The sequence below is a fragment of the Leucopleurus acutus genome (genome assembly GCF_964270905.1).
Source record: "Leucopleurus acutus genome assembly, chromosome: 10".
Lineage (NCBI taxonomy): Eukaryota > Metazoa > Chordata > Mammalia > Artiodactyla > Delphinidae > Leucopleurus > Leucopleurus acutus.
In genome coordinates, this window is record NC_139153.1 from 13,203,761 (window position 1) to 13,441,313 (window position 237,553).

The following is a 237,553-nucleotide window of genomic DNA, read 5'->3' on the forward strand; positions in this document are numbered from 1 at the left end:
ACAGCGGGTCTTCTGTTCGTGCAAATGTATTCTTGCTTTCCTCGCGATTAAGTTGCTTGCATATGCCGGACAGAAGGTCGAAGGTCACCGTAATTGGCAGATGGAAGAAGTTCCATGCTATCAACTTTGAGGAAGTCTCTGGCTGCCTTCACTGCTTGACAAAGCAGTGAGTGATGAATTCTGCTTAAAATGACAGGGGGCTGCATAACAAACAGCACAAGCTATCAAGCGGTATTTTTAACCAACATGCACTGTTCCCTTTGAAAAGCCAAATCTCCTCTCGATGTTTTCCCTCCTTCAAAGAGCGCATTTTGCTCTCCTTGGAAGTGGCTTCTCTTCCTCTCCTAGATGCTCATCCTGGACAGTTATTGCCCTAGATGATGGATGAACTCACTCCCCAGCAGGTGTTCTCAGCCCCTTGTCAGCAGCCCTGGACAATCTGGCAAATCTCTTCTGGTGTGTGGGGTTGTTGGAGACCTGCCGCTGGCTCCTCTCAGCTGAGCTGGAGTTAGAACCCTTGCATCTACTGGCCTGGCTTCAGCCCTGCTCCCTCCCTGTCCGTCATTTCTCCTTAGCCTCCCTGATTTCCCTGCAGAATCAATTTCTTCAGAAAGCACTGGGTACTGCTGTGGGGCAGCTGCTATCTCTACATGGCTGCTCGCCAGCACAGCACGTTTCTGTAGCTGGCGCTACCAAGATGCACAGTCTATTCCTCAGTCGAGCTTCATTCTAGAAAGGGATTGTGTTCTCAGTCCTGTAAAGAACAGGTACCATTTAGACTCAAACTGAACTATGAAGATCTCAAGTTGGAGACCACATACCACTCTCAATAGGTCCAACGCAACCAGATTTTCCTCTAGGCTTGCGACACATTGCTTTTTGCTCATTTGGACATGAGAGGAATTAATTTGTTTTTTTCTTTTAGTAGCCATCACGTAAAAGCGTACCTAGCGTGCCAAGAAGCTCACACTGTATAAGAAGTGAGAGGCAATGAAACTCAGCTGCGGTACCAGCCTGTGGACGCTTCACCCTCATGCTCACCTAGGACTCATGCTCACACCATCGAGTGGCCACTGGATTATGTATACTGCCTGACCTCTCTCTTCCCCTCTCTCTCATTCTTCCTCCTCTCCTTCCCTTCTTACTGGCTCCATGTCACCATCTTTTCTTTCTTTCCTCTCTTTCTCTCTGTCTTCTCCATTTTATCGTCCTCCTCCCGCTCCTCCCTCCCTCTGTTCTCTGACACACACACAGGAATCATTGAATTTAATGTAGGATGTCTTTTTCTTTTAATTAATTAATTAATTTATTTATTTATTTATTTTTGGCTGCGTTGGGTCTTCGTTGCTATGCGCAGGCTTGCTCTAGTTGCGGCGAGCGGGGGCTACTCTTCGTTGTGTTGCACAGGCTTCTCCTTGCGGTGGCTTCTCTTGTTGCAGAGCACGGGCTCTAGGTGCGCGGGCTTCAGTAGTTGTGGCTCACGTGCTCAGTAGTTGTGGCTTGTGGGCTCCAGAGCACAGGCTCAGTAGTTGTGGCGCACGGGCCTAGTTGCTCCGCCGTGTGTGGGCTCTTCCCGGACCGGGGCTCAAACCTGTGTCCCCTGCATTGGCAGGCGGTTCTTAACCACTGCTCCACCAGGTAACCCCTAATGTAGGATGTCTTCACGTACATGCATTAACAAGTCAAATCATCCTGTTCTGTCCTTCCTCAAGTTCCTAGGGCTCATCACCGAAAGCTCCACCTTAACTTGCTCCACTGTTTCCCTGCTTTCATTGCCACAGTCCCTCCCTCCTCCCTCTTCCATGTGGCCCACCCACATCATTCTTACTTTCCATCTTTACACTCTCAGAGGTCTGGATCTCCTTTCCCATTGTTTTAGCTACTACAACACTTGACTAACACACCTGAAGTAGATTAGTAAGTGATTCCGGGGGACAATTTGTCTTCTATGTGGGTTAAATTCTATGTGGCAGATATTGACTGAGCATCTGGAGTGGAGGAGGCCTTCCCTTCCAGCAGAGCCTACTTCCTGCTCCCCTGCTGTGGCAGAACAACTCCTTTCTCCATTCGGCACCTCCGTCAGCTTGGGAGGTACCTCACCCTCCATCCCTTAGAACTTAGCCCCCGTGAGGTGCTTCACAGACTATCAGTTCCAAAGATGATCATCTAGGGGCTACAGTGACACTGTCCTCCTTAATTTTCCCCAACTTGATCCATCTGGTCGTATTTCCTTCATCACTAGGAAGATGTCTTGCTCGTTTCTGCTAGTCAAGAGCTTCATCTCACACATCTTTCCTCTCGCCTCGAAGGCCCCCTTCCCCTCTGCCTGTCATTCCTTGATCATGATTGATGTTGAGCAACTTCTCATATACTTGTTGTCATTATGTATGTCTTCTTTGGAAAAATGTCTGTTTATCCATGGCTTTTGAACTAGCGTGTGGCCCATATATTTTGCCCACCATGTTCTCTTTCTTTCCTGGGAGGAAACAAAATGTGATGGGAAAAGTACCAGGTTTTAGAGAGAAACAGACCTGGATTGAAAATCTAACTGTTCTATTTATTAGTAATAGTTGAGATGATACCTGAAAGTGAAGGAGGAATTGGCTGAATGGGGATGGGGAGAGGCATCAATAATGAAAGGGTCAGGATGTGCAAAGGCACAGAGGCGAGTGGAAGCAAAGCTCCTTCAGGAAACCTAGCGAAGGTCACAGTGGTTGGAGCACAGAGAGTAAGTATGAAAGTGGCACAGGGTAAAGCCAGAAGCGTAGGTAAGGGCCAGAACATGCTGGGCCTGATGTGGTATCATGTGGATATTTGTGATCCTAAGAGCAATGGCAGAAGATTTTACATTGTCAGGCTTTGAACAGATGTGGGGGGTGCGAGGGGAAGGGATCAGTAAAGAGAGGCCAAAAGATCTGATTTACCACTTAAACTTATCACTTCTGCTTCAGTGAGGAGAACAGGTAGAGAGGGCAAGAGTGAATGTGGAGACACCATTTAGGAGACAAAGGCAGAGGAAGATGGTGGCTTGATATTGGGTGATGGTGATGATGGCAGAAAGAAGTGGGTTGATGGGAAAGATGTTTGGGAACTTAAACCAATAGGACTCGTTCATTGATTAGGCAAAGTCGGCTGCTAGGTTCATGGTGGTGTAACTCTATCGCCTGTTGTGTTCGGTCCTGTGTTGCACACATGGTAAGTGCTTACTGAATATTTGCTGTTTGATGGAGAATAGAGAGTGATGAATAAGGAGCTGGAACCTTTCATCCCACCAGCTCCAGAAAGAAGAGCATTTCTAATTCACCTCACCTCTCAGAGCTGGCAGACAAAGAAGAAGCAGGTGTGTGCTCCAGGGCAGAAGCAATCTTGTTGGCAAGGGAAGACATTATGCTGGGGCTCCAGATCCATCTTACTGACCTTATACAATATGTTCTCCTGAGCAGAGGGGAAGAAATAAGGTCATGGGATAAGGGCCAGAAATGATGTAATGACAAAACCTCTTCAGACACGTGTTCTACTCTGGCTAAATGGCGATGATCAGAAAGTAAATTTAAAAGTCAAAGAACAGTCTTTTTATCCCATTCTTATGTCTAAAACCTGGCTTAACCACAGCCAAGCTCTCTTATTCAGCTGTATTTATTGGGTGACTCCTCTATGTGCCAGGTACCATGAATTTATGGAGCTGAGCTCTTCTTGGAAGAGAGAGGCATTAATCAAATCTTCCCACAAATAATATATAATTGCAAATTTTGAAGTGCTAGAAGGAAAGGTATACAGTACTGTAAGAACATCTAGGGGGAGTTCTTGATCTGGACTGGAGGGTCAGGGGTCTGAGCTCCACAGAATAAGTTTCTATGTTTCACTTGATTAGGTGTGGGTGAGAACACAGAATGCTGTAAGTGAGTAGCATTGTAGGATCAAGGCTGTGAATGAATAACAGCTTTACGTTCTGCACATGTTTCTGTGACTGCTGAGAACGATCTCATGCTTCATTCCATTGGGTAGTAACTCAGCAAGGACTGAAATTATGGCTTATTTTCTTAGGAGGGCACAACATGGGTGACATGAATGTTAATAATGAATAGAGGCAAAGGTCAGCAGCCTTCATTCTGTTGCCCTCAGTAACACACACCTATTCTCCCCAATCCCCAATATGTAAGCTTCCTGAGGAAGGACACAAATGTTTGTGTCCTTGATTTCTGATTCTTTATTACCTAGCAAAATGTTAGACCCATAGTTTCTATTTAATAAAAATCTATTAGTAAATATTGATAGTTTGAATTTTTATCACTATTTTAGTGCATATGAAATCATATGAAAATAGGATAACTAGAAGTCACTTTTCAAGTTTATTCTCTTTGTGAGAATGAACACAGTTTCAGTTTGCACTGTCATTTTTACATTCCTGCACATAGCACAAAGCAAGGAATACCTGTATTTTATTTGTTTTACAATAAACTTTTTATTTACCTACAGATTATGAATGTAAGCCTAACCCCACCCAAATCAAGAAGTAGCACGTTATCTGTGTCCCAGACGTCTGCCTTGTGGCCCCTTCCTAGCGGTCAGCCCTGTCTTGATTTCTACCATCACAGGTGAGTTTAGTCTGGTTTTTTGTTGTTGTTGTTGTTGTTGTTGTTTTATTGGGAAACAGTTCTCCACGAGTCTCTCTCTTTCTAAAAGGCTTGCAAACAAGGGCACTGACAGCTTTTGTTCTGGATTATCTTTTCCAGAATGTATGAACAGCCCTGGATGGTAGAGATGGTGTTTCCCTCTGGAGCAGAAGGCAGATTTAGTTGCTGTTTATTATACTGTATAGTATAATAAATATTTGTCCTTCCCGTGCAAAGGTCAGACAGGTTTGCTTGCAGCCCATTATAAAAGATTAGGGTTTCCTAAACTTGAGGATCTTCCACTGGGATGCAAATCCACTCCGTACACAGCATCCACCTAGGCTGCCTTGCATTGCCCTTGTGCATCTTGGGCAAGGGGAACTGATGTGAAAACGAGCTGAGCTGCTGGCTGTGTCAGCTGTATTAAAGCTGCTTTGTCTCTGACCCAGAATTCTCATATCTGCCCGTATCTGTGAACCGCAGTAAGCTAATTTACCACCTAGCAAGGAGGGATCCTGAGTTTCTGAATTTAGTCTGTTTTTGAACTTTGTATAAATGGAATCACTCAGCAGGTACTACTGTTCTGTCTTTCTGTCATTCAGCATCATATTTGTGAGACTCATCCATGTTGTTTTGTTTGGCAGTAACTTATTGATTTTACCTGGTGGTTAGAATCCCATTGCACAGATATGCCAAATCCATTCTGCCGTTGATGACCACTTGTGATGTTTCCAGTTTGGGCTACTTTAAATAATGGTGCAATGGATATTTCAGTACACTTGTCTTGGTGCACATATAGACACATTTCTTGTGTGTATATACCTAGATGTGAAATATATAGATCAGAGGTTTTGCACACGTTTAGCAAATTTTGCCAATTCGTTTTCCAAAGTGGTTGTACCAATTTTCACCCCCATTTAAAATATACAATTGCTCCAAATCCTCTTCAACATTTGATGTGGTCAGATGGCACTCTTGGTCACTTTGTTTTGTTTTTGAAAGTTATGCTGGTGGATCTAGAGTGATACGTCATGGTGATTTTATTTTCATTTTTCATTGACTATTGAAATCAAATACTCTTATTTGTTTATTGGCCATTTGAATATATTCCTCTGTGAAATATTTTTCACATATTTTGTGTAGTTTTTTATTGGGTTATCTATCTTTTTCTTAAATATTTATTAGATTTTCTTATATCTTATGGATATAAGTCCTTTGTTGGCTATTTGATCTTCATAGGTTTACTAAGACTGTCAATTTTATTAAGGCTTTTCAAAGAACCATCTTTTGGGTTTGTTGATTCCAACAAATTAATTAACTAATTAATTATATTAATAACTTTGTACTCATATTTATAATTTCCCTCCTTTCCTCATTTTTGCAGAGTATTAATTTGCTGTTCCTTGGACAGTTGCTTAAGATGTATATTTATATAATAGATTTTCCTTCTTCACTTCTGTTATAAATAGTCCAGGCTATATATTTCCCTTTACTCATGATTTTATTTGCATCTCACAATTTTTATATTTTGTTATTTATTCAAATCAATATAGTTCCTAATTTATATGATTCCTTGGTTTACTCACTGGTGTAGTTTAAGACTTAATTTCCAAACATTTAGGGAGTTCCTCATTATCTTTATTATTCACTCCTAGTTTAATTCTACTGCAGTCAGGGAAAATATGCTGTAGGTTTCTGTCCTTTGAAATGTGTTGATTCTTGCTGTATAGCCCAGCATATGCTCAGTTTTGGTGTGTTTTGCACATGCTTAAAAATAGTGCATATTCTGCAGTTTTTGGAGAAACATTCTCTATATGACAATTAGATCAGTTTGTCAATTGTGTTACTTAAATATTTTACATCAATACTTTACTCATTTGGGGATTGTCCTGTTATATACTGATAGAGGCGTGTTAGTCTCTCACTGTGACTGGGTTTTTTTTTTTTTTCTCCTTTTGTTCTGTCAATTTTGGATAGTTTAAGACTGTTTTATTAGGTACCTAAAAATCTAGAATTCCTATACTTTCCTAGTGAATGGACTCTCTTATGATTATGAAATACCTCTCTTTATTTCCACTAATGCTTCTTCCCTTAAAGACTGTTTTGTAATCAGTAACACTGTAATGCTTATTGTTAGATATAGCTCTTTCTAAATTGCATGGTATTTTTGTTGCCATTCTTTTACTTTCAGCCTTTTAAAATCTTTGTATTTAAGGCATGCTTTTGTAAGCAACATAGAACTGGACTTGTAAAAATTCAATTTGACAATCTTGTCTCTAAAATAGTTGTTATTTTATCTACATTTAATGTAACTACTGATATACTTGAGTTTAAATGTACCTTCTAACTATTTGTTTTCTATTTGTCACATTAGTTGTGCTGCTTTTTCTCTTCTTTCTTGCCTCTTATGTTAATTACTATCTCATATTCCCCTCTGTTGGCTTTTTAGTCATACATCTTACTATTCTCCTTTTAGAGACAGCAACAAATATTACTATACTTATATTGACTTACTAGAATCAAATATAGATTGGAAATTTTGCCATATACCGGACAACACAATTGCCTTTTTACCCCTCTTAAACATTTGTTTTCATGGACTTATTTCTAGAAATATTCTAAATCCCATAAAACATAAAAAGCTTATGTTTTATTATACAGTCCACATACCTACATATTTATCCTTCCTGTTTCTCCTCATTCCCTCCTGTTTCTTTGTAGTTGCATCTGAGATAATTTCCCTTCTGTTTTGAAGATCTCCCTTTAGTGTTTCCTTCAGTGAAAGCCTGATAGTGAGAAATTCTTCCAAGTGTTGTTTGTCTAAAAATGTCTCTTTCTTTCACTTTGACTTTTGGGTATAGATTTTTATGTTGAGAGTTCTTTTATTTCAGCATCTTGAAAATGTCAGTCCATTGTCTTCTAGCTTCTATTGTTTCTGTTGAGAAGTCAAATATCAGTCTTACTCCTTCTTTGCAGGTTATGTTTTGTTTTTCTTTGCTCTCAAGATTTTGTCCTGCTCTTCGGTTTTTAGCAGTTTTATTATGCTATGACTAGGTATTTCTTCTACTTTAGGTCCCCAGTACCTCTTCACCCTATAGGGTTCCTGGCGATTCTTTGTGTATTTTTTCTCTTTCAAAAAGTTATCAGTAATTATTCTTTTAAAATATTGTTTCTATCCTCATGTCCTCTCCTTTCTATTAGAATTCTAAAAACACATATTAGATCTTCTCATTGTGTTCCATATATGTTTTATGCTTTTTTGCTACATTTTCTATCCTTTATTCTCACTGTGTTTCATCCTAGACATTTTCTCCTTACTTACCTTCTAGTTCACTAATCCTTATTCTTCTGTGTCTAATGTGCTGTTAAACCCATACTTTGAGTTCTAAATTTCTGTAGTTTTAGTTGTGGAATTTTTGTTTGACTGTCTTTTATAGTTTTTAGTCCTCACTATTCATAAACAGGTCTTTTCCTCTGTTTCTGTTTCTGAATAAATGTTGAACAGTGCATATGAAAAGTGATAAAGATAATTTGAGGCTTTGGGTGATTGTTAAAATCTTCCAGAAAGGGAATAAGAAAGGGCCATGGGACAAATGTCAAAGCCAGAGAAATTTCAGTACAAAGTCTCAGTAAAATTAAGTGTGTGATTAAAACAATTTCTTAAGAATATAGAAAGGTTTAAGGTGTTACCTCATAGACCCTTTTAAATGAAACTTCCTAAGGGTCTTAAGAAAAAACCTCACAAACCCTTTCTGCAAACAATAGGTCTCCTAAAAATATTAATTGTGTTTTTCCATGGCAGTCCTAAAGGGAACCAAAGGTAGAGAGAAATATTTACTTCAAAGAGATGTGTGTGTGTGGCTTTTGTTAAATGGAATGGTTTATAAATGCACAGGCAGGAAGGCCATCATACTTCTAAAGTCATTATAATGGCTTGTGTAAACACAGACCATTTATAATAGAAGGAGAAGGATTACTAGAAAGGTGAATCAAAATCCAGAAGGAGAGTAAAGATCCCTGGAAAATAGTTGAGTCTAATTCAAGGAACTGGAAATACATACCTGATTGGACTTCAGAATTGCTGTGGACCAGAGACTGCTTCTATCTACTATTTTTCCCCTTTTTAAAATGGGAATACATACAGTAGATATCCTATGCCTATATACAATTGTATGTTATATTAGTGGGAGGCAAATAACTTATTTCTTTTGCTGGTAGGTTTTTTGATCAAGAGGACCCATACTCAAGGAATCATACCTAAGGACCCTTATCCACAGTAGCCCTGACTTAGACGACAGGGTCCTAGACTTGAAGTTGATGTCATAATAAGAGGAAACTTTGGGGGTCTAAGTGAAGAGACAAGTATATTTTGCAAGTGAGAGGAATGTGTACAATTTGTAATCTCAGAGGGAAGATTATTTTTTAAAAATAGTAACAAATTCTTTGATAATTCTTTTGAGTGGTAGGCTCTATGTATCCTCCTCTTAAGTCTGAGCAGAGCTGTGAGTATGTCAGCTAACAGATTATAGCAGAAGTGACACTGTGTGACCACTGTGGCTAAGCCAAAAAAAGCTTTGCTGCTCCCGCTTGGTTCTACTGGGACACTCGCTGTGGAAGAAACTAGTTGTCATGTAAGAAGTCTGACTACTCTGACACCATTATGCTGGTAAGGCCCATCAACGGGCTCTTTTTAACAGCCCCAGCTAAGCTCCTGCCAACACTCAGCATTACCTGCTATCTATATGTGTGAGCCATATTGAATGTCTAGACCAGTTGATCCTTCAGCTGAGTGTAGTTTCAGCCGACACTCGATTCCAACCATGCCAGATACTCCAATTGAGAGCATCCTATCTGAGCCCTTGCTAAATTCCTGATGCACAAAACAGTAAGCAAAATAAAAATGGTTGTTTTCAGGCCACTAAGTTTTGTGAGAGTTTATGTAGCCATAGTAACCATTACACTAGGTGTAGGTCCTGGGAATCTACATTTTAATAAGCGTATGTAAGTGATGCTTTTGCATACCGCAGTCTATAATTTGTACCACAGGTTATTATGTGCCCTGCCTTGCGTTTCTTTCTCTTCTCCTTAACACCTAGCCGAAGAGGCCAGAGAGCAAAGACATCATCCCAACCTTAGCCTCTGGAGGTGAAGCACAAACCATCCAGTACCTGGCTACAGAATAATCTCATGACTAATGGAGAAGGCAACTCTCCATAGTGTTCTGGGAATAGATGGTTTTCTCTCACAGCCTGCATCCCCTGATGTTACCCTGAAATATCTAGAGCGGAAAAAATCTTACTCCTTTCCTTTTCACCCCTGCTGCTTCCTGGGCCAATGAGAGAGCAGGAAACAGGCTTTGAGTCATTCATTATGCAAAGCGGTGCTGTGTCTCTTTCTGAGGAAAAGGCATTCATGAATGGAGTTATAACATTAAAATAGTCTTCCAGGTACATGAGAAGTTGAGTTATATATTAGCATTTGCGTGCAGAAAACTCAGTATTTTTCTAATGTTTTATAATCATATGTTGCTTCTTTACAATCATGTGGATTGTGTGTTACATTCATTCATTAGTTCTTTTTAATGAACTAGCACACCTGGTACCTTTCAGCCCCAAACCTCATTGCTTTATTTGCTTTTTGCCAGTCATTGGAGGCGATAGGGAAACTCAGGAGAAAGAACATGTATGTCAGATAAAGAGAGACCAAATGCAGGTGGTGATGAGATATGAATTACACACCTGGGCTCGTTCATCTCCCTCTCTTCTGACTTTAAGGGGAAAGTCAGAAAATAAGGGGAAAATAAAATTTTAAATTTCAAAGGTAGTGCTCCTTTTCAAAATCTCTAGTTCTCCGACCTGGTGCTTATTTTCCTGAATGACAGTAGAGGAAAAAGATGGGGAATTGAATGTGTTAACGATATCCACTGTCTTCAGTGTTATGCCCTTATTAGTGAGTAATTTGCTATATTTAACTTTCCCCCTCTGGAGACTTCAGTGTGTATAAATCTACCAAACTACTTACGTTCACAGCAAACAATTTAGGTTCTTTTAATAGCATTGAACATTTAGTTTAACAGCTCATGTGTAGTTGCATTTGTTTCCTTCTTTTTTCTTTTCCTCCCAAGATATTTAGTCTTGTCATAATCATACAGAAATAAAGAATATGGAATTGGACATAGAAGAATTCTGCATTGGTAGAACAGTAAACCTTTTAATCAGTCCAATTTTTAGGAATAACCCTCCACTATCTACTTCATTCGCCCTGAAAATACTTGAACATAATTCTAGGAGTAAAATGATTTCTTTAAAACTGCTTCTCATATTTACATTCAAAACTTAAAGTATGACAGATCAGAAGCAAAGCTTGGAAAAGAATGCCAACTTTAGAATGTCTTTGAAAAATTATTGTTTTTCATTATTTTAAATATATATTATTAAATATATAAAATAAAATGATATCAATATTATGAAGTATGTTCTACGGAGTTAAAACATCAAGTCAAGAAATAGACGGGTTTGCTAATTATTTATTCAGCAATAAGAAGAGGAGCATTTCAACTTTGGGGATTTTTTTCCACTTTTCCATAACTTGGCATTTTCCTATTTATAAAGATACTTGTCTAGGATTTTCCAGATCACAGAACTACTTAGTTTACTTAGTGAACTCCAAGCAACATTACAAATCTGCCCACAAATGCGAAGGTGTAGGAAAAAATGATTTGCTCTCTTCTCAGTGAGCTTTCTGGTTTGCACCTATAAATATCCATTCAGACCCGGCAAATATATAAAAAGAGAAAATGAGAGTAATTATATTTTGCATAGATTAATTTAAAAAATTACAAGAGCATTCCACATCCACAGAAAGGGTATAATATGTAAGAAATGCCGCTATGAAGATTATAGAGAAAAGGGAATTGAATCATGATAAGTAGAAACACCACCTGATTCTACACCAATGGCACAGGGTTGCATATTACAGGAGGAACACCACTGGACTGGGGGTCAGGACACCTAACTCTTCCAGGTCTAGCTGAGTCAGTGACCTTGGACATACCACTTCAACCTCCTGCAGTCTTTATTATGAAACTGCCAAGTTGAATGACATAATCTAATCTTTTCAGTAGATTTGTGTATATTGATCCTAAAAAAACACAAAAGATTAACTGTATAATTATTTAGTTTGCAGGACATTTTGTAAATAATTCTAGAAAGCCAAGTAACAGGTCCAATTTGGATATATAGATTGAGGCCAGCTTCAAATGAGACCCTGAGGGTGCGACTAAACAGTGGATTGTAATGGGCAGTCATTTCCTCTTCATCTCTTGATTAGTCTTGGATGGAGGTAGAAGCCAAGCTCACTGCCAAAATTAGGATAGGGACAGTTGGCAAGCAGGTTGTAGAGAATGCTGTAGTTTTGGAGTGTGTGTTAAGTTGAGTTTTCTAGAACACTTTATTTCAAAAGGGATAAGTGAGATGGTATCAATACTTTTGTACTTTCCCTTCATTGGAATAACCGAGGTATGACCAATACTGTCTCCAGAGGTCCTCTGCCATGTGCCCATGTTTCCCATTTATGAGACTCTACTGGATTTCACCCCATGTTTTACCTCCCCTTGCCCATCCTGTTTCTCTACCACCCTATGGGGTTTCACCTCATTAAATGTCCTGATCCCTCACAAATTCTCACCTTAAGTTCTGCTTCTAGAAAACTCCATTTATCCACATAGTAAAACTGCATATACAGGCTCCCCAAAGTTTAGAACTTTAGATAATAGATATATAGAATGTGATTTATACTTGACATCTGATGAAAAAAATCCTACCGTAGGAGTAAATAGTACAAGAAAATACATTTATAGAAAGGAATATTTACTTAAAGGAAACAAATTTTTTATATACTTTAAAACCATATATTTGTTTAGCCATAATAGTAAATCATTCTTAACCATAATTTTATTCAATTTGTTCAAATTCAGTGGAAGGTCTTCTGGGACAGGCACCATGATTGTTTCATTTGTTGGTATATTTTCAGCAGCAATAATTTGCTAGCAAAATGCTTGACATGAACAGATTTTCACCAGCTGAGCAACATATCCTGAGTTAAAACTCATGCATGTCAGCTGTTCCTCTACAGAATCTCAGTTTTACTTTTCAATGATAATAGTTTACAGTTCTAAGTTGTTTGAAGGCAAAAAACCCCACATATCATTGGCCACAGGGCAGGTCTGGAGATTGTATTTAGCAGAGCTTTGGACAGTTGTTTCAGAGAGGCCTACTTGACATCAGCTTCATCCTTCCAGAGCTGTCAAGAGAATAGAAAATTAATCTGACACCCTGAATCCTATTAATCTCTAATTTCTAGACCCACTACCAATTCTTCTCACTTAATCCTCAGACTGTTAACTCCCGCACTAGTATGTTGAGACACGGAAAATTGGAAGAAAGGAAAATAACTTCCCATTTTTTAAAAAAATATTTATTTGGCCCTGTCGGCTCTTAGTTGCAGCACATGGGATGTTTGTTGCGGCATGCAGGATCTTTCATTGCGGCACATGAACTCTTTGTTGCAGTGCACGGGCTTCTCTCTAGTTGTGGCATGCAGGCTCTAGAGCACACAGGCTCAGTAGTTGTGGTGCGCAGGCTCTCTAGTTGTGGCATGCATGCTCCAGAGCACGCGGGGTCAGTAGTTGTGGCGTGCAGGCTTAGTTGCCCCACGGCCTGTGAGATCTCACTTCCCCAGTCAGGGATCGGACCTGGGTCCCCTGCATTGGAAGGCGGATTTTTAACTACTGGACCACCAGGGAAGTCCCTAAATTCTACTACCCACAGATAATAATTTTAACATTTTAAAGATTTAATTAATATAATATGCATAATATTCCTAATGAAGAGGAAAATTCTCTTAAAAAGTCATTGTCTCTCTATATTTTCACATCCGGTTGTCTTTTTCCTCCGGATCCTTACAGTGACCATCTTTTCAGTTAGAAAAATAAATTACTATCAATATTTTCTCTTTCCTGGGACTTTAAAATAAGATTAAATTAATGCCTTCATATTCTGTAGGCGAATGGTAAAAAAGCAGATCTATCCTTTTTGATCAGTAGCTCCATGCCCTGTGCCGACTTCATGGGGCCTTTGGAAGGGAGAAGTCAGAGGACACAGAAGCAGATCAGGAAACATTAAAGGACTGAAATATTTTCACTGAGTTTCTTTCACTTGAAATAATGGTCATTTTGATATTTTTATCCAAGCTCTGCAATCTCTTCTGACACTACTAAAATAGATTACAAAATGAGAAGCAAGTTTTAGTAACTAAGGCTATTGAGCAATGTTTCTGCACAGCCAGAAGGGTGCATTTGGAAATATTCCACAGTGACCAAATGTTCCAGAAGCAGTGTGTGATTTCTCAGAAGTCAGGGTCAAATCACAGGAAAACTGTTCTGTACCAAGGTAAGTCCTAACAAGACTTCATCTTCTGTATCCAGACTGCTGGTATCTGCTTAATATAGCCATAAATTTTGATCAGCTTAGGTTGGCAAAAAGTGGGGGAAAAATTGGCTTGGTTGGCCTTGTATTTGATCAACTGTAGAATGAAACAATAAGGCTGTTTGCAGAAAAGGAACAGATTACTTAACATTGGTTGGTATTTAGTAAAGTTGTGTCCATCACCAGAAACAATCATAGACTATTTTCTGGACGCTGGATGATTTAAATAGGTAAAGCCCACTTTGTATACTTAACTCCACTCTTTGAAGGAGAGCAGAACCTGTTGGAGAGGAGAAGAGTGACAGTGATCATGGTAATCCTTGTGATAGCTCACCTTTACTGTGCTTTTATTATATGATGGGTATTATGCTAAGATTTTCATGTTAAATATCTCATTTAACTGCACAGTACTACGTATGTTCTCCCTGGGGTGCAAAAGGGATGCTCTATATTTCAATATCACACAGCAGAAATGTGTAAAATATTGAATAGATACAACGGATCATTATTCTCAGAAATATAAACTCGAACAAAGGCACTATGCCTTCAGCATTGCGTCTTCTGTATGGTGTTAGCACATTTGGACCCACCGAGCACACAGTCTTTGTCAAACTGTGTTAATCTCGGTCCTATGAGAAACATACATCATGATCTAGGTCTGGCCCTTGTGAAGGACAGAGGGAAGGAAGGTGGTGTGGTAGAATTTGGCAAGAACCTTGGGGAGTCCTCCAGTCACTGCCTCCTATCAGAAGATCCTTGCATCTCCCAGGAATGAGACTGCCTTAGTACCCCTGTCATGATCATCCATTGGCTGAGAACCACCCAGGAGAGGCATGACCTGGATGCAAACACAGTGAAGGGTTTCAGAGCCCAGCAGCTGGGACTTTCTATCAATTATGCCACCTACTACTCATAGTCAAGGGGTTCATTTTCATGGCAACTACAGAGACCAAACACAGATATCAGTTTCAGCTTGGTATTTACCACAGAATTAAAGATAGCACAATTCATGTATTCTCATTTATTCAACAAATATTCATTGTGTATGTATGTGGGAGAGACCATGCCAATTTAATAGTAAAGTCAAACATAAATCAAATAATGGCCCAAGTAAATGTAAAATTAGAGCTGTGATAAGTGCTATGAAGAAGTTTCACAGAGATATCACCATATAGGATAGTATAAATACTATGTATTTATACTATATGAATAATATAAATCTAACCTAGTCATGAATTGGGAAGCGCTTCTCTGAGGAAATAACATTTGAGCTGAGGTCTGAAACATAAGTAGGCAGTAACTAATAAGTGAAGAAGGAACTTGCTGAGGGCAACATGTGCAAAGGTCCTGTGGTAGGAAAAAGAAAGACAAATATGATAGGTGAGGGAGACTTTGAGTTCACTCTTAAACGAGTCGAGTTGGAGGCATCTTTGAGACACTCAAGAGGAGATGCAGAGTAGAATCTTGTTGTTAGAAGAGCACAGAGACTGTACATATAAATTCACAAGTCACCTGAATATTGGTAGTAACTAAAACTGATGGCATAAAACAAAGTGATTACAGTTCACTGCATATATACATATTTTCAACTGTATGTTGTAAAACCTCTTATCCTGTCTTTGGGTGGTAGCAATGCCAAACTTTCCTACTGTTTTCAACTTAGATATGAAAATAATATGGAATTATTTTTTAAGCTACTACTTTCTGGAGCTCAAGGCATCAGATACTTCTTTGCAGACATTTTATGAATATGTTTCATGGTGAAAAGATATCCTTAATTCTTAAAAAAATAGTTCTTTGTCAGTTTGTAATAGGGAAGAACAAATCTGACTCCATATTGGATCTGTTTGTTTTTGTTTTACTTTAACCTTTGTATTCTCTTGCTTTGGCTATAATTTAATCACTGAAAGAATATTGCCTATAGCTTGAAATGTATAGGATAGCCCATTCTCAAGGCTCTGACCTTTAAAGGTATAACATTCTTCCATTGATGTAGAGAAAAAAGTTGCAGAACAGAGAATAACATTTGCCTTATTGGAGGTTTATAGGAACAGCAAACCACACCTGCTCCCCTTTCAGTATAAAAGAAGCCTGAATTCTAACTCGGGTAAGATGGTTCTTTGGGACACTAGTCCACCATCTCTTCTGTCTGCTGGCTTTCTGAATAAAGTCACTATTCCTTGTCCCAACACCTCATCTCTCAATTTATTTTCCTTTTGTGCGGTGAGCAGTATGAGCTAGGACTCAGTAACAAGCTTTACTATTCTATTTATAACATATAATTTGTAATAACCTTTCAGAAATTTCCTCTATGGAGTCAGCACAATGTGAATAAATAAAGAATAGCCAAATGAGAAATATTATACTAAAAATGTTAGTAGCAAACTTCTCATTTTGGAGCCTGTGTTCTCCCAAATTTAGGTTTTGTTTTGAAATTTCCTGTACTGAGTTCAAATGTGGAGTCTCATTCTGGTAGCTGAATCAAATGTGAATGATGACCGCTTGCACTTTCATACATTGTTTATATCTTGGGATTTCATAATGAAAGCTACTGTCACCATTTCAAAGTATTAAGGGACAGTTATGTGCAGATAGTATGCATAGTCATTCCTTGAGTGTACAGGAGCCTGGGGTAAGTTATACGTGATTTAATGATTTTTATCAGAATGAAATAAGCATTTGAACTTTGGATTTGATCAGCTGCTATCTGCAGCTGTGCCCCAACTAGCAATTACTTCATCCCTGGGCTCTTTACCCAGACAAATGGGGTTCATCCTTGTTTCATGTGTCAGTGACTTCCCTGATAATAGACATAGTGACTGCTTGAGCTATTTCTGCCTCTGAACGGCAAAACTCCAAAAACTCAGATGGGTTTTCTCCTATCAGGATATTTTTTTCCCCCAGCACAATAAAATGCTTCCTTTAATCATATACTTTGAGGGCCAGTTAATTTTCTTTCTACCCATCAGAACTTAAAAGCAGAGTTTTGAGAAGTGTCCTTTATCATGAGATACAACCTAGTATAACCATTTTATTTTTAAAAAAAGATTCAAAATCACGATGGTGGGAGTTACATTCAAATCTGCTTATTTGCCTCCGTTTTCCTGAGATTACTTCAGTAGTCATGGTTGGCATCCAACATCTTCTACAGCTGCCAAGCATGTTTGGCTTAAGGCAGACACCGAAATAATTTTCCTACTCTTTTCTTATTCCTTCCATGATTCCTTCTTGTTATTTACTGCTCAGTGATGAAGAGCACCATTTCTGTTTTAGTGTACCATTTTGCCCTTCTGTGATTGTTTTAATGTAAATGTGAATGAAACAGGGCCTATGACTCAGCATTTTTCATGTGCATGTGGTGGTTTCTGATTTCAAATGGGACAAATTAAATAGATTTAACTTTACTGATGGAAAAGTTAATAAGGTACGTGCAGTATTTTCTTTTTCCATGTTCGCTAAAACCCATCTATATTCTGAATGACATAATTTCATAACCTTCCTCATTAAAAAAAAAAACAGCATAAATAAAACGGTAACTACCCAGTCACAACAGATAAATTTGTTGCCAGCCGAAATCTTGTATGTAGTTAGTTGATAAAATGATTCTACTCACCAAATCTTATTAGTTATCTGGTAAAATGACTGTAACTGCTCTCCTTGTTTCTATGTAGTTAGCAGATTAAGGCCTGGAATCTTTAATCTCAGAAAATTAAATCTGCCCCTGATTGTCACATTGATGGAGCATCTGTTGTTCCAGGTGTTGGCCTAGTTTTTAAGAGCTGTGAAGTGAGCTATCTCACAACTCGCCTGCATAGGTGAGAGTCTTCCCAAAGATGCCATGCTTCAGGCTCCAATTTGATGTATTTGCAAGACTTGCAGAGAGATAGTGAGCCATGTAGGTATGCCACATGTATAGACTACGGGTGTTTTAAATGCATGCACGGGGGGATAGAGTTGTCGCCAACCCAAGCAAAATAGTCATTTTAATATCCCAGCAGGCTGACGGGAAAGCACAATAGGAGAACCAAAGAAGAGTTTCATAAGTCTAGAAAGTTAGATCTCTGGTCAATAAATATTTGATTATCACTGATAATATTTTAGCATAGCAAAAGGCTAACTGGGGAATATGTTATTATATAATAAAGTTAAAAAAATAAATTAAGGTCTGATAGGTTGCATTTTTTGTAGGGTATTATTCAAGAATAAAGTTTGAAATTTCAGAATTAAGTATTTCATTATTTTAGTGTAAAACTTGTTGAATTATATATGTGCACACGTATCATATGTATATATGCACACATATCATAATTGCACAGGTCAGTGACTGTTCACAAAGGAAACACATCCACAAAAACTCATGAACCCCTTCAGGCCACCTTCTAGTTACTACCCCCAGCCATAAGATTAACCCCTCCTTGAACTTCTAATAGTTAATCTACTTTGGCAGGAGTAGGAAAGCATTTTTGAACATTTTATTGAATTATTATATATTTATATAAAGTATGCAAATGAGAAATGTATAACTCACATTTTCAGAATGTGAACATACCCACAAGTCCAAGTCAAGAAACAAAATGTTACCTCCCAGAAACCCTTTCATACCCCTAGTAACCCCGCTCCCCCCCGAAGGTCACCCCTTTCCTGATGTCCACGAGTATCACTTAGTTTTTCCAGTTTTTGCACTTTACATAAACTGAACCACGTGGTATGCACACTTGTGTCTGACATCCTTCACTTAACATTGCACTCGTGAGATTCATCTGTAGTGTTGCACATAGTTGTATGATCGGTGGTATATTCTGACTGCATAGTGTGTCTGTGCCACAATTTGTAGACGCATTTACTGTTGGTGGATATTTGGGTGATTACAAACAGTGAAAACTCCACTTTTAGCCTTCCTCTAAAGTCAGTATGAATTTTATTTCTGTGCATTTTCTGATAACAGAGGAAAAAAGATCTTTTACTTGCCCGTAAAATTCTCCTATCGTACTGGGAGCTGCTGTTTGTCCTCTATAAAGTGTATTGAGCCTTTGCTCCCCAGTTAAAAGAAGGTCTAGTCCTCTGATACTGGGATCTGAGAGGTATTAAGTATTTCTCTGGACATTTAATTGATGAATCATCAAAGAATTGTAACATTTTATAGCAATTAACTAGCACCCATTTGCTGAGTCAGTTCCATTTATTAGGATAAAATCAGGGAGCATCTTTAACTTCTCCATTATTGCCTTCAATAATTGGATCTTTCTTTCCCACTCTTAGACCCCATAGTTTTCTCACATATAGATATTAAAAAGCCTGGGCCAGTCTAAATCAAAACTTCAATCTCTTGGTCAATTAAAGTTTCTCTCCTCCCCCAGCACAGGCTTAACTCCCTTGCTCAGAGATGAAATTGGAGGAAGAAGGGCAGTGTCTGCCACTGCTCCCTCTCCCTCCCTCTCTCTCTCCCTCCCTCCCTCCCTATCTCCCTCTCTCCCTCTCTCCCTCCCTCCCTCCCTACCCGCCCCCCCTCTTGGCGGTGGGGGTGGGGTGGGGGTGGTCTCTGAATCTTCAAAGGTTGGTTTAGTGGAGTATTTGGGAAAGGGAAAGGAGACAAAGAGTGAAAGAATGATGGAAGGAAAAGAAGTAAAAGCTTTCTTACTCACCTGTTGTGTTTATAGTTCTCTCTTGTCAAATTCTGCCTTGGCAGTCACCCAAATTCTGGATTTTCTTGTGGGGTGCATAAATGTGTTCTTTGGAGATTCCCATGACTTTTGATCCAAGTGATGTATTCTCCAGCTGACCTTTTGAAACACCCCCTGCTGTGGTATACTCACAGTTTCAATTCTGTGAGGTCCCCTCACTTTGGTGGGCAGATCTTGGTTAACATTTTTTTAGCATGGTGGAGTTCACTTCGTTCTCAAAAATTTATACTTTTTGTCCCTCCAAATCATGGAAATATGCCTGCTGGCCCATTTCCTCTGCCTGATACAATGGGCAGCACCAGCCAATGACTAAGGTACCTTTCTCACAGGTACTCCAAATGCTACAGAAGGGAAAAGACAGCAAGTACCTCCAGCCCCTGTTTTCCCACTCACATGAACTTCAAAGAACCTCTTGCATCAATCTCTTGCCTTCTTCTTACCAGCTTGGATGGAGTGGTGGTCACTAGACTGGTTTTGCTCTCTTTTGTTAATATCTCACAGGGGAGCACCAAGCACCTCTCCTTAGAATGTGTGCTTATTACCAGTTGAGCTTGGGTTTCAGACCTTGGCCAAAATTGTAATAAGAAAAGATCTAGGTAACATCTTGTTATCTAAGAACAGAGACAGGTTTAAGTTGGTCTTATTCATGGAATGTCTACACTGCCTGGAGCCACCTCAGTTATGTTTGGAAAATAAGATGGGTCTAGCTAGCTGGAAAGAGAGGTAAAATTTCTTTATACCCAACACTGTTCTAGGCCATATGGAGAATGTAAGACATTTGGACTCTCAAGGAGCTCCTCATCAAGTTTGAAAGGCAAGATTTGCATTCTCCGAACATTAAGCTCACCATCATTGTGCTCTGTAAAAGGCAACATGCAATGGTAACAGATAAACCATTATCCAGAAGTTAAGCTGAACACAGGGGAGCATTAGCCATCTTGCCAACTCATTACTGAGAAGCTGCTGCTTTGTACCCTTGGGTGTTGTTTCAGACGGCCAGAACAGCTGACTGGGAGCAATCCCCCATCAGGGCAACACTATTTCCTGTATTGAAACATCAAGAAGCAAACAATCAACACAACAGGAGAGCCACAATATTGATTTGATGGAGGAGAAGCTTCCTGGGTTTGTGATTTAATCTTTACCACGTAGGACTGTGCCTTTTGATCACTTATCTGATCTACCTCAAACTTTTTCACCCAATAATCTGTAAGCGCAAAATAGTACAATCGATTGATTACCCCCCCCCCACAGTTCTGGGGACCTAGCTTATAGCAGGCTACGACCAGTTTGAAACATCTTTGGCAGTTTTTATTTTATTTTTAAAAAGTCATTTGAACTTTACATTCAACCTGTAATGTGTTTTTGATTGTTTTAATTTTAAAGCAGTGACACATTTCCATGAAATAAGGCTGTATCTCTGTATACCCTCAGGCACATTCCCATACACAGAAACACCTCGTTTTATGGCACTTCACTTTATTCTGCTTTGCAGATATTGTGTTTTTTATAAGTTGAAAGTTTGTGGCAACCCTGCGTTGTCAGATAATGGTTAGCATTTTTTAGCAGTAAAGTATTTTTTAATTAAGGTATGTACGTTATTTTTTTTAGACATAACACTATTGTGCACTTAATAGACTACAGTATAGAATAAACATTTATATGCGTTGAGAAACCAAAACATTGATGACTCATCTTATTGAGACATTTGTTTTATTGTGGTGTTCTGGAACCGAACCTGTAGTATCTCTGAGGTATGCCTGTATCCTAAGGATTGTGCTTAGTCCAGTTCAAGAAGATAAATACTGTTCTCTTGGGTTAAGGATAAGTTTCTCGGCTTCTTTTACATCTAAATCATTCACTTCATGATAGTTACGAAACTTTATTGCTTTTAGAAGTGAGCAAAGAAGCCTCAATCCCTATAATCTGGAAGCACATTTTAATTATAAGGAATGTAAATATGAGTATCTCATGAATAATAGTATATTACCTGACATTTTTAAATGTTGTTTACCTTTATTGAGGTATGAGTGACTAGTAGAATTGTAAGGTATTTGAAGTGTACATCATGATGATTTGATATAGGTATACATCGTGAAAGGAGTCCTCTTATCTACTTAATTAGTACATATGTGACCTCACGTATTTATCTTATTTATTTATCATTTTGGTGAGAACATATAAGTTCTCATCTTTTAGCAAATTTCAGTTATGTGATACTGTTATCAACTGCAGTCACCATGTTATACATTAGATCCTCAGACCTTATTCACCTTATAGGTAAAAGTTCGTAACGTTTTACCAACCTCTATTTCCCCCACCTACCAGCCCCTAGCAACCATCTTCTACTCTCTCTCTGAGTTTCACTTTTGTTTTGGATTCCACATGTAAGTCATAGCATGCCATATTTGTCCTTTTCTGTCTGGTTTATTACACTTAGCATAATACCTTCAAGGTCCATCTGTGTTGTCACAAATGGCAGGATTTCCTACTTTCTTATGCCTGAATATTATTCCATTGTGTGTGTATATAGACAGAGATATCACATGCATATCTATAAATATCACACATACGTACATATATATGTATACATACATACATATCACATCTTCCTTATTCATTCATCCACTGACAGACACTCAGGTTGCTTCCATATCTTGGCTAATGAGAATAATAATGCAACGAACATGGGAATGCAGCTTTCTCTTCAAGATCCTGTTTTCATTTTCTTTGGATATATTATACCCAGAAGTGAAATTGTTGGATCACATGGTAGTTCTAGTTTGAATTTTTTGAGGAACCTCTCTGTATTCCATATGGAGTATACAAATTTACATTCCCACATGTGTACAAGGATTCCCTTTTCTCCACACGCTTGCCAACACTTGTTATTTCTTGTCTTTTTGATGATAGGCATTGTAACAGGTGTAAGGTGATAGCTCATTGTGGTTTTGATTTACATTTCTCTGATGATTAGTGATGTTGAGCAACTTTTCATGTACCTGTTGGCCATCTGTATCTCCACTTTGGAGGAATGTCTCTTCAGATCTTCTGCCCATTTTTTAATTGCATATTTTTGTTTCAGGGTTGTTGTTGCTTTTGTTTTTTGTCTTTTGTTTTTGCTGTTGAGTTCTTTATGCATTTTGGATATTAACTCCTTATCAGATATATAATTTGCAAGTGTTTTGTCCCATTCTGTAGATTGCCTTTTCATTTTGTTGATGGTTTCCTTTGCTGTGCAGAAAATTTTGAGGTAGTCCCACCTATTTATTTTTTCTTTAGTTACCTTTGCTCTTGGTGTCAAATTCAAAAGGTCATTATCAAGACCATCGTCAAGGAGCTTACCCCCTATGTTTTCTTATAGGAGTTTTGTGATTTTACGTGTCAAATTTATGTCTCTAATCCATTTTGAGTTGATTTTTCAATATGGTATAAGATAGGGTTACAGTTTTATCTTACACATCTGCTGTCCAGTAATGCCAGCACCATCCATTGAAGAGACTATCCTTTTCCTATTGTATATTCTTGGCTGCATTGTTGTAAATTAATTGACCATGTATGCATGGATTTATTTCTGGGCTCTCTATTCTGTTCCAATGATTCATGTATCTGTTTTTGTACAAGTATCATATTGTTTTGACTACTGTAGCTTTGTGATATAGTTTAAAATCAGGATGCTTGATGCCTCTAGCTTTGTTCTTCTTTCTCAAAATTGCTTTGGCTATTTGAGGTCTTCGTGGTTCCAAACAAATTTTAAGATTCTTTGTCCACTTCTTTGAAAAATTCCAATGGAATTTTGATAGGTATTGCATTGAATCTGCAGATTGCTTTCAGTTGTATGGACATTTTTAACAGTTTGGGTTGTTCAAATCCATGAGCATGATAAATTTTTCCATTTATTTGCACCTTCTTCACTTTCTTTCACTGATATCTTACTGTTTTCACTGCATAAAACTTTGGAGGCTGATGTAAGGAGATTGTTTTCTTAATTTCTCTGATAGTTCATTGTTAGTGTATAGGAAAGCAACTAATTTTTGTATATTGGTTTTGTATCGTACAACTTTAGAGAATTTGTTCTTAAGGTTTTAACAATTTTTTGGTATTCTTTGGGGTTTTCTACATATAATACCATGTCACCTATAAATAGTAACAGTTCACTTCTTTTCCAATTAGGATGCCTTTTATTGCTTTTTCTTGCCTAATTGCTCTGGCTAGGACTCCCAATAGGAGTTGAATAAAAGTGGTGACAGTGGGCAACCTTGCCTTGTTCCTGATCTTAGAGAAAAATCTTTCAGATTTTTGTCCTGAATGTGATGTTAGCTTTGGGCTTGTCATATATGACCTTTATTATGTTGAGGTATGTTCCATCTAAACCCACTTTGTTGACAATTTTTATGATTGGATGTTGAATTTTGTCAAAAATTGTTCTCCATCTATTGAAATGATCATGTAACTTTTATCCTTCATTTTGTTAATGTGGTGTATCACACTGAGCGATTTGTGTGCATTGACCCATCCTTGCATCCCTGGAATAAACCCCATTTGATCATGGTGTGTAATCCTTTTAATGTACAGTTGAATTTGGTTTGCTCATATTTTGTTGAGGATTTGGGATCTATGTTTATCAGGGATATTGGCCTGTAATTTCTTTTCTTGTGGTGTCCTTGCCTGGTTTTGATATCAGGGCAATGCTGGCCTTGTAAAAGGAATTTGGAAGTGTTTCCTCTACTTTTATTTTTTAGAAGCAGTTGTTAATCATAGTGTCTTATGATCCTTTGAATATCTTTGATATTAGTTGTAATTTCTCCTCTTTTCTTTCTAATTTTACTTGAGCCCTCTCTCTTTTTTTCTTGGTAAGGCAAGGTAAAGATTTGTTTTTTATGCTTATTTTTCAAAAAAATCAACTCTTAGTTTCATTGATTTTTTTCTGCTGTCTTCTTAGTTTCTGTTTTATTTATTTCTAGTAAGATATTTGTATTTCCTTCCTTCTGTTAACTCCCAGCAGGAAAGAGAGAGAAAAGGGCAGAAATACCACTTGAAGAAATAATGGCTGAAAACTTCTGTAACCTGGGTAAGGACATCCAGATCCAGAAAATTCAGAGTTCCAAATAAGATGGTCCTTAAGAGACCACCCCCCACCAAGACACATTTTAATTAAAATGTCAAACCTTAAAGACAAGGAGAGAATATTAAAAGGAGCAAGGGGAAAACAATTTGTTACGTACAAGGGAACCCCCGTCAGACTAACAGCAGATTTTCCAGTTAGTGTCTAGATGTAGGCTGATTTAGAAGCTGGATCCAGAGGCAGCAGCTGGGTAAGTATGTAGTTAGGGCACTTCCAAGGAGAAACTGGGAGATGGGCTTTTATGCTTGCCCCTCTGCACTGGACCTGGGTGTATAGCTGCAAGGGGTGCTCCTGTACCCATTAATAACTTCTTTGTTTGCTACAATCCTGTGAGACTCGTGGCTTCAGGGCTCTGTGGCTATCAAGCTAGGTGACCTAGGGGCCCATCCCTTGGGCAGTAGCTGAAAAGCTGAGGTGCCAGGTATGCATACAGTCTCTTACCAGGGAGATATTGGCAATTGGTAACAGGCTCAAATGAGAAGGTGGAGGTAGTGTCTGCTGGCTTTCTATGTCTTTGGGGAGGATTGCAGTGAGCCCCTAGATGCCTGCTAAAGTACCTTTTAAAGTGTGCAGATAGACACCTCTCAGGGAAAGACTGGAAGATGTGCATTTTTTGCCTGTTCCCTTTCAGAGCTAAGTGTTTAGGGAGCCCATCCCTCAGATGGGTGTCTTAAAATTAGGGATGCTAGATGTGGGGTCTGAAGCCTTCACTTCTCAGAGAGAAGCTTGGAATTGGGAGTTCCATCCTGACTCTGTGGTGCTGTGTCAAGGATGGGGTTTATGGCCTTTCCTCCCTGTTTCAATGTGGGTGATACGGGTATTTTCTCATTGGCCCGATGTGTAGGAGTTGATCAGCTAGTTTGTGGATTTCTTTCAGAGGGAATTTCTCCATGTATTACTATAGATTCATTGTGTCCATGGGAGGAGGTGGATTCAGGAAACTTTTATGGTGCCATCTTGGACCCCAGAACTCACCTGACACTTTTTTTTTTTTTTTTTTGCGGTATGCGGGCCTCTCACTGCTGTGGCCCCTCCCGTGAGGAGCACAGGCTCCAGACGCACAGGCTCAGCGGCCATGGCTCATGGGCCCAGCCGCTCCGCGGCATTTGGGATCTTCCCGGACCGGGGCACGAACCCGTGTCCCCTGCATCGGCAGGCGGACTCTCAACCACTGCACCACCAGGGAAGCCCAACCTGACATTTTTTTTTTGCGATACGCGGGCCTCTCACTGTTGTGACCTTTCCCGTCGCGGAGCACAGGCTCCGGACGTGCAGGCTCAGCGGCCATGGCTCACGGGCCCAGCCGCTCCGCGGCATGTGGGATCTTCCCGGACTGGGGCACGAACCCGTGTCCCCTGCATCGGCAGGCGGACTCCCAACCACTGCGCCACCAGGGAAGCCCAACCTGACATTTTTAATGGACTTAGATTTTCACAACACAGCCACATCCTGGTCCTAATGAATATATCTCATATTTATCATCACAGTACTGTTAAATAGTGCAGGAATTATCATCCCCATTTGAGAGGTAAGCAAAACGATGCTTAGAGTGATGCTTAAGTGACTTGCCTGTGATTACAGTTAAGAACTCACTAGCCTGTAAGCTCTGTGAGGGCCAGGACTTCATTTATTTTGTTTACCACTTTGTCTTCAGTCTCTAGCACAATGTCTGGAAAACAGTGGGCACCCAATAAAAGTTTCATAAATTAATTAACATCTAGACTTCTAGTTCTAGCTTTCTTTCTCTGTACAGAGTAGTGAGTAATTCTCACCGAGTAAAGAATGGCAGAAAGAAGCCAATTGAGAAACCAACAAACCAAAATCAGTCCTGTTTTCCAATTTTCTAAAGACTTGTCCTGAAATCTTTTATAAGAAAAGGAAACAAAAGTATAACATTGATTTTCTCTTCTAGAACTAAGATTTTTCAGCTGAGTTTGTCTCAAGTCTTTTTTTTTTTTTTTTAGTGGTTTCCCATATCAATGACACAATAGGACTAAAGGTACATGTGCCAATGTGGGCATGAAAAAGAATGACTATGTAGGATTTTGAGTGTTTCTTAACACTTGGATTTCAAGGAGGGCATTCTATGTAATGAACTCAAATATATCTGTATGATGGTCAGCCTTGAGAGTAAACATTCCAAGGTCTGAATTGCCTATGAAAACTGAACTGATATCGTATAGCACAGGGAACTATATTCAACATTTTGTTATAACCTATAATGGAAAAGAATCTGAAAAATTATATATATATATATATATATATGAATCACTTTGCTGTATACCTGAAACTATTACAAGATAGTAAATCAACTACAATTAAAGAGGGAAATGAGGGACTTCCCTGGGGGCACAGTGGTTGAGAGTCTGCCTGCCGATGCAGGGGACACGGGTTCGTGCCCCGGTCCGGGAGGATCCCACATGCCGTGGAGCGGCTGGGCCTGTGAGCCATGGCCGCTGAGCCTGCGCGTCTGGAGCCTGTGCTTCGCAACGGGAGAGGCCACAACAGTGAGAGGCCCGCATACTGCAAAAAAAAAAAGGAAATGAAAAAAAAAAAACTGAACTGAGCAACAAACTCTTAGAGACTTTGACAGAAAATCAGCATAGATTGTGCTTCCATGTCCCAGATTTGTCACTGCCATCCAGTGCCATAACTGTAGCATAATGGCAAATGTTGAGGTGGAGTTTTAAGGAAGAGAACAAAAGAGCATATGAAAAAAAGAATGATTTTAAAAAGATCAGAAAGCAGAAGGGAATGAATTTATTGGGTCGTCTATCATTTTATGATTGGGAGTCTTTATATATTCTGTAAATGAGTCCTTTTTTGTTGTATATTTAACAAAGATCTTCTACCACTCTGTGGTAGTTTCCTTCTCCAAAGTCATGAGGATAGTTGCCTAAATTATCTTCTAATTACTCTGCAGAGTAATGAGGAAAGGTGTTCTTTTCAGTAGTAGGACAACTGGATACATTGTGGGGTAGAAAAACCTTGACCTCCATCTCATATCATACACAAAAAATAATTATAGTGGATTGCTGATATAAACATGAAAGTTTAAAACAGTAAAGATTTTAGAAGAGGATGTAGATGACATCTTCATGACTTCAGAAAAGGGAACTAATTTTTAATAAGGAGACAAAAAGCCCTAACCAACAAGAAAAATGTTGACAAATTATGCTATTCAATACATTAAAATTAAGAAATTCCATTCCTCAAAAGACACGAATTCTCTCTCTAACTGGGTCTAATCTGCTGTTAAGTGTTTCCCCAAAATTCTTAATTTTAGTGGTTTATTTTTTTCATTCTAGAATTTCTATTTGATACTTTTGAGATCATCTCTGTAATTTATATAGTATTATATCATCTGTCTATATAGTCCATCTTTTAGGTCCTTGAAATAGTAAGCATGTTTGTTTTAAAGTCTAGCGCCTGTGTCTGAAGACTCTATGGATTGCTTTCTGTTTTCTTTCTTGCTTTTTCCCCTGGTGATCGTCTTTCATGTTATCTCAATAACTTGTGAGTCTTATTTGATTGTATGCCAGCCATTGTTTCTAAGAATTACAGAAATAATGTGTGGTCCATGGTGATGTTATCTTCCTCCATAAAAGATTTTTGTTTGTTTCTGCCACATGTATGGAGGCTCTAGTGATCTGAGATTACTTTAATTCAATTCTAGGGGTGGTTAATTTTCTAGATTATCCATATATCTCCTAGCTCAGATCAGTTTATGTGAGAAACGTTTTACTTGCAATTTATTCTTCCTCCTAATATACACACATTCAGGGCCCCATCATAAATTGCATTTATCATGACCCCCCTCCATAGAAAGCCCTGGGATTTTATCCCTCCCCATAAGCTTTCAGATACATGGCTCAGACTCTTAGCTTCCTCCTCCAGAATAGCAAATTCTGAACACTACATCTCTCGAGTACTGTCTTCTCCTATCTATCTTAGCCCAATAATTCTTCCTTATTTTATTAGCATAGAAATACCTTTATTTTGTTTTCTATTTTTTTCCAGCCTTAAGAGTTATCCTTATCAAAGGTTTGGTCCATATTACCCTGTCAAAAATTACCAGAAGTGGAGGGGCTTCCCTGGTGGCGCAGTGGTTGAGAGTCCGCCTGCCGATGCAGGGGGTGCGGGTTCGTGCCCCGGTCTGGGCGGGTCCCACATGCCGCGGAGCGGCTGGGCCCGTGAGCCATGCCCGCTGAGCCTGCGCGTCCGGAGCCTGTGCTCCACGGCGGGAGAGGCCCCAGCAGTGAGAGGCCCACGTACCGCTAAAAAAAAAAAATTACCAGAAGTGTAAAGTCCTGTTCTTCACTTCTCATAGCACTGGGTAGAACTCATTTTATAGAGGAATTCTAGCTATTTTAGCTCTTTAGCTGAACCATGGTATTTTCATGTTTTCTGATTTCCAAGTTAAAAAGCTATTTGGGTCTGTCCGAAACTCTTGGAATCCTTTCAAAGTTTTAGAATTCAGGGCGCTAAAGTCAATAAACCCAATTAATAGATTTTTGCCTGTATTAATTAAGATCCTTTTTACTGTGACAGAAACCCAGTTCACACTGGCCATTTTTTCAAGTGGGAAGATTCTATTAGTTTCTTTAATTCAAAGGGGTATAAGCTTCAAGAAAGTTTCTTCCAGCAGCTCAAATAATACCATCAGGACTGATTTCAGACTCTGTCTCATTTCACTTTTCTGCCATGTTGGCAGAAGTTCTCAGCTTCTCTGTCCCATGTTGACTCTACATTTATATTTTTACCCTCCTGAGGCCAGCAAAATATGTCTAAGTATCCTGGAAATCTAATTAAATCTCACTGGCTCTGTTGTGTCATGGGTCCATTCATGAAGCAACGGCTGTGACCTGGGGAATGGGATGTTATGATGGGCCTCACCTCAGTCACATGCTCTGACTATGAAAACAGGCGTGGAGCCCAACCGGAAGCACAAGAACTGAAAGTGGCGGAGGATATGATTTGCTGAAAAAAACAAAACAAAACAAAACAGAAAGCTGTCTTTGGTAGAAGGGGATTGGAGTCTAAAAAAAGTAGTACTGATGAACCTAGTGGCACGGCAGGAATAAAGACGCAGACATAGAGAATGGACTTGAGGACATGGCGGTGGGGGTGGAAGCTGGGATGAAGTGAGAGAGTGGCATGGACATATATATGCTACCAAATGTAAAATGCATGGCTAGTGGGAAGCTGCTGCTTAGCACAGGGAGATCAGCTCGGTGCTTTGTGACCACCTAGAGGGGTGGGATAGGGAGGGTGGGAAGAGACTCAAGAGGGAGGGGATATGAGGGTATATGTATACATATAGCTGATTCAACTTGTTGTACAGCAGAAACTAACACACCATCGTAAAGCAATTATACTCCAATAACGTTGTGGGGGAAAAAAAGAATTATGGATAAAAGAGAACAACAAAATGTCCACTATACCAGCCCACTGGAAATCAATGTTGTAGTTTTCCTCTGCGGACTGCAGGTCTCCCATTATCTTAGAAAGCGTTTTATTGTTTAATTTATTATGCTGTCACAGTGAACAAAGGTCTGACTTTGCATCTCAGATGTGCTTGATGCTAATCTCTTTTGCCTATTGGTTTCTTAAGGCTGTTGTGCACTTGGGCAATGGAAAGGAGCAGTGGTCTGCCATGAGTTGATTTCCAGAGAAGGAGCTTAATCTAAACACAATATGCCACCTTGATGAGTGTCCTATGGGATTAAAAGGGTGGAATGGAAAGCAAGCATAGGCGGGCAGTTTAGGATCATGCCTCAGAAAAAGGCCTGGTGTTATCTGTTCTGAAACTCAATGAAAATGAATTGATGAGCAGACAATAGCCCGGGTGTCCAGCTGATTGATTTGTGCAGCCCCAAGCGTCCCCAAGCTGTTTGGCAGCAAGCCGTCTTTCTTCTGTTCTTTCCTTATTAATTCCGGCTATGATAAATGGCTATGCTGACAGCCCACTACAATGAAAATAAAATCCTTGTCAGGGAGTCTTCCATCTTCCAAGAAGCAAAGAAAATCTTGTCCATAGCCCTCTTGCGGAGGAATTTTCTCACATAATCTTACTGGTGATGTGTGAGTGTGACAGTGTATGTGTCTGTGTATATGCATATCCTCCTGAATGCTGTGAGTTCACTTCTAGGTAAAAAACACTAAGGTTTATTAAAAATAAACCCCTGCAAACAGAAGCCACCAAGCTATACCTTAGGTATGTCATAAGCAAACCTGAGGAAAGGTAGAGCTCTCAGAAATACCTTGAGCTCAACAACACAGGGGAGAAGAAAATTAATACTTTTTTTTCCCCTTGCGGTCTTATAAAAGTAGGTAGCAGTTGCATAGTGTAGAAAGAAGGGATGTTAAAACGCTGATCGACCATTGCTGGGGATATTTTACACTATTCAGTTTACCTCCCCTAACCTCTTAAACCCCTCTTTTTCCTGATCAGCGTTGTGTGGTACATCACAACACGCTGCAGAAGTTGGCATGCATTAACTGAGATTTTTTCTTAATCAACAAAGGTTTACATATTCTAATGTTGCTGGAACAGGATGCTCTATGAAGAGAGCTAAGATTCATAGAGTTATAATGGTCCCCGGAAATCATCAGATGAGGGAAGCAAGACAAATCTAGGTGGTAGGCGTTGTTTTCAGGGATCTGTCCTACAGATATATTTGCACACGTATCCGAAGATAAGCATATTTTTTTACAGCACTGCTTGTAATAGCAAAAACTCAGGAGCAATCTATATGGCCAGCAGTAGGTAAAGTAAAATAAGATAGATAAACTCAAAGGAATAACCATTAGAGAGAACAAGGAACCTCTGTATGTGTCAATAGCAACAGTTTTCAGGGGGAAAAAGTGTCACAGAAGAGTCATATGATATAATTTATTTTCTGTTAAAGCAGGAGAGAGTAAAAAACATGTATATATGTTTACATATGCAAAGAAAATTTCTGGAGCAAATAACTGAGAAATATAAAATGTTGGTTTCCTCTAGGGAAAGGCAATGGGAACTTTGGAATAAGTGGAAAATTCTTGTAGATATTTTTTGCAGTTTGAATCTCATTTTTACCAATGTGTGTACTGTGTTTTCATAAAAATGTAATACCATTTCTAAAATTTTTTTTTCTGGTTCCCAGCCCAGTGTTTCAGTTTGTTAATCTACCTTCTGAAGGTGTATACAAACATTGCCTGGTTACAGGCTAAGATCCCTTGGGACAGTCACTTCCAGATACTTCTCTCCATGCTGTAGATTGTTCCAGGGCCACTGGGGCAGGAAGCTTACACTTCTCAACAGGGGTACTCTGAGAATAGGCTGCAGTGTAGCCCCCTAGTTCTCCAGTTCTGACATGAATGAGCAGCACCTAGAGATCGCAACTAAACAGATTCCCAGGCGCTTCCTTCAGAATCCAGAAGTTCCAATTCAGTAGATCTGGGTGCAGCCTGTGAATCTGCATTTCTAACAAGCTCCCAGGCTGTGCTCATGCTGCTGGTCTACAGACCACATACTGAAGTTCACATGTATGGAGCATAGGTATAATTTGATTTCAAAAGACTGTCCCTCCCTCAAAAAAATGTTTATTATTTAATGAATCGTCCTCATCAATGCTTTAAATACCCCTGGGCTGGAGGAGAAGCAGTGGAGATGGGCTTGAGATCCATTTTGGAGGCAGTGCTTCTTAGACTTGCATAGGTTTCTGTTATCAGCAATTGGGTGGATAATGATGGTGATGCCATTTATCAAAATGCTTGAAACAAGTGAGGAAAGAGAGTAAGGAGAACAGGTTAGGTTGCAAGTCAAGTGTTCCGTTTGAGACTTACTTACTTTGAGATGCCAGAAATTGCCAAGAGAAGATAGTATCTAAGCCACTGGAGATGAGTATCTGAAGCTCAGGAAGGAGGTCTGGGATTAGGGATATAAATGTGGGAATGGCCATAATGTAGACACATTTAAAGCTATGGGGAAGAATTGAATCACATTAAAAATGTAGAGACAAGGCAGAGGAATCTGAGCAGAACCGTGAGGAAGTCCAACATTTAGGGGTCTCAGAGAGGAGAAGCAGCCCTAAGGAGAATAAAAAGGAGCATCCAGTGGGGCAAGGTGAAAACCGAAAGAGTGCAGGATCACAAAAGCCATGAGAGGAGATGTGTGAAGACAAACAGAGGGTCCACCTGGTTCAGTTGTGCTGAGGGACTGAGTAAGAGGAAGATAGTTACACTTAGCAACGTGGTTCCCATGCCCTTGGTTCCCATGCCCTTGGCAAGGGTATTTTCTTTAGAGAAGTTAAGGGAGAGCCCAGATTGGAGTAGGTTGAAGAAACAATGGAGATGTGGAAGTGGAGCTCTGTGAATAGAAAACTCTTGATAAGTTTGATTCTGAAGGGATCTAAAGCAGTGGGACACAAGCTGGAGGAAGACATGGATTCAAGGAAGGTGTTTCAAAGACGGGAGACAGCAGCGCCTGTTGATGTACTCACAGGAAGGATGCAGTAGAAAGGGAGCCATAGATGGGATCATAGAGTAAGGATAAACGAAGGAATGAAACACTAAGAAAACAAAGGGGTGGGATCCAGGGCCAGTATAAGGGCATTGGATTTTGATGGGAAGAGCACACTCCCTTTATCAGGAGCATCCAGACATAGGCAGGTGTGGGAGTGTGGTGTGGGGGGGTGATGAATGCTTCCATCAGTGAGTGTGGCGTGACGTACCAGTGGAGAACAAATGGAAAAATGGGAGTTTTGCAGAGCAAGAAGAAAAAATGGGGAGAGTTAGAGTAGTTGTTTTGGTGAAGAGGCAGCTGATATCATGAAAAAGCAAAGGATTTAAGTCCCAGCTCTACCCCAGTTTGGTATAGTGGCCAGGGATGAATTTCTTAACTTGCTCTGGGCCTTGGTTTCTTCATCTGTAGACTGAGAAGAATACCCATCTTATTTTCATGAGAGTCAAATAAAATAAATGTGTAGAGATAAATTTTAAAGCCCTATACAAACATTTGTGACTTCATTTTTATATTTTCAGAATGGAGATAGCACTCATACATACCCAACAGGGTTGTTCTATGATCAAATGAAATAATACTGTATAAAGAAAGCCTTCTCCCTAGTTCATATTAAGTTCTCATAAAGGGTAGCTATCTATTTTGTATACGCTTTTACTTAACTTGTCTATTTGGTGTCGATATCTGTTATCCCCATATCGATTCTATCATCTGTGAAAGGGGAACAGTCTGCCCTTTGTTGTAAGAGTTGTCAATAGAACCTGAAAATGGATGAGAAAGTCACATTTGCCATGTTCAATCATTCACTTGCTTTCAATCAACTTGACATTGTGCCCAAAAGATCACAGAACTTCAGAGCTGGAAGAGCACTTAATCATTGCAGCCAAATTCTACCCTTTTAAAAAAAATTAATAGGGAGCCCAAAGCTCAGAGAAGCTCTCAGGGTTTCAGAAGGTCACTCAAAGCAGGACTAGACTCAGTCTGGTCCTCCTTCCACTTTCCCCATGATCCCTCCCACTTTGCTTTGTCATGCGTCCACAGTGCAGTGCTCATTCAAAATTTGACTTAGACTTCTTGGGAAGAGTTGACACATTTTGTCTTCAAAAAGAGCAAAACTATTCAAGGTAAACAGCCTAATAGCAACCCAATATGAATAGTATAGAAGATTCTAATTGTGCAAATGGCATGTTAGAAAAGCTTTGATCAGCTAACTCCTGGGGAACTAACTCTGGCATTTACTGTAATCTAGCTAGATGGGCAATATTCATCATGACCAGCCTTATTTGATACCTGAGCAGATCAAGTGCTAATCACAGAACTAAGGCCACCCTTGCTGTTGGGGATCTGTGCATCCTGCCCTCAGTTCCTGTCCTGTCTCTTCCCGTCAGTGTGAACTTAGACAGCATTCACTCACCACTACTGTTTACTGAGCAATTACTCTATGCCAGGTGCTATGCTGTGTTTGAAATATGTTCTCTTTGATTCTCACAAATACCCTAGAGGTAGCTATTATGGTGTTCCCAGTTTAGAAAAAAAGGACACTAAGGCTCAGAGAGGTTAAGTAACTTTCCCATGGGTCACGCAGCCAGGAAATGGCAGCAGCAGAGTTTAGGTGGAGGTCTCTCGGATTCCAAGTCTAGCTCTTGGTCACTGTGCTGTTCTACCTCTCCAAGTCGCTTAATATTTTCTTGCCCTGTCTTCGTCAAATGCAAAATGAGGATGTTGGTATAATTTCTGAATAGGCTTCCAACTCTCCCTTCTCCGAGTCTATGAGGTGAGATTTAACCAAGTTTGAAAGAGGGCCACAGGTTTGCTCACACTACCGGTGGAATGTGCAGAGAAAATATTTCCTCATTTTTGTCTGCAACGGATTTATCTTCCTCATGTGCTCCACTTAAACTTGTAGTCCAATCTATGACTTAGTCCAATGTAATATCAGGAAGTCCTTTATAATCTCTGAGTCCTCTCTTCTCCCTTTGCTTCTCTCTAAAATGGTATCTGGGGGAGTCAGATAGCAAAGCTTACTTGACCTTGAGGATTTATGGAAAAAGGGTTCTCTGTCCTTACGGGTTTCTGCGGTCGTGTCCGCTCAGCTGCCCAAGCTGTTGGCATTGGAAGACTGGTACACTCTGTCAGCTTGGTCAGGGTCCAGTAGTCCCTTGACAATGAGACATCTCCCCCATTCCTACTGCCATCATCTGGCCATGACTCTAGTTTGGCACAGGCTGGGGCAGCCGCTCTGCAATGACTATTGATTGCAGGGTCTCCCTGATCCCATTACAGTGAATTCCCAACAAGTGTCCCAGCCAGATTCCTGTTTATTTCTGGGTCCCCTTGATATGAGCTTAGTGTAGCCAGGAGAGCTGAATGTCATGACCCTTCTCCTAACAAGGAGTCCAGTGGGGTTTACTCTGATGTGGCTTCTTCCAGACCCCTGTGGGAGGATCCCTTGAGGTTCCTCAATCATCTGTTTCTTATGCACCTAAACTATCCTTATGCATCTAACAAATTAAATGTACAAGTGTGGTGAACTTTGTCACCTTAAGTGTTCCCAGTGCCATGTAAAAATGTATAAGATTTGAATCTGAAATACCAATTCTATATCAACTGCTGAACTGCACATTTTACAGTGGAATTTTAAGGCTAAGTTAATAGGACAAACTCTCTTAAACATTACAATTACATAAAATCCCCAATTATATAAAATGCCAAATGCACAGACTTCTTAACTCAAAAATATTAATACTTTGGGTCTTATAAACATTTCTACATTTAATTTGAAATCTTCTAAGGGTTAAAATAAGTCTGCCCTCTAAGGAAACTATAATTTTATCCCATGCCTTTGGGAAATTATTTGAGGTAGAAAAATGATTGGTAATTTCACCTTAGCCTCCTGACTGAGATCTGTGGGCAACCCTGATGGGAAACACCAAACACTATTGGTAATTGTGCCTCAGTGACTCTGTAAGTCACAAGGGAGTGTGGACATATAGCCTGTGGTCTGGATTCAGGTAATACCCTACCTGATACTTCTTTGACAAAGAAGTGTGCAGCCCACCCAAGCTCATCACTTTATTCATTGGTTTGAGCATATCTCTAGTCTTCTTTTGACTGATATTTCCATCCAAGTTGACAGTCTGTGTGCCAGATAGAATAGTGCATTTTCTCATATTCTTAGAACCTTAAAATTCTTTGGGATATCATCATGTAATGATGCCTAGATGGCTTGGGCTGTCTTGTGGGGCTCCACCTGACCATTTGGTCACAATATCCTAGGACCCTACACAGGTGCCCTCTGCTCCAAGCCACACGTCTCCGGCACTTCCTCCAAATGCCATTACACCTTCTTACATCTGTACCCTCCTCACACTGTCCTTCCTCACCCAGAAGGCTCCTGTCACTCTTTCTGATTGACAGTTAATGGAGGGGTTTCATGAGAATCACTTGGGAAACTTTTAAAAAACATAAATTGTGATCTGATGGGTCTAAACTCAAACCCCAATTTTTATTTTATTTTATTTATTTATTTATGGCTGTGCTGGGTCTTCGTTTCTGTGCGAGGGCTTTCTCTAGTTGCGGCAAGTGGGAGCCACTCTTCATCGCAGTGCGCGGGCCTGTCACTATCGCGGCCTCTCTTGTTGTGGAGCACAGGCTCCAGATGCGCAGGCTCAGTAGTTGTGGCTCATGGGCCTAGTTGCTCCGTGGCATGTGGGATCTTCCTAGACCAGGGCTCGAACCCGTGTCCCCTGCATTGGCAGGCAGATTCTCAACTACTGCGCCACCAGGGAAGCCCTCAAACCCAAATTTTATGTATCTATCTGTCTGTACACACACACACACACACACACACACACACACACACACATATACATACATAATTTTTTAAAGATTCATAGTTGTGTTTTGGGAACCAGTGGTCTAGAAGGGCCCAATTCATGTCCAACCTCCATCTTTCAGAATAACAGAAAATGGTCGTACTCTAGGAATTAAGAGATCTGATTTCTAGTACAAATTCTCCCAACTAATTAGCTCTGTAACCTTGGATAGGTTACTTCACCTTTGCAGGCATATATTTCTGCAAGAAATTTATTATTTTGTTTACTGCAACAGTTCTTACTTGGATTTATTGAGCATTTACTATGTGCCAGGAACTATACTCAGATAAATACATTGTCTCATGTAGTCATCATAGTCATACTATCAGCACTCTGGTTTTTAAACCTATTTTACAGGTAAGGAAATTGAAGCTTAGAGAAGTTAACTAAATTGTACTAGGTTAGCTCTCTAGCTGGTAAATGGTCTAGACTAAATTCAAACCCAGATCTGCTGACTCTGCAGCCCTTGACCTAGACTAGTTATCAACTGCCTCCCTTGAGTCTATGAAATAAAATTTACTGGTCCGTTTCAGGAGAAATACCTTAATATCTGTTGGAATATTAGGGCCCATTGCAACTGAACTACATTTTTTTTAATACAGTCCTGCTCAGGATTTGGAATTGCTATGAAACTATAGGTAGAAGACTATAGGATTTTTATTGCCTTTTGTTTAAAGGGGATTGGATCATCTTTCATTTATGGCTCCAAAAGGCTCAGAAGGTAAAGGAGGTAGTCACTTTAAGCTTTTGAGTTCAGTAATGTATACGAAGGCCCATAGGGAATCATGTTAACAAGCAAATCACAACTGCCACCCCCCCAGCCCCATCCCAGAACATCACAGCACATGGTATTGCACACTGTGCTCTCAAGAGCATAGAGCATGCAGAGAGAGAGAGTTGAGGATAACAAGAGACTCATTTAGTAAGATGCCCCAACAATTTTCCAGCTGAGCTGCAGTGACATTTTTCCTTTTGCCCTCCTTTGGGTGCACTACAAACTGACGGGCATGGGATAGCTTAATTCCTGCCTGCCCTCAGATGAATTTTAATCACATTTCTCTGTTTACTTACTGTTCATTTTGCAATAAAATAAGGTGTTCCTCTTCATACTTCACCTGAAAGGGAAGAAATTGTTTGGTGAGGACAGAGCTGTACTTTAGTTTGCAGAAAATGTTTGCAGTCTTAGGAATGGTTCAGCCTCCTTTACAGACAAGGGTGAGAAATTCCACAGGGTTTACATTGTGGCTTCAGGGGCTGTGTTTGCAGGGATAAAACAAGACCGTACATTGCCCCAGAACTCAGCACTTAGCGCAGCCGCCCACCTGCACCCCTAGGATTTCCAAGTGCAAAGCAAGACAATCCATTAGAAGCAAGATGAAGGGGGCTTTGGTTGTTCTTCCCACTTAGAAAGTAGTTCAAGTCACGGGCAGTCCGGTGCTTAGACTGCCCACATAAAAATAAAAGCAAAAACTCGAGTCAGAGTAGTATAAGAGCCCGGTGTTGTCTCTTGCCACAAGATTAATGCACATGGATAATGCCCGTCTCCTGCTCATGTTAGAAAGGTGGGGGAAATTACAACTCAGACTGTGTCTTGCGTCCACTGATGCTAATTCCTACGCAGGCAGAAGAAGCCAGGACAGTGGTTGGGGGTCTATAAAAGAGAGAGAATTAGTGCAAAACTGTACCTGTGAAAACACCCCAGTAGAAGAAAAGTCATACCATTAAAATGTTTTAGAGGAACTGCCCTCTCTAACCACCAAGAATTACGTCTTATGCAGGGGAATCTTCAAAGCATTCATTGTTACTTGGGTTACAGAATCAGCTTCCAAGCCCCTGTGTTCCCCGTTTGTCATAGGAGGAAGTGCTGAGGACTAAGGAGAAGCTGGCCTTACAGAGCGAGCCCAAGGACAAAGGTGCGGGCAACTGTGTTTCTCACAAGTAGCAGCATGAGGACATGTCATCAACCACAGTGACTGTGGGGTAGGGGCACCAGTCACTGAGTAAAACCTTCTTTTGAGAGTCAGGCCTAGAAGGGGGCGACAGACCCAAGTCCTCTACTTGGGCTACTCTTGTGGTGGTGGCACGAGGCCCTTTCACGAAGCTCTGTCACCTCCATCAGCTCCATCTACCCAGTCAACGTGGACATAGACAGCTGTGCAAAACTACGAGTCAGCCCCAGAGCTCTGGGTTGAGATGATTTCAGGCATCTGATTCTGTAGAACCTATGGCTCTTGTCCTCATTCTGGCCCTGATTTCCTTTTCTTCTCCCAGGAATTAGGTAGCTCTTCTTTTAAGCCTTCAAAATTCAAAGGGTCGCCAACTATTTTCTTTTCGTGTAAAACAGGACTAGCCCTTCTGACTCTATCCTTCAGAGGGAGGCTACTTCTAAGTAGCTTTCTGCCTTTCTAAGGGTTATCATAGTCGGTAACACCAGGAGGAGGTTGATGCTACTGACTTCCACGTGGTTTTCTGGTTCCTTCTTTACTGGAGTACTTAAGAAAAAATGAAAAAGAAAGTCCGGTCTCTAGCAGGGCACTCCCCATTAAACCAGGCTCTAGTTAGGTTCTAGGTAACAGTTAAGAAAGGGGAAAACACAGTGAGAGTTGTGTGCGAAAGACCTGGGTTCATTTGCAGCTCTCCCTCTGATTTGCTGGGGTAACTTGGACAAGCCACCTCGTTTCCCTGTGTCTGAGTTTCCTTCTCTATGAAACAAGATAAAAATAATACTCTCTATCTGCCTCAGAGCAATAATAGAAGAGTAGGATGGAATTAATTATTGCTTTCTGTCTTTTTCTCTCTCATGTTAAGACTCAGAATACATTGGCCAGGAGAAAGGGAAATATATTACATTTTTGATTCAGTTAAGAAAGGGCTTTGATGTGTGGGCAGGATTTAGAGAGGGGTCTTTTTTTAGTATTTATGTTTGGAGGTAGGGGTTAATCTCCTACAAGGATGTATTGTCTGCTAATAGTCACCATTACTACAGCACTAAAGTCTTTGGTAAGTTGATGAGAGTAATAATAATAATATTGGCAGTAATAATAATAATAAGTAGGCACTTAAGCTGTCATAATGAATAAAGCATGAAGATATCCCTTAGGCTTAGCCACTAACTAATTGAGCCCTTTCCTGTATCAGGGTCTAGGTTAAGTGGTTTGTGTGCAGTATCTTGTTTAATTCTTATTATAACAGCAAGATAAACTGTTACTTTAGCTAGGCTCCAAGAGTCCAGAATGATCTTTACCTCTAGGTATGTATGTCCTTGTATAGTCCCCTCTCATAGTGTATCAGGATTGGTTGTGTAACCAATAGAAAGTGAAAGAAATGATGGTATGTGACTTCCAAGGCTAGACCATAAAAGACATTCTGGCTTTCATCTTGTTCTTTCTGGGATCACTTACTCTGGGGAAAGCCAGCTGCCATGTCATGAGGATACTCAAGCAGCCCACTGGAGAGGTTCTCATGGTGAGGAACTGAAGCCTCTAACCAACAGCCATGTGAGACATCCATTGTGGAAGTGGATCCTCCAGCCCCTGTCAAACATTCAAATCACTGCATCCCCAGTCTACACCTTGACTACAGCCTCATTAGAGACCATGAGCCAATAGCACCCAGCTAAGCTGCTCCAGAATTCCTGAGTCTCTGAACCTGCCTAAGATAATACATATCTGTTGTTTTAAGCCACCAGGGTTTGATCATGTTTACGTAGCACTAAATAACTAAGACACAGAATTTTACAGAAATGGAAACAGAAGCTCAGAGAGGTAAATTAAGTTGTCTGAAACCATAATCATAGTAAATAGCAAGCCAAATACAAACCTGGGCCATTGGGCCCCAGGGCCCATGGTCTCAGTCACTGTATTTTGTTCACTTTTCACAGGGGAGAAAATGATCATAAGAGCCTCTTGCTTATACTTTACACACGTACCAGGAACTTACAAAAAAAAAATCATGAATAATACTAAGTCATTGCCATTTTAAAATAACTCTTCTAAGTATTTTTACTGACAATAAATATACTTAGGCTTTTAAAGTATTTATAAACTGGAACTATTTTCAAAATTTGGAGAGGGCTCACTCAACACATACTTCTATCACTTATTTCTCATCTTGAGACTGCATCATTTTTCCAAATTCATTGACAACTGCACTTTCAGTCTCCTCTGTAATCCTTTCTCCTAAGGGCTCACTCTGTTCTAAATATCCAATGTAAACCTTTAATAAATTCAGAAATAAGTCTTGAACAAGTTTGAAGAAGTTCAGAAGTAATAGGTAATTCATATTCTTGCTCACTCTCAGCTGCTTCTTGCCTCTCCTTTTTGTGCCCATTTCTTATCATTTTATCTTAGCAATTTACTCAAACATGTCTAAGCGCTAGTGAAGTCATCGATGCTAACCAGAAAATCAGAGATTGGTCTATGAACTGTAATGCTTGTGTTTTAACTTACAATAGAGACCCAATAAATAAAATACTGTATTCTAGTGTCTATGGCACACCCTTATCTTTATGAACTTAACTAGTAAACCAAGTTAGTTTCCAGAAACCTTCAAAGAAAAAAGCAAAAGATTTTGTTTGTATGTTAATGATCTGAAGGAATATTTCACTGGGCCATGTAAAACCTCTGCAGTTATTATAATCCTCTTATCTTTTACCTTTGGACAGATCTTCTTAATATCTTACACATTTTAACTCTGTTAGTCAAGTCGCAACAACTGAGTATAGCACAGCTTTCTGTGAGGCACTTGGAAACCAGTCAACACAACGTGATAATCTGCCTTTGTTATCTTGATTAGATTTCAGAGACACTGAAGGCTCCTCAGGACCCAATTTACAAATGATCTGCGTACTTCTACAGTCAGCTAATCTCATTCCTTTTGTGTTGATTCTAATTAGTTGCAATTGCAAAAGGAGCCCATTTTATGGTCTGTTTCCCAAAATCAGGACTTAGAAGGGATCTTTAGGGCACCCCATTTTCTTTTTTTTATTAGGGTATAGTTGCTTTACAATGTTGTGTTAGTTTCTGCTGTACAATGAAGTGAATCAGCTGTATGTATACACATATCCCCTCCCTTTTGGACCTCCCTCCCACCCCACCCCATCCCACCCATTTAAATCACCACAGAACGCCTAGAGCTGAGCTCCCTGTGCTATACAGCAGGTTCCTACTAGCTATCTATTTTACACATGGGAGTCCCTTCGGATTATTGTTGAGATGAGTGAGTAGAAGACAGGATGGTCCTTCATGTAATCAGTTGAAAATGGGGTGCTTTCAACTGATTACATGAAGGACCATCTTGTCTTCTACCCACTCATCCCAACAGTAGTCCAAAGGCACTCAACTCTATACCAGCTTCCACGAGAACCCCAACATTTAAGAAAAAGCTGAACTTCCATGTGGGTGGGGAAAGCAGCAGGAACCTATATTAGCAGAATTACTCTAAGACCCTACTGCCCAACCTACACCTTGTCTGAAATCCATTTCTTTGTAATGGCGGTTTTTACTGACTAAATTTGTACCAGATACTCTGCTAGTTGTGTTACATACATATAACATTTGATCTTCACAAAATCTGTAAGATGAGTGGGAAAGCCTTTTTTTAAGTGAGAAAATTGAAGATCAGAAAGATAAAGAAATATGTCCACAGTCACAGTGATGGAAAGTGATGGAATTAGAAGGTTCTACGTCAGTCTGACTTCAAGAACTGGGTTTTTTCTACCACATCACAAACCTACCTTATTTTCACTGGGATTTCTTGAGCGTTTTTACCAGGCCAAGACACTGTTCCACCTCAACGGTAATTAACTGCTAGTTGACAGTACTTTCCCACAATATGTTATACAGTGTTTTCCTACATGGAATGATGTATCATCTAAACAGAAGCCCTAAGAGAGAGGTAAAATTATTATCATTTTGCAAATGAGACTCCAGCTGAGTGTGAGGCATCAAGTGGCTTGTCCAAAATAGATGGGTTGTGGAGCGCTGGCGGACAAGGTAACTAGCTCTTCTGTTCCTGGCCGCATACCACCCTGCATCTTTTTGAGTGTCTTTTACTTCCCATTTTCAGTGTTTTTTGTTTGTTTGTTTTCTGCCTTGTCCAGTACTGCTTATTGGAGTCCATCATCAGAGGCAAGAACAGACTTGCCGTTTACCAGAGGGTTGAGCTGAGCTCTTCCATGATGGAGGGAGGTTGTGGGCTGGGGTTGGGGAGGAGAGAATCGTGAAGAGGACAGGTCAGCCCTTCATCCTGGACACACTCGATCCCACTTGCATTTAAAATGAAATACATCATAAGTAAATTTTGATTGAGAAAAAGATAGAGGGACATTTAATGTATAGTGCAAGCTATTTCCTTTAGCATTGTGAAAGGGCATATTAAGAAGTAACCACGTGAGGGCTTCCCCGGTGGCACAGTGGTTAAGAATCCGTCTGCCAATGCAGGGGACACGGGTTCGAGCCCTGCTCCGGGAAGATTCCACATGCCGCGGAGCAACTAAGCCCGTGTGCCACAGGTACTGAGCCTGCGCTCTAGAGCCCGTGCTCCGCAACAAGAGAAGCCACCGCCATGAGAAGCCCGCACACCGCAACGAAGTGTAGCCCCTGCTCGCTGCAATCTGGGGAAAGCCCACGCACAGCAACAAACACCCAATGCAACCAAAAATAAAATAAATAAGTAACCACGTGAGAATACAGGGCTCTTTGCTTACACTTTTTTCTATAATTCTCTTATAGTTGTTTGAAGTAGCTTAAATGATTCTCTTTTTGTAAATATGGGAATGGAGGTTCAGAGAGTTTAAGCAGTGTGTCCTTGCCCAAGTTCGTAGACATTTAAGACCAAAACCAGGATTTCAACCCAGGTCTCTGTATCTAGAACCCATGCTCCCTCCACCGCCCTCTGGGCATGAAAGGACAGCTGCACAGACCACAAGGTTCTCAGTTTCAGCATAAATTATCTCTAGGTAGAAACACTTTTTCCCTTCTTGAAAGGACATAGTCAAAGTAAGAGTTTTTCCCCTTAAACTGTGAGCTACTTTCAGAAGGTCTGTTTTAAAAGGTGAGGAATAAAGAAGAAGAAAAGTTGTGAAACTTTGTTGTGACAGAACAGTTGCAACAGAAGTACTATTTCCTGTTCTTTCAAGGGAAAATCAATTTTGTTCAGTACATTTGAAGCTACTTTTGTACATCAAGAGCCCCTTCCCGCTCTGCTTCAAACAGAGGATACCTTTTTTTTCACATTACTAGAAACAGGTGCCGATCACAGATCTTTAGTTTCTACTTCCTGAACCATGCACAAGCCGAGTTGAAATTCTCATGGTATTCCAAGTAGAATAGGTCTCCCTTGCACATAAAATATGAGGGGAGCAGATTTGGGTTCTCATTCAATTAATCTATTGAGACTAGATGATGAGGGCCTCTTGCTGTAAAACAAGGCCTGCCTATGCATCAGTAACTGTTGTTTTGTTGTTCTCTCATCTACCAAATTTTGTTACATGCCAGTGTAAGTTAGCATTAATTGTGATATACACCAGATTTCATAAGTAATACTTAAATATATTAATACTCTATGTTATTATGTACAACATAAACTCTTTCTCTTGCATACAGCTGGAGGAGTAGAAATATTTTGCTAAGTTATTTTGTCATTGGAAGTGTAAAAAGAAATGTGTTGGAGTGATTTTTATTTGTATTGGCACATTTTTGGCCTGAATTCATGATGGGTGGGTATATGGATGGATGGATGAGAGGGGAGGGAATGAGCATATTTGAGCATGTTTTATGTCTCAAACACAGTTATTGGCATTTTACATTTTTTCTTATTGAATTACTGTTCTTATTGATAACCAGAACCCTAGGTTTTAGCCCATAGGTAAGGCTCTGTTTAAGCCTTTCACATCCACTCAGGTTGTGAAATAAGGCATTCTTGTGGTGCTTTGCCACGGCAATTTTCAAGCATGTTAATTGCATTCCCAAAGGAATGATTGTTAAGAAGTGGCATTTTGAAAGTTTATTTAAGTTATATTTTTGCAATGCTTGAGGAAATATACTTTTAGATCATAGCAAGCATGATGAATTCCCGTTACTATTAGGAAAGAAGATGCCAGTGCTTGTGTGTGTGTGTATGTATATTCATGTTAAGTGAACCACTCTATGTGGTTTCCAGCAAATTAGGATATCTATTTTCTTGTACAATTGGTGAAAATAACCCTATCTTTGGGCTTTTGGGGAGGCAACTGATAGTATCAAAGTCATGTTGTCAAAATTAGGATACTCTTGTCAAGGTTGCCAGTAGTTTGGGGAAGAGAAGGTACCTTACTATTATGACTGCTGTTGCTGCAACTATTGTTATAAATGACAACAATAATAATAGTAGCTAGCATTTATTGAACACAATATTGCTAAAAATAGTGCTAAGTATGTTGCATCATTATTTCTTGTTCTACAAAAACAAAAGCTAAGGCTAAGGGATTAAGTGATACATCTAAAGTTGCACATCTAAGAAAAAGGGAGAAAAAGCAAAGAATAATCCCAACACATTCTGTGTCCTAGTCTTGGGCTTTGAAGTCAGGAATCTTTTAAGTGAAAGCAATACAACTCAAACTGATTTATGCCAAAAGGAGGATTTATTGACTCATGTAATTGAAAAATCACAGATAACTATATCTTCAGGTAAGGCTGTATCCAGGAGCTCAAATTCTGTCTCATTCCCCTCTCTTCTCTCTCTCCCTCTCTATTGTTCCCCCCAATTTCTCCACCTTTTGTCTCTGCTTCTTTATTGTCATTCTTCTCCAACAGAAGTCTAGCCACCAACAACTCTTAAGCTTATATTTTAGTAGCTAAGTCAACCAGTAGAAACAGCGTTTTACCCCAGTGGTTCCAGGAAAAATTCCCAGAACTGAATTTTATTGGCCTGCCTTAGTTCACATGCCCATCCCTCAACCACCAACTGTGGAGTGCTGTGATTGGTCAGGCTTCGGTCATGAACCCATCCCATGGGGTGGGGCCAGCACTACCCAAGCTAAATGGACTAAGAGTGGGAGAGGATTGTTTCTCCAAAGGAAAACAGTGTTTTTCTTTTTTAATTAGAAGGGTAAATGGATGTTGCCAAATGAAGACCACAGATGCCTACTACAGCCACTTAGACACAGAAACTGAGGTTAAAGTATTGATAGTTCCCACCAGTGAACAAACCTAAGATTATAATTACAATGGATATTTGGCCAGTTCTGAAACGTTTAACGGTAAAGATTCAAGTCACATTGAAATCTAAACCAGAATAAGGACAGGACTTATTTGAAGGGTCAGATTAGGAGCTGGTGATGAAAAGATAATGTAAACAATGATTTTAAACAACAGTTAATCTACTTTCATACCATTTATTTTTCTGTATATTTTTTCTCCCTGAACTGGCTCACTCCTGAAACAGCTGCTTCTGGAGTTTATAACAGCACATGGTTGAGGAGGGAGAGGACTGGCAGCTATACAAACGGCAGAATAATGACCAAATGGAAAAACAGCCGAGTGCTATAATTTACAGATGATATGATCACATCAAAACCAGGGAAATGAGGTCTCTCCACTTAGTCGTCTCCAGGCTGCCGTCTCTGGCGGTGCATTCTTCTGACTTCACAAGCCAGCTCTGCTGCATTCAAATCCAGCCAGAAAGAAATGAAGGGAGAAGAGACCTCGCTGTCCTTTTTCATAAACTGCATTGAGGTGTCTCTGGCCTCCCCATTTGGGAGCAAAGGCAATGCCAGTATATCCATAGAGAGACTGGCTTTGCGGCTAAAACCCTTAGCCAGAAAAAATTTAATAGGTGGTTAATGGACAAGAATCTAAGTTCTGGAGTAGTGAACATTAATAACGAGAGACTCTGACATCGTGCGAAAAATCAGACATGAGGCATCTTTTTGTTTGTTTGTTTGTTTTTTGCGGTACGCGGGCCTCTCACTGTTGTGACCTCTCCCGTTGCGGAGCACAGGCTCCGGACGCGCAGGCTCAGCGGCCATGGCTCACGGGCCCAGTCGCTCCGCGGCATGTGGGATCTTCCCGGACCGGGGCACGAACCCGTGTCCCCTTCATCGGCAGGCAGACTCTCAACCACTGCGCCGCCTGGGAAGGCCAGGCATCTTTTTTTTAAAACATCCGTGTGTCATTGTGGTTTTCAGATTGAAAGCCCTTGCTTTGTCACTATTTCTTCATCTACTCCAGGGACACTTATGGCCATAACATAATTTTTTGGTATTTAAAATGCAGGAATTACTTGCTTCTTAATGCTACTAGAGCAAATGTAGCTGCCTCAAATTCCATTTTTATTCATCAGGATGCTTTCTTTTTTGTGTCCCTCCTAGCAATTTCCAATCATACACAATTTTAATATTTCATGGCTGTGTGATTATGAAACTAGCAGACCCAACTGCCATTTCTTGGTGAGATAACTAGTTGTATGTGTGCTTGAGTTGTATTTTATGCTTGTCATAAAAGACACTCTTATTTCTTGCAAATTTCCAAGAACTTTGTTAAGGCACAGTTGTATACTTGCCACTCATAATTTCATTTAATTTAATCCCCATAGAATCCTTAAGAGGTAGGCACTATTTCCTATCTCTCAATTCCACAGATAAGGAAGGAAAAAAGTGAGACTCCCAGAGGTTAAGTAACATGGCCGAGGTTATGTAGCAGTAACAGAGACAGAATTCAACTCACTCCCTTCTCAAAACAAAGCCTATACTTTTCCCAGTCAGATTCCCAGCAACCTCCCCTCTTTTCACTGACATTCAGAATGCCTTCAAATTATCTTCATCCATCCCTGGATTGAAACCTGCTCTCTGGGCCCTTGCACACTGAGATGCCAATTACTACTAGCACAGTCTTTATGTGGGACTCATCTTGTTTATTCCAGGCATAGTCACATTTTAATATTGCTCAGATGTCCCAACATTGCCTTTCAAGGAAGAGGGAGTGCCCTGCCATCACAATGCACCATAGATCAAGTAAATGAGGGCTGAGAATGGACCCCTGGGTTTGGTGAGTGTAAGGCATTGGCGACTTGGACAGAAGGTGTTTGAGTGGTGAGTTGTATGTGGGTCTGTTTACTGCCTTACTCACTAACACTATTCATGTGATCAGTTTCACAAGCACCTGAATGCAGTAAAGTTGTTTATTCCTTGTAAGCAGTATCTTCCATGCTTAAAGATCCTTATTTCCACCACCCTATTTTTCTTTTCATCTCCTAGCAACATTTCTTTATAACACTATCTTTGCTTCCTGGCTTCTTACTCTCTCTGGCACCCATTTCACTAAAGCTTTTGTCCCCACCTCTCCACCAAAACAAGTTTCTAAGAGTGGAAGATTGGCTAAGGGCTGCTAGGGGTTTGTTAAGAAGCACCCTGTGGCAAATAAAAACCAGGCTGCGCCTAAGATGGAAAAACCAAGTTGTAAAGGAAAGAGTGATTCGTCCTCTTGTAACAGCACAAGGTGGAAAGTTTTATCCTGATTGCGAAAAAGGAAACAACAGAAATGTAGTTCTGAGGCCTTGGCATTTCTACATCTTCCTGCTTTGTAGTTGTTATCCCCATTGTCTTGCTTGTTAAAGCTGTGCTGAAGGAGGGAAGCAGATATTCTGATTCCTTGTGACTTGTGTCACAACAGCTTCTCTGATTAACTTGGAAGGAGTAAGGAAGGGCACTCTTGCTGGAGTAGCTTAAATTATTGACTGCTGAGATGTAGGCAAGCTAGGAAGGGCTTTGATGCCAGGGGCCTAGGTCCTGGACCGTGTGCCAGACTCCTGGCATCTGAATTCCAGTGTGTGTTGTGATCTGTTTGGCAGAGTTCTATCATATTCACAATACATTTAAAATGCTCGGAAGCAAAGTTCAGGGCAAAGCTCTTTCAGTAACATTGCTACCTCAAATAATATTTACATTAACTGCTTTACAGGGTACCAAGAAATTTTGCAAGGAGTAGAAAAATCACTATATGTCAATAAAAAAATTTTTATTGACGTAGAGTTGACTTACATTATTATATTAGTTTCCAGCGTATATCATAGTGATTTGATAGTTTTGTAGATTATACTCCATATAAGGTTATTATAACATATTGGCTATAGTCCCTGTGCTTTACATTACTTCCTTGTAACTTATTTGTTTTATACCTACTAGTTTGTATCTCTTAATCCCACTCAGCTATTTTGCCCCTCCTCCACCTTTCTGTCTATAATCAGTATTTTAATGCCCATTTAGAAATGAGGAGGCAGAGTTTTTACCCAAGATTTCACAGCTATCAAGTGACTCTCTTGGACAGGTACGCAAAGCTTCTCCGAAGCTTGAAACTAAAATTGAAAAGGGAAATAGTAATTGTTCAGCGATCTAATTTAGTAGCATAAAGCTTAGGAGTCGAGATGACATTAAACGTACTATTAGAGAAAAATAATTAACAATAATTTAACTGGGAGAATATGGCAGCCATAGGTTGGTATGGAACTGAAAAACAACTTTCTCAGATTTGGAGAAAATCATCATATAGGGTAATATTTGATATATGGCTGGCTACCATATTTGCATTCTGGGTCTTTTAATACCAAAACTCAGAAGACCTTGACCCTTACCTCATACTATGTTAAAAAAAAAAATACTTCAGATTGGATCACAGACCCAAATGTAAGGTAAAGCCATAGCATATCTAGAAAAACAAAATAGGAGAAAAATCTTTGTAACTTTGGGTTAGGCAAAAAATTTTTTATTAAGACTGCAAATATAAATCCTAAAGAAAAATATTTAAAACTTATGCTCTTAAAACATTGAACAGATATGTCACAGACTGATAGAAAACACTGGCAAAATACCTATTTGGTAAAGAAATTGTATGTGGAACAAATAAAGAATTCCTAATCTCAATAAAAAGACAGAGAACCCAGTAAAAATGTCAGAAGATTTAAATGAATACCTGTCGAAAAGAGATATGAGTTGCAAATGAGCCAATGAAAAGAACCTGAATATCATTAATTATTAGAGAGATGCAGATTAAAACTACAACGAGGTACCACTGTATGACATGGAGTAACTGGAACTCCATATGTTGCTGGTGGGAATGCAAGATGGTACAGTCACTTTCGAAAAGAGTTAACAGTTTTCTTATAAAGTGAAACATATACAACTTTCCTCCTAGATATTTGCCCAAGAGAAATGAAAGCATATGTCCACAAGATAACCTGTACACTAGTGTTTACAACTGCTTTGTTCATAAGAGCCAAAAATTAGAAAAAGTAACAAATGCCCATCAGCAAGTAAACAGCTTAATAAATTGTGGTACATCTGTACAACAGAATATTACTCAGCAATAAAAAAGAAAAAGTTAATAATACATTCAACAACATTCTGGAAAAGGCAAAACTATGGTGATCAAAAGTAGATCAAGGTTGCCAGAGGCTAAGTGTCTGCAGAAGGGCACCAGGAAACTTTTGGGGGCGAAGGAAATGTTCTGTGTTTTAATTGTGGTAGTGGTTACATGACTGTACATTTTTGCTAAAACTCATCAAACTGTACACTTGAAAAGGGTGATTTTTGATGTGTGTAAATTGTACTTCAGTAGACCTAACTTAAACGAGTCAGAGGGAAGACTGAATGTCAAGTAAAAGAAACTTAACTCAGGGAGACAAAAATGGGTAGGTTGTATTCTAACTAAGATAAATAAAGAACAAGAAGTCGTTTTTCTTTTTTTTTTTTCTTAAGGAATTTTCCAAATAGCCATCCATGGATTGTAATTCATCCCATTGTCATCTTTTTGGTGAGCACTGTATTGGCTCACACTGTGTATAAGTGAATGTTTTTAATGACTTAGCAACACCTAAAACACACAGATTTCACATAAAAACCTACTTTTTTTACTCTTTTTGTAAAAATGAACTGAAGACCTGGTCACATTGAAATGAGATTCCAATTCGGAGAAACCTGGCTGAGCCAGCGGAGAGATGGAGGAGGTGGGGACAGCTTCTCTCCTTTGCCTGTCTGGCTCCCACAGGCATTTCTGTTTGCAAATGTGGCTTTACATCCCTAACAGTGCAACTAATGCCGGTCTCTAAAGGCCACCCTATTGAGTAAGTGTAGGTAGTAGATTTGGCATGTGCAGGCCAAATGCCAATCCTTTACACCACCAGGAATCTTGAATATATTGTAGATTTTCATTTTTAAAAATCTACCTTAGTTATAAAGTACTCAGTTGTATTTAAATAGCTGTTCTTATTTAAAACATGTTTTGAATGGTATTTTAATGTCAGGCTTAAATCAGTGTCATTGCTGATATCTTAAGAATTATTATGGGGGAAGGGAAAAACCTTTCCAGGATATCAGTGCTTAGAGCAATTCTAGCTATAGAAAAAAGCCCTTATTGGCAATTCTACCTCCTAGAAGTACCTAAAGAAATCCCAGACCTAGGGCCTAAGAATATTTTAGCAGAATTTAGCGTATACCTTGCAAAGTCAATATTTTTCAACGATATTCCAAGTCACAACTAGGAGCCGCAATTAGAAAGGAACATTTAATTAAAAACTGTTAACTGTAAATAACTAATACCAGTTCAAAGATGTGTAAGAAAGGAAATTTTTATCTAACTTTTTTCCTTTTTTCCTTCATATCTTCCACAGTAAAAATTAGCTTCTTACTGGTTACATATGGTTAGAGTTCAGATGTTTTAATACAGACGTGTAGATGAGATTAGTATAACAGGTTACACAGAAAGGATCAATCTGTTACCTTATAGTGACTAATCATAGGCAAAGTTTCTAACAGATGGAAAAAAAAATAGCACTTTGAGGAAGGAAAGCTCCTTTCCCCTCATCCCACGTCACAATAGAGAATATTTTCCTGCAGGGCTAGAACGTTCTTGTGCGGGTGGCAAGTTTGAGGGTTACTCCTGCTTTTCTGAACCATGATCCCAAGCATGACTAGGCGTATCGTCACTCTATGATGAGGGGGCCGTACATAAAAAGGAAGAACATTGTGGAGGAAGGGATAGAGGCTTCTGACATGCTTGATTCGGAAATCCAGAGTTTAATGTTTTGACTCTTCTTATAGGAAACAAAAATTGTTTGTGGTCTGTGGACCCACCCTCATATGACACAGCTTTAAAGCAAGTGATCAAATAAACTCTGGAAAGATTGAATGTAAAGAAATGTCAGGCTACTAACACAAATTCCACTTTCTGGTTTAAATCCTGCTCTTTGCCCCACGGAAAACACACGCCTGTGAGTATCATGAGCAGTGTTATTTTCAATAGCTGAGTAATTTTCAGTAGCTAAACATACATGCTCATAATTCAGGCTGTCTGCTTTTTTGTTATCTTTGACATAGTACAGAGTTACTAGGCTTCATACAAAGATAAATGCATATATGAGGCTTGCAGTTATTCCTCCATCTACCGGCATTTTATTTATGCTTGTGTACCAGAGCACAGTATAATTCATATCTGTCACACGTGGCCGACAGTCATTTTAAACCCATGAGGTAGATGAAAACAGGAGGATACCAAGATTTGTTACCGAGACCCCGTCTGGTTCACAGAAGTCATTGCCCTTGCTAGTGGATAGAGAGCTGCAAACGTTAAGAATAATGACTCATAAAAAAGGTCAGAGTCCAAAGCTGCTCCCTTTGGAATCTGTTTGAGCAGTTTAATAAACTGCTCAAAATGAAAAAGTACACAGGACTTTCTCTCAGAGTGTGAAAGATTTAGGAAATGGAAAATATCACTTAAAAGAGCAAATCCTAGCAAATTAGCACTCTCCTCGGGGAATGCTTGGGTTTTGTGCGGATCTGCTTCCTGACCTGCTCACCAAGAGTGCTCGTATAATTAGGTTTCCAGACAAGTGAATGCAGGCAAAATTGGCCGTTCCTTATGACCGATATTAACAGGTTAAGTTTAACAGTGATTCCAAATAACCAGATTTACCAGCGTAAACTGTCAAGAAGGACTATTGATTTCTTTTTAAACTCCATTGTGTGAGCTGAATTGTTTTCCCTTCCTTCTTTCCATCACCCTCACTTGCCTCTGTGAGCTTGGCTTTGCTTGAAATGCGTTTCTCATTCCATAATCCAGAAACTTCCAGGAAGCCTTCCCTGACCCCTGAGTCTGAATTATGCTCCATGTCTGGGCTCCCGTAGCAGCCTGCAGTCATTGATTACCTTAGCTGTCTCCACCAAAATACTCCTACTTTAGAACGGTAACCACGGCATTTGATGTGTGGTTTGTACTTGATACAATGTACAGAGCACGCAGTCTGGAGAATGGAAGAATACAGCAGAAGCCACTTCAGGAAGACACCACATAGGTTTTAAGTTTGTTTGTTTGTTATCCTTTATGCAAGGATCTCTCAAACTGCAGTAAATGTCTGTACTTTTAACAGAGTGGTTATGTCTACACCACATACACACTTAAAACTCTTGCAGAAGTTATGTTGATATCAGAATAGCCTGCCTACCTTAATGTTCTCATCTGTAAAAAAAAAAATCATTCAGACACAAATGAAAGTAGTTCACAGGAGCTAGGTATTTGCAACACGTTTTGATGTTTGAGAAGACGTGGCATGTAACCGTTGGGAATCTCTCATTTTAAGTTGAAAAAGTAATCATATTCCTGAATAGCAGATCAGTAGTTCTGGGATAAAAGAAAAGGAGATGAAAACATTCGTTTGTTTTTATGTTCTCCCCATCCAGTCTGGTAATCCAAAGTACTGTTGAGACACAGAGAGAGAAAAAGGGATTTCTGTGGTTTTTATGCTTATTGTTGCCCAATTATTTAGGAAGAGCAGAAATGAGAGGTGATCTCTCAATAATCTGTTTCTATCCTCTACTCCTGAGATGAAAGAGCAATGCACAATGGCACAAAACTTTGCATTTAAAAACTAAATATGACCATCGGCTAATTGTCCTCATAAATGAGTTTCAGACAGTTTTAGAGTATTCCACCAATGTTCAGAGCCTAAAGTAGAGATTGACAGGAAAGGTAGGAAGGAGGCTGGTGGTGTAGGTCCCATGAATGATGGGGGTGGGGCATCTGAATTAATGAGTTGCGCAGTTTCTTCAGCTCTAAAATGAGGTTAAACAAAATTATCTTTAAAGGATTCTTTTAGCTATAAAATTATATAGTGTTATGATCCTAAATCAGCCATGCTCTTCAGTAAGAAATGAAAAGCATCATGCCTAACCTTCGCGCAGTGACTTACAAAGGGTTTTCAGATTCTTTACCAAATGCAATCAGTACTTAGGTTGAAAAGACCTACAGTTATTTTCTTGAATGATTATTTACTTATTTTATAAACTTATTTATTTATTTTTGGCTGCATTGGGTCTTCGTTGCTGCATGCACGCTTTCTCTAGTTGTGGCGAGCGGGCGCTACTCTTTACTGCGGTACGCAGGCTTCTCATTGCGGTGGCTTCTCTTGTTGTGGAGCACAGGCTCTAGGCATGCAGGCTTCAGCAGTTGCAGCATGTGAGTTCCGTAGTTGTAGCTCGCGGGCTCTAGAGCTCAGGCTCAGTAGTTGTGGCGCACAGGATTAGTTGCTCCGCAGCATGTGGGCTCTTCCTGGACCAGGGATCGAAACCATGTCCCCTGCATTGGGAGGCAGATTCCTAACCACTGCACCACCAGGGAAGCCCTTGAATGATATTTAGATGCAACCCATTCATTCACTTATTTATTCCACAAATGGGTCATTGGTTTCTACTCTGTCCTATCCAGTGTGCTAAGAGCTTGGGAAACAAAAGTGAACATAATTTACGCCTTGTTTTTAGGAAGTGTACAGTCTACACTTCATAGGACAAACAGATATTAAATATACATATAAAAGTATATACATATTGATATATATCTAGAAATATATTTTATATAATTGTATATAATTATATGTATAATTATTTATACAATTTTATTTATACATATATAATTATAAGTTGGGAAAATCACATAAGAGGAAGAGTTAAATGAGTGAAAACACCAAGTTGAAATATTTTAGATAGGGCTGTCCAGGACGGTCTGAGGGGCTCACATGTAAACTGAGACCAGAATCTTGTAAAGGAGGCAGCCTTTCAAAGAACAGGGAAGGAATGCTCCAGGCAGGAGGAATGGCACGACGAAGGCCCTAAGGAGGAAAGAGGGGAGCATGTTGATGTCACTGAGCACAGGGCAGTGTGGCTGCAGCAGGATGAGCAAGGGACGGGGTGGGGGGCAGAAGGTGGGGTAAAAGGGGTTTACAGGGGTCATGTCTCCTAGGCCACAGGAAGGAGTTTAGATTTTCTTTAGAGTGCAAGGGGAAAACAGGAACGCATTTTCCATAGGGAATGTTACGGTCTTATTTATTTAACAGACTTCTCTGGTGTCTGGGTGGAGAGCGGTTTACAGAGAGCAAAAGAGGACCTTAGCACTTGTCCAGCTGAGGGAAGATGGTGGCATGGGCTGGGCAGAGGGGTGGGGGAGGGGCATATTTGGGGGGCAGGTTAGAGGATGTACCAACAGGGCCTGCTGTTGGGACACAGGAGAGGAGGTGACACCCCAGTTTCTCTCTTAAGCGTCTGAGTTGCTTATAGTGTCATTTGCTCCGACAGGAGTGATTGAGGGAGAAATAGGTGGAGGAGGGAGAGTAGAAAGGTGTGCTTTGGGTCCTGTTAACTGGGCGGTACCTGTGAGACCTCCATATGGACACCTCCAGCAGGTGATGGGACACATGTGTCCAGGAGTTCCTAACAGAAGTCAGTCCCAGAGATAGAGCTTGCAGGTCATCTGCATGTAAAGAGGGTTTAAAGTCCTGAGGTGAAGGGATATAGAAAGCTCTCATGAGGCAAATGGTTCTGTTCTTTGTTGGGAAACTAGATAAATCAAATTCTCATCCCATCTTTTTTTTTTTCAATTTTTTAAATTGTAAAATTTTATAACAAAATGCATCATCTTAACCAACTTTTATAGGAATATCTGAGAAAATTCTTTAATAAACTATATCGCTTCACATTATAGCCATGAGTACATTATTTCCCACTTTTAAAAATTGTAGTATAATGCACATAAAATACAGTTTACTATCTTAACCATTTTTAAGTTTACAGTTCAGTGACTCTTTTTCCCCCACATCTTTATTGGAGTATAAGTGCTTTACAATGGTGTGTTAGTTTCTGCTTTATAACAAAGTGAATCAGCTATATGTATACATATATCCCCATATCCCCTCCCACCCCTCTAGGTGGTCACAAAGCACTGAACTGATCTCCCTGTGCTATGTGGCTGCTTCCCACTAGCTATCTATTTTACGTTTGGTAGTGTACGTATGTCGATGCCACTCTCTCACTTCGTCCCAGCTTCCACTTCTCGCCTGTGCCCTCAAGTCCGTTCTCTACGTCTGCGTCTTTATTCCTGCCCTGCCACTAGGTTCATCACTACCGCTTTTTTAAATTCCATATGTATGCGTCAGCATACGGTATTTTTTTTTTTCTCTTTCTGACTCACTTTACTCTGTATGACAGATTCTAGGTCCATCCATCTCACCACAGATAACTCAATTTTGTTCCTTTTCATGGCTGAGTAATATTCCACTGTGGCATTAAAACATTTATATTGCTGGGTAACCACCACTTCCGTTCATCTACAGAACTCTTTTCATCTTACAAAACTGAAACTACGTGTACATTAAAGACTAACCACCCCCCACCCCCATCCCAGGCCCTGGCAGCCACCATTCTCCTGTTTGTCTCTATGATTTTGACCACTCTAAATACCTCATGTGAATGGAATCATATAGTATTTGTTTTTTGTAACTGGCTTCTTTCATTTAGCATCATTTCTTCAAGGTTCATCTCTGTTGTAGCATATGTCAGAATGCCCTTTCTTTTTAAGGCTGGACAATATTCCATTATATGCATATACCACATTATGCTAATCCATTTATCTGCTGAAGGATACCTGGGTGGCTTCCATGTTTTAGCTGTTGTGAATAATACAGCCCACCTCATTTTTAAACTCCTGAACCCCACATATCCATCAGTCTGCTGAAAGATGTTTATTAAACACCTATTATGTTCACAGCACTGTGACAAGCAAACCATAAACTGCTGATCTTAAAATTGGTAGTGATTAATATTCTGATATGCTATTCTATAGCAAGTTAAGACTCCTGTATTTGGTATTGTCTGTGCTGATTTTGCTTTGTGTTTTATATGAATTCATCAGAATCCCTATAACATTTGTGGAACTGAATTAGAGAATACTACTTATAAAGTAAGTTTTCAGGGTTAAAGTCAAATTCTGGTTCCTTTGGTGTGCTTTTATGAAATAGCTAGAGTAATGCAAACATAATTTTAAAAAGAAAAGTGTATATATATAGTGCCTATTACATTTAAGGTGACTCATTTACATTTATTCTCCCTTTTTTTTGTGTGTGTGTGGTACACGGGCCTCTCACTGCTGTGGCCTCTCCCATTGCGGAGCACAGGCTCCGGACGCGCAGGCTCAGCGGCCATGGCTCACGGGCCCAGCCGCTCCATGGCATGTGGGATCTTCCTGAATTGGGGCACGAACCCATGTCCCCTGCATCGGCAGGCGGACTCTCAACCACTGCGCCACCAGGGAAGCCCTCTTCTCCCTTTTTATAGGAAGACAAAGAGGAAAGAATGTGTACAATCAGCAAATTTTCTCTGAAAGAAATAGGTCTATTACCCACAAATAAGATTTACTGCAGAATTATACATGAGAAATTGTAAAGAAATTGTTCACAATTGAAACTTCACTGTAGGCATCTATTAGGGAGAAATGTTAGCTAGAAACCCAATTTCCTTATAAAATAACAGCAAAAACAACTGGCATTTCTAGTAAGCAAAGTCTTAAAGTTACCACAAGCCAAATTTTGGTTCATGAATGCAAATTTAGTACATGTTTTTGCCTTCAAGGAATGTTTACAGGACAGAAGGGACAATTCTTTAAGCAATTCAGTGCATAGGGAGAGATTGTGTTTGTGAAAAGGAATATATAAACCTTGATATACGAAGGCTTTAAAATATATTAAATGATTGTGGTGACTCTGGAGAATTGTATTTATTATGCAATTTTTCCTCTTTCTTTCTTGAAAATTGATATTCACAGTGTCTTTTGCTGAGACACTGTTTTATACTAGAAAATCCGTACTTACTCCATACTAGAATGAGTGAGCACTTTATGGCAGTATTTGTATAAAAATGAGTGTTTTCTGTCAAAAGGTTGTTCCTCAGCATCTTCCACTTGGCCACAAGTCATGAACCCTTTAATCCCAGAACTGGAATCTCTGTAATGAAAAAAGTTCCATGGCTTCATTTATTGATGACATCATCTCAGTGTTTTCTCCACAAGGTCATAAACACATAAATGCACTACTGATGGGCTGTCGAATCAAAATATGATAATGTTGTGCTCTCCCCTCCTTGGGATTTCAAGACACTTCCAATCAAAGCATCGGCTAAGTCAGCTGTATTGGACTGGTCTTTGGTTTTCCTTCCTCTCGCAGATTTAGTGGAACAGATTCTCACCTTTCCAAGCAGTCACACCAAAAATCACTTCAGAGGGGGCACCAGAGTAGGGAAAGAAACACCTTCCATGATGAATAATATTGTTGATACCAGTGTTAATCATTTGAACGAGATCATTAATTTTTTTAACACTGAACAGGCCATCAATGTGTACTTCAGTTTTAAGTTTATAACTAATGGAACCCAGAAAAATCTGGAGATGGTCTGATAGGAGCATTGCAGGATAGGGAGTTGCATTGGGCCTACAGGTCAAGTCAGCTCCATGAATCACCTTCTCAGTCCACAAGCTTTAGGTAAGCCAGCCTCACACCTACTCAACTCCTTGATTAGTATGTCATCTCATTGCCCAGAGAGAGCATCTCCGAGAAGCTGGAGCTGGGATAAAGTTTACTGGATTTTTAAGAGAATAAGTATAACACAGCTAGAGGGAACCCCTTTCCTTTCTAACTTGTTTCCTCTCTGTCCTAGTTTATGTAATTCCAGGCAATAAAAAAATCATACATCTTGGTAATCACAGACTAGGTCTCTATTTTCCCAGGCAGGTGTGATTTCCACCAAATCCCCTAAGGATTTGTTTTCTCTGTTTTGGCAGTCTCTATCCACCCCCGCTTCTCCCAATCCTGTTGACAATTCCTCTAACATTTACTGCAACTCTGATCCATTTACTCAATGTTACATCAACATGTAAAGTTTCGCATATCTATTGCGCAGAGAGATTTCACTAAATGGAGAAAAATTCACACCCTGAATAGGATGGAAGGGTAAGGTTACTATGGTTACTTCAGATACCAGGCTTCTACTTATGTAAATTGTCTTCTGTGGAAAAGTAGGAAAGAAACTGGCCTCTGAGAACACTTAAACCAAAGGCCTCACAAGACTTCATTCAGAGCCTCATTTGCAGCTGAATAAAACCTTGCCTCTTTTCTCTGCTTCCCCAGTTATCTTTTTAAGTCACTTTGTTTGTATTTGAAAATTCTGCTTCTCTTATTCCTTTTCCCTTTGTCCCCTTTGTGAACTTGTGAGATAGACGGGATTGAATCCTAACTAGAAATCTTTTTGTATCTAACAGAATGTTACCAAAGTCGACTGACAGTTGACCATTTTGAAGAGATTGTAATGGGCAGGCTACATGTATGAAATGACTACCCAGAAGCCCAAGCATATAAATTAGTGAAGAATAATGTGGCCATGATTTCTGATCAGTGAATTAGGGGTATTAATTAATTTCATGACTCAGACTGTCACAAGTCATACCATTCAAGTTGTTAATTTCTATTAAGTCAGTGTGTTTCCATGTTGGCCAGAATTGTAGAAGGAAAACTATATGGGGGTTAGAAGCCAAAACACCCTTTAGAAATATATAGACTATTCATGGAAAAAAACCATTGAAAGAAAGAGGAAGCTAGCCACAGTCCAGAAGAAGATACTAAATAGATAGATAACCTGACAAAGAGTTCATATTCAATATAAACAATTCCTAAAAATGAATAAGTGAGGCAACACATTTGAAAAATGGGGAAAAGACTTGAACTAGATATATAAAAGAGAGATTGCCAAATGGCAATAAATAGACGACAACATCATTAGTCAGCAGAGAAATGCAATGTAAAACCACAGCGACATACCATTACACACACCAGCATGGTTTAAGCGAAAGACAACACCAGGTATTGGCCTGAATGTGAAACAACTACAATACTTAGGCACTGTTACTGGTAGTAAAACTTGATATATTGTTGGAAAACCATCTGGCAGTATCCATTAAAGCTAAACATAAGTATGTCCCATAACCCAGAAATTCCTAGGTATATACTGAACAGAATTGTCTGCGATGGTCACCAAAGTACTTGCACAAGAATAATTATAACTGTGTTATTTCTAATAGCCCTGAACTAGGAATTACCCAACTATCAGCAGTTGATTAGATAGATAAATTGAGTTGTACATTGGAATACTATATAGAACATTGAAAACAAACTCCTGATGCTTTTATGAATTAATTTCACAAACATAATATTGAGTGAAAGAAGCCAGGCACAAATGAATATACATTGCAAGATTCCAGTAATATAAAGAAAGTTCAAACATAGACAAAACTAATCTGCAGTGTAAGAAGTTAGGTTATGGTTACCTGTGGATAGGCTTAATCCCTAGAAGAAGATAGAATGTAGGCTTCTAGGGTTTGAGTAATAATATGGTTTTTTTTAATCTGGGTGCTGGTGAGTTGGGAATTAAACACTTACATTAACTCAGTCCACTAATGAAGAGCCAGTCTTTTAACTCCCAGACTGACAAGAAAATTATACCCAGGGAAAGCTGGTCAGAAACGAGGGTGGACCCTTTAAATTAAGGGAAACAATTATTTAGGGGAGTGGGGTGAGACGGATGTGTAGACCAGACAGAATCAGTTAACACAAACATCAGATGCTCTCACCACCCCTCAGGTTTTCCTGGTTTTGTATGACGCACTGGAAGAATGCTCTTCTATGGTAGCCCTTGAATCCAATCATGATGGTTTTTTGAAGACTTCCTCCGTAGCACCTCAGATCAGAGTTGGCTTTTCCTCCTCGTCACCCCGTTACTTAGTTTCTTGGTCATAAACACAAATCACTTTGGCCATAACATAGTGGGTTTGAGATTCTGCCCAGCCCCAAGTGTGAGAACTTTGCCAAGTGACTATGGGAAAGTAAAAGATCTGATTGATTTTGACTACTTTTTGACTTCTCTAGGATACCAAAATAAACTTGCCTAAGTGACAAATCAGACAAGATCTTTCAGTTCAGCAACAGATTGACTTAACTTCTGAAAAGCAGGAGTTAGAAATGATAGTAAATGGGGATCAGATGAGAAGAGAGCCGTCAATGATACCTTTTGATGCAGAAATTCCACCACTAGGTGTAAACCTTCCTTTGAATATGTTACACTGATAAGGATGACAAAAAATAAGTGTATTCTTTTTCACCACGTTTCCTTTAAACCCGACTTGAAAGTGGTTCTCAAATTGTGGTCCTCAGACCAGCAGCATCATTATCACCTGGACACTTGTTAGAAATGCAAATTCTCAGGCCCCAGCCACACCGGAAGCTCTGGGGGTGGGACCCAGCAAATTGTCTTTTAAGAAGCCCTCCAGGTAAGCCTGGCACATGCTAGAATTTGAGAAAGTTATATGTCACCTTCATACTTCAGTGTCTTTGTTGGAAGGGGAAGGACATATGGCTTACATAGTCTTCACTTTGGGTTTTAGGGGAGCAATATATATTAAACAAAACAATTAAGGGTTTTCAAAGAGTGCTCAAGGCACCCCGGGGTTGAAAGGGGGCTCTACTGGGAAGATCAGCAGTTCTTAATTCAGGCTGCACACTGGACACACTGGAAGAGGTTTAAAAAAATACTGTTCAGGGCTTATTCCCAGAGACTGTGATTTAACTGATCTTGAGTGAAGTCCCATACATCAGTATTTTTTTTTTAAGTGCCTCTAAAATAGCAAAAAAACAGAGTTGAAAACCAGTGATTTGGTTCACCAAACTCCTGTGTCTGAAGATGCACTTATTCTTGTTTTTGAAGAGTTGCTTCCCGCAGGCTACTGGTCTCACTGTTCAGTTTTCTGTTCGTCTTCATGTCTCATTAAAGTCTCTCTTTCTGTGGTTTGACCCATTTGACTCAATTGGTTTTAAAATACTTGTTGATAACCTGCAGTGCAGCAAGTAGGACTGTGAAATACAAGTAGCCTTCACCTCCCATCTGGCCCATGTGGTTCTCACCTCTTCTTCAAAAATGTCAAAATGTTTTTGTGTGTAGTTCAGTAGGTGGGGCTCTGGGGTCCAGCAGCTCTGAATGTGAGTGCTAGCCTCAACCCTGATTTTGAAAGAAGCTCTCTTGAGCAATTAACTTTGCCTTTAAGGGTCTTGGTTTTCTCATCGATAAAGGAGGCTAGTCTAGTGCCAAATCACAGTACATTATTGGGAGGATTAAATGAGGCAGTGCAAAGGAACTCTTAACATGGCACCTGGGGTACTGGTAAGCCCTCAGCGTACAGTCTTTGTTACTGAGGGCCCATTTCTGGCCATCTGTCACATCCTCGCCAACTGTTCCAGAATTGAATGTCAGAGTTCAATCCCAGCTCACTCCCCAGAAGCTAATTGTCTGACCTTAGGTGTGTCATTTAACCCCTCTAAGCTTCAGACTCCTCATCCATAAATTGGGGATAATTTTAATACCTCATGTAAAACCTGCATAAAATAAGCACCAGAGATTATCTAGCCCAAGGTAAATCATTGTTTGGTTATTACAATAGCGTAATCTCATAGACTGAAACTAATTTTAAAATCTTTTCAAGACAGTTATTTAAGAGGTTTCAGCATTAGACTACCAGATAATTGGGCTTCCATTGAGTTAATATTTGGGTTGGGACTGGATTTGGGTTAGTGTTGCAGTTAGTATAAGTATTAACTTAAACACAATTAATTATGTGGCCAGGGGGTTATGGTGCAGAAGGAAACCAGCTGGCTTTCCCTCTTCCCAGTTTCCAGTCCTCCCTGAAGCCTCCTTCTCTTCCCTCCAGGGCTTCTCACCTCACTTCTCTACGAGCCCTCCTTCCTTTTATCACCTCTGTAGCTCTCACCAGCAGGACTGAGACTCACAGCCTCTCTTCAGCAACAGACAGACCTGATCCACAGTCTAGCTTCAGCCTCTCTTTCTCTTCCCCCCACTGAGGACTAAATCCTCCTGATGCACAGGAAACATACCATGCTCAAACGTGGTTAAATTCTTTCAAACCCGCTAAAAACTTCCCCTTTCTGATGGCTTCTAATTTGAGAACAGTACCAGTCATTCTTTTGTCTCCCGTGCTTGGAAACTGAAATATCCTTTAAGCCCATCTGTGAAGCAACCAATTCAATTAAATTTTGAGATAAGTGCCCATAAAGCATAATTGAGAAAAGACAAGAGAAGCTTGCCGTAAGAAATAATGAGTTCCCCGTGACTACAGGACTACTTACGTTGTGATTCTCCGCCTTCCAAATGTGCCTGCTATTCATGAGTCATGTAGTCTTGTGCCAGCTTGTGCAAACCATTGTCGGGGCTGCCAGGCTGATTTCCCTGTCTCTGTGCATGAATGGCAGTTCCATGTGTTCACTGATTAGAGAAGCGCTGAGGGAGGAATTAAAGGGATGATCCTAAATGCATCCATTGAGAAGATTTGAAAGAAGTCAAAAGTCTGGTGTGATTCAAACAGGAACCAACTTTTTTTTATTCCCAAAGGATACTAGTGCTGTATTAGGAAACATTTCATTGCTAATCAACTACTAACTAATCCAGGTATGTGTGGTCAACTTCTTGGGTTTCCATCAAAAACTGTTGTGCCTTAAAGCAGCCTCTCCCAGTGGTCCAGACCTTACTAGGCTCCCTAAATTAGCTGGGTTATCTGAGTTTGTAGCAGCTGCGTAGGTCATGAAGCCCAGCACTTGGCTAAGCATGAATTCACGCTCTAAGAGCTCTGGAATAAACATTCAGGCCATTCTGGAAACCTCGTTTGCCAACTCTATTTGAGGTCTTATTAAGGGATAAATGCCTCTGGTCTGAGAAGATTCATGTTGATTAAAGTATAGTGGCTCTTCCCATTCAACAATCACATCTATTGATCCTGACTTCAGTGTTCCCACTGATGTGCTCCATCTTGCCAAACTCTGAGTTCACTCCTGCCCCAACCCCACCATGAGCCTTTAACACTTTTGTGGAATAAGTCCTGGATACTCTCCATTCATGCTTTGGTTCCTCTGGACCCTGCTCTAGCTGTGTCCTGCCCTCCAGCCCCACCTAGGTGGAGGAAATAGTAGAGCTATGATACAGTGTTGGCTCTGTCTCACCTTAGGAGGACCAGCCTCATCACACCTAGCAAGTCAGCTGGTAAATCTCCACTCTCAGGGAATTCATCACCATGAGGGCAGCCTTCAAAACCTCTGATTGTTAAATATTTTCCCTAAAACTGAGCTGACGCCTGTACCTTTGCAGTGGCAAGATAACAGGGTGATTAAGTACCGGGGTTCTGATCTTAGCGCCACCACTTACTTAAACTAAAGTTTAAGTTGCCTAGAGAAGTTTCATGTAAATAAAGTAGCAAACTGAGCAGACAATAGTTCCTACTTTATATGCTACACAGCCTCTATATTTTACCTAATCCCTTTCTTAAAGCTTCAGCCTCAGAAACAAAGATACCATGGTGCATACAAGGCTAAGTGCATTGAAAGACACTTAAACACATAAAAATCCCCTATGACATTTTATATTTATAGACATTTCCAATTAATTTATATTGAGGTATTCAAATAAGTGTTCTCATTTATTAATGCTCAAATTTGCCATTTTTAATAAAAAACTAAAAGGCCTGAAATATTGGAGATCCCATTTGTTGGGACTGTATTGTCAGTTCTACAATGGAATCAATGATAAAGAAATAATTTTATTCACTTCATCTCATAAACATATATAACTATTTTATGTCACTATCTTTCCCCTCTTAGCTTAACTCAGTTTGAATTAAAATATTGAGAGAAGCATCTTCTTCAACAAACATTGTTTAAAAGCTAAAGGCAAAAACATAATACTGATGTCACAAAATGAGATTCATTCTTGCTATCATCTTTTCCTTGAAAGAAAATCAGATTCCTTTCCAGGAATGAGGATATGTCCAGGGTGAGGAAGGTAATGAAGTGAAGAAATAAGAAAGCATTTTCTTACATTCCTTTTGCATAAGTTCAATATAAGTTGTCATGGAGTCCTTCCTGATCAATTTCCATTATGTGTCAACCTATTTTGAAGTTCCAGAAGAGTCGGTCCATATCAACCTGACTGGCTCTGACTGGTACCTAGCCATCCACAAAATGCATTAATAAATCTTCTGAAGACCACAATCAATGTAGAGACTCTTTGTCATTTTATTTTAGATCTATAAACATCTGTTCTGTTTGCTTACATTTGACAGATCTCTTTTATGTGCATTATCTCATTTGATCTTCACAATTATCTGGTGGTGTAGGCAGGGAAAATACAATCCTTATTTTACAGTTGGTTAATCAGAGGTTAGAAGAGATTGTTGTGTTCATTGCAGTGCGGGGCGGGGATGGAGGGTGGACTCCTTATTTAGATGGGAATATTTGGGGTATTATAAATATGGGAAATTTCAGCAAAGATGTGTAAGTACATTCTGGGATTTAAAATTGAAATTATTTAATTTTGTATTTGTTGCCTTAAATACAGTAGAAAATAGAATTAAGATACTTATTTTCAGTGTGTAATAGCTGTGAACACAGAGTGAACCATATAAGTGGGTTGTGTATGTATTGTCTAAAAAAAAGCTTTGGTTAATAGAATATGGCCAAGAAAATAGCATTAAATGAAAGATGTTTCTGACACTTGAGGTAGGTTTGTAAGATGCCTTGTGAGGGAAAAGTACTAAAGAAATAATCCCATTTGTAAACCTGACCTCTTCCCTCAACTCTTATACCTAATGGGGTGCTAGTGAATATTTAACAACCAGCTGCCTGGGAAAAAAAACAAAAGGCGTGACATGGGCATTTACGCATTTATGTGGCATAAATACTCCTACCACAGCTGATTTCACGCTACCAATAGTTTAATAACTTGTTTATAAATCTCTTGGAATTTCCATAGTTGGTTTTCATAGCTTGTGCAAGCTAACTCCAGCCCACCCTTGTGTAGAGTTGTGTAACTTACTACTCAGCATCTCTACTCGCATGTCTGATAATTATCTCAAACCTCGCATGGCCAGAGCTCACCTCCTGATCTCCTTTTGCCTTGCAGTCTCTTCACCTATAGACCTCTTCTTCCTGTGGTCCTCTTTGTCTCAATTAACAACAGCTCTATCCTTCTAATTGTTCATCCCAAAATCCTGGGTGTTATCCCTGAGTCTTTCTCACATGCCTTTTCAGATCTGTCAGAAAATCTGGTAGCCACTACATTCAAAATATATCCAGGTTCCAACCACTCTTGACAACTGCCACTGCTCAGTCCCAGATCCAAGTCATGATCTCTTGCCTGACTTACTGTGTTACCCTCCTGTATTTGTCAGGGTGAAGCTCTGTAGGTGCTGTAACAAACATCCCCAACCCTCAGTGGCCCAGTGTAATAAAAGTTTATTTTTCACTCACCTCATTGTTTGGGTAGCTCCCCTTAAAGTGATGCCTTGGGGATCCATGCTGCTTCCATCACGTCTTTACTACTCAACGGTTAACTTCCAGCCCCACAGAAAGTAGAAAGAGAGAACATCTAAAGGCATGAGATCTTTCAGGAGCCAGGCCTGGAAGGAATATACATATATCTCTTCTACTCACATTCTGTTGTCTTGAACTGGGCATATGGCTCAGATACCCAGATACAAAGGAGCTATTTGGCAGTCAGATACCTTCCTTTAGTACAAAAGACATTAGTTTTATTATTGGCTCTATCGCTTGCGAACTCTGTAGCTTTATGTAAACCATGCAACAGCTCTGAACCTCAGTTTCCTCATCCTAAATAGGCTTAACATTCCTCTTGCTGAAAGCGAAGGCTGTAGAGGTGAATAACCAATTTCTGAAAATTTTGTGAAATTCACAAGGTAATACAAATAAGAAATTCATATTAACAGTTCATTCATTCTGCATATATTCAGCAATATTTTTACAGGTTGCTGGAAAAACAGAAAAAGGATTTTGTTGGATAGAAACTGTTCTTGCTGTTACAAACAAATTACTTTCTATTTGTACGTTATGACTGATTGTTTTTGAATGGTCCATGATAGATAAAAGTACCGGCCTTCTGGAGGCAATGAATGGTTATAAAATCAGCTATTAATTAATGGTCTTACAATTGCAAAGTGGGAATAAATGTAATACCCCTATCAGTTTGCACTCTCTCATGAAGTTTCACAACATGAGAGTCTGAACGCTAGCCAGAATGCTTGGCCACAGTCAAGTTTTTCTGATATATATTGAAATCTCAAGTCATCAAGAGGAACAAATTTTGGTAGAATCAGTGGCATCGTTTTTGTTTATTCTCTTCAGAAAATAAAAGTCAGATTCTTTTTCAAAAAAAAAAAAAAAAAGGAGCTGGAAAATGTAGTCTTCCTGTGCACTAGGAGAAAAATGAAGCTGTTTGGGTCAACACGTAGCACTGTCTGTGTCATGTCTCCTCAATGGTGTCTCTGCTCCCACCCTTGAATTCTCTAGTCTATTCTCAACACAGAAGCAGTTAGATAATCAATTAAACTATAAGCCAGATTATACACTCCACTGCTTCAAACCATCCAATGGCTTATAACTCATGAAAGGTGAAAAACCAAGGTCCCTGTGATAACTTACAGGCCTTTCATGGCCTGGCTCCGGTTTCCTCTCTTGTCTCACTGCCTACTTCTGTCCTGCACGCTCATTCTGTTCCAACCGCATCGGACTTCTTGCTATTGCAGTGACATGTGAGGCACACTACTGCCTCGAGGGCTTTTCATTTGCTCTTCTTTTTGTTTGGATATACTTCACCCAGATATCTACCTGCCTATCTCCCTCCCCTTCCTTACATATTCCTTAAATGTCACCTTCCTTGGCTACCATATTTAAAATGTCAACTCTCTTGCTCAGTTCCCTTCATCCCTACTGTTTTCCTGTCCCCTTTCTGTTTTTTCTCTATAGCACCTTCTAATACACATGTAATTTACTTATTTATTATTTTATTATTGTCCCTGTCACTGTACTCTTAGGGAGCTAAGTGTATTTTTTGCTATATCCCAGTACCCAAAACAGTGCCTAGAAGATAATAGGTATTCAGTAAATATTTGATTAATACATAAATTAATGAGTGAAATTAAGATTTGTTTTTTAAATTTATTTATTTATTTTGGCTGTGTTGGGTCTTTGTTGCTGCACATGGGCTTTCTCTAGTTGCGGCTAGCAGGGGCTACTCTTCGTTGCGGTGCACGGGCTTCTCATTGCCGTGACTTCTCTTGTTGTGGAGCACGGGCCCTAGGCGCGCGGGCTCAGTAGTTGTGTCTCACCAGCTCTAGAGCTCAGGCTCAGTAGTTGTGGTGCACGGGCTTAGTTGCTCCACAGCATGCGGGATCTTCCCGAACCAGGGCTCGAACCCGTGTCCCCGGCATTGGCAGGGAGATTCTTAAGCACTGCGCCACCAGGGAAGTCCCAAGATCTTTTATTCAGTAATCTGCTTTGAAAATATGAAGGATTCAAAGTTCTTGCGTTTATCAAAACTCTTACAATTGAAGACAAATGATATAATTTAAACCTACAATAATAATAATAATAGAGTGCCAGATAGTGTGCTAAGTATTGTCTCTAGGTTATATTATTGAATCTTTTCCAAAATCACTATGAGATCATTAATTTTTTCCCCATTTTATAGGTCAAGACTAGAGCACATAAAGGATAAGTCATTTGCCCTGGCTTACATGCCTAGTGAGAGGTTGGGTGGAGCTTTGAATCCAGGCAATTTGACCCCAGAGTAGAGGAATTTAGATGCCAGGAGTGAAACATTTCTAGTTTGTGTTGAGGGAAGAAGGACTTAGTTTAAAGTGAATGAGTTCTGCCACTAACTAATTAGCTGTGTGAACTTGAACACGTCTGAGCCCCTTTGTTTTTTTGTTTGTTTTTTTCTTTTTTGTTTTTTTATCATCCACTGTGTGAAATCTTTATTTTAAAATAAATTTGATTATTATAACATTACTAAAACAACAGAATGAGAAAGATAATAGCATAACAAAAACTCATCATCTAGATTTAACAAATATAAGATTTGGTCAAATTTGCTCCAAAATTTTTTTTTTTTTTGGTAGTATAGTTGATTTACAGTGTTGTGTTAGTTTCAGGTATACAGCAAAGTGATTCAGTTTGCTCCAAATTTTTTAAAGAAATAAATATTACTAAGTATGTGAACAAATACATAAACATTTGTAACTAATCAAGCTTTATTTGTAAAAGATAGTTAACTTGCTTATTTTGTTGTGAAAAATAAGCAAACCTTTGTTCTGTATCCAGTGCTTACCTTTAGTCAATTTTTTTTCTTTCACCCTCCAAAACTTGTCATTCACACAATCCCCATTTCTCTTAGTGGCACAATCATTTGTTAAAATCTAATTGTAAGGAATGAGCCCCTTTGGATCTTAGTGTTTTCGTCTGTAGAGAAGACACTGCTACCAGATCACTGCACAAGTCCCTTCTGGCTTAATGAACCAATAACTTGCCACAAGCAGTAAACAGATGATCCACCACTCAAAGCCCTGTCTTTTGAGCTCTCTCAGTGACTTTCCTACCCTTATGGTATCTGCCACGAAGAATATGTCAGACAGGTAGAGGCACTGAATGGCCGAGTAACACACTCCACGTGTAAATAAAAACCGAGTCATGGTACAAAATATATTCAGACAATGGATGCCATAGCTGGTTTGTATCCTAAATGAGCTCCTTTTGTTGTGACTAACCATTATAAGATTAACATATATTAGAGCAGGAGGTATTTTTAATAACTTTACCATGATTTAAATGCTCATGTGTATCAACTTAGTTAATATTTACAACCGTGGACCTAGTATTTTCATCAATTCTTTACAGTTAAAGCAACTGAGGCACAGAATCATTAAATATTTTACCTGTGGTCAGCAGGTGAAGCAGGACTGGAATCCAAATTAGTCTGACTCGTAGAAGCCAAGCTGTTAGCCCCTCTCCCGTGCTGACATTCAATACAAAAATATCCCTGCACAGTTGGGAGGAAGTGGAAAGAGAACAATAAAAGACAACTGCATCACTGAATGTGGTCATATGATGAAGTTCCTCTGTAACAACACTTCTCTCAGACTTTTTTCATTGTATAACATGAAACAGACCCCATTTAAAAGTGCATACATGTAGAAATGCATGACAACTTAGTGGGCTAAAAAAAAACCCAAAAATACCACACGCTAATTCCATGATGACATCTTGCAAACAGAGCCCATGATGTTTGTTCTTTTCTTGGTCATTTTGCAGTAACTGTATCTTCCTGAAACTGGTCACCTGATTTCAAAAAATTAGGAAAGGGGAAATATGGGTACTGTAGGTCAGATATAGAAGGTGCTGGAATTGGAACTGTTTTGGACAGCCAACCCACTCTCAGATTAACCTCCGTGTCTGCTTTCCTAACCCTCTGTTTCGGGAAAGTCTTAAATGGTGAAACAAATGTTCGAATATCATGTGTTATGGAGCTCTTGAGAGCAGGGATAGTGGTGTCCCTTTAGCCTTGTATCTCCAGTAGCTATCCTTAGCAGATGCTTTATAATTACTTGATGGGTGCGTGATGGATAAATGGATGGATGGATGATGGATGGTTGGACATATCAACAAAAGAGTAGATGGGTGGATGGAAGGGTGAATATCATGAACATTGGACTAGTGGTCAGGAAACCTGTGTTCCAACCCCAAATGTTTAGTTAGCTCGCCTCTAATATTGGATAAGACCCTTCTCATTTCTAGTTCTCAGTTTCTTCATTTGTGAAATATCTATGATTCCATTAGATTCAAAATATGACTGAATATATGACCCAGCTCCCTCAAGGTAGCTCTTAAACGTGCTCCCACCTGTAAAAAAAAATAATTTTTCCCATGTGCCATCTGTCTCTCTTCTCTCAGTAATAAGACCATTTAATCAGAGCAACTGCATCTTGGACAACAAGATGGCATTGAATACAGTTTTAATCAATGTAATCAATTAGGCCAGTTGATTACAACCAATCAGTTAGGCCCCATTTTATCATGAGGCCTAATGGTTGATTGCAGGAATTTCCTGCTGCAAAAATTTTTATTTGCTTTCTGCTGATGAAGTTGTTGAGTACTTGGTCATTTGCCTGATAGTTCTAGAATCACACTCAAGGAGTAGTTAAGTGATAGTGAAGCAGAGAGAGGGCACAGTTGACTCTAAGAGCAGTGAATTTGGGAGACATCATCAACATCAGTCATCATCAAAAAAAAAAGAAAAAAAAATCAGTCATCATCACTGGGAGGCAGTTGAATGTGGTCGCGAGGGGCAAGAGCCCTGTTCGGAATTACAAATCTTCAAATCCTGGCTCAGCCACTTGCTCTGGTTCCTTGGGCAAGTGAGTGCAAATGAAGATAATAATGAAACCTACCTGAGCATCATTACCATCATTTTTCACGATAAATTGGGATGAAAGTTACTAGTTTCCTAGGGCTGCCATAACAGAGTACCACAAACTGGATGGCTTAAAACAATAGGAATTTCACCAAATTTATTCTGGAGGCCAGAAGTCTGAAATCAAGGTGTTGGCAGGGTGGTGCTTCTTCTGAAGGGGAGAAGCCTGCCTTGGCTCTTCCTAGCTCCTGGTGGTTGCTGGAAATCCTTGGATTCTTTGGCTTGTAGCTCCATTTTTCTAATTTTTGCCTCCATCTTCACATGGTGTTCTCCTCTCTGTGTGGGTCTGTGTCTCCACATGGCTTTCTTATAAGGGCAGGACTTACTGGATTTAGGGTTGACCCTAATCCAGTATGATCTTGTCTTAACTAATTGCATCTGGAAGTCCTATTTCCAAATAAGGAAATAAGTCACATTCTGAGGTTGTAGGTAGACATAAAATTTGGAGGGACACTCTTCAATATAGGCAATTCAGATTCTTGCTCTAACTTCTTCATCTCCTCCCCTCATGAAGTTTCTACTCACATCTCATGTCCCTGCTAGAATGTCCATATCATTCTAGAAACTTCCAATACTATTGAGAGTTGAAAGCGGAAGCACTGGCATCAGTATTCTAACTTTAGAGGGCTTTGTTTTTCATTTGTAGAGTGAAAGATTTAGAATTGTAACCCTGAGGTCCTCCCCAACTAGCCAAGTGTAAAATGATCTTTTCTTCACTCCAAATGTTTCTGAGTATTCGGAGGGACACTAATTTGAGTAGTGTTGATTGCATGTGAAAGGAACAGGATTGCAAATACCAAGTAAGCGTTTTCAATTTGTTGATAAATGTGTGAAACTCCTATGGCAGGTGCAAGAGAAAGTGCCAATTAAAAATTAGCTCCCATCCACATTTATAGATTGTGTTGTTGACTCCAGAAGTTTGCCGTTGCCTATTAAAGCAGGAGTTGACATGTAAATTTCTTCTGCTGGGTTTTTCTATAGGTCAGAAAACAGTCCTGCACAGCTTTTGGAATCCATCCAATGGATGGATGGATTTAATGAGTCCTTCCTTGGCTGTAGATACCGTAATTCAACAATTTTGCTTTGTTAAAAACTGTTGTTAAAAGTGTACCTATGACTTTCAGTGGTGTTCAGGAATCATAGAAATACACACTTTCCACTGAAAGGGATGGCAAAGGTCACCTGGTCACTCCTGTCGCATTTAAAGCTTGTGTCCTTGCTACATCCCTGTCAGTGTGTCACCTGCAGTGCTATGAGTACCTCATTTCTCTAGAGGTAGCTCTGACTTTCAGAAATTTCTTTCTGTTAATTGTTAGAATAACGAAAAATGTGTGATTTGGTCCTGTCAATATCAGAATCATTTTTAGGTATTTGAGCACCATCTTAAAGAATCTTGAAGTTCTCCTGATCCAGCTCCAAGATAGTTGCCATTTACACATTCCTCCTCACTAACATGTGTTCCGATTCCAGTGTGAGAGGGATTTTACCTACAGTGTAACCCCACTGTCAGGCTTTCATAGGGCTCTCACCAGCCTGTCAATGCAACACTTGCCCTCCACCAAATGGTGACCTCACACCTGCCGACAAGTGAGAAGCCAGCTTCTCACCAAAAGGCTGCAGACTCTAATTTAGAGCAGTGATTCTCTAACTTGAAAGTGTATACAAATTACCTTCAATCTTGATGAATTACAAATTCTGATTCTGGAGAAACAGAGCCTGAGATTCTTCACGTCTAACAAGCTCTCATGCAGTAGTAATAAATAGTAATAAGAAAGTGTAGATTGTATTAGGGTTTTGGTTCCAAACTAAATAGAAACAAACTTCTGTGTTTGTACTTGTTTCCTGTGCTATTAACAATTATGACAAGGAAAAAAACACAGATTATGACAAACTTGGCATTTGAAAACAACAGAAATTGATTGTTTTACAGCTCTGGAGGCCAGAGTCTGAAACCAGTCTCACTGGGCTAAAATCTAGATGTCGGTAGGGCCATGTTCCCTCCAGAGGCTCTGGAGGAGGATTCATTCTTGCCTCTTCCAGCTTCTGGTGGCTGCCAGCATTCCTTGGCTCATGGATGCATCGCTCCAATCTCTGCCTCTGTAGTCACATTGCTCTCCTCTTCTGTACGTCTGAAATCTCCTCTGCCTCATTTTTATAAGGATATTTATGATTGCATTGTGGACCTACCTAAATTATCTAGGATTATCTCCTCCCTCATATCAAGAGTCTTAACATAATTACATCTGCAAAGATCCCTTTTCCATATAAGGTAATATTTACCGGTTGCAGGGATTAGGACTGGATACCTTTGGGGGCCATTAAAGACATGCAGGTGGCCAAGAGGCCATGAAAAGGTGCTCAACATCACTAATGATCAGAGAAATGCAAACCAAAGCTACAATGAGGTATCACCTCACGCTGGTCAGAATGGCCATCATCAAAACATCTACAAACAATAAATGCTGAAGAGGGTGTGGAGAAAAGGGAACCCTCTTGCACTGTTGGTGGGAATGTAAATTGGTACAGCCGCTATGGAGAACAGTATGAAGGTTCCTTAAAAAACTAAAAATAGAACTACCATACGACCCAGCAGTCCCACTACTGGGCATATACCCTGAGAAGACCATAATGTAGAAAGAGTCATGTAGCACAGTGTTCAATGCAGCACTCTTTACAATAGCCAGGACATGGAAGCAACCTAAGTGTCCATTGACAGATGAATGGATAAAGAAGATGTGGCACATATGTACAATGGAAGATTACTCAGCCATAAAAAGAAACAAAACTGAGTTATTTGTAGTGAGGCGGATGGACCTAGAATCTGTCATACAGAGGGAAGTAAGTCAGAAAGAGAAAAAAACAAATACCGTATGCTAACACATATATATGGAATCTAAAGAAAAAAAAAAGGTTCTGAAGAACCTAGGGGCAGGACAGGAATAAAGATGCAGATGTAGAGAATGGACTTGAGGACACAGGGAGGGGGTAGGGTAAGCTGGACGAAGTGAGAGTGGCATAAACATATATACACTACCAAACGTAAGGTAGCTAGCTAGTGGGAAGCAGCTGCATTGCACAGGGAGATCAGCTCAGTGCTCTGTGACCACCTAGAGGGGTGGGAGGGAGACGCAAGAGGGAGGGGATATGGGGATATATGTATACATATAGCTGATTTACTTTTTTATACAGCAGAAACTAACACAATATTGTAAAGCAATTATACTCCAATAAATTTGTTTTAAAAAGTATAAATATATATCATAATCAACTGGAATATATCAGAAATATAAAGTATTGCTAAGCAGTAGAAAATTCATATGATTATGGCAAATGATGTAAAAAAAGAAGTTTTTTAAATGGTTTATGCATCTTCAGGCTGAATCTGGAAAGTCTCCACCTGGGACACATCCCAGGAAACTCTGACCCGCATTGACGGGATATTTGGGTTACTGAGGATTCGGATGGAACCTGGGTGTGCATTTTCAGGATAGTGGTGGATTGATCATTGTGGACACACATCCAGGAGGATTTTGCAGGAGAGTAAGCAGTAGAACAACTTGGAGAGATCTTTAAAACATAGTAAAAATAGAAAGAAGAAACAATAAGATATCTAACAGTGCCATGTACAGAAGTTGAAAACGCATGCACATAGAACAGCAGTACACATTTTGTAAATAATATATCGAATAGAATGTATATTAACACATTGAAATGTTGAGGGAGGGAAGCATGGGTGTGGAGTATGGGTGGACTTAAGGAATTAATGATTCAAGCAAACAGCCCAGACAGTCAGCAGTCATTTACTCTGAACTGAACAGTATGACTAACTCAACCCCTGTACGGGGTCTTACAGAAATGTGATCTCTTTCAGAAATTCTCTCTGGGAGTGAGGTAATTCTCTTCACAGACTTTAAGACTACTTGCTTTGTTAAATATTTGACAGGACTCATTTTACACATGGATTATGTTGTCCATTGTTCAAAATAATGACTTACGGATTTTTGGAATAAAATAACCAGAGGCATCCTTTAAATGCAGATATCAACAGTTATCTAATGTTCAATTTGCTAAGAAAGGCAATATCTTTAAAAAAAAAAAGCTAGCTATTTCCCCAAAAGTCCTATTAGCAAAATTGCAGGGATTATCTATCTGTCTTACCTATGCTATACAGATATATATACATACATGCATAATAATATACACAACCCACTTTCCTTTGGGCTGGGAAAAGCATCCGTACAAACCAGTGTTTCTTAACCTTGTTTTCATTATCTTTCCCATTCCCCCACAGAGTCTTTTTAGACAATTTTTTCCTAATCATAAAACCTCATGAAATTTTAATATAACAGATATACTGTATATGTATGTATTATGGCCCTTGGGAGAGTCACCAACCATTGTAAAGTATGGGAATTTTTTCAGCCCCCAAGAACCAATTTTCGCCCTCTTGGGAACAATATCACCCGCGCTGAGAATGCATACCCTACACTAAAGCCAGTCTGTGAACCAGGATTCAAAACCACTCTCGTAGGAAGTAAGATTCCAAGAAATACTCTCCCACCTTTGTGTCTGAAATCCCTCCTTCAGCAATTCATTCTTTTGTGTTCATCATTTTCCATTTTCATCCTGTCTCTCTTAAGTATAAAACATTTCAGAGACACAAAATATTAGGAATACAAAACATCATTTTAAAAATTAAAACACAGGACACCTGCTAAGAACAATATGCTTTGCTAAACACTAGGAAGGATTGAGAGTTGACTCAGCTGCAGGCTCATCTCTCAGAGGAGTTCAGAACTGGTGGGACTAGAGAAGTGGGTACTAAAGAGTGAATGAAGGTGGGAGTGGAGGTAATTAGTGTGGGCTGGAGCCTCAAAGTGAAAAACTGGAACACTCTGTTATCATCGTGTCATTAAGTTTATTCAGTCTTTCTTCTGGCAAGTGGAGAGAGGAGAGGAAGGAGCTGATAAGCTTGAGTAGGAGAGATGTTCATTCATTCATTCAACAAACACTTATTGAGAACACGCCACGTGCCAGGTACTGTGTGTTGGGGGCTGATTCGGAGACCCAGTGTAGGGCACTGAGTCTTTACCTTCAAGCCCATACTTCTCCCAGGGTGGATGGCTGGGGAGCGCTAACATTCCAGCAATAATAGCAAGAGCTCCTCTGCTTTGTCAGTCACTGCCACACTGGTCCCGGGAACTCCACTCCTGAAACTAGTGTTGTTTCCTTTCTCAGCCTGGGCTGTCAGCAACACAGTAATGAGATGGGCACATTGTATAGCAACCCAGTCTCCCCTGCGACTGCCTGACAGTGCTTAGAACCGTCTGTCACACAGCTGAACAATGAGCTCCAAGCCTCAGCAAGGTGGCAATTAAGAAAATTCAAGCATATCTTCATTTACCCTACTGGAGTTCTTCATTCTTGACAGTTTGTGAAATTACAATGTTAAGTAAAGACATTGCCAGAATGTTCTTAGCTTATTTGAAAACTCGTTAACTAGAAAATAATGCAGTAAATTTATACACCGAAATGATGTTTACAGTTCTGTGCCATGTCTGGAGGTGTTTTTTCTTTCTTCTTCCTTTTTTTGTGTCACTCTGTCTTATTTTTTGTTGGATGCTCTCAGAATTTCAGGAGTTTTTGTTGTGTTTTGCTTTTTCCTTTGATTTTAAATAGCATGCTGTGTTTGGTACTGCGTAAAATGAGGTTTACCTTCTGCATATTCTGAAAGAGACGTTTATGGAAAGTCTAAACTTTGGGGCTAGGTGTTGCTGAGGAATTTTGCCCTTAATTATTCCCACAAATGCAGCCGATCCATGGTGTGGGTAATCTGCAAAGACTTTCCAATTAGTTTTGGGATACGGGCTAACTCAAAATACCCAAAACCGAGGCCTCTCTGCTCAAATGTTGGATGTTATTCTTTGTGCAGCTCATTATAGCTGAATTATATTTTGTTCATTGTGGTACAAAGAGCTGGTCTCTGAAATAAGGGCTAGGTCTTAAAGCAGCTCTGTCATTAACTAGCTGGGTGACTGTATCAGTTCGTATAGGCTGACGATGGTGCGTTAACAAAGGGCCTCACCTGCCAGCTGACAACAGCAAAGTTTTATTTCTTGATGGCATTGTTTCAAGTTGGCTGTGGCTCTGCCTTGCTTCATCCTTGATCGGGAACCCACACTGAAGTAACAGTCCCTAATCAGGATGCTGCTGCTTATTTTGTAGAAAGCGGTACAGAACGTGATAGAACCACATGATGGTTCCTAACATTCCTGCGTGGAAGCGGCACACGCCATTTCTACTCATATTTCATTGGCCAAAGTAAATAACGTGGTAAAATCCTATGACGGAGAAGTGAAGACATAAAACCATTCCACAGAGAGGAGCAGCAAATAGCTTGAAGAGTAACAATCTACAAAGTAACCTTGGGAAGGTATTAGGCTTCAGTTTCCTAAGGTGTAAAATGGGGGGATAGGATTGGGCGTTTCTGAAAATCCCATGCTTCTAATAAAATGAGTGTAACATTTGAGAAGCTGGGAAAGGTGCCTATAGGGAAATCCAGGCTGAGATTAAATATTGTCGCTGGGAAAATGGGTAACTCCTCTGGACAGTACAGTGCAGTGTCTGTATCACGTGAGATAAAGGAGTGGCGATAGTTGCTTGATTTTTGAAAGAGGGTTTCACACAGTAGCTAAGCAAGCCATCCAAATGGCATGATCTGAGGCATGCTAAATCCTCCCCTACCAAACCTGCCAGATGTCTAATGGACTAAGGTGGCAGGGAACACAATATTACTTCAAGTTCTTGGGGACCTGATGGTGGCTTTGGTAGGTAATTTGCTCTATTGTTTTGGTTACCAGCAAAGTGGTCATTGTCAGCTTTGCACAACATAAAGCGAAGTGTACATAGGATTACTTGAGGCATAAACAGGCAATATTTGGGCATGTGATGCGGTTGGTTTTAGCACGTCTGTTCAACGATCTCATCCTTTCATATGCACTTATACGTTTTACCCCCAGAAGCTGCCTCAGTAAGTGTCTTCAATAGAAAGGGTCAAAGCACCTCCAAACAACAAAGGGCTGAGGACTCAGAGAAAAGAGCCAGGTTAAATGTCCCCAGTGAGCATCCTGTTGGCCAGCTGTGTCTAGAGTGGCCCTTTCTCTGATGCATTGATCTGTCTGTTCCCACAGCGGTGTCTTGCAGCGGGCAGCCAGGTGGCAGTGATCTATGCCTCTGCGCTGGAGAGCAGATAGAGCGAGAAGAAAAACGAAGGGATTTGCCAAGCACTTTGTGCAGAATAGAGACCTCAGTCAAAGGAAGTGGGAGAAGGGCCATTTGTCTTGGACCTATCACCACTGCCTCTTTTCCTGTGTGCTCACGACCCACCTTGTGAGCTCTGTGTCAGGGCAGTCAGTGACTCTGAGGCAGGGCCCATGGCCTGGGTTTCTCACCCTTGGCACTATTGCCACTGGGGACTGGGCAATTCTGTGTGGCCGGGATTTGCCTATGCGTTGTAGACTGTGTAGCAGCATCTCTGGTTTCTACCTACTACATGCCAGTAGCATCCATGCCCCAAGTTGGGACAACCAAAAATGTCTCCTGCCATTGCCGGATGTCCCTTTGGGGACAAAGTCACCTCTAGTTGAGAACCACTGATCTGGAGGATGTGGGTTTTGAGCCACTTGAGCCGGGTGGTTGTTGACTGCAGCACACGGACCTGCGCCTTGCAGTGATGAGTTTCTGTGCACTTTGTGTTTAAAAGTGTTAAAGAATGATCAAGAGTCTGGCTCTCCCAGGTTAGTAGTTACCTCTGTTGTTATGAATTTCCCAAATCAACCCAGTCAAATGAGTCATTTTTATCTCAGTCCCTCTGCCATGGTTGACTGATTTTGCTTCCCTGTTGTTTCTAGTTTCACATAATGTCTGATTACCATAGAGAAGTATTCAACATGGTTCTCATGTAAGAGTCATTACAAATAGGCTTATTCCTCAGCTTTAAGTAGGAATGGACGAAGGGTTTTATAACACTTTATTGAAATAAATGTCTCACTAGAAATAAAATGCTTGAACACTCCACAGATTGATAGAATAATACAAAAAGCCCAAATCAGTCAATATCGGGACCTAATCATATTTAAATATGCTAACAATGCATATTTATGATTTGCTTTCATTTACGTGGTACAAATTAGAGCATCAGTTCGCTGGAAAGCACCCTTAAGTGATAGATATAATTCTTCTCACTGGAATTCTTGGAATATATCTGTTGGATTTGTATGGTATTTGCTCCTTTTTGAAAATATATCAGGAGCTCCTGGCTGATCTTGAGGACAAACCTTGACAGATATAAAATAGCGCGTAAGGAATGGGCTTTTAGCCTAGTGAGTGTTTGAATCCCTGGCAATAAATTAAGCCTGTGGATGGCATATCCCCTTGCTCAGCTCCTGCAGGGCCCTCCCACCTACTATGAGAGCAATGGTGTACTGTAATGCTGCCTTTTCATCATGTGATACAACCATAAAATGACTGTCGTGAGCTAGTCAGGGAGAGACAGAGGGGGCCCTAGGGGGAGTCAGGAGGGGGTGGCTGGGAGGCATGGGAAGATGAGGAAACAGTTGAATGCACTGCTAGATGGCGTTCAGACTCAAGGGAGCGGAGCCTGGGGTTCTCGTCAAGATCAGGAATGCTCTTTCCCCAGGACTGTGCTTTTGGTTTTAAGGGCTGAGCCAACAGTTAAGCACTAGCACTCACCATGTTAAAAGAGCCATGATGGGGCTTCCCTGGTGGCGCAGCGGTTGAGAGTCCCCCTGCCGATGCAGGGGACACAGGTTCGTGCCCCGGTCCGGGAAGATCCCACATGCTGCGGAGCGGCTGGGCCCGTGAACCATGGCCTCAGAGCCTGTGCGTCCGGAGCCTGTGCTCTGCAACGGGAGAGGCCACACAGTGAGAGGCCCGCGTACCGAAAAAAAACAAAAAAAGAGCCATGATGAGGTGTTTTTCCCGATCACCATGTGGCCACATGCCTCATCTGGCACCATTACATGGTAGTTTAGAGCACAGATTCTGCAACCAAACTGCTTTGGTTCAGATTCTGGCTCTGCCACTTACTAGCTGGTCATCTTGGGCAGATTACTTAATTCCTCTGTGCCTCAGTTTCTTCCTCTGGGAAAAAGGGTGAAGTGCTAAAACCTTCCTCGTAGGTTTTTGTAAGGATTAAATCAGTCAAAATGTGTCACGTGGCCAGAATCAAGCCTGGCACATAGTAAGTGCAATATGGTGTTGACAGGAATATCTGTAACACTTGGTAATCCCTCTTTTATAAAAACAGTAAGCGTCAACTGAGATCCTTCTAAATAGAGTTTCCAGATTTAGTCAATGTAAATACAGAATGCCCTGTTAAATTTTAATTTCAATACCCCAAATTATAATTTTTTAGTATAAGTATGCTCCATGCAATATTTGAGCATACTTTGACTAAAAAAATTAACAACTGCTACCACTGTTGATTCTGAGACACCAATCCTTAAGAGAGTGTCCTAGTCTCTTCACTGATACTTTAGATGTTGTAAAATGAAATATTTTTCAGTTATGCCTCATAATACTGTTTTCTGGCCCGCATTTATAAACAGCCTCCTTCCACCCTTATAAAAAACATACAACCCTTCAAATACTCCCAAATATATACATAGTCCCTACCTTCTAGAAAATCCCATAGTAAAGCCCAATTCTTCCAATAAGCTTTTCCTCATTAATCCCATCTAGCTCCCTCTCTCTCTGCAATTTTTATTCTATTTGTTTTATCAATTAGCAGGTAGTTAAATGTTTCCTTAAAATGTTTTCTGATATCTCCCATGGACTTCCAATGGGTTGCTTTATAACTTGAAGCAATAACTATATCTTATAAATATAAAATATTTCCCAATTGTACACACACTGAGTGTTCAAAGGGCTGATGAATATTGTACACGTGTATGATGACACAAATGCCCTGTTAGTCCAGTGGTTCCTTATTTGTTCATGTTTGAGTTGCACTGGCCTGAAGAGCTTTGAATAAAGTGGCAGAATGCAGCTTATCAGTTGAATTACAGCCCTTTAAGAAGGGATTAGATGTACTTTTCCCTAAGTGTGGGTCACATAAACTCATCTTTCACAGAGTCAGATTTGCTTTAGGAAACCAGGAGGACACCTGTAATTCATAGCTTAACTCGTGGGCACATTATGCTGGCTTATGCCACAAAGTTTATGGTAAAATTACAATATCATTTCCCTAGAGAAGTTGGTAGGAAAATAGAGTAAGTGGGTCTCTTAAAACTGTTTCAGTCCACTTTGTGCTCCTTTTAGATAAAGATCGCTTGAGAAGCATGAGAGTGATTTTTCCATGCTTCTAGTTCACCTTGAAAGATTCTGATACGACCTAGAACCAATTTTCTTAGACCCTATTTGCAGACAGTAGTATTCAATACCGACATTTTATTTTGGAAAACCCTGAAGTCAAGATACTGATGATTTCACATTATGCCTCACAGTCCCATGAATGTCAGATCGGAAATTCCTGTCTCATGTCCCTCCCTCTGTTTTAACACTTAAGAAAATGGTTGCTCTGAGATGTGATATAACTTCCTAGGGTCACACAGCTTGGGAGTGTCTGTTTTCCTTCCTCCATTACAGGAACATGGTAAAGAGAAAAGAAACATATACTAGATTCTTTGGCATCTTTTGAAGAAAACTCCATAGAAATGGAGACCTTGTTATTAATAACATTTTCTGTACTGTCTTGGCAACGGTGTGTGGGCTCAAGATTCACAGTAGCTTCAGTGCTGTGTTTTGGGTGGTCCTAACTGCCTCCGAACTAGGTGTTGACAGAAAAATAACACAGCACAGCAGGGCAATTCAGGGAAGAGTCTCATAAGGACATGTGGGACTTGCTGGCTCCCTTAGCACCCTTTCAGTTGTAAGTGACAGTATGTATTTCAAATTTGCTTAAGTACAAATGGAAAATAATGTGTTCACCTAAGTAAGAAATCCAAGTGTTAGATTCAGGCACACCTGGATCTAGGGGCTACACTGATGACTCTGTCTCTCTATATCTAGATTCTGCTTTCTTCCCAGATAGGTTCTCTTCATGCAGTGACCATGAAAGCCCCCAAGCTCACATCCTTCTCATTATTGCAGAGGGAGTCTATTTCCTGGTAGCACCAGGAGAATTCTTAGAGAGGTTTCTCATTGGCCCAGCATGATGCAGTTTCATATCTCTTGACCAATCACAAAGGAGAAGAATAGAGTAATCTGATTGGCTAGGCTTGGGTCCCATGTCCAGCCCTTGAGCTGTGGGTAAGGAAACCACCACCAAGAGCCACATATACAGAGAATAAATGATTGGGGCTTTCCCTAAAAGAAAGGACATTAGACAAACCATAGATGTTGTGTCTATATATTTATTTTACACACTCACGTGCGTGCACACACACACACACACACACACACACACACACACATACTCTCTGCTGCACCTGTTCCTGATTGTAGCCTAATCTAATCCATGGAGTCAGCAGCAGAGTTTAGAGGTATTTATGGATGGTTTAATTTCCCATTTCTCTTAAGATTGCTTAGCTCTGTAAGGATCTCTTTTCCTCCTCTAGTCACATAGTGAGGAAAATCTGTTCTGTGGCTCTTTGTGGAGGTATTCATGGCCTACAATTTGTTTCCGACTGGGACAGCTGCAAGGTGCCGTTGGTCTCATGTAGTTGTTTCCATAGAGACAAAGAAGGTTATAGGGCTCATGGAATTAACCCTCAAGAGAGTCAGAAGGCGTGAGACCTAGAATCCCAGCTGGATTATTAAAACCTGAAAGATACTGTTGGTCTTCAGAGAGTCTTGGAGGCTCCTTCATTTATTTACCAAACATTTCTTGAGTACACTATGTTCCAGGCATGGTTTTGGGCATAGAGTTCAGGGGGATAAACAAGGCAGACAACAGCCCATTCTCATGGAGCTTACATTCTGGTGGCAGAGGGAGAAGATTATCAAGTAAAACAAAGAGGAAAATAGAAATGAGGAGATAGGAGAATCCCTGGGAGGGCAACTCTTAAGTGCAAAGTCAGGGAAGGGCCCTCTGGGAAGACATCTTGAGCTGACACTTAAATGATGGAGGAGCCATACATTCAAAGATTTGGGGAAGGAACATTCCTAGTCAAGTACTCTGAGGTGGGAAGAAACGTAGTCATAGTATCAGTAATAATAACTAGCACTTATGGAGCGCTTACCGTTTGTCAAACTCTCTGTTAAGCACTTAGGTGAGTGTTATTTTAATCTTCACAGTCATGTTCATAAGGAGGAAACTGAGGCTCACAGTGGCTAAATAATCACCCAAGACGCTTCTGGTAAGTGGCAGAACCCTGAATGGGACCTGAGCAGTTGATTTCCAGAGCCTGCCAACTTAAACTTTTCAGAAAATGTAAAAGGATTCAGTAGCTGCTTCTTTACTTGAAGGGATACCATGGGAGGAAGACTGGGGTTATTTTATGAAACTGTGATTGTCAGGAAGTATGTAAAGTATGGGAGCAACAGAGTTCTGAATGCCTGAACTTTCCAGAGTGGAATAAGCTGCTCCCGACTGGAGAATGGCCTGAGTTTGGTAGGACTGCTTAGAGAAAACTCAAAAATTGCATAATCGGCCTCATCTTTAAACTCCCTCCTAACAATGAGATGCTACTTTTTCAAATTTATTTTTCTAGCAAGGTCAGAATCAGGAAAGGACTCCTCCACACATACTCACAAAATCGACTTTAAAAACACATTAGAGAGGCCACTTATTTTACAACAAAACTTATGATTTATCATAAATCCCCAGGCTTTTTAAATAAATGCTGCTGTGCCATATGCCCCCTTCAGTTCAAGTTTGAGTGTAAATCATAAGAAGTCCATAATCCCACAGGCTTTATGTTTTTATGATCACAGAAGACTGCCTCGCCTTTCCATTCATGCTTAATTTTTCTTGATAGCTCCCTCTAGATCTTAGCAAATAATTAAAACTAATGAACAATCCGCAATGGCAGTAGAGCAATGAGCATATTGTTTCCTGTCTGGGCTCCAAGCTTGATGAAAGGAAAGACTCACTGAGAAACACCCCGCTGATGTTTCGTACTTCACTTCCTGACCGCCCAGTGAGAACAAATGACAGCTTCGGGGAAAATCATGAATTAAGATTTTTTAGCACTTTATAGAATAGTTAGAGTTTGCAAGCATACAGTTAGTCGGTATAAGTGCTGATTCCCCAATAGAGAAGGATTCTAAGGTATGCACTTCTTGTTTTCTCTTACTCCTTTCCTGTATCGGTGGGATCATGTTTCCGTTAAACCAGATCTGCTAATCACAAATAGCACCTAAACCAGAGGGACTGATGTGCCCAAGTGTTGGTGGTATGGTGGTTAGCATAGCTGCCTTCCAGAGTGGCTGATATAAAAGAGAGAGAGAGAGGCACTCATAAATTACCATCGTATCACGTTTTTCCAAGGTGAATGATGTGTTTTCAACAGATATTAATAGAGACTATTTTATTCAGGGGGTTTATCTAATCAAAGAAAAGTAGAAAAGCAAAGCTTCAGGTTAAATCAATCCTCTCGGAGACTGGAAGTTTGAATTCTGAGGTTTTCTCCAGAAAGTAAGAGAGAAGTGAAATTTGGGAGGAGGATTGATTATTTCCATTCATTTTCTATTGTGTATTCTGTATCTACATCTATGGAAAAGTCCTTGATATTTTTGGTTGACTTGATACTTAACTCAATTTAATTTGACCGGTCAAGCGATTAACAAATCATAGTCAGTAAAAATAGAAGTTCTGTCTTCTTTCGGTTTTCTTCTGCAAATGACTTTTTAAAAATAAATCCCATGCACTAAAGATATAGCCAAAGTGAATTAGTTTTTAGCATCGACCTCAAAGGGGATTTAGATGATAATAAAAATACAGTCAATTTTTAATTGCTCTGAAGCCGACATTTGGGGCCTTTTAGAGAGTTTCTTCTTTCCTTCATTTCCTGTCTTTCTGTTTACTGGCTCCAAGTGGGAAGGAAGAAATCACAGGTGCTCCAAAAACTCATTAAAAAGACTTTGATGTAGAAGAGTTGCTGGGAGTTGGTTAGATTTTGATCACCCACGCTTGCTCCACCTGCTCATTGGTCCAGCAAATTGAAAGTTGACAATACAATTCCAGAAACCCAAGTTAGGAAGCTTCTGTGGATTTGCTATCGGTATTGGCTCCAGTAAGGCAGCGGAGAGAGCTGAGTTCAGCCTTCGGAATGCCCTCAGCGGCCACACCTTCTTCTGTCTTTATTAGTATAGAATCTTAAAACCTCAAGAATGGAAAAGTTCAGCCGTGTCCTCCCTAACCCCTCAGGTCAAAACTTGCTCTCAGAAAACCTGCAGAATTTCAGATGGCTTTTTAAGTCTCTTTATTTACTGTGGAATAAAATTGGTTATGGGTTGAAAAGGGCAGAAAATATCTGTGAGTTGGTTGAGGAAGAATCTTAGGGGTTGGGAGACATTCAAAGTTTGAAACCATCTTGGGTGCTAAGTCATATTTTATACAAGAAACACCCACTTAACCTGTGTTCAAGATTGTCCCTGTCCCTTATACATAAGTGAGGGCAGAGTTCTTTTTTTTTCCACTTGATATTTTATTTTATTATGTCTTTTTTTAATTGAAGTATAGTTGATTTACAATGTTGTGCCTGTCTCTATTGTACAGCAAAGTGACTTAGTTATACACATATAGACATTCTTTTTTAATATTCTTTTCCATTATGGTTTATCACAGGATACTGAGTATAGTTCCCCGTGGTATACATTAGGACCTTGTTGTTTATTCATTCTAAATATAATAGTTTGCATCTACTAATCCAAACTCGCAGTCCATCCCTCTCCCTCCCACCCTCCCCCTTGGCAACCACTAGTCTGTTCTCTATGTCTGCGAGTCTGTATCTGTTTTGTAGATAAGTTCATTTGTGCCATATTTTAGATTCCACATGTAAGTGATATCATATGGTATTTGTCTTTTTCTTTCTGACTTCACTTAGTATAATGATCTCTAGTTGCATCCATGTTGCTGCAAATGGCATTATTTTGTTCTTTTTTATGGCTGAGTAGTATTGCATTGTATATATACATGTACCATATCTTCCTTATCCATTCATCTGTTGATGGACATTTAGGTTGTTTCCATGTTTTGGCTATTGTGAACAGTGCTGTTATGAACATAAGGGTGCATGTATCTTTTTGAATTATAGTTTTGTCTGGGTATATTCCCAAGACTGGGATTGCTGGATTATATGGTAATTCTGTTTTTAGTTTTCTGAGGAAGCTCCATACTATTTTCCATAGTGTCTGTACCAACTTACATTCCCACCAACAGTGTTTGAGGGTTCCTTTTTCACTGCACCCTCTCCAGAATTTGTTATTTGTAGACTTTTTAATGATGGCCATTCTGACTGGTGTGAGTTGGTACCTCATTGTAGTTTTGATTTGCATTTCTCTAATAATTGGTGATGTTGAGCATCGTTTCATGTGCCTACTGGCCATCTGTATGTCCTCTTCAGAGAAATGTCTATTAAGGTCTTCTCCCCGTTTTTCAGTTGGGTTGTTTGGTTTTTTGTTGTTGAGTTGTATGAGCTGTTTGCATATTTTGGAGATTATGCCCTTGTCTGTTGCATCATTTGCAAATATTTTCTCCCATTCCATAGGTTGTCTTTTGTTTTTATGTTTTGTTTTGTCTTGTTTATGGTTCCCTTTGCTATGCAAAAGCTTGTAAGTTTGATTAGGTCCCTTTTGTTTATTTTTATTTCTATTGAAGGGCAGAGTTCCTAACAAAGATCTAGTTCAGGGTACAGCAGTCTACAGTCCACATACAAATCCAGCCCCCCACACGTTTTTATATGGCCTGTGAGCTGAAGATGACTTTACATTTTAAAATGGGTGGAAAAAAGTAATGAAGATTTTGTGACACATGAAAATGATATTTTGAAATGAAATTCAAATTTTAGGGTCCATAAGTAAAGTTATATTGGAACACAGCCATGCACACTCATTTGCATATTGCTTAAGGATGCCTTTGTTCTACAAAGGCAGGGTTGAGTTGTCATGACAGTCCATGGAGCCTAAAATACCTGAAATAGTTATTTTCTGTCCCTTTAAGAAAAAGGTTGCCAGTGCTTAGTGTGGGTCAGTGTTTTTAAAACAGTTTCCTAAAGATCCTCGTTGTTCAACAGAGCTTAACCTTAGAGCAGAGAATGGAAAGGTGAGGCCCCAGGGAGAGGCTCCATGAAGATGTCCCATCTGCTCAGAATGGTTCTGCTTTTACTTCTCATACTTTAAAATCTACAAATGAATTTATAAAAGTTTAAAGCCACTGCAACAAGCAGTAAATTTTTAAATCATAAAGTGTTTTAAATCTTCTTAACACTTTTCCAAATTAAATGCCTAGTAACAAGCGATATACTTTCCAGGAAACAAGGATCTGCTGTCATTATTTCACCATAAAAGCAGAGATTTCCATGGAAGAAGGAGAGAACTGGAAACTTATCAGGACCCAAAGCAGTGCTAAGGATCTACCTTCTTTTCCTCACTCTTCTGGCCTTCATCTCTGTCTACATCTGTTCTCTTTTCCTCCTCTCTCTCCATACTAATTTCCTCAACCTCTTCACACTTTCTTATTCCTTCCTAAATGAAGGTGACATGTGGCTTTTGCTTGCCATGGCATCCTGTAAGTTCTGCTGCATTATATTGAAAATTCTTTGTTTCTCTCCAAGAGAGAAAACCTAGCAGTTAAAGTCGTGAGCTTTGGAGCCAGATTGCCCTGGTTTGAATCCTGGCCCTTCTACTTACCAGCTGGGCTGGTTACTTCACTTCTCTCTGCTCCAATTTCCTTGTGAGTAAAATGGGATAATAATTTTATCTATTGCATAAGGTTGTTGTGGAGAATTAAATAATATTTGTAAAATAGAACTATGGCTGGCAGATAGTAAGCATGATGTAGGCGTTTGCTACTATTAGTATGTGATTGGCTCACTCAAGCTGTGGGTGTGCCCCAGTCAACGTCAGAGTTTTTGAGGGCTGATCTTTTGTCAGCTATCACCCCTCAGTCTAATCAGCAAAGGTTGGGTGATAGGGTCTATAGACTGCATTAAAGGCTTCAATTCTTTATCCCTCCCTGTATCCATTCCCTGCGTTGTATAAGGTTGCAGTATCCTCCTGTGTTGGTGGGACATCTTTTCCATGTCTTGACTCTATGCTTGATATGTGACTTGCTTTGGCCAGTGGGAAGTTGGCTGACAGTACAAACAGAGGTTTGAAAAGTGCTTACACATCTGGGCTCATTCTCTCTGCCATCTCTGCCATTGTCATGAGAAGGTCATGCCCAAGTTGACCTGCTGATTTCAGGAGGAGACTAAAAAACATGGGCAGCAGAGCCATCCCTGGCCCAGCCAGCCTAGAAGGGCCAACCCCCGGTCAACCTGCGGACTGATGAGAAATCATATATGATTCGTGTCTTATGCCTTCAGGTTTTAGATGGTTTGTTACACAGCATAAATCATTTTAGGGAGAAAAATAACTGATTAAATCCAGTTACTGATAAGTTGATAAACTTATTCAATAAAAAAACACACTCAAGTATGTTTATAAGATATTTTTCACTGATTTCATGAAGATTTTTTTTTTCAAATAAGCTATTCAGAATTTCTGGCTTTAAATCTTCTTAAGCCATTTTCCCTGTAAACTCCACAAGTCTCTCCATCGGGTGGAGACAAGATGTTTTGCCTTGCCAGTGCAAATTCTCTTTGGAATTCTTTTAAAACTCATCTGCTTGTCAAAGGGCACTGCAGGTGGTTTGCATAGCCATGGAGGGTGAAATCAGTTTCCAGACGTCCAACTCAGCAGGCTTCCCATGGGGGTTGTGGAGAAAAGGAATCGAGGAGCAGTCTGAGTTCTACAATATTTGTGAACTGGGGATATTTTCCTTCAGGGGAGGAACAAAACTGACAGATACAGACACACACGTATAAACAAAATTCACTTCAAAGGGAAAACTTTTCTTATAGAAATCCATCTACTAAAGCTGAGGGTAGAGATATAGGGCCAAAATAATGTATGTAATTGCAAGTCAAGATGTTTAGCCTTTGGTCCCAGATGCATTTATTTTCTACATGGGCCAAGCAGTCTGGGATCAGGGTACAATTTACAGTCAGCTAAAGATAGCATGAAGAACTGTCTTCTGAGAAGGGGTACTGACCATCATCTCTTGTACCCTGCCTTCTAGGGTGGCCCTTTGGGTTGTATTGCCCCATGTCTCTGAAGCAGCAGTGTTGAGCAGTGGTTAGTGTTGAGCACTAACCCTGGAGCCAGATTACCTGGGCTCGGATCCTGGTTATCTTACTTGTTAGCTGTATAACTTGGGGTGAGTTGCTCAACCTCTCTATCTTCTCATGAGGTAGTATGGAGGATTAGATTAATTAAAACATTTAAAATGCTCAGAAGAGTGCTGGGCACGTACTAAGCACTCTATAAACGTCTGTTGTTGTTATCATCCTTGTTGTTACACCTGTTACAACTATTTTGGTGAAAAGCCGTGCATGTCTTCTGGGAACCCGCCCCTTGCTTTACTTGAGTTCATAGTCTACAAATGCTGGCTCCACCATCCTTAGTCCTGCCTCACCAGTTAGAGCCATCATCGCCTGGCACAGTGATGCATTGTGGTTTGAATATGTGACTCAGTCTAACCAGTGAGCTGTAAGGTTTAGATTTGGTGGGGTTGTGAGAGAGAGGCATGCTTTCTCTTCCACTGGACATCAACTCATAAGGAAATAAATTAGAACGGAGCCCATTACGAAGAGCAAAGCCAACAGATGGAACAAGAGCAGGTCCCAGTGACATTTAAACCCCTCGATTTAGCCCCCTCCCTGCTATCCGTGGATTCTTTTTTTCTTTTTAATGTGAGGCTATAAATATCCTTTTGGCTTACATGAGTTGAAGTTGGGTTTAACAGAAAGAGCTCTTATACCCCTTCTAAATATTTTTTCAGAAAGTTTTATTGAAACTTGGGTCCCTTTTTTGAAGTTTTTCCTGTAGATTCAGGCCATTTCAGAACAAACTTGAACGAGCAAACAAATGAATCAAAATATGACAATCTCATTCATACTGAACTGCCAGGAATTGTCATTTTAGGGTGTTTATACTTTTGTGAGATTTGGGGGTGTAGGAGGTTACAGTGGAAATCACCACCTTACACCTCTGTCCTGAGTTGTGTATTAAACCATGTCAAATCTAAGAATTCATGGAATATAAAACTGGCTAATAAAACAGAGCAGCTTTGATCTTCCCCCTTCATGAGATTTATTCTGACAGTTTGCAACTAGATGAAATAGATAATGGAAATCCGTTGTCAAAATAACTCAGTTTAAATGTATTGTCAGAGTAACAGACTTAGTTATCCACTTCACCAAAGGACTGTAAGAAGCAAGGCTTCACATCATCCCTTCTCGTAAACATCAGAAAGCATTAAAAAGGCTTTCCAAGTACATGAAATTATGAAGTGGGCAAATTTTGCCTTCATTGAGTTATGCCCTATTTCCCCTTCCTAGGCATGGATTATTTGTCCTTCTTTCTTCTACATTCTCGCTTCTAAAACGCTTGTCTTCATGCCTAGGAAGAACCTCCATTGTCTTTTCTGGTAATGGTCCCATTTATGGGGCCCCAAGGGTGTATACATAGTCCGGGCTGGGGCAATCGCAGTCCTTCCCCTCCTCAGTCAAAGTGATTGGTCCAGAGTATGGGCATGTGAAGCAAGGTTAGCCATTCACAGTCCTTTGGCAGATTTTTCTTTTTAATTTGAAGCTGAAAAGGAAGGTTCTTTGCTTGTGTGGTAAAAGAGCTGTTAGGGTGTGAGTATAGAGCTGCCTGCAGCCATGGAGAAAACAGGTCAGCGATCAGCAATAGTAAAGAGTTAGGCTGTAATAGAGAGAGTCAAAATGTAAAGAAGCAGTCTTGGCAGCATTCAAGGCCTTAGTCCTATTCACTCCTGAGGGAAGCTTTATCTCTGCCCTGCCCATGAATTTGTTGTATAGGTAAATAAATATGTCCTCATTTCTTGATAGAGACTTCTGGTATCAGCTCTGACTTGTAAAGAGCTGGGAGATAGCTTCCCATCCTAACAACAAGAAAAAACTTGACAAACTGAAAATCAATTAATTTTCTTTGACTTTTATTGAAAGTCCCAAGGACCAACAGTCTTTGGAGAACCCATTCTTCCATGATCATCACCCCCAGGAACCCCACTAGATTCTCAGTCTGAAGTTCCCAGAATGAGCCACTCATGGCTCTGGAAGGGACAGCGGGAAAGTAATCATAGTAAAATTCACCCAGAACCTTCTCTGTAACAAAGATCTACTCTCCAGGAAAAAGATTTTGCCAGATTCTTATGCCAGTAGGGGAAGGACGTTCCTCCATTTCCAGCACCTCAAGCCTTCCTGTCTGTCCTCTGAGGAAATGTGGAGGCTGGAGCAGGGGGGCCACTCAACAGGGGTCAGGGCTTCAGGGAAATCAATAGCAAATGCTGTAGGCAAGGAAGGGAGTAAGAAGCATGTGGGTAAAGTTATACCACTCGAAGAACACTTGTGAAGGTGACAAGCCCAAGATTCAGGCCACTAAAACACTGAGATTTCATTAGATTATAATGCTCCCTTTTCCCTACATTAGTACCACACCAACAGGGCCTCAGTATAATAATAGTAGATTGTAGCTGAAAGAGCTACAAGATGCAGACTCTTTCTGAGGAAGTATACTTGGGGAAGCCCAAAATCTAGAGAGGAGATAAGAACGATGACACTCGAGAAATTTGAAGCTTCTGTCACCTGTAACTACGGCAAACATTAAACACAGTTCCATTCCTAGCCATATTACCATAAATCCTCATGCTAAAGTCCTGTTTATCTCAAATTTCATTACTTCATATAATGTCTTGCTTTCAACCACCATTTATAAGACAAGCCAAAAGCAAGGAAAAAAGGTAGTCTGAGGAAACAAAGTAATTGTTGGAAACAGACTCACATATGACATATATGTAGGAGTTAGCAGATAGGATACTTAAGATATATGATTAACATGATGTGGACACTAATGGAAAAAAATAGACTATGTGTAAGAACAGGTGGGTATAGTAGATGGTAATTCTATGAGATGATCAATGTGAAATGCTAGAAACCAAAAATACTGTAACAGGGATGAAGAATGCCTTCATGGACTTGACACATTCGAGGAAAGACTCCATGAGCTTACAGATAGATCAACAGAAACCAAACTGAAAGGCAGAAAAAAAAAATAGAAAACAAATGAACAAAAAAATCCAAGAGGGCTTCCCTGGTGGCACAGTGGTTGAGAGTCTGCCTGCTGATGCAGGGGAAGAGGGTTCGTGCCCCGGTCCGGGAAGATCCCACATGCTGCGGAGCGGCTGGGCCCATGAACCATGGCCACTGAGCCTGCACATCCGGAGCCTGTGCTCCGCAGCCGGAGAGGCCACAACAGTGAGAGGCTCGCGTACGGCAAAAAAAAAAAAAAAAAAAAAAAAAAAATCCAAGAACTTCGGGACAATTTCAAAATGTATAAGATACATATAATTTGAATATCAGAAAAGAGAAGGGAGCAAAAGAGATATTTGAATAATGACTGAAAACTTTCCAAAATTAACGACAGACACTAAACCAGAGATCCAGGAAGCTGAGAAAACACCAAATAGGATACATACTTAAAAACTACGCTTACGTATAGCATATTCAAACTGCAGAAATCCAAAGGCAAAGAGAAATCTTGGAAGAAGTCAGAGTAACACAATACCTTAACTGTAGAGGAAAACGGATAGGAATTAAAGCATACTACTTGTTAGAAATCATGCAAGCTAGAGCATGAAGTGAAATATTAAAAGTGGTGGGAAAAAACTGACCTACCAACCTATAATATTATATCCAGCAAAATTAATCGTTCAAAAATAAAGGTTATAGAGAGACTTTTGCAGACAAACAAAAACAGGGAATTTGTAAGCAGCAGACCTGCCCTGCAAAAAATAGTGAAAAAGTTCTTCAGAGAGAGAGAAGGAAAATAATGTCTTGAAAACTTGAGTATACATAAAGAAAGGAAGAGCTTCAGAAAAGGAATAAGTGAAGGTAAAATAAAACAAAATATTTTTGTTACTCTTAATTGATCTAAAAGATAACTGTAAAGAAATAAGAGTAATAACATATTCGTAATTATAGCCTATGGATCAGTAAAATGAATGCCAGCAACATCACATGAGACAGGAGGGATGAATTCGGAATACTCTGTTACAATGTACCTGAATTGCAAAAACGAATATAATGTTACTTAAGGTGAAGTCATATTAGTTTAAACTGTATATTGTATAATGAGTGCAAAGCTTCAGTTTGGGAAGATTGAAAAGTTCTGGAGATAGTGGTGATGCTTAGATAACAGTGTAAATGTACATGTAAAAATGGTTAAAATTGTAAATTTGTGTTATGTATGTTTCACCAAGATTTTTTTTAAGACTATAAAAATGTATATTGTAAATTCTATGGCCACCACTAAAAGTGCTTTTTAAAAAGTTTAATTAATATTCTAAATAAGAAATAAGATGGGGTCATATTAAATGCTCAATTAAATGCAGAGAAGGCAGAAAAAAACAGCAATAGGAGGTAGGGGTAGGTATCAAAGAATAAATACAATGAATAAAGAGCTGTTGAAAACATGATAGAAATTATATCAATAACCACTTTAAATATGAATGGTTTAATTATGCGAATTAAAAACAGAGATTGTTACAGTGGATTAAAAACAAACAAAACAAGACCCAACTATATGTTATCTACAAGAAACCCACTTTAACTGTAAAGACTTAGATAGGTTAAAAGTAAAATGATATTCTATACTGATACTAATTTTTAAAAATCTGCAATAGCCATATTATTTCCAAACGAAGCAGATTTTTGAACAAGGAAATTATCAGGGACAAATGGCGCATTACATAATGAAAAAAGAGACAATTCTCCAAGAAGACATAACAGTCCTTACTGTGTATGCACCTAACAAGAGTGTCAAAATACATGAGGCGAAAACTGATAAAACTGAAAGGAGAAATAGACAAATTTATTATTATAGTGGAGACTTCAACACTCTTCTGTCAGTAGTTGATAGATGTAGCAGGCAGAAAATCAGTAAGGATATAGATGACGTGAACAGCAGTATCAATCAATCTAGTGACCTTAGGGAACTAGAGAAAGAAGAGTAATTATTCCTAAAGCAAGCAGAAGAAAAGCAATAATAAAAATTAAAGGTGATATCAATAAAATTGAAAATTAAAATAGAGAAAATCAGCCAAAGCAAAAGCTAGTTCTTTGGAAAGACAGTATCTTAAAATTGATCAGGTTATCTCCTGTTACACCCAAAAGTTCTGATTAATCTATATCACAATTATCTCCAACTTCTAAGTGTTCAGCAGTTTTTCTCTTTCCCACCTTTTCCTCTCTACCCTTTGTAGAGGAGTTTTTTCTGATAAGTGGGTTCACACTAAGCCATTAATGAGGTAATAAAAGTAATTGTAGGATTAGTGTGCACTTCCGTTTCAACAGTGCCTGGTATGATGAACGTGCTCAATAAATATCTCAACAGGAACCACTGGAAGTGATGAGATCATCTTTAATGCCAGATACTTTTAAACCGCTGAGTCTAGATTGGGGAAGCTTAGTGTGACAGGTGTCCTTCAGTTGGGCCACCTCCTGAGACCAGGTCTCATCCAAAATTAGATTGACGGGCTCACCTTCATGGTTACTATTTGCCCTTTCTCCCTAAGTCCAAGCTGGTGATGACCCTTGTGGTGAGCAAATGGAGAATCTCCTTGCCAGCTGGGTCTGTTCAAGTCCAGGGTTCTACGTGTGGAAGCAAGAATGGCGTGTTTAGCCTTTAACCACCTTCCACACCCCACAAACAGAAAAGAGTCTGTTAACAGACAAGTCATGGCCTTTGTAGGATAGGACAATTTGTAGTATGAAATTTTAGGAACCAGCTTAGGGATTTTCAGTCTGTGCAAAACAGATGTGTTCCATCGCTAAATTGGAATAATTTCTGGGTTTTTGCAATTTTCAGAAAGTATAACTTAATGGATAAAATTTTCTCAATTTTAAGCTTTTCCTTGGCAAAATTTCCTAGGCTTTCTGCATCTGCTACTGCTCATCTGCTGGTGAGTGCTAGCTGATAACAAATCAAATGAATAAGTAGAAAGCAAAAGTTAAGGCAAACAACCAATCACTCTTAATTCAACAGCATGCTTTTTTATGGTTGTGTGTTTGTGGTTATGATTTTATATTGTGACATACAATACAGTCTCATTTTCTGTGTGGTGTTGTTCCTGGAATTAAATGTATCAATATTTCATGGTGTTCTATGAAGAGCATAATAAGCTCCAAGTGTTCAGTCATTATGAACTCTTCTTAAAAGATCAAGAAAGTATTGTTTTTGTAGATCATATTCCAGATATGGAAATCACGTTCTCTGGCATCTATAGCCTGGTAACCCCCAACCTCAGCTCAGTCAAATAGCCAGAAGAAGGAGGGGCACAGCTGGGCCCCTCATCTTACATTTCCGGGACTCTCCATATGGCAAAACCATGAGGGAATGCTAAGAGGAGGAAGCCCACAGAGGAGGAATGTTCATGTGCGGTGTTCATGGGGCCATATTTACTAGCGAGCAGGTGTCTTAGTCTGCTTGGGCTGCTATAACAAAATCCCGTAGACTTGGTGGCTTAATCAACAGACATTTATTTCTCCCAGTTCTGGAGACAGGAAGGTCTACAGTCAAGGTGCTAGCTGACTCACTTCCTGGTGAGAGCTCTCTTCCTGGCTTGTAGATATCTGTCCTCACATGGCAGAGAGAGCAAGAGAGAATAAGCCCTCTACTGTCTTCTTATAAGGATATTCATCCCATAATAAGGGCCCCACCCTCATCTAACCAAATTATTTCCCACAGGTCCATCTCCAAATACTATCACATTGGGGAGTTAGGGCTTCAACAGATGAATTTGAGAGAACACAATTCAGTCCATAGCAGCAGGATACCTGTGCCTTGCCAGAAATGCAACCATGCTCCACTTTTCTTTTGAATTCCTGTCCCAGTTCTGGGAGGATATTCTTACCACCACCTTTTTAAGTTCCCGCTTCCATATGATAGAGATGAGAAGCTCAAGTCCAAGGACGAGGCCAGATGTTCAGATTCATGTTCCGATTTGTATTCATCAAAAAGGCCTTCCCCAGGACTTCCCCGGCGGCACAGTGGTTAAGAATCCGCCTGCCAGTGCAGGGGAACCGGGTTCGAACCCTGGTCTGGGAACATCCCACATGCCACGGAGCAGCTAAGCACATGCACCATAACTACTGAGCCTGTGCTGTAGAACCTGTGAGCCACAACTATCGAAGACCAAGTGCATAGGTCCTGTGCCCCACAACAAGAGAAGCCACCGCAATGAGAAGCCCACACACCGCAAGGAGGAGCAGCCCCCCACTCGCCGCTACTAGAGAAAGCCCACATGAAGCAATGAAGACCCAACACAGCCAAAAATAAATAATAAATAAATAAATTTATTGTTTTAAAAAAGGCCACCCCTTGGGATTCAGCATTTCCCAAGTAACTACTAAGCTCTTACCTTATTCCCCATTCTGTGAATTATTCTTCCTTGGATGTAAGCTTGTTGCCTGAACAGCCTTGGTGGAAAAGAGGTACCAAGGCAGGACTCAGCTCCCCAGATTCTTAGCATCAACTGTTTACTTTCTTTCCTACCAGAGGATATTATATAATTATGTATCAAGTCATGGCCTCCAACTTTATTTCAGCCATTTCTATGTTCTGTGCTCTGGTAAATGTTACCAGTGACCTGCTAATTATTCAATCAGTAGACTCCTCAGTCACCTATATTATTTGAACTTTCTAGGGCATTTAGTATTATGGACTGCTCCCTTTGTTAAACCTTTTCCTCCTCCCTTAAGTTCCAACACAGCCCCGTCCTTAGTATCTTCCCACTTTATGTCTACCTAGCATGGGGTTACTGGATCCTCTTCCTTTGTATTCCCTTTTAAGGCACTGCCCATATCTCCCTTTCTCTTCTCCCTCCACCTGCTCTACCTGTGTGCTCTTATCCAGTCCCCTGCATCCATCTGTCACCTATGTACACATGGTTCCAAAACAACATCAGCAGGTCCTGGCCAGTTTCTCCATTTGTCCCTAACTAGATGCCCCACAGGCACCCCAAAGGAGCGTATCCCAAGTGGAACCTGTCAACAGTTGACCTAACTTCCCCTGAATTCTTCCTCTTCCTACATTCTCGAATATGATGATGGGGCTATGAACAAAGATGAAGGAGGAGGAGGAAAGAAGAAGGAAGCAAATAATTATAAACTCTCTCTTCCAGTGTAGTTCCAAGTGCTTTGTGTATGTTCAGTCATTTAATCCTTCCATTAATTCTATGAGGTGTGGGCTATTACTGTCCTGATTTTACAGATTAAGAAATGGAGGCAAAGACATAGTGAGTAACTTGCCCAAAGATACATAGTAGTAATGTCAGTGTCAGGATTCAAACCCAGAAGGACTGGCTTTCAGTGCCACCTTGCACACTACTTTGACTCTAAACATGGCACTGGTACCCATCCACTCACCTGAGAATGAACCTAGATACTCCTTCTTCCTCAGTATCCAGTCAGCCACCAGCAGGGAACTTGAATGCTCAGGAGGGAGGGTCGTGGAGAAGGAAGATAAAGGCGCTTCCATTTTCCTAGAGTTCTGCAACATGGTAAATAGATGAACAGGCATTAAAAAGCACTCATAATTTTGAAAATTCCTCATAGCCCAGTCTGGAATGTCATGTCCCATTTCTGACTATTTTTCAAATACTTATTCTACACAAGCATGACTAATATAAGAAATGACATGAAAATGATGCTTCAGTAGCAGAGTGAAATTCAGAACTTGTGCCTATGTAAGATGAGATATGTTAGTCTCATTCCAAAGAAGATTTTTCCTTAATGTGGAATCAGAACAAAGGGTGGAGCCTTTGGAGGGATGGGGTGGTCTTTAAATTCCATCACAGGTGAGCCCCGTATGGTAGGATTATAACATAGATAACGTGGCCTTGTTAATAAAATCCTTTCGGTCCATGAATAATGGACCATGGGTAGGAGGAGCCTATCTCAGCTAAACTTTTCTTTGCATGAGGAATATGTGAAGACTGTGTAGTACACTTCACAGTTTTCAAGCGTTAACATTGGGAATACATTACAGTTGTTGATTCTACTACGTAAATGTTACACATGGGACAGGAGTGAGTTTGTCTGAAAGTTAGTCTTTTAGTAGAGACTATTTTGTAAAGTTTTCCCCAATATTTGAGGAAGATAAGCTAACGTAATGACTATATCTTATAACATGAGCTGTTTTCCTTTCAAGAAATATTTGAGCAAAGGCACTATGCCAGGCACCAAGGTAGCTGCTGAGAACACAGCAGTAATTAGACAGATGTGAACTTTGCCCTCAAAGACCTGGGAGACAGAGTTAAAAATAAGTAAAAAAACAAAGAAATAAATGGAAGCAGACTAGTCAAATAATTATATTATAAGAATGTTAGGAAGGAAACAAAAAATTGGCCTAATATGAAACATAATTCATAGGATCTCTCTAAAAGCAATCAAGGTAGACCTCTCTGAGGAGGTGACATGCACACTGAATCCTGACAGTTGAAATATTGGCCCTTGTCCCCTCCCCTACCCCAGCCTCAGGCTGGGGATAAAATGCTTGTCTTCTCTTTGCTCTGTCCCCATCCACATTCATTTTCCTGGTTCCATTGATCATACAGAGTGCATTTCCCAGCACTCGGTCATTCCAAAACCTGAGGCCAAGTTCTGTTCACCAAAGTACCTTGCCACTGCTATTGAAGTGATACCACTCAGTTTAAAAACGGGCTAATGATCTGAATAGACATTTCTCCAAAGAAGAGAAAAAAATGGCCACCAAACAGATGAAAGGATGCTCAACCTAATTAGCCATCAGGGAAATGCAAATCAACATCACAGTGAGATACCACTTGACACCCGCTAGGATGGCTATAATCAGAGAGATGTAAATACTAGCAAGGATGTGGAGAAATTGGAAGCCTCACACCCCCCCCACTGGTGGGAATGCAAAATGGTGCAGCCAGTTTGGAAACAGTATGGCAGCTTCTCAAGAAGTTAAAAATAGAATTACCATATGACCCAGCATTTCCATTTCTAGGAACATACATAAGCGAAATGAAAACATATGTCCACACAAACATTGTACAGGAATGTTTGTAGCAGTTTATTCATTAATAGTCCCAAGGTGGTCACGACCCAAATGTCCATCAGCAAATGAGTAAGTAAACAAACATGGTATATCTATACAATAGAATCTTATTCTGCCACAAAAAGGAATGAATGCCTGAGTGGAAGAGCCTTGAAAATATGATGCTAAGTAAAAGAAGCCAGTCACAAAAGATCACATCTTGTGCAGTTCCATTTACATGAAATTGCAGAGTAGGCAAATCCGTAGAGACAGAAAGCAGATGAGTGGGTACCTAGGGCTGAGGAGAGGGGAGAGCTGGAGGATACCTGCTAAAGGGCCTTTTGGGGGTGATTAAAACAGTCTAAAATTGATAGTGGTGAACTGTGCACAACTCTGTAAATATGCTAAAAACCATTGGATTATACACTTTACCTGTGTGAATTACACAGTATGTGAAATCTATCTTAATAAAGCTATTATTTTTTTTTTAAAGTGATAGGAAATGGAGTCTTGAAATGGAGGGCGGGATACAAGTGTAGAAAAGGATTATTTTTCTCCACGACAACTCTTCACCTTTAAAGTCACCTCTTTCTGCCTTTGTCCAAGAGGAAATTGCTGTATACAACCGGGCTGTTACGGCAGTGATAGACGCTGACATCCTAGCTCTAACACTGAAAAACAATCTCCTTCCACACATGGAAAAAATGGGCTCTTGGCTGACTCCACCCTAACATGATTTTTATTCCTCTTGCAAAAAAAAAAAAAAAATGCTGGGAGCAATCATTTTGTATACTCTAGAATCAGAAATCTATCATGAGTCGTGCCTAGACATGGGTCACAATACAGTGAGACATGGAAATGTTTCATTGATCCCTTCATTGAAATTGCATTTGTTTAACAACTGTATGAGAACTCTGTGTTTTGAGTGACAGAAACCCAACTCAAACCAGCTGCCTGAAGAACTGGAGGGAATGAAACACAGATTTTTATTCCTGGGAAATACCATATAAAGTGGCTGTCTTGCCCTCATGATTAGGCACTCTCTCTTCTATGTTCCCACACCATTTTCTATGCCCCTGTATCAGTGCCCAGTGTATTTAGAAGCTGGTCTCCCATCTAAGTTGGTTCACTTCATCTTCATCACCTCAGAGCACCTAACACACAGTAGAGCACACTAAACATATCCTGAACAGTGAACTGGATCCATTGAGCATCAACCCTCTACACCACATGTTCCAAGGAAAATCAGCTCAAGGTCTACCCTAGAGAGAAAACCCAGCACAGCCCAGGTAGTGACTGAAGGGAGAGTTACATTCCAGAATGACTCATTCCCAGCTAAAGGGGAAGGCAGGATCCATCTGGAAAACAGATGGAATGCTCCCTTTTAGCACACATAAATTAAATCTCATTATCTGCCAAAACAGAAAGTTAACATTGATTTTGTGGGGGTTTTTTTCCCTCCTTAAAGAAAAAAATCCCTGTGTTTATGAACTAAAACTTCATGACAAATTTTTGTTCCATATTGTGATTATAGCACCTAATTTCCTAATTAAATATGCTAATTGTGAGTTACCTCACAACTACAAAGCACAGGAGTATAATTACGTAATAAAAAGCTTTTATGAAACTTTTGTGGGGAAAAGGGCTGGCTGAGGAGACAGCTGCTTAGCAAGAACAAGATTGGTGCTACCTAGGGGCCCCTTGTGTCTGAATTGCCCGTGGCTAACAATGACAAGTTGGCTCCTTGCATGAATTTCTCAAGTTTTAAGTCTGAGAAAACCTCTTTCTGTAATGGAGGGCATGGCTACAAAGCCACTGTGTGGTGGGAAAGGAGAAACCTCTTCATGGAAAAAGGGGTTCTGCTCACTTCCAGGGTGAGTCTGGAACAAGCCTCAACTTTCTCTGTGGTGCTTCAGTACCATGGGATTGTTCCCAGTGCCCCCTCCCCCCCACACACACACAACTTCCCCCGTCATCATCTACCCACTAAGAGAGTCTTAATGACTCCAGTTTCCTAATCTTTTATGAAACACAATCACAAGCAATAAGAAGATTAGAGGGCGGTGTGGCCAAGACGGCAGAGTAGGAAGACCCTGAGCTCACGTCCTCCCAAGGACACATTAAAATTACAAGAAGCAGATCAGGGGCAAGTGGACAACTAGTGGAATGGACCTACATAATAAAGAACTGGGAAAAAAAGGAGTAAGAATAGTGGAAGAAAAGCCCTTGAACTTAGGCTTAAGAGTGTTTGGTGATTTGGTATAAGTATAGGGAGGATGTTGGGGAAGTGTTGCTGATCAGTATGGGTGGGGTTCCTTTAATGTTTTTCAGGAGACACAAGTAAGGATTGGGGTTTCTTTTAAATACCCTACAGTGCCAAGACTGTGCTTCTTAGAATGCAACTTTGTGTAAATACTGGACCATGTGAGGCCCACAGATATATTTAGACTACACGTTATCATCTTACCCGTATTCATTCCCAAAAAGCAAATATCTTGTATTTATTTCTCTGCTGTTTTTCTCCCCTACATAACTTACTCACCTTCAGCATATATGTGTGTGTGTGTGTGTGTATATATATATATATATATATATATAGATGGATGTATAAATTCTAGCTGTCTTTTTCTCTCTTTCATTGGTTGTCATTTTTAAAATTTTTTATTTGCATACAATTTTATGGGTTACTTTCCATTTACAGTTACTACGAAATATTGGCTGTATTCTCCATGTTGTAGCATATGCCCTTGAGCCTGTCTTATACCCAATAGTTTCTACCTCCACTCCCCCAACCCTCCACTGCCCCCTACCCCCAATGGTAACCACTAGCTTGTCCTCTAAATATGCAACAAACTAGTGAATATAATAACAAAAATGAAGCAGATTCACAGATATAGCTGCTTTTTAAAATAAATCATCATTATTATCACAATTATTACATCCACAAATATTTCCCAGTCCTGTAAGACCTCACATTCAAGCATCCCTTCCTTTTCTCTTGGCTCTTTCGGGTTTTTGGTTGGTTGTTAATCCTCAGTTCACTGCCATCAAATCTATCAAGTGGGCCTTAATTTTTCTAATCAGCAGTCCAAAGTTTGAGGCAGGTAAACACTTAAGCTGAAGCATTCAGAAGAAATTGATAGAGAAAAGTTGAGGCTATGTCATATCAACTGACTGACCTGCAGCCACTCTAAGGTCCCATAATTATGTTCCTGTTACTCCCTACAAGATGCTACGTAATCCTCTCATCAAACTGTGCATTTGAAATACTATCCATGAGCAAAATTATCAGGTTAGATTGATTTTCCCATCCCATGTTACTTACATAATTGAAGCTATAGTCCAGCAGCCATAAATCAAGTCACATCATGTTGAAGTGGCTGAGTTCCTGGTGGGGTGTTGGAGAGACACTTTGATAGCACCCTGTCAAGATTTCGTTCCTGGTTCCTTTCTCCTGTGAGGTGAGAGACCAGCTAAGCCTCACGTTTCCCAAGCTGACTGGTGTGATAGCATAGTCTCATTTATTTACTGAGGGAACTCATAGGCACTAAAATTTATTTTTCCAGAGTGGAATACAGCAAAAATGTCCTGAACCCTCACATAACCAGTGGCATCCAGGGTAATACAGGGAGACCAAAAAAGCCACCAACAGCCACCCAGGGCATTTTTGGTGGCACAAGCTGACCAGAAACAATTTCTCCAGAGAAAACAGATAGGCTTATATCTAGAATATTCCACTACATATGTCAGAAAGAAAGATTTTGAAGTGAAAGTTATACATTATAAAGGAAAGTGTATACTCAGGAGAGCACATTACTTAGCTCATAGTAGGAGATCCATAACGATTGGTTAAATAAATATTTTTAAGTTGATGGTTTAATTTTTCTTCAAACTTCGTGCTTATTTTGATAAATTCCATACACAATTCCATAAGTTTCATGAAAGGGAAGAAATGGGTTTTTTTAGATGCCATAATGTAGAAAATTCTCCTGGGTTTTGGTTCTTAAATTCATTTTTCAAAACTTTTTATTTTGAGATAATTTTAGACTTAGAAAAAAGTTGCAAAAATAATGCAGAGTTCCCACATTCTCAGCTTCCCCTTCTGTTAACCCCTTACATAACTGTAAAACACTGATCAAATCTAAGAAAGGAAACTTCTACACTGCTGTTAATTAAACTGTGGAATTTATTTGGGTCTCACTAGTTTTCTACAATTGACCTTTTTCTGTTCCAGGATTCAGTTAGGATCCCAAATCGCATTTAGTTGGCACGTTTCCTTAGTCTCCTTTTATCTGTGACAACTTCTTTTTCTTTCCTTGTCTTCATGACCTTGTCACTTTTGAACAGTACTGACAGTTGTTTTAGAGAAAGTCCCTCAATTTGTATTTGTCTGATGTTTCTTCACTATTAAATTGGGGGTGTGCATTCTTGGAAGGGATACCACACAGGCGATGTGCTTCTTTCTGTATCAAATCAGGGGGTACGTGATCATCGATAGGTATTATGGGTGATGTTAACTTGGTCACTTGTCTAAGACAGTTTGCCAGATTTCTTAAATATAAAGTTACTTTTTTCCCTTTGCTATTGCTAAATACTTACAGGAGATCCTTTGAAACTATGCAAATACTCTCTTCCTGCTTAAACTTTCACCCATGAATGTTAGCATCCATCAGGATATCTTCCCAGAGGCAGTTGTTACTCTGGTGTGCCAAGGATGATTTTCTATTTCATTCTGCTTACATTTATTAATTGGAATTCTTCCGTACAGAAGAGTCATCGTTTCTCCCTGTTTTATTTGTTCATGCATCTATATCAGGGTGGGCTCATGGATATTTATTTTGTACTTTGGGTTATAATCTAAAACTGTCATTTATTTGACGCTCACGTTGGTCCAACTGTAGCCATTCAGAGCTCTTTCAGTATGTACCGTTTCGATATGCCCCATCCTTCTTGTTTTGTTTTGTTTTGTTTTTTGAGTCCTTCCTCACTATCTGGCACTCCAAGATGCTCCAGATTCATCTTCTATTTTCCCTGCCCCAGTCCTGGAATCAACCAGTTCGCCAAAGAGCCCTTAGTTGCTTTTATTGGAGAATGGTGTTTAAAATGGTGATATTGAAGGGCCACAAATTCATCGTTTTTAACATTTATTTGCCAGGTCAGTGCTTCAGGAAGTCTCTGTTATGGACTGAATGTATCCCCCCCATATTCATATGTTGAAATACTAACTCCCAGCGTGATGGTCTTAGGAGGTGGGGCCTCCGGATGGTACTGCAGTCTGAAAGTTTGTGTCTTCCCCAGGATTCGTATGTTGAAATCCTAGTGCCATCGTGATGGCATTAGGAGGTAGGGGTTTTGAGAGGTATTTAGCAGATGAGGATGGATCCTCATGAGTGGGGATAGTGCTCTTATAAAGGAGACCCCAGAGAGCTCCCTCATCCCTTCTGCCAGGCGAGGACACAATGAAAAGGCTGTGAATCAGGGATAGGGCCCTCACCTGACACCAAATCTGCCAGCACCATGATTTTGGAATTCCCAGGCATCCAAACTGTGAGAAATAAATGTTTTTTGTTTAAGCCACCTAATCCATGGTGTTTTTGTTATAGCAGCCCAAACAGACTAAAACAGTCTCCCATCCCATCCATCCCCATTCCCCCCACAAAATATAAAACACAAACCCTCAGCCCTAAATATATCTAACACATTGACACATAATCGTGTTGACCAAGAGTAATATTTTTTTAAATTCACAATCATGGCATGGGCAACAACCAGTCACATTGAATACTAGCCTAAACCCTGGGGCAGGGTCCTGGACTTGCCCCCTGTGACAGGTATTTACAACCCTTTATTTCTAGGTCTTGAGGAGATACTGGGAAAGTGGAAAGTGTAAGGGGGACCCATAGGAGGAGCCACAGCAGCTTAGGGCCAAGGGACAGGCATGCAGGGGACTCAGCAGCAACAGTTTCCCACTGGTAGGATTGCTTCTGTAGTTTATGTATTGGTAGCCATCGTGATACCATGATTTATAATGAGAAATATACATTTGGTCTTCATCCCCATTTCTGGCACAGAGCTCCTAAAACCACTGGAATTTCGTAAGTTTGGAAGTGATAAAGATGTCTCTTCTTAGGTTATGAGTTGAGTTTTGGAACGCACCTGAGGAGGGGGGCTGGTTGGCAGGGGACCCAACCATGTGATTAGAAGGTTCGAGCTTTCAATCCCACCCTCCCAACCGCCTACCCCCGGGAAAGGGAAAAGGGCTGGTGATTGAATCAATCGCCAACAGCCAATTAGTTAATCAATCATGCATATGTAATGAAGCCTCCATAAAAACCCAAAAGGACAGGGTTCAGAGAGCTTCCAGGTTGGAGATTCTAGGAGAGCAGTGCCTTCAGAGGGCATGAAAGCTCCACGCGCTTTCCCCCTACCTAGCCCTATGCATTTCTTCCATTTGGCTGTTTCTGAGTTATACCTTTTTACAATAAACTAGTAATCTAGTAAGCAAAATGTTTCTCTGAGTTCTGTGAGTCACTCTAGCAAATGAATAAAATTCAGGGAGGGGGGCATTGGAACTTCAAATCTGTACCCAGTTGGTCAGAAGCACAGGTGACAACCTGAACTTGTGATTAGCATCTGAAGTGGGGAAAGGCAGTCTTGTAGGACTGAGCCCTTAACCTGTGGGATCTGATGCTGTCTCCAGGTAGTACATAGTGTCAGAATTGAGTGGAATTGAGTGGCCACCCATCTGGTGTCTGAGAATTGCTTGGATGTATGGGAAACCGCCCCCTCCAAACACACACACACACAGACACAAATCGGAACGGGATGACATAATTGTTAGCCCTTCATGTACACGGCAGCTGAATATCAGGCTCTCTTTTGATACCTTACAGGCCGGGTCCTCTACAAACTGGATGCTAATCCTGAATAGTGATACTGCATATGGGTCAGTTTAACCTTCTAGCTGAGGGTCAGGACTCTGGAGTCAGCTCAAACTGCATTTGAATTCCATTTCTACCACACACCAGCTGTGTAACGCTAGTCAAGTTACTTGTCCATTCTGAGCCTCAGTTTCCTCAGTAGAAGCAAATAATGAGAATACCTACCTCAACGGCATTATATACATAGTGCCCAGCATAGTGCCCAGCCCAGAGTACTGGCCCAGCAAACGTTAACACTTTACTGCTAGTGCTATTATTATAAATAATAATAATAAAGATAATAATGTTAGTCATTATTTGATCTATCATTGAGTTTACTTTTTTCTACCCTCCATAGAACCAGCAAACATTCCAGTATGTTCTCTGCCAAAGGGGAGGGACTCTGCAATTTTGTCAAGATGATGCTACGACAATGAGATGGAACATTCCACCTCCAGTTATTAATTACCTGGCATATTTCACAAAACTGATCAACTTTGCATGGCATGGTAAGGTAACAAAATTTTGCTTTTTTTTGTCTTTACGAAGCCAGAAATGGTAATTGCATAGAAGAAATTTGATCTCTGTTTGCATGATTAGGTAGGATGTCAATTAGTCTTCATGCTATAAATATCTTGGGCACAGTTTTAAGGTTTGCACCACCTGTAATTATACTCATAGAGTACTGGAGGCAAAAGTAATCTTAATGAAATTTTAGTCTGATAAACTCGTTGTGTACAAAAGAAAATTGAAAATCAGAAAAGTAAAGGGACTTTCCCAAGGTCACACAGCAGCATAATATGTTTACCTCAGGACCCCAGTGCTTTCTTTCAGACACAAAATACCATTCTGCACATAATTAATTAGCACCCGCTGCTTAGAGGTGAAAATTGTGCCCTGATGACTCCAATGTTTAGCTGACTTGTGTTGTATACCATGTCTTTAAGCTGGCAGCATCTAAAGAGGTAAGCAGAGAAAGGTTCATAATGGTGATAACAGTATCCTTTCAGATTCCACAAATGTTAACTCATTTTATGGTCAATACATCCCTGTGATCACTGTACTATAGCTAAGAAAACTTAAGCTCTTGGATCTTGGATTTGGAACGATGCACTCCTCTTGTGGCAATCAAGGAAGACTTTGTGGAAGAGGTGGTGTCGCAGTGAGCTTGGGCTGTTATAACAGAATACCATAGACTGGGTGGTGTAAACAACAAACATTGATTTCTCACAGCACTGGAGGCTGAAAGCCCATGATCAGGGTGCCAACATGGTCGAGTTCTTGGTGAAGTCCCTCTTCCTGGTTTACAGATGCCCATCTTTTCATTCTGTCCTCACGTGGTAGAGAACAGAGAGGGAGGAAGCAAGCTCTTATTTTATTAAGGGCACTAATCCCATTCATGCGGGCTCCACCCTCATGACCTAATTACCTCCACAGGCCTACCTACTAATACCATCATACTGGATGTTAGAATTTCAACATATGAATTTTAGGGAGAATTCATTCATTCCATAACAGATGGCATTTAATCTGGGACTTGAAGGGTAACGTAGAATTTTACTCATGGAATCAGAAAAAAAGGGGAGACGTTCCAGGTAGAGGAAACAGGGTGAGCAAAAACTAGTGGTTTATCAGGGTATTAACAAAATCCCTCTTACGCCTCGATTTAATGTATTAAATACTACATGGGAGGTACCAAATGAAAAAGGTATTTTCATTGGTTGTAGAATTTCAAGGGCTTATCAAACAGTTAATGAGCAAAAATTGTGTACATTTTGTGGTTACAATTTTAACAAATAGGCAGAAGGGGAATTTGAATTTTATCTTCCAGTGTCCATAAAATAGCATCATGGTACTGTAATTATTAATATAATCATTAAAAAAAAACAGTTAAATTTAAGAAAACCTAGACTCATGAAGGCATAGTGTCTTCATCAAAGCAGCTCTAGTCCAGACAAAGCGAGCCTTCTAAGTTGACTGTGATGCTTTGAAATAATTATAGTGTGTTCTGAAAAGCAATTATTATCAGCCGCCACTGCTTTCCACCACGAGTTCTAATTTAATTACATTTCCTCTGTTTAAAATGTGCTGTACTCTAAGGTACAGCAAAGGAAAAAGGAGTTTGTTACTAAAAAAAAAATAATAAAGGTATTTTTCACACTGAAGGTAATTAGTCTTGGACATAACTGCTTCCAAGAGAGACACGGGATTTTGAACTCATTAATTTCAAGTGGTCATTGCTACAAAAGAATATTCATCTTCAGAGGTGGGGAAATAGTTATCTCCCAGGTGAAATGAGTATAGAAGGAAAGAGACAGAGCGTGTTCATCTATTCACCCTACCAGCTGCTCAGTGCCTTCCAGGGATCTCTTTCAGCCAGGATTACTTATTCCAAGAAAAATGAAGCGTACAGATTTGTTTTATCGATTGTGAATATTTAACAATTGCATTTGGCTTCCAACTCCTGTTGATGAAACAACCATTTTGCACAACTTGTGAATTCACTTTTCCCATATATAATGCTGAGAACAAAAGTGGCTGTGCGCTTCCCTGGCAGAAAACCAAGCCATACTGACTTTTTACAGAAAAGTCTTTCCCCATCATTCTCACAGCACATGGCTTATCTGGTGGCACTAAAATTCCTCCTGTTTCTAAATTCGCCGTCTCCCTGCATGGTGGTGAAGAACCATTGCGTTTTGTGGGTGGAAAGAGTCCTTTTCATCACAGGCTCACCAATTTTATACAAACGACGTGACTGAGAGTTGTGGGCTTTAAATGGACTCCTCAGGTCACCAAGATGCCAGGCAGAGCAGAGACTAGATGCCAGGTCACCTGCCTTTTAATTCCATTGAGACAGGGAGTATTCTATGGGAATGAAATTGGCATTTGACCTTGACCTGTAGAATGAAGTTAGTCTCCACCCTGCCCCACAGTTTTGTTTAACTGTGATTAGTCACTGCTTCTCAGAGTCTTCCTAACAGTGTTTCAAATCTGCCATGTGAACATTCCTTTAAGACAAATTTTAACTGCACATTTCTGGATCCTATGCCAGACCTATTCGATCAGAACATATCACAGTGAAGTTTTAAAATATTGCTCTTCCCCAATAGCTCTCAGTCTGGGTAGAGGAGCTTGATGTAAAATTCAAGGAACCTCTTTGGAAGCACACATACCAAGTATTCCCTTCATTACTACCCCTGGTAATATACCTAAGAATGGACTCTGAAAAAGAGTATCCCCCAATATGAAAACCATTGCTCTGAAGAACACCAGCAACAAAAATATACCAGGTTAAATATCCTGCAGTAGAATAAATGTGTTCTGTGTACTTATTTCTAGCTGCTTATAGTGAAAGACACAGATAGAATGATTAAAAACAAAGAAAAAGTAAAGAGCAAAATCAATGAAATAAAGATGTCTTGGGAGAGAAAAACCGTACAGAAAATGGAGGTTAATGTAACTAAGACAGAGCACATAGCAACTTCTGTGCTTCCTGGCAACCAATGCAAAAAGGGAAATACAAAATGCTGCAGTGCTCTCATACTCTAACAGCAGTTCAAAGGAGTTTTTCTAAGCATGAAATTCTGAGAGAATTTAACAAAATAACATTGAACATCACGGGAGCAATGTTTGTCCTTCTGCATGGTTGTTCTAGCATTCTGAGTATTGTGAGACAAAGCAATAGGACTCGGATCCCTATATAGCCCTTGGTCTCATCTCATTGTGCATCATGGGGAAAAAAGAGAAGCAGAGGCAGAAAAGGACATTTTGGAGGAGTAATAACAGCCTACTTCAGTTTGCCTTCATCATGCAAATAAAGATTTTCCGCGTGAAGCTGTTGCCACACACAAGAAATCTGGCAGCTGCCACGTCACCGTCAAGCTAATGACTCCTGTAGAGATCCAATCAGGGGAACTTTGCATTAGGTGCACTGCAGTTCACCAGTGCCACAACCCCAAGAACACAGCCTTAAAGACTCAGACATCCAACCAATCATACTTTGGAGAATATACTCAGACATCCAACCAATCATATACTTTGGAGAATTCTTGGAGAATATGAGCTCTGGTTCACTGCAGGAGCTTACTGCAGCACCCCTTACGTTAACCATCCCCAGTGTGTCAGTGTAAAAACCAAGCTGCTCTTCTCTTTGGCTGAAAATATTTCTCAGAACTTTTCTTGAGACTATAAAACAAAACTAAACAAAACAACTTATCTACAGGTCAGTTACTCTCCAGAGAGCCATAAAGATAATTTTTTGTTTATGTAAAGGGGAAAAAATTATTAAAAACAAAACCACGTAAAGATGTTAAAAAAAAAAAAAAACCCACAAAATCTGGCCTACAGGTTTATCTGACTCCTTTTGAACGCTCTGATGAAACTCTAAACTATAGTAAGTTTGCCCTCCAAAGGAAGAGGCTATCAAAAGTAATGCAAATAGTCTATTTTAGCCATGTTTTCCTGAACAAGTAGATTAGGACTTATGTGATTTCGTTCTTCTCATAGTGAGGTGCTGTATATTTTTAAGTCTTGTTTTTAAACATGTGGCCTATCACACCGAAAGATATTATCAGGCATATTGGTATATCATCTTCCAGGAGGAGGCGGCCTCTGACGCAGCAGACAGTTTTGTTTGAGCTGCCAAGTGCTCTGGAAGAGGAATGTCACCCCCTCACCAAGGGGATTTCACTCCGGACCGTGACTCATATTGCTAATTGTGTGCCTGATTCTCAGGTCATGCTTGAAATCATCCAATTCAAAGGGGAGCTCCTCAGAGATTATTTTTCTTTTGCAAATTTGACACTCAAATTAAAGAATGGAAGTTACAAGTCTCCAGGCCTCTCCTTTCTTTATCCATCCTTACGAAGACTTTACTCCTCTGCTGTTTCAACTCAGCCAGAGAAGTCTGAGGTCCGATGTCAGTCTCAAAACACTGAAGCTTTTTCTTCACTGGACATTTGTACCTGAAAGCTAGCCCTGAATTGTGTCCCTTCACTCAGGGGTGGACTGAACAAAGAATTGGTTGGCTGTCAGAACCTTTGGGGGTGGGAGAAGTTGGTATCAGCGTAACGCTGAAGCTGAACACTAGAGCTTGAAGTCTAGTCTCCCCCCGCCCCCCACCTCATAGAATCACCTACTGCGCCACCCGTTGTCCCAGATATGAGCTGTGTACTCCTGGAGGACCCACATCACCTCTCAGAGACACAAAGCATTTCTAGGAAGGATTCTAATGACTCTTAGAGATGCCTGTCATTCTCTTCCTCTCCTAAAACAGTCAAAAGTTCTATTGGTGAGTATAAGATGGCTCCCCAAATCACACAAGAATATGCAGATTCTCAAGGAGGCTAAGAGCTGCCACGGTGACACACCCCATAAAATCCTCCTGATGGGACCAAATATGGAATAACGGTAGCCTTGAGCATCCCCTGACTCCAGGGCTGGTGACAAGTAGAGAGGAGAGAGCCCATCTAAACACACTCCCCCCCTCCTTCACCTCGGGCTGAAAATGCAACTTCCTACATTCGTTTTGAAATGCAAATAGGTTCTGTCTTATTTCTTCCTGAGACAGGCTTGAGTCAGAGGACAAAGGACTTCGTGACAACAGAACAGAAAAAGGGGAGTGGCACAGAAATCAGAGGCAGTGTTTGCCGAAGGAGAAACCTCATCTTTTCAGTATTTTTGCCCTAGGCCCCAGTTCGACTTAAAGGCAAAAAAAAATTTACTCTGAAGAGCTAAATATCATCCTCTTACTATACATTTTACTAAGGATTTCCAAGGACAATATTTTATTTAATAAAAGAAAATTTTTCCTAATAATAAGGCTAGTCAATATTATTATCTTCTTTTTTACAAGAGGCCTAACACTTGCTTTATGGATGCAAAAAATAAATAAATAAATCTCATCAGCCCAATATTACTTGGAAACATTAAATGTCTAACAGGATGGAAGAAAACTGAAATTCATTGTGATTAAGGGAGTGGAAGAAAAAGCTAAGACACTCAGAGAATAAGAAAAAGTAGCATAAATGGGATAACCTTTGAGCACGTTCCAGCTGTCAGCATTCCAGGTTAACGTTTCCCAAAGTGCTGTCCTGCAGACGCTCTGCCTCAGGTTCACAAGTATGCCGAGAACGCAAGTGTTCCGTGCTCGAACGTGTTTGGGAAACTAACAAAATAAACTAACAAAATTCTTTGCTGCAGGTCTTCCTAGGGTTATTAACGTGTATAAAATATTTCCTAAAGGTGGTGGGTAGGCATAATTAACCCACCACTTTTCAGGTTTTTGCAGGCCTCTTCCTTGCTGATTTTTACATCAGAAATCCAAGATCTTTGGTTCTATAGCGACTTCCATATAGTTGGTGAAGTAACTCAAAACACTAACCCTGGGTTGTTGCATCCTTGCTACTGTCTGCTCTGAAGGACTGTGGATAAGTGAATCCTGTAAATAATGAAGGAAAAAAAGAAGAGGCAGTCACAAATACATTGGATCAGTCAGTGTTCACACCCATCCCTAAGAATCCAACTTCAGTCTGATTCAAGGGCTTTGTGAGCTCATATTCAAAACGAAAGGAGGATCTACGTTCTGCATCAGCCAGTGATATTTGGGTCTGAGGCATCATCATTGGTTCTTTATGGTAAAAGGCAGTTTCCAGTGATTTCCAAATCAGTCGGTATTTTAAATCTTCTTCCCTCCGACCCACTCCACACAGACAGAACAGAAAACTTAAACTGAATGATCACGAAAAACAAAGGTCAGAAGTTTATTATATACACACAGATGCGATTTTAAGAATCTGCTCTATGGGCCTCCCAGGCTTTATTCTTGGCGTAACTAGCTTCCCTTAAGTCACTGAGAGTCAGCTCTCAAAACCAAACATGGAACGCCAAGGCTTTTGTGCCAGGAAGGCACCAGAGTCATATGAAGTATTAATCAAGCCAGGTGGGAAGGGGTGAGTGAGATCTCTTTATACTTCTAGGTGAGCTTCAGTGATGGTCATCAATATAGTGTTACTGAGCAAAATTATATCAGGCAGACCAAATGGAATAATCCCTTAAACAAGAAGAAATTGTTTGCAGGTGCAAACAAGCATGAAATAGAATTCTGCTAATGAGTGTCTATTACTAGCTAAACACATAATCAAATTATTTAGGCTCAACTCATGACACTGAGAAATCAATTATTTATCATAAATCTGGGGCTGTGTATTGACCATCTTGGTATGTGTCTAACCTGGTCTGTAATGAATAAATGTTTTGGTTTCAAGAGTGTGTTGTCATTAGCACATAGGTACTAAAAAAAATCAAAAACAGTTGAAAAGCTCTGAAGTGATGAAAAATCAAAATGGCTAAAAAGTTTTCCTTCAAGGTCTTTTAAACGCAAGAAGTATATGAGGGTAAAAATTAAATTTCTTCTTTTTAAGAAATGGTCCTGAAACAGTTGGCTATCCATGTTCAAAAAAATAACCCTGAACCCAGATTAGCTAAACTTCATAAAAATTTAACACAAAGTGGATCATAGATCCAAATGTGATACCTAAAACTACAAAATTTGTAGAAGAAAACCTTTGTGACCCTGGGTTTAGTAAAGATTTCTTAAGACACAAAAAGCATGGTTCATAAAAGAAAAAGAGTGATAAATTGGATGTCATTAAAATTAAAATCTTATTTTCAACAATACTGTTAAAGTGAAAATAAAAGCCATAGGCCAAAGGAAAGTATATGCAAAATTCTGATCTGATAAAAGACTACAGTCAAGAATATATAAAGAATTCTCACTCTATAATAAGAAAATAAACAACCCAATTTTTTAAATAGGCAAAAATTTGAACAAACATTTTACCGAAGAAGACATATGGTGGCAAAGAAATACATGAAAAGATGTTCAACATTATTAGTCATTAGGGAAATGCAATTTAAAACCATAATGCGCAATGATTATACAACCATTAGAATGACTTAATTTTTTTAATTGACAATATTATATGCCTGTGAGGTTGCAAACCATGGTTGGCAGAATAATGCTGCCCACCTACCCAGCCCCCAAAGAAGTCCACGTCTTACCCTCCCACACCTGTGAATATGTAATGTTACATGGCAAGGGGCAATTTTGATTGCAAATCAAAATAAATTTGTTAATCAGTTGACTTTAAAGTAAAGAGATTATCCTGGACTAGCCAGTGTAGTCACAAGGATCCTTTAAATGTGGAAAATGAAGGTGAAGCATCTGTGTCAGAGTGAAGCCATGTGAGAAAGACTCCACCAGCCATTGCCGGTATGGAAGATGGAAGGGGCCACAGGCCAAAGAATGTGGACAGCCAGGAGGAGCTGGAAAAGTCAAGGAAATCTTCTCACCCTAGAGCCTCCAGAAAGAAGTGCAGTCTGCCACCACCTGCCGTCCTCTATTCTTCTGACTCTTTCTTTTGAATAGTGTTTACTACATGTTTTACAAGCCTGATAACCTATATTAGATGTTTTAAGGGAGAAATGAGGTGTTTTGGATATCTGACCTCCAGAACTACGAAATAATAAGTGTTTGCTGCTTAAAGTCACCAAGTTTGTGGCAATTCGTTATAACAACAGTAGAAAACTAGTACAGAAACTAATTGGAATGCTCCTAAATGTCTGATGAATGCATAATGAGTACAAAAATTGTTTTCATGGGAAAGCAAAACTTGGCATTATCTAATAAAGTTAAAAATACATCTACCATATGACCCAGCAGTCTCATTCCTAGATATTTAAACATTGATCCACTCAAATGTTTATTGCTACTTTTTTCATAATTTATCTCTGATTAGTAGATAAATGTGTAGTGGTATATTCACAATGGAATGCTCAGTAATAAAAAGGGGGTGAACTCACTAAAGAAAAGGGATGCAAACAATAACAAGGATGACCCTCGAATGTAACAAAGTAAAAGAAACCAGACTCAAAAATCTATGTATACTCTGTGACTATGTTCATATGACTTTCTAGAAAAGACAAAACTATAGGGAGAGGAAACAGACCACCGGTTCCCAGGGACTGGATGGGTGAGGAGATTGATGGTAAAGGGGGTGAAGGAACTATATCAGATTGTGGTGGTGGTTACATGGTTGTATGTGTTTGTCAAAACTCATAGAGTTGTGTACCAAAAAAGGGTAAACTTCACTGTTTGTAAATTTTACCCAGTAAGCTTGAATATATGTATAAATTATCCATGCAAGACAAGCTGCCTTGGAGTCAAGGAGTCTAAGAAACACTGTCTACTGATGGCCCCTTGCTATTGTCTCATAAGAGTTACTTTTTGGAAAAAGAAATCTTAGAACTGGAAGGAATTTTTTTAACATCTTTATTAGAGTATAATTGCTTTACAGTGGTGTGTTAGCTTCTGCTTTATGACAAAATGAATGAGCTATACATATAAATATATCCCCATATCTCCTCCGTCTTGTGTCTCCCTCCCACCCTCCCTATCCCACCCCTCTAGGTGGTCACAAAACACCGAGCAGATCTCCCTGTGCTATGTGGCTGCTTCCCACTACCTATGTATTTTACATTTGGTAGTGTATAATGTCCATGCCACTCTCTCAGTTTGTCCCAGCTTACCCTCCCCTCTCCCCGTGTCATCAAGTTCATTGTCTACATCTGCGTCTTTATTCCTGTCTTACCCCTAGGTGCTTCATGACCTTTTTTTTTAGATTCCATATATATGAGTTAGCATACGGTATTTGTTTTTCTCTTTCTGACTTACTTCACTCTGTAGGACAGACTCTAGGTCCATCCACCTCACTACAAAGAACTCAATTTCTTTTTATGGCTGAGTAATATTCCATTGTATATATGTGCCACATCTTCTTTATCCATTCAACTGTCAATGGACACTTAGATTGCTTCCATGTCCTGGCTATTGTAAATAGAGCTGCAATGAACATGGTGGTACATGACTCTTTTTGAATTATGATTTTCTCAGGGTATATGCCCAGTAGTGGGATTGGTGGGTCATATGGTAGTTCTATTTTTAGTTTTTTAAGGAACCTCCATACTGTTCTCCACAGTGGCTGTATCAATTTACATTCCCACCAACAGTCCAAGAGGGTTCCCTTTTCTCCACACCCTCTCCAGCATTTATTGTTTGTAGATATTTTGATGATGGCCATTCTGACCGGTGTGACGTGATATCTCATTGTAGTTTTGGTTTGCATTTCTCTAATGATTAGTGATGTTGAGCATCCTTTCATGTGTTTGTTGGCAATCTGTATATCTTCTTTGGAAAAATGTCTATTTAGGTCTTCTGCCCTCTTTTGGATCGGGTTGTTTGGTTTACTGATATTGAGCTGCATGAGCTACTTGTAAATTTTGGAGATTAATCTTTTGTCAGTTGCTTCATTTGCAAATATCTTCTCCCGTTCTGAGGGTTGTCTTTTCGTCTTGTTTATGGTTTCCTTTGCTGTGCAAAAGCTTTTAAGTTTCATTAGGTCCCATTTGTTCATTTTTGGTTTTATTTCCATTTCTCTAGGCGGTGGGTCAAAAAGGATCTTGCTGTGACTTATGTCATAGAGTGTTCTGCCTATGTTTTCCTCTAAGAGTTTTATAGTGTCTGGCATTACATTTAGGTCTTTAATCCATTTTGAGTTTCTTTTTGTGTATGATGTTAGGGAGTGTTCTAATTTCATTCTTTTACATGTAGCTGTCCAGTTTTCCCAGCACCACTTATTGAAGAAGCTGTCTTTTCTCCACTGTATATTCTTGCCTCCTTCATCAAAGATAAGGTGACCATATGTGCGTGGGCTTATCTCTGTGCTTTCTATCCTGTTCCATTGATCTATATTTTTGTTTTTGTGCCAGTACCATACTGTCTTGATTACTGTAGCTTTGTAGTGTAGTCTGAAGTCAGGGAGCCTGATTCCTCCAGCTCCGTTTTTCTTTCTCAAGATTGCTTTGGCTATTCGGGATCTTTTGTGTTTCCATACAAATTGTAAAATTTTTTGTTTTAGTTCTGTGAAAAATGCCATTGGTAGTTTGATAGGGATTGCATTGAATCTGTAGATTGCTTTGGATAGTAGAGTTATTTTCACAATGTTGATTCTTAGAACTAGAAGGAATTTTAAAGATCAGTTTTCAAATCATTTTTTGTTTTCAGAATCCTTTCCCCAAATACAATAATATTAAGTAGATACTGTATGCCATACACTACAGCAAGCACTTTACTTCTTTTAACCCTTAAGACATCCCTGTAAGGTGAATATTTTTAATAGTAAAAATAATAAAGAATATGTTGTTAGTAATTATACAGGCCTGCAAATGGAGGCTTATAAAACTTCACACAGCTGCCAATGGTGAAGTGGACATTCAAACTCTGTCAGTTTGATTCTGGAGAACATTCTTGTAAGCATTACATTGCACAGCTTTTTTCTACGAAATTCTTAGAAAGCAACTGTGTGTGGAGCCGCTCTGGGTGCTGAATGTGTGTCTGTGTGTGTATGTGGTGGGAGTGGGGGGTCTGGGTCCTGTTGGTGGTTTCACAGTAACAGTAGAATTTGAACACTACTAATCTGGTCCAATGATATAATTAAGTAAGAAGGAATTTGCAGCTAAGAAAGGTCAAGTGACTTGCTCTAGGTCACACAGCTGGTTAGTGACTGTCCTCAGTCACTCTGCTGACACTGGTCAAGTGTTCCTTCCTCAACTCACAACACAGAGTCTATTTTGAATACAAATATCTATCCTTTTTACCCATGCAAGGCAAAGTCAAATAGAAAATTTATCTATTAATTTAGATTTCCCCTCTTTATGCCATATGCTTCCATTTTAAAAATAAAATACATTCAAAGGAGTAGTATTGATCCCAAAGAAATGAGTTGTAGAAGGGTAAATAAAGGCCCAGCCATTTCCAAAATCTGTCCCCTTGAAGCCTGCACTGCATTGGAACCCCACATGCCTGTCATTTCCCCTGAGAACTGCACATCAGACCTAACTGGGAACAAAGTCCCAGCTGGTCTTCCTCCAAGTAAATCCCAGGAAAATACTACCGCAGTTGACAAAGTAATGCGGACCAATTAAGAGCTCAATATAGTAAGGTGCTAAAAAATGAAGTATGTGAATTTCACTGTATATATTCTCACATTACACGAGACCAAATGGATTTCTACGGTATCTCATTACACAGGACAAGAATAAGGATTGGTGGCTTTAAGTAACTTTCAATAGAAGGTAGGTGCAATATGGCCTCAGTTCATTAATGTGAGTCTGATTCTGTTAGTTCCACTGACCTCCTGGGATCTAGTCCAGAATATCCGGTCAGCACATCTTTCATTAAACAGTGATGTATAGCAGGGATGTACTTGCTTCATTCATTCAGTAATTTATTGAGCACCTACTATGTGCCAGAACTGGGCTTAATGTTTTCCATCCATTACCTCAGTGAGTCCTGTATAACATTCCTAGAACATTCCAGTCCTTCCTTCAGTTTTCTGAGCCACTCCTGTGTCTCTCCCAGCTGGTGAGCCAATACATTGCATTCTTGTTGGTTGATTTGTTTTAGACTAATTCGAGATGGGTAACTTGTAATTGCAAGAGTCCTGACAAATAGAAAAGAAATCACTAAAGAAGAAGTCCAGATGTCATTGTATGTATGTGAAGTTCTTTACCGCCGTAAGAATTAAAAATATGAAGTGAAACAGTAATATCATTAGCTCTCTATCAAACTAAAGAAGACCAAAAGATATAATGATACTCAGGGCTGGTTAAGGTACAGGAAGTAAACTCTTAAAACTCCTGGTGGGCGTGTAACTTCAAAAGCCACCTGAACGTGTGAATCAGCATGTGGCATGTGCGTTCCTGTTAACCTAGCAATTCCTCCTGTAGTAATTGATTTGAGGAAATAATTGTATAAGCTTACAAAGGTGCATATACAAGAATATTTACTGCAGAATCGTTCATAATAACAAAATATTGGAAAAAGCCCAAACGTCCCTATTTGGGGAATTTTTGGGGGGGGGATTTTTTTGAGGTAACATTTGATTTATAACATTATATGTTTCATGTGTATGCCATTATATTTCTACTTCTGTATACCCTAGAATGTGCTCACCACCAAAAATTTATTCTCTGTCCATCACCATACAGTTAATCCCCTTTACCCATTTCTCCTTACCTCTGGCCTCTTCCCCTCTGGTAACCACTACTCTGTTCTCTGTATCTACTTGTTTGTTTTTGTTTGGTTTGTTTTGTTTATTTATTTTGGTTTTTTTTTTTGTTTATTCGCTTTTTACTTCCTCACATGAGTGAAATAATCTTTCTCCATCTGACTTATTTCACTTAATGTAATACCCTTAAGTCTATCCATATTGTCACAAATGACAATATTTCATCTTTTTTATGGCTGAGTAGTACTCCATTGTGTTAATGTTTACATGTATGTATGTATGTATATATCACATCTTTTTTATCCATTCATACCTTGATGGGCACTTAGGTTGTTTCCAAATCTTGGCTATTATAGATATCTTTTGAGATTGGTGTTTTCATATTATTTGAATAAATACCCAGAAGTGGGATACCGAGGTTACATGATAGTTCTGTTCTTATTTTTTGAGGACTCTCCATATTGTCTTTCATGGTGGCTGCACCGATTTACATTCCCACTAACAGTGCATGAGGGTTCCCTTTTCTCTACATCCTTATCAACACTTGTTATTTCTGTTTTTTTTATAATAACCATTCTCATAGGTGTGAGGTGATATCTCATTGTGGTTTTGATTTGCATTTCCCTAATCATTAGTGATGCTGAACCTCTTTTCATGTGCCTGTTGGCCATCAGTGTGTACTTGTTGAGAAAAAAAATGTCTATTTAGCTCATCCACCCATTTTTTCATTGGGGTGTTTGGCTTTTCTGTTGTTGAGTTGTATGAGTTCTTTATATTTTTGGTATTAGCCCCTGATGTGACCTATCTTCTGCCATTCAGTAGGTTGTCTTTTCTTTTTTTTTTTTTTTTTTTTTGATGGTTTCCTTGCTGTGCAGATGCTTTTTAGTTTGATGTAATCCCAATTGTTTATTTTTGCTTTTGTTTCCCTTGCCTAAAGGGACACATCTAGAAAGATATTGTAAGACCAATATCAGAGAACATACTATATATGTTTTCTTCTGGAAGTTTTATGGTTTCAGGTCTTATATTGAAGTTTTTAACCATTTTGAGTTAATATTTGTGTATGGTGTGAGATAGTGGTCTAGTTTTATCTTTTTGCATTTGGTTGTCCAGTTTTGGGGGAATTAACTTTTTAAATGATGGTATGGTGATAGAGATGAATACTGTTCAATGGTTTTAATGATTACAGCAGATCCTTATGTAGTGACATTTGAAAATGTCTACAGTGTACTTCCTGTGATCAGAACATGATACAGAATAGGAAATATAGTGTGACCTAATTTTCATTTAAGATGTATGTGTTTATATGTATGCATAAAAGAATCTGGATGATCTGGTTATCTCATGGAGACTCAGGATAATGAAGGAAATTTTACTTCTGATGAATTGTTTAAATATTTCACAGAAAGTTTATATTATTTAAAAATTCAAAAATATGTTGCCATATTCTTATGGGAGGAAAGGATGTAGGAAAAGGATTAGACCAGTAGCCTTGGGAATAATCACATCATGGAAGAAGTGAGCTACTTAGGCTTTAGTTAAACCTTCTGTGAGTGCAGAGTAGCTACAGATTGACAGACAAGATTTGGAAGAAACATGTAAAATTTTCATATGGTCCAAAACATAGGAGCTAATCTGGAGCTGGGTTAAATCTCCACAGCTTTTCCCCCTTCTGTGCCAAGTGCACCACCATTAGAAGTAGACCCCTATGCCCAGCCCCTACTCCACTAACAGCAGTTTTGATCTCCTGAATTCAGTGACATGACTCCATCACTGGGATTTGTAGAACACTGGCAGTCTTTACTGAGAGGGCAGAGAAGGTTTAGATTTCCCCACTTTTAGGTTGAACCGTTTGAAATTGCCACCACTGAACCACTTTGACCTATAGAAAGGTCAACCTATGATTCATCAAAACACACTCTAACTCAGAAGTTTATATTTTATACAATCTGTACAAAATGGTGTCTTCAGCAGCCCATAACTACTGCTCAAGAGGTAGCATATATTCAGTCTGAGTGGGTATTTGGTCTCCCAAGTTTGGATGATGTAAAAAGGCATGGTTGCACGATCTGAACTGTGTAGGGTTGCTAACATTATTTCAAAAAGGTTGGTAGAAACTCATTTCAAAGCTCTCCCCCAGCCACCACCCACGTACCACACGAATTTCTATCGCATCTCTGTTTTTTCACACTTACTAGAAGAAGCTTTTAGAATATCTTGTTGTTTTTGCTTCAGAGAACTATTAAACACAGAGGCAAAGCATAAAATCAAACTGTGAAAGTTCTCAGAAGCTAAAGTATGCTCTGTCAAAGACGTGAGGGCAAAGCTAAATCAAATAATGACTTGTAATTTTTAGGTGGCCTAAGTTATAAATTGCAAAGCAGCAAAGATAATTAAGAATAATGTTCGCAAAGGTAGACTCAATATAAATCATATAAAAAGGATAACAAGCTTTATCAACTGGACCAATTTTGAGGCAGGTTTTAAGTTGGGTATGTTTGGAAGGCACCAAAGCAGATGATTAGATACAATATTTAGCTTAATGTGCAGGAAAAGCAATTGGGATGAAGCAAATCAGTTTCCTGACTCTGATGCAGGGAATGTGGAGGGGTTTATTAAATATAAATTTAAATTTAGATTTATGGCCAGGGTTGATTAACTAGAAGGAAACTGACATTATCGTATCATTCATTTTTAATTTCTAGCTTCAGATGCCTTATTAAACAAACAAAAAATAGACCGAAAGAAAAAAGTCAGCATCAGTTACAGAATAAATTTTGCCTTTTCCCATAATTATTTCATTCTATACTCATTTATTCCCTGCATCGGTGTCACAGACAGCGCACTGCAAGTATAGAACATTATGTTAAGGTGTAGATGAGACACGGGGGAAGACATTTTCTAATATTGACCTTTTATATAAATGAATCAAGTTATTCACATTTTAAAAGATCTTTCTATGACTGATGATGCCAGAAGCAATAGAATTTCTCTAGAGAAAGTGGTGCCGGGTAGCCATTTCTTCGGAGGTGGTTTCTAAGCAAAGTCAGATGTATTGAGGTACGAGGATGAGCAGAGAGGACAGATGTGGGAGTTATCCAGAGGGCTTGTCACTCCCACATACTGGGGTGGATAAAACTCAGCTACTTCATTCTGGGAGATGCTCCTGAGTCCTGGTGTGACAAGGTAGTGTCCCCCTTTCAGACACTCCCCCACCCTTATGCTGCTTTGCCTACGAGACCCAGCACGGAGTGCAAATGAAACCAGTGTAAGGTGGAACCCCGGAGAGGGATGTTACTCAGGTTTTACCACGTAACGGGAGGGGACAAAAAACAGCTTAAAAACTTGAGATGTGACTAGATCATGAATGTGGAGGTATCTGGAGAAACTGAGGAGAAAGAAGGAATATGCCCTACCCTGGAATAAGCCAGCTGCTGAATTTCCATGAATGGTGAGTTTATTTTCCAGGCTCATCTACCAGGACCTCTGCCATTGCTCAGGGTTGTCAGAAGTCCCAGATATTCAATTCCCACAACTGTATGGGAGTAGACCCACCTGTCGCCGCTGATTGATTCCTACATCCTTGATCCCCAGGTGTGAATATAGTTTCCCGGTGCAATTCCCACCTGACTGGATTGTCAAGGCATCGTGCCTTGGCTCCCTGACTCAGAGTCTCTACAGATTCCTTCCCGTTAGCAGACTTCTAGTCATTGCCATCTCAAGGCCACCTTGTCGTTTTGCCACTTCTAGCCTGTCAGGGAAATAGCTCAGTCCTCCCCTGCTCTGGGGGATTGGAAGAGAGACTCTTTCTCCCCTAGAGGGGTTGGAATGAGAAGAATTTAGGGCAGTTGGGTGGAGATTGGTGTTTTATCTTGCCCATTTGCTGATATTGTTAGCACTAAGTAGAAAAGGAGTTTCTGGTCCCCTAGCCTACACTAAAGCCCCACTAAGGAGGCCCTCGAAGGCCCCAGTGAGTCCCAACTCCAAGTCACGTATCCATAATGGCAGCATTTGTTTCCATAGTGCACATGTGGTACATCGTGATAGGTTGATGACAGAAGATACCCAGGATAGTTTTCAATGGTATAAATATGTACCCGATGACTGTTTGAGTAACATAGCTATCACATTGCATCAAACTCATGAATTTATGGATTGTGTAGGATGAAGCTATGGTAGAAGTGGTGAGTTTATTTAAAGAATAAACATACAGGCGGTACAGAGATATTGAAAAATAATGAAGGGCCGCACAAATGACTGGAGGTCAAGGGCACTCACACTAGAGGATTTAAGGAGCACAGGTAAGACACGCACAGCAGCGGGCCTGGATGGTTCTACCAGGAGCCTGTGCAGAGCTGGGTCCTTGATTTTACACTCTGCCCTAGAGATTGCCATGATGCCAGGTTGAAGCAAACTTTCCCTTGTCCGAAACATTTGGCATGTCCCAGTCCATGAGCCAACACCAGAATTCAGGATAAAGACGAGCTCCATTTGTGTTTGCCAACTTTGGACCCAGGTTCCAGCTTCTCCCCTGGACCCTCAAACACGAAAGTGTTGATGATGCTTCTCCCAGTATCATGGTGGTTTGGGCCCCTCCTTCTAGGGATGACTCCGCTGAGTGCTGCTAGACAACCCGGTTGGGGCGGGTGGCTGATTCATTGAGGGACTCAAACATGAGTTCCCCCACCTACCCTCAGGGTTGGGGGCACTCTCCTCCATGGAGCCAGGGGAGGGGAAATTTTCTCCATCAGTATCTGTAATAATAAGGGTCAGCATTTAGAGTGGTCCTCTGAGTGAGGATCTGTGGAGTACTGTGAGAGAATATCCATGGATAAACACTGATAAGGATATTCAGAAGTTTTACTTATTTTCTTCCTGTTTCTGGGCTTTGTTAAAACTACTTGAGGTTTTATGGTTAGTAAGTGAGGAGATACTGAATATTAATAGAAAATACCTATATGGTAGGTGTACTAGTTTCCTAGGGCTGCTATAACAAATTACCACACACTTGGTAGCTTAAAATAATAGGAACGTAGTCTCTCACAGTTCTGGAAGTTCAACATCAATGTGTCAGCAGGACCATGTTTCCTCTGGAGGCTCTGGGGAGAACCCATTTCTTGACTCCTCTGGTTTCTGGGGGACTTTTCGTATTCCTTTCACTCCTTGGCTTGTGACCACATTACTCCAATCTCTGCCTTCATCTTCACATCACCTTCTCTTCTATGTGTGTTTCTCCTCCTTTGTCTGCTTCTTATAAGGACACTTGTGACTGAATTTAGAGCCCAACCCAGATAATCCAGGATAATCTCTCCACCTCAAAATCCTTAATTTAGTCACATCTTCAAAGACCCTTCTTTCAAATAAGGTAACATTCATAGGTTCCAGGGTGTATTAGTCACAGTATTCCAGAGAAACAGAACCAGGGTGTGTGTGTGTGTATGTGTGTATGTACACACAGAGAGAGGCATATATATGTCCACACACAATAGGGTGTCTATGTGTGTGTATATGTTGTATATATATGTACAAACACATCTCAGAGATAGTGTGGGTTCGGTTCCAGACTGCCACAATAAAGGAAGTAAAATATCACAATGAAGCAAGTCACGTGGATATTTTTGGTTTCCCATTGCATATAAAAGTTATGTTTAGGGGCTTCCCTGGTGGCGCAGTGGTTGAGAGTCCGCCTGCCGATGCAGGGGACACGGGTTTGTGCCCCGGTCCGGGAATATCCCACGTGCCGCGGAGCGGCTGGGCCCGTGAGCCATGGCCACTGAGCCTGCGCGTCCAGAGCCTGTGCTCTCAACGGGAGAGGCCGCAGCAGTGAGAGGCCTGCGTACTGCCAAAAAAAAAAAAAAAAAAGTTATGTTTACACTATAATGTAGTCTATTAAGTATGCAATAGCATTACGTCTAAGAAAAAAAAAGTACATACTTTAATTTAAAAATACTTTATTCCTTAAAAATGCTAACCATCTTCTAAGCCTTCAGTAAGTTGTAGCAGTAACATCAAAGATTGCTGATCACAGATCACCGTAACAAATATAATAATAATGAAAAAGTTTGAAATATTGTGAGGGTTACCAAAATGTGACACAGAGACATGAAGTGAGCAAATACTGCTGGAAAAATAGCGCCAATAGACTTGTTCGATGCAAGGTTGCCACCAACCTTCAATTTGTAAAAAAAAATGCAATATCTGTGAAGCTCAATAAAGCGAAGTGCAATAAAATGAGGTATAGTATGCATATATATACATATATGTGTATATATGTGTGTGTATACACACACACACACACACGTAGATTGATTGACTGATTGATTGAGAGACTTATTTTAAGGAATCGTCTGATGGTACTGTGAGGGGCTTGGTGTGTCCCAAATCTGCAGGGTAGGCCAACAGGCTGCAGACCTAGGAAGGAGTTGCCATTCAAGTCCAAAAGTAGTCTGCAGGAAAAATTCCTTCTTGCTTGGAGAAGGTCAGTCTTTGTTCTATTAAGGTCTTCAACTGATTGGTTAAGGCTCACACACATTATGGAAGGTAATCTGCTTTATTCAAAGTCTATTTATTTAAGTGTTAACTTCTTCCAAGAAACACTTCATAGAAAAATCTGGAATAATGTTTGACCAATTATTTGGGCACCATGGTCCTGCCAAACTGACACATAAAATTAACTATCACCCAGGGATTCAGATGTGGGCATATCTTTGGGAGACATTATTTGTCTACCATAATAAACATATATTATTTACTATGATAGGCTGATACCATAGGAAATACATACTTATGTACTTCTCTAAGCTTTTATAGATTAACTCATTTAATATTCACAGCAACTTTAGAGGTAGAATTATTATTATCTCACCTTACAAAAACAGAAACTGAAACAGAGAAGATAAGGAATTTGACTAAAATCACACAGTTTGTAAGTGATGGAGCCAGGGTTGGGACTCAAAGTCTGGTTTAATCCATCAAGTTTGGACTAAGGGGTCATCTTTCTGGTAAATCTCCATCTTTATTGTGTCATGGACCTTTGAATTACGTTCAGTATTTCACATTTCTGCTGTATATTTTTTACTTGCTTATTCATTGTATGAGAATAATAAATACTAAGGGTAGGGCAGTTTCTGTAGTAATTTCTCCTTTTTCCTCTTCTTTGTCATCCTCCTACTGCAGCGATTACATCGCACTCTGTTTTGACTTCTTACACCTACCTCGAAAGTGGCCTCTGCGTTCATTTGACACTTGATAAACACTTACCGGGTCTTGTCTCATGCCAGGCCCTATTCCAGGTGTTGGAGGCACAGTGAGAACTCTGTGTTTTATGTCAGTGCTAGCAGCTTCCTCCTGAACCCACGTGTTATTCCATTATCTTTCCCTGAGCAGATGCTGGAAATTGGCTCAGAGGAGCTAAGAGGAAGCCTGTCCTCTGATTCAGTTCAGACCTAAAGGGGTCGGTGAGATACTCTGAGTATCTGCTGATCTTGGGAGAAGATAGCAAGGGTGTTAAAGTATTTATAATCATCCAGGCCTTTCCTTATCTCAAAACCTGGGTGTGGCCAAGAACTCCAGCACATCACAGGATGAGCCGGACAGATGTAAGTAAAGATGCAGGTAGAGCTTAGGCAGCTTTACGCTGCTGCTGCTTCTTCTCGGGCTTCCAGCAGAACAAAGAGAATCTCTGTCCTCTTAAACTGAAACTTTATAAAACTAAGGAGATTTCAGTATCTGTTTCCCTTTTCCTAAAAACTGCTTTCGAAAGATTGAGATTTTAATATCTAATGTGTATTTTCTGTTATAATTAAAGTTTAACGAGAATCCTTTTCTATTTCAGTAGGGCTTCTGTTTTCTAAGTGCTTTCACACATGCGATCTGGTTCGGCCTCCCAACAACCCCACTGGGTAGATAGGACAGGAAGGTGCCTCATTTTATAGATGAAGAAACGCAGACTTGGGGGAGTGAAGTGCCCAATAAAGTCTGAACAGTAACAACAGGCACCTCTGTTTTAGAAAGATAGGAACTGCCGTGGTCCTTTATCATCTCTCCACCATCGAAATGATTTTCTCGAGCTGGCTAAGTCCTAACAGTTCCTTGAATAAAGTCAGGTTATTGAAAATGACCTAATACATTCTATGCAAAAATTTAAGTACTCTACATAATTTCAGTCCTTTATAACCTATTATGATACAATGAGGGAAACATATTAATTTTTATTGCACTTATTTTTTGTAGCACAGTCTGATGACAGAAACTGAGCCACTTGGATAAAACTGCTCCAACCTGACCTGATTAATTGGTCAATCTTTAAGCCCTAGCTACAGATGAATATAAAGAGATATGGGAACATATGTATATGTATAACTGATTCACTTTATTATAAAGCAGAAACTAACACACCATTGTAAAGCAATTATACTCCAGTAAACAAGTAAAAAAAAAAACCCTTTTTGCCTGGGAAAATGTGAATGCGTATTCTACATGGGGGGTTTATAGTCGTGATTTTACTCTCATATTATTTATGCTAAGTTTCCTAAACCAAGTTTTACCAGAGCTTCTAGAGCACGTATACCCCACACATGGAGATACCTACATACATACACTACATACAGTTACAAGCATAAACTGAGGTATCGGACCACTCACATGTATCAGTAATAAGCTCTGTGACCGTAGATAAATTACTTAATCTCTCTAAGAATTGTCTTCATTTTCCAGAGATAGGAAATCAATCATTTGATCTGTCTCATGGACTTGTTTTGACAATTAAATGATATAAGGACTGGACAATGGTAGGGCATAATTGCTTGCCCACGATTAAGGCTCAGTACGTATTATCTATTGTTGTTATCATTCACAGGACAGTCTCATCTACCCAAAGTGGCTTAGACAGCAATACAAAGGAGAGTATAAAAGAGAACCAGAGGGCAAAAATCAAAAGGGCTGTGTATTCCTTTCCTACTGCTGTTATAACAAATTACCACAAATCTACAAGTAAAAAACAACATCATTTATTATCTTACAGTTCTGGAGATCAGAAGCCTGATGTCAGTTTCACTGGGCTAAAGTCAAGGTGCCAGCAGGCCTGCATTCCTTCTGGAGGCTCTAGGGGAGAATCTGATTCCTTGTCCTTTCCAACTTCTAGATTGATCCTTTCTTCCCATCTTCCATGCCAGCAATGGCTGGTCAAGTCTCACACTGACATTCCTCTTCTGTGGTCACGTATCCTCCTGCCTTCTTCTTATAAGGACTCTTGTGATTACATTGGGCCCACCCTGATAATCCAGGATCATCTCAGGATTCTTAACCACATTTGCAAAGTCTCTTTTGCCGTGTAAGGCAACAAGTTCACAGGGTCTAGGGGTTAGGATGTGGACATCTTCGGCGGGAGGGGGCATTACTCAGCCTGCCACAGTGAATGCCAAATATATGCCATACGGGGCTTCCCTGGTGGCGCAGTGGTTGGGCGTCCACCTGCCGATGCAGGGGACACGGGTTCGTGCCCTGGTCCGGGAGGATACCACATGCCGCGGAGCGGCTGGGCCCGTGAGCCGTGGCCACTGAGCCTGCGCGTCCAGAGCCTGTGCTCCACAATGGGAGAGGCCACAGCAGTGAGAGGCCCACGTACCACAAAAAATAAATTTAAAAATAAATCAAGTATATGCCATAATAACCATATGTTAAAAGTTCATGGACTCCCTTCATTGGAGAGTTCCAGCTCAGAGCCTTCCTTCTTTTAATTTTGGTGCTATTCCAATAAACTTGGTGCTTTAATTCTTAGTAGCCCATTAACAATTAGAAACAGTCAATCATCGTGTGCCTGGAAAAGGCCTGGAATTAGGGACCTCACTTTCCCCACATTCCATTGGTCAGAACAGGATCACATGCCTGCCTTCCTCCCCAGACTCAAAGGAACTGGGAAATATGGGTTGATACCTAAGAGACAAAAGAAAGAGTTTTGTAAATTTATACCAGCATCTGTCACATTCTCCAGCTGTTGTAATAATCCAATTTAGAAATGAGGGCAGAGGAGGGTCTGAGAGGGTAGAAAAACACTGGAAGGGAATAGAGACATAACTAAGATAAGCTCCCACTTTATAGTTTGCCAAAGACCCATAGGGAAGAGTGGGGAAGGCCTGAACGTCTGAAGTCAACAACTTAGTCTGGATTGGCTTAGACAGAGAGCCTTGGAGGCTGAGCCAGACTGTCTGCTGGAATAACTCAGAATGACTGCGAATGTCCCAGGCTGGATTAGAGACCAGTGAGCTGATCCACATTGAATACGCATAGAACTGCTTCCTCTGAGACAGTTTTCTCTGATGAACTGAGAACATCTAGGATACCAAATTTATGCCTTCTAAAAGTAAAAAGGAATACTTTTTAAATGAAAGAAAATATCTTTCCATTTTGCTTTCTAAAGCTGATTAGTAGATAACAAAAGCAGAAAGAAATTAGAAAACTGGGAATTGGCCTCAAAGCACAGACTGAGTCCAAGGAGCTCTTAGGGAGATTGACTCAGTTGAAGTTAGTTTTCTAGCACCTCTTTCTTCTCATCACAAAACTTCCCCTTTACGTTTTTTTTTTAATTTTAACATCTTTATTGGAGTATAATTGCTTTAGAATGGCGTGTTAGTTTCTGCTTTATAACAAAATGAATCAGTTATACACATACATATGTTCCCATATCTCTTCCCTCTTGCATCTCCCTCCCTCCCACCCTCCCTATCCCACCCCTCTAGGTGGTCACAAAGCACCGAGCTGATCTCCCTGTGCTATGCGGCTGCTTCCCACTAGCTATCTCTTTTACGTTTGGTAGTGTATATATGTCCATGCCACTCTCTCACTTCGTCCCAGCTTACCCTTCCCCCCTGCTCGTGTCCTCAAGTCCATTCTCTACGTCTGCGTCTTTATTCCTGTCCTGCCCTGTTACTTTTAGAGGTAAGCCTTTTCCTTCGATACTTTCGAAGTTAGTTTTAGATAGGATTTGGAGTATCGGGTTGCCTTTTCTCTGGGTTTGAGGAACAGGAAAATTAAGCTTGAATACAAAGTTACCTCCAAGTTACCAATTGTTTTGGTAAAGTAAAACAACTGGTGAGGAAAGAAAGAAACCAGGCAGTCCCATAGAAAATAAAGGCATCAGGATAGGGTATGGATTTTTAAAGCCGTGTGTAATCTTTTCAGCCTGTCTGAATAATTTGAATTAGAATGTTAGAGCCCATTATTTTCTGTAGTTTTAAAATGACCATGAAAATGTATACTCGTCCACAGCCCAGGGTTAGGAGAAACAGAGGTACCAGATGGCAATCACAGAGTATGTTTGATGAAATCTCTGTACTTAGGAAACCTCTAATACCCTTTGCTACTCTGTTCTAAATCTTATTTTAATTCGGCTTTCGTGAAATTTTGAGACTAGAATAGTCTGGACTCAGCTCAAGAATAAATCAGTACCAAATGAAATGCAGTCGTACAAATAAAAACCTCTTCCAGCCCTGGCACTGCGGCTCCAAGTGACCAGAGAACACACATTTGCCTTAGAATGACCCCCTATTGACAAAGTAAGTTGACTAGATAAGGTTAATGTCCGAATCTCCATGTAAGCCACCCTCTGGAATCAAAGAGTTGCTTTTCTGCAAAGTGGGAGATTGTAAATACAAATGAAATACTAGATATGAAATTCTTTTGAAAGGTCTAACGTACTACACAAATGCAGACTGTTAACATTTTCAGTAGATTTGTTCATATTCCACGGAGGCATGTTTGCTGCAGATCAGGTAGCACATGCCTATTGGAATCAGATCTGGTTTCAAAGCCACCATTTACTAAACATCACAGCCTGGGCAAATTTTGTAACTTCACTGAGCTTTAATTTTTTCATCTTTTATTGGGAGTAATAGGAACTTCATAGTTAAGAAGATTAAGCAAGAAGGGTCTGGCACAGGGCTTCAGTTAGCATTAGTTTCATTCACTTACTTCCTCACAGTATGAGGGTCGGTAGCATCTCTCTATGAATGTGGATGTCCTTGGTGCAGGATTTTGCACGTGACTGCTGAAGCTCTGAAGCTACAATGAATAGAAGTCACCATAAGATGTGGTCCTTTGGCTAACCCAAACGGGAACTCACTACATGCCTCCAAGTAAACCGAAGGTTAGGTCCCCTGGCACAAACTGGAGATGTTGAACCTTATCAGATGGAGTGTTTGCCTACCTATCAGGCGAGCCCTCCTGGCTGAACTTCACAAACCTCTTGAGTCTGAGAAGAAATTAGAAATGTCAAGGGCAGAAAGCACCTGTGACTGTTCTACACAGTGATAATTCAGAACCTTACACCATTTGAGAGAGAAGGGCGGGGCAGGGAGTAGAGGGAGAGACAGAGGTTGCAAAGTTTCACTTCCATAAGATTGCTAACTGCCCCCGAGACTCAACATCAAAGACGGGCTTTGTTTTTGAGAATTGGCACTTTTCAAAACCCTGTGTGCCCATTATGTTCCAAGCATGCTAACTACTTTACATCAGTTATCTCAGGTAAGCCTCAGATGACAGCTTTATGAGGAGGTACAATTATCATCACGGTCTCTAGGTCACCATGCAGGTATTCCAGCTTTAAAGTCCATGCTGGCAATGACCTTGTGTTATGTCCTGTCCTCAGGAGAACCTCTTTCAGACAAATCCACAGATAAAAGAGAGTATTTCGCGTTGTGTGCAATTGTGCCCCTGGCTGTTTGAAGATAATTTTAAGTTGTTCATGACATTAAGTAACATTGACTAGCATAGTAAGAAAATTACTCCCTTCCTTTTTTTGTACCACAAGGAGAACCTCTCAGCCTGGTGTTGGCATCTCTTAACTCCTCTATCGCTTTTTAATCCCCGAGAGAGCAGACCTCAGGCTGATGAGATTTCTGTTGCCAGTACTATCTAGCTAGAAATTAATATCTGTTCTTGCTTTCAGTACATATTTTTAATTTCTAATTACTGCTGTACTTCTATTTATGGGAGTGAGATACATGTTTCCTTTTTAAGTATATTTCCATTTATTATAAATTTACTTCCATTAAAAATAGCTTTAAGGTGTACACCTAAGACCAATATGTTGTATGTCAATTATAAATAAATAAAAATAAATAAATAAATAGGAGGACGAGGAGGAAGGGGATTCCCACCAGGAAAATGAGAAGCAGACAGAGCTTTCCTCAGCAAATCTCCATGTGAGGCTCCCTCCGTGCAAAGTCAGGGTGAAAAATAGTTAAGAGGACAACTGATGGAGGAGTGAGGGAGATGGAACTGTCTTGGGTGGCTGCCAGGTTTCAGATTAGATTCAACTTTTCTCAACCAAGATTCCTGGAAGCATCAAAAGCTCTGATGTACAGAGGTGTCTACTGTATATGGTAAATTAATTCACTATCCTCCTAAGCATCTAGAATGGTTCTATCTGTGTGTGAAGAAAAAATAGCTTTAAGGAATGTTACAGAGTAAATAATAGTACAGGTGGCATAAAAATCATGAAAAGTAGTACAACAGCAATGCTCAGAAACGTAAATGTGGTGTATTCTACACCAAAATTTGAGACATTCTCCACTGAAATACAACAGAAGCGCCCTAATAGAAGCCACTGTAAAAGGGTGAATCCTGCCCTCAAGTAAGAGCTGCAGTCCCAATGGTTTTCCATCAGGGGCAATTTTCTCCCCCTGGGAACATTTGGCAATGTCTGGACACCTTTGGTTGTTAAAATTTGGAGGTTGGAGATGGGTGTTGTACTACTGGCATCTAGTGGGTAGAGACCAGGAATGTTGCTAAATATCCTACAGTGCACGGGACAGCTCACCACAAACAATTACCCAGTAGAGTTGAGGGGGAGAAACCCTGCTCTACCCTGACTGTAAGTGTTGGAAGTGATTCAGCTACTGCCACTTATCTTATCTGAAGGCCAAGTCCCTGTTTGATAAAGTTCAGATATCACCTTATGGTTGACAATTCTTGTGGGGTGATTTGACCATTGGTTGTAATTTTCTGCTTGTTCCAAACACATTATTTGATTATAAAGTATCTTTATTTTAACTTTTAATTCAGAGAGAGCTCCAGCAGTGAGCTACAGTCTTGTCCTTGGTCCTGTTATAACCAGATGTGTGGGCCTTTGGCTAACCATTTTTTTAATTGTTTCAACTTTAAAAAGGAAAGTCATGTGGGTAGTTCTGATCAAAGGAGTGTGATAGTTTTTATTGCAGCTGCTTCGACCATTTCATTGAAGATTTTCCTACAATTTTTATCTTTTAGCTTATTTTTACCCTTTCACTTGTAATCTATATTTTATTTTTTTCAGTCTTTCTATAATGGCATATAACTCACAGCATGCAATTAAACAGGTGTGATGTTAGCATTCTGAACCTCAGCTTTTATATTGGAGAATGCACAGCGACCTGGTCTGAAATTGTACCAACCTTGGTCTATACCCGGAAATTGAATTTTCAGGCACATTACATGAGCTCATTTTCTTGTCTCTTTCTCCTCAATATAAACTTCAGAAAATAAAAATTAGTTCATTGAAGGTTCTATCACTGGGGAGATAAAAACATCAGAATTTTTCTGTAATGACATTATCCTGTGTTCAGTGAAAAATACTAGTTTCACTCTTAAAATGGAAACGAATCATGCAAAAGTCTATAAATTCATTTTTATAAAAGAAGGAAAGGATATTCAATTGCTTGATTTTTATCCTACAATTACCTGAGGGCTGGGAATCTTGGAAGCACAACAGTGTTTACTAATAACAGACCCCTTACATAGTTAGCCCCTACCCACAAACTCAGGCTATTTGTCCATGTTGGGTGGTACTTTATTGACTGAATATTTGTCAGTTCTGTGCTTCAGCAATGCAAAGCAATTACAAAATAAAATTTCAACTGCTACAAATCTTGCCCCCAAAATGTAGGATTTCAGAAAGTCTAGAGTAGGAAAACTGTTCTAATTGAACACAAAGCCATTGACACATAAGGGTCTAAAGAGTTAGACAGTTAGCAGTTAAGAGGAAATCGACAAGAATGATTGCAAGATAAATGCCTCAGAAGAGAAATATTTAAATATCAAAGTTAAAGAGAGACTCCTGGGAAAATTGATGAAGCCTTCAAACACTTTTACAGAAGTGACTCTCTTGATTATCACACTGTGAAAGTCAAACATGAAATAAAGGATATTGTTTCACTCTACGCTTCAGATTGGTCAGAAAAAAATTATTCTCGCCCCCAAATAATCAATGCTTGGTTCAAGCTGTGCTCATTCTGACATTTTATACATAATTACATTTATAGCTTAAATGTTGTTAATGTTGCAATAAAATTTTATAATTTTGATTTCATTTTTCATGATATCATTCCAATCAAACATTTCACTATGTGCTATGAATTTTTGGTTCCCATATTAATTACATTCATTTTAAATGAGCTTTTGACAGTACCAATTATCCATGGACAACTATCACCTTTTGTAATAGCATCTCCTAAAATAGTAGAGTTGAAAGAATTTTCAGAAGGCCTCAAGTTCACCACTCTTTTTCAAATAAAGAAATTAAGACTGAATGAGAATGTCACCTGTCCCAAGGTTACAAATTATACAGAACATTTTTTAAAATTTATTTTATCTATTTTTGGCTGCATTGGGTCTTCGTTGCTATGCTCAGCCTTTCTCTAGTTGTGGAGAGCGGGGGCTACTTTTTGTTGTGGTGCGTGGGCTTCTCATTGCAGTGGCTTCTCTTGTTGCGGAACACGGGCTCTAGGCGTGCGGGCTTAAGTAGCTGTGGCATGCAGGCTCAGTAGTTGTGGTTTGAGGGCTCTAGAGCACAGGCTCATTAATTGTGGCACACGGGCTTAGTTGCTCCACGGCATATGGGATCTTCCCGGACCAGGGCTCGAACCTGTGTCCCCTGCATTGGCAGGCGGATTCTTAACCACTGCACCACCAGGGAAGCCCTATACAGAACATTTTTTTTTTTTTTTTTTTTGCGTTATGTGGGCCTCTCACTGTTGTGGCCTCTCCCGTTGCGGAGCACAGGCTCTGGACGCACAGGCTCAGCAGCCATGGCCCACAGGCCCAGCCGCTCCGCGGCATGTGGGATCTTCCCGGACCGGGCCATGAACCCGCATCCCCTGCATCGGCAGGCGGACTCTCAACCACTGCGCCACCAGGGAAGCCCCAGAACATTTTAATAGAGTATAAAGATCACCATAGGCCAATACAATAATTTCTAGACAAGAAGGATAACTTTTTTAAAAATTAATTAATTTTTGGCTGTGTTGGGTCTTCGTTTCTGTGCGAGGGTTTTCTCTAGTTGCGGTGAGCGGCGGTCACTCTTCATCACGGTGCGCGGGCCTCTCACTATCGTGGCCTCTCTTGTTGGGAGCACAGGCTCCAGACGTGCAGGCTCAGTAGTTGTGGCTCACGGGCCTAGTTGCTCCGCGGCATGTGGGATCCTCCCAGACCAGGGCTCGAACCCATGTCCCCTGCATTGGCAGGCAGATTCTCAACCACTGAGCCACCAGGGAAGCCCTGGGATAACCCTTTTGAAGACCCTTTGTTGGTGCTTCTGAATTTGAAATTGTTTATTTATATAAGAGTAAAAAGTATAACTATTTTTGCCCATATTCTTCAGTCCCCTTTATGTTTTCAGTAAGTGAGTGAGTGAATAGGAATTATCCCGTATTTACCACTGCCTCTGGATTAGTCATTTGCTGCTCCTCCTGAAAATCTATTCCAGCTCAGTGTTTATTTTTATTTTCTCCTTCACTTAGTGTAATCTGTGATGGATCACTATGCAGTTAATTGAAATTACCAACATATCAGTATGATAATCTTGTCAACTACCTTGTATTAAATATGGTCCTTATTTGACAAGTTCTCACTGTCTTGTATAAGAAGCCATATGAGTGCATCTCCTTTTGTCACACTCTGAGGATGATGAAATTACCATGTTCTTACAGTGTTTTTTCTCCCCACTTCCATCCCACCCACCCCATTTATCCCAGGCTTCTCAAACTGGTGATCCATGAGCCAGAGATAGCCCAGAAAAGTGTTTTCCCTATGTCAATTTTAAAATCTATGTCATTTTTAAAAATTTGTATTAGTGGCCAGCTTCAAAAATTGGATTGTTTACATAACTTCAAATTTCTAGCTTCTCTTTGGAAAGGGGGCAGATCTTGGAGTATCAGTTTGCAATCCGCACCAGTTTGCCAAGACTTGGTAACACCTGGCCCCTTTTTACAGAACACCCATTTTGTAGTGTGCCTCAGTAGCATCAAGTCCTATAGCCTCTGTAAAGACAAAATAACAGTTGCTATGTTGTATTTGTGTGAGTCTTTTTCTTACAGTGATGTTGAGGTGAAATATTTCATGTATCCCTGTACATAGAGAAAGAGGGAAGATGAAAAATACAGAGAGGGCTGCCTATCTCACAGAGAATAGGAGGGAGCCTTCTTACATTCAGTTGTTTCCCCCAGGGATCCCATCAGCACTTGAGTTGCCACTCTCTGATTTAACCTATTGTTCTCCATCATTTAAAGTTTGTACTAGACTTCTCAAGAGAAACAGAATCATTAGGACTTTTTTTTTTTTTTTTTTTTTTGCGGTATGTGGGCCTCTCACCGTTGTGGCCTCTCCCATCGCGGAGCACCGGCTCCAGACGCGCAGGCTCAGCGGCCATGGCTCACGGGCCCAGCCTCTCTGCGGCATGTGGGATCTTCCCGGACCGGGGCACGAACCCACGTCCCCTGAATCAGCAGGTGGACTCTCAACCACTGCACCACCAGGGAAGCCCCATTAGGACTTATTTAAGGTAGCAGTTCATGTGATTATGGAGGCTGAGAAACTCCACAGTCTGCCATCTGTAAGCCTGAGACCCAAGAAAGCTGGTGTTGCATTTCAAAGGCCTGAGAGATGGGGAGCCAATGGTATATATTCCACTCCAGGTCTGAAGACCTGAGAGCTGGGAGCATGAAGGGAAGGAGAAGATTAATGTTACAGCTCAAGCAGTCAGGCAGAGCTAATTCAAGCTTCTTCTGCCTTTTTGTTCTGTTCAGGCCCTCAACAGATTGCATAATGCCCTCCCCCCCCCCCCCCCCGACACACACACACACTGGGGAGAGCCATGTGGTTTACTCAGGACATCGATTGAAATGCGAATCTCATCTGGAAACACCCTCACAGACACACACAGAAATTATGTTTAACCAGCTATCTGGGCATCCTGTGACCCAGTCAACTTGACAAATAAAATCAACCATCACAGTGTTCTTGTTGAGGGCACGAAAAGTATGAATCAACAAATGAATTAACACAGAAGAGAAGTGTGTATATATGCTTTATGGACCAAGGAAGCCCGTCCAAGGGGATATTCCACCAGTGTTTGAAAGTGTATACCACAAATCTTATACCCGAGAGTTTTTTTGTACTGGTCTACTGGATATTTGATTATCAGATTGTTTATTCCCAGTCCCATGCCTTTTCCAAAGAAGTTTGAGTTCTGCCAGAAATTTACATGAAAAGAGGACAAGACAACAAAAAGTCTCTCTCTGGTATTTAGCGCTTTAAAATCATCCTGGATTTAGTTACTCATTTTTTACTTCCTTCCCTCCTCCTTTTATAAGGTCACCATAAGGAGGTCTAATGCTATCTAAAACTGATTTCAGCTTAAATGGAAAGATTTGCTTGCTTATCTTTTTTTAAATTGAAGTATGATTGACATACAATGTTATATTCGTTTCAGGTGTACAACAGTCATTGAGCATTTGTATACACTGTAAAAGGATCACCACAATAAGTCTAGTTATCATCAGTCACCATATAGAGTTACAGATTTTCTTTCTTATGAAAATAATTTTTAAGATTTACTTTCATTTTTAGAATACAGTATTATTGACTACAGTCACCATGCTGTCTGTACCTTACATCCCCATGACTTACTTATCTTATAACTGGAACGTTGTACCTTTTGATCCCCTTTACCCATTTTGCCCACCCCCAATCCCCCTCCCCTCTGGAAACCACCAATCTGTTCTCTGTATCTACGAGTTTCGTTTTGTTTGTTCATTTGTTTTGTTATTTAGATTCTACATATAAATGAAATCATAAAATATTTGTCTTTCTCTGACTTATTTCACTTAGCACAATGCTCAAAGTCCATTCATATTGTCACAGATGACAGGATTTCATTCTTTTCTGTGGCTTAATAATATTCTATTCCATTATATTATATTATATATAAATATATATATGTAACATCTTTATCCATTCATCCATTGATGGACACTTAGGTTGTTTCTATATTTTGGCTATTGTACATAGTGCTACATTGAACATAGGGGTACATGTATCTTTTTAAATTAGTGTTTTCATGTTTTTCGGATAAATACCCCGAAGTGGAATTGCTGGATCTTATGGTGGTTCTATTTTAAATTTTTTGAGGAAGCTCCATACTGCTTTCCATATTGGCTGCACCACTTTGAAGTCCTACCAACAGTGCACAAATGTTGCCTTTGCCAACACTTGTTATCTCTTGCCTTTTTGATGATAGCCATTCTAACAGGTGTGAGGTGATATCTCGTGTGGTTTTGATATGCCTTTCTGTAATGATTAATGATATTCAGCATTCTTCATATACCTGTTGACCATCTGTTTGTCTTCTTTGGAAAAATGTCTATTCAGATCTTCTGCCCATTTTTAAATCAGATTGGGTTTTTTATTGTTATCATTATTGAGTTATATGAGTTCTTTATATATATATATTTTTTAACATCTTTATTGGAGTATAATTGCTTTACAATGGTGTGTTAGTTTCTGATTTATAACAAAGTGAATCAGCTATACACATACATATATCCCCATATCTCTTCCCTCTTGCATCTCCTCAATTTCGTTTCTTTTTATGGCTGACTAATATTCCATTTTATATATGTGCCACATCTTCTTTATCCATTCTTCTGTCGATGGACACTTAGGTTGCTTCCATGTCCTGGCTATTGTAAATAGAGCTGCAGTGAACACTGTGGCACATGACTCTTTTCGAATTATGGTTTTCTCGGGGTATATCCCCAGTAGTGGGATTGCTGGGTCATATGGTAGTTCTATTTTTAATTTTTTAAGGAACCTCCATGCTGTTCTCCATAGTGTCTGTATCAATTTACATTCCCACCAACAGTGCAAGAGGGTTCCCTTTTCTCCACACCCTCTCTGGCATTTATTGTTTGTAGATTTTTTGATGATGGCCATTCTGACTGGTGTGAGGTGATATCTCATTGTAGTTTTGATTTGCATTTCTCTAAAGATTAATGATGTTGAGCATTCTTTCATGTGTTTGTTGGCAATCTGTATATCTTCTTTGGAGAATGTCTATTTAGCTCTTCTGCCCATTTTTGGATTGGGTTGTTTGTCTTTTTGATATTGAGCTGCATGAGCTGCTTGTAAAGTTTGGAGATTAATCCTTTGTCAGTTGCTTCATTTGCAAATATTTTCTCCCATTCTGAGGGTTGTCTTTTCGTCTTGTTTATGGTTTCCTTTGCTGTGCAAAAGCTTTGAAGTTTCATTAGGTCCCATTTGGTTATTTTTGGTTTTATTTCCATTTCTCTGGGAGGTGGGTCAAAAAGGATCTTGCTGTGATTTATGTCATAGAGTGTTCTGCCTATGTTTTCCTCTAAGAGTTTTATAGTGTCTGGCCTTACATTTAGGTCTTTAATCCATTTTGAGTTTGTTTTTCTGTATGGTGTAAGGGAGTGTTCTAATTTCATTCTTTTACATGTAGCTGTCCAGTTTTCCCAGCACCACTTATTGAAGAGGATGTCTTTTCACCACTGTATATCCTTGCCTCCTTTATCAAAGATAAGGTGACCACATGTGTGTGGGTTTACCTCTGGGCTTTCTATCCTGTTTCATTGATCTATCTTTCTGTTTTTGTGCCAGTACCATACTGTCTTGATTACTGTAGCTTTGCCATATAGTCTGAAGTCCAGGACCCTGATTCCTCCAGCTCCGTTTTTCTTTTTCAAGATTGCTTTGACTATTCGGGGTCTTTTGTGTTTCCATACAAATTGTGAAATTTTTTGTTCTAGTTCTGTGAAAAATGCCATTGGTAGTTTGATTGGGATTGCATTGAATCTATAGATTGCTTTGGGTAGTATAGTCATTTTCACATTGTTGATTCTTCCAATCCAAGAACATGGTGTATCTCTCCATCTGTTTGTATCATCTTTAATTTCTATCATAAGTGTCTTATAGTTTTCTGCATACAGGTCTTTTGTCTCCTTAGGTAGGTTTATTCCTAGGTATTTTATTCTTTTTGTTGCAATAGTAAATGAGAGTGTTTCCTTAATTTCTCTTTCAGATTTTTCATCACTAGTGTATAGGAATGCAAGAGATTTCTGTGCATTAATTTTGTATCCTGCTACTTTGCCAAATTCATTGATTAGCTCTAGTAGTTTTCTGGTAGCATCTTTAGGATTCTCTATGTATAGTATCTTGTCATCTGCACACAGTGACAGCTTTACTTCTTCTTTTCCAATTTGGATTCCTTTTATTTCTTCTTCTTCTCTGATTGCTGTGGCTAAAACTTCCAAACAGTGTTGAATAATAGTGGTGAGAGTGGGCAGCCTTGTCTTGTTCCTGATCTTAGTTGCAATGGTTTCAGTTTTTCACCATAGTTCTTTATATGTTTTAACATTGACCCCTTACTAGATATACAGTTAGCAAATATCTTCTCCATGTGCTCAGATAGCTTTCTGCCTGTTTTCTTCCAGAAGTTTTATGGTTTCTGGTTTTATATTCACGTGTTTAATCCATTTTGAGTTAATTGTTGTGCATGGTATAAGAGAGTGGTTAGGTTTCATTCTTCTTCTGCACGTGGCTGTCCAGTTCCCAGCATCACTTATTGAAGAAACCGTCCTTTTCCCACTGTATATGCTTGCCTGCCTATCTTAATAAGAGCTGACTAATACCTTTTTCTTCTCTCCAAGTAAAGAAATCTCTAGAATGTAAAACACTGTTGATAGCAGGTCCCAATTCCCAACAGACAGAGAGCTCGTTTACGTAACATTCTGCTTTGGAGGCTGCACTTAGAGGTCAAGTCCGTAATCAAAGCTCCAGTGGAATATTTTTAAATGCAGCCAGTAACCATCCAGATATTGGCCATACAGGAGAGGTAAAAGCTCTTTGGCGTGTTTATATCTGACGTCATCTCTTAACCTCGAAGAAAGGTAATGAAACTTGCACTCAAGAGAGATTATATTATCTACTTCAGAATAAATCTGTTTAATGAATAAGTAATAAGCAAATTTTTAAAGAAAATAAAATTCCTGGGGACTCTTCAGAAAAAATTTAAAATCACAGTTTGAGAATGTGTTTACCATATAACTATGTAAATGATAATTAGCTCACAATTTCTGAGCCAGAAAGTTTCTTCATTAGTAAGTAATGCGCTAGAAAGAAAACAAACCACTACCACAAGATCTGCCATGACCAACATCGGTTAAATATGGATTTCTAGAATCCTGTTTTAACTAGCTGTATTAAAATACCCTGTAACAATATCAAACAGTAATAAAGACACTTGGAAGGAGGGGTGAAAGAGAAATGAAACAGCTGTGATAAAAAAAAAAAGTACCTTTATCTTGAGTGATCTATAGAATTATGAAAGAGATAGGAGATGGTTAACTGTGGTGAAGGAGCTTCATTTGTGCTGTTGGCCTATTTACGGAGGGGGGCGGTGAGACAGAGGTTAAATGAGAGAGCTTATTAATGCTTTGCTCAACCCTTTTAAGTCCCGTCCCCACCCCCAGCCATTACTTTCCAAGGCAATTGGAAACTGCTTCTGGCGATCAAGATCCTTCACCATCTTGCCTTTGCTTCTGTGTTTTAAACAGATTTCCTACTGCTCCCCTCAGAAAGTAGTAAAGCCCAGGGTTATGCGTCTGGGTTTAATTTCTAATTCTACCATTAACTGTGTGTGGGACTTTGGATGAGATGGTCTCCAACTGTAAAAGGGGTCATTCATCATAGGTGTACATGAGGATTCAATGAGGTACTAGCCTATGTCACGGACTCAGCTCCATGTTTGACATAAAGTCGGTGTACCAGAAATGTTAGCTATTACGAAGATAAATTTAACTTCTCTCTGTTCGCTAGTGGTGACCTAGCTTCAGGCTTTTGTGCGTATTAGTCCTTCCACCTCAAAGAGTCTTCCCACCCCATCTCTTCCAGTCCAAATCCATCCTTCACGTGCCTTTTCATAAAGCTTCCTGACTCCCCACCTCCTCTGAATGTCACCTTTAGCTCTCCTGCTTCCTCTTCTTTTCCCTGAAAGACAGGCAGTCCGCAGTGGACCACACACTCTGTGAGGACAGGAAGTATGTCCTGGTCATCTTAGTTATAGTCACGGTGCCAATGCCAGCGTCCAGTGGATAGTAAGTGCTAACACTGGGGGATGAGAGAGGCAGAGGGAAAGGAAATGAGGGGAGAGGAATGGAAGCCAGAGAGAGAAGAGGCAAATGGAAGATGAGAACACAGATACATATAAGAGAAGCCCCACCCCCACCCCCGGAGGGCTGAGGAAGGAAGGACTGAGTGGGGGAGAAGGAAAAGCAGATCAGAGGTATATGCCTATGGTTTTCCCTCTATGGTTGCTGCTGCCAGCCAGTAAATGGCTCCTACAGCTCTTCAGTGGGATCTCTGCTAGAATAAAGCCACTCTGTGTAAACAGTATCCCTGTGTGGTCATCAGAGAATGTGCAGTGGGCTCTCTGTGCGAGGGAACATATAATAGGCTCTCTGATGGAGTTGCTGCTTAGACCCCTTGCTATCTCTGTGCACAGCTCTAATGAAATCTCAGAATGTGTTAAAACTAGGACCACTGGAATTATAGTGTTGGAAGGGCTGGAGGGGGAAGAAGTTAGCCTTTCAGAGGCTCATGAGCTCTAAAATGATGACCCCTTCCACCACCACCGCTGGATGCAGCCAGCCTCAGCGTCCATGGAAATAACTCACTGTGTTGCTTGCTCACAATTCTGGTTCTTCCCTTGCTTACGCTCTACAGCTGCTGCTGCCTGTTTTCTCTACAAGGTAGATTTGGGGGATTTCTGTCTATTTTCAGCCATCCTGTTAGAAGTTAATAATCCTCTTCCAGGGCTGTCTCTGCCTGAGATTTTCATTACTTGAGGTCCAGAGCAGCTGCTGGAGAGGTCCCGATAAGGAAGGTTGAAGCTGTGTGTCACTGGGGACAGGAGGGTGTCAGTCCTGAATTCTCCTCCCTGGAGCCCAGCTGTCTGGAGCTCAGGGCCGGTCTTGCAGACTTCAGAGACAGCTGTTCATGATGTGTGGTTTCAGGGGCTTCCGAAGGGGCCTTGCTCCCAAATTCTCCCAGGTCAGCCTCTGTTCTTTGAAGGACCGTGGACAAACGTAAAGGCTCAGCTTACAAATACCCTGAGATAATAGATACAGTTTGATGTCGTGCTATGTGCTCAGTCTCACACTCTGCATTTTACAGATATTATGTGCTTTAAGTTAATCCCTAGATAATTGTATTCGTTTGTATATTCATGACATTTACAAAGCATCTATGCTGTTTCAAAATATGGAGATAAAGCAGTTAACAAAATAAAGTCTCTGCTCTCCTAAAACTTACAGAAATAAACTAATAAATATATATTATTTCAGGTGGTACTAGTGCCCTGATGAAAATGAGCAAAGCCCAGACAGGGAGAGGGGAGGATTGTTGTCTTATATAAAGGGATGAGGGAAGGCCTGCCTGACAATGTCATTCTTGAGCAAAGATCAGAAGGAAGGAGGGAGTAAACACACTGGGAAGAGCGGTATAAGCACAGGGGCCAGAAGTGCAAAGGCCCTGAGGCAGGAGCATGTTGACTGTGCCCCAGGAATAGCATGGAGGTAGGTGTGGTGGGATTGGAGTGCGGCAGAGCAAGCGGTAGATGTGAAGGCAGGAGGGAAGAGAGCGTCCTGGTCACGCATGCTCTGGTTGGGGGTAGAATTTTGGATCTCCTTGAGTGAGATGAGGAGTGCTGAGCAGGGAAGCGCCATGGGGTAAGCTGTGTTTCACAAGATTCACTCCTTCTGTTGTGTGACAAACCACAGGAGAGAAAGTAGAAGGCGGCAAGAGCCAGCACGGGGTGATGGCTTGGACTATGGTGGTCAAGGTGGTGAGAAGTGGTTGAGTTCTCAATACAGTTGCTAATGCATTGAATGTAGAATATGTATAATAGGAAGAAACAAGCCAACAAGATCTCCAGAGCTTTCAGCTGGACCACTGGAGTTGCCATTTTCCAAAATGGGAAAGGCCGAGAAAGGAGCAGGTCAACCTACATCTCTGAGGTAGGGATTGTTGCCCCATTTTACAGATGGAGAAACTGAGGCATTGCCCAAGATCACATAAGTAGTAAAAGATGAAGTGAATTTGACCCTAACCTTATTTGATTCTATCAACCTTAATTCCATAAGGCAAATATAAATTACAAAATATGTATTGTGTGATAATATATCTTATAAAATAAATTATATTACTTATGATTCTCTTAGTTACACGTGGCAGAAATTCTCGAGAAACTAACTGAGGCAAAAATATAGAAAATAAATTAAAGGAAAGGGTAGTCAACTCTGTTGACTTGTGTGGCTGGGAAGTATACTGGGGTAGGTAACTCATAGAACCGAAGAACGAGCTTTGGAACCTGGGGTCTCAGGACCTGAACTGAGGGCTCTGAGCCAGTAGGACTCTCTCTCTGTGCACCTGGCATCCTCTTATTGCCTTCTTCCCTTGAGCATCATACTTAATGTCTCCCACCTTTGACGGGCCTCTTCCACAGGATGTCAAACATGGACATTAGCAATTACAGCTGTAGATTCCAGACAGAATAGAATTTCTCTCTTCCAACATTTATATACCAATCCAAGGTATAACATTTTATATTATTATTCAAAATCATTATTCCCCCAGTAAGAGGATTGTACCTCCCTATCCATTGCCATGGGACTCGCCAGGCCTCTCATGGGATAAGCCTGCATCCCACTTCCTTGGCTTTGAGCTTGGCCATGTGACGTGCTTTAGTCCCTGGAATAAAAGTGAACAGTGTATGTCAGTTACAAACATAAGCTTTATAGCTTTAAGAGACATCACAGGTTTCTGCCAGCCCTCTTGCTTTTCTCTTGTGTCATGAGACCAGGCATACCCCTTACAGGGGCTGCTCCATTGGCCTGGGTCCAAGAATGAAAAGATACGTAGAGGCCCAAACCCAACATTAATCTGCTGATGTGTAACGTGAATGAAAAGAAGATGTTCGCTGTTTTGAGCCACTGAGCTACTGAGGATGTTTGTTATTACAGCAAAGCTGCCGGTTAGGCCGAGGGGTCTCCCTTTGGTTATCTTAATGTCACATGCCCTCCCTTGGACCAATGACTGAGCCAGGGGAATGGAGCGCCATGTTACTGAAGGTAGCCTAGGCTGTACTGTGGTAACATTCCCCACACCTCTGTGGCTCAGCCGATCAAACTTTATTTCTAATCATACAAATACCAGTGTGTATCAGCAGGCTCTCCTCCATCAAATAACTCAGGGTTCTAGGCTCCCTTCTTCTTACACCGCTGGATCTAAATACCTGGCCTCCAAGGTCCCGGGACATGGAAAGAAAGCTAGAAGTTGATAAAGGATGTCTTTAAGGGCCGTGATTGGAGGTTGCAATACCATTTTCATCCATAGCCCACCAAGTAACATGATTCCACCTAATAGCAAAGCAGGTTGGAAAATAACAACGTTCCCCCATGTGCCCAAGGAGAAGAAAACGAAAGTGAATTTGGTTATCTGGTGGCTCAATCTCTGCCATAAGAACTATGTTTGCCCAGCCTAAGCCATGTCCCACCTCTGTTGTCTTTATTACAAAAGGAGAATAGGAACAGTGAGAAATCCTGAACGGTAGAAACCACTGTCCACTCTGCAAGGTAACATTGCTCTGGGTCACTAACTGTACTGGCTTAGGAACCAGGAACCAGCTCTGGTTCTGTATCTTTAACTTAGAAAGAATAGCAGTAAACTTTATCCAGGAGTCTACTTTCATCATATGTAAAATGTCAAAATTAAATATTACTATTTCGGGGGTCATGGACCTCTTTGAAAGTCTTGCAGAAGCCAAGGACCCAAAAATTGCATAGACACAAGAAAGATTTAGTGGGTTCAACATCCTTCAAAGCTTATGTGCTTCAGGTCACAATCCTAGAAAATGATACGTCAGGCCCCTTCCAAGTCTGACACTTCATGATTCAAATGGATAGATCTGAGGGAAAAAATGGAGGGAAAAAAGGAGAGCTGTTGGGCAGTGGAGTGGAGACCTAACCTACAGGCGATGTGCTCTGCAAACCTGCCCCATGGACTCTCATCCTCTCCTTTTCATCTGTAATAAAACTTACCCACAGGGCTTCCCTGGTGGTGCAGTGGTTGAGAATCTGCCTGCCGATGCAGGGGACACGGGTTCGTGCCTCGGTCCAGGAAGATCCCACATGCCGCGGAGCGGCTAGGCCCATGAACCATGACCGCTGAGCCTCTGCGTCTGGAGCCTGTGCTCCACAATGGGAGAGGCCACAACAGTGAGAGGCCCGCGTACCACAAAAAAAAAAAAAAAAAAAACTTACCCACAGACATTTTTATCGTGTCCCATTGGAACAGGTCAAAAATATATATATCGGGTAGTTTTATTTTCACACATTTTCAATGAGTTGACAGTCTGTTATTCTTAACTGAAATATGGTTTGGGCGATATCATCTCATTTGCAACACAGCCCACTTTGTGCATCTGAATGACAAATTGTTGATCTACAGGTTGGTAAATAAGGAAACAGCCATCAGCTGTGCCCTGTTTGCAATCGATCATTAACATGAATCAGTTTTACATGATGCATTGTATATCTTAGAGCAGAGAAAAGAGCATCTGTGTAGGGCAGAGACTGGAGAACAGCTTGATTGCACCACCAACTTTTCTAGGTAGTTTGGCACTTATACCGTCTGCTACTTGTCTGTTTATCAGGAAAACGGGTCTCAGTCCCTTTCATTAAAATGTTATTCTTAAGAAAGAAAGACACCTAGTTGTACCCCCACAGGATTGGGGTGTTGGGGAGAAGTGGGGACGTTAGCCTCACTCTATTCTGCAGCCATAACTGAGATCCTTGCTTTAGACTAACCACTGTGTAGATGTCCAAGGTGGTTTTTGTGGCAGAGACAGGATGGGGCAATTTGAAGGTACTGTTACTCCTAGAATTTAAAAAAAAAAAAAAAAAAAAAAAGTTTAAAGGGCAGTCCCTAACTCTGGCATCTTCAGAATTGAGAGTTTGTTCATTCCCTCATTCAGAAGACATCTATTAAGTGCCCAAAGTGCATTGGGTATTGTTGTGAGATGACAGAGGTCCTGTTCCAAAGCTCAAGAGTCCTATTCGAGTTGGGGAGATAAGATACCTATCACAGAGTCACCTAGTTAACAAGGAGATTCTAAAGTCAGCACCAGAGGCCCAAAATGCCCATAGTCAGCATTCTGCACGATGTCCCAAGGAAAGGTGTGGGCAGTGTTGAGGACCAAGACGTCTTGCTCAATAAGTCCAACAGAGCCAGGTTTTCCAGTAGTTGGAACAGATCATCAGTTCTTTGGCTGAGTAGGATATGAAGGAGTTGACTTCCCAGAAAGAGGAAAATCAAGTCAAATTTGGTGATCCTCAGTGCTGTCCCTGCCTTGGGAACTACATCTGGTGCAGCATAAGCCGTATGCCCACCTCTGTAGTCAAGGTTCACTATGTGAACCTCTCAGTAAACTGTATGGGACAAGTGTTTAAAGATACATGTTTGTATTACAGCATGTCCTAAAAGCAAGTCCATGGGGGCTGGGACCCAATATTTCTTCCTATCTGCCATCTGGGTCTATTCCAGGGCAAATATCCATTGAATGGAATGACATGTGAAATAGTCTATTGTATATAAATTTAAAACACATCATTTATCTTTCTTCTTTTATCATTTGCTACATACCTTTTTTAAGTTAAAATAACCTTTTACAAATGTTTTACTCTGTACACTGAAATATGTTTCAAGCTAGAGTGTGCAAACTGCTGTAAGACAAGGACAATCAAGTACTGCTAGTCCCTTTACAACAAAGGAATGGTTACTTCCAGGTGAGATCATTGAGACTGACTTCATGGAGAAGGTGGAGTTTGAACTGATCCCAAAGGATGGTGAGATCTCAATATTTAGAGGTTGGGAGAAAGACATTTCAGCTGGAGAATATAATCAGGAAAGGCCTAGAGGTGGCCATGTGTGCATGTATATCACAGAGGGCAGCCGTAGTTAATATCACAGAGGCAGCGATAGGTAGTGATGGAAAATAATTTGGAACAGAAAACTGCAAGGCTTGAATGCCAAGCTTAGGGTTTTGAGGAGGATGTAGGGTGTCAGGACGTTTTTCAGGTGAGAGTAACATCATTAGACTAGTGGTGGCATAGTGTTAAAGCATTAGAAGTGGAAAGTTTGGAGGTTTGAAGGCCGCTTAGTATACAGCCCAGAGGTATAAATCTAAACTAGTCAAGATGTAGGAGGAGGGGATAAGAGGAGGAAAATGGTTCTATGGGGGCTGACTCCATGATTTTAGCAGTTAGCTTTACAAAGGGATGAGAAGAGAATGAAGAATTAGAGATGTGTGTGCCTGTGTGTGTGTCTGTCTCCCCAAGTAGACTGTTACGTCTTAGAGGGAAGGGACTCTGTGTTCTTGTCTGTATCTCCTGAAGTATCTAGCATAGTCCTTAGTACACAGTTGAAGCTCAATAATGTTTGCTGAATTTCATCCCTTCCCACAACATTTTTGCCATCTATTCCCAGAAACTCTGCTCCCTAGAGGATAGAAGACAGTTGGTCCCCACGATAAAGCAAACCTAGGTCTTTCTGGGTCATAATATCATAGATAGTCCTCTCAGGTTTAGACAGAGAATGGAGCCAGCCATTGGTAATGGACTCGAAAATTGATTTCCTTTATGGGTAACAGCTAGAAGGATATCTACCCTTTCTGTGGTTTCGTTGTTTGATTATTGCTTTTTAATGATTTGGAATAATAGAAACTCAGAAACAGACCATTAGTCCAATGTTTCTTACATCATAAAACTACTCACTGCCTTGGCTAGACTTTCAGGCTCCTTGCTTGAAGATTTCCAAAGTCAAAAGATCACTGCCCTGACATTATTGGGTGATTCTATTTGTTTCCAAGTTCTACAACTTTTACCTTTCTCCTCTATGGTTTTTATGTCACAGCTATGGACTGCTATGTACATGTAAACACCAGCCTGACCCCTGCGGTTTTCGTATGGTTGTGATCCCTTCAGGACCTAAGGTTACCTACAAATAAGATAGAAGACTGTTTAGAAGGATCGTGGGAGGCTTTATTGACACATCACATTCCCGTGGAATAGGAGCCATGCTGTGTTCAAATTCAGGCACGGCTGGGGAAGGAAAACTTTCACAAATATTTTTAAGCTGAATTTTATGATATTTGCAATAGCTTTCCCCAATTACCACAGCGTCCCACGTAGCAAAAAGGACGTGGATGTGGAGTCTGATGAGGGGCCTCATCTCATTCTTGGGTTTTCCTAGATTAATACTATCGGATTAACTCACCTCCTTGTGATTTGACAATCCAAATTTTGCTTATCATTGGAGTTGCTGGGGAAAGAAGGAGAGAGATACTGTAGAAAAAAACAGAGATACTCTAAAGCATTTAGTCGAAGCAACAGGAAGGGGAAACACATCACAAAAGCCATCTTGTAATTCTACATCAATTCCTGAAAATCCACTTAAGGTCCTTTTGCCTTGAGAAATATCGCAGGTCTTTGGCAGACAATAGGGTGAAGGGGACATGATATTCTCCGGTATCACACAGCGGTAATCTACACCTACCAGCCCTATTTTTTTCCCCTAGAGAAAGTCAGCTGCTTCTTCCACATTGCAGCTCTCACATCTCCATTTTCTTCATGGGGCCATATGTTCTCAGTTCTTCCAAGCAACCAGCTACTTAGGGATTCAAAGATGATCAAGACTCAACCTCTGCCTTAAAAAGTTCACAGTCTCCAAATTGTCATGGTTTCCACACCCTCCTCCTCTGCCTTTCCAAGAGCCTTTTCCACATACTCTATGATGTATCATCGTTCTGTGAAATGCGGCATTTGGGATCAAAACCAGTAGTGTTTATCTAACCTGACCAGTTCGGAAGGTAGTGGGACAGAAACCTTCCCTGTGTGTTAAACATTATGCATTTGGTAATGATACCTAAGAACCTGCCAGCTCACGATGAGCATATGCTTAAGTGCAGCTCTCTGGTCCAGATACCCTGTGTGTCTTGGTGCAATCTTCTTTAAACTTTAGTAAAAGGCTATATATATATATATGTGCTTTCCCATCAGATTTATCTTAATGGTTTGGACTCTTGATTTGTGGTTTATTAATATCAAAATCCTGTTTAGATGCCAGACCCTAGCAGACCCTCTGGTCTGCCAAATGTGAAACAATGCACTATAAGAAGTCAGGCGCTGTCACTTCCAAACCCCTCACCACGGAGTACTCTAGAAAAGGGAACAAGAAGAGTTGAGGTTCAACACTGAAAAGAATACCTATATGCAAGTTTGCTATAAAGCAAACTCTGCCTTTATAGGGAAGAAAAAAGTGAAGCTCTCTATGAAGAATTTGAACATTCCCCTTCAGACTGTTTTAAAGATATAAATCTAAGTTCATCCATACAACACTGAACGGTTTGCTTAATATCTGGCACACCCGGCTCACAGGCTAACTCCCTCCCCCATGCCTGCGCACGAGTATCACATCATCTGGAAGGAAATGGCATTTCCATAAGCTCTTTCAAGGAATTTAGTGCTCCAGAAGGAGCTATATTTTTCAGGGGCTCCCAAACTCACCCCCGAGATACCGTAAAAGATTAAGCTTGCCTCATTCATGGGAAGTAGCTTTTTTTAAAAATCCTGATTTATTTCAGATTTGTGTAGTAAAGCATTCAGATCGACCCCATGTGGATAAGAGAAACAAAGAGAATAGAAATCATGACACAGAAAACATTTTCTGAAAACTGTTTCCTTTTCCCGTCAAGATGCCTTTCAACAATATGCAGATTAGCGGTGCCATTGTACAGTAATTATGTTTTCTTAATGTTTCCACAACAGCCCTGCTTTTGCCAGACTTCAGTATTTTAGCAGCATAAGGGTCACTTTGGAAGGGATGAACACGCATTGTATCTAGAGAAGGAAGACCTTGGAAAATCAAATTCAGATAATGCAAAGAATATACTTTCCATTGCTAATTTGTTTCGCAGTTATCTTAGCAAGGGAGGAAAATAGAGTGCTCTCTCCAAGAAAAATACATTGGATAAAATGCAAGTGAATAAGAAACATCCTGAAATGCAAATCCCTCAAATTCTAAACCTTCCCAGGACCCTTGGACACACAGGCTGGATCGATCCCCGTGTAGCTGTGACTCATCAACGTGTGAGCCACTGGATGCAAGTTCCGGGCAGTTAATGAATGCTATCTTTTGTCAAGTCAATTTGCAAAAATGCACTAGATTAAACAAAGTTAACCAAGTTTTATTCCCATAGGAACATTCTTTAATATGGTGATATTGAAGAGTTGTCCAAAGCCAGATAAAAGCATTCCCAAACTGTGTGGAAGTGGAACCCTGTTTTCACAGAGACTCAAGAGATCCGTGTGCCAAGAAATGCTCTTTGGGGAACATTGGCTACACCAGTCCCCATTGTTAAAATAATAAAACTGTAGCCCAGGAAATTAAAGAGACTCTTCTGAGGACACCCAAGTGACTCAAGGTCAAACTAGAAGTAAAATCTCAGATTCCCTGATTCTCGGCTCTCCACTCACTCTTGCTCAGTCACTGCCTGCCTGTTGGCAGAAGCTCATCTGATATTGACACATTTATAAATGCTTCCTTTTTAGAAGATTCCAGAATTTTTCTATAGGGAACAACAGATCGGTAATATCCTAGTTTATGCTTTTCATATCCTAGATGAATTTTACAGTTTAAAAAATGCGGATCTGCCCCTAGATAATTGTTTAAATAGATGCAACCCTTTATAGCAGCGGTCCCAAGCCTCCCTGCCTCCAGGGCCAGGGAGGGACTGCACGTGAAACAGCTCAGCTTTAGCCAACTACTGCTTTGTGGAAATCTGAGCCCTCTGTTACTAGTTCTGATTATTTTAAGGAGAAAGCCAAAAGTGAATGCTTTTGTGTGAAAATCATCTACTCGAAATTGTAACAAGTGGCTCAAAATAAAAAATAAAATGTGGGCCAAAAAAATAGATCCACAGGTAGAATTTGGCCTGTTTTCAGGCTGCTGGTTTTCCATCTCTGCTTTACATTTTCAAATTATTCCAATTCTCTCCTTTGGCCCTGGTTGGGGCAGGTGCAGTGGTGGGAGAGAGACTCTGGGAGTCCTGGGACACAGGCAGACACTCAGCAGGTCAGAGCTGTTGCCCACTTCCATCTTCCATGACGACCAAATGACGCAAAAGAAGAGAGAAAGCCCGAGAGAGACAGAGAGACGGCCAGAGATACAGAGAAGGAGAGAGAACAGTCAGGATCCTGGGCTCCGCCCACTCCATGTTTATCTAGGTCTTCTTTTTTGTTTTGTTTTTTTTGTTTGTTTGTTTGTTTGTTTTGTGGTATGCGGGCCTCTCACTGTTGTGGCCTCTCCCACTGTGGAGCACAGGCTCCGGACACGCAGGCTCAGCGGCCATGGCTTACGGGCCCAGCCGCTCCGCGGCATGTGGGATCTTCACGGACCGGGGCACGAACCCGTGTCCCCTGCATCGGCAGGCAGACTCTCAACCACTGCGCCACCAGGGAAGCCCTCGGTCTTGTTTTTGATTTCTTAATGTATTTTTAGTAGAGTTTGTTTTTTAGAGCAGTTTTAGGTTCATGGCAAAATTGAGTGGAAAGTACAGAGAGTTCTCATGTACCCCCCGTTCCCACACAGTGTCCCCCACTATCAACATCCAGAACCAAAACGGCACATTAGTTTCAATCAAGGCACCTACACCGACTCATCATTAGTCCGTGGTTCACACTAGGGTCACTCTTGGTGTTGTACATTCTATGGGTTTAGACACATGTATGACACAAATCCATCATTATAATATCACAGTGAGTATTTTCACTGCCCTAAAACCCTCCGTGCTTTGCCTTTTCATCCCTCCCTCCCCCCAACCACTGATCTTTTTACCTTCTCCATAGTTTTGCCTTTTCCAGAATGTCGCATAGTTGCAGTCACACAGTATGTAACCTTTCAGATTGGCTTCTTTCACTTAGTAATATGTATTGAAGTTTCCTCTGTGTCTTTTCATGGCTTGACAGTTTGTTTATTTTTAGTGCTGGGTAACATTCCATGGTCCGGTTATACCAGAATTGATCCATTCCCCTACTAAAGGACATCTTGGTTCCTTCCACGTTTGGCGATTATGAATAAAGATGCTATACACATCTAGTGCAGGTTTTTGTGTGGATATGAATTTTCAGCTGCTTTGGCTAAATAGCAAGGAGTGAGATTGCTGGATTGTACAGTTATGTTTGGTCTTGTAAGAACCTGCCAAACTGTACCATTTTGCCCTTCGACCAGCAGTGAATGAAGTTCCTGTTGCTCCACGGCTCTTACCTCTTTTAATACCTGATATAGCTTCTTGTTCTCAGCTTACTGATGGATATGTACTCCCCCAGTGACGTGCTACAGGAAGTTTCTGCTTCAGGGGCTGGGTCTCAGAATACCTGAGGGATGAGAGCCCTTCTTCTGTTCCTTGTGGGTTTGGTTCATTTTGGAAGTTGGATGTTGCCTGGCAAAGCAGCTTCTCACCAGGGTCTGGCCATAGGCCTCAGGCCCTCACGAACTCTCTCCCGACATTTTCATTGGGAGAAATCCATTTCCTCGCTACTATTCCAAAAAGAAGTTGGGCAGCATAGATTGTGAAAGATTTTCCCCTCAGGCTTTTAAAATAGCCCAGCCTTTAGTCTGAGAGTTGGCAAATTGAGCTGAGTAGAGATATGGATAAAATTAGAAAGTCCTAAAGCCTGTATGGCAGCAAACTTCGCTTTTAACTTCTGTAACACTTCTTACGTAGCTGGGCTCCATGACACACAGGCAGAAGACAACTTTATTGTCTCCCATTATATGTTCGAATTCACCACTTGGATGAAATCTTGGTCGGATCTCAGAACTTGCAGATAATTATAAAATCTCCCCATAGGGCTTCCCTGGTGGCGCAGTGGTTGAGAGTCCGCCTGCTGATGCAGGGGACACGGGTTCGTGCCCCGGTCCGGTAAGATCCCACATGCCGCAGAACGGCTGGGCCTGTGAGCCATGGCCGCTGAGCCTGCGCGTCCGGAGCCTGTGCTCCGCAACGAGAGAGGCCACAACAGTGAGAGGCCCACGTACCGCAAAAAAAAAAAAAAAAAAATCTTCCTTTCAGTGCAAGAATCAAAGCTCTAAACTCTTATCTGATAGTAAAGATTCTCAGCCCCAGGCTCAGTAGTGCTCTGAGTCTCTTAGTTTTGCTGAAGCCAGAGGAGACAGAGGGAGCCCCGTGGTTTACTTCTTGGGCCCCTGGTCCTCAACAGCTGATTTGCCCTCCAGGCCTGGGACCAGGGGGTGGCAAGCAGGTGAAAAGAGCTCAGTCGCATGTGGCTGATGCTGCCATGATTTGGCATCAGGACCCTCTGCACTTGGAGGATGTTTGAATCTATCTCTTTCTCTTTGGTGCATTTTTTTCTCTAGTTGACTACTTTTGTAGGTTTCTCAGTGATTCCCTTCTAGGAACCTCCAGGTGCCCCGCAGACACATTTCTCTTCATCAAGTCTCATAAGATTCCCTCCCTTAGGCTCTGGAATAACACCACAGGAGTTTACACCGATAGTTGTGGATAAATTACCCAAACCCCTGATGTCTCAGTTTCCCCACCTTTGAAACAAGATGATAATAGAATCTACCTCATAGGGTTCTGAAAAGGATTTAATGATATTATTAATGTAAAGTGTTTAGACTAGAGCTTAGCATATAGTAAGATCTAGTAATAAATATTGTTATTGTTAATATAATGTACAAGTAGTTTGAAGGCAGTGTCTAGAAGATTATTACCAAAGACACAAATTCCATGTCTAAGAGGCTAAGAACTAGCTACAAAGAATTCTGGCAAAGAGAAATAAGAAATATGTTCTAAAGTTACACATGATGTCATGGTAAATTAGAAAAACATTAGACTCACTTTCAGGAGACATGGATTTTAGTCCTAGCTCTGCTATCAACTGTTGTGTGTTCCTGAAAATGTAGCAGAAACTGTCTGTTCTGCAGCTCATCTTCCTCCCTAAATTTAGATTAAGAAACATGGTTTTCAGTTCATCTTTTAATTTTGCTGGTTTGGTACTGGCCAAATTGTACAGTCCTCAGTGTCTTCATCTTCAAAATGGAATCAGCAGCCCAGCCCACCCCAAAGTTCTGGTAAAGATCAAGTGAGATGCTCTGTAAATGAGCACTCCATAAACTCTAAAGCCTTCATTCAGTCACTCAGCATACATTTATTGACCAACTCCGGTCCCAGATGCTATGAAACAGTAAACTATCGCTAACATCACCATGAAGGAACTAGGTCAACTCCAGTGTTTCTTCTAGCTCGAAAATTCTTGGAATCAAATCATAAAAAAAGGAATCCTTCCCATTGTCCATGAATGGTTTGTAGCTAGTAGCGTAGAGAAACATCGGAAGTAACTCTATCCAACTGAACATCCCGTGGTGATGGAAATGTTCTATGTCTGTACTGACCACTGTGACAGCCACTAGCCACATGTGGCTTCTGAGCACTTTAAATGCAGATAGTGCTACTGAGGAGTTGAATATTTAATTTTACTTAATTTAAAATAACTTATATTTAGGAGAACTTGCAATGTGTTTCACTGGCACTGTTTCACCTGTTGTTGGAGCTTATCGGGCTGTCCAGCCCCCCACCTCTCCACCAGTTGTGACATATTCCTTCCACATCTACCTACATGAAAGCATCCGTCTGTAATGAGGACAGTGCAGTAGTCCACAGAGAGTCCAGCGCCAAGAGGGAAAACCGTGTGGCTGACAGGGTCTTGGTGCTCCGGCTGGGTGTCAGGCCTGAGCCTCTGAGGTGGGAGAGCCGAGTTCAGGACACTGGACCACAAGAGACCTCCTGGCCACACGTAGTATCAATTGGAGAGAGCTCTCCCGGAGATCTCCATTTCAACGCTAAGACCCAGCTCCACTCAATGACCAGAAAGCTCCAGTGCTGAAGGACACCCAATGCCAAACAATTAGCAGGACAGGAACACAACACCATCCATTAGCAGAGAGGCTGCCTAAAATCATAATAAGTTCACAGGCACCCCAAAACATACCACAGCATGTGGTCCTGCCACCAGAAAGACAAGATCCAGCCTCATCCACCAGAACACAGGCACTAGTCCCCTCCACCAGGAAGCCTACACAATCCACTGAACCAAACTTACCCGTGGGGAGCAGACACCAAAAACAACAGGAACTACGAACCTGTAGCCTGCGAAAAAGGAGACCCCAAACACAGTAAGTTAAGCAAAATGAGAAGACAGAGAAATACACAGCAGATGAAAGGGCAAGGTAAAAACCCACCAGACCGCACAAATGAAGAGGAACTAGGCAGTCGACCTGAAAAAGAATTCAGAGTAATGACAGTAAAGATGATCCAAAATCTTGGAAATAGAATGGAGAAAACACAAGAAACATTTAACAAAGACCTAGAAGAACTAAAGAGCAAATGAACAAGTATGAACAACACAATAAATGAAGTTAAAAATTCTCTAGAAGGAATCAATAGCAGCATAACTGAAGCAGAAGAAAGGATAAGTGACCTGGAAGATAAAATAGTGGAAATAACTACCACAGAGCAGAATAAAGAAAAAAGGATGAAAAGAATGGAGGACAGTCTCAGAGACCTCTGGGACAAAATTAAATGCACCAACATTCCCATTATAGGGGTCCCAGAAGAAGAAGAGAAAAAGAAAGGGACTGAGAAAATATTCAAAGAGATTATAGTTGAAAACTTCCCTAATATGGGAAAGGAAATAATGAAGCCCAGGAAGCACAGAGAGTCCCATACAGGATAATTCCAAGTAGAAACATGCCAAGACACATATTAATCAAACTATCAAACATTAAATACAAAGAAAACATATTAAAAGTAGCAAGGGAAAAGCAACAAATAACATACAAGGGAATCTCCATAAAGTTAACAGCTGATCTTTCAGCAGAAACTCTGCAAGCCAGAAGGGAGTGGCAGGACATATTTAAAGTGATGAAAGGGAAAAACCTACAACCAAGATTACTTGACTCAGCAAGGATCTCATTCAGATTCAATGGAGAAATTAAAACCTTTACAGACAAGCAAAAGCTAAGAGAATTCAGCACCACCAAACCAACTTTACAACAAATGCTGAAGGAACTTCTTTAGGCAGGAAACACAAGAGAAGGAAAAGACCTACAATAACAACCCAAGACAATTTAGAAAATGGTAATAGGAACATACGTATTGATAATTACCTTAAATGTAAATGGATTAAATGCTCCAACCAAAAGACATAGACTGGCTGAATGGATACAAAAACAAGACCTGTATATATATGCTGCCTACAGGAGACATACTTCAGACCTAGGGACACATACAGACTGAAAATGAGGGGATGGAAAAAGATATTCCATGCAAATGGAAATCAAAAGAAAGCTGGAGTAGCAATTCTTAACAGACAAAATAGACTTTAAAATAAAGACTATTACAAGAGATGGAGAAGGACACTATATAATGATCAAGGCATCAATCCAAGAAGAAGATATAACAATTGTAAATATTTATGCACCCAACATAGGAGCACCTCAGTACATAAGGCAAATGCTAATAGCCATAAAAGGGGAAATTGACAGTAACACAATCATAGTAGGGGACTTTAACACCCCACTTTCACCAATGGACAGGTCATCCAAAATGAAAGTAAATAAGGAAACACAAGCTTTAAATGACACATTAAACAAGATGGACTTAATTGATATTTATAGGACATTTGATCCCAAAACAACAGAATACACTTTCTTCTCAAGTGTCCATGGAACATTCTCCAGGATAGATCATATCTTGGGTCACAAATCAAGCCTTGGTAAATTTAAGAAAATTGAAATCGTATCAAGTACCTTTTCCGACCACAACTCTTTGAGACTAGATATCAATTACAGGAAAAAAAAAGTAAAAACTACAAACACATGGAGGCTAAACAATACACTACTAAATAACCAAGAGATCACTGAAGAAATCAAAGAGGAAATCAAAACATACCTAGAAATAAATGACAATGAAAACACGATGACCCAACACCTGTGGGATGCAGCGAAAGTAGTTCTAAGAGGGAAATTTATAGCAGTACAATGCTACCTCAAGAAAAAAGAAAACCAAGAAACAAGCAAAATCTCAAATAAACAACCAAACCTTACACCTAAAGCAACAGGAGAAAGACCAAAAAACCCCAAAGTTAGCAGAAGGAAAGGAATCCTAAAGATCAGTTAAGAAATAAAAGAAATGAAGGAAATGATAGCAAAGATCAATAAAACTAAAAGCTTATCTTTGAGAAATTAAACAAAATTGATAAACCATTAACCAGACTCATCAAGCAAAAAGGGAGAAGACTCAAATCAACAGAATTAGAAATGAAAAAGAACTGACACTGCAGAAATGCCAAGGATCATGAGAGATTACTACAAGCAACAATATGCCAATAAACTGGACAACCTGGAAGAAATGGACAAATTCTTAGAAAAGCACAACCTTCCGAGACTGAACCAGGAAGAAATAGAAAATATAAACAGACCAATCACAAGCACTGAAATTGAGGCTGTGATTAAAAATCTTCCAACAAACAAAAGCCCAGGACCAGATGGCTTCACAGATGAATTCTATCCAACATTTAGAGAAGAGCTAACACCTATCCTCAAACTCTTCCAAAATATAGCAGAGGGAGGGACACTCCCAAACTTATTCTACGAGGCCACCATCACCCTGATACCAACACCAGACAAAGATGTCACACAAAAAAGAAAACTACAGGCCATTATCACTGATGAACATAGATGCAAAAATCCTCAAGAAAATGCTAGCAAATAGAATCTAACAGCACATTAAAAGGATCATACACCATGATCAAGTGGGGTTTATCCCAGGAATGCAAGGATTCTTCAATATATGCAAGTCAATCAATGTGATAAACCATATTAACAAACTGAAGGAGAAAAACCATATGATCATCTCAATAGATGCAGAAAAAGCTTTCGACAAACTTCAACACCCATTTATGATAAAAAAACCCTCTAGAAAGTAGGCATAGAGGGAACTTACCTCAACATAATAAAGGCCATATATGACAAACCCACAGCCAACATCATCCTCAATGGTGAAAACCTGAAACCATTTCCTCTAAGATCAGGAACAAGACAAGGTTGTCCACTCTCACCACGGTTACTCAACACAGTTTTGGAAGTTTTAGCCACAACAATCAGAGAAGAAAATTAAATAAAAGAATCCAAATTGGAAAAAAAGTAAAGCTGTCACTGTTTGCAGATGACACGATACTATATGTAGAGAATCCTAAAGATGCTACCAGAAAAATACTAGAGCTAATCAATGAATTTGGTAGAGTAGCAGGATACAAAATTAATGCACAGAAATCTCTTGCATTCCTATATACTAATGATGAACAATCTGAAAGAGAAATTAAGGAAACACTCCCATTTACCATTGCAACCAAAAGAATAAAACACCTAGGAATAAACCTACCTACAGGGACAAAAGACCTGTATACAGAAAACTGTAAGACACTGATGAAAGAAATTAAAGATACAAACAGATGGAGAGATATACCACGTTCTTGGATTGGAAGGATCAACAATGTGAAAATGACTATACTATGCAAAGCAATCTACAGATTCAATGCAATCCCTATCAAACTACCAATGGCATTTTTCATAGAACTAGAACAAAAAATTTCACAATTTGTATGGAAACACAAAAGACCCTGCATAGCCAAAGCAATCTTGAAAAAGAAAAACGGAGCTGGAGGAATCAGGGTCCTGGTCTTCAGACTATATGGCAAAGCTACAGTAATCAAGACAGTATGGTACTGGCACAAAAACAGAAAGATAGATCAATGAAACAGGATAGAAAGCCCAGAGATAAACCCGCGTACATGTGGTCACCTTATCTTTGATAAAGGAGGCAAGGATATACAGTGGTGAAAAGACATCCTCTTCAATAAGTGGTGCTGGGAAAACTGGACAGCTACATGTAAAAGAATGAAATTAGAACACTCCCTTACACCATACAGAAAAACAAACTCAAAATGGATTAAAGACCTAAATGTAAGGCCAGACACTATAAAACTCTTAGAGGAAAACATAGGCAGAACACTCTATGACATAAATCACAGCAAGATCCTTTTTGACCCACCTCCTAGAGACATGGAAATAAAGAAAAAAATAACCAAATGGGACCTAATGAAACTTAACGGCTTTTGCACAGCAAAGGAAACTATAAACAAGGCGAAAAGACAACCCTTAGAATGGGAGAAGATATTTGCAAATGAAGCAACTGACAAAGGATTAATCTCCGAAAGTTAGAAGCAGCTCATCTAGCTCATTATCAAAAAAACAAACAACGCAGTCCAAAAGTGGCAGAAGACCTAAATAGACTTTTCTCCGAAGAAGGTATACAGATTGCCAACAAACACATGAAAGGATGCTCTACATCACTATTTATTAGAGAAATGCAAATCAAAACTACAATGAGATATCACCTCACACCAGTCAGAATGGCCATCATCAAAAAATCTACAAACAATAAATGCTGTAGAGGGTGTGGAGAAAGGGGAACCCTCTTGCAGTGTTGGTGGGAATGTAAATTGATATAGCCACTGTGGAGAACAGTATGGAGGTTCCTTAAAACACTAAAAATAGAACTACCATACGACCCAACAATCCCACTACTGGGCATATACCCTGAGAAAACCATAATTCAAAAAGAGTCATGTACCACAGTGTTCGTTGCAGCACTATTTACAATAGCCAGGGCTTGGAAGCAACCTACGTGTCCATCAATGGATGAATGGATAAAGAAGTTGTGACACATGTATACAATGGAATATTACTCAACCATAAAAAGAAAGGAAATTGGGTTCTTTATAGTGAGGTGGATGGACCTAGAGTCTGTCATACAGAGTGAGGTAAGTCAGAAAGAGAAAAGCAAATATCATATGCTAATACATATATATGATATCTAAAAAAAAAAATGGTTCTGACAAACTTAGGGGCACAACCGGAATAAAGACGCAGATGTAGAGAATGGACTTGAGGACATGGGGAGTGGGAAGGGTAAGCTGGGACTAATTGAGAGAGTGGCAGGGACATATATACACTACCAAATGTAAAATAGATAGCTAGTGGGAAGCCGCCGCATAGGGAGATCAGCTCAGTGCTCTGTGACCACCTAGAGGGGTGGGATAGGGAGGATGGGCAGGAGACGCCAGAGGGAAGGGATGTGGGGATATATGTATACGTATAGATGACTCATTTTGTTATACAGCAGAAACTAGCACACCATTGTAAAGCAATTATATTCCACTAAAGATGTAAATAGATAAATAAATAAAATAACATATTTAAATAGCCACACTTGGCTAGTGGCTACCATATAGGAAAGTGCAAATTTCTAGCACCTAAGCAGACGGTGGTGCAGGAAGAAAAAAGAAATGCAGGTCATGGAGTCTAATTTGAGAGATGTATTTGCAACTAGGTGGGAGTATATGTTTGACTGCAGATACTTGGTTTTTTTGTTTTTCAGTTTTGAACACTAGAACTTGGATAATTTGTATGTATCTGGAAAAGACTCCAGCTTAAGTTGTAAAGATTTGCCCAGTTCCTTGCCCTGGAAAGGGGATGGGAAAATCCTTAAGCTTTCTGTTCTTACAGAGTATAATTATGTACGTTTTATGAACTAGGAAGAATCAGGGATTTTTAAGAAATTTTCCACTCATTGGTCCTTCCAATGATTTGAGAGGCACCAGATACAAACAAATGCATTTCTTGCATGATTTAAGAGGCACCAGATACAAACAAATGCATGTCTTCCTAAGTGTACCATTGTTGGGGATGTAATAATGAATGATTTAGAAAACATATATTAAGTGCCTCTAATTGTGTAAATTCTATACATCAGACATTGCTGGATGGTATTAGAGGCAGGTAGGCTTACAAATTCACACCCTGAGCAGCAGGTTGGCATGTCTTTTTGAAAACAGATATTCTGAAATGCCTGGTGTAACCAAAGGGATGATAGACTCCAAGTTCAGTCTCATGCCAGGCCCGGGCTTTTCCCCACTTCTATGAACGTGGTGAAATTTCCCATATCTATTAAAATGAGATAGCCAGACAGGGGAGACAATGTATACATAGGAAGAACTCTGTGTTTCGCCTCTACTATTCATGCAGAACTCTTCTGTCACCTGATGTGTCAGCTTTTTCCCACACCAACCAATTCCATAATACTGGCTGGATGTCCTACAGTTCAGTTTGGTTCTGACCTAACTACCTAGAGTTAGGCCAGAACCCCCAGGTTAAGGGTCCAGACCCACAAGACTGCCCCACTTCAGATGCCAACCACAAGTCCCAGGTTGTCACCTGTGCTCTAACCAACCAGCTATAAATCGGGGTTCCTGCAACCGTTGGGTTTGATAATTTGCTAGAATGGCTCACATAACTCAGGACAACATAATTTACTGCTTTATTATAAAGAATATAATAAAGGATAGAGATGAATAGCCAGATGAGAGAAGCTGTTTCCTTACCTTTTCCACCTTCTAGATTCCTCCTGCTTTCCTTGGCCTGTGGCCTCTTTCCCCCATCTTCACAGCACATTGGTTTAACCTCTGCTTCTGTTGTTCTATCTCCCTTTTTCTCCCCTTGACCCTCTTGCCTCCCTCTTAGAAAGATGCTTGTGATTAGATTAGGTCCACCCAAATAATCTTGGATAATCTCGCATCTCACGATCCTTAACTCAATTACATCGGCAAAGTCCCTTTGTGCCATGTAAGGTAACATATTCGTAGGTTGTGAGGATTAGCCTATAGACACGTGTGGGGACCATTATTCCATCCCAGAGTCCTAAGCAGGTAACAAGCAACTTGAACAGTGAGCAGTGTGCCGCGGGCTCTCTGCTTTGCTTGGACCAGTGGTTCTCTGAGTGCACTTCCTGGACCAGCAGCACCTGGGAACTCGACAGAAATGTGCCTTCTTCAGCCTCACCTCAGACCTGCAGAATCAGAAACTCTAGGGAAGTGGAGCTCGGCAATCAGCATTTTAACAAACACTTAGGATGATACTGACGTACCGTTGAAGTCTGAGAACCACTAGCCTGGGGAATGATTTGGGGAATCAAAGACCGATATTCTTTTCATGCTCTTGGGAGCAGCTGTCTTTCCTGTATTCTCTGTCAAGGAGAGATGTCTTTAAGTTTTTTAGAGGCTAAGTTTCTTTACGATTTAATATCATTATGTATGTGTCATAGTTATTCCCTGCATTGCTCCAAGTGGGACTTAAGATGGCTTACAAACTCCAGTGAAGTCATCTTAAGTAGGTGAAATTTTAGTCCAGTTTTGTTGCCTCTGGGATATCTGTGCAGGGGAGACAGGGTTTTGAGGAGAGGGCAGTGGAGGGCCCTCTACCCCTTTTCTCCTTTTTACCACCCCATTCTCTACTCCACCAGAGCAGCCTTGCATGTATTTGTTATGAGTCAGAAAACACCTTGTTGGAGGAGGTTGGGTAAAGTATGAAGCCACTGATTTACAGAATTAGAAAATGTTAGAACCAGAAGAGGTCTCCAAGAGCATGTTTCCAAGGCTCTCATTTTACAGAGGACTCTGAGGCTCAAAGAGGTCACAGACAAGGTCACACGGTTAATGTGTGGAAGTCAGTACTAGCGGCCCAGATCCCTGATTTTATGCCAGTCACGTAGCGCCTACAAGAGAAATAAAAAGTATGAAGTGTTTTCACCTAAAACAAAGAAACGTGACTAAAACAAGATGACTCTGACCTGCTCTCATTTCCATGAAGGCTTCATACTGTGAGGAAAATCAGGTATCAGAATGTGAAGGTGAAGATATTGGCTGTAATGCAGAGCAGAATGAAATTGAAATTTATCTGAGGTGTGTCCAGAGCAAGGGTAGGCATAAGAAATCATTCTAGTTCTATAGAAATAAAAACCCTTTGAAAGCAAAGGTAAGAATTGTAGAAAATCAGTGGGGTACTTGAGGTTTCTAAAGCTAGTTGCTGGGGCAGGTGGATGGGGGAGTGAGAAGTTGCCCATACAAAGGAGTGGGGTTATGAGAATAATGTGAAAATCCAGATGCTAAATTATAGAGCCAACGCAAGGAGTTCTTAAAATTTCTTGATAGGAATGAAAATATACAAGAAAAGTGTTCACCGTGAGAGCTAGCTGAAGAATGAAGAGCAGGATTTCCTTTCCTTTTTTTTTTTTTAACATCTTTATTGGAGTATAATTGCTTTACAGTAGAAGATGAAAATGTTGATGATTTAAAATGCAGAAATTTCTCACCATGTTCTAACGCATTAAAGTGTGGGGCTTTAAAAATAACCAAGAGAATATTTTCTTGGTTTCTCTTTTCTTTTTCTTTATTTATTTATTTCTTTCTTTTTTTCTTGTCTTGGTGAGAGGGAGTAAGGTTATTCTAGTGGTAAATATGATTTGGGGACTGATGAATTCAAACCATTAGCATCAGTATGTAGGGTCAGACCTCCTGAGAGGGGCTACTGACCCACTTATTAATTTTCACAGGCAAGGTTAGGGGAAATTTTTCCACTTTTAAAAACTTAGTTGAGCAATTTTTAATGCCTTTCTTTTCCCATCTGCTTTCGTTTCTTTATTCATTAAGTAGAAAGAGTGTGTGTGCGCGAGAAAGCGCGAGCGAGAGATCCAATTTCCCCCTCTGCACTCTCTGTAAGTGTCAACTGCGCCATCTGGTGGCAAATGGGTATTGGTGCACCTGGCCTAAATTTCGCTTTGAAAGATGAACAACAAATTTGAAAAATATCAATATCATGATTTCTCATTACCTTCAATCATTAGATACCAATTCTGATACCATGAATATTAACTAGAATTCAAAGTGAAAATTAACTAGATGCTTGTTGTAAAATATTTGTTATGAAATGAAGGGCAATTAAAAATTTAATAGATACTAAACTATCAGGTTCTTACCCATAAACAAAGCTTGAGAAATTGTCCAGGTCTGTGATGACAGCTGGGAAGGCTTTTATTTTCCACCCAAACTCAAGGGGGCCCCCCTCAACCCTCATCCTTCTCTACTTCAGCCCCTTATTATTTCTTTCAGATTTATTTTTTATAATTTCCTATTATTTTTATTTGCTTTTTCCTCCAGCATTGCTTTTAAAATGAAGTAAATTTCACAAGATTAGGGGTTGCTTTTGTGGTTTTCACCCTTGTACCCGCAGTGCTTTTAGTAGACACTCAACAAATATTTGTCAGTGAATTTAGTTGAACTAAAAATACTTCATAATAAAACCTGAAATTTAAGAAAAGCACTTATATGAACAACCAAAGTAGAAAACTCTCTCTGAGTTAAGTAGACTAACATTTTTCAAGAAATTCAGTCAAAGTGGTATGGATATATCCCCGGTAGTTTCAGAAACTGCAGTTTTTGAGGCCATGCTTCTGACAGTAAAACTGCTAGCATGCATCCGTTTTTCAGTGGGGTGGCATTCGTTTTAAAAGCCCCCTTATTTAGGCTGCGGTCTTTAGCAGTAAGCTGGTGCCTTTCAGAATCAACAGTCAAGTCAAAGAACAGCTGGAAATACACATTTCGATGTTTGCCAGATTCCACTGGGTTGTTAAGTGACGTTTAGATAAGTGACTTAAGCCCCACCATTGTGAACTTCATAACTCGCTAAGCTTGTAGGTGTCAGTGCATTGGAAGCAAAGTGCTCGGGCTCTGCTTTCTTGGACATGAACTTAGTCATGTCATATGAAGCATTCATTTTCAATCATAGTACTACACTTGTACTTTGACGTCTGACAAATGCCAACTGTTTCCTGACATACATATTCTTATCATGCAAACCTACTTGAGCGGCAGAAGAAATGGTGGAAAGATAACTGAATTGCACGTGGATTTGAGGTGGACACGGTGCAGATTTCATGTTCAGTTTAGTACATTCAATTTAGAGAGCAATCTTGTAGGTTCCCGAAAATCCTTCTAGGGGCATTATCCACTTTACTGAAAGTTCAAGAACCTCCCAAAGGAAAATGGGGTGCAGAGGAATTAACCACCGTAGTAAAGTCTGGCTCATGTTTAGGGGAGGGGATGTGCTCTGGTTGGCCCTTCTTCCTCCTCCTGCCTGCTCAACGCTTGCTGGGGATCCCAGTGAACCCTGGAGAGAGTATGGAAGTGGGGCTCTACCAGCTGAATTATTGTTATTTACAGCAGTAGGATCCAAAACTTAATGTTTATTAAAATCACCTGGGAAGCTTGCTAAAATGCAGAGTCCTGGGTCCAGCTCCTTCTATGTCTATAGATGTGTAGGAGCCAGGAGTCTGGTAACCAGGTGAGGCATAGAACACACCTTGGGACACCGCTGTTTACTACTCTCAGCCCTAGGAGTGTGTGGCCTCTGTCTTCTTCAACACTGTTTCCCAAGCACCCCTGGCACATGGTCGGTATGCAGTGGATAGCTTGTAGGGTGGGGATGAGGGATGGGTGGATGGGTGGGATGCTGGATGGAATGATGCAAGATTTTGTATATTCAGGAACTTAAAGACAGGGTGCACCAGAGTAGAAGAGAGAATGGTGAAATTTCTAAGGTTCCCACGGATCCTTTGAACTTCTCTTTAAATTTCTGATACATCATATGCTGCATTTGCCCCCTGATTTTCTGTGACCTTTATTTAAATACCATCTCTCTTTAGAAACAGAGTAATTTTGTCACTTGGGATTAAAAATGATATTTTTGTAAAATGGCAAACCATCGTGACATTTCATAACAAACCTTTTAACAAATTCCTGTTCTCACTCAAAACTCTTCTTCCAAGTAGAACAAAGCCTCCCATCGGTGGTTTTATAAAAACAAAATGCTCGTCTGCCATGAGAGTCCCGTCAGAAGGGCTACAGGGGGGCAGTGGAAACAGGGTAGGCTGTGAGCCAGAACAGCTGGATTCCACCGACAGCCCCTCTTCTGTAATCATCGTGTGACCTTGAGCAAGTAACGCCCCTGTCTGGCCCCAGGTTCCTCACCAGTAAAGTGAGAGGTTTCACCAGATGGTCTCCAAGGCCGTGTTGGCTGTACATGTTTTTTAGAATCACTTCGAGGCTTTGGATTTCCCCCCATACCTCATCCTTGGGAGCAAAAAACAGACTTTCCTGAAGGCCTCCACTGAGTATATTGGGGGAGGCGGAATTATGCCCCCTAAAGATGTCTGTGATCCCCAAAACTGTGCTCTCTTACGTGGAAAAAGGTATTTTGCAAATGTGATTAGGTTAAGGACCTTGAGGTGGGGAGGTTAACAGGAATCATCCAGGTAGGCTGCGTCTAATCGCGAGTCCTCAAACTCAGAGAACCTTCCCTGACTGTGATCAGAAAGAGAGATGTGATGATGGAAGGGGGGTCAGAGAGGTCACTGGTGGCTCTAAAGACAGAGGAAGGGAGCCCGGGGCCAGGGAGCACATGCCGCCTTCAGAAGCTGCGAAAGGCAAGGTTCAAGCCTTCCCTAGAGTTTCCGGAGAGGAATGCAGCCCAGCCAGACCCGAAGTGGACTTCTGACTTACAGAGCTGTAAAATAATAAACCTGTATCGTTTAAGCTGCCACGTTTGTAGTGATTTATTGTGGCAGAAATAGAAAACTAACAAGTATGCCCGAAGAATCTAAGTACTAGTCAGGAGTTTGGTACTTTCCATAGCTCATTGGGTGGGAAAACCAGGACCTCCTGGGAGAGGACTCGTGAGGGTCATTGGCCTGGCCTCAAACTCATCAGGATCCTCACTTTTAGACGTTTTGACCTCGGTCTCTAAGGAATTCCTTTGAAGTGTGTGTGTGTGTGTGTGTATACATATATGTGTATGTATATGTACATACACCAATATATTCAGCTAGAGTGATTTTTCAGCACCCCTAGGAAAACCATTGAATGGTCTAAAAACACACTTGATAACTCATAACAAATGCCACTCAGGCTAAGCCAGTTGCAGTGGGTACACCCAGTACAAATAGTAAAAGGACCTTCTGAGGCAGCTAGCCTCTATCACGTAGCTCTGCATCATAAACGTAATGAGTCTGGGTCTGAGGAACTTGGAAGCCAAAAGTAGCATCCAGATACATGTGAAATGATAGAACAGAAGGGGACCGTCACGATCTCCCAGGCCGCCTCCTTCACCTGCAGGGAACTAAACTGAGGCTCAAAGGATCAGGAACTGCTCCAAAACAAAACCTGAAGTACTCTTCCTGCTACAGCAGACGTTCTCATCAATGAGAAGAAAGCAGGATTGGAGAGTAAACGTTTATCACAGTATCTTAGAATCCGCATTGCCTGAGCCTACCTTGCCTCAGCCTACCTTAGAATCCGCATTGCCTGAGCCTACCTTGCCTCAGCCTACCTTAGAATCCGCATTGCCTGAGCCTACCTTGCCTCAGCCTACCTTAGAATCCGCATTGCCTGAGCCTACCTTGCCTCAGCCTACCTTAGAATCCGCATTGCCTGAGCCTACCTCAAAACCTCACGTTTTGAGGTCTTGCTCCCCAAACCAGGAAACTGACCCTGATTTGAGGGGACAGCCGTGGAAGGCGAGGCAGCTGGATGTACGAGCTGACACACAAGCTGTCAGCTCAGGCTGACTAGAGACTGGCAGACACATCTCCAAATAATAAACAGAATCTCTGCTTTAACGTGGTTTACAATCTACTGTGGCCTAAATTATCTGGAAATGTGGATATCATCACTAGTTTGTTTGATCCCTTAACTAGCATTAATGATCACCATTTAGGATGATAGAGCTGGAAGAAACCTTAGGAGTGTCTAGTTCATTCCTCGAATCAGGCACATGGAAACAGACTCCAGAGGTTAAGGGCTGCATCCTAGTGGCAGAGCCAGCATTTCAGCCCCATTCATCAACCCCCAGGCACTTGCTCATGCCCTCTGCTCACTGGAACCTACAGGATGCTTTTCTGTGAGTGAAGACTCTTGAAGCATCATGAAAAGTGGTTTTAGTTTCAGCCCATGTACTACCTTGTCAGTCTGAGAACTGTGTCTCTTGAGGTCAGAAGTCATGTTCTCCGATAGAGGGGAAAAAAATGGACTTGTAATCCCAACTCTTGGGTGAATGAATAAAAGGCATTCCACTTCGAGGCTGAGGACACAGCTTTTGCAAGAAGACTGGAATGGAAAGCACTCGTTACTCGCCAGTGATTTGATACTCTAATCACCACAGTGTTTGGGAAAACCACAGATTCCTCACTCACTCTCCTCTCATCTAGGTAGCACTGTGTGAGCCGTGCTATTACACAGTGATTATCCAGACACTCAGCTTAATATACTTAACAGTAGATGTCCATCCAGAGTCATTAGATAAACTTGAATTTGATGTGAAACCTAATTTGAAGATGTTATTCAGATACGTCAAACCTCAAGCCTCTGCTCAGATTGCTCAGATCTTTATTCCTGATTTCTCTAAGTTCACTCCCTGAATGAAGAGGCACCCAAAATGCTTACCTGTCAAGTGCTACCATTTTAGGAAAATTCATTTTACTGTTAATGCTTAAGGGACTGGGGAGGATTTCAGAATTGGGGTATCTGCATTCTACTCTGATACTTGATGGGTGTCCCTGTGCTAGTTTCAGATCTCATCCTAGACGTGAAATGCATATGTAAGACGAGTTGCGTTCAATGAGTACTGTATGTGGATTATCCATTTGTAATGATTGATAATGCCACAAAATACTCTTAACTTTGAAACTGTGAGTAATAACATGTTATCTTACTTTGATCGTTCTGAATGCACTTTAAAATCATGCAGTGCCTTGGAGTCATTGCAGAGAATATTGCCTTTTATAGGTCATGGAACCATAGAACTTTGGAAGTGAACAGGACTTTATGTCATTCAGGTGAGGGTTGATAACTAGGTTTTGTATAGTTGCCAACTACAATTGATTGGTATGGCTCTGGTATGCCATGCTGAGAAGAACTCTTTGGCTACTGGGGCTCAATGGACGAGTGTTATGTGATCATTAGCAATCTCTGCCCTGGCCAGGAGGAAAGAATAGTCACTGGCAGAGCACATATGTTCTGTCGTTAACAAGTCCAAAATTTACAAGCAGCTCATGCAGCTCAATAACAAACAACCCAATCCAAAAATGGGCAGAAGACCTAAATAGACATTTCTCCAAAGAAGATTGCCAACAAACACATGAAAGAATGCTTAACATCATTAATCATTAGAGAAATGCAAATCAAAACTACAATGAGATATCATCTCACACTGGTCAGAATGGCCATCATCAAAAAATCTAGAAACAATAAATGCTGGAGAGGGTGTGGAGAAAAGGGAACCCTCTTGTCCTGTTGGTGGGAATGTAAATTGATACAGCCACTATGGAGAACAGCATGGAGCGTCCTTAAAAAAGTAAAAATAGAATTACCATATGACCCAGCAATCCCATACTGGGCATATACCCTGAGAAAACCATAATTCAAAAAGAGTCATGTACCAAAATGTTCATTGCAGCTCTATTTACAATAGCCAGGACATGGAAGCAACCTAAGTGTCCATCGACAGATGAATGGATAAAGAAGATGTGGCACATATATACAATGGAATATTACTCAGCCATAAAAAGAAACGAAATTGAGTTATTTGTAGTGAGGTGGATGGACCTAGAGTCTGTCATACAGAGTGAAGTAAGTCAGAAAGAGAAAGACAGATACCGTATGCTAACACATATATACGGAATTTAAGAAAAAAAATGTCATGTAGAACCTAGGAGTAAGACGGGAATAAAGACACAGACCTACTAGAGAATGGACTTGAGGATATGGGGAGGGGGAAGGGTAAGCTGTGACAAAATGAGTGAGTGGCATGGACATATATACACTACCAAACGTAAGGTAGATAGCTAGTGGGAAGCAGCCACATAGCACAGGGAGATCAGCTCGGTGCTCTGTTACCACCTGGAGGGGTGGGATAGGGAGGGTGGGAGGGAGGGAGATGCAAGAGGGAGGAGATATGGGAACATATGTATATGTATAACTGATTCACTTTGTTATAAAGCAGAAACTAACACACCATTGTAAAACAATTATACTCCAATCAAGATGTTAAAAAAAAGAAAGATACTTTCTGAAATTAGAAACTAAAAACAAAAGATGAATAACCTGAGGCCAAGCATAGCTCAAAGGACGGGTGACAGTCAGCCAGCTGGTCTGCGGCTGAGCAGGACGGGCCACCTCTGTAATGTCACCTCGTGACTTCTAGAAAATAGGAAATCAAATAACAGTGTCTTGGGTGTCTAAAAACTTTGGCAGGGAAAAAAAAACCCACAACAAATCAGAAAAATATATTTGGACGGTGATGTACATTACCTAGGAAATTGGTGACAGTTTATGGAAAAGTTCAAAAGAATTTGATCTTTCAGTGAGCACCATGTAGTTTATAATCATGCTTTCAAAATTCATTTTTCTACACTCAGTATATCTGTTTGGATGCCTTTTTTATGCAAGGTACTGTATTAGAGTGGTGAGAATAGTAATGAGACATTCCAGGCCGAAGTCCCCCAGCATCCATTCAAGAGACATTTACTGAGCACTTACTTGAGGCAGACAGGGCAGTCAGTCTTGGAGATTTGAAACCAAGTAAAACTCTGCTCTGAAGGAGTGTTCTCTTAGTACACGATATCTGGCACCACAACCAATGGTTAGAGCAACTTTGTTTTGTCTTCTAGATCTTCGGGGGATTCCAAGAACCCCAAGATAGAGATGACTCTCTAAAGCAAGCTAAAGCATGGTAAGGGAGAAGCTGGTAATTTTTCAAACTAAATACCCAGTAAAGATGGGAAACTTCAGGTTGTAAATATTTTAATCTTTTACTGAAGTAGAGCCCACCTCCCAAATCAAAAGGCATGGCTCAAGAAATAGAACATTACCAACCCAGAAACCCCTGTATTTTCCTCCCCATCCATACGCCTCACATCAGCCCCAAGGGTGGCAACTATCCTGACTTCCAACACCAAATATTTTTTTCAGTTTTTGAACTTATATCGATGGAATCACATTACATTTTTTGTTTTCTGTCTTCTTTTGCTCAACAATAGTTTTGCTAGAATTATTCTTGTTCTATATAGCTATAGTTCGTCCAATTTCTGTTACTGTATAGTATCACCCTATATAAATAGACTTCAATTTCTTTATCCATCCTGTGTTTGGAGGATATTTGTGTTACTTCCAGATGGGATTTGTCCCCGAAAATATTTCTATGAAGGTTCTTGTACATGCATCTCTACCGGGGACATCCCTGCGATGTAATAGCTGGGTCACACGTGTGAGCATTTTGTAAGCGCTTCCACAACGTTTGCCAGAGTGGCTGGAACCAATTTATACTCCTGCCTGTCGTGTTGGAGAGTCCCCATTGTTCCACATCCTCATGAAGATTTGGTATTCTTCATATATTTAATAGTAATCAGTCTTGTAGGTCCCCTAGAGTTTTAATTTGCATTTTCCTAAATTACTAAGAAAGTCAAACGAGTTCTCATGTTTGTTGGGCGTTCGGATATCGTCTTTGGGAAAGTACATGTTCAAATGTTTTGCTCATTTTTCTTCTGGACTTTTTACAAAAGAATTGTACAAGTTCTTTGATAAGTTGGATTATATTCAAAGTAAGAAGTTCTTTTCATCAAAAGACAGTTGATAAGTTGGTAATATAAGTTGGATTATATTCAAAGTAAGAAGTTCTTTTCATCAAAAGACAGTTGATAAGTTGGTAATATAAGTTGGATTATATTCAAAGTAAGAAGTTCTTTTCATCAAAAGACACCACAAGAGTGCTTCCGTCAGGGTCCAGCCAGGAGACATAAACCACCTCCGGTTACTTGCAAGGAGAGAGTTTAATACAAAGAATTATTAGCTAGATACAAAACTGCCATCTCTGTAACGGAATATCAGACCGAAAGAAAACACCAAGGTCTCGCGGAGGTAGCAACTGCCAGAAAAAGGTGCCCCGACCTGCCTCCCAGGACCAGGGGAGCACAGGGAAATGTTGACACTATTAAACTCAGAAACCCTGAGAAGGGTCTCCCGCCCAGCCTGCTGAGCAGGAATTTGGGTCTCTGAGGAAGAGGCACAGCCACCTGGTGCTGGGTCTCTGAGACGGGACGCAAGAGTGCTGGAAAAGCTCCAAACTGGATTTGATTGCTGCTCTGGGAGCAAAGTCACACTGTTGCAATGAAGTGCTTGGTGCCTTGGGAACAGGAAGCAGGCAGGAAGGCTCGGTGCCCAACTGCTCCAGCCTCGCAGTATCCCGCTAGCGCCCCCTACCGGCGGCTGTCCAAGCCGAGCCTGGTGGGCCATGTCGGGCCCCATCACCGCAAATAGAGAAGGGGGTCGGAGCTGAGAGACAGAGAGCTTAATGCTTATCATGAGAGCACGAAGGCAAAGAGTGGGGAACAACAACGGGCTTGATAGGCTTGAGATGTGTAGCAGTTCAATATAGCTAACCTTTAGTAGTTAAAATAGCTAAGCTAAGCACGTGTTTGCCGTGTACCCGCTTGCTGTAAAGCTTCACCACATCATCACACCTCATCTCACATCAGCCCATTAGGATGAGCACTCTCACTATTCCTACTGAAACGATGAGAAAATAAAGGCAAGAGAGTTTAAGTAACCTGCCCAAGGTCATCCAGCCAGGAGGTGCCAGGGAGAACAGATAACAATTCGGATCCATCTAACTCATTTTTATCTTCATGCTCCAATCCAAAAATAGAGGCTTTACTGTAAAACTGTACAGGATTATGGTAAATGAGACAGGAAAATTCATAACAGTCTCCTGACTCCAGGGAACTTCTACAGTCATCAGTATTTTCTGGTCATATTAGCTCATAAAAATATGGCAGGTGACATCAATATCTTTCCTTCTTTACCTTTTTTTGAAGTCCTCATCTTCTTTCAGCTGGTCTTTCAGGCGTCCTTGTCACTGTGGTGAAAAATACCACAGATTCTACGCATGTGCTTGAAGCTACTTTTACTGACTGCCGCTTTGATTTCTGTACTTTGTTCTTGCAGATGGTAACTGTCTTTGGGTGAGAACGGTCCTTTGCCTTTTCTACAGTCGAAACCTAGACCCATGCTGCTCCCAAAGCCGTAACCAATAGGAAAACTGTCCGGTTTATTCCCTTCCTATACACAATTGTCTGAATGCAGTTGAAGCACCTATAGACACAGCCACTGCACTTTCCTCATTGTGGACGCTGCGTCCACATGCTGAGATTTGGAGAAACTGTGAGAGCTCGCTTGTTCATTTATCATCCGGCTGAAGTGTAGGGTGAGCTAAAAATCTGACTTCCTTTAAAAGCTGAATCTGTGCAGCCCTCTTGTCGAATTAGTTGGGGGAGCCAAGTCTCACTGGGCAGCCTCTGGCTCTCAGGCGTCTCCTCGCCCTCCCCTCCCCACGCCCTCAGATTCTCCACCTGGCAGCCAAATGCTAATTGCCAAACCTGATGGCGTGACTCCCTGCTCTGGGGAAGGGGAAAATTCTTAGTGTGGTCCTCAGGGTGTGCTCTCCCTGCAGCCTCACCTCAGCCACCTTCACCTTCACGCCCTGTCCTCCAGCCCGCTGGGTCCCTCCTGCCTCAGGGCTTTTACGTATGTTCTTCCCGCTATGCTGTCTCCTACCCCACAGACACCGTGTCCCCCCCACCCCCGTAGTTGGCCCTTGCGCACGCTTCAGGGATCACTTCCCGAGGAAGGGGTTTGGGGCTTCCCTCCCCAGACAGGCCAGCTCCTCCCGTGAGAGGCTCACAGCTCCCTGGAGTTTTCTGTTCCAGCATTCATCATTTGTGACATGTGCTTGCATGTCTAAAAAATCCAAGTCTGTTGTGGTTTTCCCACCAGAATGTAGCTTCTCGGGGAGGATGCAGTTGCTGGTTTTGTTCACCATCGTGTGTCCTCAACACCTAAGAGTTCACTGGAACATGGGCATCGTTGAAAAAAGATGTCATGAAGGGGTAATTGACCTCCATGAGCACAGCTGGTGGGGGGCAGTGAGCAGCCTCTTTATCCTAGATCTGCTCGGAATTTTCCTCTCCACAAAGGCCATTGCAAAGCAATATTCTCGTGTCAGCTGCTTTCATTTGTTTTTATCTCTCTGGGTAGGCTCGAGCTTGAGGCACCCTCTGTCACAGCAACACACACAGGTTGTGGGGGGCACTGCATGGGCGGTCCGATTGGGAGGTTCTCAGGCGGGGCCCAGGGATCTGCATTTAACAAGCACCCCAGGCTTACCTTGAACACACTGGCCCAGCCACACACTGCTCCATCCCCACCCCAAACCAACCTGCCCTCAGAAATCTTGTCTCCATTTCAGGACCTCGTATCTTCACCATCCTGCCCTGCGTTAGTTTCCTTTCACCACTGTAATAAAGTACCACAAACTCGGTGCCTCAAAGGACACAAATTTACCGTCTTATTGTTCTGGAGGTCAGAGGTCCAAAATCAGTCTCAGTGAGCTGAAACCAAGGTGTTGGCTGTGCGTCTCCTGGAGGCCCCGGGGAGGCTCTGTTTCCTTGCCTTTTCCAGCTTCTAGAGGCCGCTGAGTTCGTTGGCTCGTGGTCCCTCCTCACCGCACCTCTGCTTCTGCATCACATCTCCTTCTCTGACTCTGACCCTCCTGCATCCTTCTTGTCTAGTGATGATACTGAGCCACCCACACAGTCTACGGTAATTTTCCATCTCAAGATTCTTAGTTTCACACATCTGCAAAGTCCCTTTTGCCGCATAAGGTAACATAGTCACAGGTTCCAGGGCTTGGGTTGCGGAGCTCTTTGGAGGATCATTATTGCACCCAGCATATGCCACAACCCTCCCGCCAACATCCTTCCCTTCCTCCTGTTTCTAAGGGCTGCATGTCCCTCATATTTGCCAAGGCTTCCACCACACCCGCCTCCCTTCTGCTCTGCCCCTTGTCCCACAGGGTGTGTCCCACCTGTGGTCAGACCATGCCTCTCGTGGTCTTCAACTAGAGTCACTAAGTTCTTTTTGGAGACAAACTGGTGTGAATTTGAATTACCAGCTCTGCTGCTTCCATGCTGTGTAGGCTTAATAACCAAACTTAACCTCTCTGGTTCCCTTCTAGTGGGCTTAAAAATGTCTACATTTGGGGCTATTGGGAGAATTAACTGAAATAATGGATGGAAGCTCTCTCCCAGGGCTTGGCAGGTAGAAAGCATTCAGCTAAGGTAGATTATTACAATCATTATCTTCCATGTGTTTCCCCTTTCTTTTGTCCTAACTTGGGGCCTGGAGGCCTATACTACCTTTTTTTATTGACGTATATTTGATTTACAGTGTTGTGTTAGCTTCAGGTGTGCAGCAAAGTGATTCAGTTATACATATATATATATGTGTGTGTGTGTATATATATACACCCTTTTTCAAATTCTTTTCCCTTATAGGTCATTACAGCATATTGAGTAGAGTTCCCTGTGCTATACAGTAGGTCCTTGTTGGTTATCTATTTTATATACAGTAGTGTGTATATGTTAATCCCAGACTCCTAATTTATTCCTCCGCCCCTCTCCCCTTTGGTAATCAGAAGTTTGTTTTCTGTGTCTGTGGGTCCATTTCTGTTTTGTCAGTTAGTTCATTTGATTCATTTTTTTTAGATTCTACATATAAATGCTATCATGTGGTATTTGTCTTTCTCTGTGTGACTTAACTTCACTTAGTATAATAATCTCTAGGTCCGTCCATGTTGCTGCAAGTGGCATTGGGTTCTCTCTGTAAGCCATCCCTCTAACAGCACATACTATGACAGGACAGACAGAGGCTGGACTTTTCTGTCTGTCACGTTCTTTTTCAAGTTGAATTTGGTCCAACAATTGTTTATCAACCCCATCCCAGCACTGGGCTATTCACGGAGCATACAGAGATGAGTGAGGCATGGTCTCTGTCCTCAGCAGACACTCCACAGATAATGGGACAGATAAAAATAAAATTTCATAATAAAGTGGCAAATGCCATAGTTGCTTGGAGCGATCAGGAAAGATTTTTGGATGAAGGGACCCTTGAGCTGAGTGAGGTAGGAAATACTTTTTCAGGAAAAGGCTTATGGCTTTTCAAATTCATTGATTACATCTCTGCCCAAGGCATTGGGCCAAACCATCATCAGCAAGATTTACACTTGACTATTTCAGAATAACAAGAGCTTCACCACTCTGCTCTTTTAAGCCCAAGCCTGGCACAGTGAGAGCTTGTGCTGAGGGCCTGGCTAATCCCAGGATGCTCTGCTTTTCCAGGGGCAGGCCTGACATATATTTAAAGCAGAACAGTCACTTTGCTTGATTGGAATATGGTGGCTGCCCAAGCATCTTAGCCACCACAGAGAGACTCCTGCTGAGAGTACAACAGCCATGTGATAAAGCACAAAAGACATCAAGCTGGACTGTAGATCGCTGGCTCTCTGACTTCTTAGCTCTTGACTCATTACAGCAGTGCAAAAGCCCTACCTCTGTCCATCCTATGTGTTCTGGCTTTCTAGAACAAAAGAACTCCAAGATGGCTAGATGACGGAGTGAACACAGTAACAATCACATCTCTGAAAATGCTTCAGTCAACCAACATAATGATCAGCAAGGGCAAATCCCCAAATAATTTCTCAATTACATCAATTCATGAAACAATGAGAGCAACAGCCCAGGACCAAGACCGACTGAGACAGCACAGACGCAGTCCATGTAATCCAGAACCCTTCCAGAAAGTGCTGGGAACCCCTTCACCTCATGCTTCCACGTTCTCATGCTGCCATACTTGCCGTACTGCCAAAGCATTGGGTGGTTTCCAGACTTCTTGATAGAACAGAAAATGAAAGTCTTTAGCAAAGTCTAATAATACCCCAATTTTAGTTTATGAAAACCAAGTTTTAGTTACCCTTATTTTTAAACTTCATTAATAAATAGTCCTCCTTGTGCATCAAAATGAAAATCTCTATGTGCTTGTGTCTACTGTCTCCAAAGAAAAGACTTTCATCCTGGGATGCATTTACCATCCATCCAGGAAAACCCCTGCAGCCTGCAGTGGAGTCAAGGCCACACCTAATTTTACTAGTCTAGAGAAACCTACATGCATTCTTCATCTTCCCACCCCATGGACTTGCTTCTCCATGTCATCTGTCTTGGGGGAAGCCGAGGGGTGTCCAAAGAAGCAAGAATAGTGCTCCAAAGCTATAGTTAAAGGACAAATCTGGAGGTAGATCTAGGCAGTGGAGAGGTGAGGACCAAGTGGATAGGATAAAGGTTAAGAACACACTGTGAGCTAAGATCTCAGTTCACCAAGTCATAGAAAATGAAAGCTGATTGGGACCTAGAAAATTATTCAGCCTGAACCTCCCACTTCAATGGGAGAAAGTGACTTGTGATCATAAAAAATAGGGATGATAGCACCTGCCTCTCAAGATTGCTGTAGAGTCAATGAAAGGATAGCATGCGTATCAATTTTGGATCAGAGTAACCATTTAACATGTGTTTTTGCTGGTCTGCAAGTAACAGAACCAGAACTAAGTGTTCTAACTTAGAGGAGGTGCTCTGTCAGGCTGCCAGGAGGCCCAAGCACACGGGAAACTCATAATAAAACAAGGCCAATCTCAAGAGCATGATGCTGGGCCCAAGACTTGGTCCACTCAGGTGGATTTTATATGTTTCTGTTTGGATAGCAATGAACCTCGAGGCCAGTGTATGACTCCATCTAGTAAAGTAATTCTTCATACACTACTCTCCCACGGCAGGAAGTTCTTCTAGATAGCGCTTGTCACATTGTGGCTTGTGCTCTCATTTATGTGTGTCTTATTTCAACTACTATTGTGATCCCTTTGGGGAAAAAAAATACACCTTTTAATTTTTTTTAAATTATGACAGTACTTACAGTTATGTTTACTCATAAATTATTGTAATCATGACATCTTGGAAAACTAGAAAGGTTTTAGAAGCCAGTGGGGGGAGGGAGGAATCCCAGTATTCAGAGGCAACCACTATGTCAGAATATTTCTTTATTTTGGTTGTGTATTATTTTGTTTGTCCATTTCGTTCCATATATATCAGTCAGGATTTTCAGTAACGAAAAGAAACTGATGCTGACTCATTCAAGCAGAGAAACCATTTGTAAGGAAGAGATCAAATGACTCAGAAAATATTGGACATTGACTTGGTTTCCACCTTGCATGTTTTAAATAATGCTGTTTCGAACATCTTTGTGTGTAAATTTTTGTCTGCTCTGTGAATTATTTCCATGGGGTAAATTTCTAGATGCAAGGACTGAAGGTGAATCCTTTTACATAATAAGATCCCTCTTCTTGGGTCCTTAGTTTTTATTAAACTCTCAGATGGCTAACATTAAGTCTGTAAGTAATTTTTATGAAGGAAATTGAGCGAGTGATACATCCCTTCAGTGCTTGCCGATCTAACATGCTCACACTATAAGGCCTACCGACTGCTGGTTGCTGTAGCCACATGCAGCGGTCTGATGTCATCACTGAAATGTGGACAATTGAAGGAGAAGCTTCTTCGTGTTGCCACTGCCACGCTAACTAGCCCTGTGTCAATGCCGAGTCCAGTGGTTTCATAAGAGTGGTGAGGACCCTCTCCTCTTAGAAGGTCCCTGAACTCCTTATAGAAATGTGTCTGCTCCTTCCAGCAACCGTCATGGTTTACATACAGTGTCTTTTGACCAAAAAAAGCAACGTATAATGTGGCCGCTGCTCTGGGTACTTTGTTAGGTTGTTTATATGCTGCTTCCCCCGCCCCTCACCTTCACACTACAACCCAGCCAAGGGCAGAGACTACGTTTCAGTCATCTTTTTTCTCTAACTAACTCATTATCCTCATTTTCCCAGTAGGATGTAAGCTCCCCGAGGACAGGCACTCCTGTGTGTTTCCTCGCGCTGTCAGTTTCCCTGGTTCCTGTAACATCACCTCGCACACAGCACACAAGCAGTGAACATGCTTATTAATCTGAGTTGAAGAAGAGCCAAGTAATTCAGAGTCTGGAGCCTTAGAACGGTTTTTGTCCCTGAACACGTCCAGGCTCTGCTCTCAGCTCTGGAGCTGCCTTACACATCATCTAAGCCTTTTTCTGTCTACTTGGTTTTCCAGTTAGTTTCTCTACCGAACACATTATTAGACTGTTTTATCCAACTTTCTATTTTTCTTTCATTGAAAGCCACATTTCTCATGCATCCATTAATAACTTCACGTGACATACCTTCCCCAGTTAACACCAAGGATCTAAATTTTTCTGCCTCTTCTTGACGTGAAAGGTAAACTAAAGTCAGTGGTAGGTAAGAATGCATTTACTAGAATTTGGGGACCCAAATCCTCTTCACGCCATTGGAATCATATTTATTCAGACCCTAATCGGAGCGGTTTTTCCTTTCTCTCTTCTCATCTCTCTCTTGAGTTGCTTGACTTTTCATATAGCGCAGATGTTATGAGCTAGTTTATTCTCATTACGTCTGCACTGGTCATCGTGCTGGTCTCTTATTTTTGAGCTAGTAGCTTATGAAGTTACTCAATTCCTGGCCTTGGGTCACGTCACAGCGTTTTAGAACTGTCCATGGATTGTTGAACCATGGTGCCCCTTAAGTGTAGAAGTGTGATGAGAGCTAAAAGCATCGACCTCAAGCATTCCACTTTCATTTGTTTATTTATTTATTTATGCATCCGTGTAAATTTTATCTGGGCAAAGTATTCTGAAACATATATGGGTATATGTCTGAATATATGTGTGTATATGTGTCTATATGTTTGTACACATATGTACATTCATGTATGCAGACACAGACACACAGGAAAAGCTCTGAGTTGGTTCCACCCTGTGGCAGATGTTACTGGTGCAACCAAAGTACAGAGTATTTTGAAGTCAGGCTTGGATTCACTTCGGCCAGTGCAATATGCGTGGAGGGGACAGGTGTCACCAGCAGGCGGGAACATTTAGGAGGCAGTGCTGAATTCTTCAGGCCTTTTTCTATACCATGGCAACCGGTGATTATAGACGTATATACCTATAAAGAGATGGCACAAGGCTGAAGAAGCGGACTAGACTGGGGATCCGTCTCAGAGAATCACCAAACCCAGACAGACCTGATTTGGGAGAAAAAAAAGAAAAACTTGTGTTAATCCACTGAGATTTTGTTCTAATTGCAAAACTTCACACATCCTGGCCATTGTAAACCGTTACATGCAAGACTAAGACTAAAAGGCCTGCGGAGGGGAGACACTGAAATGACCCAGCCAAGACCACAGCTGGAAACAAGGTAGTGACTAGAACCCAGGACTCTGTGCTCCTTGCTTTGCGTTCATCTCCCTGTGATACTCTGGACGCCGTTAACTGCAGTGGAAACAGCCCGTGGCGTCAGGAAAAGCTCCTGGATGAGTCATGAAAACAGTATACAAGTTTAAAACCATAAATTGCCCAACACTTTACTGTCTTGCACAATCTTCCCTCTTTTACCTGTCAGGTCAGAGATGGATGGGATGGCAGGAAGTCTCAGTAAAGTGCAGCATTAAGTATCATCACAAATAATCATTTTTGCAAATAATCCAACCTGCTTGGACTTGAATAGGCTCTGGTGTATCTGAAAATATTACCGTAGCAGTCAAAGATGTATATAAAGGTATTTTTTCGAATCCCAAATGATTCACCATATTACTGAAATATGAAAGTGAGTAGTTAATAAAATTGTCAGCATTTTGAAAGGGCCATGAAATATCCTTCTACATCTGGTTTTATGCCTGCCCTCTCCCCTCTAGGGCTGCATAAACAGCCAAGATCCGTCTTTCATTCCCTTTTAACTCTGGGATTTACAGGATAATAGATGCCAAAATGCACATCCCGTGACAATGGCTTCCAGACCCAGTGCTTGAAGGTGAGAAGTAAAGAAGAGATGCATTGCCCCGATAGAGTATTACTTTTCCTGATATTCAGGTTGCCCGCCCCCCCCCCAAATTAAAAAGATCTCTCCACTTGGGCAAGTTTTGAAAACTAGCTATGGTTTCTGGAAATTAGGAACATGAGACTTAACAGGATTTTAATTCCAAAGATTTTTCTCTTAAGTTAGTAACAGCACTACTTCATGAAAATGTTGCAGAGCTACAAAGAATTGAAGATCCCTAACTCCAAGCCTTTCTAGTCAAGGAGTGCTAAACATGACTTGGAATCCTCCACAGTGGTTGTTGAAGACTGCATAGACCCGGCACAGTGCTCCAAGCTCCTCAGGAGCATATAATTCATTGTCCAAACTGGCACACTTTGGAGAGGGGAATGGGGCAGTGGGTGCTCTGGTCCACTAGACACACACCACGGCTGCCGTGGACCAGTTAGGGTTGGTGTCACTCTCCCTATACGTGCCCATACGACAGGTGGCAAACACAATGCCGAGCGGATCCAGGCAGGGCCACCCCATCTAAAAGGGCAGCTGCCAGTTTCTTCAAGGCAATTGTTCCCACACATGAATCTAAACTACAGTTGCCAAATGTTCCCATTTTCAAAAGGAAATCAATATTTGTATGTGTATCCTTCAATGTCTAAATGTTGTCAGTTCATTCAAAAACTCAAAATACCACAAAGACCAAACACTTCCTTCGAATTCTCTCTTGGGGGTCACCAGTTTTTGACCTCTGTCTTACGAGTGGTAGACAGAAGTGTCACACTGGAAGACTGGGAAAGGGCTCTGGGGACGAGGTAAAGCTGTCACTTACATGTGCTTTTGCACACAAAGGTAAAGAGTCAGAAGATTTACAGAGTTCCAAAATGAATGAATTAATCCCTTCATTTAAAAATGATAACATTATAACTACAAGTAAACCTAGCTTTGATTTTTCTGAAGTTCATGATTTCCTTCGAAAGCTCTTTTTGGCTGTTTGGACTAGCTTGGCTGGTTTTATTGGGCAAACCAGTATGGAGTTTAATCTTCATCCCTGCAGGAGTGAGTAGGAACGAAATCTCTTCCTTTAATCATGAAGGAAAAACTTTCCATTTTCGCTGTTCCCCATGGCTGCCAAGCCCACTTTCTCTGTGTTACATCAGCCAGAAGAACTGTGTCTCCTGGCTGCCACAAACTGCAAAAAATCACAGGGAAGGGGAGTGGGCTGTGACGGGCTTAGAGCAAATGGGACTCTGGGGGGCTGGGCACACCATTGCCCCAAACAAAATGAGGGTTCTTGGCCAGGAAGAAGAGAGGAATTGGTGTTGGGTCAATCAGCAATGTCTCCCATAACTGAGCAATTCATTTATTCCTTCATTCTATAAACATTTTTTTGAGCATTTATTAAGTGACAGGCCCTTGGGACACAGGAGTAGACACAAGGGGCATAGATCTCTGACTTCCCCCACTGAGTTTACATTCTTGGAGTGGGGAGGATATTTTTAAAAAGTAAGCTTCACAGTATTTTAGAAGGTGATTAGTGCTCTGAAAGAAAATAAAACAGAGAAGGAGGATAGAGGGTGATGAGACTGGGGTGGGATTGCAGTTAGATATTGGGTAATCTGGGAAAGACTCCCTAAGGGGGGACATTTCATCAAAGACCTGGAAGATGTAAGGCAGCAAATCACATGCCCACACGGGGGCAGAACATTCCAGACAAAGGGAATAGCCAGTGCAAAGGCCCTGAGGTGGGAGCAGCCCCTGCCTGGTTGTGTAACAGAGGGGCCAGAGCAGTGGGAGAGCCTGGACGGTAGTGAAGGGAGGTCAGAGCAGGATGTGGAGGCCGCTGGGAGGAGGTGGCTTACAGTGAGGTGGGGAGGGAAGGAGGGGCTCTGAGCGGGGTGGTCACGTGGTCTGACTCTGGCTCCTTTGTTGAGAATGAGCTGTGGGCACCAAAGGTGGAAGCCAGAAAACCATCACTGAAGCCCTTGCAGTAATCCAGGCAAGAGATCATTGGCTGCTTAGACCAAGGCGGTAGTTTTCTTTAACACATTAAAAATCTATTTGCAGATGATACAAAAACCAGAAGGGAGCCCAAAATGTCTCTTCCCAGTATGTGTATCCCTTGCTGCTAACATAGTGTAGAGCCAGAAATTAAAAGTGCAGTGGGGCTTTTTTGATTCGCATTTTCTCTCATCTAATATCAGCCTTAATTATATCCTATTAAAGTTAATTCTCGAACTATAAGACAAAGATCTATGAAATTATAAGTTTCCTTTCCCACTGGTTTGCAGAGCTCCTTATCAATGAATACATTTCATACAAACAAGAAGCAATGTAAGTCACTCAGTGTGATGCCTTATTTCAGGATAAAGTTACCCAATTAAAAATAAATGGTGAATGATCATGTTTTCCTTTCTGGTTTTAATAACCAGGGCTTAATTCAAGAAACCTGCTTGCTGAGATGTTTTTGTTCAGTGATCATTTGTTGTTACCCCTATTGAAAGACAAAGCTATGGAAGACTGGGTAGACTCCAGCGAAGGGGGGAGGGTAATGAAATGAAGGCGGGAGCAGATGGTGAATGTGAATGGAGGCGAGGAAAAGGAGGTGAATGGGGAGTGAAAGGTACACAGATGGTAGCATCAGTGACCCTGGGGCTGAGCACAAAGGAAGAAAGAGGAGCGAGTGCTTTTCCAGCCACATCTGCTGACCCCACCAGGCTCACAGCTGTCCTTTCTTGCCCACAGAGTTCTTGGTTGACCCGGGGTGCAGGGCACAGTGCTGGTACCACCTCTGGGGAGGACCCGGGAAGGTCAGAGCTTCCTTGTTTAGGGGCCAGATGTTTGCTATGTAAAGAAACTTCTGCTGCAGGTAAGCACAGTTCTTTGCAATTCTATAAACCATAGTAAGACTGCTAATGTATATATATATATGTGTACTTGCTATCACCATTCTGTCTCTCTTTCTCTCTGTCTCTGTCTCTGTCTCTCTCTCTCTCTCACACACACACACACACACACACACACACACACACACACACACACACACACACACACACACACACACACACACACACACACACACACACCGAGCCCAACCTTTCTCTCATTGTTCTCTCTCCCTCTCCTGCATTCTCCTCTCATCCTTCACCTGTCTATAGTGACCATCTTAATTCTACTAACCCATCACAATAATGTATCCTATGTAATTGTTATTAACCTATAATCTGTAATTGTTATATATAACCATAAAAGGCAATGCTATCATTAATACTGCAGCCATTGTTAATTAGAACAAATCAGAGATGCTGTTTGACCCATTCTCATTTTGCAAATGGGTAAACTGAGGCCACAAATGACTCGACCAGGGCCCGAGAGTGTGTTCAGGGACAGAAGGCCGAGTGACTCTGAATGGATTCATCAGCCTCTCTCCCGAGGTTTTCTTTCGGCTTTTAACTTTTCAGTGAGCAAACTTTTGGAACAAACATATTTTAAAATACCGCATTCACTATTGTTTTCTTCAGAGCAGTCCTCTCACCCCTCTCCTCCCCACCATGTTTAGGTGTTTTATGGCATATACGGAGTTGTCAGTTTCCTCCTTCGCTGAAAAGATGACTTGAAAAGATACTAAGGAAACTTTTCTCCATCCTCCAAAACAGGAACCTTACCAGTCAACAGAATTATGTATCTTTTTGCATTCTGCAGTATTTTTTTTTTGTCCATATAATGACTCATTTTTGTTAAAGTAATAATGAGTAAGCTGTTTTATATTCTGACAATCTCACTTGCCAATCATAGGCCTTTTTGTATTCTGTGTTATCATCATTTCTGGTATTTGTTTCTGACCAATACATGTTAATTATATATGTAAACTACTTAAGACTGTTGAAAAGGAAATCAGCTACAACCCAACCGGCCTTGGAATAATTGATGCATTGGCCCAGTCTCCATGTATTCGGTTTTTATTAAAAATTGGAGCTAATGCTGTATACTTGGGTTTCTGTTTGCTCCCCGGCCCCCTTGTTAAGAGCGAGGTGGAGACTAAAGAATCTGAGCCTGTTTTTCCACGTGTAAAATGTCGTGCCAGGGGCGGGAACAGGCGACGGCTCTCACCGAGCGAGGCGGGCACCAAGTCACCAAGAGCAGCGGACACAGCGCTCGGCCCCCGTGGCGACGGCCCTCTCGCCCGCTGCGCCTTTCCGGGCGGGCCGGCGCGCGGTCCGCACCGCGGGCGCCGCCAGAGGGCGCTGTGGCCCCGGGCGCGACGGCGGCGGCGCGGCGAGGACCCTCCCCCGGCGGCTCGGCCGCCGCCCTGTCCCAAGCTCCTCTGCGGGTAAACAGACATGGCCGGCGAGGGAGATCCGCAGGACGCTGGGAACAACATGGGCAATCACTTGCCGCTCCTGCCCGGTAACCGCCCGGGGCCGGTCCCTGGCGGCGGGAGGGGGAGAGGCCCGAGCCGTGAGCGGCACGGCGGGGCCGGCGAGGCGGGCGGGCGCTGTGGAGCCGGCGGGGCCGCGCCGGAAGCGGCCGCGCATCGGGCCGCTGGCCAGGGACCCAGTAGCGGCGCTTCTCCCAGCGGCTGGGTCCCCCGGCCTGGGGACGAGGGTTAGGGAGGCGGGGAGGGCGGTCTCCCCCAAAAGGCAGGGATCCCATGCTCTCCATCCTCCGTGTGTCCAGAACTTGGCTCCCAGGAAATGGTCTGAAACTGGGTCAGGGGAGGAGAGGGGGACTGGGACAGAGCTCAGCAGCCCAGACTTTTCCTCGACTTCTTCTCTTTGATAAGGGTGACAGCTACCATGCATTAACTGTTTACCACGTCACGGGCCCTGCCATAAGCGCTTTGCATGCGTTTCTCCGTTTAATCCTCTCCACATTTCTTTTCTAATCCTGATCTGGTGGGTGAGAAATGGATTGGCAGATTAGTGTGTGACTTGCCCAAGGTCACACAGTTGCAGGGCCAGGACTCCTATCCGAGTCTATCTGTCTGCATAGGTGGTGTTTCTCAACCACTTCACAGCCAAGACAGTATTTGGTCTGTTCTTAGGCACATAGTTCAAACACATGGTAGAACAAGCTTAATTAGAGATACTTAGGACTGTGATGTTAAACTCAGTTTGCTCTCTCTTTTATGTTTTATGAAAATTTATACTTTGGCCTTATGTTGGAATACTGGGTACAAAAAAGTCTGGAATAATTGTACAGTTTTATCGTGGAATGCTCTAGACAGGAGATGCTTTCCAAGAGGTGTATCAGCCAAATGGAGACTATTAGCTGAGTCCCTTCACTGTGTGTCAGGAAGTATGTTAGGTGTCCTGGAGATGAAAAGAGGTATGATACACAGTCTGTCTGATACCTGAGGAGGTTTATCATCTATATGAGGCTCCTGAAAATATAACTAGCAGAAGGCCGTTGATTTAGGCCAATTAAGCAAATGCTCTTACCCTCCATCAGAGGGAGGGGTTGTTCAGGGCCGAAACGGATTGGGGGAAAGCCCTGTGGGGTGTCCTGGAGACATCCAAAAGCCTATAACTTAGGATAGGCTTGCAGAAGATAAGGCCTGGAAGCTTGGGTCGGAGTGTTGGGAATCTTGCATCTCTTGCCAGTGAGACTGGGGGTTTCTTCTGTGAGTTGTAAAGAAACAGTTGTGGGTTTCAGACCTAAGAGAAGCTGTGCTTGGAGGACTAATTTGCCCACTGGGAGTGGTGTGGGTTGGAACAGGAAGAGACTAGAAGGCATGCCCTCCATATAGGAGGGGCCTTTTCCAGAGAAATAAATCAGGATCAGACTCAGTGGTCGATCCAGAAGCAACCTAGATGAATTGGACTTGACTGAAGAGTTGAGCTGTTTTTTCAGAGGCATCAGCCCCGCTCTGTCTGTGCCAAAGCCAGTGTGTCAGGGAAGATGCTGATGCTCTGTTGGCATCCGCATGCTGCTCCTGCATGAGATGAGTCACCACACTTCACCCTGGAAGCTCTCAACAGTCAGTGCGTTTTGTCAAAAAAAATCGGGTGCAAAAGGGCTCAGAGAGATTGTCAATACGATAATCATGCTTTTGCAAATCAAACATGAGTTTTATTTGTAGAAACATTGGATTGTCCATACATCCATGTAGAATGAATTGTTTTGAAGAGTAATCCACTTTAAATGCTAAGGAATTAGCTTAATATTTAAGATTCGAAGAATCTGTCCCAACCAAACAAAACATTAATAGATAAACAGCCAAGTGGGGGAAGTGGGTTTCTGCCCTATACACGAGAAAGACTACTTTGTGTAAGGAAAATCATTTAGAGACGGAAGTTGGAGCAGTTAAAATGTAAATTTTAAAATTATGAATTCTAGCCTTTAAGCTAAAATTTGACCTTTTAAACTCTGTGTAATAGAGCAATAAAGTGTCAAAATGCTTAGTGAAAGCAATGCTGTCAGAATTGTGAATGCAGGGAAGTAGATTCAGAATATTTTTGTCATCGGTTTAGATTTTTCTTTGTTACCTCTCAGTCTCTTAATGAAATTCCTTTGTGCTTAGGAAAATTTTGTATGAAGTGTTCAACCACTGCACATTTGAATTTAAATTGAAATAATTATGTTGTTCTCTTTGACAAAGCCTTATGTATCTAAGGAATTTATAAGAATTGATAGAGAGTCCAAGGCATTTGCCATGTTGAAAAACATTTATATTTTCTTGTCAGGGACCTAGCTGGAGGTGGTTTGATTTAAATAATGATATGCACAAAGGAAAATAATTATTTTGTAAAGACATTTTATCCACTTAGAAGTTTATTTGGGGGCTTGCTTGCTTGCTTCCTTCCTTCTTTCCTTCCTTCCTCTCTTTTTCCCCTCCTTCCTTCTCTCCCTCCCTCTCTCCTTCCTTCTTTCCTTACTTCCCTCCTGTCTTCAGAAACTCTTTAAAGTTAAACGTTTGAAAGAACTTTAGAGATTGTTCTTGTTCATGCCTGTCATTTTTCAAATGAGGGAACTAAGGTTTAATCAGGTGGGATGAATTGTCTGAAGTGTCAAAATTAGTTCCTAGCAAGGGAGAAGAGGTAAACCTCCTCTGCAGAAGAATTTCAAATCATTTATGCAGGTATGTCCCCCTTCAAGGAGGTGGAACATAATCCCTGCTTCTTAGATGTGAGTTGTCCCCAGTGATTTGCTTACAAAGAGTACAATGTGGAAAGGAGGGGGAAAGTAGCGTTCCAGTGGAGAAAGCCGACTAACACTGCCTCATCCAGGTGAGCATGGTCAGCTTCAGTAGGCACAGGTGACGTCGCTAGTGTGCACCCTTGATAGGACATGATGAAAATGGCTGCACCTTCCTAGGCTTCTTCCCCAAAACACAAATCCTAATTGAGGGACATTCTACAAAAATGCCTGACCAGTAGTCCTCAAAACTGTCAAAGCCATCAGAAACAAGGAAAGTCTGAGAGACCAGCCCAGCCCAGAGGAAGCTAAGGAGACATGACAGCTAAATGTAATGTGGTGTTCTGGATGTGGTCCTGGAACAGAAAACGGGTATTAGATAAAAACTAAGGAACTCCAGATAAAATGTGTTTAGTTAACGGTAATGTGCCAATGCTGATTCCTTAGTTATGACAGACGTACCGCACTAATACAAGACATTAGCTATCAGGAAATGGATGTGAGGTATACAGGAACTCTATTATCTTTGCAACTTTTCTGAAAGTCTTAAACTCTTCTAAAATTAAACATTGACTTAAAAAAAGTAGTTGGTGGCAGAGCCCAGCCTAGACCCCAGCCCTCCAGCTGCCTCTTCACAGTACTGTGCAGATTCCCAAGTGTGTGTGGTGTTTACAAGAACCTCTCTTTTCATGGGCCTAGAATCCTCATGAAGGAATTATGTATTTGAAAGGGAACATAGCTTTTACATGTTCATGCCTCTGTTTTTTGTTTGTTTTTTTCCTTATAATATTGTACGTTTACAGCAGAGGATGAGGAAGAAGATGAAATTGAAATGGAAGTTGAAGACCAGGATAGCAAAGAACCCAAGAGACCAAACATCATAAATTTTGACACTAGTCTTCCGACATCACATACAGTATGTAATTTTGTAACAGATCTAGTATGATAAATACGTGCATTTAACTGTAGATGGAAGTTCTTGAAAACGAATGACTGCTTTTAGCATTACTGGAAATTACCTCACACCAGAAGTTGTGGATGAGGACGTGGGCTCTTGACAGTAGATAACAGTCTTAAGCTGTAATTTTTAAGCACTTTGATACCATGTCTGTTACTAGTTGTAATTCTTTGAAGAATTGGTGCCCTTCTTACGTCTTTGCTAGTAATAGGGCTACTAAAGTACTTATTATCTGTACTGCTGGGTCCCAGGGTGTGATTTAACATTCTAGCATTTTATACTTGTCATTTATGCTCTTTGGACATAGAGATGTCTAGCTTAGTCAAAATCAAATATCAGGTTGGGGCTTCCCTGGTGGCGCAGTGGTTGAGAGTCCACCTGCTGATGCAGGGGACACGGGGTCCGTGAGGATCCCACATGCCGCGGAGCAGCTGGGCCCGTGAGCCATGGCCGCTGAGCCTGCGCGTCCGGAGCCTGTGCTCCGCAATAGGAGAGGCCACAACAGTGAGAGGCCCATGTACCGCAAAAAAAAAAAAAAAAAAAAAGAAAAAAATCAGGTTGGCCAAAAAGTGCCTTCGGTTTTTAAGTGAAAGTAAAAGACATTTTTCATTTTCACCAAGAACTTTATTGAACAACATATTCACCCTTTTGTTCCACTACCTTCTGCCATTTTTTAGGCAACTTCATAATTCCATCTTCCCAAAACTTTTTATCTTTTTGAGCAAAGAATTGTTCCAAGTGCCTTTTACAGTCTTCCAGGGAATTGAAAATATTTTTCCATTAAGAGAATTTTATAAAGACCAAAATAAATGGAAATCCAAAGGTGCAGTGTCTGGTGAATACAGCAGATGAGTCAGAACTTCCCAGCCAGGCTGTAACAGTGTTTGCCTGGTCATCAAAGCAACATGCGGTCTTGCGTTATCCTGATGGAAGATTATGCATTTTCTGTTGACTAATTCCGGACGCCTTCTGCTTTCAGTTGGTCTAATTGGGAGCAGTACTTGTTGGAATGAATCGTTTGCTTTTCCAGAAAGAGCTCATAATAGAGGACTCCCTTCCAATCCCACCATATACACAGCATTACCTTCTTTGGATGAAATTGGCCTTTGGTGTGGTTGGTGGTGGTTCATATTGCTTGCCCCACGATCTCTTCCATCTGCATTATTGTACAGTGTCCACTTTTCATCACCCGTCACAGTTTGTTTTAAAAACGGAACATTTTTGTTACATTTCAGTAGATAATTGCATGAGGATATACGGTCAAGAAGGTTTTGTTCCCTTAACTTATGTGGAACCCAGACATCAAAGTGATTCACATAACCAAGCTGGTGCAAATGGTTTTCAGCGCTTAATTTGGATATTTTGAGAATGTCGGCTATCTCCCATGTGGTATAATGTTGACTGTTCTCAATTACTGTCTCGATCTGATCACTGTCAACTTCAACTGGTCTGCCCGACCGTGGAGCATCGTCCAGCGAGAAATCTCCAGCACGAAACTTCGGAGACCACTTTTGAAACGTTCGCTCAGTCACAGCATCTTCTCCCTACCTGGCACAAATCTTTTTTTTGCGTTTCAGTTGCATTTTTACCTTTCTTAAAAATCATACTGTGATGAAAATGTTGCCTTTTTTCTTCTATCTTCAATATTTAAATGAATACACAAAAATTCACCAATTTTTATCAGTTTTTTTTTTTAAATGCACGCTGATATGACAGCTGTCATGATACAGTCTGACAAAATTGTTTCGAGTGGAGTTGAAGACAACTAAGCACTACTAGAGCCATCTTACGGAAAAAAAGAATGAACCTTTTGGCCAACCCAATATTTTGAACTTAAAAAATGCTCTTGAATTTTTATGTATGTGAGAGATTCTTCACAAGAAATTAGAAATTCTACTTCTAAGAGTCAAAAATAGATTTTCATGTGGGAGCTGATACAACAAGTTTATTATTTAAATATTTGTACCCTCTGTGTGTGTTTCCTTATGCTGATTTGCTGTTCAGTCTGTCGAGCTTTTGTTTCTGTTCCATATCTGTACTGACACTGACCTTGTGTGTGTCCCTCTGTAGTATCTGGGCTCTGATATGGAGGAATTTCATGGCAGGACTTTGCACGATGACGACAGCTGTCCGGTGATTCCAGTTCTGCCCCAGGTGCTGATGATCCTGATTCCCGGGCAGACCTTACCTCTTCAGCTTTTCAGTCCCCAAGAAGTCAGTATGGTGCGGAATTTAATTCAGAAGGACAGAACCTTTGCGGTGCTTGCATACAGGTAAAATCTTAGAGCTGACTGACTTAACAGTCTCTCGTGCAGTCCCAGGGAGGTGGTTTTAAAGCCCAAACTGACTACTATTCTGCATGCACAGGAGATGGGATGAGGTTGGGAAGTAAAACATTCGGATAAGAAGTGTGAAAGTGCAAGTTGGAGTATTTCGGTATGATCATTACCATCTAAATCAGGCTTTACCTTTCACACACATTTGAACTTTCTGGTATTTGAGAGGTTTTATATCATTAATATTTAATGAAAAACATTTCTAGAATCTTATTTTCAAGAACTATCTTTATTTAAAGAAAAAGAGGGCTTTACATTGTAATGTAAAGGATTACTTTTGCAAAAGAGCAAGTAGTTATTTCACCGTCTCAAAATTCCTGAGCTGTCCTTTTACAGACCCGTGCTAAACTGAAGCTGAATTTCAAGTATCCCACGACAACTAGAGGAAATCAGTGGTAGAGGCAGGAAATCCATACAGGAAGGTCCCCCTCCCGCCCCTGCCCCCCAGTACAGTGCTGCCGATAAGCAGCAGTAAGGATGGTCTGCTGAATAAAAAGAATGTTTGGTTTGGGAAGGGAGAGTTTAAACTCCTATCAGTCCTAGGTCATTTTCAATGACTAGCAATCTATTCTTTTCCTAATGGGCTCTAACTGTACTTCCTGAAGCCTCTTTATATATCTCAATTCCCTGTGTGATTCTAAAATAAATAAAATTAAATAGCTTTGCAATGAGAGCCTATTGCTATAAATTGTTTTCCCATGTGTATTGCTTTTGTCAACTTTGCATATCTGAAAACTAAATGTCCAAAACTGTTTCCTTTTTAAAATTTACCTTGGAAGTAATGTACAGGAAAGGGAAGCACAGTTTGGAACAACAGCAGAGATATATGCCTATCGAGAAGAACAGGATTTTGGAATTGAGATCGTGAAAGTGAAAGCAATCGGAAGACAAAGATTCAAAGTCCTTGAGCTCAGGACACAGTCAGACGGGTAAGAAACACCATCTGTCTTAAAGCTCCTTGAACATCATAAAATGAAATGGTTTTCCTGTATTTTTTCTGTTTTGCTGACCCTTCACATTTTGTGACTTTTAACTAGTTGTTCTTTTCCCTTTGAAAGTATAGCTTAGGGGTTTCCAACTTTGCTGTGCATCAGATGCCCTGGGAAGTTTTTCGAACTATAGATGCTTGAGTTCCAACCGCCCCTCCCATCCGTAGAGAGCCGTCAGTCTGGGAGGGAGGCCACAGCATCGTTTCTGATGATTTCCAGGTGATTCTAATGTCCCTCTAGGTTTGGGAACGGTAATGTAAACCCTACAGGCAGTGTCATGTGGGGCAGGGCTTCTTTGGGGTTGAAGACCTCTCTTCAGATTGAAAAGGGTAGGAGGTCAGAGCCTGGCAAGCTGTGTGTGGCGTGGCATTCCTGTGCTTGGGGAGCCATGGCGGTCAGCCTGCCACCTGCTCCGTCTGGGCTGTGAGGAGCGTTTACACGGAGTGCCCATCTCCACTGTGAACGTGCTTTCACCTGTAACGGGTCATATACTGAATAAGTGACCAGGAAGCACCTGTCATCTCTGTGCCGTACCCAGTTTAGAAATTCTCAGAGTGCTGTTTTAGCAGTTAACTATTCTGGCGTGGCTCTCACGCTTAGGGTTTTTTCACAAATTTAAGGAATAACTCATTCTAAAAAAGGCAGTTCACCTTTGCTCTTAAAACAAACAAACAAGCAAACCTCCCCAAAAAAGCACACAGCATATTGTCCTCAACACTGCACGTTTCCTTTTATAGGAGTGATTCTTAACTATGGTACCTAAGAATCACCAGTGAAGTCTTAGAAACAGATTCTTGGGTCCCCCCAGCCCTAGTGAATTGGTCTCTTATCTGTAGCCACGGTTGAAAATCTTTTCAGGTCTCTGTGTTGCACAGGTAACGTCTTCCGAACACATGGACACTCAGAGGGATCTTTAAAGATTTAAAAAAGAATATGAGCTGCCTGTGGGCAGTAACTTTTTGTCTGTTCCTGTTCACATAGTGGGCATTCATAAATATTATTGAACTATGAAAATATCGAGGGGGTCAGCCACCCTTTGGAGCTTGAGAGAGCATAGAAGAAGGAGGGGTGCAGAGCCCTCAGGGGAGGGGTTAGTGCTACCCTCCTGGTGACCCCCACCCAGAGCATTCGCTGCGCAAACCCTCTGAGCACTGAACACAGTGTACTGTCATTGTAGGGTTGTGTGTGTCTCCCTCAAGAGGCGAGCTGCTTAGGACAGTGGCTGAGACTTCTTTGTGTTCTGCATTTAGGACCATCAGTGTTACGTGAATGAATGAAAGAGTGTACCCCGAGGGCTCTGCATTGAGACAGTTGGCAAGCTGTTTTGTTGCTGTGGATTTTACTAACAGTTCCATTTTTAAAGTACTTCCTATCCTCATGCTTATAAAATTTTGAGTATTTGTGAATACTGTATTCCAGAAACCATAATGGCAAATTGACTTGGGGAAAAGTATACTTCCGAGACTGTCGACATCAGTGACTTGTGCTTGTGGACAACTAGTTTGAACACAAGATGGCAGTAGACCCTTAACTGTGAAAGCAAGTCAAGGGATATACCTTTGACTCTAGTAGAGATGAGTGTGAAACTGATAGGGCCAGACGGGACTGGGAAAGGGCCCATTCTCTGTAGTATCCCTGAGACCCACTAACACAGCCTCTCACAAAAGTGAGTCTGTTTTAATTTAAAAGACCTCCACGGAGTGAGAATCCTCTGTCTCCACTGCCCTTCTGGTTCTGTCACTACCTTCACTGGAAATGGTGAAACAGAAGAAACTATGGAGATAATCTAGTGCAAGCTCCTCTTTTTTCAAATAAGGAAACGAAGTGCTAGAGAGGTAAGCAATTTGCCTAAGGTCATACCACTAGAGGGCACCACCTGGCTGGTTCTGGGTCCCTAACTTCCAAACCAGTGCTCTTCCCACCAAACCTGAATTCCTCCATCACACGTTTGCACCTCAGGCCACTTTCCTTTTCTTTAGTAATGCAGTACCAGGTAATAGTCATTTGCCTTCTACATAAATGACTCTTCATATGTAAAAAGCATACTGCTACTTTTCCAGAGTGAGTCTTTATTTCTGTGGCATCTTCTGAGCACATGGAAATTTATTTGAAAAATTAATTTAAAAAAATGGAAGTGTATCATTGAATCACCATAGGACTCTTCAGGAGTTCCTGAGTATTTCTTACATGTAGAGAGGAAAAGGAGATTAATACTCTATTTGGAATTACCAAAGAAGTTCTCTTACCTGTCATAATTGAGATGAATAATTTTTAGTGAAAAGGGTTAATTAAAAATGGAAGTCATAAAAATTTACACATATATATCTTAAACATTTTATTTTAACTTAAAATATATAAATGTCCCTTCGTTCATTTTATGTTTGATGGAAAGACAGGATACTTTCTTCGAATTGGGTCTGCAGATTAGAGATGGCACTAGTCTTTCTTGCATTAACAGCTTTCACTTTGCATCATCTATCTGCAGTTTATACCTGTAGTTTTTCTTCAAAGAGAGGTTCTGAAGATACTCACAAGGCTGTCTGAGCACCAGAAGCCCTGCAGATTTGTGCACTTTTTTTCTTACCATTAGAATTGTCTGAACCTAATTTGAAAGCATTTTTTTGGCTCAACCTAATATTCATTGAAGCAGTTTTAATTTTGTACTTATATTTTATCAGTTGCTATAATATTTATATAAATTGTCAAACAACAAGATTCTACTGTATAGCCCAGGGAACTATATTCAATATCCTGTGATAACCATAATGGAAAAAAATATGAAAAAGAATATACACACAGACGCACGCACACACACACACGTGTGTGTGTGTACGCACGTCTGTGTGTGTGTGTGTGTATGTAACTGAATCACTTTGCAGTACATCAGAAATTAACACAACATTGTAAATCAACTCTACTTGAATAAAATAAAATTTAAAAGAAAACTCCTTCCACTTCAAAAAAATATTTATGTAAATTATGCAACTGTAATCACAGAACAACTGCCATAAACAGGTCAGGAAGAAATAAAACTAGTTTATGTTACAACCCAAACTCAGCTGCTGGGAGAAGCAGCAGCCGTGTGCAGCAGACCCTGGGCGGGCTTCACAGAAGGAACAGAGAGCAGTGCTTAACCCTGTGAGGCAATTCAGACAGCCTGTGTACAGACTAATGATTAAAACGATCACTAAGCTGATTTTTCAGTAGCGTTAATGTTTTTATCATAATAAACTCTTACATACTAGGTGGGTAAAACATAATTCTTATTCAGTTACTTTTGTTTTTAATGAGCTCTGATAACATAAGAACATTAGAACGTAGTTTGAACACAGTCAAATTTATTTTACTGTTTTCCAAAGTCATGTAGACATAAATTTGAGCTTGCAGGAAGGAATTGAAGTTAGTGGAGTGAGTCTAATATTATCGTTAAATTAAACCTACATATTTTCAGACACATTTAGCTATTTTCATTTAATAAATCAGAAGGAGTATCAAAGTGTCATAAGTTTTTGTGGGTTAAGACAGTGGTTACAATGAAAGACCACTTTAGAATTCCTAAGCATGATTAATAGTGAAGCAGAGACTTGTAATATTTTTGTAATTACTTTGTAATATATTTGACTTCATCAGTCTGACAGTGTTTTGTTCCAGCGTTTGGATGTGTTGATACCTTCTGCATTTGACAAGGTATGCTGGGAGATAAAATGGCTCGTAAGACGATGGTCCGGAGGTACAACCTTCCTCTTGGCATTAATTCATGATGAGATGTTTGCAATTATGATATTCTCAAGTAGCATTCTAGAATGATGACTTTACTGTCATGAGAGTTGAAGTAGAGTTGAAGTAATTTTTAAAGTAAAAAAAGATAATATGATGGATATTTTGATTCTTTGCATATTCAGGGTAAGTGCTGAGGAATGAGAAAAGGAATGCACATAGAAATAAGGCTACATGTAATCCTTTAGTCTTATCTAATCTTATCCATGTAAATGGGTTCTTGATTTCTCTTCCTTTCTCTACCTACTGCTCAGGTTTGGTGATTTATGAGAAGGCATAGATGTAGGAGTCGGGCAGCGTAAAGAGACGGGGCGAGGGGAGGGGCGGGGTGTCTAATGATGTCTGAGAAATTAATTTAGAAGTTATCAGGATATGCATAGCGGTTGGTTGTATATTGATTTTTTAAATTTTGTTTCACTTATAGACTATCTGAAATGTAAAAATCTCCCTTTCCATTCCACAGTGAGATAAAAAATCTTAGGTTACCTTTGGTTTTAATTTTGGTACGATTTATGAAATATAGTATTTTTTGAAAATTTCGTGTATCATAATAGCATTTGAGGAATATGTTTAAAAAAGAAAACCGTGAAACTCTTAGTATTTAAAATTACCCATAATGTTTAGAAACTTAATAGTTGGAGTTAAGATTATCTAAAAAATGAACAACATGCCTGGTTCTCTTTATTTCAGAATCCAGCAAGCTAAAGTGCAAATTCTTCCTGAGTGTGTGTTGCCTTCAACCATGTCTGCAGTTCAGTTAGAATCCCTCAATAAGTGCCAGATGGTTCCTTCAAAACCTGTCTCCTGTGAAGACCAGTGTTCACATAAATGGTGGCAGAAATACCAGAAGGTGAGAAACTTATTTTTTATGCCTCTTCAAAACAAACAAAGACAGGTTGCTTTTTTCCTGTTTAAGAAAGAAAAACAAACAACTCTCATGATTTCCTTCCCCAGACTCCTTCTGGACAATACTGTAGCCGTGTTTGATCATGCTGGAGCTTCTAAAAATGTCATAGGCAGCTGTGTATGTAAAAGCAGTTTGCAGCAGTAGTAAAATGTTACCGTACTGTGAGGTATTCCAGCTATTATGCCTGTAAGTTATGTATTAACTAATAACGCGTGGTGTTAAGTTCTGCAGGAGGCTCTCATTAGACTGTGGTCAGATGAGGTGCTTGGCTCTTGAGTCATAAACGCTTTACCTCAGAAAAAGCGTTTGGGAGAGTGCACAGGAGTGAAGCACGTTTTCCTCCTTCTGCACTTCTGAAAGGAAGATTTTTTTTGCCCTTTTTGTACAACACTATTGACATCACAAAAATTGACTTGAGACTAGGTGCTCTTTAAAAGTATTGCCTGTTGGGGCATTAATTCCTGTATATATCCTTTTGGCTAGATCATTCTTTCTCTTAGAAAAAATACTGATGAAGCTTGTTTGTACTCATTTGTGAGATGTATCAGTTACGAGTATAACATACCTAATATTTATGATTTCTACCTAAAGGAAAAAATTTGCTAGTTCCTAAATTTAGAATCAGTTGGCTTTTTGAGATTTATCTTTTAAAAATATGGAAAGACAATTTTCATAGTAACCTGAAAAATCCTGTGCTGATCATCCTTTACTCTTTGTCATGTAGAGTAGTGAAGTTTTTAATTTTGATGTGGATTAGCATAGGATCCTAATTTGATGTGATCAGCATATATGATTCATAAGAGGGTCTCATACACTAGTCACTGGACCTCCACTTTCAGTGGTCTGGCAGTAGAAGTCATGCAGTTTCCAGAGAGAGCTTTGTGCAGGATGGGTGGTTGATGGGCAGCACGCTCACGACTGGCTCTCTGTAGGCTCCTTGGTCTTGTTATTTTGTGTTTCAGCTGACCAGTCTGTGTCATGATATACTGTGGTTTCATTCGTGTTTCTAAGAAGATTCTGATGAGAAAGTTAATTAGACTGCCTAAAGTTTCCCAAGCTTTGACACTAAAATTTTTGAAGGTTTCAGAATATTGATACTGCCATAAGTTTACAGTAGCTTTTGTATAGCTGTGCAATACTTGTATTTTCAGACTTGATACAGGCACTTTAAATACACTTTTTCTCTTGTTTATTTTAGCAGTAGAACAGTGGAAGCTTTTGCTGTCATAGTCATTTTCAGTGTAACTGCTGAAATAAGTATGTGGAGGATAGCTCTGTTGGTACATGGCTCCGTGGAGCGGTTTTGGAACGTGTGGAGTCATTTAGGGCCTAACAGTGTGTCTGGCACTGGGTGGTGCTGAGATGTGGTTCTTTGGTGGGGTAACCACATCGGGGTGTGCCTCCACAGCCTCTCAGTATTTAGACAGCTGTGTATTTCAGTCACTGGATAAGTTTTCAGAAGGTAGTAAGTATTTTGATTTATATAATAGTTCTTCCATACCAAGATTTTTGTTAAAAACTCTTAACCGCTTATAAATCGTTATAAACTCTTAACCGCTTATAAATCGTTAACTCTTTGCACAGCTCTAAGCATAGAGTGAGAGTGATTGGAGTTAATTCCTGACTTAAGTGCTCTGGACGACTAGTTCTGTGTTGTCTTTGCAGGTCCTTGCCATCTTAAACCTGAACTTGGGTTAGGCAAAAAAAACTTTTTACATGTAATTTTTGTGTGACTTACTGATTAAACTCTTCCTATTCTGTGGTTAAAGCACCTCCACATGTTCACATTAAATTCAGAATTAGGCCTTTGCAGCTGGGTTGTCACTGGCTCAGCAACAGCGAGGAAGGACACATGTGCAAAGGCCAAGGAAGCACATTTTTGTTTGGAACCAGATCTTTTGACCTTTCCCTGTTGTCTTACTTCTCCAGTAATTCTGGACTCTCAAACATTAGCCCTCAGTTATCTTCATATTCAGAGTTGCCAAGAACTAAACAGAAGGTGCTAAGGAATGACAGAGACATAAAAGGCTTTCAGAGATAGAAATGCCTCATCCCGTGTATTTTTCAGATCGTTCAAGGGGTTCCCTTGCTTAAACTTTGGGTAGAGTTTCTTAGGTTCTGAAATTTGGATCTAGATCACTAGACCAAGGCCAAGAAAAATTGCTAGGTGAGCTATTTTGGACTCCAGGTGCCTTACAATCTCTGTTCTACTTCAGAGAGACCACTTACAGCCATCCTGCCGGCATCAAAACGTGGAGTGGAGCAGAGGGAAGGGATGGCAGGTGGCACCGGTGGGAACTCCATTGGCCCTGGTCCCGTCTCAGTGGGTCGCCCTATTGCACCCGTAGCCGGACAGTGACTTGCGTCACAGCGCTTGTCTTCAGGCAGATCTGGGGCTCGGGTCAGCCCTCTCTGCAGCATTTATTTACATCTGACTTGTGCATCTTTGTGCCTGAGAAGTGGTTCACGGGGCCAGAACTGGGAGATGCTTAGTTGATTCTTAAGCCAACTCACAGTAATCGGGTTGCCACACACTTTTCCACCAGAAAAGATACTTAAAGGGTCTAGGAGTGGAGTGTAGTCTTCCTGACATGTATTCAGTTAACCTGTGCACACACCTCTCTTAACATTTGCCATTGAAAACTAAAAAATCCAAATGACAGAATTATTTACGCTTCTGTTATCTTCCATCCTGACAAGGGAACATTGGAGAAGATGTCCCTATTGATTAAGGAGTTAGGCCCGTATTATCAGGAAGCACTCTTCCAAACCCACTTCTATCTGGAAACCTTCCTCATTCAGTGATTCGATCTTTGAATCTCATGTTTACTTATTTCCTTTCTTATCACAGTGCCTTTCTCTCTTCACTGGGTTTACTGTAGTGGGATTCCCTGAGAGGAAAGTGTTGTTTCACCTACTTGGAGTACAATGTGAATGTTTCTAAGTACACTCCCTGCTTGCCCAGACTATCTATCTACTTCTTCATTTGTAAAGCACTTCTATGTTAATCAGAAAAAGAGTTGAGTATGAAGTATAAAAAGAAATCAAACGTGGGTGGGCTTCCCTGGTGGTGCAGCGGTTAAGAATCAGCCTGCCAATGCAGGGGACATGGGTTTGAGCCCTGGTCCGGGAAGATCCCACATGCCACGGAGCAGCTAAGCCCGTGCACCACAACTACTGAGCCTGCACTCTAGAGCCCGTGAGCCACAACTACTGAGCCCACGTGCCACAACTACTGAAGCCCACGTGCCTAGAGCCCATGTTCCGCAACAAGAGAAGCCACCGCAATGAGAAGCCCGCACACCTCAACGTATAGTAGCCCCCCGCTTGCTGCAACTAGAGAAAGCCCGCGTGCAGCAACGAAGACCGAACACAGCCAGAACAAAAAGAAAGAAAGAAAGAAATTTGTTAAAAAAAGAAAAAAAGAAATCAAATGTGGGAACATATTAAGAAAGTGACTGAAGCGTATCCATCTGGTCTCTGCTAAATTTATAAGCCATGATTGCTCCTGCTTCTCGTACAGAACAGGGAGGAACTGAGCACTAACTCAGAAGGGGGAGGCCCCAAACAGGAGTTCACAGGTTAGCATCTCAGTCTTCTTCCCAAGTTTCCTTATGAAAATACAGATAAATATTCTAACTTCTTTCCTTTTTCTTACGTAAAAGGATCCATACTGTCCTGCACCTTCTTCTGTCCTAAGAGTGTAGCAGATGCTTCTGTATTCGTTTTTGGCGCACTGCTTCCTTCTTTTGGAAGCTGCACAGTATTCTCTGTATGGATGCACTATAATTTATATAACCAGTCCCCTCTGGACGACAGACCTGCACTAAGTGCTGCGTACAAATGACCTTTCATACAGGTGAATATGTAGGGCAGAGTTTGAGAAGTGGGATTATTGGATGTCAGGGCAGCTGCTCTTGTAATGTTGACAGGTGTTTTCAAAGTACCTCACTGAGAAGGTTGTTCCTATCTGTGTCCTGATTGTCAGTGTTTCACCAAGGCTTTAGAGTATCCAGCTTAATTTTTGCTGATCTGATAAGTGAAATACAGTATCTTGTTGGAGGTTTAATTTGAGTTTCTCTGAATATGAGTGAGGTGTGTGGCATTTTGTGTTTAAGAGCGGTTCGTATTTCCTTTAGTTGGTATTGTCTTCAGAGTCTTTGCCCTTCATTGATTGCTAGGAGTTCTTTACTCATTAGGAAGCTTATCCTTTTGTCTGTGATTAATGAGTTCCAAACATTTCCTTTAGTTTGTCATTTTTTTTTGTCTTTTAACTTTGTTTTTGGTGTGCTGTCATACATAGTTGAATTTATCTTTTTAATACTTCCATATTGTGAATCATAACTAGAAATACTTCCCTGTGCAAAGGAGTCTTCATTCCTTAAGAACAGTAAAACATGTCATCTTTTACTTCTGATTTCATTGTCTTTAATGACCAGAGTGTAAGCTTTGATCCAGTGTAGTTGATCCTGGTATGATTTCAGTGCTCCTTTTTCCAGGTGGCTCCCGGTTGTCCTGTGACCATTTTCTGAGAGGGTCATATTTTCCCTCCCTGAGATGCTCTTATTATAGACCAGATTCATGTTTTTTATTTTATTTTTCTTCTGCTCTGTGATCCGTTTGTTTATGCCTCACCAGGATGCTGCTATAACTGTTGACAGTTTATAATCTTGTAAGTAAGCTATGACCAGCAACCCCTCACTGCTCTTCGCTTTTTAAGGTTTGTTTGGCTACTATTGCGTCTTAATGTTTGCATGTGAACATTAGAATCTGCGGTTGCCTTGTTCCAGGTAATAGTAGTAGCAGGAGGAGCAATGATATTTGTTGTCTATTTTTATCATAAAGAGAAGAAAAGTCTTGGAATCGTGGCTATGTGTATTCAGGGACTTCCTCCAACCAGAGTAGGGATTTCCCTGGCATACACCTTAAGCTTATAGTTGTCCATCTGCCATTATGAGCTTATAAGCCTCAGGATCAAGAAAAAGCTTGCCATTCCATTCCAGTTCTTATAAGCAAGTAGGATTTGATGAAGGAAGGAAGGAAACAGAAACTTGTTTCAAAAATTCAAAAGCTTGAATTATTTGGAAAACTCTTTTTATCATTTACATTGCTGATTGTGATAGGTCTTACTACAACAAACGACCACCTTTGGTCACTGTGTAAACCAGTGGTAATGTTTCACTATTCACACTTAGCCTTTCACGTTACTCTTCCAATTTCATTGCACTTCAAAGAACCATTTAAGTGGAGTTTGACATTTTTTGAACATTCTACATTGTTGGGAGGCAAAGCCGAAGCTATAGTTACGAGGCTTAAAAATGGAAAAAATGTGATGGATTACTACCTCCACGTAACAGACAGTCATTTGAAGGGCCTTTCTGCGTGCTTTCAGGAGTAAGTCCTATTCCTGGTGCGAATACTACTTCATTGGAGAATCAGTCATTGATCACTTTCAAGCATCTAACTTTTTGGCTAGTATTAAAATTTTCTTGAAGTATAGCCCTTTTAGGAAGTAAATCATGGTGTTGGTAGACTTGAAGAATGCCCATAAATTGCTGGGACTTATCGTCAGTATTACCCAGATATAATTCGGGCCTTTCCTATTGTGCCAGGAATCTAAATGGAACTCTTAAATTTGAGGATATTGAAGTGGCCTAAATTTTGGCAGTTCAGTAAAAGCTAGCTGATCTCTTCTGGTTTACTTCTCTTCAGCTTGTACACTTGACTTTCTAAAGGGTGTAGTATTAAGGTTGTAGTACGTATATTTAATTGATTTGTAAATACAGCTGTAGAATCTGTCAGGGTAATCCTGATACAGAATTTTAGAGGCCGCCTCACGTTGAAAAGTCGGGAACAGAGACCTGAGGCTGCAGCTTGTTCACATTCACAAAGCCTGGTAGGAGCAGGTCGGATGGTCATGACGCTGACCCTGATGGTGCCTTGCCCTTCATATCCTATTCGCTGTATATTCTAGTGAGAAGTAATGTTTATATATAAATAATTTCTTTTTATCTTTCTGTGGGTGTCAAATTACTTGCTTTTGTATCACAGAAGTGATCATTTTGATGTGTAAAGTATATATTAGTGACTGAATTCAGAGTGTGTCATCCAACCTGAAACTTCATTGGATCTTTGTCATTTCATAATGCTAAGTACCCCTCTAGAAAGTAAGCTTCTGCCCACTAAAACGTAAGCTCCACAGGGCAATGATTTTATTCTTTTGCTGTGCTTTTAATCACTGGTATACACCAAATGCATAAAAATAATGTCAGGTACATCCTAGGTGCTCAGAATATTTGTTGAATAAGTAACGGTTGGAGTCAGACCCCCTGAGTGCACATCCTAGCCCGTCCCCATTTACCAGCTGTGACCTTGAGCAAGCATCCTTCTGTGCCTGTTTCATTACCTTTAAATTGGGGTGGTAATACTGCCAATCTTATCAAAATCTTTTAAGACATGTAAAGTGGTTGCCGTTACTATTACTGAATATTCAGTTACCTGACGGGCTGTTAGCATTTTTTATTCTGTAACTGGACTCTGACAAAAATTCTTACTAGCGTTAGGTTTTGGCCTGACTCCTCAGGCTTATTAAATCACTACCTGAGCCTGTGCTCAGAGGCCATCCCAGAGCATCTTTGGGTAGCTTCAAACATAAGAATTATATTGAGTCCCAAATTCTTCTTTAACAAGAATCCACTGGTTTGAGCTGTAGCCCAGGAGCCTTTGAGGGCAAGTCTGTCGTTATCCACGTAGCAGTTTCTGATTTATTCATAAACAAGTATCACATCCGCTTGAGAGGCAGCTCCAAACCACACATCCCTAGTGTGAACTCTAGACCTCATCTTCAGCATCCTGGCCACTGACAGTGAAAGTTCCCATTTGTGACCATCACAGAAGAGCAACATTACTGTCTCATCTTAGTGCCTAGTCTTCTTCTAATAGCGTTAGAGTAAGATTGTGGGGCGGGGGGAGTAGGGGGTGAGCTCTGCAGTGCGTTGGTTAGTTTACAACCGTCAGCTAAGATCCCAAGTCCTCTCTGCATTTGCCGTGTACCCACGTTCCCCATCTCGCACCCACTCACTTGGTCTTGCAGGTGCAAGCGTAGGATTTCCCTTTTATCTTGTTAAAGGTTATCTTGCCTTTCTTGTTCCACTCTGATAGTTCTTTCTGATCTCCCGTACCCCTTTCCCACCCAGTTTCACGTGTCATGCCCTCTGTCAATTGACAGCTTGTGTACAAAATTATAAATATGTGTACATATGTAGGTTTTGTTTTGTTTATTAAGAAAATGTGATCATTCTTTATATTGTATACATTCTCTGGTGGGGTGCAGAATCTTCTCTGGTGTCAAAGTATTCTATTGTATTTAACTATTGTTGAGAGATGGTTAGGTTGCTTACAACCGCAGCGCATCCTTTCAATCCTGTTTTCGTATCCTGTAGAACACTTCCCTTTCCAGATTTTCTTGGTTGTTTTTACACATCTGTTCTTTCAGATGAACTTTATACTTCTAAGTTCCAATCTTATCGGTATTGCATTGAATATATACTCTGAGGACTGACATCTTAATTATTGGGTCTTCGCAACATTGAACTGCTGCAGGAATTCAAGTAAAAACATCATTGTCAAATATAATAGATAATCGCCTATTATGGGATTATCTGCAAGCTTTTCCATCTTCTTGAAATTAGAAAGTCTTCCTCGGCCAAGGTCATTTTTTAAATGTGTTTCTTTCTACTATAAGATCTTGATTCTGTGGTGTTTTTTAAGCGACTTTTTTTTCTGTTTTCAGAGAAAGTTCCATTGTGCAAATTTGACTTCATGGCCTCGCTGGCTGTATTCCTTATATGATGCTGTAAGTAACTTACCTTGAACTTTGTGCTACTGGGGGAAGCCATGGCATAATTAAGGGTCATTAGAACAAAATAGGCTTTCATACCCAGTGGGGTTTAATTTTTGGAACTAATGCCATTCATTACATTTAAGTGGAACAGGCAGGAATCATACTGCTGGATAGACTTGGCTTTTAATTTGATAGATTTTTAGTCTTCCCTCAGTTTATAGTGGCTTGCAGCTTCAGGACAAGATATTGAGGCATTTTAGGGTTTATTAAGCATTTGAAATTTTGCTGAGTCAAGGGCTAGTTACATTTAGGAAAAATAAAGAATCCTTCAACAGTGTTGTGGTTTTTTCCTAAACAAGTGTATTAACTTCAATTTCCTGATCCCTGGTGTACTAACTGATGCATCCACCAATGTTTTTGCACCTTAGATTTTTTTATTAGGCATCTTGAAAAATTCATTAAGAGACTACTGGAATAGTTCAGAGAATCTGGATTTTAGACGCTAAGACTGTGTTCAAAGCCTGATTTCTGTTACTGTTCCTGTGGTGTGGGGCAAAACTTGATTTCATCTATAAAATGGGGATAATGGTAGTTATTGTCTTTGGGATGTCGCAGACGGTCAACAAATGTTGTTAGCCTTTCGCTTAGGGAATCAGCCCGCCCACAGATATGGAGCCCTGGGCAAACTAAACCCATAGGTTGTGAGCACTTACCACATGGGCAACACTAAAGGTAACTACAGTTCCGTTTGCCCTTCAGCAGCTTTTGAGCCATTACAGACACACACTAGACAAGAGTGGTTTTTGCGTCCACTGGTGAAAAGACAGTGAGCATCTTATGTAGTAAGTGCCAAGGAAGGTGTTGTAGGTAGCAAGTGCGGGTGCAGCTTACAGGGACCGACAGAAAAGGCTTCCTAGAAAAGGGAAGAGGAGGCCTCTGAGATAGCCAGCGGGTGGGAGGAGAGGCCTGGAAAGCCAGCCTAGTGCTGTGCACAGCTGGGTCTTCCATCATTTCTGCCTAAGAAAACAGACACATTTAAACACGAAATTTTACTAGGTAGTGATGACTTAAATTGCTGCTAATATATTAGGTTTATTGAGTTGACAAGCTGCCAGTAAAGTGTAAATAGTCTGTGAACCTTATTATGGCTACTTTTGTTTCAAACAAAACAAGGAAACCTTAATGGAGAGAATCAAGAGACAGCTACACGAATGGGATGAAAATCTGAAAGAGGATTCTCTTCCTTCAAATCCAATAGGTATGAAAAATCAGTTTCCTTCCTGTGACCTGTGATGCCTTACTGAAAGAAATTGTTTTTTGTTTTCTGTTTAATGAAAATGAAACCCCCAACATTTTTTTACATTAGTATTCTGAAAAGCATACCCATTTCTTTTGCTTTGAGCAATTACAAAAAAATGAATATTTTTTAGTTAGTGGTAGCAAAGGTCTTAAATTCTCTGAGCACTCCTATTTTAGGCAAGGTTTTCATAAAAAGTTCAAGTTGCAGTAAATGGTATGCATCCAAAAACACTGAGTGTAAATACTCTCCTTTCCCTGGTCTTTAAGGTGCCACTGAAAGTGCCTGCAGTACCAGGACTTATTATTACCTTACTTACAGATCTGTTAATTAGGTACAGTTTAGCTATTCTTTGAGTCTCCTAGCAAGTAAGTGACTTATTCTAACATGGGTTTGATTTCATGTTTAATTTAAAAGACGACATTTACAAAAACAAGCATGGGAAAAGAAGTTACATTGTAGAACCTCCTAAGAGTATATATACTTGAGAGCTGGTATACTGTAGTACTGTTTAGAATTGTGTGAAATGTGTTCTTTGGGAACCCCGTAGAGAAGGGTTTATTTCAAAAGGATGTTACCGCGTTCATAAGCTGTCCTGATACTCCTTCCTAAGTTTAAAGCTTGAAAAACCCACCATGTCTTTAAGATTTTTCCTACAGAGTAGCTGCTTGTCTTCCTATTGATGATGTATTAAGAATTCAGCTCCTTAAAATTGGTAGTGCGATCCAACGACTTCGCTGTGAACTGGACATTATGAATAAAGTGAGTAAAATGAATACGTTTGGATGCCCATGTTCAGTCAGTCTAGAGAGCGAGGGTGCAGTTAGGACCAACAGAACTATCTGTAGGCTCCATTCATGTAGTCATGGAATTAGAGAACTAGTTGTCCATCATGGTTTGCATTAAAAATATTTTAAAGGATTATTTTATATATTTCATTTGGGATCATAAGACAAACTTGACTTGTTTTGCACTCCTCAGATATAACCTTTATGTGATCTTCATTTAGACTCTGAACACTTGATTTCTACATGAACCATGTATGGTTTTTTATATATACATATATATATATCAGTCACTATTTCTCTATCCTAGAAGGTCATAAGTTTTGTGAGTGAATATGTGTTAGATCTCAGATTGTGTTTTTCTTGTTCCATCTTTAAAACTATGTTGTTGAACGGTTGGAAGGAAAATATGATAATCAGAGGGATCAACACCTTGGGAGCATTTTCCCCACTAATTTTCTCTTAAATTTTTTTAGTGTACATCTCTTTGCTGTAAACAATGTCAAGAAACAGAAATAACAACCAAAAATGAAATATTCAGGTGAGATCTTTATTACATTTTTAGCATAGATCTGAATACGTTTTGCCAACTGCTATAACAGAATTACAGGCAAGACCGTATTTCCATTCTCCATATAAATGACAAATACCCAGCAAATGAAATAGGGCAGGAATTAACTCTGCCGTTGGGTAAGACAGTCTTCCTGATTGGGTACCTGACTGGGTACCCAGAACAGTGGGGGCATGTAAGACATTTTTCATAGGTAATGAGCATGGTGAAGTAAAACAGCTGAGCAGTCCTCTCGTCCCCACCCCCCCACCGCCTTCCTTGTTGAAAATGTCAATTAGAGGATATCTTCTTAGTGCTTAAGGATCTACCTCCCATGATATTTCACTCAAATATCAGTTTCGCCATATAGCGTCAGAGATAAAGGACGACATGCTTCTGAACATGTACTGATGCTGTGTGACAGTGTTTGTTTGAAAATTATTTTCTGACAACAAAGTCATTATGAATCAAGAAGGGAAGAACTGCTGTTTGCATAGTACTCAGATGCCCAAGAATGACCAAGTGGAAACTTTTCATTGGACTTCCCCTCTCGGGCTCCTTTAGGGGAAGTTGAGTCCACATATTTGACAATGTATATCTTGAGGAAGATTTAAAAAACTAGCAGTATTTTCCTTTTTATCATCATGGAATTAAAAAACTAGCAGTATTTTCCTTTTTATCATCATGGAAAACATTTAGACCAAATAAAACTGGGCTGACTGCCAACCTCTTATTAGTAGTTTTAACTAAAAGGTTCAAAACTATAGCTCTTAGAACCTTGTTTCTTGGTGAACTTTTATTTACCCCCACCCCACCCCACCCCACCCCATTTTGACTTGCCTTATCCTCTGTACTGATTCTTTGTTTTAGTTTATCCTTATGTGGGCCGATGGCAGCTTACGTGAATCCTCATGGATACGTGCATGAGACGCTTACCGTGTATAAGGCCTGCAACTTGAATCTGATCGGCCGGCCTTCTACAGAGCACAGCTGGTTTCCTGGGTAATGTGGTGGTGGTCACTTTTTTTTGGTTTTGCCTTAATTGGGAAGAAAAACCCAGAGTCCTAAGCAGAGCTGCTAGAATTATAATCAGAAGTAGACAATGAAGTGAGTAATTCTACTTAAATGTTCATTTCATGAACAGCTAGAAAACGCTCTTCTTGCACAGTCTCACTGAATGTAAGGTTAGGGACAAAGAAGGTGGCAACTGTACTCCTCAGATTAACTATACACTTACTTAATCAATCCACACTCATTTTCCCGTCAGCTCCATCTGAAAATCAACTGTTGTATGACCCAGTAAAACTACATTTGACCCTTAAACAACGTGGGTTTGGGTTTGAACTGTTTGCATCCACTTAGACGCAGGTATGTTTCACTAGTAAAATCCTACAGTAAATACTACAGTACTACCTGGTCTGCAGTTGGTTGAATCGTTGGATGCTAGAGGAACCGCAGATACGAGGGCCAACTCTAAATTACAGGCGGACTTAACCCCTGTGTTGATCGAGGGTCCACTGTGTATCTGTATCATATTCTGTAAAGTGTTAAACGTTACCCAAGCAGTGATAATAGACACGAAACATGCAGAAACCATGCTTGCTTTTCTTCTAGTGTGCATGTTTTGTTTTGTTTTTCTTTTACTTTAGCCCAGTGCCCTTCAGAGTGAGTATGACTGTGGGACCAACAGCACCACCTGTTAGATTCCTTGAGCCATATTATTTTCAAGACCCCCTATTATTTGTCCAAATACTGGCTCAGCCTTTTTATTTTGAAAGAGTAGGGATTAGTGCTTATACTTACTGTAATGCCATGGCTTGTATTTTTGGATGAATTACCTGACAAATCCTTTTCATTTTAGAAATCAATCTCATCTTAGGAGAGTAGTCCTGAAATCTTTCTTACGTGAGAAAAACTTACCTCCCCCAGTTTTAACTCACACAAAAGTGCATATTTCTACAGGTGGTTGCTGTTTTCTAACTAACTTGAGTGCAATACAAAACAAAGAAAATGCAGATGCAATTTAGTGTGGTCCTGGCAACCAGCAAATTGTATAAAAAATCTGTATTAATAAGATTTTTTTTTCTTTCTTGGAATTGGAGAAAAAAATTTTAAGCACAGCTTAAGAGCACAATCAAGTTATATATGTATATATATATATTTTTATATATATTTTTATATATATATATTTTTATATATATTTTTATATATATATATATAAAGACTGATGCATTACCATGATGAACCATACAAACTAGAAAATCTTTTTGTGAGGTTTGTCTCAGGAAACTGTATATAAATCCAAACTCAGAGTATTCCTTCTTCCCATTCTTAGAATTTAGCTCTAAGATCTGTCTTCCCAACAGGTTATACGGTGATAGGCTGGGATACACAGCCTCAGCTGATACCTTTCCTTAATTTTATAGGTTCGCCTGGACCATTGCCCAGTGCAGGATCTGTGCAAGTCATATTGGATGGAAATTTACAGCCACCAAAAAAGACATGTCACCTCAAAAATTCTGGGGTTTGACTCGATCTGCTCTGCTGCCCACGATCCCAGACACTGAAGATGACATAAGCCCAGACAAAATAATACTCTGCTTATAAACGAATATGGTAGGGATAAGGTTCCTTAGCAAAATCGGTATTCTAACATCAGGTCTGCTTTGGAAATTACTCCTTTTGCTGCATACTGAAGTAAAAAGCGACATTACATGGAAGGTTGCAGTTTCCTAGTCAAACAACAGTATTTGAAGATTTAGACTAAAATATACTATTGAAGAGGATGAAAAGCAGTCTAGAATATGTGGTTTCGGGAGTTATCTATTTTAGGAGCTTGGTGCTCTTATTCTGTGGGATCTGACAGGACATGAAGACATCTGTAAAACAAACTGGTGAGAGTATTTCCTGCAAAACATACCTGAAATTCCTATAAATTCTTATAATGTGAGGGTTCCTCACTTGATCCTGATCCATGGAACAGAATGGCACGTTTGTATCAGTGCTCCAAACAGCAGAAGTTTCCAAAAGCTAGGGTGCCAAGCACTAGTACTGTTCCTTTTTGAAAGAGGCAAGGCAGTGTGTATTATTTTAAAAGGGCTTTGTTCTTTCTGATATTCATCAATACTTTCAAAATTTACAAATCAGTATCTCAGAGAAACTAAAGAGTTACCTAATACACAGTTTGAGCCCCAACATGTTTGTTAGTGAAAATCGTATTTTGTGTATTTGCTCAGTGTTTGGTTATTCTGTTCCAGTTTCATTTGAACCTAAGACTACTGTGGAACACAGATGCTAAAACACATCCCCTTCCTCCAAGTGAGATGTGCTAATGTATTTTATAGGCTCCTTTGTTCAATGTAAACTAAAGAAACTCTGTAAGTAAACTGTAAGAGCAAAACTAAATTAAACATGTTCTTTTGTTTAAATAATGTAAAATATCTACTCATAAGCAGATAATCTAGGTGTAAGAAATAATTCTTAAGGTAAAGTTCTAGACAGACTGATTTGCCACCTACCTCTTTGCTTATACATTCAAGGGGTTTATTGGATACTTTTACATTTGCGTAATTTTGATGTTCCTTCACTGCTTTACATATTCATTGGGAGAAGTTCAGCTAATCGGGTACAATGGATGTGGCCAAAACGGACTGTTAAATTTCTCGTTTGAATTTGTCAATATTCTCTTCTTCCAAACATGCAATGGTTTTGACTGCCTAGCCTGGAATCAGCAACCGAGTATCATGTTGCACATTTATGTAAAGAGAGTAAATGAAAAGCAACTCAAGAACGCTGTCGGTTTTTTAGCATGTGCCCCTTCTGTATTCGATATGCCTAACCTTTACTTTGTTAACCTTGGGTTTATAATGACTCCACTATTTGTTCATATAGTCAGTCTTACACTGAACTAAAACGTCCTCTAAAGGGGATTCCAGGGAGTTCTTTTCAGTAGCACGGCACATCTCTTTATATCTAAACCAGGTGTAGTGAGGGAACATTTGGCCCCCTGAAGAGTGTAATCTCAGAATGTTCTATATTATTTACTGACACTTGCAAATAAAATTTCCTGGTATATAAAAACATGCATATACTATTTTAAAAAGTCTCTTTATACATGATGAAACCAGACCTCAAATCTGCATACTTCCTATATAGCACAGTACGAATTCTACAGTGTTGGTTTCAAATATGTATCTTAACTACTTCAGTGGGTTATATAAGACGTTTAATTACTGACCTGTGTGCAGTCGTTTCTGAGGCTCCCTTTCTTGCAACAAAGCCCCTGTTTGTACACTGTCACACTTCCTCTTAGCAGGGCTTTAACAGAAATATGCTTTTCAAAATTGTTTTATCAAGGTCCAAAATTGCTATTTACCAGTAGCGCACAAAGATGCTGACTGGCTACACAGAAAGGAAAATCATAAAATGTCAGAATGAACAATACTTTGTGCCATACACCTCTTCACCCACTGCAAGCATCTAGCCTCAAATCTTTAAAGAGCAAAAGGCCATAACCTTTATTTTACTTTAAAGCGACAGGAGTACTGTCACTATGTATATGGCACCTGTCATACACACACACACACATACACACATATATAGATACCCACATTATCTTCCAATTCCTCAAGACTAACCCTCAAGCTAATCTTTCCCGGCTTAGCAGGAAGTTACGGAAATTGTTCATCATGGCAGAGAAACGTATCAACTACATACTAAAGTACAGCTCCCTAGAACAAGTCCTGAGTGTAGGAATGATGGTCACCTGGGACACATCTGATCTTCACATTTTATATGCGCAAATTTGTCAGCTATTTTCAAGCACAAGTTTATTCTGGAATTCAGATAAAAACCGACACTTATCATACACAATTGTTGTAGAAAATTGAACCAGGTATTTCCATTGCAAATACTAAGAAACACCTTTTTCAAGACAGTTAGTTACCACGTGTTAGGATTAATCTTAGTACTGCCCTAGGCAAAAACAAACCAAAAAACCCGCTTTTTAAAAAAAACCTAGACAGATTAAGCAAAGCCAACTTTTTTTCCCTCAGTAGGAACTATTCCAAAAGAATTACAAGGTTCAGTGATATAAATCAGATTAAGAGGAGGTAGACTTTCCTTTAATGCCTGAAATACAATTATATTTCACAAAATAAGACCTTTACTCTTCTGAAGAGATCCTCTAAGCTGGCTTTTATTCCAGTCTCTTCAATCTCACTAAGGGGGGATGGGAAAAAACTAGTCTTACCAGAATGTTTCTGCTTTTTTAGTAGCCAGCTCTCATCAAATTTAGGTCTTCTTTATGTAACTTAGCAGTTCATCTTTTTCCATTTGGTAACCACTTTTCTTCCACTGTTCTCTCAACTGCTGTAAGAGAACCCCAATTTCTTTTCCGGAAGAAATGCCCACTTTTCTGATGTCATGGCCACTTACAGGAAATGGAGGAATGGACCACTGCTGCATTTCCTTCAGAAGACCATGCTCTCCTTGGTACTTGAGGAGTTCACACACACGAGCAGTTGCATCGGAGTCTCTAGACTAAGGGCCAAAGTCAAACATTACCACACTTGCTAATGATCTTATCCTAAAATTTAAATAAATGCTCAATGTGAAATTTTTCATTTAAAATAAAAGAAATTCACATAATACTTTGTGGGTCTTAGTACTAATAAATGTGTTCCACAATTAGCAAAGATTTATATTCTGACCAAGCCCAGAACATACTTACATCTATAATGAAGTCTTGATAGGGTCTCAAAGGTTCTGAACTATCTGTTGCTTTAATTAAATCTTTCCTGTTTTTAACTATAAATAAACCAAGATTCTTCTCTTCTTTTGAAATCTTCAACCTCAGATCCAATTTTGTGACATCATCCTGTACTTTGAACAGTGAGGTCAAGAGAGTCATTGGCTTTGGGGAAAAACCTTCAACATTTTTACTGACTTTGTTAAATTCTTCTAAACTTGCACTGGCAGGTAAGCCTGTAGGGACAAAAGCATTTTTAACCCATTTTTAGAAAGGATAAATTTAATAAAATAAATTCATATCTTAAGCAAACACTGTTTCCGTTTGCAGAAGTGCCCTGGCCCCAGGGCTCACTATGGGTCCAATGTGCTGCTCCATCTTACAGATGAACCACTGGTACACTGTTGCTACCCTCTCCCACATCGCAAAATCCCGCTGTTGCTTCTGAATATTAATTTTAAACCTACTGAACTATTTCCATGTATAAGGCAGGTCTTCTCCGTGCTGTACATGTATTAAAGCTCCTGGAAGCTCTCAGCCCTTCCATTAGACAGATGCCATCACTTTCATACCCCTCTGTTAGATTCAGAAATTAAGGAGATAAGGCAAGTCACAAAGCTGATAAGTGGCAAAGCCTCACTGAAACCCAGGATGGACTGATTCCAGAGGCCACTTTGTTCCACCACAATGTGCTGTCTCTGAGCTGTCCCCTACCTGTGAAAAAACTGTCCTACTCCTGACCTCAAAGTTTACCATCTTTTAAAATACTCCATTTTTCCTTTTAGAATTGTTAAACATTTTTTTCCTTACGAAATTTTTAAACCAGATGTGTTTCATGGCCAAAAAGGCAAACTTTTTCAGTTGGACTCACCTATGTAAGGAGCCACATCGAGATCATAGATGAGGTGAATCAAATGATTTACGTGGTTACTAGTAAGAATTTTTTTTAGTTCCACCCAAATCCTCTCTCCTGATATTCCAGCCAGGCCTTTTGCATTTTCTGCAATTGCTTCCAAAGTCTCAGGATCGTGGTCACCAGGTGTATCTACAATTTTCCCATAAAACCTACAAAGCAAAAGTCTCAGAGTGTACTACCTCTATGCCAGTGTTTCACCAGAAAAATCTGCTTGTCATTTTACCAGTACTATTGCAGACATCTATTTAATCAGAAACAACAGAGAAGTATTAGGTCTAGGAGGAACCTTAACAACCATCTTGGTCAGTTCACCTTCTCTCTCTTCTCACATGAGAAGACCTGAGGTCCAATAAAGTATAAGTAACCTTCTTAAAGTCAGCAAGAACCAGACCCCCTCCTCACTGCACTTTCACATCACTGACTGAAACGTTAGAATGGCCATCAAAAGAGGTCTCTGAATTGGTACTGACACTGGATGCATAAACCAGAGCAGTCTTCCCCAGGCACTAAAACAAGACTTGAAATGCCACGCTGGAGGAGTCTTAATCCCTCAAAGGTTGCCTGTCTGTACACATCAATACTTTTAATTAAGAGCTTCAAATAAAACAAATCTCGCTGCAGACAAGGGAGTGTATTTCATGGACTCTCAGAACTGGAAGCATTAAAGGATACCTGTTTTTACCACTCATATCTTCAAAATTTGTTCATTAGTGATCTAAATTAAATGATTAAATGGCTATGGCTGTGCCTGTCTCTGTCCTATTATTTGTAAAGAGAGACGGTTTGCAAACACTGAAGTCTAAAGGGATAGCATTTATTGACAAAATATGTAGACTCTGTCAAAGAATATTCTGAGTGATCCCAACCAGTGAAAAATTAATATCAGTAGTCATAAATTAGCCAGTTACAGTAGTTTACTTAAATGTTAGAGTTCAGAGTTGAAAAAGCATTGCTACCCACAAGACCACCCAAATGCATTTCATACCTTCCCAATTCTTCGGACAGATTTCCCATGACCACCTAAAACAGTAAGCCACATGAAAGCATACTCTGACTCACTACTCTGTTCAAAGCACCTAGCACAAGGGTTGGCTTGTGATAAGCCCTCATATCTGTGTCATTAATGAATGATTGGTGCAGAAAATAATCAAAAAGAAAAAAGACCTTTTTAAAGCTGAATTATTTAAAAGATCATCACAGAAAGGAGCAAATAACTGCTTTGCACAATGAAAAGATGAAGTATCTAAGTATCATGAGTCACAGTATCCTGTCTCTTGAGACAGGCGTTTGGGATGTCACCACTGTGTACAGTAACCTGCTGTGCATTTCACATGATCAGAATTGTGCTCTGGTAATAATATTCAAAACTGTATCATTAATGTAATTTATAAAAATCCTTACCTGAAATATCTTAAAATTCGAAGATAATCTTCTTGTATCCTCTGTTTAGCTTGTCCAACAAATCTAACTTTCTTATTTTTTAAATCTTCATAACCATTAAAATAGTCAAATAAAGTACCATCGAAACCTATTCATTAGAAAAGAGGGAAGAAAAATCACTATTAACAAATAAGAACTGGAAAACAATGGCACATATACAATGGAATATTACTCAGCCATAAAAAAGAATGAAATCTTGCCATTTGTGACAACATGGATGGATCTCGAGGGCATTATGCTAAGTGAAATAAACCAGACAGAGAAAGACAAATACCGTATGACCTCATTTTTATATAGAATCTTAAAAAAAACAAGCTCCCAGACAGAGAACAGACTGGCGGTTGCCAGAGGCTGAGGCCAGGGGCCGGTGCAGTGGGTGAAGACAGTCAAGAGGTGCAAACTCCTAGCTATAAAGTAAATAAGTTCTGAGGAGGTAATGCACAGCATGGTGACTATAGGTAACAATACTGTATTCCATATAAGATAGAAGACCTTAAACGTTCTCATCACAAGGGGAAGAAAATTCTGTAACTATGTATGGTGTCAGGTGTTAACTAGACTTTTTGTGGTGATCATTTCTTAATATATACAAGTAGCAAATCATATTGTATACTTAAACTAACATTGTATTTCAATTACTACCTCAATTCAAAAAATTAAAAGGAACTGAGAAAAAAATTGGAAAACTTAAGGAAATTAGCTAAAAACTATCACAAACAGTAAAAACTAAGCAAAGTGAAGACTTACAAGGTTGAAATACAGATATGAATAGCATTCATCTATATCCAGTATCAAATGGAAGATATAATGGAATAAAAGGCTGCATTTACACCAGCAATTAAATACACTCAATAAACTAAACAAGACCTATGCCAGTATGAAGTGGGCTGAGACAACATCAAACAAGCTGATTTTCAAGTGAATAATGGAAAATAAACAAGAACTGCCAAAATAATCCAGAAACAATACACAGTAGTAAAAACTCTCTGGAGAAACTAAGTACTAAAAGTAATAAATAATAAACCATAGGAAACAATTTTATAATACTGAAATAGGGATGACCTTTCATCGTCCCTACTGGTAAAATATAATTCCCAAGAAACAACAAAACACAACACCAGAGCCTTCAAAGAAATTAATAAATCCAACTACATAAAACATCAGATATGGCTGCATAGCAAAAAAAACATCACAATGCAAAGCATTAGACAGATGACATACTGGGAAAAACACATTTCAGTCTGTATCATAGAGACAAATGGCTAATTTTGATAATCTACAGAAAGCTCTTAAATAGAAAAAGACCACATAAATGGAAAAATGAGCTAAAAATATATGCAAGGAAATACAAAAAGCCTCTTTAAAAATGAAGATTTTCAACCTTAGTCATAAGAAATGCAAGTTTATGAGACACCATTTTTCAGCTTTGTATCAGCTTGGCAAGGATCCAAGTCTTATTACACTGTCAGCAAGGGGACAGTAAATCTGATGGTGACACTTCACCATGCAGCCTTTTAAACTTTGCGAATTTTGAACCATGTGAACCTAATATCCGTTCAAAATGTTGTAAACCAATTTCTACCATGATATGCTCTCTCACATGTTGAACAAAATGAAAAAAACCTAACAATTTTAATATAAAGTGCATAAAACCTCAGGTATGAATAAAGTGATCAATTCATCCCAGTTATCCCAAGACCTTGCTGATTTTAAAACCGAAAATCACAGGTCTCAGGAATTAGTTCAGTCCCAGGCAAACTGAGACAGATGGTCACCCTGAGAACTAAGGAGGAAAAAGAGAAACACTTCGAGCAAAGACACAGGTACCATTCAACCACCCAAACGGGGAGCTCTGTGAGCCTAAGAGAGACTTCACCTCGTGGCATCACAGAAAGGAAGCACTGCCACTACTACAAAAAATAAGCACTTGTCATTTTAATTCTCTTGAACCTGAGCGCTCTTTGATTATCCCAAATGCAAAGACACTGGTAAACTCAGGCTTAATACTTGCCAAGCTCTTTTGGTTGATGTGGCATTTTGACACTTAGAGCCAATTTATAAGGCTCCAGATTCAGAAAGATATAGCAGGAAATGAAAACAAATAAACAAAAAACTATGTAAAGAGACAAAGATAACGATTACAAAGTAGAACATAAATGTGGTATATATCTGTCTCTTCATGTTACTTCTCTTAATGAAGAGACTCAACTTCCTGGGGAATGTGGAAATAATAAGATCTTTTTCAGTGAAGGGAAGATCAAATTTGGAGGAAAAAAACATAGTGTGACAAAACGGAAAATAAGGGTTTGAAAAGCAAAGTAACCCTCACCCCCCAGAACCAGGAATGCTTTATCTGATAAGGCTTGAAAAGTCTGGATGGGAAAATGGGCTAAAGGTAAGGATTACTGAGTATACATCAGTGTGTACTTTGTTTTGCTCTGAATACCCTTTAAAAAAATGATGAATAAAAAGCTGTGTTGCTGAGCATAATGTGGTGGTTAAGGATGTGACCTCTGGAGCCAGGCTGCTTACGTTGGAATCCTAATTCTCCAATTTACCAGCTGCAGGACTTTGAGCAAATTATCCTGAGTTAAATACCAGGAACTACTCATAGGGTTGGTGGGAAGATTACATTTATGTGATGGGCTTAGAACAGTGGCTGGCACATTATGAGGGTTCAGCAAATGTTAGAAAACAGTAGTACCAATAAGAACAGTTTTTATTTTTATAAAATAGTATCTTGAAAAAGACTATTAGTTTCTTTTAGTTCTGTCTGCATATGAGAAGCTAGTTGTAAGATTTTTCATACACTGCACTAGTTGGAGCAGTTTAAATAAAACTGATGTAAGAAGAAAATTAACACCTGGAGTTCCACCCCCTAATGGAGAGAAAGCATGCCTCCAGCTGGGCTGCCTTTGGTCATAAATCACCCAGGCTTCGGAAACCAATCAAGGCTCTCCATGACTTGAGCTCAAGTACTTAACATCTCTGTTTCCTCATCTGTCGAATGAGTTTAATACCCACTTTATGGAACTCTTCTGAGAATTAAATGAGCTAAAGTATATCAAGTGAGCACTGATGTGCCTCGAACCGAGTAGGTGCTCTAGAAATGTTATTTGGCATTAATGTAATTAGCAAGAGATCCCATCTGGGCCTACAGCCCCCTTCCCCATCCCACGAAGTGGAACCCACTGCTTCATCCTTTCACAGTTACCGTGCCCCAAAGCAGGTTACGAAGAGTGGATGCTCCATCTCTCTTTTCTAATCCAGAGATTTAAACCTAAAGAGCTTGTCTAAAATTTAAAGGACAAAAAATAATGCTTCAATTGTGCACCAAAACACTAACCTAATTCACACCTACTCCCATTATGATTCTCACTCCTTTCATGAACAAGTTAAGCTGAGATGATACATAGGTTCCCTCTCACACGCCAACTCTGACGGAGTACACACAGTTCCTGAAACGCAGTGCTACAGAAGACTGAAGTGGTGCTCGGCACACGGAGCAACAGGCAACGGAAGAGGTGAAGTCACTGACCAAGTGCACCACCGGCACCAGCAGAGAGGAAGGGGTGGAATGTGCGCACAGGAAAGACAGAGGAAAAGGGGCACAGCGTGTGTGTGTCTGTGTGCACGTTTCTGACCCGAAACCTAACATTTTTAGATGCGATTAATAAGGTGCCAGGCACTGTGCCAGGGATTCACCATGACCAACTCCTTTAATCCTCACAACAACCCTGCAAAGGAAGCTACTATCACCTTCCTCATTTTACAGCGAGAGAATGATGGAGTCCGAGGAACCCAGGGATCTCGGCTCCAGGGCCGTCTTTAACCAATAGGCTGTCTCTTAGAAGAAACTAATGCAACCCCTCACGCTGGGGAACGTTTCCAGGATGCAGGTTTCACTCAAAAAGAAGGCATTTGGACTGAATTAAAACATTATCTACATATATTACCTAAAAACATAGAATTTATAGTGAGATCTCTGCGTTCAGCATCTTTCTGCCAGTCAGTTGTGAATTCGACCTCAGCATGTCTTCCATCAGTGGCAACGTCAATCCGTAGTGTAGTTATTTCAAAATTTTCTTCATGAAGCTGGAAGTAAATATATGTTTTTTTAAATTTGTTTTTAGTATCACTGGATGAATTGAAAATAACATGTTAGTCCTGACAGGTATCTTCTTTCTTTTTACAGTCAACTAGTGCACATATACCTTGAGACAGGAAGACACCATAGTATTCAAAGATAGATCCAAAGAATATTTTTAAGAAATAATAAACCCATCTTAATTAAAAAAGATGAGTCTGACATATAAAAATGGCATGTCTGACAAATCATGTGGCAGAAGGGAAGAGCCCTCAAAAACAGTATATTCTGGTTCTTCAATTTCAAACCAGACTACTCTTTGAAATATTTTTTAACAGCTCCAGTTTGCAAAGAGCTGAATATCAATTTACAGAATATATACCACTGACTGAAGGACTGACAGAGGAAGAAATACAGGTACCACGCCCTGCAGCTCCTTTACTGGTAATCATCAATGAGGTTAAAATACAGTGCCACATATATCTCGGGAAGAGAGATTACCTCCAGCTGGGAAAAGGTGGGTAGCCTCATGTTAGAGGGACATGTGGTCTTAGCTTTGAAAAATAAGTAGGATATGTACATGCAGATGTGGGAAGAAGAACATTCAGATGAAGAGAAAAAGATGACCAAAGGCACAATGGAGAGGAAGAGGGATACGTGTAAGAGAAAGCACACTGCACAAACAGCATATCAGCATGTAGGGGAAGACAGCAAAGGTCGCTACATGCCAAGCAGTTCGGAATCTCTTCATTAGGAACTGAAAGTCATTAATGATCAGTAAAAGTCTGTTCTAGAATTCCTCTCAACCTCATGCATATTCTTCTCTACAAACAAACTAGTTCTCACTACAGAATTCCAGAATCAGGAATTTGAGGCACAAGTTATCCCAAAGAAAAGGGTATGAAATATGAAGACTGCTAAAAATCCATGCAAGAAAAAATTAGACCTCCAGAGTGACTCCCTCACCCAAGCAGAGAAACAGAGATTAACCAGAAAGGCTGACTCCAAAATAATCAGAACTTGGGGCACCAGACACGTGACCATGGGAGTGATGCACCACAATGAAAATAACATGAAGAAAAACCAACATAACCCCTATCCCTTTCCCCGCTTGGTTTTCAAAATGCTAACAAGCAGGCTTATTCTAACCTGGGTAACACTGGAGGATTCCTCTGACGTCTCCTAATGAAAAGTCCTCCTAATATTGACAGTGGTGGTCCCATAACTAACTGGCTGACGCTTCCCACACAGAACTACAGTAAAGTGCTCAGGTCATTATGCACACAGTAGATCACCCAAACATAAAGAGAGACCGAAAAATACCCACACCGAAGGAAAGCCAACAGCAAGACAGAACAAGCTCAGAGGAAATAAAGACATTGTCTAAGTACCTAAAATTGATGCCCTAAGGGAAGTAAGAGAAGATACTGCATCTGAACAAGAACAGGAAGCTTTCAAAAATACTGTAAGAAAGACCTCTTGAAAATTTAGAAGACAGCAAAAGTTGCCAATACAATAGGAAAACTGGATGATCAAGTTAAGGCAATCTCAAAGTAAAATAAAACAAATGAGAATATAAAATAAGAGACAAAAGATAAAAGTAGGACATGAGCCCCCATGGTCCAATGTCCAACATCACGGGATTTTCCAAAGGGAGAGACATTTAACAAAGGGGATGACATCATGAGGGGAACACAAGGGGGCCCTAAGTGCCCCACACAATGAATGAAAAAATAAATCCAAGCCAAGGCACGTCATCTTGAAATTAAAAACACCAGAGATAAAGAGATCAGAAAGGCTTCCAAGAGGGGAAAAGAAGAATAATAATCAGGTCTCAAACAAAGGAGAGATCCGAATGAGCTCAGACTTCTCAGTGGCAGCACTGGAAGGTAGAAAAACAAAGCCTTTTTTACATTTCTGCCTGAAAATAATTCCCAGCCTTGAATTCCACAGCCAACCAAACTATCAGATCAGTGTGAAGGTAAAATAAAAACATTTCACACATGGAAAGCTCTCTCAGGTTACCAAAATGAGGGCATAATCCAGGAAAGACTACCACGGGATCAGGAACCAGGAGGTCTGGTAAGTAAGAGGCCAAGGAAGCTCACAAGATCTGGTGTGGGGAAATCCCAGGACGTGAGTGGGGAGCCGGCCTAGGACGCACAGATGGGAGAAGACAGACTGCAGCCGGTGAGCTGGCTCCAGAAAAAGGAACTGAAACTTGACGTGGTGAAAGCCACCGGGAGGAACTGCACAGCACAGGATGAATGAATGAGCAGCACACGAGAGCTGTGTCACAGAACTACGCCGTTAAATGCAGGGAAAACCCAAAGCACGGAACACGAGGAATGTAGTTGAAACACACTGCACGATCTAGCCATAAACAACAGTTATGAACTGATTTAACCAAAAATTATGGCATATATGTACTGAGAAAATGAGGGAAGGAGCATCGTATGTGCTTGCTGTTGAGAAGGGTGTGATAAGAAGGCTCAATCACCTTCCCTGCAGGAAGTCAACAAGCAACATCTCAAGACTGGAAATTAAAAACGAAAATGGGGCTTCCCTGGTGGCGCAGTGGTTGAGAGTCCACCTGCCGATGCGGGGGACACGGGTTTGTGACCCGGTCTGGGAAGATCCCACATGCCACGGAGCGGCTGGGCCCGTGAGCCATGGCCGCTGAGCCTGCGCGTCCGGAGCCTATGCTCTGCAACGAGAGAGGCCACAACGGTGAGATGCCCGCGTACAACGAAAATGAAACACTGAAGCGTAGAAAGGTCTTTTTTAGAAATGTGGAGGGAAAAAGTAACTACTATAAAAATAAAAGGGCCTTCAGCAAAGGAGGATGCAGGATTTAATAGAGGGTAGAGGAGACTGACTTTTTTTTGTTAAACTAGGCTTTTTGTTATTCGCTTTTTAAAAACTAGAAATGATCTATAACAATTCTTTAACTTACCAAAAAAGGCAATGCAGTTCCTGTCAAACTTTTCACTCACCCTGGCAGTGATCGTCCCGTGCTTTTCTCCTTTGTTGTTGATCATACGAATGCCGACCGACTGAAACAGCTCCTTCATTTGAGCAGGGGTAGCAGTGGTAGCAAAATCCACATCCTGCGGCTTTACCCCGCTTAATAAATCCCTCACTGCTCCTCCTGCTATTCTTAATTCATGATTTTCTTTGACAAATAATTCTGAGGTGAAAAAGAACGTTTTCTGTTTCAGTGTGTTTCTTTTAAGCGCAGAAGTACAAGTTTTCCCACCTACTTGGGACACCAGAGATTACTGAACTCGGCCTTTTTACATAAAAATTGGGAGATAAAGGCCCACAGCAATGAAGTGACCTGCCTACAGCGGAATGCCTCTAACAAACATGAGAAGCAGGGAACGTGCAGAATTTCTTTTAGGTTAATTCGGAAGATAATTTAGAATTCCACAGTGCTTCAAGGTCATCAATGTAAATTTGAATTACTACTAAAAAGTAAGGTGAATAAGTCCGCTCTCTCTCTCCCTCCGGATTTATGTGCATACTTTAGAACTGTGACGTGTTCCTGCACATATTTCTGTGTATTGTGCTGAGGCAACATATTCATGCAGGAAGCCATCAAACATTAGTCGATCACACCACACACGATAAACGTTATAGCTAAGAACCCTTCAAGAAATAATCGACATCTGATGTCTGAAACCAGCTCAGAGCTCTTCTATGGAGAAGCCATATGACACTGGGGCCACCATGAGGACCTGAGTCCAGGACACCCAAAGCAGGCAGAGGACAAGGCCAAGTCCACCACAACCACCCATGTGACTAAGGGACACCACAGGGACCCAGTGAGCATAACGTCCAGGACCCGGCCTGAGACCACCACCCACGCCTTGGTGTAGCTATGAGCTGGACACGCACAATGAGGCCCAGGTGGCCTCCTGTGGACATAACCGTGGCAGAGAACATCCACAGCAGACAAGGCCACCCTGTGACCAGGATCAAGACAACCTGTCATCATGTCTGAACAGATGAGACACAAACACTGTCCAGACAGTACCCTGTAACAGTTCATACGTGTGATACTCTTAGTTCCCAGTCAGCGTTAGCCTCACACTGTGTATGTAGGCTTCCCATCTTCCAGGTAAGAATCATTAAGACAATCACAGGTTAACCCCTGCTTCCTGACACCACCTGATGCACAGCAAAGCCCCGCTTCTTCAACTTGCCCCAAAAACACGTGATTCAAGCTCAAATCCTACAAGACGTCCTTTCTACACCCCTGTTACTGAGAGGCCCCAAGGTGCCCCATGGTCAGGGCTCCCCGTCTCGGCGAGGGGTGCTCCTGCTGGCCTTTGGCAGGAGGGCGCTGACCTGAGCGTTCGGCTAAAGGCATCAGAGCTCTAGCAACACTAATCACAGCTCAAAACGTCATCCTCCGTCCCCACGCCAGTCTCTGTGCTCTTTGTTATCCTCCTCCTCTGCCTGTTCTTCCCAGGCCTTCCAGCTGCAGACCTCTGCAGACTCCCTAAAATGATCTGCTAAAAAACAACAATGGTTCCCTCCCTCTACCTTCTTGCCTTAACTAAAGGCTCTCCCACAGGGTTACCACTTCCGTGAGTCCCCTCCCAGAGGAAGTGTGCAAACTCCTTTAATTCCACATTTCCATTCAAGTCCCAATGAGTCCTTAAAATGAGATCCATGGCCCCTTAAATTAAAATATAAAAAATCATCTGTTAGTCCAAAGTTTTCCTGAGACTTAGAGAGGTAAGGTAAACAAGAGTTTCATGAAATAGTACTTACCCTTACTATACATACCATGCAATCTAATCTATTCTATTCTTTATCTCTTTTCCTCTATTTTTTAATGCTGGCCATGACCACTAAGTTGACTTTATGACCCACTAACTGGTCACACAGTGGGGAACACACACTGACCCAGCTCACCCTTCTTCAACTCCTGCGATTCAGTTTAGGAAGTCTCTCCTCGTGGTGGAGTAAAGTGAATTCCACCTAAGCTAGGAGAGCAGCCTACCTTTAATTACATTAAAATTACCTGTTTATGTCTTTGTCTCCCCACTTCTCAGAGTAGCAAACCTATCTCACTCAACTTTATACCAAACTGGCTCACGATGGAACTGAACTGTGATACACAAGCTTAAGAAAAAGAACGAAAAGAAAAAAAAGAGGGATCGCTTCACTGAAAAGTTTTTAAAAAGCTTTTCTTCCTTCAGCTTAAGAGAGTACATAAGAAACTGTTGGAATGCAAAAAATGGGCAAGTTTTACTTTCATTTGAACCTACTTTAAGAGGATGAAGGTCAAGGCTGAACACAAAGATAACCACTGTTTTGATGATTCTCAAGCTCCGTCTACTAAAATAAAATTGTAAGTTCAAAGTCACCAAGTGTATTAACTACATTACAGAAAAAAAATGTTCCAGAACTCGAAGTAATCTATTCATCATTTTGATTAGCCCTATGGAAATGGATAACTATGTCCAAAAGTTCTCACAATCCTAACATTTTGATATAAATGAGAATGGCACATAAAGGCATATGTACGTGCCTGTGTGAAAGAGCAGTCATGCAAGAAAGGCATGATTTTATATTGACCCAAAACAGTAAGCCTTATCCAGCTTAAAGAGGCTCCTTTTTCCCCTCAGTTACTGACATCTTCAATCTTACAGAAACAAGGACACATTCCACATTCCAACAAACTTCGTAAACTACATACATACTCAAGTGAACATAACACCTCATACAACTAAATTTAATTGTAAATTCAAGCTTAAGACTCATGAAATGCAGGATCTCATCATTCCAAATGGTCTTAATTTGTGTCAGCTGCCACAACTGATAGCAAGCTATTATTAATCAGTCTGAAGAGCAACCAAAAGACCAAGACATTAATTTGTCAGAAAACTTGTAATTGTCTTCTATCTTCGAAATTTTATTTTAATTTTTAGTCAAATTTTCATTAACTGCTTCACTTTACAATTTTGAGTTTTGAGTATTGGAGGTCGTACGGATGGAGAGCAGGCAGGAAGTGTTAGTAAAAAGACCACTACACAGCACGACTGTTACTACCAGAAAACAAGCTATCTGTTCCTTAGCGTTTCTAGGAACTCCCAAACTTCAAGAGTGATCAGCTATTCCAACTGTCCCAAATGTTAATACGACTTGGTGACATCACATACCTAAGCAGCAGTGGATAGCTAACCATGGAGCACTATCTCCCAGCAACCCCAGCTTGTCCACTAACCGTGTAACTTAGCAAAAAGCACTAGGTTTGGAACTTCAGTCTCATGTATACAATGAAGAAATAATTTTATATGCCACTGGTATTATATGGCTGTCCTTAGCAAAAGGAAACATAAATTACATGACATAAACTGACATTATAAAACACTGTATGAGCATAATACACTGTCCTAATCTCCCAAATTCTTGCACGCTGGGAACTAATTTTACATTTGGCAAAACAGCTATCATGATTTAAGAACTGGTACAGTATGAAACTGCACAGCATCACAGCCATCTTTTTTTTCCTTTGTGTGTTTTTGTGCATTGTTTTCATACAGAACATTATATTTTACCAGGATACTCAAGTCTTTAGAATGTAGCAAAGATCAAGTAAAACTAATTACTTGATTTTCTAACCACTGGGCACTGCACTAGAAGATTCCATTCTTACCAGTTCCACTATAACCTAGAAAAATGCAATCTTAGAAGATGCCCACGCTCCCATTTGCCAGTCTTTCGAGGACCAGACCACTGGGCAAATACTACCACTCTCTTACCATACTATTCCGTCTCTAACTTCCTTAGGACTTCACCACTCAAGGTGGAGAAAACTCAGCTCTTGAAGTCAGGGTTAGTAAGCCAAATGCAACTGTTAAAATAAAAAATGTTCAAGGACCTACAGTAATCAATATCCACAGCCTTGTTTCCAAAAGAAAAATTCAGAAGGATCTGAGATAGGCCCCCAAGAGTTAATTCCCTACATCCAATCATTTGGCCCTTACAATGGAAGACGGGAAGAGTGGGCGCTGGGAAAGGCATGTAAAGAAAGAACAAGCTACAATCCAACTCAAAGCTGAAGCTTCTAGACATGAGCCATACAAACAGTGGCCACACGTGGTTCCTGAGCACTGTGAAATGCGGCGAGTCTGCATTACGATGGTCTGTGTGTGCTAAGGACCAGATTTCAAAGATTTACAAGCAAGAGAAGGAATTATCTCACTCATAATTTTTACAAATATTTGACATTAAAATGATGGTATCTTAGATATACGGAATTAAATAAGTTGATATACTAAAAATAGTTATTAAAATTCATTTCACCCATTTCTCTATTTTTTTAATGCGGTTACCAGAAAAGTTTATGTAGCATATGAGACTCACTTCTATGGGACAGTGAGTCTCTAGCATTTTTCACTCTAATTAAAAATCACGGGCTTCCCTGGTGGCGCAGTGGTTGAGAGTCTGCCTGCTGATGCAGAGGACACGGGTTCGTGCCCCGGTCCGGGAGGATCCCACATGCCGCGGAGCGGCTGGGCCCGTGAGCCATGGCCGCTGAGCCTGCGCATCTGGAGCCTGTTGCTCCGCAACGGGAGAGGTCACAACAGTGAGAGGTCCGTGTACCGCAAAAAAAAAAAAAAAAAAATCACAGCAAAGCATCTGCTTTAGGCCCTCCACTTCAAGACTATGAAGAACCTATAAAAATCAACAAGTTCTGGACCATTTACCTCTGACATACACCTAAAAAAATCACCTTATTTCAAGAATAGGAAAGTAGCTTTGTCAACAAGCTAATGCAAGGAAAGTCATTTTAAAGCAATGGTTCCTCCACCTTCTGGTCACGAGAGTTTTTATCAAAATTTATAAATGCCCATGCTCCCTAGAGATTCCGATTCCAGTTCAGTAGGGCAGGAGTGGGACACCAGCACCTGTATGTTATAAAAAGCTCCCCAGGTGAATCTAATGGACAGCCAGGGTGGCAAACCAACAGTTAAGGTCATGTTTCTACATCCATACACCTTAATATATTTCTGAAGGCGTGACTAAGATACCATAGGCTTTGAAATGCAGCTGTGTGCACTGCAACAGCAGTAGCTAATACTGAGAACCAACATAAGAAATGATAGTACTGCGGCAAGCAAGATGAAGCTGCTGTAATCCGGCACTTAGCTCAAGTTGTTTCCTGTGTTCCTTCCAGATAAGTTCTGCATGTGCACAAACGGACATAACTCCCACTTCCTTCTACCTTCAGTTGTTTCACAAAGCACTTATACCTGGGGTGGAAATATAGCTTAGTGGTTACAAGCTGGGTTCTCAAACCAAGACTGTACAAGTTCAATATCCAGCTCTCCACTTATCAGCTATAAAAACGTTGGAAAAGCATTTCACATTCCTAAGCCTCTGTTTCTTCAACTATAAAACAAGAGAAAAAGTACCTACTCCTTAAGTTAGTAGGCCCAATTCTGTGATGCATATAAAGTACCTGGGTTTTGTGTTTTTTTCCGGTACGCAGGCCTCTCTCTCTGTTGTGGCCTCTCCCGCTGCGGAGCACAGGCTCCGGACGCGCAGGCTCAGAGGCCATGGCTCACAGGCCCAGCCGCTCCGCGGCATGTGGGATCCTCCCGGACCGGGACACGAACCTGCGTCCCCTGCATCGGCAGGCGAACTCTCAACCACTGCACCACCAGGGAAGCCCAAAAGCCATGCTTTTTAACTGCAATCATTATTTGCCTCTTCTCATGATTTGGCTATAGTTTTGGATTACCCATGCATGGTAAACCCTGCTTTCATTAGCTTAACAACAACAAAAAACCACGAATGTTGGCTTAAAAACGTTAACCCTCTGCCTCTCCATTTTTACAGGCTTCCAAAGCAAGAGGAGGCATCCTAATCTCTCACCTGTCAGACTCTTCAAGCCTTCTGTGAAAAGCGACTGGAACTCTGGAGACTGCAACTTCATTGTAAACAGAGAGTGCTTCAGAAGGAACAGTCTACTCCAGCTGCAGCTCAGCAACTGCCTGCGCCAGGGACCCAGGCACCTCAGCATCTGGAGATAGTGTCACCAACCACACATCTACAAGACAAGCAAGCATGCCCAACAATGAAACTTCCAAGTGAAGGACAACAAAGGGATATTCCGTGATTTTACTTATCAACAGAGAGAGACATTCATCTCCTGTTCAGATGAGAGACTGAAAAAAGCGACAATGGGAGGGAGAATTACAGCTGGAACTACGCTTGTCGTTATCCGGTTTTGCACTCATGAAGCACATACTACTGATACTACACCCGCATATGTATTTTACTGTTAGGATGCTCTTCCGGGAGGTGGTTTAAAGCGTGAGGGCTGCCAAGAACAGTGGCTCTAGAAAATGTAACTCAAAGACGTGCAGGAATACTTGGTCTCCTCCAGAACAAGTCACGGTCACATACTTGCCCACACGCACCTGAGACTTATGACCCAGGGATATTTCCTAGGCACTGTAAAATAAGGTATTCCCCCATGACCGGTCCTTGCTCCCGGCTTCTTCCTCATTCACCATCCGCCCCTCGCATCACGTCTCCTGAATCCCACCCATCCACACCCCGCCTTCCGTCCTCCGTCATCCCACCCCGCTTTCCACATAAGGTGGGCCTCCGTGAGGCAACAACAGAGCTCAAGTGACCCCCAACGGAAACCACTAGAGAAGAACCATTTCTTTACTTGGAAAGCGGGTTTCAAAGGCGCTTCCCACCAGGGGGCGAGCTCCCCTCATCCAGACCACTGGGGAGGACAAACACTGCGCTTCCTTCCACCTCCGATTCAACTCAGAAAAACCCAGGGAGGGGGGACCCAGGCCCTGAAACGGCGTGCCCCGCCCCTCCCACGACAGGTGCTGGACAAAAATGGGAGACCCTCAGGGGCCCGGCCGCGAGGAAGGGAAAGAGCCCGGGGGAAGCCCGATGAAGCAGCCCGCGGTCAGCGAGACGTGGCGGACACGCGGCCCCGCGACCTCCACGTCGGGCTCTGTCCCCTAGTGCGGAAGAGGCCGCTCACTGACCCCGGCACCCGCCTTCCCTAAGACCCGGCCCGCGCGAGAGCCCGCAGGCAGCTCGCGTCGTCGCCGCCGCTCCCCCTCCCAGCGGCGCGCACCCGCAAATACCCCACGCGCCCGCTCACCGGCCGCGCCACGCCGTCATCGCCGCGCGCACTTCCCGTCGGCAGGCGAGGGGACGTCACTGACGTGCGCCGATCAACGGCGAATGGGAAGTCGCAGCAGGGCGTGGGCGGGGCCCGCGCAGGCTCTCCCCGCCCCTTCCACCTCCCCGCGGAAGCCGCTCGCTGGAGCGCGGTTCCCCAGCTCCTCCCAGGGCTAAGCAGCCAGTCGTCGCTGCTTAGGCGACCCGAAGGACCAGGGTCTGTACACTTAATTAATTACGTCTCACCGCGCCTCCCTCTGGCCCTGAGGTAGTTAGGCGCCCATCTGCACTGCATACCTGTGTGACCTTGGTCGAGTGACCCCGGCTTCCTTTGTAAAATGAGACGATCACTAGAACCTCTCTCAGGGTCTTGTCAGGCTTAAATGTCACGTTATTCCCTAGTAAAGAGGAAGTGCTCAGTAAATGTGAACTTGTTATTGTTGCCTGCTCCCCGGTTCGCACTTGACTCATGTTACTATTCTATACCTTATCTCTGCCCAGGTGTAAGAACACATTTTTTAAAATACATGTACCTAGACAAGACCTAGGCAGAGGATTCAAGACACATTCGTTTTAAATTAAAAGCCTCCGGTCCGTTGAAATTACTGGGCATATTTTAATTTTCCCATCTGAGGTTTGTAACCGTTGGCTTTCACGGTCTGGAAACTTGTGCAGCTGTAGAGTGAAGAACTTGGATTTGATTCAGTGCTTTCGTTTTTCGGAGAGAAGAGAAGAATGAAGAAAGTGGCCAAAGAGTGGGAGGACAGCCCTAAATTCTTAACATGGGAAACTTCCAAGAAGTTTTCCAATAACCTAAAAAATAACTAAAATCTGCATCGTGTAATGTCGTTTTAATATTGTAAGTGTAGTCTTTTTGCTTTAACTTTAATGTCCCTAAAACTGTCCTAGAAAAATTCATATGCTATGGTATTTCTGTGGCTTCCCTTGATGAGACCTCTTATCTTCAGAGGGGTTAAGCGTCCCATTTTGAGGCACATATGACTAGCCTTCCAAGTTGCCACTCAGAGACAAAGCATTGATTGAATCCAACTCCTTAACACAGTAATGAAAATACATATATATATATATATATATATATATATATATGTCTCCTAACTAAGTTGGCCAAGAAAAAAATACAGAGAGCATTTAATGTAAAAGAGACCATCAATGGGGACTTCCCTGGTGGCACAGTGGTTAAGAATCTGCCTGCCAATGCAGGAGACGTGGGTTTGAGCCCTGGTCTGGTAAGATCCCATATGCCGTAGAGCAACTAAGCCCATGCACCACAACTGCACTCTAGAGCCCACGAGCCACAACTAGTGAGCCCGCGCGTGCCTAGAGCCCATGCTCTGCAATAAAACAAGCCACCGCAATGAGAAGCCCGCACACGGCAATGAAGAGTAGACCCTGCTCGCCGCAACTAGAGAAGGCCTGCACACAACAACAAAGACCCAACACACACAAAAATTAATTAAAAAAAAAGAACCACGCTCACAAGTAAAAAAAAAAAGAGAGCCCATCACTGAAGACATATGGACATTAACAGGATAATAGGAGACACTATGGACAACTGTATGCCAACCAATTTGATATTATAGATGAAATGGACAAATTCTTCGAAAAATACAACTTATCAAAACTGAAACAGGATTAAACTTTTAAATCTGAATAGCCCTTTACTATTAAAGAAATCAAATTTTGTTCAACAAACTTCCCATAATTCCGGGCCCAGATAGTTTCAGTGGTCAAATTTATCAACCACTTAAGGAAGAAATAACACCAATTGTGAACAATTTTTGTTCAGAAAATAGAGGGAACACTCTTTCTCTCATTTGAGGCCAGCATAGCACTGATAACAAAACTGAAATAGATATTACCCAAAAAAGAATTTACAGTTCAACATCCACATGAACACAGAAATACCTCTAATAAAATCTTAGCAAATTGAATCCAGCCAGTTGGATCAAGTTGGGTTTATTCCAGGAATGCAAAGTGGATTTAATATTTAAAAACCAATCAATGTGGGCTTCCCTGGTGGCACAGTGGTTGAGAGTCCGCCTGCCGAAGCAGGGGACGCGGGTTCGTGACCCGGTCCGGGAAGATCCCACATGCTGCGGAGCAGCTGGGCCCGTGAGCCATGGCCGCTGAGCCTGCGCGTCTGGAACCTGTGCTCCGCAACGGGAGAGGCCACAACAGTGAGAGGCCTGCATACCGCAAACAAACAAAAACAATCACCATATTACACCATATTACAGGCTAAAAAATAAAACCTATATGATCATCCCAATAGATGCACACAAGGTGAAACCTAGCAGGACCTTGTGGGGCTCCTGGTCACAGAAGCCTTTCAAACACTTGCTAATCAGGGAAGGGAGGGGATGCAGAGACAAGGGAAGAGCAGTCAAGAAACATTAGTGTACCCTTGGGGCAGGGTCCTGGTTCTGCCTCAAGGGAGACACATAACAATATCTTTGAGCTCTTTTACAGAACTAAAACCCCCCAACAAATGGAAGATGTTAGCATTTTTCACTGCAGAGAAGCTCATCATGAGACCATATGAGGCCAGATGAAAGGAATGGTAGAAGCTCATTAGTAGATCACCTGAGGCTAGATTAAAGGAGTGCAGGCCCTGCACACACCCTGATCCTTATCAGCAACTCCACTCCAGAACCATTGCTGTTAAACTCCACCAAATCCTCCCGGTTGGGACTCTCAGTTTTTGAAGGGCACAAGCCCGCTGTGTCCCCCTTTGCGTGGCAAAGCAATAAAGCTATTCTTTTCTACTTCACCCAAAACTTTCTCTCTGAGATTTGATTCGGCACCAGTGCACAGAGGCCGAGTTTTCAGCATCAAAAGCACTTAAAATTCAACACACATTGATGATAAAAACTCCAAAAATTAAGAAGACATCCGGGCTTCCATGGTGGCGCAGTGGTTGAGAGTCCGCCTGCTGATGCAGGGGATATGGGTTCGTGCCCCGGTCGGGAAGATCCAACATGCCGCGGAGCAGCTGGGCCCGTGAGCCACGGCCGCTGAGCCTGCGCGTCCGGAGCCTGTGCTCTGCAACGGGATAGGCCACGGCAGTGAGAGGCCTTCGTACCGCAAAAAAAAAAAAAAAAGAAACAAACAAACAAACAAAACCCCTGGTAATATCAAGCGCTGATGAGGATGCGGACCAACTGGAACTCTCAGACATCGTTAGTGAGAATACGAGTGCTGCAGCCACTCTGGAAAACAGTTTGATGGTTTCTGATAAAGTGATGTATATACTACCCACCATACAACCCAGCAATCCTGTTCCTAGATATTTACCTGAGAGAAATAAAAGCTTATGTTCATACTAAAAAAAAAGTATGTGAATGGCTACAGTAGCTTTATCAATAATCATTCAAGCCTGGAAATAAGCCAACTCTCCTCCAACAGATGAATGGATAAGTAAACTGTGGTCGATCCACACAAAGAAATATTACTCAGCAATAAAAAAGAAGTTAACTGCTGATCCACACAACACGTCTAAAGCTCCAAACAAAAAAGCCAGAGTCAGGAGGCTACACTCAGAATGATTCTACTTATACGACATCCTGGAAAAGGCAAAATTCGAGAGGCAGAAAACAGATCAGTTGTTGCCGGGGCCTGGAGACAGAGGGAGGGATGTACCACAAAGGGGCAGGAGAGGATTTGGGGGGGGTGATGGAATGGCTCTATATGTTGATAATCGTGGCAATCACATGACTGTGCGTCTTTGTCAAAACACACAGAAAGGTACACGAAAAAGGGTCAACTTTCCTGTATGTAAGTTATACCTTAATAAACCTGACCAAAATATTGTCTTTCTATGTATTAGCAAAAAAACACCTAGAACATGAAGTTTTTCAAAAATATATTTTTAAAGGCTCTCAAGGAATGCTTATTCAAATGGATTCAATTTTTAAAGCACTGACATAGAAAAGGAGAATGAAGAACTTTGAGGGTATTAAACTAAAGGGGGAAGAACTCTGTAGATAAAATGCCCCCCTCAACGCTCCTCCCCAGTGTAGTGAAGCTAACCATAACTCTAGAGAAGTCCTCTGTCCTCCACACAGGATGTTTACTATTATCTCTTAATACAGACCCATCCTGAGGACCATAAACATTACCTGCCAAGAAGCTGACATTACCACACTGAAATCCTAAAGGACGTTTTTCTCTTTGTATAGTATATACCCCAAAGTAAACGTTATGAACAGACAGGACTTTTAGGGTTCGGCAGGTATCTATACTCTGGAAACATCACAGCCGTGAGTATGATTCTGCAGTTAGAAGGCAATGTATTATTAAAAAGAAATGTCAATAAATTGAGATAAGAACAGTTTAGAAACATGTATCAATATTTATTATATATACCAACTTCAGGCCTTAACAGTTACCAATGCTCGTTTGAAAACTCACTAATGCTTGTTGCGATATAAGTTCAGTGCTGGTTAAAGATTTTCTCAAGAGTGGACAGCTTCCATCTTTCTTCACAGGAAATCAGATCTTTGATTCCAGTCTATATATCTAAGTGGCCAAAATTTGGGTCCCAAATGTCTAGTTGTCTCTTCCCTCATCTAAGTTTTGGTTGTGTTCCTCTGAAACTGATTCATTTCTGCAAACTAGAGAGAAGTAATGGTGTATGTATAGCAGTTATGAATGTAACACTGTTCTCTTTCTTCCTTTCATCCATCCATCCATCAAATGTTTGTTTAGTGTCTACTATGACCAATGACATGCATGAATACTCACAATAAAGATAAGTTTATCTAACTATTTATATTGTGCTTAGAACAGGGCCAGGCGTTGTATTAACACATTAATCCTCACAAACAGCCAATGAGGTATTT

The 237,553-nt window shown here is 40.7% G+C and overlaps 2 protein-coding genes across 5 annotated transcripts; one reads left to right on the plus strand and one right to left on the minus strand.

Moving 5' to 3' along the window:
- The first annotated feature begins 4,540 nt into the window (after positions 1 to 4,540).
- CRBN (cereblon) lies at positions 4,541 to 214,526 on the plus strand. Of its 4 annotated transcripts, none has more exons than XM_082848941.1 (13): positions 4,541 to 4,595; positions 107,646 to 107,801; positions 186,487 to 186,610; positions 191,682 to 191,794; positions 193,907 to 194,109; positions 194,952 to 195,101; positions 199,629 to 199,788; positions 207,638 to 207,700; positions 208,862 to 208,946; positions 209,632 to 209,747; positions 210,247 to 210,311; positions 211,191 to 211,322; positions 212,747 to 214,526. In XM_082848941.1, the coding sequence occupies exons 2-13, from the start codon at positions 107,721 to 107,723 to the stop codon at positions 212,925 to 212,927; spliced, it is 1,473 nt and encodes a 490-aa protein (XP_082705067.1). In that variant the 5' UTR covers positions 4,541 to 4,595; positions 107,646 to 107,720; the 3' UTR covers positions 212,928 to 214,526. The 4 variants fall into 4 exon arrangements, with proteins under 4 accessions (XP_082705067.1, XP_082705069.1, XP_082705068.1 ...); XM_082848943.1 differs by having other exon boundaries at positions 4,542 to 4,595; positions 107,646 to 107,796; XM_082848942.1 differs by lacking the exon at positions 4,541 to 4,595 and adding an exon at positions 14,037 to 14,062.
- A 19-nt stretch (positions 214,527 to 214,545) lies between these two features.
- On the minus strand, positions 214,546 to 231,558 carry TRNT1 (tRNA nucleotidyl transferase 1; the record flags this gene model as incomplete). The annotated part of the gene is made up of 7 exons (XM_082848945.1): positions 214,546 to 215,861; positions 216,052 to 216,305; positions 216,941 to 217,134; positions 218,387 to 218,513; positions 222,382 to 222,520; positions 225,509 to 225,702; positions 231,411 to 231,558. 7 exons carry the CDS (start codon positions 231,556 to 231,558, stop codon positions 215,613 to 215,615), a joined length of 1,305 nt encoding a protein of 434 aa, XP_082705071.1. The 3' UTR covers positions 214,546 to 215,612.
- Between the last annotated feature and the right edge of the window lie 5,995 nt (positions 231,559 to 237,553).

What these genes read in the sequence shown, in the direction of transcription:
- CRBN (XM_082848941.1), top strand. Translation starts at nt 107,721, where the DNA reads ATGAGATGGAACATTCCACCTCCAGTTATTAATTACCTGGCATATTTC. An exon ending in TGTATTCCTTATATGATGCT is followed by an intron (nt 207,701 to 208,861) that starts GTAAGTAACTTA and finishes AAACAAAACAAG; the next exon opens with GAAACCTTAATGGAGAGAAT. An exon ending in ACCAAAAATGAAATATTCAG is followed by an intron (nt 210,312 to 211,190) that starts GTGAGATCTTTA and finishes TCTTTGTTTTAG; the next exon opens with TTTATCCTTATGTGGGCCGA.